At 36.7% G+C, this 288,358-nt stretch overlaps 2 protein-coding genes across 2 annotated transcripts; one reads left to right on the top strand and one right to left on the bottom strand.

Annotated features, from left to right (window-relative positions):
* Positions 1-44,313: 44,313 nt before the first annotated feature.
* On the bottom strand, positions 44,314-203,010 carry NBAS (NBAS subunit of NRZ tethering complex). The gene is made up of 52 exons (XM_030447262.1): positions 202,864-203,010; positions 197,949-198,003; positions 197,320-197,356; positions 196,132-196,209; positions 195,373-195,420; positions 194,217-194,260; positions 193,711-193,844; positions 192,870-193,003; positions 192,659-192,757; positions 184,746-184,884; positions 183,956-184,021; positions 180,429-180,557; positions 178,904-178,967; positions 177,409-177,602; positions 176,080-176,337; positions 175,171-175,296; positions 173,718-173,869; positions 172,911-173,045; positions 172,565-172,643; positions 171,717-171,821; positions 171,308-171,444; positions 159,000-159,083; positions 158,305-158,458; positions 154,883-155,068; positions 153,712-153,885; positions 152,893-153,026; positions 152,260-152,322; positions 151,613-151,735; positions 150,032-150,134; positions 147,597-147,820; positions 145,370-145,482; positions 142,660-142,773; positions 134,503-134,616; positions 133,833-133,990; positions 131,567-131,656; positions 122,867-123,037; positions 122,163-122,276; positions 121,786-121,909; positions 118,964-119,040; positions 118,306-118,443; positions 105,884-106,113; positions 99,134-99,244; positions 95,970-96,220; positions 93,944-94,278; positions 90,131-90,349; positions 89,739-89,941; positions 82,271-82,360; positions 80,007-80,202; positions 65,341-65,480; positions 56,981-57,125; positions 51,641-51,769; positions 44,314-45,364 (listed from the first exon to the last, which is right to left on the bottom strand). Exons 1-52 carry the CDS (start codon positions 203,005-203,007, stop codon positions 45,089-45,091), a joined length of 7,140 nt encoding a protein of 2,379 aa, XP_030303122.1. The 5' UTR covers positions 203,008-203,010; the 3' UTR covers positions 44,314-45,088.
* A 2,372-nt stretch (positions 203,011-205,382) lies between these two features.
* DDX1 (DEAD-box helicase 1) lies at positions 205,383-225,917 on the top strand. The gene is made up of 26 exons (XM_030447681.1): positions 205,383-205,625; positions 207,445-207,496; positions 208,463-208,526; positions 209,257-209,283; positions 209,529-209,625; positions 210,643-210,690; positions 210,818-210,901; positions 211,870-211,953; positions 212,381-212,457; positions 213,689-213,761; positions 213,877-213,953; positions 214,627-214,741; positions 215,267-215,405; positions 217,784-217,844; positions 218,984-219,082; positions 219,767-219,856; positions 220,453-220,641; positions 221,358-221,409; positions 221,849-221,995; positions 222,714-222,805; positions 223,360-223,432; positions 223,893-223,965; positions 224,101-224,143; positions 224,335-224,430; positions 225,175-225,295; positions 225,589-225,917. Exons 1-26 carry the CDS (start codon positions 205,610-205,612, stop codon positions 225,717-225,719), a joined length of 2,220 nt encoding a protein of 739 aa, XP_030303541.1. The 5' UTR covers positions 205,383-205,609; the 3' UTR covers positions 225,720-225,917.
* Positions 225,918-288,358: the final 62,441 nt, after the last annotated feature.

Genomic DNA, 288,358 nt, shown 5'->3' on the forward strand with positions numbered 1-288,358 from the left:
AGTCTTTCGGAAGTAATTGAAAGACAAAAGAACAAGTGTCTAGACTGTATAAAACACAGAGTACCCAGTAAATTTGGACATGATAGGGAGTTGTATCAGAGCAGAGAAGCATTAGAATTCATTGGTTGAGGTTTCCTGGAAACAGAAGTATAGAGAGGAGAAAAGACGTGAGGGATGGACACACTGGAGGGACTGCAGCAGGATAAGTAGGCTTGGGGGCAGAAAGGATTGTATCTGCTCAGAAATATTTCCCACTGAAATCTGCAATGGAAATAAAAATATATGGGCAACTTAATGCAGCTTCACATGGCCTTATTTTGTTCATATGTCATAGCCTTTAAGTTACTGTGCTAAAGCAACAGTGATTACATCTTTAGTGTCATACATGAAGAAAAGAGATTATTTTGATTTCTACTCTGGACATAGGTGAATGCAGTCTATAAAATACAAAGCACATCATAATCTGATCAGAGAGCCTGATTCCTGAATGAATGCTGGTATTACTGTCTTACGTTTAAAATCAAGAAAAAATTCAGACATGCAACCAAATTTAAGAACATGCCCATATCTTTAAAATCTTCATCATTAATGCAATAAAAATGAATGTTCAAATAATGAAGTAAAATAAAAAATTACTTTCGAAGGAGATGGATACCTAATGGATATTTACAATTTTTACAAACTCTCCCTGACAGATGTTCTTATGATAACCTACTCTATCCAGCACAATGGAAGTAGCAGATGGATATATTTTTACTTGTACGTGCTAAAGTGGATGTCCAAGTATAAATCATTTTCATTCCTGAAAAAAAAACCAAAAATGGTTGAAATGTCTTACCTGACCATGAAGTTCCATTAATGGCCTGTGTCATCTTGTTTTACATGGAGGATAAATACACCAGAAATATCTAGTGCACTGAAGGGAGGAGTAGGATGGAGTTTGTTGCTGTGATGATCTCCATTCAACTTCCTGCAATAACTGACTGTCTCCAGCCTATAGCCTACACCCAACAATTACTGGAAAGTACATTTTCCTTTCAGCAGAAAATGTTAAAAAGTTACATAGAACAAAGTTTTTTTTAAGGTAAGGACTAAGCACCATTAACTTCTGAAATATTTCACTGCAAGCCAACCTAGTGACCAAAAATTCAAGGTCAGATGAATAAACACAAATGTTTTTCTCTTACCTTCTAATTTTCTCCCAGGCCAGCTTGCTCCAATGGGATTTTGATGGTGCTGTTCTTAGGAAAATCTACCATTCCTGAGGGACAAAAACATAGCCTTTGAAAATACCTGCAAAAAGCTTTCATCTTAAGCTTGTTCTACTAGTTCAACTGTGTAATTTAATTCAGTGCATGGTATTGAGTTCTTTTTTCCTCTTCATGTAACAGCCCCAATGCTATTCTCTTTTCTCATTTTAAAACAGAGAGGTTGACTCCTCTCAGATAAGGTATTAAAGCAGAAATCAGTTTATATTTACTAAACATACTGTTATTAGAAGTGAATGGTATGCCAAACTGTACTTATAAAACAAAACATCAATTATAATAATTATAATAAGTGCTGCTCCTTTGAATGTAGAGATATACATTAGATAATGTAAGACAGAAGCTGTTATGACTAACTTCTCAGTCTGCCATTATTGTGCACATGATGATTTTTCCACGGTAAACCTGGATTTTTAAATAAAGGGTTTCTCATGCAGTAACTACAGAATTAGCAAAGTGAAGATATTTGAACTGAGAAGCTTCTAATTAAATGAGACATATCTATCTTTCCATCTCTATGTATATAAATATACATAAATAGACACATAGAAAAATAATAAAAAATAAAGAATTTCATAGATCTATTTGGATGTGTAACATTTGGGAAGCATTTCTTAGGTGCAGGGCCCTTTCCTGTGTCACACTAAGATACCACCCAAAACAAGAGTACAGCCACAAGTAGAGTGGGGTATAGTGGATTACCCTGTGCCATCAGATGAATGCCCACTGCAACACACATTTGGGCACATGCCTGAATGACAGAGATATATACATGACCTCTATATGAAGTCTAAGCATCAAATTGCAAAATTAGGACAGCATTTTCATTGTAATTTCACATGAGTTGTTTTTCTTAAATTTTGAGTAAGTTTTCCTAATTAAAAAAATTTAATTTGCAAATTTGCTCACCTTTTGCTACTCTTTACCTTTTCTGGACTTCTTTTGCAAGATGGCATGATCAAATATGTTTTCACTCTTCAATGATTCCAGTCCCAGACATGCACATTGCAGAGTCACAGAGCAGGTTGGGCTGGAAAGGACCTTAAAGATCATCTAGTTCTAAACCCATTGCATGGGCTGGGATACTTCCCACTAGGCCAGGTTGCTCAAAGCCCCTTGAACACTTCCAAGCATAAGGCATCCACAACCTCCCTCAGCAACCTGATGGCACTGAACTACCAGTTAATAAGATTGGCTGCTAAAAGTAGCTGTTATTAAGCCCAACAGTGAAGCCACACCATCAATCCGGCCCATCAATGACAGACTTTTAATCAAGCAGAAATAGCACAGCTTTGGGTCAATTACTACCCCCTCTAATTGACACTTTGCTGTGCCAGAACCCTTTTGTTTGACAGGAGTTTAAATCTGTTGTACACCTGCTGTTAACACAAATTCCCTTAGGAAAGGGCTCTTGTTTTCATACTGAGGCCATCACTGGCCCTAGTGCATCAACTTATTTATGTATCCTCAGTATCACTATTCAGGTAGCTACTTGTCTTAAAAGCATTACTTACGTTTTACCAAAAATACATTAATGTAAACACTCATTGTGCTGACTTGGCACTATAATAGATCCACCCTAAAGCCAGTCCAAAGACTTAAATACCTCTCCAAGCAAACTGCTTGAGTGTAGAATCGCATTTTCCTTTTGCTGCCATAGCATTCACTATATTCCCTAGGCACAGCTAGTTTGGGAAAAAAGGAAGAGTCATTCTGTCCTATAGCTTCTTTGATAAATAGGATCTAATGTTAAAAGATCCCTAATGGAAAATACAAATCACTGGTAAGAATAACTTAAAAAAAAATTACTATTAGTCAGTGACAATAGACATGTCAGGCTGCTGGAATATTTGTACAATATTGTGGAAAATGTGATTTGTAATAGCCATAATATTTCTTGTTCAGCAGCCAATAGACCCAAAGCATTTTATGTGTAATTATCATGAAATAATGCAACAAAATTGACTAACTGTTCAAAATATTCTTAGATACAGATTTACAATTTAAGTTAATCCATTTAAGATCTTTTTAATAACTTGATTTTTAAATCATAGCTCTGTGATTAGTTTATAATTATTATTAGAGAATGTACTAGGAGAAAATATGTTTCTTAATTATTTTTTTTAATTTACATTTCCACTGTCTGGAAATATTTATGTCCAATTTTCACAACTGGAACCTATCCTACTGCAAAATTGCAGCCTTCTGAAGCATTTGCCAACTCAGAAACCTAGCTATGTAATTTTGCTCATCATTATATTTTTCTCTTTTCCAATTTTACACTGAATTATAAACCATTAAATGAGTCCCCAGTAAATGCATGAGATTGTCAGTCTGATGTAGAGCGGTCCTTTATTTACCATCATTGACAGACTGTTGGAACATCCAGAATTAATTTCTTTATACATTTATTTGTCATACTGCTTAGTGTAGAAAACACAGAAATCCCTAAAATAGCTTTACAGTCACAATGCTTGGCCATAACACTTAATCCAAATTTGCCAAGTCACCCGTATTTGATGTAGATTTTCTGCAGCCCCATATGTAAAACACTTTTCTTCCCACTTTCTTCACTGGTCAAATCCCCTCCCTCCCATCTTTTCAACATAAGAAGGTCTCTCGATTGATTTGAATAAGCTTCTCTTTATTTTTTTTGTTCAGAAATCTCTCACCTCACTGATCCTTGGAGCTATGATTCACTGCTAAAACTACAACCTTTATGGTGGTTTCATTCAAGGTGATAAAGAAATGGATGCAAAACAGAAGACAATAGGTCTCCCCCGTATGTTGTGGCCATTAAAATGCAGGAGGGAGACTTTAAAATTGTTTTTTCTATCTAATGTTCTAATAATTCTCAGGCACACATCTGACACACACCCCTCTCTTCTAAACCTCTGTAACCACAGACAATGCAGAGTCTTAGCCTGGCGAGCACACTGGGAGAATACTAAATCACACAAACAGCACTAAATCCATCAAGGACCACAGCACTTTGCTGTTACCATTCAGAAACAATACAGGGAGGCACCTATTTTTGTGGTTAATGCATTCATCAGTATAAGGGAATTCAGATCTATGTCCCTTTTTCCCAGGGAAAACTGCGTCAATACCAGGGAGCTAGAGAGCACTCTGAACAGGAGTCCCTTTCCTCATCTATGTGAGTGGTTCCAGGCCACCAAAACCACATGAACTATCTTATCCGTAATCTTTTAAATCTAGAGATTAGTTTATTGAACAATAGACCAGGGCAAGATATTTGGACTGCAGTTCCAGCTGCCACATCTATTTTTGCTTTTGAAATGAGATATTGATTAGATAAAACACAGAAATTATGCTTAAGGAAGAATCTAGTTCTGTTATAATGAACAGTGTCTTTTTTTGGGTTTTTTTAAGAGAGACATGTTTATCCTATTTCAGTATCTCAATCAAATTCCTTTTATCTCTACAGAAATATATTGGCAATTTGAATCCAAGTACAAGAGTGCTTCTGAACATGAGTTTAACTTTCAGCAGAGTAATATCCCTGAAAATTATGGTGGTTAAAGTTTATGCACACTAAACTACAGCCAACACAAAATAGACCTTATTTAATTTTGGAATCAGTTTTCCTGATTTTAAGACAGAAAATCAAATCCTTATTTAATTATATTTCAATTAACCTTGCCACCCAATAGGTGAGGTGAAGTGGTCATGATAGCTTTATAGCTATCCCAAATAAAGACAGTATGTTAACTTAAAAAAACCTGTTTTAAAAGTGAGGCAACATAGCTGATCTGTGAATTACATCTTACTGAATAGCAGGAGCATCAATTGAAATAATCATCTAAAGTAGATTTCTAAATTAACATGGTGTAACAGGAAGCTTGGCTTCTAAGAAGAAAAATCGTCCTTCTTTGATAAATCATTATTTCTATAGATATCAAAAAAGATACAGGGGGAACTGCTTGAACTTTCATTTATGACTTCTTTGAACTTTCAGTTAAGAACTGGCAGTATTCTTCATTGTTAAATAAAATTAATAGGTTAAGAATTCTTGTGCATAGCAAATTGTTTCCCAGACTGAAATAAATCCTTGTAAATTATTAACAATGAGAGGACAGGATAACAAGGGTCTGCATTATCACCAATGCAATATTTAATATTTGCCAGAGAATAGCAACTTGTCCTGTGTCTTCCTCTCAGATTTTAAGAGCCAATAAAATGTTCACCTACCGAACAACGGTAAGGTCAGTTGCTTGACCTTTATTTGAGGAAGAGCTTTTGCACATAAATTAATGAACTAATTTTAAGAAAAGAAGAAGAAGAAAAAAATAATTATTGAATCTTTGCACAGTTAATATCTTAGATCGTCTCTACATTATTTCTTTTATCTTTCCTAAGAGGAGTAAAAGCAAATGCAAGTGTACTGAAGCACACTTGTAATGTAGCAAAGTATAGACTAAATCATCACATCACAATGATCATCACAGATCATTTCTAAGAGAAATATACCATTTGGTGTAATAAAAGGGGCAAGTATCTCACAAAATAAGAATTGCAAGTATGACATTCCTACTCTTTTTATCCCTAGTAATTATCTTTTAACAATGGAACTGGAGAGCTATCTATCTTGAACATAACACTGTATTCCAAAGTGCTTTAAAGATAAGTGCCACATGCACTTATTTTCTCACTGACCAGATGCAACCTGTGTCATTAAGTAAATGTTCTTTTTATACCCTGCTTCCATTCAGTAACTCCCAATGTTTTGTTTTCTCAGAGGGTCTCATGAGAAACCAAGGAGTTTTACAGGCATTTGTGTCCTGAGCTAAAGTACTGAACGATTTCTACTATTTTTTCTAATATATCAGTCCTGCAACTATCTCCAGGGAAGCTGCACAGTAGCATTCAATCCAAGTAGTTTCTTGTGATATGACTCCTAGTAGCTAAAAAAAAACAAAATGATGCTATCTTTGGAAAACAAACCCAGAACAAAACCAAAATCTTACAGCCACAAAAACTCCAGGTTAAAGAAAAACGAAAGAAGTAAAAAAAAAAAAAAAAAACCAACTCGAAAACTCTGGAGTGAAAAAACCTAATGGATGAGAAACAATACTATAACTACTATATACTTACTTTTTTAATCATAAGGAAGGCACATGCAACAATGAAGGAGCATACTATTGAAATCTGAATACTTGTATGAAGATGAATTTGAACAGGTACTGATGATATGGCTTGCAGAAAGAAACAAGCCTATCAAAAAAGAAACCAAAAAAAATCTACCCTTGAAAACTAGAAGCCCATCACATTGTTTAGTGATAAAGTAATGTCTTAAACAAATAAAGAGAGATGAAATACAGCCAAGACTCTGACAAAATCCTGTGTCTGTTCATCTCATTTTTCTACATATGGCTAGAAAAGCAGTGAGCTGAATCTCATAAGGTTCCTGACTGAATGACTATTGAAAAGCATCTTTGAAGATGCTTTGAAGATTTGCCTATCTTCATATGCATCTACAGATTTCATACTGTGTGACTTAAACATGTGCTAACAATCTGAATGGGAATTGTTTTCAATATGTGCTGTGTTTGGCTTAATTGGACTGTAAATATACCTGGTGCATTCCCCAGTGGAAAACAGGGAACTTGAAAAGATTGTTAATTAAGGTTTAAATTAAACTAGTCATCTATGTCCCTTTGTCGATGAGATGATGATTGCTCTCCAGAGGTGATTTTTTTTTATCCCTGTACAGAACCATTTGTCCAGATGACAAGTTTAGACACACACTTAACATTTAGATGGCTCCTATGAAGCCAGTGAAGATTGAAGCTCAATTTAGATGGGCTACCTCAAGATCCAGTAGAAGACTGGCAATACCCACATGGCTAATATCACTGCTTCTTCAGAAAGACTAGGAATGCCTTTCATCTACTTTATACACCAAAATCCAAGGAGAACAACAATATCATGCCTTCCAAAAATACATATTCTCAATTGCATTTTTTAGCACAGTGAATCTGAAATCTTTTTTTTAAAGAGAAGACGTCTGGCAGCAGTTCATTACTGAAAAGAATTTGGAAAGAAGCAATCTGAATGCAAAATAGAGCAAGATCTGGGGTTCATCTTCACCAGGACACCTGCTCAGTCTGCCATGATTTCTGTAACCCAATCTACAACATGAATCTTCTTTCCATCTCTTGTTTAGGAAATCAGTTTGTTCCAGGTGGGAATTAGAGTGCTGAAGGATGCAACTTATAAGTTATGCACAGTTAAGTGAAATGTCAGTGTTGCACAACTGTGACAGTAACGGAGCCCAGAATCAGCAAGTAGTTCTCTTACAGAAAATACTATATTTGTATCTTTTTGTCAAATCTTGAATTAGATGAATGTCACAACCTGATATGGGCACACTGGAGATGGTCCAGTCATAAGTCTAAGGTCCAGGCAAGACTTGTGCATCTCTTCTATAAGAAAAGGCTGACAGAGCTGCAACTGCTTGTTCATCCTAAACAAGGCTCAGGGGGAGCTCATCAAGGTTTATAAATACCTGAAGTAAGAGTAATGGGAGATGCAATCAGACTCTTAATGGTATCTGGTGACAGGACCAGAAGCAACAGGCACAAACTCAGACAGAACATCAGGAAACACTTTTACACTCTAAGGTTGACTGAGCAGTAGCACAGGTTATCCAAGGGATATCCTTGGAGGTGGCAGAGTCTCCATCCTTGTAGCTATTCAAAAGCCATGTGGACACAGTCCTGGGCAACTGGCTCTAAGTGGCCCTGTTTGCACAGGAATTTGAGCAAGATGACCTCCAGAGGTCCTTTCCAACCTCCACCCTTCTGCAATTTGGTGATTCTCTCTCTTGTGTGGTTTGTACATTACAGAGCTTCTGATTTTCTGGGGGCCTGAGAGGTGACCTGAACTATATCTACAGTAGTAAATAAAACATGTGATAGTCCATTTGTTCAACCTGAAACCAAACAGTGAAGTTTAATTAATTCTATACAGCTCAACTCCCTTCCTAAAATGTCACTTCATTGATACTATCTTTTAGGAATGGTCCCTGACTTAAGATGCCATGGTTTGGGCTAATGATAATCAGCAAAAACCAAAATCCACCAAGCAGTGCACTAAAGTGATTAAATAGTATGAGCAATCTCATATCAATGCTGGGCCAAAGTTCTGGTCTTGTTCAGCCTAATGGTATAGATGTAGCTTTTCTATTTGTAACAGAATGAAAGAATATATATAGCCTTAATTTCACTGTATTAATGTTTCACATTAATTTCCTTAGCAACACCATTTTCAGCTCTAAAGCCTCTAATGATGCCCTTGGTTTAGTATCTAAAACATTTCCATTTATTATATAAGATTTTCTGTTTCCTACTCTATTTTTTATGTAGGATGCCACCAAACAACAAAGGAAAATTAGAAAAAAACATGAGTTTTGTTCTTGTTAGCATTAGATTTGCATCTTTAAGTGCACACAGGGAAGAAATTTCTCACTTTTTAATGTCACTTCTATGTCACAGGATTCTTCTATAGAAAAAACATTCATACATTAAATTTAAGGATGTAAAAGCTTTCTACTATGCTTTCAAGGCCCACTATTAAAAATTGAAAATATATTAACAAAGTTATAGGTATTTTTGCTTGACATCTGTGAAGACCTTTTTTACCAAAGCCTGAATATTTTCTTTTATAGGAAGATGTTTTGTATGTACATCTAAACACGCCCGGAAATCACATTTATCAGCACGACAAAATACATTATGTGTCACTGATTAAAGGGAAATACACAATCTAATTAGGTGTGAGGAATACGAGGAATGTTGGTTAAAGAACAAAGACACAAAGCTTTATATAGCTTAAGGAAATTAGCTCAATTTTATGTTTTATTTTGGAAATGTATCAAAATTCTTTGCTTTCTTGCTGGCTGCAGTGCTATAATGTTTAAAGATCCATATTCTTATTATATTAGTCATGGTTTTGACAAACCTAGTCTCTTCTTTCTCAGTGTCAAACAATGGTACAAGTTCTCCAAATACTCCAACGCATGGATAACTACATCTTTTTAAAAGATGAATCTATATATATACAATTCTTGTTTTGTAATATGGGTGATGTAAGACACAAAACTATAATTCAAAACTATTTTGATTATACTTTCAATGCAGATCGTCTCTTAGAAAGATGGATGCATCATCCTTTGAAGTGTCTGTTTTTCAAGGTACTAATCCATGCGAGCCTTTTCTCAGGCATAGCAAATTGTCCTTCAAGACAATAACCATGCTGATGGGAAAAAATACCATCACTTTCAGATGTAGAATAAGTATAATTTCACTGTTATTGCTTTTGTTGCATCCAGAATAATTCATTTAAGTTAATGTTGAGCAAATGAGTTATGGTTTGGCTTGTATAATGCTGTTTTAGATTTAGGATGAGAAGACTGCTGATCACACACTGATGCTTTAGTTCTTGCTGAGCAGTGCTTACATTAAGTAAGTCAAGGACTTTTCAGCTTCTGGTACTGCCCTGCTAGTGAGGATGCTGAGGGAGCATGAGATGCTGGGAGGGGACAGAGCCAGGAAAGCTGACCCTAACTGGACAAAGCAATATCCTGTGCCAACTGGCATCATGCTGAACAGCACACAGCTGGGGTGAAATGGCAGGGGCGAGCAGTGGGTGAGCACTGGTCAGCGAGTGGTGTATTTTTGTATATTCTTTTATCACTGTCATTATTTTCTCTTCCTTTCCTGTCCTTTTACTTGTTTTTTACCTCAACCCATGATTTTCACCTCTTTTTCTGATTACCTCCCTGGCCCCACTGGGGGGAAGTGTGCAAACAGCTGTGTGGTGTTTAGCTGCCTGCAGGGTTAAACCAACAATGCCTTTAAAAATAAGAAGCCATAGTCCAGGGTATAGGTCACTAGAGTAGAAAGCTGGATTCTCATCCCAACTTTTATTTGACAGTTAGTAAAATCTGCATAAGATTCATTGCAGCTTATTTTCTGAAGGTATGAAAAGAAGAAAAATAGCAGCATTATTATCTCAAGAGCTTTGGGGATTTAGAAGTGTGAAACAGAATGTTAGACATTGACATTCACAAAAATATTCTTGATGTTTTTGTAATCTCTGCCACTATACTTAAAATAAAGTGAATTGTTAAAAACAAGTATCAATTGACCAGAAACTCTTCATGATATATGCATATATCTTAACTCAATTTTTTAAATTATTACAGCATTTATCAGGATGAAATATCATGGTCTTTAATATCTAGATTCTTCAATTAACCAGAAGGTTTGAAGTCATTCAGTCAATAGCTGAAATTAAAAACCATTTTCTTTCTAGATTTTGGCTTCCTGTGATGCTTTAATTTTTGCAGAGGTTTCCTGATTATACTCCAGACCACTGCAGACTGTTAGACATTATGTCATAAGTCACATTGTTCATCCTAATGTGTTTGTTACACAGGTAATTATCTCAATTGCTCATGTCAAACTCCTGATCATGTATTTTTTAAAACAGGCATTTCACAGAAAACGTACTAAAAGGTCTGAGTTCTTAACAAAAAACCCCTATTCTCCCTGTACTTTCTTCAATCAAGAAACCCCTCACTTAAATAACAGAAATATTTACTTTCTCTGAAGATAATGCTAAGCCACAGGTTGTTTCAAGACTACAAACAATTGATAAAAAACCACTGTACTAGGGAAGATTGCAGGATATAAGCAATGTCCTTGGAATTTAAAGTGAAGGAACAGGCTGATAACAAGTCAGCCACCTGCTACCTTGTATGCAACAAATGAGTATTCTCAAACTCCAGCTTGATATTCAGCTAATGTAAATCATTGGCTTGGACCAACAAACATAGTCCAATTAGGAACTATCACATGGGATTTCACAAGCACTCTGTATTTCTTTTCAATATTATGCATCAAAACAATAAATAAACAAAAAAAATAAAGAGTAAGCATATTTTAAGACAGAGTATACCCTCAACTGTTGCTATCTTGTCTTTTCTATATACAAATAGAGAGAAAACTGGCAATGCTGAAAGTTATGTTCAACCAGTAATGATGCCATGAAATTCACACATACACTCAGCATATATTGAAATTATGCTTCCCACACAAAACACAATACACCGAATTCACAAACTTTAGTAAAAGTGGAAAGAAATTAACAATGTTCCCGTGTGATTTCTTCCAGTACTACATTATAGTTCAAATAACTTTCAAAATGTGTAAACCAACTTTTTCTTGCTACAGCTCAAACAGATTACTTCTTGTGTTTTCTGCCCTGAACCTGTGGGTAAGGTCACCTCTTCTTCTTTGAAACAAAAATTGTGTAAATGTGGGTCGTACTCATGTCCCTATTTAATATCTCTTATGTACAATAAGCATTCATAGTTTCCATTTCATTTTTATATTTTTTATATATATACCATGCTACCTTAACCGTCTCTTCTTGGTCTGTGTCTTTCCTGAGGTTCATTTAGTGCCCAGAAGAGAACAGATCATTCCTGTGAGAAGCTTTCCAGTACTAGACAGTGCATTCATATCACTTTGCAGATCCATATCTGTACTTGCTCCTGCTAAATTAAAATACTTACTGTTGTCTTGAAGAGCTTTGTATTTTTTTCATATCATATCTCCAATCTGTTAAGATAAGATGAATTTGAATCATTCCTCCAAAATAATTTAATTCTCTCCCAGTTTCAGACAGTCTGAAACAGCAATATTTCAAGTGGTTAATAAAACTTTTTAATAACACAAGGTCCAGGTGTCTGTTTTGAAAAACATTCATGAAAACTACTCTCACTTTTTCACCCATGCTATAGTGCTTTTCTCAAGAACAGATCTCAATAAGTAAGTTTACAGTAAGCTTACTGAAACAATGCAAAAAGCCTTTCTGAAGCCAAGATATGATACCCACAATTTATTTCTGTAGAGAGGAAATTATTACTACCAAGGAAATTGAAGATAAGTGGTTTATAAACCCCTTCTCCTCCTTTTCTTACCTCTTCAAAGATGCACACTGGGTTTGCCTGGTATTAGCCTTCTCATATTTCATCTACTTTTCAGAAATTGTCAGTGAGAATTTTTCAGGGCTTTATTAATCCTCAGATGAAAGAATTCTTCAAGATCCTAATTATTTAATTATGGTTAATATGAAAGATTACATTTAAAGGGGGAAAAACCAAACCAAACAAAACAAAACACCAAAACCCCCAGTGTTATATGCCCCAGTTCTGAATCACTGCATTCCAGGACAGATGAACTTAATTTCTGTTTCCTTACATTTGGGTATTGATGATAACAGCATGTCAGGACCACAGTGGATAGCATAGAAATCTCCATTGGCAACTTGGGCTACACAGAAAATATGATGGAAGACAGGATAAACCCAGGTTAAAAAAAATGTGTAAAATGGAATTCTGTGCTGATAAAATTGTATCCTGTTTGATTCCAAACCTGATAGTAGAACTGAACATGCACATTTTAAATCACGTTGTTTAACACTCAACATTTAATTTTCTGTTCATCTGAATCACAGAATATGGTCTAAAAAACAGTTTCATGATCCCAAGAGTTGATGAAGCCTGGGTTTGTCTGGATTCATACCTACTGTTGACTGATACCATGACTGTATCTTTCCTCAGAAACTGGGAATATTTAAGAGGGTTGCCTTGCATGTGAATTCTCTACAGGCCACCACCAAAGAAGTCCAAGCTGCAGCCTCTGCAGCAGACAAAATTATTTGCCATTTTTATCTATACTTTCTACAGTATGCACATGATTTTTATGACTTCAGGAATTCTTTTCCTGCTAAAAGTCTAATTCAGATCATCTTGCTCTCAATAACTAAAAAAAGAACTCAGAGAGTGAATCCTGCAATAAAACATCTTAAATCAGGTGAGATGATCCCAACTTTAGAATACAATTATAAAGGACCAGGGCAGTTGAATAGTTTCTGAACCATACTTAGTTTCCCCCTCTAATCATCAAGTTTAGTTTCATGGGAAAAGTCTTCCTGACACAAATATTTCAGGCAGCTAAAAAGTAAAACTATCCCACCCTAGCAGAGATTTATTTTCTCACCCTAGTTTTCACCTTTGGTGTCAGAATATATATAGAGAGAGAAAGACAAGATATGGGCAGCTGGAGACTTGTCAGCCCAAAATCTTCAAACTAAACTCAATCAGTTTCTCCTGTGAGTGAATAACATGGACTGTGGCAAGTACCATAACAAAGTTTTACAGACAGAGGTAACCCTGGGATAACACAGCAGTGAGGTAGCATCGCAAGACAATGTATTCAGCAGGTTTTGTTAGTGTGCACAAGATTCAGAAATGCAAGAAAGGGTTAGAAAAACAGCTGGAAGCTCATAAACAACTGCAGAATATGATGTGTGGAAGGACAACTTGTTCACAGGAAATAGGATCTCTGCTCAATTATCCCAGAAACTCAGCAGAAAGGTATGTGCATAATCAAGATGGGGAACTGACATGGAACCCACTCTTTGATGAGTTAAAAAAAAAAAAAAAGCCACAAGAAAGAGAAACAGAACTTGTTTTTCTCACAAGATGAATCTAAATCTACCACTGCAGATTGGATTTGTCTTATCAAAACGTCCTGATTAGAAAGTAAATAATCTTATCCCTTTTACCTGGCTAATAAAACAGCCTTTTTACATTTAAGAAAATGACTTCTAGCTTTTACCTGGTAAAGGTTTTTCTTCACCTAACAGACCTTTTGCAGCAGTTTGGAATGTGATTTTTACAGTAGAGTTGCTACATTGCACTACTCCCCTGCAAGAATGTTCAATGCACAAAAGCCTTTTTTTTAAAAAAGTCCATTTTATTAAATGAAAAGCATTAGTTTACTTTAAAACTGAAAGAATCTAGCTCACATTTAATGTAGAGTGGAAAGATACAACTCAACACAGAAATAAAAAATATAAGCCTCCATTCTTATGCTTTGGGGTTGACAGAGTGGAGTTCTCAACCGAAGGAGAGGAGCATGCACACACTGGCAGTAGGAATTGCCCCTCACCTCTGCAAACACCTGAATCATGACCACACACTGTTTGGGACATTTCTGATTTGACATTGGCCAAAAACATAGTAGGATTTCAGTTTACCAATATGATTCCACACCAGTGCTCTGGGTCTGTCCCCTCATCATGCTTGGTTTAGTGCTACAGAGCCTGATGGGGAGATAATGCAGATTACCTGGATACCATAGCCTAACTTCCTGTAAATGAATTTCTCTTTTAAACAAGCCTCAGCAGCAAAATAAGGACCAATATCTGTTTTACAGGAGATAAGTAGCACCACTGAATTTTCTGACTGAGAATCTATAGGTTTGACTAACAGCACAGAACAAAACCTGAGTGTTACATTCAAAACTGACAAAGCTTGAAATCAAAACCTGGATTTGACATGTCTTTGTTCTGACTAGGTCTGAAGGCTTTAATAATTTACTCATGAAAAGTGGCTTTATTAATATTTAAGCTCAAATATGGGTAGGCATGTAGAAAATAACATTAAAACCATGGGGTTTTTTTGTTTATTTCCTCCTCAGTCATGTTTTACAGCTGTAAATATGGATAGAGACATATTACATTTTATATTTATATCCTGCCTGGCATAGTAGGGCAAACTTAAATGACATCATCTACATGCTGTATCATGTAAGCAACTGTTGATTACTCTTAAAATGTGACTGCTCTAATCTGTGTGCCTACTCACATGCACAGACACAGGGTTGATGCTTCCTTGCCATGTAAATATTAACTTTCTCTATATGCAATATCAAAAGAAGTTCTACAATTTCCTTAACATCTGAAATTAGATGTGTTTATTCTTTAGCTGAATTATAATCTAGGAATTTTTTTTTCTTGAGATGTAATTTAAAGTGAAAAATATTCATAAGAGCCAATTACTGTTGCTTCTGCTGATCTCCATCTCTGTTCACACACACAAGCAGCTCCCAGTCACAGGCAATCTTTTTGCCTCAGCCTCTGCAGGACTGGTTTTCAATCACACAGTCAGCTAGGCAACAGAGCTAGATTTTTTTTTTTTTTCCAAAACCTGATTCAGAAATATGTAGCTCTTCTTTTCCTTGAGAGCATGAAGGAGGCAGTGGCACTGAACTTAAGTGTACCTTTTAGCTGAAGTCACTCTGAAGTGGACTAATTTGCAATAATAACTATCGAGCAATGTTAGAAATTCCATGTTTCTGCAGACTGGCTGTTAATAGGTTGGTTGGGCTTTTTGAGGAGGAAGTGTCATTGGTTTAGTGGTTTGTATTTATGTATATGTATACATATGTATACATATATATTTATGTATATTTTTTTTCATAAAATACAAGGGAGGAAGGCAAATTACCCTGAAAAAAACCCAACCCATTATGAAAACTCCTAAACTTTTAATCCTCTATCTAGGGCTGAAGCAATATAATTTTTTTATTATATAAGCATCTTAAAATGAAAAAGGAGTATTTCGGGTGAGGTGAGTGTGATGATCCAAATTAATCACACCTATTCCAGGAAATCAAAGGGTGAGGGCACAGGCCCAAGCACTGGCATACAATTTTCCACACTGTTTGACTTTCAGCGGACTCCACACAGTAACATTAGCCTAGTCTTCCCTCCTGTGCCTGGACATAGCCTGGGGGCCAGCTGAGCCCCAGCAGACACTTTTTATACCTGTGCTGGGGATGTGAGAGAATCAAGGTGGAGGGATATAATCTGTGTTGTGCCTCAGGCCAGAGAACAAAGTCTCTGTATCATTTTATTTATGAATCTGGCTATAGCTGTTCAGTTTGTAGAGGAAAACATGAGGAATGTGATTGACAGTGGGATTCCTCCATGTTTCTTCCTTGAGACACAGTAAAGCCTTGATTTCTTCAACAGGAGTAAACAAACCTAGGACTAGACCTAAGAGAACCCTATTTGGGAGAGTCAGGACCGGGGAGACCTTATAGCAGCATCCCAGTACCTGAGGGAGGGGCTAAGATTTCTGTCCTGTGGGGGACACAGGATAAAAGTCCTGTGTGGGGGACTTTTCACTGGGGCATGAAGTAGGAGGACAAGGGGTAATGACTTTAAACTGCAAGAGGGTAGATTTACATCAGACATTAGGAAGAAATGCTTCACTATGGCATGGTGAGATACTGGAACAGGTTGCCCTGGGAAGCTATGGAAGCCCCTGGAAGTCTTCAAGACCAGGTTGGATGGGGCTTTGAACAATGTTTTAATGGGAGGTGTCCCTAACCATGCAGGGGGTTCAGAACCAAATGATCTTTAAGGTCCCTTCCAATCCAAACCATTCTATGATTCTATGAATCCAGAGATTTATTTTTAGATATATAAGCTTTTAAGTCAAGGTTGCCATCTCAAATACATCTAGTAGCAAGTCATCGGTCCAGAGAGGCTCCTGTAGGTACTCATGAGTGCTGATGCTTCCCCAGTTCCAGCCACTGGAATATCTAATACTGAAAGTCTCCAAGTGAAGCACACTTCACCATTCTCTTACAGACCTTTGGGCTTTAATGGTGACACCATGAAGTAGATGATTGTGTGTAAATGCATAGGAGATTTTTTTACACAGCTGACATCAGTAATTTTCTATACACAATTCACCTTAGAAACTAAAAATTGGAAAGTTTAAGAAAAGCCCACCTTGGGCAAGAGTAACTTTGAAGATGAGCACAGGCAGTTAAAAGTGTGATAGCAAAGGTTCATGATGGAAGCCCACAAGGAAATAGGAGATATGCAAACTCTGGGGTGTGTGCACTCTTGCAGAAGATGAGAATTACACAGCCCTAAGCTGCACATGAAATTGTCCTGGACTGGAGAAGGGCCCTTTTAATAGCTTGCAGAGTGAAATGTTTAATAATGTTTGTAATTATCTTACAAACATTTTAGAATTTTATGATGAGCTGACCCTGGTGGATGACAAAGCCACTCTATCAATCCCTACCTCAGCTACACAGCAGAGGAAATGTAACAAAAGCTCATGTGTCACAATAAGAACAGGGAGAGCAATCAGTAATTACTGTCACAGCCAAAAGAAACGTGACTCAGGGAAATTAATTTGATTTCTTACCGATCAAATCAGAGGGGAAGGACTCCTCACACTCTTAACCCAGCATGGGGTCCCTCCCACTAGATACAGCTGTCCAAAAACTTCTCAACCTGAGCACCCCCATATCCCACCTCTTCACTGACCTTGGTGTCTGTAGAGTTGCTTTGCTCCTCTTTCCACTTTAGGTAGTTTAGAAGTTTCTTTTCCCCTTTCTTACTTCCATTTTCCAAGGGGAGAGCTACTATCCCAGTCTCTGTAGCCTGCTGTCAGACACAGGTGGAGCTTTGGGCAGCTTCTCACAGAAGCCACCCCTGTAGCACCCCCATTACCAAAACCTTGCCACACAAACCCGGGAGTAAAAATGTGTAGTCTCTATGCAAGACTAGGTCATATCTTACAGGCTGATGAAGTGTACACAACTGTAACTAAGTCAGTGTACAATGTACAGTAAGCCAGAAGGAAGCAGTAAATCAGGAAAGAAAACCATTCACACACTTACTTTAAGCTTTATATCCAAGATTTTTTTGTGATTTTTTCTTTTAAATCTGATTTGTTTAATAATGTGCATATAGTTCTAAAAGATACAGCTGTCTCCTTAAGAAACATAATAGTTTTTATACACTAATTATTATCTGTCCAGAAATTATTAACAGAGATGCTTGGGGAAAAAAGTTATTGAAATAGAAAAAGGAAGATTTTTTACAGTTTTTTGAGTAAAGAATACACTTAAATTTTTATTATTTGGAAATCTTACAAAATATGCCCAAGGAGACAATGCCACTAAAAGTCAGACACAAACCCCATGGCTCCAAAAATTAATTTTTTGTGTTTTAGTTCTAGCTTGCATGGTTTTCATCATGCATAAGCAAACCAACATCAGACTAAGTTTCATCCAATGCTGAATCACCAAGTGGTAAAAACAAAGCAAAGATAGTGAAAAATACCAGTGAGAGGTGAAGCTGCTTTATATAGTCTCACTCAAAATGAAGAAAAATTCTAAAAGCTGTTTCCTAAGTATTCAGCTGCTGCTTAAATACATTTTACTACAAATTACCAAGGGAATCTTTGCCATCAGTAAACATAATGTGCTTCTATGTGCTACAGCCATTGTTATTTCAGATATGTATTCAGATATGGACTGAAAAAATATATCTTAAAAGCAAAGAAATATACATCATTAAAAGCAAAGCAAAGGGAAGCCTAGTGTCTGAAAAAACATACTTTCTACATAGGATTTTTGTCAGGGAGTAGTGGAATTAAAGGTAGTATAAAATAATAAGAAAAAGATAATAAAAATAAAATAGCCCTCTTCAGAAAAATATACATGAATATATAAAACATGCTTATCATACCTGCTTTTACATTTTAAGAAAAAAGTTTTTCTAACATATTGAGCACTGATAAAAAACAACTAAAGATCAATTTCTTCAAAATTTGTTTACAATTGGTAAAGATTTGGCTAAGAAGTCACTTAGCCTCCAGTGACAAATTTGCTAAGTTTCTACTAGAACTAACAAGTGTAAGAGTTTAAAAACAAATTCAGATTGGAAGATACGCAATTTCTCAACAGCTTAGGCAGTTATTTTAATATCATTGCTTTTTAAGTATTCTGTGGCAAAACAGTTATGAATCTATCATAAGGTCTTAAAAATATTTAGACAGGCAATCAAAGTTATGGCATTTCATATGGAAAACAATACTGAAACCTTTCTCTTTCTTCCTGTTTCCTTTATAAATGGAAGTCATATTTTAAAACCAAATCTATCTCTAGTTGTCTTAGCTTCACAATTTGCTTGTAGTCCATTTTCCATTGCTATAACTGAGAGATAAGACATGAAAATGAGTTTATGTAAAAACCTTTTTTTTAAATCTGAGTATGGACATTTTTGTCACCTGCATATTTTCACACAGTTATCATCAACCTCATTTTGTAAATCTCTCTTCAATATTTGTGTCTATCTTAGCATCGCTGGCTGACTGCTAAATCCAAATTATCATGAACCAAGTCTGGCTTTTCTTTCTCTGCCCAGCTGCACAGAGCTGTTTCACTGTACAAGCTTCAAGTTCATTCCTCCCAGGAGCTACATACAAACTGTGCTGCTACAAATATAGTGAAAAACTGTAACAGAGACTGGCCAGGAAGAAAGCATTACCTCCTACCTTCAGTAGCACATTTACTTAACACTGCAGCAGGAGGAGGCACATATCCAGTTTTAGTCAAGATATTTGGATTATAATACACCAAGCTGCAAGAAGATTTTTATCTCTCAGATTTGGCAGAATCACAATTTCAAAGTGACATATTTAAAGAATGTCAACGATAATTTTAACGTTACCTGCATGTATCTTAAAGCACTTCTCATTTGTTATAGAACATGCTACAAAAATTGAAACCATCTGCTTATGAAATCAAGTATATATCAATTTTATGATTCTATGTGACAAGAATAAACCACTCTTATTTTTCTCCATTTTATCTTATTTCTGGCATTGTTTCTCAGCTTGCTTTCTCCTTCTCCTCACAGTCTCCCATCTTCAGCTTTTATAACTTCAGTTTTCAAGTCCTTACACTCCCTGGCTAGTTAGCCATCTTCTTCCTCTTCACTCTTTACCTGCACATTTGATTATATATCTGGGAACTGATCTCTCATATACCAAAACAAAAGGCAGCCTGAGCACTTTCTTTAGCAAGATGTCTCCATCACTTACCTCTCTGTTGTGTTCTTCCTTTGGAGAAGGTGCATGACCAGACATAATTCAACAGAGGAGATAGCAAAAAAAAAAAAAAAAACAAGTCTGAAGACATCAGTGAGCTGGAAATCAAGAAACAGGCTTTGACAAATGCAGCACAAATGTGCTAGAACAGCCACAGTTCAGTTTCAAGGCAAATTCCATCCCATAACATCTTAAAACCCAAGTCTTAGGCTACGTTTCCTTCTAGTTTGGGTTCTGAAATTCATGAATAACCCCAAATCAGAGACCAAAATATACCTTAAGCCACCTCTAATGTACATCTTAAAGCACTGTTTTTCACAATGAGAGTGGCTGAGCACTAGGATACAAAATTCCCCTAAAGCCTGTGGAATCAATATTTCCTGGAGAAATCCCCAAACAACCTGGCTCAGATTTGGGAATGGCTCTGCTTTGAGCAGTGAGTTGAACTAGATGACCTCTAAAGGCATCCTCCATCCTCCAACCTAAATAATTCCTTCACACCTGAGAGATGGTTAGTGAAGTAACCATAGACATCTCTTTATTCCCATCTGCTTCTGCTTGGAGACAGAGCAAGGAAGATGGAAAGAATATAGCAAGGTTGTGGATTCTAAGCTTCCAGCTTCTAAAATAGATTAAGAACTACTTTTACTTCATCTGTCAAGAAGCAGAATGTGTAACATGAGACACTGGATCACAGCAGTAAACCTGAACCAGAAATTCCAAACCTGATTACTTTTACCCCAGACAACTTCAGCCCCTAAAGACTCTGTGGCTTTTCTGTCTGAGAGGGAACACATGAACTCTGAAGAGCCCAAACCAAGTTAAATGTAACACATTACCAAAACATGCAGTTATTTTCATGAAGGCCTAGTTTCATAGCAGATAAAGACCAAGTCAGCCATGGTGTGTACACCAAACACACTGAGTTGCAGCTGTTCTACTTTGAACATGTGCAGGTTGAAGCTAACTTAAGAAGCATGGAACAGACCAATTTTTAAAATTTTTTACTTGAAAGTGCACAGAAGATAGTCAATTATAAAAACTACTTTCTTTATTCAAAGAGTTTTGGGGTTGCTTTTTATAAGACTATATTCAAACATCTCTCAAGAAAAACAAGGGAGTGAAGCAAAGTATGTTAGCTCTGAAATGTCACCTTAGGAATTAGATTACCTGAGCCCTCTCATTGCAGTTCCTTTTGTTATTATGGTTTATGGTGACAGTTTTAAATTACAGGTTGCAGCTGATTGACATGAACTAACTTGACTTATAAATGCAGATTGTAGAAAAGAAATAGAGTATTTCAGGTCCAAAATGCATTTTATTCCACCTCAATTAAGAGAAGATGTAAAGCAAATATGAGGAAAATAGCTTTCAATTTACCATAAAGAAATAAACCCACTAGTTTATAAGATCAGCTTTTAAAACAAGAAAGGGACCATTTGAGACTATTGTTCATTATTCAGTACATGTTTCTATATTTATCATGCAAATTCCCTGAAATTACACTCAGAAAAGTCTGTTCATTTTCAGCTGCTTGAGCAGTAATAAAAAAGGCCAAACTAAGGGCACTGCACATGATACGGGCAGGAATTACTTCTTTCCAGTTTAATATTGATCTTTCAAGCGAATATTAATCCTTTGGCAAAAACCAGTTTGGTGGATTATTTCTCAGCAAGTAGCAGAAATCTTGCAGAGAAAAGAAATATTTAAATACTATTAAATTACATTGTTTATGTGATGATTTCCTGCTTCACTGACATAAGAGTCTTCGAAGGGAGAGAACATGAGCAGCCTGAGCTAACAAATCAGGCTGTATATGCAGAATATGTAAAAGATTTATATCCTCTGCGATGGGAAAAAGAAGGATGTATTTCATACATACTTACTTGCAAATTATACCTCGTCCTTGCCATGACTGTTGCAACAGATTCAGCCTCCATCAACATATCTGTGACCAGAAGGAAATTGATGTATGCTAACAGAAATAAAGCAGATGCTGGCTAGAAACAGCTGACTATGTTTCAGAAGCAACATTAAGTTAGACTATATCATTCTTTCAATTTTTTTTCCTGTTTCACTATATAGGAATACTATTAAACCAGGCTTAACTCCTTAAAGTATTATGGGAGTGGGAACTGCACTGTCCTCGAGCCAAATTCTTTGACTGTTGAAGTTTTGTAGTACCAGACATTTAATTTTATTTCAATCCAAACAAGATCACAAATACAAAAAGGGAATTAAACACAGATATTTTAGCTTCAGGAAAAAAATTCTTCACTGCATTTGTGAAGAAGAAAAAAAAACAAACAATATTCAACAGTCTTGTTCCACTGGAGGGAGAGAGATGTTTTGGTTTTGGAAACTGTTCTTTTTCTTTTCTGTGGTCTGAGTATACCCTTGGATATTTTCACACAAATTGGTTTTATTTTTTTCTCTTTTAGTCAAATTGGTTTGTCAATTTTCTATAGCAAAATCCATAGCAACATTGACTTTATAAGGTGCAAAACTATTGAAGTCTACCTTTGATTGCTATACATAAAATATAGCAACATCTTCCATTTAAAGTTTTTAATTTAAAGGGGTTTTTCACAGAATTTGTCTCAAAACTTCACTTTTAGGTAGCATCTCTGAAGGCTTCTGGAGAACAAGCTTCTGAAGATGTAACTAGTTATCATAAGATGAAATGAGACTTTTAATGTGCATTCTAAAAACAAACAAAAAAACCCCGCAAACAGAAACCCCAAACCAAGCAAAAAACCCAAACTGTGCCTTGCAGTTTATAGATCAAACTAAATGTATTCAATATAAGAAGAGAAAAAGGTGCAAAGGTTTTAAATCACAGACTTGTCATGGTTGGAAAATACCTGTAGGATGACTGTGTCCAAGTGTCAACGAGTATTGGAGTAGTGATCCTCAAACTAATCCTCTAGACTGTTTTTTCAGGGAGCTGTTACCACCCTGATGCAGCAGATATTGAGTCCTCAGGAGCCACATAAGGCTGCACATGCAGTCCAGGGAGGAGAAAGTTATTCTGTTTCACCAGCCTGGTATAGGTGCTACACAGCATTAAATTCATAAAATAGATTTATCTAAAGAAAAAGATCTATGAGGCCAAATAAAATCTTTGTAAAGATTAAGAAATGATACTCAATTTCTCTTGTCGAGCAAGTGATCTGCATCATCTCTACTGGTTTGTTCATTTCATCCTGATGCTGCTAGAAGTGAGGAACAGCCAAGCTGAAGCTCACAGGAAAAACAGAATATATGGGAAAAAAAACCCAAAACAAAACCAAAACCCAGACCATATATTCTAGAAATATTGAGCTCTTTCTACCAGAGTTCTTAGTGAACACAGTATTTTGTATTGGTACCAATAGCTCTGTGACCTCCTTTGAAGTCAAGTTTGTGATGCAGTTATGGCATTTTGGGACAAGATGCAACTGGAAAAAAAATGTGACTTTTCTATGGTATTTCTAGGGTGTCTTCATCAGATTTAATTGAATATAATTTTTTTTCAAAGCAGTAGCAAGGATGAATATCCCATGAGTCTGTACACATATCTCATTGACAAAAATACCTTGCTCCTGAAGCCCAAAACTTTCAAATCATATAGAGGCTAAGACAGTAAAAAAGATTTGTTAAATAAAATGACAAGTCATGACTACAGCTAGTAAATAATTACTCTAGGTAGATGATAGCCATGAGAATAAGCAAGCATTTCAATTATCCTAGGTTGTCATAGGAGAAATAACAATCTCAGAAGTAATACAGCGTATGCTAGATTAAAAATTTTGTTGCCTGCCTTCCATTATTGTCAAGAAATTTATAATAACACAGCATTCCCCCACAGCCAGAAGTTATTTGAAGCCTGCTAAATTATAGAAAGCCTCTGGAATTCACCCTTTCTCCATCTGCCTTAAAGAAAACACATACCATGACTTCCAGGGCAAGAGGTAATGCTGGTCTTCAGCTCCTGGGGACTCTGGGAGGGAAACTGAAGAGATGCCAGAGGTCACCAATGCTTAAAACACAGGAAAAGCAGGATAAAAGCCATCCAGTAATAAGGCCCTAATGAAGCAAGAGTGTGACATGAGGAGTCTGAGAAAAAGGTACACAGAGCTGAGATGTTACAGAAAATTGAGCTCTTGGGTTGGGAAAGGTGGGAAGGTGGGAAGGAGTGCAGGTTGCTGAGGCTCTGCAGGACTTCTCTGCAAGAATGGGTCTTGCTTGCATTGCAGAGATGCTTTGTGCTCAAAGTTTTAAAAATTCCTGGTTTTGCAGTCAATATAATTCAGAGCTGCCACATGAGTGGATGTATTTGTCAGCATGTCTGCTGAGCACAGTTAAATGTGCCATTCTTAATTAGGCTGTCATCTTCAGGTAGGCTCAGGTCAACTAACACGATCATAATCCATAGTTTTGTGTAGGAAGATAAAAGCATATTCAGAGACAACCAAACCACAAATAAACAAGAACAAGGATCTTTCATTTTGGTAGCCATGAATCATTAGTTTTACCCTATGATGACATTAGAAAAAAACCAAAAAAACAAAAAACCCAAAACTTGTGCTTGGGAAAGTAAGACCAACTGGCAGCTATGGATTGCATGCAGCCCCAAGATCACTGCTTCCCTGCTCCCCTTCCAGGGAACTGGTGGAATATTCACAGAAGAACAGCTTCAACCATCTGGGGAAGTCCAACAACATTGCTCTGGAGTCTGCATTTACAGCAGATACAGACTTCTGTAGTAATAATCTGTCCCATTTTATTTTTTTTATATCTTTCCATTTAAGATTAAAGTCTGAAATGAACCTACCAAATTTACCTCTAAACTACTTAGATGTTTCAGTGCTCCTCATCCATAGTTCTTAAAGTATTATAAGAGATGCTTTTTAACAGCTTTAATTTACCAAGCAACTTGGTAAAACCAAGACTTTGAATTTGCTTGAGTCTAAATAATGCCCACATGATATGCTATCACACATTTGATATATACTATATTTTTTTATTATTGATCCACAAAACTGAATAGAATCATTTTACCAGGGAGCTAATATTGTTATTAATTATATGGGACACAACAGCATGAGAGAAGCAAAAGGGAACTGCTTTTCCTTCCAAATTGTCATCTCCTCTGGTGCTGCATTTTAAACACCATCTTTTCTCTCATTTTTCAAAAACTAGCAAAAATAATTTCTTTAGCATGAAAAGACATTGCTTGAATACAAATAAAATCATAATTAATTGGATACACTGAAGCGTTTTTCATACATGAAATGGACATTTTACTTTATTTTCAAGAGGCTCATACAGCTCTGGTTAAGCATGTATGCTTAAGCTTCCAAAAGCAGAATACTCATCTTTTCTTCTTTTTCAAGTGTTTTGGGGTTTTTTGGGGTTGGTTTTTTTTTTTTTGGTGGTGGGTTTCTTTTGTTTTTTCTGGTTTTTTGGGGGGTTTTGTTTGTTTTTTGTTGTTTGTTGGGGTTTTTTTGTTTGTTTGTTTTTTTGCTTGTTTCTAAGGTTTTTAAATCATGACATGAATTTTGAAGGTGTAACGAAGATGATTAATTTCTTACCTCAGAAATGAACAAATTGCACACACAAATATCAAAGATCCATCACAGCAGTAGCTACTGCTAGGAGTTAAAGCACAGACAAAGAAGATCAGGAGCTTATCTAGTCTGGTAGGTCTGCATTGGTCTGCATTCTTCCTCTGCCTCAACTCCAACCATTTCCTAGACTGCTTCAGACAGCATGGCACAGAACCATGATCTGGTTAAAATTCTCCAGTAAGAGTCTGAAAGATCCATGGAAGGAACTGTACCATGAAGAACCAATTGAAGTGCTTGCACACCAAATCTGAAAAGGAGTCTGGGCAGCCTGGAGTGTGAGCTGCCCAGCTCAGTGTTTATCTGCACTGGCATGGGATTGCTCTTGGTAGCTATGGATGAAAGTTGTCACAGGAAGACAGAAAATGATCATGTGTACTTAAGTTACATCACTGAATCACAGAATTATCAAGGTTGGAAGGGATGTCTGGAGGTCACCTTGTTCACCCTGCATGATGATTGTACTGATGCTTGGGAAGGGGTTGAACCAGGAGAAGTGTTCAAGGTTTCAGCCCCTGATGCAGACAGGTCTGCAGCTGTGCTGCCAGCCAGCTTACTCTGCAGATGTCACAGTTTCACTCTGCTGTGCCTCCTCTTACAGAAGCCCAGCACCAGTTTTCTAGAAGAATTAAAGCATAGAAGTACCTGCAAGAGTAGATTTTTCCTCTTTCTTTTGAAACAATCTTTATCTTTCTTGCCCATGTGCTCTTCACTCCAAGGCTCTTGCCCTGCTAGGCACCCACTTAGCTAGCAAACTAGCTGGGTTTCACAAGACTTCACATGTTTATAACTATTACAGCTCTCTTACCTTTACAATACAGCTATTGTTAGCAGAAACACACACAGATATTATGAACCAAACATGAAAATCAAACCAGTCACACCTTCTTACTCCCAAACAGATTCCAGTATGCAGCTTGTTATTCCTCTGCCTCTGCCCCTGGGGAGGTCTTGGGAGCAGAGAAAAGGCAGCACTCCTCCTCTGTCAGGTTTCAGAGCAGCTGAATCATTTAATCCCTCCTTGCAATTACATCTTTCTTCTCCTTTCTCTTGTCTACTTAACCTCTGGATCAATGATTGCTTTTTGTGACTCAGGACACACACTACACAATGTGTCTGGACTCCAAGTGCATGAAAGGAGAGGAGCCAAGGCTTTCATTATTCCTCCCTGCTCACTTTCTCAGGGGTGACTTATGATGTTTACAGCTCTGCTCTCCTGTTGTGGTCAGAGGTCTTTCCTTCAGGATAGACTCACCGGGTGACTGCAGGGTCACAGTTGTGAAGAACAAAATGGAATGCAGTCCTAGAGGATAGAAAAGCATTTTCTAACTTGCCCTCCAGGATGGAGGGTCTCCATGAGCAGACATAACAGCATTAGTTTTATGTTACAGGATTGCTGCTGTATCAAAGAAAAATGTCTATTTCTGCTAAATATGAACAAACAGATTTCTTTAAGTTATGGTACTAATAGCATTTTTCTGTGTCTTAGCTCACAACCCAAAGTGAATCTTATATTTTGGACCACCCTCAGTTATAAAGCTGCAATAACACAGCCTGATTTTAGTGAGCAATGCAATCTCTAACTTGAAACTTGTATGTAAATAGATCTCATGAGTACCTGAAAGCCTGCTTGTTTTTATTTCAGCTGAAAATTTTAGCAAGTAGGAAAAATAATTCAAAAAGTAGCTTTGAAAACTGTCCATATAAATTAAAAATTGAGAGGGGAGATTGTGGTTGAACAATGAACATCTACTTGACTTTACATGTGAGTAAAAGTGTCTTGTAGTGTAGAATTAAGTCTGTGTGCCAACACACAGAAAGGCACTGAGTCTAAAATGCCTTTAAATTAGATTTAGGATCTAGAGGAAAGAATTTTGAAAATCAGCTTAACCGACATGGTGTTACTCTTTGCAGAAACTTCTATCTGAGTATTACAAAAGGTTTGTCACTTAAGAGAAGAATAGTAATAATGTAGAACAGTTAAAGAAATAATATTTTTCTAAATATTTTTTCAAGCAGTCAATTATATCTACATTTAAAAAAAAATCTGCACAACTTTGAAATATTGATATTTCTATACTTCTCTGAAAAAATAAAACCTCTTCAGCACTCTGTTCTTTACTTCAAAGTTCTATCCCCAGCAATAAAATCACCTCAGTGTCTTCCTTTTACAGCACTTTCAGCAGCTTGTCTCTCACCATTAGACATTTTTTATAGTAATGAATCAGTTCCACATTCTCCTAAATGTCATTGTATTTCTGAAAACCTAAGTGACAAATCGATAGATTCAGCAATGTCTTCTTAGCCTACTTGCTACTATCCTTCTCCAGCACCAAAGGATCAAGTTAGCCTTTTCCACCACAGCAAGTTGCACTGCAAAGTCCTGACCTTATAGATAGGATTTAGCTCTAGGTTATGACACCCAAATATTGTCCTACCCAAGATTTTTATATAAGCTAGAATCATGATTCAGAGTAATGAAGTCAAGAGTAAGATATCTACGTCTAGATGCCAGCACAGAGATGTTCACAAGAGCACAACCAGTATGTTGATTCAGTATCATGTTTACTGAAAGACACAACTCAGATTCTCAAAGAACTTTTAAAAATTGAGACAATTTCAAATACATTTGTCTGGAAGTAGAAATGCAGCACTGGGTTTACTTGTAGAATTCCTCCAAATGAGGGAGATGACTTCCCTGTAAACCTTCTTTTGAAAGATACTACTCAAAGTAGTCTGTGGAAAAACTATTTTCACAGCCTAGAAAGAAGGCAGCATTGATTACAGCACGTGACTGCACCAGCCAGAGCACTGTCACCACTTCACTGCTGGATGAAGGATGGGGAGAAGCACTGTTTTGTGAATCAAATGCTTCATTTCAATTGTTGCTCTCAGAATTGCCTGAGGAAAATTGGAAACACTTCATCTAGTGAAAAATAGAACATTTCATGTGACAAAACATTACTAGAAACCTGAGAAATGGAAGGCTTCTAAATGTATTGCAGGTTTGTTACATCAATAGCAAATATATATTTTGTGTAGGAGAAAACACTGCTGCCTTGCTTGAATTTATTCCATGTAATTAACTCCTTCCAGGGGAACTTCCAGCCAAATGACTCTTTGTTCAACTTATTCATGGAGGACTTAGTTTGTCTAACATTTACTTTGCCCCCTTTCATGATGCTATTTTAAGAGGCTTCTGGCTATACCAGATACTTGCTGGCTGACTGAACTAGTGCCTTCAAGGGAAAATGAACAATTCCAATTTTACAACCAATTTTGGCAGAAGCACTAGACCGGGGGACTGCTTTTTTTCAGAAATAAGACTCTATGCTTTAAATCATTCACATAACTGCTGGCTCGGCTCCGGGTTTTTCTTTTCTTCACCTTCTTTGATTTGTAGGAAAGAATGGATCACTAAGAGGATCCCCTGGATATCCCTTTTTCAAGACCCCTGAAGTCATGTAATTAGTTCCAGCATAAAATTTTTTGTCTTTCACAGATGGCAACTTCACCTTCAAAGGTCCCTTGCACAACTTCATTTACACTACACTTAAGACAAATGTGGAATACAACAGTAAACCTGATTCTTGCTGTGTACTTTTCCACTGGGTTCTCTTTACAGGGAATAGATTTTCTAGTCTTGCTCTTCCAAGAGAATTTTTACTTAGATATGTCTTTGTCTGGTCAACCTTACAAAAATATCAGTAATGTATTTTTCAGGCAGACTCAGCTGTAGTTTGGAGTGGTGTCATAGATTTGGATTCTTTGGACCATATATTCTGCATTCAAAATACAAACGGGGCAAAATTTACTATTTCCTATATCATGTGTGGTAAAGTACTTCTGACCTTTTACTGAAGAGCAATATGCTTATTGGCAATGAAATTGATTTTAAATGTTGAGGCCCAGATCTTATGCAGATCCAGACTGGATCTTGTAACATTTTCAATGGGCCCATTCCCACCCTGAGTTGTTCATGGTGTTTTATCACCTTGCTCCTTCTGACTGTCTACAAGCCAAGCACACTGGATGCTATCACTAGTAAATACAAATAAGGAATAAATGGTACATATGCAGTGTGCATCTCCAAATGCATTTTTTTTTTCCTCCTGCAAAAGAATCCTTAGGACTGACTTTTTGGTCTATCCTGTCTGCCTTGAATTATTTCTGCATGGCACAGATAGCAGTAGATGACATTCTTGGGCATAAAGCCAGCATAACAGACCTTTGGGCTCTTCTGGGACCTCCAGCCAGAGGCAGGTAATTAAAAAGAAGTCCCTGCAAGCCTGCCTGACATGGTAGAACTAAAGGGGAGCTTTCAGACAGCACAGCCTGACAATCTGATTCTCTTAAGCCTTTCTGAACTGGTAAATTTAAACTGCTGACAGCAAAAAATAATTGCTATACGTTAATGAAACCCAACTGCTTGTAAAGTCCAACTCCATTTCCCGGCTCCATTTCCCACAATGTAAACATTCCAGCAAATCTGCATTGCATTGCACAGATGGTCTCTCCAAAAAAAAAAACACAGCAACAAAAATTTCTCATTGTTATACGTTCCTAGCACCCAGACACACAGAAGGTTTATTTGCCACTATGGAAAGGTAAGATTGAAGAAAGGCTGTTTCTCAGGTAATAAAATCATCTTTTATTTCATCTTTTCTTTCACAAGGGTGGCTGTTACCTTGAATCTCACTAGGTGTTCAACAGACAATAAAAAGGAACTTTCTTTCCAGAAGCATCAGCACTTCTAACTAGTTTGTGAAACTAAACACGTTTCTCATGGCTATTTTTGACTTATCTTAACAACCTGTCCAAACTCATGTAAATCATGGCCACAGTAACCTGATGAGACACGTAGCTGTTAGCTCTGTATTCAGAAGAGCCAAGAGGAGTTATTCCTCTGCATGGGATGCAGCCGTAGGGGAGGGTGGTGAAGGGGGGGGAACAGGCAGACTGTAGTCTCAGATATTATAAGCTCTGGTTTTAAAAGCACTCCTGTCAAAACAGTACATACTTTTATAAATCTAATCCTCATCCCAGTCTGAAATCTAGATAAGCAGCACCTGCTTAATGCAGCACTCATCTATTGGGACAGACAAGTAGTCCTGGGAAGTTTGAAGAGCTTTTGTGAACAAACTTGTGTTACAACAAAGAGACTGGAGAGAGCTTTCAGAGCGTGCTTTTTCAGCTTCCATAGCTAAATCATGCAAGTGGCTTTTGTTTCCACCAGAACAGCCTCTATGAGTGTGGACATTCCCTATACAGATACCTTTAATATTTGCACCCCTGCTGGAAGTTTTTGAAAATGGTCATGGCTGATGCTCAGTGGCTTTGCATCAAAGAGGTGCAAATAAAAACTGGCTGCTATGCTGAGGTGCCCAGCTGATGGAGCAGAAAATCTGGAAAGTGTCAGTTCAAGGTGACCCAGCTCTAGCCAGCTGGAATCACTGCCTCCTTACCCCAGCTGGACACATCCCTAGCAGTCTCTCAGCATGCTACACAGCATTTCCTTCCTATTTCACCAAACCTATTAAACCAATTAACTTGTCACTGCTTTTGTTCCTCTCACACTGTACACGTTGTACTGCATCTATTCCACATGGCTCAGAGTGTTCCTGGGGTTTTCTTGAGCTTGGTTTGATGGTTCTGTTGGGCCCTGGCTGTGATGAGACCCAGCAGCACACTGGCCATGCAATCTCTCCAGATTGTATGCAAGGTGAACACTGCAAATCAGTCTCCCCTTGGCAGGGAAGTCTGATGCTCTGTACTCACAGCAGGTGGCACTTATGACAGCAGAATAAACAAAAAATGAGCCACAGAAAATTTTGTAGTACAACTGAGTGTCCAGAGTGCAGGAAGAGATGAGGTTGCATAGAAAAGTCATTTTTTCATTTTGCAGTGACATTTTTTCTATTTGCTTAGCGAAAACTAAGCTGGAAACTGGAGATACATTTGTAGAGGCCTCTCTACAGCATCCTGAAAAAAATGAGTGATGCTGAGGCTGTTACCACCACCTACATGTCAGCCAGTTCCAGCCATTTGTTTCAACATTTACATAATAGAGAAATATACATTACTATAAATAGCAACTACCAACACACTGAATGTTCAGAAACACCAATCTTATCTCCAGAAGTCTGTGGATTCAAAGAGTTTTTTCAATTGAAAACTGAAGGCATCATGAATATAAAATGAAATGCACAGGCAATATTAGAGAACAATTTTTAATGGTTTTATCTGACTTAATAAAAACCACTTTACTGTGTTAAAAGCCATTAAGAACACAACTAAAAACAGGAAAGGAAAAACTTGTATCATCATTCCAGCCGGGTAATACCAATAAGTTCGTTAAGTCTTCCCTTCACATTAGAATGATGGAAATTGATCTTCCAGACTCCCTCAGGTTTTTTTAGAGACTGGAGTTCTGCCCTAGCTCAGAATTTTTTGTGGAGCTCAGCAGTAACCAATTCTAATGAAGCCAAAACAATAATTGTAATAAAGTTGCTTGTATCATTGAAAATATACAATTTGGATAATTCTTATAAACTAATTCTGACCTAGAAGCAATCAAAAGAAGTAATATTTAAAATAATTTTGACATAAAGTGTATCTTTATTTTTAAAATATTTTAAAACATTATTTGAAACAGTTGTCAAAGTAACCCTTTTCAATAAAAGTTTCTGTTTCAATGAATCAGGATTTCATGCTAAGGTAAAAATGTGGTTCAGCCAGCTAGTTTATTTGGCATCTGTCTAGATTTCAAAAAAATTCTACCAAGCCATCTTAAAATTCCCTGTTTCCCAGACTGTTCCTCTCTGTTGCTTTCTCTGACACGAGAGCTCTTATGATTATTTTTTTTTGGCTTTTTTGTTTGTTTGTGGCTTTTTGTTTTGTTTTTGTGTTTCCTTTTTGTTTGGAAAAAAAATTCCTCTTTTAGCTATAACCTTTTATACTAATGGTATTTCAAATTGTGTCTGCATTTGTATGCTTGTTAAGCCACATAATTTTATATATACCATTTTATGAGACTACAAAATCAGTCACCAATAAAACAGAGTATGTTATTTATATACTTCAGTGTCAGTATTTATTTTGCATTTTGTTTTGTGGGAATAATAAGATAAATATGCATAGCTGTATCAAAGCCATTGTCACCACAATACCAAAGCTTTTACTGGCAATATTACAATGGGGTTTGATCTATTAGACTTTTACCAGTAGAAAATAGGCATGTCCTAAGTAAAAGGATTTTCTCCTTGAATCCTCAGTGATCATTTCTCTTCATTAGACATTCAGATTCCATTGTGAAGATGGGCTTTAAAATTAAGACAGATTTGCAGAGAGAGAGATCGCTACATTATTGCAAGACAATCTCTGCTCAAAACGCCATCTCAGAATAATATGTACTTTACTTTCAGGACATGATGGAGCTATACTTTGAAGGTACATAGAAGGCTTGGCAGCCCAGTTTCTACTTAACTACAGTAAGTTGTTTAAACATTTTATTTACAGAAATGCAGTTATTTTTCAGGTTTCCTGAAAGATAGAGGAAGAATCAGAGAAATCTGCATATGCTTAGATCATAAGAAATTATTGGACTGAACACAAACTATCAACTTAAGGATTTAATTACATAGATAGCAAGAAAGCACAACTAATGAGATCACTAAATAGTCATAGCTGACTTCTGTTCTCATCCAAGGCAAAGGGACTGGACTTGCAACCAGACAAGCAGTTTCCAAGTAATTAAATGCTTGCGATACCAGCTGCAAAGTTACCTCTCCAAACCAACAACATTTTTACCAGCATCCAGCAAACTGCTAATAAGAATCAGGAATGAAACAGCTGGGGGCTGCAGAATTGTGTTGCCATGGAAACCACTGCAGGTGCGTGATCAAAGGAATAATAAAGCTCAGACTTTAAGAGTTTATGAAAGAGTAGAAGGAAGAAAGGAAAAGAAGACTGAGAGTGAAATAAATATCACAAACCAAGGGCATTGCAAACACTTTTGAAAGGAGGACAGAATAGTATTGTTAAATATGATCCATCAGAAAAAAACATTGCAGGGGATTTAGCTGAAAAATATCTCAGTGTATGTCAAAAAGAGAGAACTGAACAGAACTAAACAAAAGAAAAATACAAACAGCAGAGGGCACTGAAACAGAAATAAAATCTATTACAGGTCATTGAGTTCAGAAAAAATAACATAAGAGAAAGAAAAGTTCAGAAATTGATGTGGGAATGTGCCCCAAAAAAAAAAAAGAAATTGCTTTGCCCTGCAAACTGAGGTACAGTTTCCAGCAAGATGGTCATGATGATTATGGGAGGGGCTAGGATGGCTACCAGGACTACAGAAAAGGAAGGATACACATCTGAAGCAAGACAAAACCATGAGGAAGTAACTACGTGCCTACAGGTTGAGGGGCTTCAAATATTTATAGAATCATAGAATGGTTTGTTGAGGAAGGGACCTGAAAGATCATCCAGTTCCAACCTCCCTGTCCTTGTCAGGGACACCTCCACTAGATTAGGTTGCCCCAAGCCCCATCCCAACTGGCCTTGAACCTTCCAGAGATGAGTTATCCAAAACTTCTTCCCTGGGCAGCTTATGCCAGTGGTGAAAAATGTCTTCCTGAAGTCTGATGTAAATCTACCCTCTTTCAGTTTGAAGCCATTACACCTTGTCCTGTCACTAAACACCCTTGTAAAAAATCCCTCCCCACCTTTCCTGCAGGCACCTTCAGATATTGGAAGGCTGCTATAAGGTCTCCCTGGAACCTTCTCCAGAAGACAATGCAGTTTTGCATTGCAGAAATGTGACAGGGCTACATCACGGACATGTAAGTTGAATATTAAGGTTTTTTAATAAATCTCTCCCATTTAAATTTATTGCCTGTTAGGAATAAGCCTTTTTATTAGTTGCCTACAAAGAAAAAGAAATGGTTAAAAAAAATAAATAAAATTAGCATGTCCATTTTGGCTTCCACAGTTCCGCAGGTCTTTACACTACTTTATAATGGGGCACAAACTGACACTGGGTGCCCTTTCTGCCTGCATTTTGGGACACCAACTATCTGGAAGTCATCTGATCATAACAGTGCATGGCTAAGCCTGAAAGAATGTTAACCAATAAGCCATATCTGTAGCCCAAAAGAAAAAATTTAATCTAAGGCATGGGTTGATCCTTTGTCCAAAGATCCCAAGTACCCCCAAGTGATAAGCCTCAGGAAAAATCTCACAGCAGCCAAGCCCTTTGAAAGCCAGAGCTTTATATCTCATTGTTCTTGACCACCAGTGCACCTGATGAGCCTTAGCCACAGATCTTCAGGTGGTCCAAAAGGAAATGGTTTCCAGGAATAACTCCATCTGTGGTGTACCTCTCCCCTGGGCAGCCTCTGCTTGGCTCCCTTCCACCCACAGCTCCAGGCTCAGAGGGGAAAATGGGGGAATTTCCATGCTGTGCTGCTGGGCTACAAGGCTCCCGGACCTGAGACTCAGCTCTCTGCCAGGATTGTTCAGATCCGCAGCTTCAGAATTCCAGCATCACTATATCTAGGTGGGTAAGTACAAGTCAGGAAAGTGTTTTGTTGATCTCTACCTTTCCACAGGAACGTCAAACACTGTGCCCACTTTTAAGAGAAATGAGTTTTAACTCATCTTTTCTCACATTGGCACCTATAAACCAAAGGTTGGACAAGCCCTGTCACTTCAAAAAGGTTAAGAAGAAGCACCATCTGGAGTTCGTTCCAGGCCAGACAGAAATCATTGCAAAATCAAAGCACAGAGCTAATGCATCTGTGTAACATCCTGTAATCATTGGCAGATAGATTATTTCACAGTATTCTCCCAGGCCCAGTCATAAACGATTCACAAACACGTTTTATAAGCCATGAATTCACAGCACAGACATCTGAAGCTCTTTTCAGTAATTTTATTCTAAACACCTGAGATTTTTGCTGCTATACACCAGAATATCTGTGTAATTTACATCTCTCAGATTCTGATGCACTTCTATCACCACCTTGTCATCCTCTTACATAAAAGACCTCTAGCTAAGTAATCAAGGAGTAAAACAATAGCATTTATTTGGCTTTTAAATCCTATTAGCCAAATGATTAGACAAAATAAAAATACTAGAAGCTCAGAAAAGTAACATGTTTTGATAAGCAGCCTGAAGCATAAAACTCATGTAAAAATTGCCACCAAAATACTTGAAATCAATAAAGATCTCAGCTCGTCTGCAAGTAATTCAAACAGGAAACTGGGCTATATTTTTTCATTTAATTTTCCATCATGAATGACTGAATTAGCTCTTACAAGAGCAACCTTCTTCCATTCCTACATGACCATAATTTTCAAAGCCCTCAAATGGTTTACACTGATGCTGTGGTGAATCAGCAAAGGAGAACATTTGGGATGGGTACCCATAAATGAAGTGACCATACAAGCACTCACAAATTAATAGAAACGCTTACACAAAAATAGTTTACCTTTTTAATCCATCCTCTTTCCACTTTGTGCTCTATATAAGAGGTAAAAAGATGAGTAAAAGGTCCTACTTTTTCTTCTGGAGTAACTTGAGGGAGAATCCCTGACTTAGCTGGGGGTACCATTCCCAGGGTCTTCTCTTTTAGAGAGCAGCAGTACCAAAAGTTTCTGGACACCTCTGCCTAATTGCCTTCTTTACACTCATAAATGCTACAAATCAGTAGCTGTGTACAGTGCAGACTTAGTAAAAATGACATCAAGAAGGAGTCCTATAGGGACACTGGAAAGAGAGAACAGGATTCACATCTTGGTTCAGTCAATCTTCACAAGGCTGTATGATTGATTCCTAAGAGGATGTTTCCAAAAATGACTTACAAAAATACATTAATAAACTTACAGTTATAGTTCTGATGCAAAGATTTTGGCTCACCTCAGACTGTTTTGTTTTTTGGGGTTTTTTTGGCAATGTCAGAAGGTATGACTGCACATTCTGGGGCTATGGCAGCAACAGCAACTGTTAAAAATCTCCAGGCCAGTAAGAAAAAAATCTTGGCAAACTGCAAGAGAACAAGCAACCACAATGTCCTCCTTCCTCTGCCCCACAGTTCACTTTCTATGGTTCACCACACAAACCACTAACTGCAAAGAACAGGGAAGGGAAATTTCATTCTGTAAGGTCAACATCTCAAAGTTACAAATGCATTAAAAGAATGCAAACTGATCTGAAGCTCTTAGGAGTTGGAAAAGCTGCCAGCTCCAAGAACTGAAACTAACACTCCTGACATCAAACACCACTGAAATGGTATTTGTGACAGCAATGCTAAATAGAGGGGAGAGCTCTCAGGCCCAGGGTTAAGCCAATCTCATCAGTAAAGCAGGGGTTTGAGATGGTGGCTGTCACCCACCATCTCCCACACACAGTTGTGTGACACTTGTCAGTAATCCTCGGTGGCAGCTCTGTAAACACTGGAGGTTGTGTTATTCAAACTTATCCTAGGGATGCCAGGAATTATACCACACTTTTCCCCACAGTTATGATGCTGCTCTGTCTCTGGATATTTCCTGGTACAGCCCTTGTAGAATTCAAATTTTGTGGAGCAGAGAGGTGTTTTAGGATTAAGGTTTTAGGATTACAACATCCAGTTTGCTCATTTCGGTTCACCTGCAGATTTGATCCTTAATGAGCTGTGATTTAAATCTGAGGTTGAAACTAGCAACTGTAATAAATAACACGGTAGTGAAATAAGACCCTCCCAAATACATTAGCTGTCTGTACCCACCAGTTTTCTCTTGAGAAAGTTTATATCCTCAGGACAACAGCCTGGACTGGTATTGCAAGCTATGAAAAATATTTACTCAATCCCATCAGAAGCCTATCTCAACACAAGAACAGCATTAAACCTTGATTTAAAAATCTTAAATGTCACAAAATGTCATGAAAAATAATCAAGAAGGATGCAAAACACTTCCAGTGGCCTTTGGTCCCAGCAATAGCAAGGAATTTAACATAGAGAGGTAATTTTGCTCCTTTTATTCCTCTGTTGATTATCCTAAAGAATTTGAGCCTTTTCCATTAGGTGCTGGATTAGGTGCTATGAGATCTCTGAGCATCTGAGTCAACAAGGAAACACTTTAGGAGGTGTTCCTGCATTTCAGGTCTGAATTGTAATAGACTGAGTTGCAGCTACTTGCTTTTTGCTTCCAATTTCCAGAGGCATTACCCTACAATGAAGTCAAAACTAAAACATTGGCATTAGCACCACCTGTGCCCTCTTTCCTTACTTCTTTGACATTTCAGCTTACTAGATGGAAAAGACAACTTTTCAAGCCAGTAATAACTCACCACACTTGAAGCAGGAACTTACAGTACAGAGAAGATACCAAAAATACAAACTATTTTTAGAGGACTTGTGGGGAACTGAAAAGTATTTTATTGACATTTCATGAAATTAGATGTGTCTTAAAAACCTCCTGCAACTAGTAATGTGGTAAGTGCAAATGTTGTTCTTCCTTTACCCTACCTTTTTTTAATACTGCCAATTTCATAAAGATGATTATGGGATAAGAAGGAACTACTCTTTCTGTCTTCAGAGGGAAGTGATGGCTTTACTGTAAACTAATCTTATGAATCAAAACCAAGTTTTACCTTCTCTTTTTGCTCCTAAATTAGTGCTTCATGTTTACCAAAATCTGAATACCCTATCTTCCACATCATCTCCTGAACATCAATGAGGAATGAAGCTCCAAAATAACACCCTGTTCATTTTTAAATAGAGATGCTCTCAAAGCTGTTGATATTCCTTGAAAGATCAGATTGACCAGATCCAGGGCAATATAAAGAGCACTGTCATTTAACCAAAGACAGTGTGCCCTTCCTAGACTATAGTACTTTTCTCTGCTAACTGGAATACAAGACCAATCATTAGATAAAAGTGGTGAAAGAAACAAACCCAATATGAAGAAAATGAAAAAGACTCTTCAACTTAGGATGGTTGATGTTGGGAAGGCCAAACAGGTGTTGAGCAGAAACTATGCAAAGATCATGTAATTGTGAAGTCTTTGCTGCTTATTTTCTCTAAGCATATAATCTTTGACAAATAATGTATATACTCTGTTGCATACCAGTGCAGTGCTTTCATGGTATGAGATTTACTGAAGCCTCTAGGGTAAACACTGCCCTCTAAAAGCATAATGATCTGAAGGAATCAACAGCTAATTTAAAAACTAATTAATTAATTAGAGCTCTAATTATCTAGAGCTCTAATTAAAAGTGGTTGCTTGTTGTCCTCTTTTTCATTCATCTTTGCTCGTTGCCCTTCTATATAAGCAAGATATACTACTATCATTCCTCTCAAGACCAAAATACTCAATCTCCTGAACTGTATGTATTAAATAAAATATTTTAGTAAATCCCACAATTAGTCTGAGCTGTTTGATGTGGTCACGCCAGTTGCTTTTTCATAATTAAGAACAAGAAAAAGACCTAACAACACCACTTAAATATTTTATCTAGGAGTTTTCTTCCTCTGAAGATATCAAGTTATTGAAGAGACATAGATTACACCTGGATACAAAGCTAACAAGAACCCAAAACTTAAATCTTTAAATATCTTGAATCTTGAACCATCTCAAAATATTACATCCTAGAAACACTGTTGTTATGGAACAGCTGTAGAATCTATAGCTCCAAAGTGGTCCAGGCTAGCTTTTGCTCCACATTTCTCTGCAATGTTTTTACCAGAAATAACATTTAAAGTAACATTATGACAAACATTCATAAAGTACTAAAATGAATGGAAGTCACCAAAAAAAAAAACAAAACCCAAACCCCAAAAACCTACCTCCAGGGCTGGACATTAAATTGCACTACCCTTCCTTTTGTAAGACTACATAGTATACTATCTATATATATTTTGCATACATACTGTAAGTTTAAATACTGTTGTGTCTTTCTTCCTCTATAGCCAGATAAGCACAGATGGCATTACCAGATTAATTAAAATCACCTCCCAGTTTCATTTACAGTTTCTTTTCTGTATTGTTCCCCCTTTTAGATTAAACTCCTTCTGCTTATTTGTTTTCAAGCATTCCTTTTTATTTTTGAACAGCGTAGATCTGCTTTGCTCATCAGAATAAATATTTTACATGCACATTATGTGGATAAAGGTTCTCAGAGAAGAAGGCTGTCATTCAGCTTTCTGCACGTGAGCTGCAAAGGACACTGAGCTATAAATCAAAGCTCTGCATGAACCTGGTTTCTCTGTTCCTGTGCCTTGCAAGAAAGACACCAAGGAGAGCAGACTAAGAGGACATTCACTGACAGGCTGTCAGCACAGCTTGGCACAAGATGCTGACTTCAGAGGGAGAGGAATACACATGAAATAGACAATTCTTTTTTAATTGTAATCACATTTCTTGTATTAACATTTATATATGTTCACCATTATGTCTCACCATATGAGATATGGTTTCACCATTAAAGTCTTTTTTCTCTCAGACATTATACTGTTTCCATCTTTTTTCTCATAAATAGTGCACCAGGTTTAGTATTTTTTTCCTTTGTACCTTGAGAAAAAAAGAGGCTGACATGCACAACTGTGATCAGGAAACGTTTCAGCATTTCCTGTCTTCAGAAGGATGGATCCCAGTTTAATACTAAGCTTTGCTGGAACCAGGCATGCTGACCAGAGACTGGTCAGAAGATATTTCAGCTTTTACAGCTAGTGCAACAATAATCACATATGAATTGATTAAAAAAAACAAAAAAACAAACACAAAACAAACAAATCCTCTAAATGTCACACGTCTGGTATTGGTAAGTGACACAGGAATCTGGGGGCTCTGCAACAGGGAAGCTGTTGGTGTCTCTGCCATCCATTACCAGGCAGCTTCAGAAAGCACAGGCTCTATTTTTAGGCAGAATTTCTAACCAGCCAGGTTGTCCTATCTAGCTGTGACTGAACTGGACATAACCTCAGACTTTATCTTCTGTTTGCACAGCTTAGAGTATCCTATGAGGGTTCAGCCAACATGATCAAAAACCTTGCTTTGCTCAAATAGCAGAGTCATTAGTATGAGTGCTGAGCCAGCCCCTTTGTTAGCCAATCTCAAGGCAAGGGAAGAAAAATGACAGATTAAATTTATCACTCTAAGAAGAAATCAAAGTAAATAAGATTTTTCATGTTTCTGAATGTCACTGTCATCAGAGAGGTTTAAAGAGGGATTTTATTTTTTTTTTCTGTAGTCTGCCATTATAATTACCTACTGAAAACACTGCAGTTAAAAACCAAGCTCTGCTAAGAACTAAGGAAAGATGAGGCTCTTTCTGTGTTGCTCAAGTCTTCTGGCTCCATGTTGGGTGCTCACACAGCCTGGAAACTCAGGACTCCAACTCCTTTTAGTCCAACAGAGCATCACTGTGGACAAACACAGGAAAAGTTTCAGGCATTGAATTCTTAAGGGGAATAAAACGATGTGAATAGCTGATTTAACCAAGCTAAGTGTCTGTTTCTGACCATATGCAGGACCTTTATCGACTCTTCTACTTTCATACATGTGCCTCATTTTCAGCAAAATGAGCTACCTGTTTTAAAGTGCTGGCAGCTGCTAAACAGACTCAAGTTTAGTGTTTTCTGTGTCTACTGAAGGGAACCAATAGTGGACCAATGGAGTTTGTAATGTCTCTTATGACAGACAAGCTAATGACAAGTTGGACATAGAGATCAAATCTTACAACTTGGAAAGTGAAGACAAGTCTTTGGGCTTTACTGAAAACACATATTCTCTTTTAAAAATAGAATTTAGGAACCTGCATATTTGTATTTATGAAATGTGGCAAACACGCTGGGCAATACCACAATAATAAATCTATTTTGAAGGGGGAACATCTCCAGTTTTTTATTCATTCCCTTCCTTCAGAATCTCTGTATCATTCAGTAAAATAAATTAGCAAGGCATTAGATATTACTTTCTGAGTGTTCTGCAGTGAAACAGAACCTTTGTACCATCCTTGCTTTGTCCCTTTGTCACTTACTTCAACTGATGCAGCTGTTTTGATGTTGCCCTGCCCTTGATTTACTCTCCAGATAGAGCTTTCTTACTCAGTACTCACCTGCTGACAGATGGAAGGTATAATCCTCAGTTCCCTCATGGTCTGCTGTCATCCTCTGCTTCTGTGTAAGCAACACATGCTCTGGAAAAGAGCAGGCTGGCTGGTAACCCACCATCCTCCTCAGGAGCACATGGCCCAAGGTTTCACTCAAGCACCCCTTGTTTTGTGGGTAACTGAGGCACAGTGACAACAGCAGCCCATGTGCTGTTCTACTCACCCATTTTGCTGGGTTTTGAAGGAAAAGTAGAGGCAAACAAAACACAGTTGAAAAATTATTGTGTTTTTGCAAGTGCAGGAATTCCTACCCCTATAATGAAAGTGTCCATATTCTATGTCCAGTCTCTCAGTGTCTTTTCGCAGTGCAATGTCAAGAGTAATAAAGCACAGGAAGAAAATAACCAAACCATATGTAGCCACCCCATTCACTGAATTCCACTTTTTCATTTATAAATACAAAAGTGTCTACTCTGCATCTGTTTGCAGTGATGTACTGCGTCCAAGTATGATTTCCAGCAGAGAAAAAAATTGTGAGTTATGATCTTTCCTCCCTAATCTCTGGTTCTTCTTATCCAAAAGAAAGGTGATGTATTTTGCTGCTTTAGTATGTCTACCAGGCAGGAAAAAGCTCCTGAAAGATGTATTCAGTATCAGTGTTTCTTAGGCAAAAGAAGATTAATTGTCTTAGGAAGCATTGCTCCTGGAGACACAACTGAACTCTTTATTCACCTGCTTTTGGGAGCAACAAAAAATTCTAGAGAATGAGCTTATTTTGGAAAAAAAAAAAAAAAAGAAGTGAACTTATGCTGCATACTGAACAAATCCCAAGTGCAAACCAAGCAAACTGACAAAATTGAATTTTCTCAAGTTCCACTTCAGCATCTTATTAATAACAAGGTAAGTTTTTTAACCTTTAAAAACAGAAAGAAACTTGGAGCCAACAAAACAGCATTTACTTGGTCATTCTCAGAGCCTCCAATGTTATTCTGCCAAATAGAAGATATTAAAAGGCTGGCACTGGGATATATATATCCTTGTTATGTGCCTCTTTTTTATATCTCTTTCTTTTTTTGTTCCCCTTTGATATTATTTTATTTGGTACATACAGTAATGTAGGCTGATCATTGTAGATGTATATACTAAAAATGTTCCTTATAGATGAAACTTTTGATTACAGAATAAATCAGGAGTAGTCCTTGCTGCAAGGAATACATTTATCATGGATTTGTAATGTCAGCAGGAGAGAAAATGGACACAAGATCAATAAAACTGGGTAAAGCTTTATCTACAACTCAGCTCTAAAGTGACACTAAACACAAACTTCTCATGATCCTGCATGAGAATGGTCAGAAAATCTAGCACTGAACTTATTAACCTGAGAACAAAACATGCAGACAGCTTGAAATGTTCCATTGTAAAGAACAGAAGTGTCTTCTACAGAACAATCCAAAAGTTTGTTGCTGGAGATGTGCTCTGTGGTTTGCCTGCGTAACCTTCTGTAAAATGCTGACAGAGAGCTGAGTCCAGCAAATACATAAAATAAGTTAACAAAATTTAAACATTGTTAAAAAACTTGCTAAGACTCCCATGTAAAGCAGGACATAAGGCTAACATCTGAAATATTTTCTCAGCCAGAAAAGCTGGTACAACAAAGCAAGTCAGAAATGGCTCAGTTATAAACCCTGAAGTCTAGGAAAGAACTCAGTAAGAAGAATCTGTAGTGACATCTGTATTCAAGCTTTTTTTGTTTGGTTGGTTCTTTAACCCATTTTTCCTTCTTTATAATTTAGGCTGGTGTTTAGGAAAAAGGAGGATTTTAGAAACTACTGTCCAGTAACAGTCAGCTTTGCTATTGATATTGCCTAAAAAAGGGGCTGGATATCCCAAACAGCAGAAAACTCAAAGAATGTTATTACAGAAGCTCAGACCAATTGCACCTGAACTGGATGCCTCTGTTGCCAAATTTGACTGAATATTACCAGTGTTAATGGAATCCATCTCCAGTGCCTGTACCATAGGCACGGTACAGACAGCTAAATCATAGAATAATTTGGGTTGGATCACCTATGAAATGCAGGCACTGTGCTAGAATTATATTCGTATCCTTATTTTGCCTTTTCTTTTTTTTTTTTTTTCAGAAGGAAAGGCTTTGGGGTTCCAACACCTTCAAGAAGTTAATCAAGATGACGAAGCAAAACTCTTACAGAGTGCATGGTGGGAGCACAAGTGACAACTGGAAGAAGCTGCTATGAGACTGCTTCAAACAAAAGCACCTCTTTGGAGATTTTCAAGACCAACTGAATACAACCCTGAGCACCCTGCACCAAGAATAAAAGAACCTTGTCTTGAGAAGAAGGTTAGATTACCTCTGGTTCCAATCTGTATTATCCTACAGATTCTACCATGTGAAATATTTCTGAACATTGTTACACCAAAATAAATATGAACACAAGATCAGGTAAAAGATTTAAGGATTAATTTTAACAATAGATTCCTTAAACACAGGGCAATATACAGACAGTCCCTTTGTTAAGAAAACTCAGAAATACTTTGCCTTGTTAAGGCAGAAAGGCATTTTGAAATAAAGACACTTAAGCAATTTTTCAGAATTCAGGAAAAATATAAGTAAAATACTTTGAAAGTGCATTCACAAAAGGTATCAACAAATGATTAGAATTTGAGATGGAAAAATTGCAGAGAAAAATACCTTGAAGATTAGAACTGCCTGCAAGCACAGTGAAGTTCAGGTTGTTCTTAAGAAAAAACATGAATAAAGAGTGACAGGAATGGAGTCTTCAGAGTGGCTGAAGAAAAGACTTACCTGTCTAGAAGTAGGAAAAAAGAGACTACAATAGATGCAAAATATTTTACTTACTGCAAACTAAATTCCAAAGTTTTTAAATTCTCAGAAATAACTCTTCATAGTGAGTTTTTTTTCTCCATATATCTTTATATTTTTACATGTTTTACATTATGACGAGTAAATTAATTACAAAAATTATGACAAATTGCATACAACCTGCCAGTTTACTCAGTTGTCATTTATATGCCAATACGTATAATCATTGAACAGTTTGAAGGATTATAGGATTCAATGCTTTGCTAGTAATACAACAGAATGACATGGGTCTCACCAATCATTTTTTTCAACCACTAGAAGTACATGTGTATTCACTGTGACTGTGCCATTTGTATTTTCTACACAACACAGGCAATAATTTACTTTGTTACTTCACTGGAACAATAGTTTCTCCCTTCTGTATATGATCTCAAGCAAAAAGGCAGACAAATGCATAAATCCAACATTTCAGATCCAATGCTGAATAGCCTGGAGGGCAGTAGTAAAAGTCCTGAGTGCAGGGTGAGTCCCTCGATGAGACATCAATAGGGACCCAGCCTCTGCATCAAACCCTGCTTCTTTAAGTTGTTTTGCTATTTCCTCTACATCCCAGCCTCCTTCTTCATGGTTAGTCAGCAAGTGGTCAATAATGTGAGGGTAGAAGGCAGTAGATATGCACTTCACTACTAACTTGGCATCGAGGAGCAAAGAAAGTATTTCAGTGTCACATGTGGCATCGTCAACCTACAAAGAAGGAAGAAGTAAAAATCAGTTGTCAGATACATCAGGGAACCAGAATATGTCATGACTGTTCTAATTGCACAGTGTAATCTTGAAAGCAAGAGAAGTAGTCTCTAGATATTAACAACAGCAATACACTTTGAATATATCAGAGTATGTAAAGTGTAATTTACAGTCTGTTATCACATTAATACAAGTATTTGACCAGCAGGAAGTTAAGGAATAAGGATGCTCAACAACCTGGCTAGGCCATGAACAGCTTTATAGACTTTTCACAGGTTCTCAGCCACAGTACAGAACAGACAACACCACTTACCTCCATATCCCAAATGTCATTCTGAGAAATGTCAGAGCAGAGTATATTAAACTTTAGTCACTTTATATTAATATAACATATTACAATCCATGTGCTGGTATATTAGGCAACATTTGCAGACTCAACCATATTTTCCAGAGTTTCAGCACTCACAGCAAGGATAAGATTTTCAGAAGAATACAACTTATAGTTTAAAAGCTTTGGAGCACAGAGCTGCTACCTCTGTGAGACACCCTGGATGCCTCAGAAGGATGTAGTTACTTGGTACATAAGAGCAGGTATTCCCTTGAAAATCTTTTCTATATCTTTAAAAAACCCACTACAGAATATATGAAATTCAATTTCAGCTAATTTTGACATGTCTTTCATGGGTTCCATCAAATGCAGGGTAGTTATAATAAACTTAGGTGACAAACTGCTTCAAGAAATGCAATAAAACAAATACATATAATAAAACGAAACAAAAACAAACAAACAAAAAGAGCCAAATGAGGAATAGACAATAGTAATTTTTCAATTACTTTTTTTCAAGCTACAAAAAGTTACAAGCTATAAACTTACTGAATTATGCTACATTTACAAAACAACCTCTCAGTTAAAAAAAAAAATCTGTCTGGCTAGCCTCTGTTTCACCTTCTGTAAAAATGATGTACTACCTTACACTGTAGGTACTGGCAAGCACCAATGATCTGGCACCCGTGAAGACCAATTCAACTGCTACACAGGACATGACCGCTGTTTACTGAGAGATTTGGCACTGACACTTGACAGCTGAAATTAAGCAATTTTTATTCTAACTAGCATCAGTTTTAACCCCAATTCTTTTCAGGACAGCAAGTTTCCTTGTCTCTCTGTTTGGGTTCAAAATAAAACAGTGCAGACCTTTTCTTTCTCGGCTGCAGCCACCCCTTGCCCCACCACTATCCCCATGAGCACGCTGCAACAGGCACTTCTTCCTCATAACCCAATTCTCTGTATTATGAATTTTCCACAACCATTTCTTAACACATATGACTGTCAATGTGCAGTAGGGTTTTTTTTTAGTGTTTTGGTTTTTTAATTTTTTTTCCAAAAAGTTTGAACAGAATTATGATCTATCACATGAGAAAAACAATTGTACTGGTAAAAAAATATTATCTACTCAGACACATGTACTGTGAGAGATCATGTATACCATTTAACACTGATGATATACTGTAGGAGACTAGGTGCTCCAGTTTCGCTATAGAGGTCGTCAAACTAGAAACAGGATCCTCAAAGCATAAATCATAACAAGTACACAATTATCTCCTGAGTGCATGGAACTGCAAGACTCTCAAGGTTTGGCAGCATACTTGGAAGAATCAATATTGCAATTGCATGTAAAGTTCATGAGGAACTAATAAGTGTCTTTCTGTATTGAAATGATTGAGAAATCTATCACTAGCTCCAGAAGAAAGAACTCCTGTGTTCCTCAGGGATCAATTCTAGGGCCAGTCCCGGTCAGTAGATTTATCAACAATCTGGATGCAGGACTTGAATGCACCATTAGCAAATTTGCTGATACTACCAACCTGGGAGGTGCTGTTGACTCTCTTGAGGGGTAAGATACCTTCCAGAGGGATCTAGACAGATTCAACTATTGGCCAGTGATCAATGGGATGGAATTTTAACAAATCCAAATGCTAGATTTCACATCAGGGACAGAGTAATGACAGGAATCAGGAAAGGAGTGTCTGGAGAGCAGCCCTGCAGAAAAGGATCTGGTTGGCAGCAGGCTCCATACAAGCCAACAGTGTGCCCTGGAAACCAAGAGGGCAAAGTACATCCTGGGATGCATCAAACTGCTCAGTGTATAAGCTGTAAAATTTTTAAAAATGAAATCAATTTAAACATACCTTAAGATTACATTTATTTAAGCTTAAATTTGAATTACAACAAGCATTAAAGCAAAAAATTGCTAAACAAACACATACAGCACATAGTCAAAAGTACAAATACACCACAGAGAGTATAATATGGTGTCTGTGGAAGAAAGGTCTCAGCAAGACTAGGACTCCTCCATCTATCAAAGAGGCAGCTTAGAGAGTATAGAGCAGAAAGCAACATCATTAGAATATATAGAGATTGATTAAACACATTCTATGAAAGAAGCATCAAGGAATCTATCTATATTATGAAACATCAAAGGAATCTAATAGTATCAGGTTCAGAGTATATGAAATGGAACAGATTTTTACATACTTGAACTCTTTGGTGACTGATACTGCAGAATTTAAAAGCTCATCCAAGTTTAAGGAGAAACCAGACAAAACGGAAGAAGAAAATTCAGAGAAAGTATCTGTATATTTGCCCTGTTCTTACTCTTTCCTAGACTTGTAATTCTTACCTCTTTTGGAATCAGGATACTGTTCCAGGTGGAGTTTTGATTCTCATTATTTTACCTCCTTAAAAATATTAGTTCAAAAAAATCTCAATGGTTATTTTTCTTTGCCAATTATTTCAATCATATATGAGATGTTGCTTAAATTAAGAGTGGCTCCAAATAGATACTTCTAGCATACGTACCAAACATTAGCCTGCAGCAGAGACAGATTCTTTAAAACAATCACTTTTTTGACAAGACTCACGAACAAGAGAGTAAAACCCAATTAAGACAATTAGGAAAAAGCAGCCTTACTATCCCAGTGTTCAAAAGCTGCTGCTTCTGGACAGACAGCAGCAGTAGGATCTTATTAATGAGTCAATTTTGAACTTCCTGCACACGCAAAGCCCCCACTATCCCAAGATCCTAACTAAGCTCAAAACACTGGTGTCAGCAAAGTTATATCAGAGCCCAGAAACACTGTTCCAGTGACATGAGATGCAGCTGACTGACACGAGACTCAGAGGTGCAGGCATCTTCTGAACAAATGAATACACAACCATTTTCCATATTGTGTGAACATGTGAATGAATACACTGAAAACCACAATAATGGGGACACATATGATGGATAAAAACCATTATGGCTATTCTAGACTTCATGTTGAGGGTGCTAAATTTTTCATGAGTCTAAAAACCTGTTACTTCTGGATGGATTAAACAGGAGAATACTTTTTTCTCACATCTCTCTCTCCTTCAGTAAGATTTGTCAGTGCAGATTTAGTGTTGTGCCCACACACAATGCACACATATATAAGTAATACATAAGTAAAATAATGGGGATAATTAGGCTAAGGAGAGGAAATCCTAACCTTTCTTTTCTCGACTTACATACCTATTAAGGTATTGGCTGAAATCTACTTTCAGGATGCAGGAATTCAGGTGGTATCTTGAATGAGTAGCTCACTCCTTTAGGCTGTGATGATCAATACCTTTCCCTACCAGACTCATATGTATTTATCTATAAAGTGAGAGAGACTACAAACAGAATTGCAACAGATGCATTCATAATCTCCACTGAAGCAGTGCTACAACGCTCTGCTTCAAACAGAGCTTGTGAATGTTAACAACTGTCATTTTAATGCAGAATTTAAAAATTAATCTGCAACGACAGATGGAAAACCACATCTCAGCAAGGTTTCCCTCAGCAGGTGAGGATCCACTTGCACTCTGTGTCCACGAGTCCTGAATTCTCCACATCTTCACCAGGATCAGTAGGAACTATATCCCAGACTACTAAATGCTAAGCTTGGAGAGGATACAGGATTCAAGCCACTTTTCCTAATGCCCTTGGCAAGTAATCCAAACACAAAGCAGCCTTTATAAATACAACCTGTATTTACCCCTACATGAGTGCTGTATTTCCCAATCTGTATGGCAGTCTGTGCCTTAAGGTGAACTCAGGCTGTCAGCACATTATTTGTAAGGGTTAAGCATTCCTGCCTGGGGCTTTGCCGTCAGCACACAGATGGTTACAAATGGCAAAGGGACTCAGGCTTGAGGCACTCAGCTCTACCAAAAGAGGAGGTCCCCTGGAAAAAGAGACAGGGAGCCTGCAAGTTTTAAGAAAGTTTGTGTCTGAAATAGGTAGGTGAAGATCAGCCTTGCCACAGGTGACAATTCTCATGTACTCAGAAGAGGAACTTGAGGGATCTGGAAGGCTTTACTGAAAAAACACTGAGGCCTCCATGAATTCATGCAACCATGAATGCAAGAAATTCGTGGATCAGCTCTCTAAGGCCAAGGACACATAGTACATCAGCATCCAGTATTTTTTTTTTCTGGTTGCTAATACAGCCTGCATGGACACTGCACCTGTACTTGCTCTGATGCAGCCTCTCTGGGGAAAAAAATAGAAAAAAAAAATCTCTCCTGTAGTTAGAATTTCAGACAAGCAATAAGCAGGTCAGCTGGTGCCTTGTCTAATCAAGGGGCAAGTTACAGCCAGGGCAATTCCCTACCAGCATTGCTTGACTGGGTGTCTAGAAGTTCTGGCATCAGCAATAGACAATATTTCATCCACAACTTAGGCATTATAAAATCCATACATTATGCAATACTGATACTAATGGAAAGGTACGAGATGCTGCTGATGTACCAGCAAAAAAGAACTGAACCTGCTGCTTCCTTAGTATAGTATAGAGTAGCACTGTACTACCACCAGAGATAAAAGTGCTTTTCATTTTATTCTTAAATGGAGTTTATAGATGTAGAACTAATAAATAAGGTGAGAAGAAACGAGTTATTACTACAGCCTAGAAAACTAGAGATATCTTACCGTAATCGTTAGCTTTTATACACATCATCTAACAAGATTTCTTTTAAAAGGTAAGCCACACCAAATGAGTAGCCATAAATAGCATCAGACACTGGAGACAACTGGAAAATCCATTGTTTTCCATAATCTTTGTGATTTTTCATATCACATTTTTCAATAAATTACATGGCAAAGGTTGTCTCTACTTCATTATTGATAGTATGTAAACAGATTTAAATTATTATTTAGACTAAATAAAACAATTTTCTAGTTCCAGCTTCTCTTAAAGCCTTGGTTGAATAAATACTTGCATTGATATATCACCTCCCATTTGTTGACTGTTTAAACAATATAACTATCAACAGCAATAGAATATTTACTTGTTCTGTCAGGTCGGTCCCAATCTTTGAAAGATTATTAAGTGAACAAACAGCATCAAAAACATTCTTGAAAACAACACGACTCATCAGGGCAAACTCTGACCTTTTTGGAAGTAATAACCTTGCTTAAGTAAACTGATTTTTAAAATTATTCACATACCACACAATAAAGAGGAACAACAATTATTTCTGTTATCCAAAAAAGACAAGTGGCAGTTTATAGAAAGATACACAATAAAAAGAAAGGCCTGCAATTTCAAAAAAGCTTACACAGAATCTTTGTTGTTTTATTACAGGCAAAAGCTATACAACTTCTATTATCAGCACTTCAGCATCATCCTTAACTGTAAACATCCATAAAGCTGTCAGCAACATACAACAAATGGATAACTAATACATCCCATCAGCAAGCAAGCTCTGTTTTTTTTCTCTCAGCCATGTTTGTGAGCTGTGTTAACCCTATGTCAGGGAAACCAATAGCTATGATTTCCCTTTGCCAGATATTATTTGTTCTTTTCTTGTTCAGTGTAAGCAGAAATGGGCTTCTTGTGAAAAATTCATTTAAAATTCTACAAAAAGCTTCATCAGAAACAAGCTACACTCATCTGGATGTAGTATTATAACATATAAAAAAACCTCCAAAATGACAGAGTGTGAACAAGGTAACAATTTATGTAACAGAGTAGTTTATGTTCCACCACATTGACTTAAGATAGAATACTACATAATTTAAAGAAACTACTATGAGCTTTAATCACCTCAAGTAGATTTTACTAGCCCTGCATTACTGCTCACTGGAGACAGTATCTGTGGAAAATCTTAATAATGATAAGGGTCTCAATAGTCTCTGCTTACTGTATGAAGATAAACCAGCTAATTTATTACCTCAAACTCTGAAAAGTGGTTAATTCAACTGCTCATACCTTAGCAACAGCTGTTATCTGCTCCAGTGCCACCGCATGAAGATCCTGATCTTTGCTTTCCACCAGAAGTTTCAGGGATGGCAGCAGAAGGGACTGGTTAAGCAGCAGTAAACATAATTCTTTTATACACTGGAAATAAAAGGAAACTCATTCCATGAGATCTCTGGAGATACTAACATCATCATTCACAATAGAATTTATGAAAACTCTATGTCACAGGCAAAATGAAACCAAACTTCTAAAATAAATTAACTCCCTGTTGGAAATTACTCTTCAGAAACGTGAAAGGAATTCTTTAAAAATGTGGAATACAGGATTACAAGCACATTTGTTATATGGAGATGAAGCAGGTACTGAATCACCATTACAACCCAGAGTTTTACTGAAAGAACAGAGCAATCACAGTTCTCCGTGGGTCTAATATATTTGTGCTTATAGAAATACTGGAAAGCACAGGAAGAAACTTCACAGACACCTACAACTTTCCTGTAACTCAATTATGCAATTTCATAAAAGTGGAATAAAATAAAGAAGAAATATCAGTACATACACCATGACAAAAGTTCTGTTGCAGTATCTTTCCAAATTTTATAAAAGAATTTTTATAGAGAATAAAGTAAATTAATTCTCCTGTTCATGTAGTTTCTCATATTTTATGACATCAATTTAGCATAAATAAATCTTCCGCACAAGAACTGCCCAGAGAAATATCTTTTAAAAAAACAAAATCAAAAAAACTCCAAGCAAACCTGGTAGGCCTTCCTAAATCTTTACCATGATCTTTACCACAAACAAGCAAAATATCCTACATGTTTTTTTCCCTCATTCATGAGACTATATGTGAATAAAACAGGGAGTATACAAGTCATGTATTTTTTTTTTTAATCTTTTGAAGTTTAATGCAAGTTCACTTTGAAGTTTAATGACAAGTGTAACAATTTCATAACTAAAATGCAATTTTAATTTTAGCAGAAACAAGTTTTTAGTAGCTGTGAATCTAACAGCTTAAAACATTATTTGAAGATTAAAAGATGTTTAATGCTCCAACTGTACCACACTGCGGAGCCATACAGCCTTCATTGGCACAGGGAGCTCTCAGGCTGCATGGTGTTCTGTCTCTTCTAAATTTATATTTTCAAGAATCCACTACCTAAAAGAATATATTCTATCAAACTGAGGTAAAGCTTGCTCTCTTACACCTTTATTCCTCTAATCCTGTATTCTAGACTGCTACTTGTTATGATAAGCATGATATATGTATGATAATTGTATGGTATAATATATGAGGAAGGAATAAGAAGATTAAATAAACACATTAAGCTTTGTCTCATCAGTTTATGCTTATTAAACTTCTGATAATTGTATGTTCTATTGTGTTTCTTTTGAGCAGGACAAAGTTACTGAATGCAAAGCTGGAGATTCACACCACGTATCTCCTTTTCTTGAACAGGTGTACCCATGGCAATAAATGCACCTTATGTTCAGTAACATAAATTCCAACAATCATAACATATGTAACCTGAACAAAACCCCTACTTTACCATGCTTGCTTTTTTGGTCTGAATGCCTCTAAAAACTAAATGGAGAAGCAATGCCACAAGAAATAACCCACAAGTATAAAAAGGCTGTCTAAAAGAACCCCAAATCATATTTTTGGGTTGTGGGTGGAAGAAAAGGAAATTAAGCTAATTGTAAAATGTAACTGCATGCTATCTACTATTATATTTTTTTTTATCCCTGAGAGAAAAGATGCAGATGTTGCTGTCTCAATCAACTGTTTTAAAACAAAGAAAAATTAAACCTCTCAGGAAGCAAATGCAGTGATATGGATATTAACATTGCTATTTTCAAAGTAATAAAGTTTAACTCAGATGATATGCCAGCTTTTTGTTTTCTTCTAGATGCTTCACAATTAGTGTAGTACTGGTTACATATTCTAAAGGGACCTGTTCTAAGATAATCTTTTTCCACCAGAGGTATAAAGGCCTCCACATAAGAAAACATTTCATACCAGATGATTTTTACACCAAAAGCTTTCAGGTAGGTACCTGCATCAGGTTCTGTAGTTAAGAATAAGGCCATTGCCATGGCAGATTTTGTTTAAAACACTTTAAAACAGTGTGAGAGCCACCATGGAAATAAGGTGTGGAATACTGAGGTCCAACTTAAAAACCCTTAGAATGGCCTTCCTCGCTTATTCCACAGGAAGGTACTGGACAACTTGCTGCTGGACAACTGGACTTACTCCACAGGAAGGGACATGGAGGGACTGGACAACTTGCCAGACACAGAAGACTGTCCAAACAGTACAAATACCTCCTTGTATCTCTGCCACATATGACTGTACTGCAACTCTGGACAGGAACTGGAAATCCAACCCTAAGCAGCAAGCCACTGCTCACAGGGCTTCCCAGAGCAACCCAAGTGGCTTTCTTTTCTGCAATAAGTGCTTGAAAGCATTTGAGTGCCTTCCTGCAGTGAGAAACTGCTCTTAGAGGGGCTATAATGTTACCTGTGAGAGGGAAGTCTTATATCATAATCTGAATTACCATGACGCAGCTGAAACTTTTGTAAGATAACTTTTGTCCTTTATCTAGTAGTGAAGCTATAATGGTTCACTACAAGACCAGTCAGCCATATAAAATGGACTTCATAGAGGTCTGTTTTGAGTCCCTGAGTGGGTTTTCATGGATGGGTGGAAGGCTTGGATAAAGAAACATCCTTATATCTGGAGAGGCTGAAAGCAGATTGATGGGCACCATCTAAATTCAGAATCATCTGAACAAAATTATCAGAGACAACAGTGAATGATGGAAAACATACAATGAAAAGTAGTATATAAACCAGGAACAAATAGCTACAAAAACATACATAAGAAAAGGAGACCAAATGGCAACTATCCAAAAGATAAGCATCTTACGGCACTAGAACCCCAAGGTGTTTACAAATAAGAGACAAGAGGCATACTCCCAATTAGGTGTTTATCTTAACTGATACGACCTATATGCTGGCAAAAACGACATGAGATATCCAGAGTCACACTTTAACACTTACTAGGAGGAGAATTTACCCCTTTCTAAAGACATTAATCAGGCAGTGCAGGAGATGTCAGACAGTTCAAACACATGTGCATTCAAAGCAAGTAAAACAATGCTTATTTCAGCTTCGAGGAATGGAAAAATCTCTCCAGGCAATTAAAAAAAATAGCCTCCCCTTTCCTCAAAGATTAAAGCTATGAAACTACCCCCCAAAATATTAAAAATTAACAGTAAAAAGCCAAAACAGAACTAAACTAAAAAACCAGAAAGACCATCAGGAGAGCGATTAAAGAAAGTCAGAAACCTTTCTGATTACATCCAAAGAAATTATTTTTCTAACTTACACATCATCATGACCTGAATTTAAGTGTTTTGTCCATCACAACATCTGGACTTCAGAATGGCAAATATTATTCACGGCAATATATTGATCACACAGGTTTTAGAACACCATCATTCTATGTCTGTCTGCTTAATCTAGCCTGTCTTCTGTGTATTAATTGAAATGTGAAGCAATCTAAACAGGTTAATTGTCAATAATCAGATTTTCATCTTATTCAGCCATATGATCTCAGCTCTCTAATTTGTTCACTGAAGTACTGCAGCAGTGTGTACAAATAAGCCACTAAATCTACTCACAAAATTTCCTCTCCTCTCAAGTAGAGACTTAAAGCAATGCAGCCTATGATTGTAGGTAACTGTATAGTTACATATTTTATTGCATTCCTATTACTGTACAGCATTCTAGTCTCAAAAAGAAGGTATTTCACACTGATAAAGTTATTTTATCCTTGAGGACTAGAATATCTTCATATTACATACATTCACACCTGCACAGAGGGCTCTTCCAACTGTCTGTGACATTAAAAAAGGAAGGCATTGCAAACAAAGACGGCCAACCAATACCAAAACTGTGTGTAAATAAGGACTTGTTACAGAACTCAAGAAAAAGTTTACTCAATTAAGAGAATTGATCACACCACTACCCATTCTTAAACAGGAAGGCTGGCAAACTGACTGCTGGAACAAAGTGACCTTTGGTAGGATTTGTCTTCCCTGTTTCACTGAGGTGACTAAGAAAATTCTTTTTTGGCAAGTTTGTCTATTCCTGTGCATGAACAAGATCATGAGTTTACAAGCCATGATGTGCCACTCAACATACTGTAAAGAGAATTCACATATACTTACACCTGTTCCAGGGATAGGGAGACCTGCCTTCCACTATACTTTTTTGTGGAATTAATTTTAATTTGAGGTTACTGACACCTTCTGGAATTGTATGTTACCTGGATTTTGAACTTGACTTTAATCAGTATGTTGGACTTTAAATGACAGCCTACCTGTCTGTTTTTTAAACAGAATGTTATCTATTTACTTCTAGTCTTAATGTTAGCTGTTTTCTAGAAGAGACTGTGATTGCATGAAGGTGATTATATGGGATTAATGAGCCTACTAAAAACATGCATGACTGCTCTGAAGTTGTGTGAAGTTTATTAAGCATTTCTCAAATCTGTCTTCATTAGTGTACAATGTTTATGTACAAAACACTTCAATAATTTTATACTGAAGTGATGATTGTGTTGAAGTATTCATACATAATTAAAGAACACAAAACACCATGTTTATTTCAAAGCAACTACTTCTGTATTAGTTTTTTTTTCATGACCAGCATGATTTTGAAGGATTCCTCACTAAATATTCATGCATTTATTTGTGAGAAAATTAATGATTATATAATTAATTTTTCTGACACACTAACATCAATGACAATTAAAGACTTTCTATAAATACTTCAAAGAAAAATTTCTACCAGAACAGACCTCAAAAGGTCAGCTAATCTAACTAGCCCCACGCACTACGCATGTCCAACAAGATCAAATTACCCAGGATGTGATCCAGGCAAGTTCTGATTAACTCCAAGGTTGGAGACTTCATGTCCCTTCTAGACATCCGTGTATTCCAATGTTTCAACACTTTATTGGTGAAAAACATTTTCTGTATACATAATGAGAGAATCTGATAATGCAACTGTCTCTATTGCCTCTTGTCCTATCACTGAGCACCTCTGAGAAAAGGTTGGCTCCATCTCCATATTTAAAGACAGCAATGCAATCTCCCTCAGCTCTCTCTTCTTAAGACAGAATGAACCCAATTCTCTCAGTTTTGCTGAATTTTTTGTGCTCCAGCCCCCTAATCAATCTTGTAAGCTCTCCATCCAACTTCATCCAAGATGACAAATATTTCTTGTACTTGGAACTACAAAACAGTACTCATGCCCGTAACACCCAAAGTTGAAATTTACCTTGACAGGGAGCATGTGCTTTGTATCATACAGAGAACGGCAGAATTTCAGAATTTCATTTCCTGTGTTCTCCTTTTCTTCAGGTGGGCACCTCTGTAGCATAACAGTTCCAAGTTTCACCCAGGGATTATCATCTGTACATGATCTGCCCAGAAAAAACAGAGATATATGTGGAATATAAATATATATACCTGCTACCACCATTTTCTGTGGATGTATTTTTTCTTTTTTTCTTTTTTTCCTTTTTTTTTTTAAACTTCTTTTTTGCTAATGAAATAATGTGGAATCTCATGAAAGAGAGGAAATCATTTTGAGATGAGTTACTATCCTGATGCTATTATTCTTTCAATGCAACAACAAAGCTTAAACTATTTTGAATTATGAGATGCTGTTACAGTCCCTGAGGAATCATGCACCAGACTAAGACTGATCAAATTGGAATAGCATAGGAACAGCTTCTCCTGGCTTTATACCAGCTAATTTCCCAAGCAGAATGGTATCGAAAGTGGGGTGACAAGAATCCAGCATTCCTAATTTTGTTTGCTTTGATCACTTTTTGACAGCATCTGTCTCTCATCTATCTGTCTCTTGGTTCTGAGTGAAGAAAATATTTTCAAGACTTACATTTAAATTTTTAGACCCAACAAGTAAAAACAAGTAAGAACTTTTTTACAGCCCATCTAATCAGGGTAGGGGAGTGAAAGTACATGCACCTGCACTTATCTGCTAGTAGATATGGATGCAGATGCATTTGTTCTAAATATTTAAAACATTATTGTCCTTCCACACAGAACTTCATGCCATGAAACTGTTACATGGTAAGACTTAAACAAAGAGGGGCAGTAGGTATAAGTGAATTTGATCACCCAGGATGGCAAAGGCAATGCTGGCTATAAATTTTTGTTGCTGGAACATTATTTGGCCTACAGCAACTGTTGGCTAGATCATGGAGATGCTTGGCTACTTCTGTTAGGGCTAGGTGTACTTGCCAGGACTGGGTGCACTGATGGAAATGGATAACAAAGTGAAGCTTTTACAAGAAAGCATGAAGTGTAACACTAGGACACATGCATGCTGCCATTTTTCTAAAGTTAATGCATTTCAATTTCCATCTACAGGATGGAAATAGTAATAACTAATGCACAATCTGCTAAAATCATGCAGAACCACAGCTTAGATCATGATTACACTAAGCCACAGTAATGCAACCATTATGTTCATCTGTGCACAACCTTAAGAAGCCACTATACGTCATTTAAAAATCACTCTATCAATCTTTCAATCTATTAATCAGCTACCCAAAGACATGGTAAACTTTTCATTTTAGCTTGAAGGTAAGAAGGAGAGAAAAAAAATTCGCAGCAAGATAACATCTGGCAGGTTTGCTTACTAGTTAGTATGAATTAAGAGAGTCATTCACCCCATGTGGGAAGGAATAGTAAAGTACTGCTGAAGTGCTTCTTCTCAAAGGTAGTATTTAGCAGCAACTGTTGCAAGTACCACATCAATATCACTGTAAATAGAGTCCATCAAGAGTCTGTGAGACTGACCTACACCAAAGAACAGGTGAGACCACTCTGGGGAGGACGACTCCCATTATCTACTATTTTCATATCTAAAAGATCTCTCTGCCTCACCTTCCACTGTCAAAAGCACATCCTGTAAACAAATAAAATCAGCTCCACATGAAGCTGACAGAATATTATAACATGCAAACCAGAAAGAGATGTTCAAAGTGTGTAACTTTGAACACAAACTAAAGAGAAGTCATTTTCTTTATTCCTTCTGACAACTTAACTGAGCCTTAACTGTGACTTATCAACAGCAGAGCTGCCACCAGTCTGGCTGGAAACAGCAGAGCTCCTCCTCTCCTCTCCATCCAGCCTGGCAGGAGAAGAGGATAGGCTGAACCCAAAGATGCAAAGGAGTCTGAGGGAAGACCTCATTGCAGCATAGAGCTACCTCACAAGGGGAAGAGATGGGACTTACTTCATTCCTGTGACTGAAGATAGGATTTAGGGAGAAAATTGAATCAGGGGAGGTTTAGGTGATATATCAGGAAAAGTTTTTTCACCCAGAGGGCAGCTGAGCAATGAAACAAACTCCCCAGGGAAGTAGTCACAGCAAAGCCTGCCTGAGTTCAAGAAACATTTGGATGATGCTCTCAGGCACATGGTGTGATCCTGGGGGTGCCCTACACAGGGACAGGAGTTGGACTTGATGATCCTGATGGGTCCCTTGCACTTCAGAATATTTGATGCCAGTTTATTCAACAAGCAGAATGTGATACACTTGATCTGTGAGCCCCTAGTAAGGCTAGGAGAAAAGAAATAAACAAAACCCTGCAACTCTATCTTTGCCACTGCTTAAACTTATCACTCTTGCTGGGTGATCCATCTCTTGCTTAGAGGCACAAAAAGCCATAATGAATTTCCATTTTTAAACCTGCTGCTTCCAGAGTACATTAAGAAAACCTGTAAGAATTTCCCATAAAAAAGTCACACTGCAAAACCTCAAAATTAAAAATAACCAGAAAGATGCAAGGCCAATAAAGCCTGCCACGTGCTGGTTCATTTATTTAAGTAAACTATCTGATACATACTTTCCATATATAAAGCTTTTCTTAACACAACTTCTTTTAATTATTTCTAATACTTGTGTGATCTGTTAACAAATACCTGTTATCTGTGATCTCTAAACAAAACCAGGATTGAGTTACCAAATATCTGACACCTAAAAATATAATTCCATTTCTTCTCTTCTGAATTTTACCTTAGTTCAACTATGGTTCGAAAAAAAAAAAAAGTTCTCAACATGAAAAAAAATGATTACTTAAAAAACTTAGCACAAACATGCAATTTTCTTTTTGCCAGAAGGAAATTTTGGATTAAGTTAAAAAAAGAAAGGTGAACTAAGCCGTTGAATCCCTAAAAGTGTGTTTTTTGGAGTTCCAAAACACCTTATCAATTTTTAAAATAAATATTAAAAATGCCTTTTGAATGTAGGCAGCAAGTTCCAAAGGACTGTAGAGCTTCAAGGACTGTCTTTATTGACTGCCTTTATTTTTTTAAAAACATCATCTGAATATGAGACACCTTGGTGAAAAAACATGCATCAATAACGTGTGTGAAAATAAAATTTTAAAAAGTATGTGCTTTTAAGAGCTGACTGAAACAACCAAGCTACCTCTCTTTTTCCTCACAGTCAACATCACATATTATAATACGAAGAGAATCACATATGCAGGTGAATAATGAACACTATTGTAGCTGGAGTATTTTAAAATAAATAAGAGTTAAATAAACTGTTGAAAAGCACAGGCTTATTAGCAGAGAGATCACAAAAATTATTTTAAAAAAGGTTACTAAGAAACCTCCCAAACTTCAGTTATTCTGCTTCTCCTTCAAGTCTTTTAGAATGCAAAGTGTATTTCTAGCTTTTATATTAAATTATGAGCGTTACATATTTACTGATCAGTTGAAAGCCAAGATTCTAAGTATTAAGAAGACTCAGATTAAACTCCCCAGTTCCTGCATGTATCATTATGTTGGCAGTAAACAATCAGTTAGCAACAATGACCCTTTTCTGAAGCAAAGGAGGACAAAAAATTAAAGATTAAAAAAAAATCTTAATGCATATGGTTAAACAATTGGCTTTACTGCTCACAGTTTTCCTATTTGCTCAAGAATTTCTTAATACAACTTGCTTTAAAACGAGATTGTTGAAAATCTCACTATCAAAATAGTTCCTCTTCCTTACACTAATCCAGCCATCAAGGTATGCTTTACAAAAACATAATTTCATGAACGTAGATATAGATAGGAGATACAGATGATAGATATAGATACATATTAGATATAGATGACATATATAGATTTATAGATTAGATATTGATTATACAGATACCAGTATCAATATATAGATATAGATTAAATAGATATAGATATATATACCTAGGCTGGTAAGAATAACTGAATGCAGTTAACATGGGAGCATGCAACAGAGGCAGAAGAAGGAAGAATGAGCAATGCAAGGACAGAAGACCACAGAGCAGAACACACTTGCAGCAGCCTTGCCAAAGATATAGAGATGAGTGTATGATTGTAAATGTCAGTAACAATGGGGAGACAGGAGAGAAGGTTCAGATGAAAAAGGTAGAAAATATCAAAGATTTTTTAAATTGTTGCTGGACTTCCTACTTACAGCCTCTGCCTCCTGGCTGGCATGATTAATTTCAAGATTTACAAAGAAAAATAATTCAAATTAATACATTCAAAATAATTAAGAGGAAATGTACACACTTCCAAAAACACTATAACAAGAGGCGATTGAAAAAAAAAAAAATCTAAGTATACACTTGACAAAAGTTTAGGAATTAAGCCCATCTCATATTAGGGAATACTAAAGAGAGCTGTACCTGACTTTTTATAACCTATCACCCCTGAGGTGGTAAGATTGAGGGAAGAAGGAGGGCAAAACTTCATTTTAGGAGCACTACTAGATGTTAAGACATGTTTTCAGTTCACACAAATTAATTTTAACTATAGCACAGTGATTACAGAAGCCAATTTTAGTTTGAGGAAATATCTGTATAGCAAATATATTATTTCTGTAGACAAAAAAACCCCAAACAAACTATACATCTTTGAGTTTTATACAAAATGTGTAATGAAGTGGCTTTGATTTAAATTTAGGTTAAGTCTTTACAGCAAGTACTTCATGTTTGTCTTTTAGACTTACTATGAGAGAGAACAAAAAAACTGAAGCACCTTGAAAACCCCCCAAAACTTGAAAAGGCAATTGATTGAGAAAATACAACTAAGTGGAGGAAGAGATAATTTACAAAAAGAATTTGCAACTATGATCATGCTGTCTAGTATAAAAATATCATGTTTTTTTTGAAAGCACTAAGAATGAGCTAGAAAGAGTGATGTTCAAGCCCCACGTACCCCTGCTGACACAGGGTTATAAAGTAATTAATCAGTCTTGCAAGTATTGCTAGTAACAGAAACAACAGCAATAAGAAAAAGGAAAGCAATGGGAATGTGAACACAAATACCCCAGGGAGTAAAAAATAACTCCTCTTTGATATATTTTTCTACTGGGAGAACTCTTAGTAGAGGAAGCAAAAACTGAACCATTGTTGACTTACTCACTAAATAAATAAATAATTAGATTCTAAAAGAAAGCTGAAATATAATGTTCTCTCTGAGAAAAGAAGCAGAAAAAGCAGTGAAGAGGGCAGAAGGAGAACTATATCTCTGTAATTTTTTTCCTAGAGGCAGACTCAATTCTTTTCTCTAAAGCACTGCTAAGGGAAGGAAGACAACAGACTAGATGTATTTCCCCACCCTTCAAGCTAGCAGAGAGAACAAAAAAATTAAACAACAGTGCCCAACTATCCTTAAAAAAAACCAAAAAAGCCAAAAATTAAAAGAAAAATATATACTTATACTATAAACACTTCTTCCTCTAATAATTGAATGGGTTTGCTGGGTTTTTTTGGCTGTTCAGAGTTTCAGGCAAACTCAAGAAAATCTGAAATATCTGAACTACCCTTTATTTCCCTAGAGATTATGACTATGAATTTAACACTAAACTTTGGAAAACTCTTTTGGAATCTACACATTAGATCACATTTGGGAATCATAAGAGTCAGGAGTTCTCCGTGAAACCAGTTGGTGGCTAATACTAGAGGAAAGAAAAGGAGGCATTTTCCTTCTGAAGCCTTTTTAAAGTCTCACTGACAAAGCAGTGAAGAGTGACACAAAAGTTTCAGTAACAGCAGAAATTATTAAATAATCAATCTAATCACAGGCTGAAGCCTGTGGTGTGTTCTCAGCATAACATCTCAAGACAGGCTTCCTCAGTTCCTGGGAAGATGAAACCAATCCTCCTGGAAGCATTTCCAAGCAAATGGGTGACAAGGAGTAGACTGAAAGTAGTCACTATGGACTTAAAAAGGGGAAATCGTGCCTCATCAACCTGATAGCCTATGATGAAAAGAGTGGCCTGGTAGATGACAGCTGGTAATATATATCCTGAATTCCTTCAGCAATACTTTCCACACTGTTCCCTGCACCATCCTCACTGACAATTTTATGAATTATGGGCTAGGTAAGTGAACAGTGATGCAGACTAAAAACTGGTTGAACCACAAAGTTCAGATTGCTGTGATCACCAATGCAAAGTCCAGTTGGTACCCAGGGGTATCTACTGAGACCAATACATCTCCACTTAGGAAGAACTGGGCAAATTTTATCAATTTTATATAAATAGCTGATGGGTAAAGAAGAGGGAGCGTGACTCTTCTCAGTGATGTCCAGAACAGCACAAGAGGCAATGGGCACAAATAACAACATTTTATTCAAGTAAGAGAAACCTTTTTGGTGCAGCTGTAGAGTTTCCTACCTTGGAGATACCCAAAACTCAACAATGCAATTGCCTTGAGCAGCCTGCTCCAGCTGACCCTGCTTTGAGCAGAGGAGTTAGAGCAGACATCTCCAGAGATCCCTTCTGACCTCAACTACTGATGAATAAATGAAAATCATAGAATCATATATAAGGTTCTGAATTAATTTATCTTATTCTCTTGCCCCTTATCTTAGCCAAACTCATTTCTTTACGTCAAAATTGTGACTATGTAAAGGCTTAGGAGCTATACTAATTACTTTAGACTCTAAATAAGCTATGATGCAGATAATTCAAGCATTTTGCGCAAATATTCAGAATTTACAGAGTTGGAACTAAGAGGCATCCCACCTCTGAAACTTAATCCACTGTTAGTTGTAACTATAAATCACATTTAATCATTATTTTGTTTTCTCTTCTTCACTTTAGGTAGCCAGCCTGGAGGATATGAACACAAAATGGGAGATAAAATGAAATAATTTTTAATTTCCTCTGCTACAGAGCAGTAGACAAGAACTGTCTATATATAAAATGAGTTTTTCTTTCATCAAATCTTTAGTATTTCTGTTCAACCCAAGGAAAAAGAATTTTGCTAGCTGCAGCACTATTTTACTTGACCCATTGTTCCATAAATTTGACACTTTTTTTAAACTAAAAAACCTAAACATTAACTTAACCATAATTTGACAGTTCCCACACACTGTGAAGCATGTAGCTTTCAATTAAAAATTAAAAAAAAAACCATCTAAAAAAGAAAGTTGGGATAGGAATTTCTGACAGATCACACCACAATCCTAGTGCTTCTTAATGCACTGAAGACAATTTTTGGTTTACAGAACTGTCATAAATAATTTAGGTAAATGCTCATCCAGGAACTGCAAACAAGAGTTCAGGCTTGAGGGTGAATAAACTTTAGATATTACTTTCCAAAAGGCTAGTTTTCTGTCCATACACAAGAGTTCCTTTTCATAAAAACATAAGCCTTAATTTTTCTCACAAATCAGTACAAATAAACACTTTCGGGAGTGTAGTCCCCACGTTAAAACACTTTGTAATACATACCCCAAAGTAATCCAGTTTAAGAATAATTTCATGTCTCTAGCATAACAACTGTCGGCTAAAAGATGCTACATTGTATTCACTAGACAAGAATTCATTAATATTATTGCTCTCCTTGAAAGACATGTGACTTTTGCCTCATAAATTTGTATGAACCCTTGTATTACCATCACAGAGGAGAAGAGCCATTTTTTTAATCTGTAAACGTGTCTGGAATGTCACAGACAAAACCCTGAGAAATGGTAAAAAATAATGTAGTCAAGGTGTTCCAAATTAACACTTCCAATAAATACCCAATCTGACACGTGCAATGCTGGGAGTTTTAAGTAATTATTTTAATTTTAAATTGTTGGGCTAGGATTTGTCTGACCTAGTATATATTCTTTACTTTTGGGTACTTTGTTCAGACACAGAAATAATAGGGATTGGATCTATAAAAAAGAAGCACTGTAGCTTGGTACCATTACCCTCACAGACCTCCCGCAGACTGTCTGACACAATCATCTGAACATCAGCTTTCAAAGGTTTTCCTGCAAAGTATAGCTTTGGAAAAAAAAATCCCTTCTATTCCTTTTTATCAGTTTTGTACATACTGCCAAAAAAAAGAGAGCATAATACAGAACGTGACATCGAAGGAGACAGAAAACCCTTCTGTGCAACAGTTCAGGCAACAAAACAGCCTTTTGTGTCCTCCATGATACATAATAGGTATGGATATGTGGCTCTATAACAAACTTGTTGATTAGATTCTGCTTTAAATAAACTGTTTTTCCACATACGATTGGCATACCCATCTTAGCCAAAACTGAATTAATTGACTGCAAACTACTTATTATCAAGAAAGAAACTTTAAACTCTTTTGTTACATGACTGGTTGAAAAAATGCTTACCCATTGCTGATGTCCATTGGTGGCCAAGCTTGAAGTAGTAAAACCAAGTGTTGAAACTCAGACAGACTGTAACTAGACTCCAGAAGTCCCAGGAAGAGAGCATACCTTTTTTCTTCATTTTCAATTTCTGTTATCTCTACCTGAAAAAAATAAAAATCACAGCAGATTAATTTTTTAAAAAGAAATTACAGTTTTAAAAGCAATCAATAAACTATCTTTGAAGGACATCACTGTTGTAAAAGGAGCACAGTGAACATAATTTTCCTAGAAAATTATTTTCTTAGCTTATTGACAATTGCAGAGTTGGGGAATGATTTAGGTGTATCCTCCCAAAACAAACCCCACACAAGTACAATCAGTGATGAATTAACTGATTTTATCTCTGTATTCTTCAAACATAGAAGAATTCCTTAAATTTCCTTTTTTCAGTGATCAGACATACATACATATATGCATTTTTAAAGAATGGGCATATCTAGTATCTTCCATAATATATAATACTCTCACTCACCTATGAAAATTCCATAGTTTTACCTGAATTTACAGCACCTAATCTTGTCTCACACAGAAAAATGCTCTGAAAGATGATTCTAAACTAATTTACCCAGTGAAAAACATTTGCTGACAAGTACTGTAATATCTTTCTGTATAGGCACTTGAACCAAAGGAAAACAAAACTCACACTCCATCAGCCAGCCAGCAGACAAAACTCTTATCTCAGAGAAAGTGTCCATCTACATTTAAAACCTGCAGCTTCTGCCAGGACTGCAATTCACTTCATACGATGAAAAGTTCTTTTCTAGATCATTACTGCTTGTACTTTGCATGATAAAAAAGTGAAAGGTAAAAGGGCTGATTGTTGAAGGAAGGTTTCTATAAATGAGAACCAACTTGCTATTAAATGAGTAGCAGCTTCTCATCTGGTTTGGCTATCACACTAGGAGGGCTTTCACAAATCAAGCAGCTATTCACTATCTACCTGACATACAAAAAGTTATTGGAGATTTAAAAAAAATTATTAAAATAACAAGGTAGCTTCAACTGAGTTAATAGCACATTCTAACACTGAATTTTGCTCACAAAGTTCCAGAGAAGTTCCAGATATCAAAAATTTCAGCTTCATCTTATAATTCTCCTGAAGTTTCACAGTATTAACTGTTAACTTTTCTGTATCTGCCCAAGTAGTTCTAAGACATCAAACATGGACAGTTTCCCTTAGTTCTACAGCTACCCTGAAAGATGAAAGATTGCACTCCCATCTTTTTAAAGCGAGTCTGAGGTATAAAGGGCAAGTTTTTCAAAAGAGGTTACAAAACAAAGATTACTGATGCATTTATTGAGTTGCCTATATAATTTGTGTTTTAAGATATTTAGTGTTGAAAAACCGCTGGCTTCTGCCTGCAGGGTACATCTGAAAACACAGTATGCTCAAACATTTTAGACAGTGAAGAAGGGTTTCTGAAATTTGTCCATTTAAAATACTTCTCTGTACTGCAAATGTCACTAGCAGACATCAGCCATCCACTTGTAATACCTGTAAATTCCATCTATACTCATTAAAATAAAATATTATAATCTTCATTATTTAAATCACAAGGCTCAGAAGGGATAAGAACAAGGAAGAGTAAAAGGCACGTAAGACATGATAACCTCTAAGGACCAAAAATATTCAGCAATTTATATGTACTATCTAGACAACAAGAGCTCTTACATTGCTTCATCTGTCCCCAAACTCCTTTTTTTCAGACAACTATCACTTTAAATACTTAAATCAAGTAAGTTTTGGATGGTCCATTGAGTAAATTTTAGTATATTTGCACAAACATCATTACTTCAAAACAAAGAAGAAATGTTCTCTAATGATAATTCTAAAAATGGCAAGAAATAGCACATATAATATTAACAGATGAGACAAGCTGTCAGAAATTGAGACACTAGTAGCAGAAAGTAGACGAGACCAGGTCAGACACCCTATTCAACATGAACAGAATTCCAGCAATTCTGCTTAATAATGCATCTCTACAGGCTCAGATTTACATTTTTTTTCTTGAGGTTCATTAACCTAACATCATAATGTCATGTTTTGGACAGCTGGGTCCTTGCAACAAGATTGCTCAGAATAAAACATGTATTAGTACAATCAAAGTAAACTGGAAGAATTAGCTTTCTCTTCTTAGACATGATGTGAATTTATGGCAACATTTCTTTCTAAAATGGCCTTTTTCCAGGTGGCCTATATTACCCACTAAGAGTAATAAAAATAAACATTCAACAGTTTTAGTTATTTACAGTTGTAAGAAAACTATTGAAAGTGCACTTCTTATATGGCATTTTAAATGCAAGTAACATTCATTGATGTGAAAACAGCTGAGATCAGAAAGTAGCAACACATAAGTATGCATACCTTTAAAGTGATCTAAAATTGCGGTAATAAGCATAGAGAAAATGGAAGGTTAATGCCAGAGAAACAAATGGACAAAACCTAAGTATAGATGGGTAGATGACAAGCATGATTACTTTCCAAAAAAATTACTAGTGTTATCCTACCTTAAACTCTCCAGCTCTCCATCTTTTAAGTACTATTTTCCCTTCAATCTTACCCTTCTGCTGCATCCATCAGTCGTCCCTGTATTCCACATACATATCTTAACTTCCAATATGTTTTAAGCATTATTTCACTCCTGTGACAACATGGTTGTTAAAATAGCTTTTTTGAACAGAACAGCCAAGATTCAGGTAACAGAGAATATAACAGATAACACCTAGACTGCCTGTTTGTGTGTGACAGCAGTCACAGAGGCAACTTATTAGGAATATTTTTTCAAAAGCTGAGTACTTTCCTAAGTTGAAAACAGCCTGAAACACAGGCTGATTGTGCAAAGATTGCATCCACACCTCTCATTACATGTTGCTAAGTATTCCCACTGGTTTAAAGAAGATTGTACAGCGACTAAAATTGTACCTTCTGAGAAGCAGCTGTATTTAACTTGTATGTATATGCCTTCACACAATCAATCCAAAAACAGAGCTAGAAAATAGAGATCTTTTTAAGTTGAATATTGTAGTAATACCACCTCCAATTAAGTAAATCAAGACACTTTTGTTAAGTAGCTTCTGCACTGCTTTGTAGTTTGAATGACAAGATCTCTTGCCCTGTCTCTAATTCCTTCTTTATAATTGTTCAGAAATAGAAGTTACAATTAAAAAAAGTGATAGTTCCTCACTACAAGAAGCAATACCCTGAAGCAGCACATTGAAATGAACTTTGTGGGTGTGTGTATAAACAACTCCCCCCCCCCCCAGGGGTGAGGGAGAGCTTGAGGAGGAAGCAGCCACCTCACATAGCACAAACAGAGCACATTCTGTGTTAAAAAGTATACATTTCATCTTAACAGAAATCAAGGTAGCCAAGATGAAGTTTACATGGTTGGTTCCTGTTCTGTTGTAGTCCCATAGCAAAAAGATTAAATATTTCTATTTTAATTGAACACTCTCTATGTAGTGATTCCCAATGATGCATTCATGTGACTCAATGTCACTGCATTTTTAGCAGTAGGATCATCATCAAGCCATGGCAATGGTATATTATAACTCAGTTTCCCTTGCTTCTTTTTTGGTTTGTTTGTTTGTTTTTTTAAAATTAACAAAACCAAAACCATCTTTTTTAAAAATACTCAACAGCTCTGGCATGAATTGCTCTGGGCCCTGAACAGAATAATGAGGCCTGTAGCAAGGCAGTACAGAGTACTGAGATGCTCCCAATGGAATATGAAAAAGAAAACAAAAAACAACAAAAGCAAGGAAAAGGAAAGTAAAGACTCCCTGTTTCAACAATAGATTTGCCCATTATGTCTTGATTTTCCCTAGTTTCATGCATTCTCTTTGGCAGTGGAACAAAGCTGGCTTCATGTTAAAATAAAAGGCTGCACAAATATTTACCACAATGGGAGAGTCAATTAGTGGAATTAGTTTTAGAAATCATACTCATGACAGATGATAAAATGGAATACAAATTAAATAAAATGAAATACAAATTAAATAAAATGAAATACAAATTAAATAAAATGAAACTTTATGCTGAAATGTTAAAATACACAATTTTGTTATCAACATGGGACTAAGTATGTTTAAAAATCAAGAATATGCAAACATCTGCATATGCCAATATTTCTTTTAAAACTACATAGGAAATTAAAAAAGCAAAATATATGGCACTGAGCGTTGCTTAAAACTGGATTAGATGTAGATGCTGGCAGCTGTCTGAACCTAGTGCAAACCCCTCTAAACCATATGTTCACCTCCTGAGTGCTTTGGTCTTATATCTTTCCTCCTCTTATGAGGTAGCAGCAGTTATGGCCCATAAAGGAAACCTTACTCATACTGTATCATCTTTACTTAATAAAGAAAAAATCAGTCCACCTTTTAAAAATATTTACCAAAAATCTAAACTGCATTTCTGAATGCAAGTGCAGACTGCAGCTACAGCATGCTGGAAGACAAAACTCAGATTTTCTTTTTATAAAAGCTTAATAATTTTGCGTGCCTTTAAGCATGGTCACACAATACACCCCATTAAATTACCTTATTTCAGCCATTAAAACAGCTATTTCTCCTCAAGAAGTCATGGTCTGATTACCAGTAACAGAAACTTGACACAGCATAAATTCAATCACAGTGACAGTTGTTAACTTGCTGTAACCTTCAAATCTTATGAAAACTAAAATACTTCTGAAAAAATTTATTGCTGGAGTCACTTATTTATCAACTAATTGGCAAAAATATCTCAGTTCTGACACAGCTGTGTTTGTAGGAAATTACATTAGAAAAGATTCCCCGAAGTTTTTGTAAAACATTTGGTTTTATATAAAAAAATGTGCTTTACTGCTAAAATACACATGATAAGAGGAATCTGGCAGTTGGCTGAGGCACCTGTAATCTCTTCAACAGTACATAATCTGAGCACAAAAAAACCTTTTATCTGACTTCAGACATCGTGAGCAAATTTTGAAGGCCTGTTTTTTATATCCAGTGCTGGAAAAAAACCAACCTTAATACACTTACAAACCCTCCTCAAATAAAACTGTCCTGTCTGATGATAAAAACTGTCAAAGATTTACAGATTTAAAGATTTATAGAAGATTTTCCCTTCACAGATTAGATCCTATTAGATGCCCAACATGTTGAAACCACTCCACATGCTTTATCTGCTTTCAATGCACAAAGTTTTGACGCATCATCTTATTCCATGGATTTGTTATTGCTTTATAGCTACACATCACCCTTGGCACACACACGAAGGAGTCAAAATATCACCCCTCGACAGTTTGTTCTGAACCTCTCAGAAACCTAGTATTTTATAAAAAAATATATGACAATATACTTGAAGAACGGTGAGGTAAAATAAAGCTGTGGACATCACACATGCCTGATTGAGAAAAACTTTGGTGTGGCAGTCCATAGTATCAGTTTTTTAGTTCAGTACATTCTCTCATTCTTTAAGTTAGTTTAAAATCAATATTTAGAGCAACAGTGAAATGTTACTGTATATTCTGTCTTTGAGGCATAGATATCCACTATATAATGCTTTCCTAATCCTAAAGGACAGAGGCATGTGATAGAATTATAAATGCTCTATTGCTTAAACTATATGATTGGAGAAGCTGGTGGTGACCACTGTTGCTGATAACCTAGACAGAGTCTTGCTTAAGAAACAGAAATGCCAACAGAAAGATCCAGCCAATCCAATAATTTCCTTCTCTGATAAAAAATAGAAAATGACACACTGTTTACATATGAGAATGGTGAGCAGCAAAACCAGTGCAGGCAGACCTCCATCCCTTCCTCTGAAATCTGTTCTGTAAATTACAGGTTTATTCCCTGTCAGCATGGCAGAGCCATGGCTTTTATCAACAGATTTTGTTCACTACTAATGTTCCAGCAAAATTATGGAAACAGTATTTGTAACTAACCAATCAAGATGTAAAAATCAGAAACATATTTTCCTTTGTTATAATTGCTTGTTTATTGAGAGAATCTATATCACTGTTTGAAACCAACTCTCTGTATTCAAGGCAGAGAGATTTACTTACAAAGTAACTTAAACAGATATTTAAATGTTAATTAAAATATTAATACAATATAAAAAAATCACCAAAAAAACCCAAACTGCTAAAGTGTACAACTGTTCCTGAAACTGACTAGCTACCGACCCTGCATTTTATATACATGTTAAATAGCAAAACCACAAGCACACACTGAAACATCCTATTCAGGACCTTCTCATGCCAGAGCAGCAGGGATATCCCTTTTTAAAGACAAAACTACAAGTGCTGTACTCCGTAACACACTGCCAGCAACTTTTAAGTTGTAACTGAGAGGGAAATCCCTCGTAACAGAATCAGGCTGGGGAAAGCAGTAAAAGGCTTGGGACAATCAAGATAGATGATATTCAGCCTGCCTGTCTGCCTGTGTATATATATTGGCAAGAGTACATGTGAAACAAGTCAAGAGTAGCCATGAGAACAGAGCTGCAGGCCTGGGCATGGACTGCTTGAAATATCTGACTGAAGGCAATGTAGGAGGAAACCTGAAACATGGCCAGGCAGAAGAAGTTAAAAACCAGGGAACTAATCACCTCTTTCATGAAACATACCCTGGAAGGCAGAGATCCCTGACCATGTATGAAAGCCTGCAGCACACAGATACTAAAGGTATGGGCATCATCTCACAGCTCGAATCTTGCTTAAACTGAGGCCAGTGAGTAGGATAAGCAAGTTATGGGATTCAAGATTAAACCAGTTCAACCAGAAGCCTACTGGTGATGAATTAAACAAGGACTTAGCTACATGGTAAATTGCCTGTATTGTAGAAATACCTAGGAACTTTTTTCTTCTGAACTGTTTTAAGTATTGTTTAACTTCTTATCTGTTTGATATGCAGCTCACTAACATTAAGATCTGCATACAGATCCAATAAACATAAATGTGTTGCCTAATGCATAAAAATGTTTAACTCGTGCAGAAATTAAAATCCATCATTTGTATTCTGCAGAAGACCACATCCTGATCTGCAAATACATTTCAGCACAGAGAAAATCTCTTAACACTCTACATAGATAAAGAAGGAAGAGCAAATCAAGAAAAAATTATGCAACTTAAAGATTTCCAGATCTAGGTAGCTAGAACTGAAAGAAAGAATTCACACACACGTAATTTACGCTGTATATTAACTAGATGCCAGTTAATATATAGAAACTTCAACCTATTTACATCATGGATAAAGGTAACATCTGTGGACCATAAGTGACTTAAAAAACATTTAATTCATTTTACTTGTATGTGACAGCTACTGAGCACTGTTTCATATTTCATAATCTATGTATAACATAGATAGGATACACTGAGAACAGAAAGGAAAGTTGAAAGATGCATCTTAGAAATCGTAAGATTTTAATCCTCAAATATTACTTTAAGCTGTTAAATTAGTGTCAGTCATTTCTGTCCATGCCTTAGGAAAGCAGCTCTTCAATTTACCTTTCCTGATCATTGCTGCCAACAGGCAGAAGCAGTGCATGCAAGAGCTCCCAGTATTTGACTGTCTGTATAACTACTGTCTTTGACAATCAAAGTCTGCAATTCTTGCTAACAATGGGGAAAGTTTTAAAAAGCTGTTTTCATGTAAATGAAAAATTGTCAAAATTAATTTTTCCAAAATGCCATCCCGCAGTAGAGTAAACTGACAAAAATAAAAAAAACAAACATTTCTAGACAGAAAAACCCACAGTAAACTGAGACACTTTAAGGAACAAGAGGCCATTAATGCTGGCTTCAATTTCAAATAATATTTTAAATAATATTTCAGTGCTATTATTTTCAATAAAAGACTCAGTTATTTAATACAAAATTCCTTCATTGTTTAGCCATATTTATCACCTAGACCAGGAGCACTTATAGTAACAAGTGGATGGATACCACAAAACTATTCAAATTGTAAAAACTGAAACAGTAACAGTCATCATAGCTGAGTCTCTATATAATAATAGGAACAATGTGGGAAAAAACTCTCAAGCAATATAAACAATCAGAAATTACTTTGAAATAAGAACTATTTTAAGAATAACTGAGAGGAGTTCTTCAGATGACAGAGTTTACAGACCTCTAAATAAAAAGTGTCAGCTAGCAAGATGGTTGATGGAATAATGTAAGAAAAAAAAAAAAAAGTATAGCATCAACCGAACATCACATTTATTAATACTATCTTAAATTAGTATTTTGTAACAAAATAAAGAGTTTTACAACTTACTTAAATTTTCAAAAGGCTTTTAACAATAGTTCTGATTAGAAATCACTGAAGAACTCACTTATATAAATTAAAAGATGTTTTTGAAGGACTGCAGGCACTGAACAGATGATACTGCACACAAATAATCTACTTATGTTCATCAAGGACACTGTAGAAAGAAACTTCCATTTGACTTTTTTTTTAAAAAACAAGTATAGGGTAAGTAAATCACCATATGATGGCAAATAAAATGGAACAATGGTAAAGCTGTCACTTTCAAAATATGCTATATGAGATTCATCAAGTCAAAACATGAACCTGAGCCTCATTGAATAAAATGTAAAGACCTCTGGTTAACATCACATTTACCTTTCCAAGTACCTCCTTTCATAAGATATACTGCATATCACAGGGGGCTTTAAGATAGAGGGAAGAACAGTGAATGAGACAGAAAAGACTGTGAGTGAGGAAACATGATGGGAATTGTTTACTCAGACTCAATAAACAACAGAATAAGAAAAAAGTGATTAAGTGAAACAAAGCAGGGATTTTGATTTTCTGGATTTTACTATCTTATTAAACACAGAACAACACAATACACCACATCACATAATGAGGATAAGCAACAATAATAACCCTTCTACAAAGTTTCAGCATGCTTTGCACCCAATGCTGTATGATGTTGTACCTATGTCAAGTATTTAGCAGAGACACCAAAGGCTGAATCAAGTTCATCCACCAATTTCTTTGTAACATAATAGAACTTTGAATACACCACTAATGAGCTCTTAATTTTTCAGAAACTGAGATAAAAGCAGTATATGCAACATTTAAACCATTCTCCACTTATTCCTTCATTAGAGAAGACCTGTTAGAGAAAGTGAATTATTCCCCAAGAATGCACTACAGAACTCTTCTCCTTCTCTGATGCAACTGCTGCTAGACACAGAACACAGAAGTATCCAGGGCCTGTATTCCAAACTGTCTTGTTCACTCAAGCTATACTGCTTTTCTCTCCATTTAGTCCTATCCATTTTACTCGTCTAGTTAATGGAAAATATTTCATCTACATCTTGAAGTATTTAATTAATCATACATGCTACAATTTATGTTCCCAGAGAAAATACATTTCACATGTTCTCATATGGATAAATTGCATCTTCAAGGAATGGAAATTAGTGTTTTAAAATATTAATTAAAACTTAAATTAAATTTCTTAAACTTATTTTTTATGCATTACTAGTGGAGAAACAATGTCTATAGAATTAAAAACAGTATCAAAACAAATTTACTCAAAGTTGATAGGACCATAAATCTTTCCTGTAATAAAAGCATTTTTCACAAAAAAAAGATTGAAGATTAAACTGATACAGCTCCTTCACTTGTACTACGCCAGATCAAGCTAAATACAGGTCATTGTCACCTGAAAAATGACTTCAGCAAAATGACTTGGCAATTCCTCTCTCTCACTGTGCCTTACATATTTTATTTTGACCCTTAAGTCTGACACAAGTAGAGGCAATGGGGAAAAGTTTAAAATCACTGGACATTGACTTATTCCCATTGAGACCTTTCTTTATAAAGATATATGAAGAAAAAATGCTGTAAACAGAGATACAATTTTAATGTTCTAGGAGAAGAGGAACAAAAGAACAATGGAAGCTTGACAGCCATACCCCATTCCTCAGAAAGTCATTATCTTAATATAGACTTTACTAAGGTTGCTGAGAAACATAAAACTTGAATAAATAGCCTATATGAAAGAAGGACAAATGTGCATGAGGTACACAACGCAAACACAAATTAATCTGGCAGTAAGTCAGCAACATGGACAGAGGGATTGAGTGAACCCTCAGGAAATTTGCTGATGACACCAAGCTGTGGGGTGTGATCAACACACCAGAGGGAGGAGATGCTATCTAGACCAAGCTTAATGGTCTTGAGAGATGGGCCCATGCAAACACCATGAAGGGTAAGGCCAAGCATAAGGTCCTGCATTTGGGTCAGGGCAATCCTAAGCAAGAATACAGACTGGGAGGAGAATGGATTGAAAACAGCCCTGAGGAAAATGACTTGGGGGTGTTAGTTGATGAGAAGCTCAGCATGAGCCAGCTATGTGCATTTCCAACCCTGAAAGCCAACCATATCTGCTCCCATGAGACCCCATCTGGAGTTCTGTGTCCTGTTCTGGGGGCCCCAGTGTAAGAAGAAGATAGAGCTGTTGAACGAAGTCCACAGGAGGACAATGAGGATGATCAGAGGACTGAAGCACCTCTCTTATGAAGACAGGCTGAAAAAGTTGGAGTTGTCCAGCCTAGAGAAGACTCCAAGGAGATTTCATAGAGGCCTTACAGTACCCTGAAGGGGGTCTGCAAAAAGAATCAAGAGGGACTTTTTATAAGAACATCTAGTGATAGCATGAGGGGGAATGGTTTCAAACTGAAAGAAGGCAGATTTAGACTACATAATAAGAATAAATTCTTTACTGTGATGGTGGTGAGCCAGTGAAGCAGTCTGCCCAGGCTGCTCCCTCTCTGGCAGTGTCCAAGGCCAGGTCGAATGGGTCTTTGAGCAGGTGTCCCTAGCATGTAGGTGGTTTGGAAGTAGATGATCTTTAAGGTCCCTTCTAACTCAAACTATTCTATGATTCTAATGAATTCTGCAAAGCTAAGCTTCAGGGGAAAAGAACCAGATAAAATAAGAAAGGTGCCTACAGTTACAATTTTAACGTCATATTAGGTATCCCTTCCAATTTTAAAAAATTAGTAGCTCACAGCATCTCTGTATACCCCAAGACCATGAAAAAAACATAATAAAACCATATGAGGGGAAAGGCTAAATAAGATTACCTTCTCTAAATGACAAAGCTATTTGCATTTAAGTAGCATGCAAATAGTAATTACATTTTGCATATGCATGAGTAAAACAATCCAGTGTGTCTTATACAAGCTTTACAATTATTAACTTCTTACCTTAAACTAACTCTTGGTTTACCTACAGAAACTATGTTAGAGCCTCTGCAATGTCTTGGGGTCAAAAACCTTGACTCTTATGCCTTGTAACTGGTCACTGAACTGAACAACTATGAACATGTACATAACCTGTTAGTTGATACCTTACATATGTTACACAGTGCTGTGAGTCATTACATACGAACTTTTTTACATTGTATGAGAACAAATTGTTTTCCCATCTTACATGGATAAAGTTAAAATTTGAAATGAACATTCTAAACCACATTTTTCTGCCTCCTTCCAATATTTTTTTATATATAAAAAAGCCAGTATTTTGACCCATATTTTTCATGCACCAGTTAACTAGAAAATTACAGAACCTGAAAAGCTCAGATAAAATTCATCAAGGGGATTAAAACAACGCCATGCCTCCCCCCTCCAGTAGTGTGTGATGCTACTGGAATGTGAATTAAAGACTCTCAAGCCTTTGAAAAATGAGGACCCCTGAATTTTTAATTTTGTTAACTAATCATTAGAGAAATGGAAATGGCCGCGTTTCTGACTGTTTGATAGGTAGCTGCTTGCATAAAGTACATTTTTAATTTTGTAAGGGCTGGCCTGTTTCCCAGCAGCACATTGATTTGTGCGACCACTACTTACAGCACCTAGAGCATAATTAAATATTTAAGTCCCTCCTTGATGTATGCAAAGTCTGATTAAGAGGATTAGTATACACACTGAGGGTGGCTTTCACACATTTTCTGGAAATTGAACACTGCAATATCATTAGACTTATCTTTACTCAATAGAAATCCACATTCATCCTTTACAATATCTGCATTCCTTCTTGTAATAAGAAATGCTAAAGAAAAAGAGCAATCCCCTAAAAGTATGCAAGAAATATTAAGCAAGGGTAAACCAATCTAGAAGTAAGATTTTAAGTACATTTAAAAAAATATTTGCAATTTAAGGTTTATTTAAAAAAACAACAACAAAGCAACAGTGTTTAAACACACTCTTCTACCATCTAAAAATATCATTTAATTCACACACGCGCCTTTAGAAAAAAAATTAAAAATGAGAAAGGATGACCACAATAATAAGGGTGTAGTGATGCTAGAGAAATTGATACCCTCAGACAAGCCAGACAGACCAACAGAGCAGTCTGAGTATGTTTGAAAGACTTAATTCCTCAGGTCTACTTTTTGACCTTGCTTCACCCAAGACTACCCCACAACCCGACAAAACTTTTAAATTGTGTTTCAACATTCCCTTTCTGTAGAACAGGCTTGCTTTTGAAGGTCTTTGCACCTGAAGCATTAACTTGCATGAGAAACTTGATTAATTAATTCTTTTCCACAAGCTCATATAGTTTTCTATCTTTGCTTTTTAGCAGCCATGTAACTACTGAATTCCTCAGTGTTCTTGTTCCACTAACGTACCATGAAGGATTGTGAAATGTACCATTTTCAATGCATTACTTTATTATGCTATTTCTCCTCCTTGCTAATACACAAAATAAGCAAGCTTTATCATCCAATAAGGTCATCACTTGCTTTTCCCAATATCAACCTGTAGACTATCATTTGGCATTAGCTGACTAAAAGAGAAAAAGAAGAAACAATAGTCTAAGTAGTGGATCACTCATTTGTTTTCTTGGACATTTGTGAAGAGCTCTGAATTTCAATGACCAGTACCTAGCAGACAAAGCAATGTGTCCCTTCTGCTTAAATGACACATTAGTTACCAAGCACCAAATATGAAAAACAAAGCAAAACAAAATTGAAAACAAAGGGTTCTCATCTATCACATTTAGCTTGAACTGAGATGAAAATTAGAATAATTTTTAAATATGTTCCAACAAGAATCTTATAATTGGCTCAAAATTAGAAATATTCTAAAAGTCTATCACTCCGGGAAACAAATTATTAACAGGTTATACAGAGACATCTAAACAGACTGGAGGACCGGACCAACAAGAACCATCTGAGGTTTAACAGCCTCGCTGCACTCTGGACAGCACAGGCGGGGACAGCAGGTTGGGAGATGCTTTGCTGAGAGGGCCTTGGGGGTCCTGGTGGGCAGTGACATGCATGTGAACCAGCAGTATATGCAATGCCTTCAATTAATACCTAAAATATCACAAAACAAAAGCAAAAGGATGTCGGCTGTACAGTTGTTGTACAGTTACATGCATTTTTACTTACCAGATTAAAGGAGAAAATAAAAGTGATATTATTTCTCAAACAAGGGCAACAAGTCTCAGGGGGCTTCTGTAGAATAAAGGGTTTTTTTCTGTGGCTGAGTGGCTGAAACCTATTATCTTCCTGTAACTTTTTTCTTAAAACATACTCTAGTTGAATCTTTCAGACTTGAAAAGCTTTTGCACAGGAAAGCAGGCCAAAGGCAACACAAATATTGACAAAGGACTGAACTGAGGTATCCAATCATAGAGAGACACCTGAACTGCTGCTATTATTCTGAGTGCGAGAGAAAATATAGATTTAAAGAAAGCAAGAGATAATTTTATTTTCTCTTAAGATTTGTATTATGATTATTCCCTTGAATGATCTTAGCACAGTGAGTCTAAACTGAAATATTGTTTTTGTTTCATATGAATATAAAATGGCTTTTGCATTATTTTTTTAGGAAATATTAGAAATATTACATTTTCTTCATAAGGTCTTGGCACAGGGGGAAGGAATTCAGACAATGGATGAAATGTAATTTTGTTTCTCATCAATTCTACATGCAGCAAGTGATACTTGTCTTATTACAAAATGGTACAAGATTCAAAGACAAGACTACTTCTTCCTGATAAGCCTTTAGTATATTTTCATTGTAATTAGAAACACAGAACCTCTAAAAACAGGTTCATTGATGGTTGGACTTGATCTTAGATGCTTTTTCCAACCTTAATGATTCTATGATTAAGCACTTCACCAAAATGAGTCATGAAATAAAGCAGTAAAAATATTAGTTGGAAACCAATATAGTTAAGAGTAACTTCTTCCAGTGATGATTTTACCTTTTTCCACCAGCCATCCCCCAACTTTATACGGAAAAAGATTTAAAATTCTTACTCAAGAGAAAACAGCACATGAACTACAATCAAAAGCATTCCCTATCAGTTCAGTTTTCCCATTTGAGAAGAAAAATATACAAAACCTTCAAAGTCAATGCTTGTCAAGGAGGAAATCATTAGCATTTAATCCAAATCTCTACTATGTATTCGTGATCCCAAACAAAAGCTGAGGAGGAGGCTGTTCACTTTACATGACTTTGTTTTTCAAAGAATCATAAGGAATTAGAAACCTGATCCAAAAGGAAGGTAGGATTATTGCAACCAGATAGTGCAAAATAGCATTTCATTATATGATCCCTGTATAAAATAAATCTTATGCTATCATTTACAGTAATTAATATTAATACCTTTGTCTCAGGCCAGCAAGCTCTGAGAACAGCTTGTGTCCTGAAGTACACAAGTAACTTGCTATCCTCTTCACTGAGATGGAAGGCTTGCTCCAGAATTTGCAACACTCTGATGCGAGGCTTCACTGCTAAGGAGTCATCACCACAGAAAGGTCTCAACCACTCCAGAAGGTCATCTGAAGAAACTACATTCTCCCTGAAATTGAACAATACTGTGTTAAAAGGTCTTTGGTAATTCTAATTCAAGTACTACGTGTAGTTTCAAAGCTGTTAAGAAGTACAATCAACACATAACAACCATGTCACATTGGAAATGGAAGAGCTCACCTCTGTGAGACTGCAGAGAAACCTGTTGGATATGAGGCACCTAAAGCTAAGTGGTGTAAGCACTCTTACATACAGTTACATATTGCCCCACATAAACCTGGACTTCCAGTTGTATTTTAATGGTGCTGGATTTCAGCACCTGAAAATCCAAAGCCTTTTTATGATGCTGGTCATGACTGAAGCCTGTACTTCCATCCTAACTGATGTTATGGAAAACCAGCATGACTGGTTGAATTTCAATTATAACATTTTTATAACTGATGTTTATATATATTTTCATATATATTTCCTTTCTTTCCTTACACTCCACATACACAGCTTACTTTCTCCTGACTGCAGCTCTAATAACTTTTTTTTCTGTACCATCTTTAGCAAGCTTGATTATTGTATGCTCTGGTATGATAATGTTACAGAATACCCATAATCCCTTGTAAGAAAAAATCTGAAATGTTACAATACCTAAGGTTTTGAGTTTTCCTTACTCATTAATTAGAAAAGCCTATTAAATAATTTGATTTTAAAAATTCGTATTATATTGAATACATTCTGTGTGAAAGTGTTTACAGTTTACAGATGACCACAAACTAAACCAACCAGCTAGAAAAAAAAAACCCACCCCATTCCTCCCCCCAAAAATGAAAAAGCAAAACAGGTTCCAGGTGGAGTTTGATTTATAACTAATGTTTTCTTATTTATCCTAACAAGACATATAGGTTAAAAAATACTAAGTTAACTTGTCTTGCATCTCTGAAGTAATAAATATTGACAGCTCAGTTCTTCATATTAAAAAAAATAAAATTTTAGTTAGGATTTATATTGTATGAATGATGTAGCTTAGAATTTCAGCTAAATTAGACATGTCTGTCAACAAGGTGGAATTCAAACTGTAATTTTAAAATTCTGGAATTTAGAGTACCTGCTGGAATATTTCAAGACTTGTACAGCTCACACTTGATGTTATAAATATATGTTTTCCAGAGGCAAATATTTATATTTCGTAAATTGAGCAACTAAGTCTAAGGAGCTAAATGAGAGCAAGTATTAAAATCAATGTAAACAATCTCCTTTGTAATCACAATAATTTTCACTCCAGCTTATTGTTTCAGCATTTAAATGTCAAAGAAGTATATAAATAATAGACTGCACAAAGTGCATCTCAGAATATAATAGTACCAACTTTCCCATTCTACCTGATAATATTGTAAAAGAGATTTACTGTAGATTATGACATTAATTCAGCCTATTCTGGTATCCAGCATTTAACTAATCAAATGTCAGTGGAGAAGCCACTATTATTGTCTACCAGAGAGTATAAAGTTTTATTAATATTTTCATACATGAGTTCTTAGTTTTTAAATCTGGAAATAAAGCTGTTTTGGTTTGGCTTTTCTTTAGTAGAAATGCAAAGGAAAATGTCACTGAGAAATACAGACCATAATGCAACCTAAAATTAGGACATTGCCAAAAAAGAAAAAATAGGGTGAGGCATTATATTGCATTTGTAAAATTGTTTCTGAATATACACAGTGACAAAATTTAGATATCTGAATTCAGATAGTTGAAAGTCTGTACTTATTTTTAATTTATTTACTAAATGGAAACAAAAGCAGTGACTTACTCCTGGGAAATATACAGTCTGCAGTAGTCACAACAGAAAAAACATTTTCTCAAGTCACTATAATACACTGTTTTCTAAATTTTCAGTTCAGTGACTTGCTTTCTTCCAAAGGATCATTTTAATGGCTTATGTCAAGGCTCAGATTTTGAACCAGATAAATGATAGCCTGGTCCAGAAGAAAGTATTAGAAAATCAAGTGCAAACACATTTTATATATCTGTGAAGAAAAATCATCCATATTCAGTATTGTACTTTTAATGCTTCCTTGAGAAATATCTTTCAAAGTCTCAACCAAATACACCATACAGTAAGTTCTTACCCTTTCTCAACACTGGCTTGCACTGCAGAAACGATGCCTTCAAGGACTACAAGTGGATCTTTCACTGATGCCGATGAGCCACCACTGCCACTGTTAAGGGAAGATGAAAAATTACAATAAACGTGGTCCTTAATGTCGTATCTAATTCTTAATTCTATCTCTAGGATTACATTAATAGTGCAATAATATGGCTATCCTTCACTTTCCCTGCTTAGCTAGTAGCTTTATTTTAATGTCAAAGTAAGACAAGGAGCAACAAGGAAAAAGTGAGAAAGAGAAATGTTACAGTACTAAAGTGAAACACAGCAGAAAAAGAATAGGTAGAATTCTAGCAATTCCAACACAGATTAGTCAGCAAGAAGCCCACATGTAATCTCATTACCATGAAGAGATCAGTATCAATTAAATGGATGTTACACATAAATGACTCCACCTTTTCTTTCCCAGCATCATCTTGCAGTATCTCTTCTGGGTTAAACAAACTTGACTGTAATCTGAATCAAAAGAATCCTACCTACTGATTCAGCAGATTTCTTTTCCCACCCCCTCTGAGATTAATTTTCATTTGGATCAAAGGTTGTTGTTTACCAGAACCAACAAAACTAAAAAGGAGGGAACACATGGTCATTAACAGCATGAAGAAAAGGGGGGGATTAAGGCCCCAATCAAAGGAGATCTGCTATGCATGTGCAGGAATAGAAAAATGTGAATGTGCCCATCAGACATTCTGTTTACACAATAATGCTCTTCCACAGATCAAAAGGTAGTAAATATTGCTATAAAAAAAAAAAAATCACACTGGTAGGAAAAAAGCAGCTTCATTCCTAATGCAATGAATGTTAACATTTTCTGTTAGGATTTTCAGCAAAACCAACTTAAGATGTGACTCGGTGCTGAAAGAGGGAGGGATTTTCCACTGGTACTCCAATAAACAATAGGGTCTCTTCATGAAAACCACTGTAAAGGCAACGATGCCTGGATAAACTATAAAAAAACCCAAACAAAACACAAGCAGTTTTGCACATATTCTGTATCGTGTTTCTACAAACACCTTCTGCTACTAAAAATGTCAGCCTCTTCCTAGGTGAGCTCCTAATAAAAATGAACACATCCAGAATACCCTGAGTGTTCTATATATAGCCAAAATACACTGTAGCGGTGATGTGAAATTTTTACAATCTTTAATGTCTTCCTGTATTCATAACTATCGTCTTTTTTTATTTCCATTTTATTAAGTGCCCAGCACTTTAATGAACAGCACTACATTTAAAAACACCATGGTGACTCCATTCAGAACATACGTAAAATAATTTGTTGCATGCTGTAATCTTGGCTTATTTTATGCATTTTAAATGCATTAAAAAAATAAAAGAAATGAACAGCACACAGAAGAGTTTAATAGCTCAGCATACACAGAATTTGTAAACTATTATTAAGGCATTTTATATTGCAAACATAAGATCGAAGTAGCAGAATGCTTATAACACCCCTTTTTCTCAAAAAATACTGTTACATATGGATATGACAGAAATGCTATTGTTAATATCAATTCTAACATATGGCAGCTAAGTAAATTTTAGAAGAGTGAAGTTTAAATCTAGGTATTTTCCTTAACATTTTCAGCTTATTGGGAAACAATCAAATAATACTTTGTAGTAAAAAAATATCCAGGATTTTAAAGTCACAAACTGAGATAATGACTGTCCAAAAGATAAAATCTATTTTCACCATGAAGCAAATCAATATTTTCCATCTTGTGGGGAAAAATACAGTATATTATTCACAGAAAAAAGAAGTGTGGAAATGGTAGAAAGAGCAGCAGTGTTAAAGTAATCAATTTATGCAAGCATATACATATATTATGGTTTTAAATTTATTAAAAAAAAAAAAGCTAATAAAATTTAAGATATGTTTCCAGAGTGAAGGCAGATATAAGCCCCACTTCATTTATGTTCCTTTTACCGGCCAGACTTAAATTTTCCTGTATTACTATGCTTTTTGTACTTTTTTAATTAAGTCTGCATTTAAAAAGACACCAACACAGAGTATTAATATGGCATATCCAAAGAAATCTGTAACACTTATAAAACTTGTAGACCAAGAAGAGAATGATGACTGAAACATAAAATAATAGGACATGAAGTACATATATTGAAATCTTAGCTTTCCTTACCCTAGATGATTTTTAGTGGAGACAAGCAACTTTCACATGAAAGAAGTATGACCAGCAAACTATAGATTTTAAGTAACTTCAGTTGTGGAGATGAGGGTTCTGAATAGGTCACGAAAAGTCCTAGAACTTGCTCTTCAAACACGCTTCACCTCTCTAATTAGAAATTTAATTCTTTAGTTCCTATCATAACCAGGCTCTGAGCACCTCAAAAAACTCAGGTCAAAAGAAACATACACCCCAAATTTAATGGGCTTTTCTGAAAACCACTGTTTTAGACAACACACGTGTGAAGCCACTTGTCAAGTAAAGTAGATGTATGAGCATTTGCAGAAAGCTTTGAGTTTGTCATACGGAGACAGGTAATACTCTGATAAGCAGGAAGAAAGAAAGAAGAAAAGTGAATCTTAGCAGAAAATTACAGTTATCTACAATTACAAAGTATTTTTAAAACTAAATCTAGAAAGATTGAAAGTTAGCAATTTTAAGCTTAATATAGCCTTTACTGCCTAGCAGTTAAAGAAACTAAAAAGAGACTACAGCTCATAAGACAAATCATGTCAAGTTTCCACAGGTTGTTGCCTTCTTTTAATAATTAGTGATTAAAAATAACCAGCTACTTACAGAAACAAATATAATTAATGAAGGATTAGTCTTCCACACAGATTATATGCTATTTTATGCATGTTTTGAACAACAGAATAGGATTCAATGTTTACCTCAAAACTCCTAGGTATGAGCCTGGGTTAATTATACCGATAAAGGCTTATTTTATTTCAGTTCAGCTTCAGAAAAGTGATGCATATTTAATCAAGTTCCTCAAGCACAATAAAGTACAAAGAATGCTTGAATGGAGAATAAATTAAATTCATCTAAAGCTTTAACCTAATCATGGTATTCATTGAAAATAATTACTATCTTCTTATTTCTCCAGCCTTATTTTCCTCTTTGTGCATCCTTTAAACATGGGGAAATAGGAAAATAATATATTGTTTGTATTATCATTAAAAGCTTGGGAAAAAAATCATAATGCGAAACCATTGTTTCCCTGAGAAATACAATGAATTATGGTAACCCAGCTACAAAATTACTCTATCACTTCTGCTCAAGTGAGATGAGACAGTAAAAGAAACACTGGTCATTAAGCAAGCACTCAAAATTTCACCAAGCCTTTGCTGCTCACTGCTTGCTGAATACAAAACTTGATGAAATATTACACTGATCTGGATACCTAATTTAAGAAGTTTAGGAGTTGCAACTGGAGGCCATAACTTCTTCTACAGACAAAGTGTCTTTCCTGGCTACGCATCCATGCACAAGTCTACAGTCACGCACCATGGAGTCTGTATCATGTGAGTGATCGTAAGTAATGGTTTAAAGCAAACCTTGGATAACTCTAACCAGACTACCATAATTTTCAAGATATTTCTGTTCTTTTTGCAGAATGTTTTATACTGAAAAGACACTTGATTTTTATTTTATAGTAACTGTTTCCATAAGTAAACAATGAAATACTGAATACTTGTCATAAAAAGTATGCAGATATGCTCTGCTGGGAAGATTGTACACATACCAACGTACAAGTTTCTACTTTGAATTTTGTATGTTAGAGTCAAGGGACATAAAATAGTTAACAGAGCTGGAAAATACTGGTCTTGAAACTACAATATTGGTATCTAATATTATGCAAATAACTGTATGTTATATTTAACAAGAAGTCTGTTCCTGAGAAGGTGTGAGAGAGATTGTGATATTGTATAGTGTTGAAAAATGAAGCCAAAAAGTAACTTAATCTTTCATAAAGGCAGTACTTTCTAATAGGATCCTCTGCAATACTCAGCAAGCATATTAGGAAGGAAAAGACATTTGGAAGTGTGTGAAGTTGTAAATTTAAAACTGAAAGACAGGATGTGTATCTTCAAAATAGTGATGGACTGATGGCTTAACTTTCAGGTCAATCACAGACACTACCATAAATTTTCACATCCATAAAGGTGTGTTTCACTTATGGTCACAATAACTTACAATTACATTCCACGTTACCACAGATGTAGAAAATCCAAATTCAGTGTTAAAACCTTAAAACTGCTACTTTGAAGGTTAATTGTCAAAGAATTGTTTTCCAACAAGAGTTTTCAAAACTATAGCATGAAAAACCCCACACTGTGTAAAGCATCAAATGTGTTGCAATGTTACATTTACTGAATAGGAGCTCACTTAAAACATTTTAATTTATGTTATAGTCTGACTTCAAAGTAACACCTGAAAGTATGACAGAGGTGCATCCAATTTTAATCTTAGCAACAACATCAATACCAGCACACTTAAAAGATGCCCAGCAAAAACTTTTAATTGCTCACTATAATTAGTGTGATGCTACTTTACATTATCCACTTAATGAACTTCACAATAGGGAGGATATTATTTCAAGTATTTTATTTTTTATTTTATGATAAATGTTTGTTCACTTTACCACTGTTGTAAACAAAATTTTCCAAAGTTATCCATTCAAGATACACAGAGATTTGAAATTAACTTCCCCACAAAGAAGAAAAAATGAAATTTCTACTGATCACATTAAGTCACATCACATATAAAACAAATTAATTTCTGATTTTATCTGAAGGCAACTAATTTTCCCATCTTTGTAACTAGTTTTCTCTACCAGAGAGACAGGCAACCCGTTCTTTACAGTAAAGTGCTGAATAGGAATTACTGGTCATGGTGTCTGCCCCAGAACTTGAAATCAACTTGCAGGCATTCCAGCCTTGCAATGCATATAAAAACCAAATAATTCAGTTCACAGAAAAATACTGGCAAGAAGCAGAGCAGAAAGAGAACTTATCTAAGTCTCTCATACTGTACATATTTATGAGACTCATTGCAGTTGAAATAACTGGAGTTCCTGAGCTTTATATCCAGATGCATTACACTTTTATTCTAGTTAGCGACAGCAAGACAGTGATTATGTAAAGCCAAATTTTTCTTCATCAAATGGAAAAACCCAGACAAGAAAGACAGTATTACTTATGTTGCTATGTAAAAGCTCTACCATCTCTGAGGATGCTATGAACATTCTTGAACTGAGTGACAAGAGAAATCAATTCTTTGCCAAGGAGGACTGCAGACAATTTGACAGACTGCTTTTCATCTGTGGCACTTAAATCAGCTGTAACATACACATACACATTGAAGAAAAGGCAGAGCCATAGATTATTTTCTATGCTAGACATCTTCCTCTGTTTCTGCTATGGGCATTCAGAAATCCTGCCCACATAAGTTTTCTGTATACCGAAGAACAAGATAAATTCTCAAAGTTGCATCTATCTAAACAAGTCTTAGAAGTGTTACACAGTGTCTAACAGCACCTAACAGTAAAGTAATCTATTGTACTTGTTGCATGTATCTCTTTGGAACATAAGCACTTCAGAAGAGAGTTAATAGTTAAATGAGAAATATCTGTTCATTAATTGTGGATGATGTAAAAACATGTTGCCCAACAACACCCCCTCATGGAAATAAAAAAGAGAAGAAAAAAATATTTCTACTGAAACCACTACGTTACATATACAGTAAAACTTCATTTTGAACATTCAGTCCATCAAAGACCCAGATGGGAAGAGGCAACAGGTAGCACTCAGCAACATTAAATCCAAGAGAGCTTCCTCAAATCAAAAAGATCCCTGATGCATTAATTTTACTTGACTGCAGAAAAAAAAGGCCAAAGTGAATAATTTCATGCCGCTCTGAAGGAGAAAGAGCATCACAGAGAAAAGGATTAAGAGCTCATTGCTATTCTGTCAATGACAGGAAAAAAACAAACCTCAGGCTCTCTTCCATCGTGGGAACACACATTCTGACAGGGATGTAAACGTAAAATCCTAGAATGTTATTCTCTGCTTGCTGTCTTGAGAATTTCACATGTCAGCTCTAGCCCAAAAGCAATAGAGACTGAGTGTGCTCTTTGGTTAAGTTGTTCTGACAGAGAATAACAAGACAGGCACATGGATTTCATCACACTAAGGCATGGGTCAGAATGCATTTAAGTCTCACATTATATGCAAGAAGAATTTTATAAGCACTACAACTACAAAAGCAGTCAAATTACAGAATTTTCAGAGTTGGAAGGGACCTTTAGAGATCATCTAGTCCAACTCTTCCATTAAAGCAGGATCACCTACAGTGCATCACACAGGACTGTATCCAGGCAGGTTTTTAATATCTCCAGAGAAGAGAACTCCACAGCCTCCCAGGGTAGCCTGTTCCAATGCCTTGTCACCCTCCCATTTTACCAAATCTTGAGAGGGTGTTATGAGTGTCAAGCTCAGCCTGAACTGAGCATTAAACAAAATCAAGGAATAGTCCTTTATTTCACTAAATGACCTTTCAAACAGCATGCTTTTCTTTCCTTTGTCTTTATCCACATACTCAGATATCCATAAGCAGGTATATTTAACATTTCTGTACTGCCAGAGATGGCTACATTCTCCCAAGTGCCAGACAAAATAACAGTTTCAGTCTCAAACTTCTGAGCAATAAGACATGAAGTATAGAGCCTGCAGCTAACCAAACAAGCAGGACTTGAATGCAGGACTCTTCTCTTTTGTCCAAGACATGTCCAAGACTCAACAGTGAAGAAATGAAAAAATGACTACAGTAGTTTAGAATGCTTCTCACAAATGTTAGAAGTGTAACTTGGAAGCAAGACTACAACGAACATATTCAACTAGAAAAGTATGGTATTGAAGATAATGAAGACTTTAAACAAACAAGACTAAGATGATCAGCATCAACACTATTTCACCTTCCTTTACTACCCAGGTCTTTCCCATATCTCAACAGAATTATCCAGGAATGTGATGTGGACACGTAAACTATGTGGAAGATACTTAATTTGCATTTTCTGTTGTCCTAGCACTTTCTCTGTAATTTTAAAGTAAGAAATTAACTCTGTTTGCTGGGGCAGCATGAACAGGGTGGTTATTTGGTTTGTGGCATGACAGGGAAAAGACGATTGCTGAGGTCTGGGGCTACAACTCCCAGAAAAAGATGAAGACTAATCCTTGCTTCTAGTACAGTGTGTGGGTTGCTTATAGCATGATGGCACAAATAGCAGCAAGAGACAGTAACAATGACACCACTGGAAGAGTTGAGCAAAACAATCCCCTTATAATCATAATTAATGAAACCAACAAAAACTCAACCCTACGTACCAACAAAATAACCAATCAAACATACAAAACCACAACACAAAAGAGAAGAAAGGTTTTTTGGACTTAATTCTGGAAGTGTACTTACCTTAATGTACATACAATTTTTTTAATAGCACAATCGACAATATCCTTGGTAGAAAGACCTAGATCTCCAACAGCCACTTGTAACAACTGTTGTATCATTTCAAGGGGCTGACCATCTATACACATAGCTACTGCTTGGTCATGGATTTTTTCTCTCTCTGACCTTGACAAATCATATAAATAGCCATACTTCTGTAGAGTATCCTGTAAACAGATGATTTTTGAACATTTGTCAGTTTACTCTTGATTTACGGGAAGGTATTAGTCAGAATTTTTATTTCTACAGAATTTTTTAACACCAGATTAACAAAATGAAAGCTACAAAACACATTAAAAATATGAAAGACTGGAGTCCATTACACTCAAAACAAGTACCTGATCAGTAGTCATTACCTGTTCACTTCTTTTCAAGAAAGTGATAAAACTATGAGTGAGTGTTCCCAGATGAGCAAGAGATTGCTGCAAGTGATTAAGAGTTTCTTCATAAGCAAGAGATAGATTTTCAGCATCTTCCAGGATATTTTCAGAATTTTTTTTTCTTGATTTCTCAGCAAGATGTTTGACTGCCTTAATAGCCTTTTTAGTCACTTCCATCCTGGCTTCAACTGGCAGCTGAAAAAGATTTGATATTTAATCGTTCATCACCTGTACACTGCTATTTGTATTACAGCAGTGCCTAGAGGTCAGGTAGGTCCACTGCTCTACAACACAGGATAAAACTAAATAATAAGAAACAACCTTATTTATTTAGAAAGGATCACCACCCCATTACTTTCTTTTGTTGAACTCTCCTTTATTGATGTTGATCAATGATTAGCACACAACTTCAAGATGCTGGCAACAGCTGCCCTCTTTGCATTATGCATCCCTGCCCACAAGATTCCCACACCCTAATGCCACCACTTCTCTGAACCCTCTGAAACCTCCTCTGAATCTCATCTTCAGGGTGGTAATTAATTTCTAATGGTTGCAAGAAAAGAATCTCCAAGTTCTCAGAGTAAAGGGCACCTTGTCACACCCTAGTCAGATGTCAGCATAAAGATATCAGTTGCCTTTCTCAAGTGCAAACTCCCCATTCATCTTCCAATTTAGATACATTCCCGACTACTTTGCCCAGTCAAGCATTGCTCATTCAACCACCTTTCTGATCAGCCACTGCCAGCCCAACTCCTCAGAAATTTAATTATCCTTCAATTATCAATACTACCTCTTTCCTCTCAGGTGTCCAATTACTAGTAGCACAAAAGGAGCAACAATGCAATTAGGAGCTACTGCATGCTCACACAATGTGAATGTGAACTATTTCTCTGCGTGACCAGAAGGAAAAATTCATAATAAAACAGATCTCCAGCTGCCCTTCCTTCTGCTCCATGCTGTAATTCTCATGACATTACACACAAATGAAGTGTTTCATCGTAAAACATGAGTTTTTAAAAATTTATGTAAAAATGTAAGTAAAAAGAAGAGGTCGTTGAAGGGGATCAGGCAGCACCTGTCTTACGAAGAAACTCTTTAATGTGAGGGTGGTGAGACACTGGAACAGGTTGCCCAGGAAAGTTCTGGGTGCCCCTTGTGGCAAGTGCTAAAGGCCAGGTTGGATGGGGCTTTGAGCAGGAGGTGTCCCTGCCTAGAACTAGATAATCTTTAAGGTTCCTTCCAACCCAAACCATTCTATTCTATGATTCTATGTCAAAGAACTTTTTTGGCTTTCTCAGTGAGAATGAGAAGATACAGAAGTCAGCACAAAATGCCTGGGTTATCATTCCCTTTTGTGCACATTCTGCTCACAAGTTCTTTTGTCATATCAATGGGCACAAAAGTAGCAGAGGTTTCCTATTGCTCTGCTGGCCCCATCACCTGCCTCGCCTCACTACTGTTGGATATACTAAAATAGTGGGGAGTATTCTGATGTCTAAGTTCCCATGTAGTGACAACAGCAGTGGTACCCAAGAACTTGAGTTCATGTAGTCTTCTACATTGATACTCAGCCTACCTCTCATTACCCCTCATCACTCAAGACTTTTCTTGATTATTTCTGACCAAGGTGGGCTTTTAGATGGAGGTGCTATTCCTCAAGGATAATGATGGAGTGCATTTCATTACCTCTTTGGACTATCCTCTCTCTCTCCTCTCCCTTTTCCCTTCTGAAATTTTTAGGAGGTCGGAAGGGGGTGGGGTGTCATTTTCTTTTTGCAAATAAGGAAGGAGCCAATCCAACTCTCAGTATTCACAAGGCACCTACTTGTACTATCTCACTTCAGGCTTCCCCTCAAGGTCCACTTGAAAGAGAAACACAGATTTGCTGTATGTGAGAAAACTCACCTGTCTCAGTGATAACCAGAGATTACTTTGTGGTACTGATCATGTTTTTTTGCACTCCTTTATGTATATTAAATACCAGTGCCTTCATGAAATACAGAAATGTGAATCTGTTGTGTACTTGAACATAGAAGTCACCTTGGAAATTCTGAATTAGAGATTAGAATAGTGATTCTATGACCAGTGCAGCCTCAAAACAGGGTAAAATTTTAAGTAAAAGGTACAAGTTAAAGGGCAGCTTTTATGCATGAGACAGTTTTCAGATCAAAGTGAGAGGACAGAGATCTGTGAGAAATGTTTTCAGGTTCTACAAGGTTCTAATTGTTCATTGTACACTTGAAAATTGGATGGGATCCTAAAACAAAACTAGTTGCAAGCTGCCTAAACAGATGTTTCATTCCCAAACAAGTGCAAGGGACACACTAAGTCAACTGATTTGACCAAATGTTTCAAACACTTCAGTATTTTTCATGGCCAAAAAGCTATCTGATTTCCACTACAAAGTTCTTCTTGGTCACCCACTACAATAACTCTTCCATCAATACTTCCTTCCTGCTACTACTATTCATCTTAAGAGTGTAGAGAAACTATTGCAATCCTGAACAGAAACAAAGAATTTGAAGTAAATAAGTTTCAAAACAGATACAGAGTGGAAGCTATCAACCCTCTCTCTGCATCATTCATCTGGAATAAATGAGAAAGAGTCTTGAGATGCCCCAAACATATTAACAGTAAAAATTTCAAGTAGTCACTAGGCAGCTATCATTTGTGAAGACAGTATTTCTTTCTCAGTAGAAAACAGTCATCCCCTGGCTACTTGAGTGCAGGGTCAGATCTGTCAGTCTTTATTAGCATGACAGATCAAAGCATAAATTTAGTTCAAAGCTTGGACAAAGCTTTTCACTTTCCCAGGAACAGCCTCTTCAAAATTTCTTTTTCAACAAATTCTGGTGTATATATATACAGGTGAGATGGGTTCCAATATATTTATAGTATCATGGAACACCAGAAGAATATTCAGAGATGAAACAAATGACACTTCACTTAAGGTGATGAATAAAAATTGTCCCTGCATGGGGACTGGGACTAGATGATCTTTAAGGTTCTTTCCAACCCTAGCCATTTTACTCTATGAAACACTTCTGAAAAATAAGCATCATCCAGAATAGAGAAGACAGAGACACAAAAAACTTAACAAAACATCTCTTCTGTGTTATCTTTTAAATTCAGGTTAATGAAGATATCTCAAGATCTTTTAATATGAAAATACCTAAGAAATCTCATCTCTTTCTTGTGCTTTGCTGTAAAGATAAATAAAAAAGCATGAGTAAAACATTATGTTAGAAATATCTGTATAAGCAAGTTTCACTGGCAAAAAAGAAGTTGCAAATCTGGTCATGTATGTTATGGGCATGAAAACACAGTCTTTCAATAACAAGCTTTTAGCCAGATGGAGATTATGACAGGGTTTATCATTTGTGTTTTGACAGTGCCTAGAAACCATATGCACTGGCACACAGCACTTCTCAGTGTTCATTCCTATTCAGAATGCAAAAGCCTCGTCCTAAACACAAGCCTGCAGCACAAATGAATTTTGGGATGAGCACAAGTAAAATAAATAAATACACAAGAATAGTATTTTCTCTGCTTAGCCAGTGACTTTGGGATTCCATTAGACACTTCTCTTATCCGCAAAGCTAAATCCTCTGAGTATGTCTTTCTTTATACTTGCAGTCAAAGAAAGAAGTGCTAGGAAGTGGAAAGGTAGGTTTATGAATTTCTCTTCAAAACTGTACAAAGAAAAAAAGTAAAAACTTGCTGAGACTTTCTCCTTGATTCAACTGTGCTTCACTTCAGGCTCGAAATTCTTCAAATATACCTGCTTACCTTTGTGACAGCTTTTGAAGAAAAGGTAATTTCATCAATAAAAGTGACAATATCATCTGGAGCAAGTCTATCCAAGTACTTCAAACACATATCATATGCATGTAGCCACTCATCCATGGTTTCTGGTGTTTTTTTAATGAGATGGTGATCACCGCTCCAAAAAAGTTTTGGTAACCAGACAGCATAAACAGAGCTTGATGACAGCATGCTGCCATCTTTTTTAGGAATTTTGGGAGCCAATTTGGAAATAGATAAGATATTTTGACTTGTAAGGATGGGTTCCAGTGTTTCCAGAGGGTTTTCATTTTCATCTGTTAGCTTTTTGTAATCAAGACCTATGGACAGAATCAGAAAAAGGTAAACAAAATAAAAGTTATTCATAGTTAAATTTACTCAAGCTCTACATTTATGTGTAAAACAATCAGTACTAAACCAGTATCTGCAGAAATGGAAGGAGTCTACTCCATCTTCTTTTACAATCATACATACTGACAAGAGTAGGGAGGAAGACAGATTTGTATAAAAGTAACACTCAGATTTTATGATGTCCTGATGCATGTGAAATCTCTCAGTCCCTAGAACATATTTTAATATTATATATCTATACAAACTAACAAAAACCCCAATAGAATTGTACTGTTTTGTTTTTTTTTTTAAAAGAAAGCCTAGAAAACCTAATGCACTTGCTTCTTTAGTTGAGTCTTCATTAATCAAAGAAAAAAAAACCCAAAAAGATGTATTCTAATCATGTAACAGTTGGCACTTACTACCTACCTCAGCAAAAATGCAAGGCACCACTAGTAAACTAAGGTCAACTAGAGACAGTCCATATACAGATTAATTTACTTGAGTATCTGTGTAACACAACTGTCCTGTTACTACTTCAGTTCCTATGGGAAGAAAATTCTTGCAAATTATTCTATCAACAGCAGGACTTTCTTCTCTGTGTATATATTTCCTAGACAAATGACTTTTACTACCATGTGTTTTGTCATAAATTAGGGCCTCTAACTTCTACAAGCACTTTGATTTTGTCCCTTGCCTACTGTCTATAGAAATTATGCTGGACACTGAGAATTTTAGGTAAAGGTACAATAAATATATTTATTTTTGTTACCATAGAAAGTGACAAATTGATGTAAGGTCCAAGGACTTTCTGTTTGAGCAAAATTTAAAAATAACTTTGAAGACAAACGGTAACTTCCTGAGAGATTTTTGTTTGAGAAGCACCAGAGAACTTGAACATTTAAACACATCAATGAGAACTGAAGGCAATCTCTCAAAAAAATTATTGCCTTTTTCTCTTCCCACAATATATTAATTCATATGCACAATCTCTTCAAATTCAGCAGCAAATGTAATATTTCATATGTGTGAGTTTATAGTATTGAACAACTAATTCAGCCCCACAGCAGGTAATCCCATACAGTGCCTATTTTTTTATCCTGAAACCAGAGTTGGAGTTACTCAACTGAAATTCAAGATCCTGTTACTACTTGACTAACAAGAAATCAAAACCAGTATTCAAAATATCAGCATGCTTTCCACCAGCTCATATTTATAGGCACTGACTGGTAATGTAAGAGGACAAATAATGTTTAATTCTGCAAAAACAAAAGGCAACATCAGAGATTAAAAAATCATCCTCGTTAAAATGAACCAAAAAACCTTAGTTCAGTTCTTTGAGCATATTAACTTCAAACTTGCAATATTAAAAATTATGTTCTAGGAGGTCTGTAATTTTTCCTTTAAAATTCACTGCAAACCACTGCTGATAACTTCAACTTGCCTCAGCAACAGAAACCTGGTTTAAAATATTATTTGCTCACTGTAATAGAATAAAATAAATTTCTGCAAGTAAAAAGAGGACATCAGTAACCTACTAAATTACTTGAATGCCAATTAAAAGCTCATCGAAAAAAAATACCTGAAGAATACAAGCTAGATAAGCATAATCATGTCAATACTCCAATAACAAAATAGTAAATACAGCTATGAAAAAAAAAAGAAAGAGGAACTCTTCTACCTGGTGCAACTGCTTTGAATTTTTTCAGGAGTCGGATATGTGTTTCAGGTTTGACAGGATGCTTCACCTCTTCTGAGCAACCACAGCTTTCAAGGAGTGTAAAATAATAAAGCAACCGCTGGTGATCTCTGCCTTCAATACTTGGGTAAACATATTTAACCATGTGGTCATGTAAGGCTTCAGGATTCGTTTTCAGTGTCTCAAAGAGACCAAGAGCTTGTGCTCTTTTTTCTATTTCCAGTGTTGATAACCTGCATTTAGAAAAATTTTGGTATTAAAGGCCTGGAGGTTCATTGAAAGACTTTTCAGCTGCACACATGGGAGATAGGATGATATTTTTCATTATTTAAGAGGTAAATTTCAACTTTTCAAGATATTTTGAAAGAGTAAATACTCTTCCATAAATATTTAGATAGCTGTTATCCTCCATAAGCATAAGCTAAAGTACTTTTGTATTTCCTGATCTTGTTATCTATTGACTTGGGCATGCAGATTAAGGTTAAGATTAAACACTGAATACTCCAGTGGGATTCAAAGCAGATTTCATGTCTCTAATTGTAGCTATATGTAAAAGTAGATACACGTCGAGAGCTTTTTGTACAGGAAGTCTTAAAAAAAAAACAAAACAAAAAACAACCAAACAAAAAAACAATCCAACAAATAAAATAAAAAACCAACCACCTTGTGTCTAAGACAACAGAAAATCTTACTCCTCCATTAGAAGCACTCCCAATCTATCACATTCTTTTTCTGTGTTAGATGAACACCTCTGCATGTTTTGAGAGCATTAGCACTGAAAATTGGCCCTTGCCCAACAGTGAATCAATCTGACATTCATATATTACATAAATATGCTTAGCATATTTAATTTGACAATTTTTTCAAGTTGCTTCTCCAGTTGTCATCTAAGAATTTATGAAAACATCAGCAAGTTGACATCAGCCAGTCTCACTATTTCAATAATTTTTTTTCTTTACCCTTCTGGAAAGAGTACTTTAGCTCTTTCACAGTATGAATTCAGGCACCTCCAGATGACTATATAAAAGACAGTTGAATTCAAGCAGTCATTTCTGCCTCACTTGGGATAAAAATGGGTACATAAGAAGGCAGTCTCACCTTAAGTTTTCACCTTCCCCAACTGAAAGCTTTACCTAAAATCTGAGAAAATAAGTTACCTATGGGTGACTACCATTTTGACTCTCCCTAGTCCATTCATATACCACATGTGGTAGTATGGTACACTTAGAAATCTGATGCCTTCTGATAAAATTCCATCTTCTTAAACCTTTCAGATTTATTTAATTAGTATTTCAACATTAATTTCTCCTACATACATATGCCACACATAATGTTTCTCTTTCATATCCAAGTATAATATACCTCGGTTTCATCCCTAAAGATTATTTTCTTGCAACAAATGCTAAAGTTCAAACTAGAGGTTATATGGACATTAAATTATATATACATGACTTATGTGTGTTTGCCATGTGTTTTTGGGGCATGAGGGTGAAGGTGTTAAGGAGTGTGGAAGGTTTATTATGCTCTTCAGGAAGATTCTGGAATAATATTGTGATGGGCAAAGATAAACAAACAGTGTACTTTATAGATTTTTGGTACGCAAATGTAAGCATATTATTCAAAAGACACAATTACATTTCCATTGAAAAAAACATAACTTTAATTCTAAGCCATTTTAAAAATTAAAAAACTAAAACTGAAATATACTGTAATGGCTATGTGCTGTCAATCAACTTTAAAATGAGATTATGACAGAAAAAAATCACGCTCAGCAACGTATTATGCCATTGTACATCAATTTTCAAGACTTTTTCGAATTTCATTAGGGAATAAGTTGTTACTTCGTACTTCAGTGGTTTCAGAATCCTACGAATACTAACTCATGAAGGACAAGACCAAAGATAAATTATAGAAAACTGTTGCAAAACACCTTAGGTAATATTCCATTCTCCTGAGATGACAGCTGGCTCTTTCACATTCATGCCAGTATTGCCATGTTTATACCCTGACTGTATTTTGTTTAAAGCACTAAATAATTTAGCAGCATCAAAATTTAGATGGTACAACTTCTCTGTTTTCTGGAGGAGGCTAAGAAAAATCTCAGAATGTTATTTCATCTTCTCAGATCTATGAGGCTTTGTTTTATTTATGCCTCATGTTTTAGAAAATATTTTTAATTCTTTTAAATAAATAATGTCAAAGAGAGGTACAAATACTGCTGCAAGCTAAAGCCACTTTCATAATTTAAAATTTGAAAGATTAAAAAAAAACTAGATTAATTTGGTCATGTCTGTCAGAATAGTAGATAAGTGGATAAGAGCTTCTGTATTACACAGGGGGCTCTACATCACTGTCACTCAAATGCACTACTCAGGTAAGTAACTTTGTCTTTCATCAAATGGGTTTATTCATTTTTTCAGTGGGCAAAAAGTACTTGTTTGACTGACAAGATGTCAAAGTGTGGCTGATATGTTTTCATTGTCTTTGGTGTTCTTGTTGTTTTGTTTTTTGTTGTATTTGTTTGTTGTTTTTTTTTAAAGAGGCCTGGAAATATACTCTAGAAGGAAAAAGAAAAGCATCAAGCCCCCTTATGTCCTGCATCAGTCCTGGGCCTGGTCTGCCATCATCCTGTAAACTAGAACAGTACAAAATAAATATTGTTTTTAAAAGGGGGTTCTATAAAAAAGTGAAATTGAAGCTAGTAGACAAATGGTAAGCACAGATATATTTATTTCCTCTGCTACTATGTATAAGCAAAAAAATAAATAGCAAAATGTTGTTTTAAAATAAATAATTAAATCAAAACTATCAAGCTTCAGGACATATTCCAAAGTACTGTAAAAATAACAAGAAGATAAGCTGCTACTGGAAGACAGCACCAAGCATTCAAAGCTGTGAAAACCTAAACACTAAACCCGAGTCCTAAGACACTTACAAGAGTAATAAAAAATACACCAACTTTTATCCTTGCTTGCAACACCTGATTTATTGGCTGGTTAAAAAAATATTACATCAAAAAGACAAAAAAAAAATCCCGAACTATTGCAACACAAAAAATATAAAAACACAAACCTATAGCACCAACATAATTGAATTCTCTCATAGGTAAGCACATCCTATGTATATTTGCAGGGAAAACAACTTACCCACTGTCAGTGAATAAAAATTCCAGATGGGTCATGTAAACTTCCCAAAGGGGAACCTTGTATCGCTGTGCCAAAGAAACAGCAATCTTGTAGACATTTTCTTCAAGTGTTCTTACAGAGGAGAGAAAGGAAAGAAAACAAGGGAATGTTACATTAAGCCCCTCAGACATGTAATGAAAATAAATATTTACATTAGAAAAGTAAGGATTTTTTTTGAAATTTTTTTATAAGCCAAGAAACTAGATACTGTTCACTAGTTTGAATCATAGTTAAGTAAAAGCAAAGAAGTGTCCTTCTGGCATTGGCTTATACTCAGTGATGCAATTGAAATAAAATACAAAAATACAAAAAAATCACCCCAAAACAAATAAACAAATAAAAACAAAACAAAACAAAAAAAAAACAACCAAAAAAACCAAACTACAGAAATATTCCGAAGATGGTCACCTGCTCCGCATACACTTCAATACTCAATGGTTTTCATTACATTTCAATCACACAGTGATAAAGGACACTATGTGTCACAAGTTACATTTATGTAATTCCAACAGCTATAGTATTTCAACACAGCGAGTATGTAGGTCCTCAAAGTTCTTCCTAGAAATTCATAGTGTCTTGGTTTGGGCCAGGATAGAGCTAATTTTCTCTCTTGTGAATAGAAATTCTCACTATCTGAAGGTTAAAATAAGGAGTGAAAATGTCCACATCCACGCTATAAATGGTCAAGAAATACTAAAATCTGGTCTTCTACTTCTGCATACCTTCAACATAAAAACAGTTAAGTGATGAGAACCTGAAGCTGACTTGATATTAATTTTTACTGATCTTCTGATGTTAGTAGGGCTAAAATGCACATACACAGGGTATTGGTTTTATGCTGGTGTAGGAGCAAAACAAAACGATTAAGTCTTATGCTAGGTTTTTGGATTTTGGTTTGCTTGGGGATTTTTTGTTTTTATTTTTGCTTTTTATTCCTTTTTTTTTTCTTCCCCACGATAATTCAAAGAGAAATGCTATCTCTTTACAATTACATCCTAATATAACCTTTTAGAAACAACTTTTTAAAAACTGTATGTAATGTGAATACTGCTGGCCACACCAGTTGTACTATTGTACAAATTTTTGTAATATTACAAAATGAAATTGCAACTGTCAGTTACTTAGTTTACAAAACTATACGAATATCACTCATCCACAGACTTGTGTTAATTCCATAAACTTCAATGACCTTGTCATTTTTACAACACCTCCCCTTAGATTCATTACATTGTTTTCAATGAGACTGGAGACAGTGTGTAGGGGGGAGACTCTGTGGAGCAATAATTTTTAATACATTGTCCATACTTTCATCGTTATTCATGTATGACAATAAGGGGAAAGTAGAAAAAAAAAAAACAATCAAAACCCTATGGATTAGAAAGTCCTTCCTCACAGTTCCTTTTTTTTTGTCACGTACAGATATAGTTGATTTATGTATCTTGATTTATGCTAAACAAGGCTCCAGAGCTGAAAACTATCATTTCATCTCCCCCTTAGGTGAGCAGCTGGCACATCCATTCACCTTAATTCTAGTTTTTACATGTTCAGTCCAACCTATCCATCACTACATTCCACTGTGGAATCACTACTCCACTGTGGGAGTTGCTACAGATATTGTAGAATTAAAGTGAGATACAGGATGCAGAGTAGGAGAGCAAAATGTCAAGAAAGAACATTATGCTGAATAATCTTCACCAGTATCAGAATAAGCTCTGCATTATACCTATTGTTCTATTAGATTGGAAAAAAAAACAAGCCACAACCCAACAAAACCAAAAAACCACAACAAAATAAACAAAACACCAAGACATGACACAAAAATGACCCCCTTCCCAAAAGCTAAAATCCCCAACCCTTTTGTAATCTCTTAGTTATGATAACCCCTGAAAAATACCAGGTATTTTACATGGAATAACATGCATGCAAATTAAAGGAGGCAGAGCATAAGCATTAAAATCAGAAGGAAAAAAAAATAAAATCTCCTATGCTATCCTGCTTCTTCTGTTCCAGCACTTTCCCTCTGATTTTCCAGAACAGCATGACAACCTGTACCAAACTTCTTGAAACTAGGCTCAGTACTTCAATGCAAACAGAACATTTTTTAATCAGCAAGCAGTGATGCATGTGCAAGATGATTATGATCTCAACTTTTTCAAAAATACTCAAAAACACTTTGATTATCAAAATCTTTTAGAGGCAGATGCTCTATGCTATTTTTCAACATTAAGGAGAAGACCCGTGACACCACCACACTGCAAATTCTGGATTAGTAGCCATATTTTGTGCAGGTTGCTATTCAGTACACAAAAGCAGAACATGTTTTTCTAACCAAGGATACACAACAGCTGTTGCCAAATCACAGCACATGTAAACTTAGATTCCTTTGCATTTGTCAGAAACCACTTTGCATACTGTCAACAAGGGGTTTACTACTGAATTATTAGTGTTTATTTCACTAAAGTGAGATTAATGAAAGAACTGCACAGTAAGTGTGCACCTGGCTAAGGAGAAGATAACAGGATATTTGGGGAAGGTACACAGGTGATGAGTTTAACAGCACTATTCTGCAGACTAGTCCTCAGCACTCATCTCAATACTTTCATCAATAAATTTTAAAAAAAGTTAAATTTATTATAAAATATAATAAATATTATAATTATTATAATATTATAATAATTATAATATTATAATAAATATCAATATAATATTGAAAGTACAATCTTTATGAATTATCGACTTAAAAGCAGTGCTGAAATGAATGATGAGCTACTCTGGAGGGAGGCCAGAGAAAGGCTGCAAAGAGGATGCACGGACTGGAGCACCACTTCTCTGAAGAAAGGCTGACAGAGCCAGGGCTGTACAGCTTAGAGAAGGCTCAGGGAAATTTCATCAATGAGTACAAATACCTGAAGGGAGGGTGCAAAGAGGATGGGCCTGGGCTCCTTCAGTGGTGGGCAGTGACAGGACAAGAGGCAAAGGGAACAAACTGAAACATAGGAGGTGAAAATCCATCTGCAGTTCTGCATCTAGCTCTGGAGTCCTCAGCACAAGAAAGACACAGATCTGTTGGAGCAGGTCCAGAAGAGGACCACAAAAATGATCAAAGGGACGGAGCACCTCTCCTACAAGGAGAAGCTTAGAGAGCTGGGGTTGTTGAGCCTGGAAAAAGGTCTGGAGAAGACTTCATTGCAGCCTTCATTACTTAAAGGAGGCCTATAAGAAAGGGGGCAGACATTTTAGCAGGGCTTGTTGCAGTAGGACAAGGGCCGATGGTTTTAAACTAAAAGAGGGTAAATTTAGATTGGACATAAATAAAAAATACTTTACTGTAAATGTGGTGAAACACTTGCACAGGTTGCCCAGAGAAGTGCTAGATGATCCATTCCTGGGAACATTCAAGGTCAGGTTATGACAGGGCTCTGAGCAACCTGATCTAGCTAAAGATATTCCTGCTGCTTATTGCAGGGGGCTTGGACTATATAACCACTGAAGGTTCTTTCCAACCCAAACTATCCTATGATTCTGTGATCTCCAGAGGTGCCTTCCAACCTAAACCATTCTGTGAGTCTGTGAAAGATGATTTGAATGTTTTAATTTCACAATAACTCATTCAATCATACAAATCAGGAATTGTTCCTGGAGCTACTGGGAGATGGCAATTTATAAGTCTCATTAAAATTCCACCTTAATAGTGGCTTGTGGTGACAGCATAAGGCAATGAAAGTTTAAAGAAATGATACCAGGTAAATGAAAAACAGTAACAAGCTATTCAATATCAAGATAATAATGACAAGACAAAAACAAGTAGGTGCCACACAATGGCAAATAAAAAAAATAGCCATTACATTGTAAGGGTACCTTCTAACATTCTTCTACACATCCTTTTTCATACCCAGCCCTAACTTCCTGCCTCTGTGAGCCTGAGAACTGCCAGAGAAAACCCCACTGAAGGCTGATGTGGAGTCACAGTTTGGATTTACCTCCTCTGTGCTGCAGCACCAAGACTGGTGCAAAATCAAGTACAGAAGCAGTTCTTGTGAACGGCTCTTATCCACCCCATGTGACAGCACCCATTTCCAAAATACCAACAAATACACCTGTGCAGTAGCACTCAGCTGGGATTTTACTATCTTCCAGCTCACAGAAGTAGATGGGGCAGCTCAGAGATATTTTTTTTCCTATCTCGTTCTCTAAATCCTCTGCTGTATCATATATGTGCATGTGTTCACTTACAATTGTCTACAACATTTTCTGCTGGCATCCAACAGCTACGCAGCATTAGAATCACCACTGGATTAATTCATACTAATGGGAAATGAGATCCAGTTTTCCAGTGGATCTCATTTATATAAATATATATATATATATATATTTTTTTTAATGAAATTGATCCAACTTGTGGAAATTAAATGAAGACTTAAGCTAGGAGTCTTGGCTTCCTCTCATGTTTGAAGGAGAATGGGATGGAAGGCTATGGCTCTTTGTAAAGTTCTGCTACAGCAATGCTCCAAGAAGAAAAAGCTTTTTCTACACTGGCAATGAAGCAGAACAGAATACCTAAATCACACACAGTGGTTCAGAAGCTAATGTCATCACTAAGAGCTGAAGTACATTTGATGTGGTTTTACACAGGACCTCCTGGTTTAGTCTTCCAGAAGGGACCTACCTCACCTGAATTAAAATCATCCTGAGAACCCAATAAGAACAAACTATGTTATGAAATGCAGAATGGTTGAAAATAGTCCAAAAAAATCTAAAATAGGTATTTCAGATCAGTGCTGTTACACAAGGAATGAATTGGTATTAAATCATTAACTTCTGATCTCAACATTTTAACAGAAGCAGTGATAGGCTGAAGAGCTCAGAATGGGTGAATGAAAAAAAAGGCATGCAAGAGCTGGTCTGGAGTAAAAAAAATCACTGAGAAAGCTTAGATACCATTGTTGGCCTGAAGATACAGGGAACTTCATCTTATTACTTAAGAATTCCCATACAGGCTTACTCTAGTGTCTCTAATTCCTTCCCAGATATGTTCTGGATTAATTTTTCCTTAATAAATTGTAGACTGTTTGAAAAGTAACCTTGATGATGTCTGAGGCATCCAGATCTTTAAATGTTTGATAAACAATACATAATAAGCTCTGATGAAAATACACCAAATATGGTAAATAAAATTGACAAACTATTTGTTAGAGCAGTTTTAGCAACCAAACTGCCCACTATAGTACAAAGCTGCTTTGTAAATAAGATACCTCTCTTCCAGGGTTTGTTCCTGCAACAAGCATTTCACAGAAGATTCAAAACATGAAGTACTTAATGCTAATTCTAAAGTAAGAAAAAATATGCTAAACAGTTATATTTAATTTGCACATTGTTTTCAATAGAAAATTCAGATTAAGAGTCAACTGAGAAGATTAAAGCAAGGAAGCTGCAAGCTGAACAAGTCTTTGCAAACACCTAATATGGTGCTACCACTCATCCCACATGCAATGAAACCTAATTTTTACTAATCCTTTAACATTGTTTTTCAATCTCTTCATATTGTAATGAACCTTCTCTTCATATTTATTTTAAGAAACACAGCATCTAAAGGACTCTTAGATAAGAATGTAAATAAGCATACTGCATCCAAAATATGTAACAGCAAGAAGGATTTTTTTTAATTGAATTAATTGAATTAATTGTTGTAGATAACCATCAAGATGCAACATTCACCTACTGGTATGTAAGATATGCCAGTGGACAGATTAAAAGAGTCTTTCAAGCTATTTTTATGAATGCAGTGCCAAAGTCCATGCAGGTATAGATTTTACAGATGGAAAACACCAGCTAGTTAGTGTTCAGAACCTGAGGTTATACTACTATTCTTACTCAGCATTTCATATCAACTTTTTTACTAACAAATTTCTATAGCTATGAGTAGCTATACAAGTGGAAACGTAAACATCTCTATATACTCTTCAAAAGCTTTACACACAGACTACTTTAAAATGAGTTTACAATTTTATTAAGCTATTGTACGGCATAGAACTCTTCCTATGACAATCTAGTAGCTATTCAACTGTGACTGTCTTCAAAATATACAGTATACTCATTTCTATTTCACAGCTAAAAGTACCCTTATTCATGTAAAGGTATTTTTAAAATTATAAGACAGTACTAAGCTGTATCTGTCTTTCCTATTTTAGGTAACTGAAAGATGAGACTAAATTATTTTAAATACCAGAACATGTGCAGTGAGGGGTTCAGTACTTCCAAAGTGGGAAAATATTGTGATATCATGTAGCTTTTACTAAATTATTTATAAATAATTTATTAATGTTTTTTTCTTTAAATTATTGTTCATTACAAACCTTGATTCATGGTCATATCATAATAGATTGCAAGGGCAAGTTTACAGGAGACGAAAGGAAGAGATCACACCTCCACCAATGCCTTCATTTTTCCCTGATTAATATTAGCAGTTAATAAACCAAACGTTATAGCTTCAATTAAAAGTTATTCATCCATTCATTTGAGCAACATTTCATTTAAGTGGAGTAGCTGAATAGAAAAGGTTCCATCAGTAGCAGCATCACAGCGTAAATATTTAAAGCCCTGGTAACTTAGCCCTTCTAAAGGTCAGTGCTACTTTAATTTACTTTCCTGATTTAAAGCTTAAAGTAATTCCATTTTAAAATACAGAAAATAAGCATAACAGACATTACTTACTCTGCCAATCCTAGTATCGTTTCCCTCTTGTATTGTCCATCTGCTGTAAACCTCTGCACATCCACTCCTTTACCAAGGCCTTGAAGAATCTGAGCTTGAGTGAAATCCAGTAGTCGTTCATTGTAGTAATGCAGCTGATCTATCAAAGCTGCAATTTCTTCAGGCCAGTCTGTGTCACCATACTCAGTAACATGCTTTGTGACCAGCTGAATCAAGTCTTTCGGATCAGCCTATAAAAATAATTCACAACAAACTAAAAAAACCAGCCCTGTAAATTTCTGCTAAAAACGTAATATTTTTTTTCTTGCAGAAAGAAGTGTTGGGTTTTCTTTCCATTTCTGAGAAGTTTTATGTACAAAAGAACTCCACATTTTCTGTACGGGCTATTTGACGTTATGACAAAATCTATCATTTTGGAATGTTATGGAATGTTTAACGTTATTCCATATGCTACAAGAATTCAAACAAAATTGCCTAACAAATTAACAGTAACAAGTACTTCACTATTACTGAGTATATTTATGTTTAAACCTCTCATCTTTATTAACACTGAACTAGGCAACTAAATGATCAAATACTTCAACAAAGAAAAAGTATCAAATCTCTCCTCAATTACAAAGTCTACAAATAAATTTATGCATGGAAACCTCAAAAGTCAGAATGGACACAACAATGTAAACTAGAGGTTTTTTTGTTACTGAATTTCTGATATACTTCTATTATTTAGAATTGATAAAAGGAACAGTTGGCTTAGCATTTAAGGTGTCAAGCACTGATAATTTTGAAGAACAAGTTTAAAAAATCTGCAAATTACACTCAAATGTACTGCCTACGCCCTTAAGCCTTCATATAATTAAATATTGATCATCCAAAAGTACAACAACCTTTGTTTACAGAATACCTTTGATCACATTTAAAACTTACTTTTTGCATTAGAAATTGTGTCTTGATTGCGTATTTATTTAACCCTAACATTCTGTAGGCAAAATCTCACACAGCAAAGCAACAGCTGAGACCATGAAACAAATACATTCTGCTTGTTCACAAAAAAGGAAAAGGAACATATATTGTAGAGTCCTCAATTATCTCAAGATGGAAAGAGGCTCTGTCTAGGCACCTCTACTTGAATACAGCTATGTGTGGTATGTCAGCACTCGGCACACTCAATACCTTGATTCCTCTCTTCCATGTTCCTGCAGCACAATACCCACAAGGAAGCACCATGACTTGTGCAGCATCCACTGAAGAAGTGCTGCCACTGGTGATGACAACTATTGCTGAAATATTTTCTAAGAGAAATAGCTGTGATCTTAGAAAAGTAGGGGTGTACTGGACAAATATACTTAGTTGTTATTACAGAACGATTAATGTTCTTAACTTGGGGTTCTAAATTAACAGAGAGTGCATAGCAGGGTAAAATCTGCACCAAATGTTTGAACCTTGAGGCATGCTTGAATTTTTCTGTAAGATCCATTTGAAATTGATATTTTTTTTCTTCTTTTCCTTTCGAATCTTAGCTGACAGGCTGCTCACCAAGTCATTTTAAACACTACAGGGCATCCTTTTTCCTCTCCACATGATAGTTTTCTGAAGCTCTCTGAACATTGCAAACACGTTGATTTTATAAACAAGGTTTAAAGGTTGCTTAGGAGATTGGTAAAAGAATGATAAAACCTCAGAGGAGATAGACAAGCAGAGCGTTGTCTCCACAATACAGCTCTATCAGCTGGAAATCAATCCACTGCTTATTATGCACCCTGATATATCATTTTAGGTAATACACAAGGCTGTGAGCATGGAGTCAGAACAAGATGAGGAAAGCTCTTTAACATAATTGCCTACATCCTCTGTACAGGCCACTGAGAAAGGCAGGGCTCTCTGACAAGCTATGAAGATAAATCTGCTCTCTTTTGTTAGGTTTCCTCTCTCTCCATCAGGAAGAGCAGAATCCAATGTCAGCACACTTCTTCCAGTACACAGCTCATGTGATTGTTCATAAAGTATACAAAGACCAGCTTGGAAGCACTTCTAAATGACTATGCCAGACTTCTTAAGACATGGCTTCTGAAAATGAAAATATAGCATTACTAGTGGATTTCCTGAACAGTGCATAATTTTTCACCTTGAGACAGAAGTGCATTTGACTATTTACAACAACTTAAAATTATACTAATTACTACGAGAGGTAGATTAAAATAATTTTTATTTTGTTCCACTGATGTTTTCAATGTGAAATGAATGCCTTAATGTGAAAATCCTTAAATGTAAAATTCCTTATAAAAAAATAATCTGTCACTTTACTTCCAATCATAATATTCTGACCAATTTAGCACTCCCTCAGATGACATCTACCACTAGGCCAACCTTAATTCCCCATGCATTACATTTCCATGAAAAGCATCTGGGTGCAATCTTTTCTGCTTATTCTTCAAAGGCTATTTAATTAGCTAAATCATTTTCCCCACTAGTGATTTTGCTAAATAATACCAACAAAGATGCAATAGTAAATGTGTGTTTCCACCAGGACTGCTCTCTATCAAATTGGCCAGTACAGTTGGTTTACAGTGTTTTGTACCTGAGCCTCCTCTGCCTTTTGTTTCCATTCTAGGTTGTAATAAAAAAAAAACACAAACAAAAACCTGCATCAAGGACCACTGTGTGATGCAGCAGTATCACAACAAATAATAAGTTTTAAAAAACCTCACAGCCTGCTTCATGCAGAGTATATATTGATACCTGATGTGAGAGTTTCTAGGTTTTCTTTATAAAAACCAATCTTTACCAAGTTACAGTTATTTGCAGAACTCATTTACTGGAATGACACACAGTTTTCCTTCTCTGAGTTTTGTTACCCTTCTATAGATTTAAAATGTTTTCTTATGTAATAGTGCTGCTTGTGCATTACTTATTAGGCACTCAATACAAGCTCAATGAGACAATATAAAAAGCTGAAGTGTTTGGTATCAAGTTGTATAGAATTTGTTTTCCATCATCTTAAGTATTCATTGTTTAACATCTTCACATTTTTAATACTACATTTTTTAAAAAGATAAGGACAAGAATTTCTATATCCATTAGATACCTAACTAGATACTACAACTATTAAAAACTATACATCAATTAGACATGATGCTTGTTCTAACAAACACTAATAAAGAAAGATCATTATATTTAAAAATGTCTTAGCAGTTTTTAATTGAAAAGACCATAATAATTAGCTAGTGGTAGTAGCTGGCAAGAAAGAAAATTAGGAAAATCAGTAAAGGCTGACTCTTACATCACCATTCACAGGCTTTACAAATTCCTTGCCTTTCTTAAAATTGTAATAGGCACTTAAGAAAAAAAAAACCTCCATAGTAATTTGTGTAAATACAAATGAACTTTGACAGGTAAGATTATTAAGAAGTCATATTTAACTTTTTCTCTTTCTAATATTATCTGTCAAAAAGTACACGGGAAAAAATCCCCGACTGTAACTACATTTTTATCTTTGATGGTTTTCAGAGTCTTTAAGACACTTACAAATCCTGCCTAGGTGCACAATTCTTTCTGCTTTGCCAGGTGTATCTCCTCCTTACTTCTAGACAGACATCTGAACAAAACTTCCCTTCCCTTATCAGGGAAGCCTTGTGAAGCCCTTCAGAACCTGCATGTCACTATGGTATTATAAAAGCAACACTGGTTTTAAAAAGAGATAAGTTCTGATCTTGGAATTTCTTTATCCTGATCCCTAAAGTAAACTTCAATTCAATTTTATTTTGTTTCCTGGGTAATTGCTATTTCTTTTTTCTTTCAAATCTCTTTAGAAGACTTAACTCTGTAATACATATCAGGGAAAGAAAATAATCTGAGCCTGTTCTTCTTCTCAGGAAGCAGCAACAATTTTACAGCTATACTAATAGGTAGAAGTAATAAAAAGCTCTACATAAAACCCATTGTTGAAATATTATTCGATCACTGTGAGGTGATTTAGTTGGTTTACTTATTTTTAAGACTATTTCCATTTATTCTAAAAAAGGAATATTCTTTCATTTATTTTTTTTAACGTAAATGATCTTCAGACTGTAATACAAAAATGGTGAGGAACACTGATGAGAAAAGCTGCTTAAATCATAGAGGTTAATCCACTTGTAATCTCCCAGAATACATAACTGATGTTGTGGAGGTTTCTCGATATGAGTCACAGAACATTTCCATCATCTTTGAGCTGCAGACTATTTGTAATCATCAAAAGCTGCAACCACAGTGAACACAGGAATTTGAATGGGAAGGCACAGGATGTGTTAGTTTTGTCCAGATCCTTGTAACATCAGATTTGTTCTAAACCAGCTTAAGTTGTCCAGAGAAAAAGATGGAAGATAAATACACCAAGCAAAATCTTAACGGTTAGCAAAACCAGGAGATGACAGGACATGTGTTAAGTAAGAGATACCAGGGAACAAAGTGTAAAATTCCTGCTAGACACAGGTGCATTTTGGTCACTATACTGCCTCTAGTGGCTGCACTTGTAAAGAAAGCAAACTACACCTCTGGAATGCACTTTTATTTCAGAGAGGAGAACCCTGTCTAATCTCTACCAACTGCAACAATCCCTGTAGCAAGAGATTCAATGCGCTATAAATTTGATGGAAGGGGAGGCAGGAATAAAAGAAAAAGAGAAGAGTAAAGAGAAGCATGTATAGGCAACACTTTTCCTCACATACCAAAGAAGGAAAAAGAAGTTTACAAGAAAGTAGTTCACTCAAGAAGTAAATCCATTACTCATAGGACAATTTTTCATTGATCAAATTAATGACACTTGCCATCAACTGAGTCTGTTGTCTTGTTCCAAGGCAGCATCACCTTGGATATGGAATCACATGAATCTGGGGAGGCCTACCTCTCAGATCATAGCTGTCTAACATTTCAACTACTAAAAGCCAAAGCTAGTGTATGGCTGAGAAGGAAGATCAGGATGTTACAGAAATAAAACATGTAATGTCACATCACTCAAGACAAGTTTCAGTATCCCTGTATTTTGACTTCCCACTGCTGCAGCTGTTTATATTGTTGGGTGACAACATTGATTTGTACTGGATCAGCTTTCCAACTATTTCTTAAATGAATACAGGAAGCAGTAAGTGAGAAATCACTCCAACTTAACATATGATCAGAGAACTGGAGCACCTGACATACGAGGAGAAGCTAAGACTGGGTTTGTTCAGCCTTGAGAAGAAAAGGCTTAGGGGAGACCTTATTACAATGTTCCAGAACCTAAGGGGCAGCTACAAAGAAGATGTATTTACATCCCTATTTACAAGGAGTCACATGGACAAGACAGGGGGCAATGGGCACAAGTTGCTCCTGGAAAGATTCTGTTTGAAGACAAGAGGAAGATTTTTCACTCTAAGGACAGTCAGACATTTGAATGGCCTCCTGGGGGAAGTAGCAAATTCCCCCAACTTGGAAAGTTTTAAGTCCAAGCTCTGCAGGGTTCTGGTATATAAAAATATAAGCAATAATAAGGACTGGAGCAGATGATCCTTGAGGTCCTGTCAACCTGACATTCTATGATTCTATAGTATGAGGATACCTACTAGGATACCTTTCATAAGCTACAAAGTGCATCAGAATAAAGTTGCACAAAGAAAAAATGCAAGTGGAGTGAGATGAGGCGAGATGAGATGATGAGATGAGTAATACATCCTCAATTATCAAACCTACAGATAGGTGTTACACATTCAGGCAGTATTAGAAGTTTTCTAGTTCAGATTTATAATCTTAAGTGGTCTATCGAATTTTTGTAACATATGCCAATGTCCTGAGTATATTTAGATATAAGGATTATATAAGGATTTTTGAGCCTGTTCATGCTCTTAAAACTGTTTGTCACTAGAGTATCATACATGGGTGATGCAAACAAGTATTTTCCTACTGTATTCAGAAACACAGGTCTGGAATCTGCAGATGCAGAAATGCAGCTGTGCACTCAAATCCCTAGCTTCCTTTTTCATCTTCACTATAGATTTCATCCATACTTCTCTTTTTTCCAAGAACTAAAACTGGAGGTTTTCAATTTTCATTCCAAAAGAGTGGCTGTATGAAACAAATGCTCCTGGATCACACTTTAAAGCCAGTAGTACCATTAGCTCTCTCTTAAAAGTGGCCAAGTTTAAAACACTGCCATACTTTCATGTTATATAGACACAACTTAAATATGTTGTACAAAATGCAGATTACACACACGGCTGAGGGCTTCTGCTTAGGGGTTTACAGCTGGTCCTAACTTAAAAGGTTTATTTGAGTTTACAGGGCAAGTAGTGAAAAGAAAACTCATGCTTTTACAGTGAAATTAGGATAACCTAATAGAAAAATTAAAAAGTCACAGCCAAAACCATAAGGCTGATGAATTGAAAAATAGGAAAAAACAAGTAAACATTTTGTAAATTAGCACTTGCCATTGAAATGAAACTGCAACTAATTAACTTTATTTGCCAAGTTCTGCTTTCTTCCAAAATCAGGCCATAAGGATCTATGATAACAATTCAAATTGTAAACATTTCATGTCAACATTCTTTGTGAAGAGAAATATGCTTAGAATACACAATCTAAAAAAGCATGGAAAAATATCCTTTTTAAAAACTGGAGTCTAATAAGAATAAAACATCTCTTTGTATGAGAAACAACAGCTAGAACTATCAGAATACTTCAAGCTGGGAAGGAAAAGCAGTTAACAAATTTAATTCCAGCTATACAATTTGCTTTAATGTCTAACAGCCATCCATCACAAAATTAAACTATAGTTAACCCAGGTATCTGTAGCATCAGTAGTATTTGTAGACTTCTGAATATTAGTATCTACACGTACCAGAAATTACCCTGAATTCATTCTAAAGACGGTAACTTCCTGGCAGGTGATACATTCACAGAAGTTAACACATGGTCTTGTAGGAGCCAGAAGCAGAAGAAACAATGACGAGAAAGTGACTTGTAAGCCCAAACAAAGCCATTAGGTTTAAGTTAAATTAACATAGTTTCTAATATCTGGTACTGCTGAAGGAGAGGGGAGGAGAGGGATGGGGAGGGGAGGGCACAGAACACAGGCAAGGTCCACCTAAAACCTCTGCTGAAATGAAAAAGCAGTTTGAAGATCCTCTTTTCTAAAAGTGTATTTCTGAATGGCTGGGTCAAGAACACCACTTGCTCTGCTTTCAGAAAGATTTAACAGAAAAGTTTATATAAACCTCGACAAATAAAAATAAGCAACATAGTAACCATCTTTTTTTTTTAAAGCACAATTTATCTTGATGAAATAAAACTGGGGCAAAATAAAGAAGCAAAACACAACTGTTTCACAACAGCTAATTTCTGAGTCACTTACATATTATTTGGTCCCAAGTTAGAATGGCAATACTTTGTAGTGTGGCATGCTTAACAAAATAAAATGAGGATACATGAAACACTGGCTTATCTCTATCAAACACACCTCAGCCAAAGGAACACAGTTATCACAATCTGATTGCAGCATCACTAATTGCTGGATTACTATTTAAAAGGGTCATATTGGAAGAAGTTCAAAAACATCCACAATTACTGCTAGTTCAGGAGAGCATACTTGAGCTTTAAGCCTTCAAATGCTGTTGTGCTTAAAGAACTTTCAATTTCTGCTTTAGATATTCATTCATTTTTTTTAAAAGTGTCTTTCTTGAGACAACAAAAAAATTTGAGAAGTCACTCAAAATTAGGAAGATAAAGTGGCAGGAAAACTTAGTGACAAGGTGTGAAAGAGGCACTCATAGATAAGTTCATAGAAGAGGAAATTAGTGACAGCTTTTTGTCAGCCCTCACTGCTGAAGATGTGGGGGAAGAAAACACCTGGCAAGTGTCAGGCCAATTAGGTAAGTAATGGGCTTGCAAACCACCAAAACAGATGGCTTTTATCTGTCAGTTCTCAAGGAAGACAAATGTGAAATTAAATAGCAGGCTAAGGTGCATCAACGAATCTTATAGAAAAACCCAAAAACCAAAAAACAAACAAAAAAACCCAAAACCAAACCAACCAACAACAAAAAAACAAAAAAACCCTGTATGAGAGTGGAAAAAACCACTGCAACGCAAGGAGCTCAGTGTGAGCTATCAACGTGTGCTCACAGCCCAGAAAGCCAACTGTATCCTGGGCTGCATCTAAAACCATGTGGCCAGCAGGTCCAGGGAGGTGATTCCTGCCCTCTACTCTTGTGAGACCCTACTTGGAGTCCAGTTCTTCAGCCCCTAACACACAAAGAATATGGAGCTGTTGCAGCGAGTGCAGAGAGCCACAGAAATGATCAGAGGGCTGGAGTGCTTCTTGTACAAAGGTCAAGACAGTTTGGTTTCAGGCTGGAGAAGAGAAGGCTGCAGGAAGACCTGTAGCCTTCCAGTACCTGAAGGGGGCCTACAGGAAAGCTGGAAGGGTCTTTTATAAGGTAAAGGCTTTAAACTGGAAGAGAATAGATTTAGGTTGGACATTAGGAAGAAACTCTTCACTATGAGGGTGGTGGGACACTGGCACAGGTTATCCAGAGAAGTTGTGGATGCCTCATCCCTGAAAGTGTTCAAAGCCAGGTTGGGTGGGGCTTTGAGCAACCTGGTCTAATGGGAGGTGTCCCTGCACATGGCAGAAGGGTTGGAACTAGATGGTCTTTAGGGCCCCTTCAAAGCAGCCCCATTATTCTGTGGTGCCTTCCTCCACTGCCCTTCCTCTCTCTGGTTCTCCTCTCGCCCACAGACTCCACACACAAGTCTAAGGACGAGGGAATAGCACAACATATACTGAAGAATACACTCTCAGCTCTCCCAGTTTTCCTTTTGGAACCATCAGATCTGAACTGGACTTTTGAAATAGAAGCATATAGCAAATGACAGTTGGGATATCCCCCAATATTAATGTGCAATAATATCTGCACATGTGCAAGCAAATGGTGTGCTATATAAGAAGACGGGGAGTGCTGGGCGTAAACAGCAGCATGAGAAGGACCTGGAGCAACTTAAACCAGCAAAGAAACTGGAACTTGATAAAGAACACCCAACAGAAATGCAGACAGTAAAGCAAAGAGAGGAAATCACACTGTCAAAAGAAATCTGATAGCTTTCAGCATCATTCACTGAACATAAAGAAGGGTCAAAGAGGAACTGGCAGCTGAAATTAGGACTCAAAATAGTAATAAAAGTAAAGAAAGCCAAGCCGTAAGTCAATCCTAAGCCAACTATGAAGAACACTAACATTTTTTTATCTGTCATAGAAAGCACTAGCCACTGAGTTTACAGATAAAAAATTGAACGTCAAAAAATAAAATGAAACAAGACTGGCACAGTTAATCAGTACTGCAGTCAAAGTTAATAGACTCAAGTAAAACTTACTGTACACAAACCCAATTTGAGACTTGAGATTTAAGATTAATTATTAAACAGAAACCAACATGGAACTATTTAACATGCATTTGATTTCTAATGAGATTACCTCATATATGTAGAGATTTCTAGCTGCACTGCAGTGTTGTGTAATAAGGCTAAAGTCACCAGACTTCAGACAACATGGGTAATGCATCTGGTAGCTCATCAGATCTGTCCCTTTCCCTCCTCCTGTATACTGTATTTATCCTCCTGTATACAGTATTTATTTCAGTCAAATTAATTTCTTATTTCCTACATTCAGAGTATTACCTAAAGATGTAGTACAAGGACTGTGTCTGGGAGTTCTGCTTCTCTGGCTTAATAAAACTGTACTTATAATTGAGGTCGACCTTACACAAATAAGCAACAGAACTGCCTTGGGAGCCAGGTCAAGCTTGCAGAACGAACACTTGTAACATCACCCCAAGTTTTAAAAATTCAGTCCCAAGTTTAAAGCCCTCTAAATTTTGACCTTGCTTTCACTAATACAAAAATAAAGATTAACATGTATCAACATCTAACAATTTAAAAACTGTTCTACATGCTTTGTTTCTCCCCAGTAGGAAAGGAGCTGAAAGAGATTAAGACACACGTGACATAATTGCACTTAATGCACTTCAAGCCTACAGGATGCCACTGCGGTCAGGGTGATAAGAGAGGCTGAAGACCATCCTGGGAAGGAACATGCATATAGACAGAAACAAGGTTCTAGCAATGACAGGAATAAAAACAAGCAGCAAAAGAACTGAAATACACAATAAAAACAGATAGAAACAAAACAAAACAGAACCAGAAGAAAAAAATCCCTACTTTGTAGACAGAGCATTTATGTGAGGTACAATCAGACCTAATTCTGCCTCTCACCAAGAGATTGGTAAGAGGTTTCGCTAAGCAGCAAGCAACAGAAAAAGAAAGCACAAGTTTACTGCATAAATGCACCCTTTCACACAGTGACTCAAAAGCCAGTTATTTCAGGCTACTTAACTCTGTCAAACTGAACCCCCAGCTTCTTCACCAACTCTAGGTTGCATCAAAAGAATCATTAAGAAGGATCTCTAAGGTTAGTATTTCAACATATTGCCAGTTGCTAAGTACAAGGCGATAGGAATCAATTTTTTTTTTCTTCAATGAAAATTAAAGGTACAGGGAAAAAAATAAATGCCTAAGAATCTTCTGCTAACAGCAACTTTCCTCATCTATTTTCAAAATCCCATTATCCTCTGCAATTTAGCAGTATTTGTTAAAACTGTTGCACAGCAATCAAAGAAAAAGCTCAGTAAAATACTCTAAAAAAGGTCAGTAAAATACTCTTCTCAAAAACCACAGAAACACCTTAACATTAGAGTACTATCATGAGGACAAGAACAAAACACTAATTAACCTTAGGGCACTTAAAGTTTTTCACTACTTTCTAGAGTAAATCCCCCAGATATATTTATCCTGGTCACTTATCAGATCACCAGGATAGAACAAAGGAGGAGATAACTGTTAGCAGGAAAAGCTATACAGCAAATTTCTTGCTAAGCTGTGCAGCTTTTCTTCTCACTCTTTAAGACTTGGGTGGATAGTGAGTGGTGAACCAGAGTGGCAGTGGGGAGACAGCCCCCATGCTGTGCAAGCAGGGTTCAGCAGCAGCCAAACACTAGTTACCAAAATCAAAGCACAGCACCACAGGGGCTGCTATGAAGAAAGTGATTCCCATCCTTGTAAAGACCTAAATAAAAAATAAATATAGCTTCTACAAAACATTCTCTGATTTTGCCCAAAATCACATCAGTATGAGATAAACTGCACTGTGCTACTCGTAAGACTTTGCTAAATAAACAGCAATTGAAGCAGAAAGTTAAATTTTTAACAGTTCTTTCACCATTGTCTTTCTTATATTTTATGTCATAGCTATTTTCATAAAAGACTAAAAAAGCTGAAATAAAAGAAAAATCTGTTTTTCACCAAGGGTGCCTTGCAGCAGGTGAACCTAAGCTCAAAAAAAGCTACTTAACAAATATGAATTAACCCTCACAACCAACATATTTTGCAAGACCCACACATTTCAGTTGTGGGCTGAGCTTTTCTATAGCTTCTAAACAGAAGATAGTTGAATGCAAATCACAGCAGGACCACAGAAAACTGCCTAATTGCAGAACTGGGCTAATAATAAAACAGGCTTTCTTCTATAATTCAGAAGTCATTCTGAACACAGAAAAAAAAAAATCACCTCTCATTCATGGTGGTGATTATGGTCTCTCTTTTCAGAAAACTTGTGACTAGAAGTATTCTTTTAGCTCTAATGCAAAACTAGGCTGAAAACCAGTCCAGATCTTCTGTACAAGAGGAAAGAACTGGTGTAAAGTCAGAAAGGCTCTCCTCAAGTGGCAAAGAAAAGTTTTTACTCAGGTATCTTGGTAGGAATGGCAACTGGTTCCTTATTTAACCTTTTAATGTCACCTCTTCCATTCATTTAGAGTTCAGAGTAGAACTAATATAATCACATGATGAGCAGGAAGAAAAGCTGTGCCATTTCAAAAAGAGACAGTTGCCAAAGGAAAACAACAAATTCATCAACGAATGAGGAGGAATTTTGAAAAACATCATGTCTAAACTGAAATGCAAAACAACACATGTCAAGGAAGCCTATGGAAACTTTTTGAACAGCATGTCTCGTTTAAATGGATACTTGACTCTTCCTAGGAAATCCTGTATTGTATCATCATTGCAAGATGACAGCATAGGCTATGCTCATTATTGCTCAGTGTTTATAAGCTACTTTGAAGACTGATAGTGCTATTATCTATAAATGACACTTGATATTGTGCTTCAAAAACTCTTAAACAAATTGTGAAGTACTTGTCTGTTTACAGCGCTGTGGAAGAATAATTATGTGCAACTTAACAGGCTGCTCACAGTGTAAGTCAGATCAGCTCCTTAACAGACTTAACTCATGTACTGGCTTTTTAGAATAGCTTTAATGCTGCACATTAATGAGTATGATTTTAAAAAGAAAGAGTACTAACCCTGTAGAGAGGGTGGCATTTGTCCTTGAAACATGGTGCCAGACGAGCATAGATCTGCAGGCTATAGTAATAACTTGCCAGCTGGAGAGATAATGCAGAATGTAATTGCTTTTCAAAGCATTTGTTGGCATCTACCACCTAGGAGAAAGAAAGCATTAATTTAGATGAAAGAATTAGCAAGCACACAACATCAAGTGCACAAACTTTGTGAAAAGCTACTTGCTGGGATTTAGAAATAGCTCTATGTTTTTCTGGTACAAAGTAAACTTCCAAACACACAGATAACTCCACATTATGATGTTTTTCTCCCCTTGCACAAGCACCTAACCAAAATGATTTTCCAAATACAGGTTTACTGTTTCAATACCACAAAATTATTATCCATATCTCTAAGCTACTTTAGAATTGTCAGTCAGGTGGCCCAACTGTTACTTCAAGTAAGAGAATGTGTCTTTTTACCAGTGCCATGCTGATAAGCCAGTCCAGCAGCATTTGTTCAGAACTTCCATTAAATGCACCAGCCCAATCAACCGAAGTATTTAAATGAATTCAAAGACTTAAATTTTAAAATCCTAAGGAAATTACATTTGGAATTTTGAAACGCCACAAATAGTCTTCCCTATTTAAATCAATACAAACAAAATTATTATCAACATACCTGTGGCAGTGCAAGTAGATAGGCGAGAGACAAGGCTGTATCGTTTGGTAAAGCATCACTTGCTAGTTGTAGCAGAACTGCAACATATAGGGAGTGGAAATAAAGCTTTGATTATTGACCTATCTAGTCTTGACAGTTAGCTTATGAAGTATTTTCAGTGTAACTGTATTTTATTACACAGTAGATTGGAGCGCTCTATACATACTTAATTAAACAATTATCAGTGCAATCCAGAAACAGGTAATATGTAATTAAACTGCAGCACAGCTTTACCTTGACTTCCAGGCAAAGTAGTGCTTATGAAACATTTTCAGTGTAACTGTATTTTATTAGAGAGTAGATTGGAGCACTCTATACATACTTAACTGAACAATTATCAGTGCAATCCAGAAACAGGTAACATGTAATTAAACTGCAGCACAGCTTTACCTTGACTTCCAGGCAAAGTGTTTGATGGATTAACCAAAAAAAAACATTACTATGCAGTAATAAATGCTAAACAACACCACAAAAAATATCACCTGTACTGATTTACAAGTAAATCTTTTGCTTGTAAGATCAAGGCAGCAATGTAATGTAAATGAAGCCACCAACCAGAGGAATGATACAAAATGTGTTCTCTTCCAGTTTGAGCCCTAATTCAGTCACCAATGAACACAAGCCGTATTAAAAACTTTTGTTGCAATAAAGAAAATAAAGTAAGCTGCAGGTATCATATGAATTTTACATGAGATCTGTGAAATACCAAAACCAGGTAATTTCACATACTGCAAACATAAATACCAGCACAAGGACACAGTCAAAATCAAAGCCTCAAAGAAGAATTATTCTGATTACAAAAATTATATGCTTCTGGCAAAACTGACACTAAAATTACCTGCTTTTCCTAGAGCATAGATACCAAACCTTTTTTTTTTAAATTAAAAAACTCTACTATATTTTATATTACATAAACAGGAGAACGAACCCACAGACACATGTGAGTACCCCTGATTTGTTAATTAGTAATGGGATCTCTCCTTCATGCAGTTATCTTCTACTGTATTGAAGTCAAGCATCACTGTGGTTGCTACTAGGATTCCAACAAACAATTCCAGAATAAAGATTCTCATGAAACAATTAATATTCTGTTTTGGGGGTAGAGAATATAAATTATTAGCTCCAGGGAAAACTTCAAAAATCTTGAGACCTGCACGAGAAACTGCATAAGGAATAGTACGTATGCCAGGAAAATAGCATTAAAATATTATTATTAATAATAATATTAATACTGTTGAAATTACTGATATTATTGAATAGCATGCGATTCTAGTTAATATATTAATATTATCATTACTAATAATAATTACAAGCAGCAGAAACCATTGGTTCATTGTTTATTTAAAGAAAGTCTCAAGTATCCATGTTCCCACATTACACAAACTACTGCTGAGGCCACGTAAGCAAGAAACTTGATTACTTTACTAACACAGGCCCTCCAGTGAATTCTTTGTTCCAAAGAATGATTTATGAAAGGCTTGAGTGACCAATTACAATTTTCAGATTATCATTAATCTGCCATCAGACTGAAATGGATTACTGGACCTCAGCCAGATACAAAACCCAAATTTCTTTATGACACGTCATCACAGAGCCTCTCTATATGGAATATATCTGTTATTACAAATTGAAGGCTCTCCTTAAAGCATCTATCCTCTAGGCTTCAAATACCTTCTACCAGTAGTTTCTTGCTGCTGACAGCAAGCTGTCAGCTTTCAAAATAACCTAAATTTTAACCTATCCCAGCAAAATCAATAGGACCCTAGAAACATCTAGTATTAAAATCTTGATGAATTAGTTGCCACAAGCAAAGTTAATTTATATATTTTTACAACTACCTACAGAAAATAACTGTGAGGAAGGAAAGATTTTGAGCTCTGCATCTTCTCCCCCTCACAAGAGAATTCATGACTGCAAAGACTCAAGGAACATGTAAGAAATTGTTGGTTCTCTTCAAACTTAAAACGACTGCCACACTAGCAAAAATCTATCTTCAATCTTCAGAGAGCAACCATGATAAAGAACACAGAAACAATACAAAGCCAGAAGCCAGTATGGTTTTATTCACATTTCTGTAGAAAGTTCAACACAAAGGTATCCCAGTTGCCAGAATGTACTTAAGAAGAAAGATCTGCCTCCACTGTGATACCCTGAGAAAAACACTGGTTGAATCACTGTACTGATTCAATAAATCAGAAGGAAAGACAAGCAATTGTAGGTGGCTTTGTGTTCTGTTGATTTTCACTTTCTTTAAAACATAAACTATTCCAATTAGTGAATTACTATGTATCAACTATAAAACACAGAAATTCCAGAAGACAAAAAAGTTCTAATGACTCCACAAACTACAGTTGAGCATTAATTAGTAAATAAAATATTGTAATGACCCCTCAGTACGGAAAGATGTATAAATAATGGCACAAAATCTGAACAAATGAATAAACAGGCACACATTCTGGTAGCATTAACAATAGGCAGCCAATTTCCATTTAAATATCTGTACAATGCAGTACTAAGGAAATCTGAACAGTATTTATTTAAAATCAGTTTTCAGATTTCTAGTCTTTATTAAGCAACTCCTAAAAATACCACTTCTCTCAAATCACTGCATGTACTTCCATCAAGACAACTTACCCATGTAAGACACTGAATTAGGCTATAATTTGTACAAAATACTGACAGTAATTCAGATTACTGTGCACAACTGCCTCTATTTAAACCCATTCACAGATTCTCCAATCGTTACTATGGAAATGCAGGAGTGAATAAAACCATACCCGTACCTTCTGTTGTTGAGAGTAGGTCTTTCCCTTCACTCTTTGTTTCTGTTAGTTTCTCTGTTCTCAGCAATACTTCTGCAAAGCTTTCCAAAGAATTGTTCTGGTATGTGCCATAGCTGACTTCAGACTAGAAATGAAATAAGATAATTGACACAATTGCATATGATGCATATGCACAATTGCATATGCATATGATGCAACTTCCTACCTCAGCTCCTGCATTTTTGCTTTCCTTTCTGTTTAATGCTGTGATCTTTGCTACTATTGCACAAAATTTCAAATCCTTCTAAGTCATACAAATAATCCGAAATCCATAGTTTAATTAATTATAAGTTCTCCACAAAAATCTAACACTTCTGAATTCTGTGATAGAAACTTACTTCTGCAACATATGGATCAGGAATCAGAGACTCATAAAATGGATGACAGCCTTGCTTTTCCACACTGGCATTTTCTCCAGGCCCACTTTTTAATACATATCCAAATTCTTGGCCCTGAGAAAAGGAAGTATAGTTGAGTCTAGCCATAAAAAAAAAAGCTCATTAAAAGTCTGTAACTGCTGTTCAGAAGGGAAGCAACTGTAAACAAAAATCTCATTTACTTCAGTAGGGAGGAAGACAGGAGCTATATTACATAAACCAATGCTGAATGAGGTCCATACTTAAAAAAAGAATCATGCTCAAAAGTGTTATCAGAGAGACCAACCAGTATCTTAAACATTGTCGAAAATCCACTTGAGAGTAGAAAAGGGAAACTGAAAAGGAACAGCTTTGAAAATAAAATGACAGTAGAGTGGACTTCACTGTGCTTTCTTCACCAAAGTTCTTAAGTTCTGCCAAATTTTAACTATGCTGTCACACACTGTGCTAAAAAAGCAGGAGAAAACAGATTAGGAAACAAGAAAAGAAAACAGCTTTAGACACCTTCTTTCATTGTGATTTTTTTGCTAAGAACCCCTTGATTTCTCTAGTTTACTTATTGATTTGAGGTCCTCACTTATCAGATACCAATAAAAGAGCTGAGCTTTTACACTAATCTATCAGTGAACGTGTAAACATCTGCAGACACATCAGCAATCCCTTACATGTAATGGTCGAAGGTAAGTTAATGATCTCTTCCACCACTGTCCATCACTGACAGCATGCAGCATGGCTTTTGTAGTCATAGTTGTGTTAGACAGCACCTTCATGGTTTTTGATGTTGTCCAGTGTAATAAATCAGCAGACTGGCTGGAGGAGGAGACATTGCTTTCATCCTGTGAGCACATTCAACACACAACAGCAAGTGTTAAAGAGTTAGACTCATGATATAATTATACTCATGACCTAAAGTCAAAAGCATTACAGATCAGGCACACTATGTTAATAACATATTTTAATAATCACTAATTTAAGCAAAACCTGTTGTAAAAACAAACAAAAGACACATTAAAAGGGATTCCAAAGCTTCAATCTGAAGTGAGCAGCATGATTGGTAGAACGTTTTCCCTCTTATTCAACTATGTTCTCTTGTTTCCACAGACACCAGCTGTCTTTAATATAAAGTTTATAATGGCAGTGTTTTACATAATGGTTGAATGCCTATGGTCTCTCTACAAAGGAGTAGATTGAGCATGCTAAAATTAATCTTCAATAATTCAAGAAAGCTGATAGTAGAGACTATCTTGTATTTGTACAGAGGTAGCTTTAATTAAGCTGAAGTCTCAGTAGGGAAAATTTCCACACCAAGTGGAAAACTGTCAAGATTTGAAATTCTGCAGTCGGCACTCACAAGGTACTGAATACAGCAAACTTAAAAGGCTGCAAAAAGACAATCAGGACCCCAGCCTATGCTGAACACCAAACTGCTTGTGTATTACATACATAGAATCATAGAATCATAGAATAAACTGGGTTGGAAGGGACCTCAGAGATCATCAAGTCCAACCCTTGGTCCACTACTCTGCAGTTGCTAGACCATGGCACTGAGTGCCACATCCAGTCTCTTTTTAAATATCCCTAGGGATGGAGAATCCACTACTTCCTGGGGCAGCCCATTCCAATGCCTGATCACCCTCCCCGTAAAGAAATTCTTTCTAATGTCCAACCTAAACCTCCCCTGGCACAACTTAAGACCATGCCCTCTTGTCTTGCTGAGAGTTGCCTGGGAAAAGAGACCAACCCCCACCTGGCTCCAAGCTCCTTTCAGGTAGTTGTAGAGAGTGATAAGGTCTCCTCTGAGCCTCCTCTTCTCCAGGCTGAACAGCCCCAGCTCCCTCAGCCTCTCCTCATAGGATCTGTGCTCAAGTCCCTTCACCAGCCTGGTTGCCCTCCTTTGGACCCGCTCCAGGACCTTGATATCCTTCCTAACCTGAGGGGCCCAGAACTGGACACAGTACTTGAGGTGTGGCCTCACCAGCGTTGAGTACAGGGGCAGAATCCCTTCCTTGGATCTGCTGGCCACACTGTTCCTGATACAGGCCAGGATGCCATTGGCCTTCTTGGCTACCTGGGCACACTGCTGGCTCATGTTCAGCTTCCTGTCAATCCAGACTCCCAGGTCCCTTTCTGCCTGGCTGCTCTCCCAACCACTCTGTCCCCAGCCTGTAGCGCTGCATGGGGTTGTTGTGGCCAAAGTGCAGGACCCAGCACTTGGCCGTGTTGAACCTCATCCCATTGGAATCAGCCCAACTCTCCAGTCTGTCCAGGTCCCTCTGCAGAGCCCTCCTGCCTTCAGCTGATCCACACTCCACCCCAACTCAGTGTCATCTGCAAATTTGCTGATGATGGACTCAATCCCCTCATCTAAATCATCAGTAAAGATATTGAACAGAACTGGGCCCAACACTGATGCCTGGGGGACACCACTAGTGACCGGCGGCCAACTGAATGCAGCACTGTTCAGCACCACTCTCTGGGCCCAGCCCTCCAGTCAGTTCTTAACCCAGCACAGGGTGCTCCTGTCCAAGCTGTGGGCTGACAGCTTTTTCAGGAGAATGCTGTGGGAGACGGTGTCAAAGGCCTTGCTGAAGTCCAGGTAGACCACATCCACAGCCTTCCCCTCATCCACCAGATGGGTCACCCGATCATAAAAGGAGATCAGGTTGGTCTGGCATGACCTGCCCTTCCTAAACCCGTGCTGGCTGGGTCTAATCCGTTGTCCATCCTGCAGGTGCTGTGTGATTGCACTGAGGATGATCTGTTCCATGACCCTGCCAGGCACTGAGGTCAGGCTGATGGGCCTGTATCCGTCTACATGTTATCCTGCACCACATCTTCACCCAATCTCAGTAAACTGACTTATTACAAGTCAGTTCTTAGAAGCAGAAGACACTTCCTACAAATGGAGTTTTCTGTACCAGCTCTTACTCAAGTGAATACCCAGAAAATCTGTGTTGGTTGATCTGTGCCACTGCAGTCCTGAAAACTTTGTCTTAATTGCATTATTTAAGCTTTGAAATTATAGATATGTAATTAGCATGCCAGTGTAAACACACCTTTCACCAACTGAAAATATATTTTCTTCAATACAGCAAATGTCAACAGTTTTATATCCAACGTTTCTCCTGAATAAACCTATTATTGAATTCTCCATACACTGGAGTGTATCGAAACAGACTACCTGTGGAACTCAACGTGAGGTATCTGTTTACAACTTAGTAACTCATGACAAATTTCAGACATCAGAGGAACAGGATACCAAGTTATGCTCAAGTGAATTGTTCCCACCTTAATTTCAGTGACAAAACATTAGTTTCAATACGGCAGAATTTAATTGTAGACAAACATTTTTAGAACCTTGTACTGCAGTATGCAGTAAATCACCATCTCAAGCCAACCACTTAAGTAGCAGGTCTATCTTAAGTCCTTCTTTCCACTAACCCTTAAGCATTTTTTTCATTATTTTCTGAACTTATATTCTGCATTTCACAGATGCAGTACTAATAAACTGACTGGCTAAAATGCAAGTTTCAGCTCTACTTCACCAAATTAAGAAATTACAAGCCAAGTACAACAAGACAGAATTTTTACTCCTTTAAAAAGTAAAAGCAAACAGAAAATCCTAGGTCTGATGGGTTGTTGGGGATGGGGAGAATTTCTTGTTTGTTTTTTTTAATAAACCACTCTTGGTACTCAGTTTGAAAGCTTTCTGCAACTTATTTTAAATGCTATCTACAGATGACTCATTTCTGTCTGCCTCCTTTTCAAGCAGATGCTGCAGGAAACCTAAATGGATTCCTCATGGGAAAAAAATACAAGAAACAAACAAACCCAAAACTGAAAACAACAGTAAACAACAAGAAAAGAAATCCTCCTCCTAGGTTCTCAACTGCATTTGAGCAAGACACATCTTTTTAAAATTAATTTCTTTCTCCAGTATCAAAACTAACAGGCTAACTTGTATCCATGTGTGTAGGATTCTATAGCTGTACTGCTATCAGATATTTTTTTCCAGAAATAATTTCAGCTCTTATAATTAATAAAGTCTTTTCTGCTCAAATAAGAATTCTGTTTTCTACAAAGCCATTCCTCTCCATACCTGGGACAGCAACAGTTTCAGACTATAACTTCTTGCTCTCCTGAATTTATGTCTCATAATATAAATGATTCCTTAGATTGCTAGAAATTTCATTTTAAGAAGACAACTACATATGTATTTGTATCTTTAGGGAACAGTTACAGTTTGGAGTTTCTGAGGGGTACTTGGGGGAAATTGCTTTCTTATGTTTTCTTCCTGATATTCTTTATAAAAGCACTTATGATTAAAAATAAATAGTAAAAGAACTCATTTACTAACCCTCAATCAGCAGCTTAAAAATTGTGTGAATAAAAATTAATGTTCAAAAGTAATTCAACAAATTTTGAATTATCAAGGGTCCCTGAAAAAAAAATATCTAAAATATATATGCTCATACATACACACATATAATTCCAAACAGCCTAATGTAAAGACAAATAACAAAGTTAACTATTATTCAAATAAGCCACAGAGTAAAAAGAGCAATAAATTAGAACACCTGGAAATGGAATTGTTTTTATTTTCTTTGATGATGATTAGTCAGAGTGCAAGGTTCAAAACACGTAAAGACCTTATGTATTCATTTTAAGTATTAAAAGTATACATTAAGATTACAAAAGACACAAAGTGAGGTGATCTGTCATGAGACAGAACATAATGTGTTAGCTTTCCTTTTACTTTTTCCCCTTTTAGAACACCTGCTGGAAAAGGAGAATTTCAAATAGTGTATTTGACATAATTGCGTTTATTCTGCATTTATGTTTTTTAATGCCTGAGAGTTTTGGTTTGGGGTTTTGCAGTTTTTTGCTGCTTTTTCTTCCCCTTTTTTTCAGTAGAGTGTGTCATAGCTTATGAACCATCCTAATTGAAAACTGCAGACCTCCAAAGATAAACCAGACCCTAGATGAGCAACTATAGAAAAGATTCAGTTCAAGATGACCGAACTAAAATACTGATGTCTCTGGATGTCTAACCACTTATTCAGGCCATAATATCGCTGGAACCAAAAAAGAAACTCAGCCTTAAGCACACGTAATGAATTTGATTCAGCTCCTTACACAGAGCTTTTGATCACTGTCAGAGATATACAACAGTAATGAAGAAATCTCTTGACACTTGTAGGTCTGACAGAGGACCTAGACTTTTTTGGGTCAGTAGCTGAAGAAAAGGAGGATAAATTACAGCATCTAAAACTGTTGATATCTATCATTAAAACTGAATCAAGCATCTAAAGGCTGACTAACTGCATTATTCTCTATGTACCACTGACTGGAGCTCCATTGACTACAACAGTTCAAATCTGCACACTGAGTTCTGTGTTGAGATTTTTCTCCTCTGCACAAAAGCTCAGTGATACTGTAAATAAACATGACTCCTTCAAGAATTACAACTAATTTCTCCCACAATAAGAACTGTAATTTGATTATTACAGAATTAAAACCAGTACATTCACTAAACCACAAAACACAGCTCCAGTTAATTGAAAACAAAAAACAAATTAAAAAAAAAAAAAAAAAAAACCAAAAACAACACAGCTATTTAAAACAGATTCTGGAACATTATTTTGGCCCCAAGTTTCCAAAGACTATAGGTGGAAGAGTTCCCAGAGCATGCTATATAGATACAACATTCTCTACTAATTTTGAACCAGCAGTGATAAAAATGCACGACATACCAATTTAATGTACACAAATGCTTTTAAAAATCCTGCCTTTTCTCAGATCTAGTGCTTGGGAAAAATGCAAAAGCAAAAATGATGCTAATACTCTCTTAAGTGGAAATTTTATTTTGTTTAAGCCCTTTTTAAGAAAATCATTACCATAATTTGAAGATGCTCTACTCTAGAAATTATGTCTGGTTCCCTAATTGAGTTTGCTTTCAAGGAAACTTGAAACTGATGTGTACTATACAGTAATTAAGTTTTCACATATTTAAAGATAATTATTTTATTTATAACAGAAATAATGCATGTTTTAAGTATTATGCAGATTTAACAAACTCAGATTATTTACAAAGCAACTGATGGCTATTACATAACATATGATGTTACACATCTTGTTATACAAGATGGTATACACAACACAGTATCTTGTGACAAAGCACTATATTTCAATCTAATAATGCTAGCAACTGTATTTCTAAATGCTTTTCATTTATCAATAGCTTACCTTTCTCTGAGATATTTTGTTTGAAAAGCTAAAACTATTTCTTGAGGCATTCGCAGCATACAACAAAGAGAAAAAAAGGTGGAGACTGGGGAACCTTAACATTTTGCTTAAAAATATATCTGCTATGTTGGAATCACTTGCTCCCAGAGGGTAATTTCTCTAAAGGATTCCTGGATTTCAATCACCAGTGACAAGCTGCTGCTAAATAATGAAATACATTCTTGTGCAAATAGATCCTAGTTCCTCAGTTCCTATAGAAAAATTATGTGGCTCTTCCTCATAGCAATCAGGAATTTCAGAGTAGCATCACCAAAAACTTGGAGAAAAATGATAATGAAGTCTTTATGACAACAAGGCTAAATAACATATTTCTATGCAATCTGCAAAGTCCGTAGCTATCACCATTTCCACAAGCTACATGGGAAAAAGTTTCAGAGGGAAAACTTAGAAGAAAAGAAGTTAAATTAGTTCAGACACTTCTGGAGAGGAGTTCATCAAGAGAAGAATGATTGACAATTACGACCTGGTGATATATGTTGGTATAATGAAAAAAGTGGTAGTAGCAACGAATGATTCAATATAAGAGGAAGGTAAGGAGAGGTAGAAAAAGGCATATGGGTACAAACAGGTATTCCAATTGTAACAGAGAAAGGGATGCCCAAACATACATCCTAGAACAAACTTAATCAAGGTAAGAAAAAGACTTTCAGAGCACCAATTTGAAAAGGTATGAATAAGAAAGAATATTTGTCAACTCCTTACGGAAGTTAATCAGGACATAAGTGAAAAAGAAAGACGTAAAAAGAAAAAAAAATCTTATAGTTTGTTTTTTTTCTTTGAAGAAACTGAAATTCTGTGCAATACAATGAAGGTGAAGCTGAAGTGCAACTATGTGAACTGCAGTCTGAGGGTTCAGTTTTGTCAGTGAAACTGAGTTACAAAATGTACTGCTTTTCTAACATTTCAGACGTCTGTAAAAAAGAAAGAGTTTTATAGGGACTAAATTCTTGCCTATGTGTCCTCCTGTGTCACTGCAAGAAATGAAAGCAGCTATAAATCCCTATTAAGTCAACTGGGAGAGAACAAGAAGAATTAGCAAATACATGGAAATAATTGCATAGCATAATGGTGTGAACTCTGACATGCCAAGAAGCTTTATTAAAACAGAAAGAAAATAACTTCAACAAAGCAACATGCAAACCTGGCAGGTCAACTGTCTGACTACTTCCAATTCTAAACAGACTAACAAAACTAATGGGAAAAAATAAAGATATATTGGAGAATAAGAGTAGACACTTTTCTGAATGTAAATTCCTTAGCATAATGAAAATTGCTTCAGACATCCAAATTGAACTGATAATTAACTTAATTAGTGAGTTTACTCAACTCTGATAAACCCTTGAATACGTTTCTGAACCATTTATATGCAAGTATAATTGCTCCACAACAACATACAGTCAATAGTACTAAAGCATGGAATGCATGACAAATGTTATATACATTAAAATATTGTAAGCACACACTCACATCAAAAGGTTTCATAATTTTATTAACAGCTTCTTGATAATCTTACTCTCAGAGATTCATTTACCAATTTTCAAATAATAAAAAGAATTTGAGCCAGTGATTATATACATAATACACATTATATACATAAAGTGTATAGCACTCTTCCTCTGAATATTGTTTTCAGTGCTATTTTACTTTCTTGGCCATTTTTTTTAATGTACATACATATATATATATATAATCATAGAATGGTTTAAGCTGGAAGGGATCTTGAAGGTCATCTAGTTCCAACCCCCCTGCCATGAGCAGGGACAATTCCCAATGGACCAGTGAACACCTCCAGGGAGGGACCATTCACAACTTCCCTGGGTAACCTATTCCAGCATCCAGAAGAATTTTTTCTTGGTATCTAACCTAAATCTACCCTCTTTCAGTTTGAAACCACTACACCTGATCCTACCTCTATATGCCCTTGTAAAATCTTCCTGTATATGAATGTTTACATATGAATACATATTTACACAATTTGCAGGTAGGCCTGTACTTATATAAAAACCATACACTAAATATAGACATATAGAAAGAAGCTGCCTCCACAAACATGGAGGGGGGGGCTGAGGTTTAACCCAGAGGATCTTGAATATATCAAACATGAAGACTACCAGGTTCCATCTACAGCTGCCATTGGTAAAAATTCACTTAGGGTATAATGAGATTGGGGATACTTCAGTTCAGGTATTTTTCTCAAAAAGCAAGACTATGCAACATGAACAACCTTTTTGCTTTCTTCATTTTTTCTTGTATCACATTACAGTTTTTGTGCCCACCAAAATCTATTTATGACCTATAGAAAAACTCAATTAAACAGAGAATGAGTAAATTAAACTTTTTCCACTTTCTTTCATAAAAAGATTATTACATCTCTTCTCAAGAGAGACACATACTTGCAATTGCACATGTACTTACATTTTTTAGAATTATGAAGTTGTTTTGGTTGGAAAAGACCTTTAAGAACATCAAGTCCAACCATTACTGTAGCACTGTCAAGACCACCACTGAACCATGTTCCTGAGCACCACATCTACACATCTTTTAAACATCTCCAGGTATGGTGACTTGACCACTTCCCTGGGCAGCACTTAAAATAACAAGCATGAAAAGCAGAAAGAACTGTAGAGTTCTTTCCTTCTGTCCTGCCTCAGTTTCCCACAGAACATTCAATATCAAGACATCTTTTAATTAAATACTTATCTCAGGCTTATTTTCAAGTATTTTACTTTTCAATGGAGAGAAATCAAAAATCAAACCAACATTAAGGTATTTTATTGTGTTAAATTTTGTTGCAATTTCCCCTTGTCCTGTCCCTGGGTTTATTTTTTTCCTAATATGCTAAGACTGTATAAAAAGAAAAAATTAAAAATTAGAACAGACTAAGTATAAATGTATAAGCAAAACTTTGAACTTAAAACACTCTAACAGATATTAGCGAATACATTTCATATTGTGTGCTTTCTCTACTAAACATGTAAATATTGCTAAAAACTAAAAGTCAGCTCTTCAGCATAGCACAGTAGAAAATTATGACTTAAAAAACTCTTTCTAAAGCTTACCTTAGTGATCTGTGAAGAATTTCCTGAGATATTTATGCTCTCAGCTCCATCTGATCGAAGAAACTGGTTATTCATAGCCTGATAAAGAATCTATAAATGGAAAATAAATATACTATCTTACCAATAAAATAATCTAAGAACTATGATCTCATAAGAAGGCCAAGAAATTTTGATGTAAATGCTCCCATGACAGAAAAAAAAGGGTGCAGGGGAAGACAGAGAGAACAACAGAGAGATGCCTTTGACATCCTCTCACTGGTGTAGAGCCCAGCCAAAATTACCTTCCCTGCTCTGTGATTTTTTGGTATTTTTCATGCAATGGTAAGAATATTTTCCCTTTTTCAATTATATGCACCCTGCTGTACTATGTAGGCTAAAAATCTTCCACAAAAATCATTCATTATCTAAAGTGTGCCTCTGAGGTGCGGGGCAACTTCACATAGGCAAGTGTTACACAATATAATAGCTTTATAAGCAGAACTGATGAAGGTCCCAAAAGAGACTTGTATGTATCATTTGGTCAGCACGATCAAATGATAAACATTTTTTGCATATATTTGTCTATATACATATAAAGACAGAGTGCTTGAACATAACATGCAGGACCAGTAATGAACAGAACTGAAAAGCTTAATGCTTAGTTTATGGAGAAAGTAATTGCTGAAGAAACGGATCAGATGTGCTTTTATATAAATCATGGGTTTGCCTTCCTGGGGCAAATACCAAATTAGTCACCACTGCACCTTTGCTACACATTATACTGAAGAAATTTAGCAACACATTAAGTCTCCAGTTTTATGAAGGGAGAAGACAGAATCATTTCCCTTGGAGAAGTGTGGTGTAAGAGGGCAATAACCAGAGGCTGAGTAACTGTACTGCACTACACCTAACAGTGTATAAAGCCTTTAGAATCATGGAATGGCTGGAAGGGTCCTTAAAGATCATCTAGTTTCAACCCCTCTAGATGTGCAGAGACACCTCTCACTAGAGCTGGCCTTGAACACTTCCAAGGAGGGGGCACAGGGATGAGGAAGAGACACAGAGTTATTGAATTGACAGAAAGCCTAACAAACTCTGGCTTAGACAGTGCTAAAAGTTTATCTGGCTTGAAATTCCAGGTACAGGCACATAGAGGGTGAAATAAAGTTTTTATTTCTATACTGTACATGAATCAATTATGCAAAAAAATGCACTTGCAGTTAAGCATATAATTGTAGCTACTTCTCAAATTACAGGGCTTTCATGACTGAAATACAGGAACTAACTTGCAGAAGCTGGACTTTATTTCAAATCCTTTGTAGCATTTATTCTTATGTTACCCTGTTACAGAAGGAGCACAGACTGCCTTAATACTTTACCTGTATTTCTCATACCCGTTGCTATAGGAGCAGTTTGGTAACAAAAAAAGCTAAGCACTTGCAGCTACCTTAATTAGACTGCATATGTACTGTAGCTTCTCTAGAGAGCTTGCTGCAAGTCCTCTAAACTGTTTTTATTACACAGAGATAAATCTATGAACACTGAGAAGTCTGAAAAAAAACTATGACAAATACCAACTCTTAAGCAGAAGGCAAAGTGACAATTAAACTGAACAAAAATTTAGTGTTTTGACAACCTTAATTACTGCACAGCAGATTCAAATACAACTTTTCAAAAGGTTTCCTATGTCATCTTGCCATAACTGGTATTTAAATGGCACAATTACATGTTCTCACTTATCTATTATGATCAGTTGAACATGTAGAATCTGACTATTAAGAAGTCAGTCATTGAAGAGTTAATAAAGAAGACTCAGACATAAAACCTATTGTAGCTGTGAAAACCATTACATGGGTGACATCAGTGAGAAAATACTGTGTATTGCGTAGATATCAAAAATGTAAGAATAAACCTTTTTATTTATGTGGGCATTTGAAGAAGTTGCATTACAAAGCGTAAACACGTGACAGAACCTGCAAGGCATTGAAGAAAATAATGTAACTGCATTTGCAAATAAAATGTTTAAAACAGGCAATAAATAAGTAACATGTACTGAAGATCGAGAATACAATTGCACTTCCACTTGAGAAGCCTATTCATCAGATAAAAATTCTTAGAAAAATACCTCATTGTTTGAAATATAACAGTGAAAGTATAAAAATAAAGTAGGACTAATACAAAATTCTTGGGGAGTAGAACTTAAAAGAACAAATTTAAAAATGAACACAAGTCCCCTTTACTTTGTTAACCATTGAACATGCATGAAAGGAGTTTCAGGAACACCTACCTGGGTTTGTAAGGAACTGCTCACGGCCAGCAATGGTTCTATGGCATTTGGGGGACAGTGTGTCAGGGCAAAGGCAAGGAGTTCTTGACGCATTTCCAAATCATGGAAGCCTTCTGACTGTCCAAGCTGACTGCACACTACCCAACTTTTAGAATAACCTAGAAGGGAACACGAAATGCACTTCTGAGGGTGGCAAACTTCACAAGTGACAGAAGGATGCAGAATAATTTTTGCTGACTGAGATGAAGCGGGGGCATGTGGCATTCCTGCCAACACTTTCCATCCCCTGAGAAAGAAACCATAAAGGCTTCATAGAACAGAGATAAAACTCAACCTTAAGGCTGCCCAAATGCAGCAGAAACATTTCTACAAAAAAATGCTGCTCCAGAAGTCACTGTGGCTTAAGTATTTTACAGTTCCATGACTACATGGACCTCCATGACGACAGGTTTGTCCTATTTCTGTAGGACAACTATCCCATCTTCTGTAGGGTACTTTCTACCACCTGTCTTCTACTTCTGATATGCTGTGTCAGTTGACTTCCACAAACAAAACATAACTGATTTCTGAATGAAATGGACTGATATGAAGTACCATACTTCACAGTAAGCAGACAGTCAAAAGATTTTCACCACCATCATCCCAAGCCATCTCCATTTATTCACTTTACCTGTAGCCATGAGCTCCTGGCAATGCATACTAGCTGCTTTGTAGTCCTGAAAACTGAGAGCTTGTTCCACTAAAAGGATTAAAACTTGACCTTTTCTCTCTATTGCATCATCTCCTATAGGAAAAAAAAAATTAATTTTTATTAGTTAATTGGAGCTAATGGTTGACTTAACCCTACTACTTTATTTCTTAAGTAAATTATATGCCATAATATATGGAAAATACATAATATATGGAAAACACAGATACTTAAAACTACCTGATGTAATAAATTTAGCAAGTAGAACTGAAACTATTTTTTCACACTGAACATGAATCCCGATAATCAGACTTTCTCGGCAATGCTTTTTCTCCCAGTTATGAATGAAACTTCAGATGCTATTGATATTTTCCAACTGAAGTTTCAACAAGAAACTCTACAGAAAAATGTCCTGAGCTTCATTGTAACACATCAGCATTCAATTAATTAGACAACTCATCTCCTTTCCAAAGCCAATTATAGTCAACACCAGTTGATCCAGGCTTGTGACCAAATAATTTGCATAGGAATGGTAATCTCTCACTATTAATTTAGAAGAGGATGGAAAGAAGCTAATAAAATTACTAGATCTTTTTTCAAGGCAAACTTCCCGCTCATGTTTCTCACCTATTACTAAAAGCAATTTTACACAGTCACTATTGTTAGTTATTTGAAAAGGGCACTAGTTTATGAAACTGTATTACAACTTGTGAAATGCAAACATTTCAGAAGGTTAAACAGACCCAGTTCCAAAAGCCATTAAAGAGCACATGTTCTTAAATTGGGTAACTCCAATCTCAGATGCATAACTTAGGCACATTTATTTTAAAGCTTTCTCAAAAGATGTAACACTAGAACATACCCTAGAATGACATTCAGGGAGGTGAAGTTACCCTAATTACTAAACTCAATCAAGTTTCCCCTAATCCCAGCACATCACAACTAACTCAGATGGAGAAAAGGTTGTTTTCCCATCATTTTATCTTTGGTCTCCTGTTCAGTATATTGCCAATACACAACGTTGCACACTAATCACATCCAAGGCTCTTCTGTTGTGAAATTTTACCCTCTGGAACCTGGAAACTTCATACCCAGGTAAAAGCAATTACAGATGACAAAGAGCTGCTTCTGTCTACCTCATCTAAATGTGAACTCTCATTTCTTATAGAAATTTCTTATAAGAGATCCATACTTGCCACTCACCTTTTTATGCCCACTTTACCCTGACAGCTTTACTACTTACAGAGAGATTTGACTAACTAGCAGACACAAATCAAAGGCAAGACAAATAATCAAACTACTGTCCCCCAAATTTCAGCTGGAAAAAATAATCACTGCTATTTATTGCTACGTAAAAATCAGTGGGATTGCAGGGAAATGAGAGGGACCACTAGGAGCAAGGAACAGTTCTTAATTGTGCTTGAGCAGTCATATCCTGAAAAGTCCCCCAGTGTCTTGGCTAATTTGTCTTGATGGAGCAGGATACATCTCCACATGCTCTTCAGAAGTACAAACATAAAATACAGGGATAGTTTTCCTTCGAGTCCATGTCTGCGCTTTCTCATATTATCTCCACTGTTCACTCATTTAAACTTCCATTATCTTAACGCAGGCTGTTAAGTCACAGAGCAACCACCAGTTCTGAAACCAGAATCCACTCCAACACTGTCCAAACACCTTTTCACGTGTGAAATTGCTTCAACAGTGAAGTCACTTAAAATATTACCTGCTGCAGATTTGTGGCACGGTCTGTTCTTCTATTCAAACATGAAAATAATTACTGCTTCACATTCCTGATGCCTTATTTGAAAGCATTTCTATTACTGAAGTCAAACAAAATCAAGTTCAGAAAGTGGAAAGCATATCTGAGTTTTTGTTTCCTGTTTACTATTTGTGAAAGTTTGTGTGCATACAGTTGCTTCAGACTATTCCCTTCTTATGCCACATGGAAAATTAATTTGTATTCTAAGAGTTACTCGACACAGTAAAATTTAAAAGTCTCCACAGTTCTCAATATTACCTTTTTTTATGACGTTCAGCATTCAGATACAAGTTGACGCAAGAAGATAAGACATTATACCTCAAAGGAAGTTGTAGTGAGGTGGTTGCTGGTCCCTTTTCCCTAAGTAACAAGCAAGAGGACATGTGGAAACAGCCTCTAGTTGAGCCAGGGGAGGTTTAGACTGGATATTAGGAAAAAAATATTCTCCAAATGGGTTGTCAAGTACTGGAAGAGATTGTTCAGTGAAGTGCCCGAGTCACCATCCCTGCAGGTATTTAAAAGACATGCTGATGTGGTGGCTTAGGGACATGGATTAGTGGTGGACATAGCAGTGCTGGGTTAAGCTGGACTTGATTTGAAAGGTCTTCTCCCACTTGAATGATTCTGTAATGCTATTTTAAATTGTGAAAGGAAAAATACGAAAGCAAAGAAATAACAGGAAATTTTTCTTTTCTTGAGAACTAAAGGATGTTCAATACTTATTTAAAGTTTAGATCCAATTTGGACCATATAAAGAAAAATAAAAGCTTACGGAAATGCTTTGAGGAAGATGTATGCTGTATGTGTGAGTGGATGAAACAATGTAATACTGAGTAAAACAACGTCATAAAAATTTAGAAGTCAGATGATATCAAAATTGTATGTATACTCCAGAAATTCCATGTCACCTATATTTTGGAGTTTATAAATCATCTGAATGATTGCTTCAACATTTATATAAGCAAGGCAGTCAATGTTGAGAAAGGTAGATTTCAAAAACAAACTTGGATTTCGGAATGTGAACAAAGCTGAAGTCACTAATATTAGTTTTTGTATATTAAAATTAACTAAATTACCAGACAAAGTTGTGAGCACAGAGAACAATGAACAAAAAACATTTCTAGAGAGTTTGAATAAAGAAATAAAAAACAATGCTCACTAAATCTTATCGATACACAATAACAGTAAAGAACCGTGGTCATAACTTGTGATCCATAAGCATTTTTTTTACTCTTTTTTTTTTTTTTGGTCCTCTGTAGTGAAATGAGGCAACCAGGTGCCACTAATTACCAGGTAGTGGTCATGAGCTTGTGTTAAGCCCACCTGTGCCTGATTAGGGCGGGCCCCAACTGCACATAAGCACATAACATAAAGTAAATTCTTTCACCCCCTAACACAACTGAGAGTGTGGATTAAGTGAGGATCAAGAGGAGCCGAACAACTTTAGCTCCCTGAGCAGGTGCAGATTTTTCAGCTGTCACGTTGAGTACATTCTCCCAAATTCTCTTTGGCTTTAAACTAAAAGAAGGTAGATTTAGGTCAGACATTAGGAGAAAATTTTTCACAGTGAAGGTGGTGAAGCACTGGCACAGGTTGCCCAAAGAAGTTGTGGACGTCCCTTCCCTGGATATGGAAGATGGTTTGGAACTATGTGATCTTTAAGCTCCCTTTCAAACCAAATCATTCTGTGATTCTCTTATATCTATGTGCACTCTACTTCCTCTATGCATTGCACATGTATTATTTTAAAATTGCAATTAAAATACATCCACTCATGGTATTTAACAGAGCCTTTATTAGGTATAGTATGTATAGTGTATAGTATATACCATACACAGATAAAAATATAAATAAAATTTATACACATATGGATAAATGTAGCAAAAAGGTCTTTCAAAATCAGCAGTCAGATGGGGTGGGAAAAAATGGCAAACTCTGAAACAAACTCCTCCAGTTAGCAGGTAAGTTAAAGCACACAAAAGCACCTGACTGCCAGAAACACACACTGGATCTGGAATCAAAGGGCCTGCAAATTTGAGCATATATAACCAATACAATATAACCAAAGTACATTTTACAAGACAAAATTAGAACTTCTTTCACATCAAAGGTGGCTCATAAATCAGGATAATTGCATAAGTAGTGAAAACCAATTAGGGACGAAAAACAATTATTTCTTCCAGCAGCACTTAATCTAATTCTTCACTATGCAAATCCATAAAGTTCAATCCCTAGATTCTTCTTCAATACTCAGACTCATCCCAATACATCTCCATAAAACCATTCTCTTTCATCATAAGCTGTTAGAAAAAAAGTTACCCTTTCCCAGTAGTTTTACATCTGGTAACAGACTATCTGTCCTAAAACTGCAAGGAAGGTTTTCTAGTATCCTTTTCTAGTATTCAGTTTAAAATAGAACACACTCATTCAAGAATCTTAAAATTCGTACATGTGAGCTGCCCTTTTGGCTACAAAGTAATCTGTGCATTACATCTTGTTATCATTCTTATGGCTATCAAAGTCCTAAAATGACTCTTTGCTATATTAATAATCTAATTTAAATTATGAGTCAACAGATACCTAAATATCATTTCCACATTTCTGGCTTTAATATATTTTTTCTTTACACCTACTATGAAATTTTATGAAACCATTCATTTACTGATTATGATTAGGTTATGAGAGTATTTCACTTAAAATCTGTTTTTTTACAGACATTATTAACCTAGCTATTAAAACCCTAACTCTAGCCCTAACCTTAAATTCACTGTGAGCTAACTATTCCACTGTCACTGGAAGTACATACAGCAATAACCGAGGACTGAAAAGTGAAGTTCTATCAACTTTTTTTAATCTGTTGGAAAAATATTTCCATGCATGACTTACAACAGTGATGACAATAATTCTTTCTCCGTATGCTTTTGGATACTCTTCTAGCTACTTGTTAATGGGATGAAATGTCAGGCACACAAAAAATCTGCAGTTATAGTGGTATGTAATTTATAGCTTTCAAGTCCAGAAAAACTGAGTTTCTTAAAATGAAAGAACCCTGTTTTCCGGACCCCATCACCTACAAATAAGTTTAGATAAAATTCACCATTATGATATTCTCATCTTGAATCTCTATCTTGCTTATAAATTAATACCCTGTACAGAAAGTAGTATTTCTATATAAGTAGTATGACTATAGTCATCCCTTAGTGACAGTGAAATGGTTTTTAATCCCAAAAGCTAGAACTACTTATTTTTTTTTTAAAAAACACACCCAAAAAAGTCCCAACACCACCATAAAAAATATCCACATCTACCACAGAAGGTCGCTACTGAAAATGTTTTCTTGCTGCTTTTTTTCCTTTCAAATAGATGCTATTTTACAACCAAAAGATGATCTTGAAAGTGGCAGAGTTGTTATTTAGCATAAAAAACAAAAAAGCAAGTGTCATGTCAAAGCAGTGTTTTGCTTAGCAAGATTCACCCTTGAAATACACTTTTACTACTAAAGCACCATACTTAATACAAGAACAACCATTAGTGTAATTCCCACAGTCAACTGTTAAATTCAGAGAGCCCAACATTCTTAGAAAAAATAAGTAATTTGTAGCATAAGTAGTAGTTCTAAATCATTTACCTTCTTAAAAATTAACCACCTTGCACAGCCTTTTTGCTTTCTCCAGCCCAGTGACCAAATTGAAGGAAAACCAGAAGGCCATTTTTTCATCAGGCTTTAAATAACTTGTAAATCTCTCTTTACAGTGGTGTCTAAGTAAATGCCACTGTGATTTTAACACTAGCACACAGAAATTACCATAGTGATGAGCTCCATAGGAATTGCTTAAAATTCTCTCCTCTTTTAGTCTCTAAAGGTGGAAGCCACAAGTTTGTTGCCTGTTCAAAAGTATATACCAGGGCACTGTAGATGCTGATCTACAAGTAAGGCATGATGGTAACACAACTGGACAAAATATTTTGTGGTTTTAAGCTTCATGGAATCATTTTTGATTTTGTTATTCCTTCTCCCATCCAAAGAGAATCATTAAGATTCAAAAAGAATATAAAGCTCAGCAGCATAAGCCTGAAGAACCCAGAATATTTAGAAGAAAAATTGACAGACTTTAACCTGATATGGGAGGAAGCAGAGGAGAGGGAAAAAGCTGTACAGCATATAATGGGCAGGGTGTTTACACATTTGTCTCAAACAGTCTGAAGGACTTAAGAAGAGGCAGACATATATATATATATATATATATAAACACACCTGAATCACAGGGTATGTTTTATTCTATCTTTCTTTGCAGAGTTGGCAGAAGAGAGAGATGTGTGTCCCAAACTAAATGGTGTGAAACTGTTGCTTGAAATTGTTGCTTGACTGTTGTTCCTACCATATATTATACCCTGTATAAGACTTGGATGAATACATGCCATTTTGGCTTGTGCAAATGCAAGCATCAATACTTTGTGAAGATTCTTAGTTATCTCTAGTTCTCCTTTTCTCTTTTTCCCTTTCTATTCTTATTTTGTAGCCCCCTGGAGGAAGGTGTCAGACTGATGTAACAGGTGGGATCTGTCATGCATTTGTCTGAAACAATCTGAAGGACTTAACAAGAGACAGTTCCTTGATAAGAAGGGAGACAAAGCCAGAGACTGTTGACTCTGCTGAGAAGAAACAATTCCTTGATCTTGAGGTGCAAACTTTGGGTGGTGACTTCACTATAACTCCTTTATTTCCCTTTCTTCCCTTCTTTTTTCCTTCTGCAACTATAATTTTAAGGAACTGGTCCACAGGGAGTAGTACAACACCAATGTAATCCCTGGAACAAATACTTGACTGCCTGGTGCCTATGAAAATAACAGCCTGCATATGGCCTAGGGCCTGGACATGAAGACAATGGTAGAGATAAGACTGTGAGCAGAATGGAGGAGGTCTGCTCCAGCTGTTCCATCTGATATGTCCCAACCACGCTTACTCACAGTTGTGTTACAATTGTTTGAGTGAAACAGGTCTAATAAAAGGAGATGTGATGGTGAGCTTCAGCAGGGGGGCAGTTTCCAGCAACATCAACCCTCTCCTGGTATCCCTGGATCCAAGACTGGTAATCTTACTTCTAATTTTTTTTCTAATCATGTTGTGTTATCTTTAGTTTTTCCTTGTGGGATCCAACAAGAACCTCCACATTTCCAGAATTTGGAATGACACACAGCAACACAACAGAAGATTACAAGTAAAATGAAGAAGTAGACTGGATCCAGCTACCTAACTAGGTCCCATCCCCTCCTTTCTGCCATCTTTAACTCAGTAGCACACATAGGACTGAGCTTACCAGTCATAATGACATTTCCAGCAATTCCTTTCTTTAGGATCAAGCCATCTCAGGAGGTCAGCAATCTAACTTCCATACCTCTGTTCATCACTTCAAACCCCTTGAGTATTTCCCTCCCTACACATGACACTATGCAGAAGTTGTCACTACTATGCTTCCTGAAAACACAGTAAAATCTTGTAAATTATTTAAGAAATATATAAAGAAAAAGCAGCCAGGCACGCATCAGTGACAAAGTTGAAATATACTGATTTTATACACCATGCTGCACCAAATACGGATTTCTAATTTATATTCCTATGTCCTCATAATATACTTGTATTGACAAAGTATTTTTCAAAATCAAAAGAACTACCAGAAACTTCATGTAAGCTATCTAAATTATAGACTTGTCACAATAGTTCTGAGAATCTTTCCTTCCTCTGGTCCTCCCCTTCTTGTGATCTTTCCCATACACATGCTATATTCTACACATATTTAAAAAGAAATTAAAAAAAAAAAATTAAAAGTATCCTTTAAAAAATTAAAGTATACTAAGGATTCAATGCTGAAGTGCATTCAGCTTCAAATGAATACTAACACGTTATTTTTAGTGCACAAAGGAGATAAATGAAGCATAAACAACAGTCAAAAAGCTTTAGGTTTTGCATCACAGATAACTTTTTTCCCCTCAACTGGGAGGGAATAGTCCCTGTAAAAGGGACTAGTAATAAATCAAACTGTCTTTAACACAGACAGTAAGATTTACTGGAATTTTAGTACTACCAATTAACCATGAGAGAAAATATCCTCAGCCACAGTTCTTTGAATCTGAAATGAGTTCTTACTCAAAATCCAGATTAGACAAGGCTGTTTTTATTCGAGGTATTAGTAGAAGGTAAGAGCAGCTGACAACATCAGCTGTTTTACAGGTAAAATATTTCATTCCTCCCCAACCACTGCTCCCCCAGATGACTCAAGGATGTGATATCCTTGAGCAGACATTCTAATTATCAACTCAAATGTCCAAAAACATAGCACAAATACATGTTGAAATTCACTGCCTTATTAATAGCTTACCTGCTACTCTCAGCAAATTTGCAAGTCCCAGGAGCTTAGCAGACTGTTTATAGTTTGCTGACATCTGAGCAAGACAGTCCTTGATGAGACTGAGTCGATCTGAACACAAACGCACTGTTGAAAAGAACTGATGTTAGAGTTAGTGTAAAATAAACCCTACTGCTGTATTCTGTATTTCTTGTTAAACAAAACACACACTGAAAGAGTAACAAGGAGCACAAAAATTCAAATACAATCTGAAACCCATCCTAAACTTACTTGCATGTAGATCTTCAATTATATCTATAAATAAAAAGTTAAAAGGACACTACACTATGTCTGGCTCCAATCACTAGTGAGTCAGGCTGGGAAGGGAGGGAGAAGACCAAAATGAAAACCTACTTCAGGTTTTCAGACTCAACCTTGTAAATTTTATCTGACTAACCACATGACTTTATGCATTTTTTTAAACTATCATTTTTGCAACATCCTCAGAAAGACTGCTAAAACAGATACTAAGTTCCATTTAGAATGTCATAAATAACTGATATTTCACACTACTTTTCAGGATAGAGAGGATACATACCACAGACTGAAAGAACTGTCTTAGGTAAAATTTTCAGGCTATTTATTTTACATAAATATTTTCTGAGCAAGTGGAGAAATAGCCTGCACATCACCAGGTTGTGTTAAACACACCCTGACAAGCTTATAATTAATACTGTGCTTCCAGTAAGATTTTACCAAGAACTAAATAATGAATTGCATAATTTAGTATCATGAACCAATTGCAGTGCTCCTTTTAGCTAGCTAGAGGGTAGCTAACTTCTGGCTGCTGCTTTAGAAAGCATTTTTATATCATGCAAGTTCTTAGAACACAGAGGAATAGCATGTTGATCTTCCATGTGACACTCAGACATCCATGTCTACATGCAAGATAAAGTGTGTTAGCAGTGAGCTTAAAACATATAATATTAGGCCCCCCAGTAAGAGTAAAAAAGCACTCATATAGTGAAAACCCTTTAAAGAAGTTCTAGAAATCAGATTAGACTAAAATGAACAAAGAATTGAGAGGTGGAGAGGCAAGAAATGGTTATGCTTTGATTTCATATCTATGTAATATATGTAATAATACACAGCAGTAAAATGTTTTCATTTGCTGATTGTATAAGCAAGATTTTTTAAAATATCCAATGTAACTGACATAACATGGGCAAAACACTTGCAGTAAAATGGACTTTTCACCTATCATGTTAATAAGGAGTCTCCAAACCAGATTTTGTCAAATACATTGTAACAGAAGCCCACAACCCTAACAGCTGAGCTTGCTAAAAATTTAAGTAAGGAAGGGAAATCTGCAGAAAACTAAACATAACAGCGCAAATAAAAGTTTATTGCTAATTCCTATGGTGGGAATAACTGATCTTTAATGTTATTTTAATGACATTCTATCAAAGTTAACTGACCATTTAAAGGCTTTCACTGAAACTTTAAAATATAATTTTAATCATATTAGATTAATTTGATTTACATGAAAGATACCGAACAAAAGATAAGTCAGGATTATTAATAAAATTATACACACAATTTCACATATTCTAATTAATTGAGGTCAGTTGTATTATGGATACTGCTAATACAATACTATGTTTGACCTTTTTTTTTTCTTAAGAGTTACCTTCACATTCACACTGAAAAAGATGATAAAAATACAATCCTACAGGCCGAACAGACTAAAAAATAATTTTGCCAACTGTGCAGTATTTCAGGACTTAGAAACCACACTTCTCAGTCAGAAACAGTAAAATGAGCAACAGCTCATTTTGAAGGAATACTTGGAAAAGAAAGAAACAAAGAGAAGACCAAAGTAAAGTAACAGCAGCTATTAAGAACATCCACTCCACTTATCCACAGACCCACAAGTGCTTTCCATAAATCCCAGCACTCCTCTGCACAGTGCCAGAAGTAAAACACAACCATCAGCACCTTTCACTGGGACTCAGTGCTCTTCTCAGTCAGTTCTTTCAGAGTGCTTTCAATACCAGTGTTCATAAAGTTTCACACAGTTGTCCACACACTATACATTCAAGCTTCCCTGAAAGCCAGGTGGATGAGATCTCTTCCATTTCTTTCACTTAGAAAAGAGCACAGTTTTGCTAACAGAGCAATGACTTTGGCAGAATCTATAAGTAATAGAATATACTGTAACATATTCCATTTCCCCCTTTTTCTGCAATTTCCATAATTTTCCTTCCTTTCCAACTTCTGTCCAATAACTTCCCATATGACTGTACTCAGAGTTACAAAACAGATTTAAAGTTTTAGATAGGTCCTCAGAAGAAGTATTTCTAAAAGCTTTCTGTCGTTTCTTGTCACTAAGTTTTATATGAAGCAGCTCAGTGGAGACATGAAAACTGCTTATACATGAACTATGCATCTTCCACCCATTATTTCAAAGCTCATTAGCATGGGAAAAAGTAAATAGTATTTTACACATACCAGGAGCTTTGGATACTTAATATTCTAATTATTAAGAAGTCCTACTAAATATAAGTCATAAAACTCAGAATACATAGACATCTTTTTGAGTATGTGCCTCTAAGCTACTTGGATATTGGGAAGCTATTTGGGAAGGGACCCTTTAGTTTACTGATGCAACAGTGAACTATTTGTCATGCATATTTACACATGCAATTCAAGTAATCATAGAAAGAATAAAAACATGCAATACCTTGCAATGGTAACATTTTCACACCAAATTCTTCAAGGTAGCTGAGAGCATGAATGAGATCCAGTTCCTCCTGAATGGCACTTGGACAGTCTACAATAAGTTGTAGACAGCACCTAAATAGATAGGAAATATTTTTTTTCTAAAAAAAACTTTAATAAATTTATAGTTAAATTTGTGGAAGAAGTTCACTTGTGAGTGAAAAACAAAGAAACAAACAGATGCAACCAAAAAAAAAAGAAAAAAAGAAAAACAAACTGTTAACTCCCACCAAACCCAAAAAGAAACCAAACAACTAAAACCAACAAAGAGTAATTTACTTAACAAAACTGCTTAAGAAATTTGCCTAACTGTGCTTAAAAAATGCCAAAATACTCACTAGTCCTGTAAGATACATTTTGCTCTGGACTATATACCTGTTATGACTGGCTAACTATGTTAATCAAGTTATATTTTTTAACTGCTACAATCTTCTTCCCCTAGGCTTGATAAGGATATCACCTAAACCTTCTTGAATTTAGACCTGCAATGAATCTAACAAAAGACAATGAAGACATATGCACTTTATTATATAATAATTTAATGAAATAGTTCTCATAACACTACTGCATTTTGGTATTGACATGTATTACACAATAAAAGCAAGAAATAGTGTGGCCAGCAAGAGAAGGGAAGTGATGGTGCCCCTGTACTCAGCACTGGTGAGGCTGCACCTTGAGTACTGTGTTCAGTTTTGGACTCCTCACTACAAGACACTGAGCTACCGGAGCGAGTACAGAGAAGGGCAATAAAGCTGGTGAAGGTCTGGAGAACAAGCCCTGTGAGAAGAGGTTAAGGGAATTGGGAATGTTTAGTTTGGTGGAGGCTGAGAGGACATTTTATTACTCTACCTGAAAGGAGGTTGCAGTGAAGTGGGTGCTGGCCTCTTCTCTCAAGTGAACAATGATAGAACTAGAGAAAATGGCCTGAAATTGCACCAGGGGAGGTTTAGACAAGATATGAGAAAGATTTCTTTACTGAGAGAGTAGTTAGGAATTGGAACAGACTGCCCAGGGAGGTGGTAGAAGTATTTAAGAACTGTGTAGATGAGGCACTCCAGGATATCTTTAGTGGGTGATACAGATACTGATATATATGTTACTGGGGAGGGGACGTTGACTGTTGGAGGGGGTGATCTAAGTGGTCTTTCCAACTGTGGCAGTCCTGTGATTCTGTGAACTGCAAACAGTTTGACTACATTACTATAATCAGTACACAGGAAAATGTGGTAACATGTATGTATATACCATTATGGGTCAAGATGCACTTTTATCTTGAGAAGATCTTTGTCTTGTAATTAGTAGGGAAGCGTACTCATGTCTAAGTGAAAGTAGTACTTTATAAAAGTACTTTATACCTGCCTTAATAGTCAAGACCTAAGTATTATTGTTTGGTTTTTTGTTTGGTTTGTTTTGGTGTGTTTGATTTTTTTCAGTAAGTGCCTTAGGAAAAAGTAAAACTCATTTGGATTAACACAAAACACACTACCAATGAAACAGCAAAATCTAAGAACAAAAGGGAAACACATGCCTCTATTTTAAATCTTTAGGCATCAGTCTTCTGAATAAGTAATACCTGATTATTTTACCTATCTGCACCTATACCGTAAAAGAAAAAATTTCCAGATCTAAATCTATACAAGAACGAACACCCACACTGCAGCTTCCAAGGCTGCTCTATGCTCGAATTCCTTTCTGAATAACTATTTGACTTATTTCTTAATGTAACAAAGAGGGACAGACAGCCTAAAATGAAGTCTCACAATCTGGGAAGACTAAGGTGAGAAAAAAAAAATAAAAGAATAAGCAAAATTCCATGCAATTGTGGTCCAATGCTGCAACATTGAAAAGGTTCATATGAGACACACAAAAAGCTTCTTATCTACAGGGAAGGCCTTGCACATTTCCTGTTCTACCTGAACTCTCTAACAGACCATTCCAGTAACCAGGACAGCAATCATGTACATATATACAAAGCAAGGAAGTGGGGAAAAACACAAAACAAAAAGAAACTCAAACAAAAATATCTTACAGAAGTCATGCTATTATTTCCATTTACCACTTAATTTTACGTGAGGAGAAATAAACCCACAGAAGATTCATCCCCTCTTGCAGGGAAAAGAAAATTCAAGTTGCATTTAAAATTTATTAAAAGTAATATGTATTTACATATATGGTAATTGTAAATATACCTGGCCAAATCCATACAACTGTCACTTGAACTCGTTGATGAATTGAAATATTCTCTGCCAGCAGCCAAAACTAGTTCAATACTTTTCTCATAGCTGACTCGGTACTCTGGCTTCCCTTTTGAGGAGCTTGGTAGATCCACTGACCAAATACTGCAATGCATCATTTCTCCAGCTAAGTGGATATTGTCTATACTGCTTGAGCACAAAAGACTTTCTGTGAATATCTGAAAGAAAGAACAATAGATTAATAATCTGAAGTAGCAGCTTCAAGAAAGCTCATCCACACTGTATGGAACCAACACCTTTGAATAAAAGAATCCTTGAGGTCAAAAGAATGTATTCAGTCTAATAAGAAAATTTAACGTCTACCAAGAAAAGTATTGGAACAGCTAAAATTAAGTAGCAGAGAGCTTTTTTGCCTTACTGCCTATTTACAGTATGACCTAGAGATCAGAAATTACTTACACCTACATTCTGAGGGGTTAGTAGGATGTAAGAATATGACAAGGTAGTTCAGTGTAAGACCAACAATTTAGGAGAAGAAATTTTGTATCCCTGAAAAAAACAAAAATACTTAGAACTGACCATATAAAATGTTAAGTTTCAATGAAGACTATCTCCAAAAAATGCATAGTAATATACTGCTGCATCTGCCACAAAACATCCAACAGTTATTATCAGATCAAAATTTCACCCATTTTAAGACACTCAATCTCAAATTCTTACATAAATAAACTGGTGGGTTGTTGGGTTTTTTCACAGTCCTAAAGAACAGCAACACATGCATTTAATAAATGCAGAAAATATCATAGCTGTAAAAAAAATTGCTTTTATCAAAGGTTTTACAGTTGTAACGAATTAAATGAAATCAATGAATCACAGAAGAGTCCAGGTTGGAAGGAACCTCAAAAGATCACCTGGTCTGACCCTACATGGGAAAGTGGGCATAAATGAGACTATCTAGCACTGTGTTAAATCACATATTGAAAATAAAGTATTTCTTCACCAGGAAGAACCTTTGCAAACTATTTCATTCTTTGGAAAGGAATGCAGTTCAGTGCTTCTTAAAAAATACCATACAATTGGACCATCTTCTATTTCACAATATATTAATCCTCAAGGAACACTGAGAGATGCAAAGTGCAGTAGCTGACTCTTCCTCCAAGATGACATACATACAATTTGCCTCTCACAAAATGTATGGACATAAAGTTCTTCTTCAAGAGGACAGGATTCACTTTGCATGTAAGCAGACCAGAGCAAGTGTCAGGTCAAGAAAGGTCTATTACATGTGATTGCAAATCTTTACTGCCTCATTAATTTTTTGATTTTGCAGTTACCAAACTATACTTGGATACAACAGCACTATATTTCTAAGCATCTTCAGCATTCCTAAATAATTTTTCCAAAACACTTTTTTAATCCTATGGTAGATGGGTTAAAAAAAAATCCTAATATTAAAAAAATATTTTAGAGATCAGAACAAAGCAAATACTATGATTTGCAGAGTGCTCTAGTACTATTTTTTAAATGCATTTTAAAAAAATTCCAAGTACACCCAGCATTAGCCTATCATAAAACCATGACGATTAATTCATTGCAGTTCTCTTTGAGCAACTCAAATTGTAAAACTACAGAGAAAGAGTGAATTTTTTATGTATAGGATGAATAGCATTGCTTTTTCCCTTCATTATTTTTCTAATTTGCTTTTAAAACTTTTCCTAAGATCTAATCAGATTGGTAGCCACAAGCAATTAAATCTTGAAACTGTAATAAAACACTTAAACTGCAAAAGATGTGTCTATTTCAACATTACTTATAGTGGACATGGCAGTTTTTGTTATAAACTATAGTATGATGAAATGAAAACGTAGATAAACAACCCATGTAAGAGCAAATTCTACATCAGTCTAGTAGCTGGTCCTTTGTAAGTATTAATGACATAGGTTTGGGGTTTATGCATAGGCAGGTTTTATTTTCCTTCAATTAATTTAGATTTCTCATCTCACATTACTCTGCTTCAACTGAAACAGCAGAAAGTCCATAATCCTATAATGATATTGGATAATATCAAACCAGAACTTTATCATTAGGAAAGCCTTGGCTGATTATAGCATTTAGCTAAAAAGACTGTCTATGTTCATTAGTTTTAAGTGTTTATAACTAAACACATTTGTACAAAGAATCTCAAAGTCTCAAGAAGTTGACAATTTTTTAAGAAGTAGAATTCTAGTAAAAGATATACAGAATATTATTAGAAGGGCTTTTAATGAGAAGAATTAGCATAGGAAGTTTCTGATTTTAATGAAAATACCATAAAAGAGCCAGTAGGCAACCAATTAATATATTGTATGAAAATGTACTGACTTTTGTGAGTAACAATAAGCATTTTAGCTTACTTGGGATACAAATCATTAAGAAAACACAAAACTCACCTCGTAGCAAGTATTTGCAAGTAAGCATGTATACACTTTCTGCTGCATGTCTAACATATCCTGGAGCAATTCCTTCCACTGTGTCTCATTGACTGATGGTTGCCTACAAACATTTTAAAAATTAAATATTCTCTTCCTTAAGGAATTTAAAGAAAAGCAGTAGATAACACTACAGTTCCACTAAAAAATATGAGCTTTCTCAAATGCTACTTGACTCTTTAATTGGACTTTTATTCCAAAGTTATTTAAAACGAGAAAATTTTTAATATGAATTAACATTACAAGTGTCTGTGGAATAAAATTGTTTGACATCAACAATGCAGTACCCACAGTGTTTTTTATCATTGATTTCTGTGGTATAAAGCAGGGATTTAAGCAACCTTTATCAAGACAGCCCAAGCAGGTTTTGATACCTTTCAACAGTACATCACAAAGTTGGCAATGCCATCTTCTTGCTGACTCAAGAAGAGCTGAGTAAAACCAAATTTGTAACAGCAAGTGCTGCTCATTGCAGGAAATCTCAAATGACTAATCAATTGCATGAAATCACAGGAGAATAGAGTAGTAAATTTTGTTCCTTAAACTGGACCAGTATTTACTCCTGATCTTCTGTATCCATAGATCTCTGTTTACTCACAAATCTTCTTCTAAAACTCTATGTGCTCTATCAAAACTTTGACTAGCAAAAAAAATATGAAGGTTTTCCGACATTATCTTGAGCTTTGTAGATTAAAAGACTTCTTTAAACTACACAAGCTAGTACAGCTAATACTGATTTTTTCTAGTGGCATTAGCTTTCATTTTAGCAAAGCGAAAGGTCTTTACAAAAAGTGAAAAATCAACATTTTTCCTACAGAGACATTGACTTGATCTTTCTAAAGAAAGGATTCTAGAAGTCTTAAAAAGCTTTCAGCATGCCCAAGCTAAATACTACTCTACCATCTCCTATAAATTGGTATGCAAGTTTACTTTAAGTAAGAACAAAAAAACCCCAAACTAATTCACAGTGACTGCTGTTTTTCCCAGGGCTCAAGCTTTTTCTGTGCTTTTGCCAAGAGCCATGTAATAATTCATCTGCTGTTCAAAGACATGTTAAATGAAGTAGTTCTTAAACAGAAAAATTGAAACATTATACTGGGCAATATAAGAGGTAGAATCAATATGTAAAATCAATAAATTACCCTATTAGAAGAGCTTCTAAGAAAACAACAAAAAAGAAAGTGTTATGTTACAAATCCTACACCCTCAATAAATGTAAAAAGGCCTTAAAGGACCTCATTTACAACATGTTATCTTTTACTGTTCATCATCTTGCAGAAATTTGCAGCCAGAATACCTTCTAGGTTGGTTTACTTGAACACAACATATTAAAACAGTTTTGAAGCAAGATAGTGTTATTTGAACATGGAGAATGCAGCCAAAACATATTAATAATGTTAATCACAAGGTTATCTAATGTATCTTAGGTACACTGTTTTCAGTTTGAACAGTATGGCTCCCCATCTAACAAAACATGCAGGTAGACTCTTGTCACCATGCTGTCCTTTCCCCCTTTTTTCTCATCCTCCTTTGAATACTGACTTGCGACCTGTGTGCCTTGTTAGCCTGATCATCAGCTTCTGGGCCTCCTCAACATTGTGCTTGGTGTCTCTGACAAAGGAAACAGGTTTCCGAAGTCCATGTTTCTCCAACAGCTCTGACACACTGTAAATGAATAGTAAACATTTTCAAATCCTGCACAGCTGTAGAACTACCTCTGCTGCAAGCAGTATTAGACTACAGTCTCCATAAAGTCTATAAAAGTATGGGCTTTATTTAAAAAAAAAAAAAAATTATACCGTAAGGTAAATCTATGTTGTATACTGCAAGGTAAACACATCACCAATAGCCTGATGATACATCTTAAGAGCTGTTAGGTTTTGATCAAAGTATTACACAGTATTAAGATAAAAAACCAAATTCCCCAAATAATGCTCTTCTCCCTCAAAAAACCCAAAAAAACCCCAAACCAAAAATACAACAATTTTATTCCAATGAAAATATTTGTATGGACTTGTAGTAGTCAAACAGCTAAAATAATTCAAAATTTCTAAGTTCTGAATGCAAAAAAACCTTACAGACTATCTTGTTGACAGCACTACAATTCTCACTGCTTTCCTGCCATAAAAAAGTTCTTGACCTAGTGACTGATGTAAGAATGCATTTTTTATTTGAACAAAACTAAATACCTAAGTATTTGTTCCAGTTCATCTACTTCATCATGAAGAGAGTTAGTTTGATCTGTTTCAGGCCTGCAAAGATATTATAAAATTAATATTAAATCCATATATACACATCCATACTTCCTGTAATTTCTTCACGTAATTTGTATTACATAGATATAAAGATAAGCCATTTTAAACCTTTCTTGATAAAAATCAAGTATGTGTTTGATTGACAGGATCAAAACTGTTGGCTTCTTGCTGGAAGGACAGCTAAAACTGAGAGGGTCCCTCAGACTGCTGCTTATAAGCTAAATTCAAGACACCACTAACTGTAACAAGACCAACAAGACCAGGAGGACAGCATTAACAGTTGGTATCTCTTCAGCAGGGTATAAAAGTCTAAAAAATACTACAGAAGCATTGGTCTAGGCTGCTACTTTATATTACGTTTTGTGGAATTATTTGACAGGGTACATGTACAGCACAAGCATATGCATACACATATAATCACAGCAACTTAGAGAGGAACCTATATTCTACTAACATTACCTACCCTTTCGTGATTTAACATTTATTTTTAAAGTATTAATTCACGACTATATTTAATATATCTAATATATCTAATATATTTACAAATAGCTAGGTGATAATGTTTACCCATATCCTCTTTGTGGAAGGCATTCCAAAATATCATAACAGAGAGCAAGCTGGTCATCCCGTTGACAACTATAAATACACTCCAGTGCTGTAACCATAAGCTGGTCTTGATCAGGAATAATTTTTTGCTGACACTAACAAGAAAATAAAGCACATTACTTTTAGTTTTCTGTCTCTAATTCAACAGTTAAGTTTCTTCTGCATATAAAAAGATGAGAACTCCAAGTAACTAAATTGGCTTTTGTTTTAATAAGACTGCCTCTTGCCAACAAGAAGTACCTGTTGGAAGTTACAACCTGAGACATAACTCAGATAGTTTCCTAGACTGACACTTCAAAAACCAGTTGTACACTATTATAACCTTTTCCAATCTGAGAGGTGGAGAGGATGAAAGGCAGAGGAGGGCAATTTACCAGCAGTACAGTTTCTCAGGAAAAAAAAGTATTAGTATAAAAGTATGAGATCCTGAAACTGCCCCATATCCATTTTTTAAAAAAGCAAGTGTGCGAGGAATTCACTTTAAAAGTATCACCAGAAAACTACTTCAAAGAAGAATCTTTAAAATAATTTTTGTTCTCCTAGGTCAACATCATAATTGCGTTAGTTTGCCAATCTCATCAAGGGCAGTTGCATCATAATTTATGCTATGATACTTTTTACATGTTTTCTAAACCATTAACAAATGCTGGGTCTAAATTGAAGGGAAAGATCATACAGATTATCTGATTTAGAAGATGAAGTAACTCAATTTACAAATTCACCTACTAAGAACAAGAATTTCCAAAGAAACCAGTCAAATCATCAGGGCTCTATACTTACAGCAGGTTTTGAATTCTGAAATATCTTCAGAGGTAGAGTCAGATCTTCCTTTGCTAATGTTACTAAATATTCTTTAAAAAGTGAATTTGCCAGACCAGGGGACCGATTTTCACAGCGGTGGAGAAAAGGGATCATCCACTGATAAACATTCTTCACATATTTTGTAGCAGAGGACTGGAAAGCACAATGTGTTACAGAGAAGAAGAAAGGAACAAGTTCAGCTTCATTGTCCAAAAACAAATAAGAAAACTTTTAAAAGAGATTATGATCAATATAACAGAAACAGTATCTTGACCTATGACAAACAACAGATGAAGTCTGACACCGCTGCTGCACAGATCACTGCATCATGAAGCACTGAAACCATGCATCATCCTCCTGCTACCAAATGGCTCAGCAGTAAAGCCCATTACATGAGGGAAGCCTGAGTTCCCCCTGCAATTCCAGACTGAGTGAAAGATCAACTTGTACTCATGCTGAAGTAGCATTACTTTCACTATGCAAGAATTCAGGTCAGAAAAATAAATTATGAGTGGGTACATAGATCCAGCAAAATACTGAAAAGCCTGAGGAGCTTTACATGCATGAATGTTCTCCTCTACTGCTTATGTATGTTCCAAAGGAATTTCAGAGCCCTGCTTCATTTTTAGGTTTTTTACAACCTTTCCAAGAGGTTCTTTTCTACTCTGAAATGTCATGCACAGGCTGAACACAAGTATGCCACAGAGGCAAACACTAAGATTGTCAGTATTTCAAGACAACAAAACACATCCAAGGAAAATGTTCGGTGTTACTGTATCTGTAGTATCATCAACAGCTACACTACGGATAATTTATAAAGGGCCAGTGAAAAAGCAATTCACAGCTTTCAAAAGACTGTATGTATTAATATGCAGTCCTGTGCCTAGAATGGAGATACAGGTCTCCCAGAGAACTGAGATTTTAGCTTTTATTAAAAACAAATAAACAAAGAAAAAACCCACCGCAACAAAAAGGAAACTAAAAGTGTTGAATTCTTAAGATCTTTAGAAAAATGTCAGCCAATAGCCTAGAGTAACCTGTAATTACTGGAAATAAAGGTATACTTATTGATCTTTATTGATCTAGGGCCCTTCCAACCCTATGCATTCATTATGATTCTGTGATTCCATGATTTATGCAAAATACTTACATTCTTCATCAATAATCTCAGCTTTTCAATGTCTTTCATCTCTACAAGTTCCTTCAAAGTCAAGGTTCGATCACCATCAGTCTCATAAACTATTGTCTCTAGAGTGATCAGATTGTCACAAAGCACCTGCAGACCAGGAATATTCCTCTCCATGCCGAGACGAACGAGAGACAGAGCACAGTCCACCTGAAAAATAATAAAAACCCCTGCTGTACAATTTTTTGCCAAAAGAACAATTTCAAGTCTAATACATATCTTGATTATATATCCATTTTCTTTCCCGATTCTTTTTGCTTAATAGGCAATTCTAAGTTCCTAGAAATTTCTGGGACCTTCATATTCCTAAATGGATTAATGTTGTCAGCTTTATAAAGACAAAATAAAATGCTTAATCTTAGTGGATGAGATCATCATACATCTTTTGACCCATATGAGCCCTATCAATGCCTGTAAACTGGAGGAGTTTTTTTATTTCTTTTGGAGATCACCCACAGAGATAGTGGCCCTGTACTCAGCACTGGTGAGGCTGCACCTAGAGTACTGTGTTCAGTTCTGGGCCCCTCACTACAAGAAAGACTGGAGTGAGTTCAGAGAAGGGCAACCAAGCTGGTGAACGGTCTGAAGAACAAGTCCTATGAGGAAAGGCTGAGGGAATTAGGAATGTTTAGTTTGGAGAAGGGGAGGCTGAGAGGAGACCTTACTGCTCACCACAAGTCCCTGAAAGGAGGTTGCAGGAAGGTGGTGCTGGCCTCTTCTCTCAAACGAATAGTAATAGGGCTAGAGAAAATGGCCTGAATTTGCACCAGGGGAGGTTTAGACTAGATCTGAAGATTTTATTTACTGAGAGACAAGCTAGGAGCTGGAATAGAGTGGCCAAGAAGGTGGTGGAACCACCATCACTCGAAGTATTTAAAAACTGTGTAGATGAGGCACTTCAGGACATGTTGTAGCGCGCATGGTGATACAGATATTGATAAATATATTTGTATTTATTTTAGTGGAGGGGGTATTGATGGTTGGATGGGGTGATCTTAGAGGTCTTTTCCAACTGTGACAATTCCATGATTCTGAGAGATACATCACCTCATTTTGCCGCATAGATACGGTGACCAATCGTCCATGGGCCACACTGTGATGTCAGCAACAGTCAACATTGGTATTGCTTTAATTTCCAGAGCAGTGTGCCCAACAACATTCTTGCTCTAATTACAAGTGCTGTGGGTCAGAACAATCTGGCACTTTCTGATCTTGCCTACTTAGACAGTCAGTTTAAACAATCTGGCACCCTCTGTCCTGGTACAACTGCAATGAATTGGGGTTGGGAAACAGGAACTCCCAAACCATACATAAAATTCCCGTTGCCTGGGAAATGTACCCAAGAACCCTCCTGCCTGGACCTAAAATCACCTTACAAGGCCACAGTGCTAAAATCACCTGAAAAGGCCACAGTGGAAGAATACTGACCAAAGTCAATCATCCTGTGACCCTATAGAGATCCATCCTAAATCAAGGCCCTTTGGAGCTCTCTGGGATCACAGCAGGTTGCTAGTCTGTATTTCATAATGAAGGATTGATTCCAGCACATGACAAGAGTGCATATTGTATTTCATCATGGAAGATTGAAAAAGCCAAGTAAACTAGCTATGATTCAATTTCTTTGCAATGTTTTATTATAAAAATGAGTAGATTAATCTCATGATATTCAAAGATTATTCAAAGGTTAACCTTTATATCTGGTGTGTGTATCTGAATTATCTTAGAAACCTGTAATCTTTAAATAAATTGCTGTGTTTGATTATAACAAATTGTTGATTATTGACTAATTGTTGCTAGAAAATCATATCTGCTTGTGATCTGTTGTAATGGTGCTAATGAACCTTGCTTCAAAGCCACACAAGACCTACAATCAATTATTGAAGCACTACACTGAAATCCCTAACACCTAACCCATTTAGATACAAACTGCTGAACACATCTGGAACTTGGAGTGTATTCAACAGCTCCTGGACTTCTCTCTGAGAAGGACTTTAGAAAGCAAGGAAGTCCAGTCTGAACCTCACGAGTTAATAAGGTCTCCCTCATTCTTGTTCCCTGATCACTGTATAAATAACTCCAATCCAGTCCTGATTTGATTTTCTCAGACACTTGTATAGATCATTCCTAAGAACTGTGTAAATCACTCCATCTCAATTCAATGTTTCTATGTACCTTCCACATACAGGTACAGTGAATACTGCCACTGAACTCTGTTATTTTTAAGAATTTACATTAAAATCACTTTTTCTAATATCTTTGACAGTTATTTGTTAAAGATCCTTAAATCCTTCCATTTTCATTTGCAACAATGGAATAGAAAGGATTGATTTAAACGATGATAATGAGTTAAGTGACTGAAGTTATGCATACCTCTGCATGTAACATGACTTTTCCAGATGACCATGAATTAATAATTTTAATCTCTGCATTTTATTTCACAGAAGATAAGTCTTTTTCCCTGGTGAGTGAAAATACCTTTATATGAAAACTTCTGTTCCGATTTCAAAGAATGCAATACTGGTTGTATGCATTCAGTGACGTAGACATAAGTGTGGAAGAGCAGAATGCAAATTCATTTATATGTTAGTAATTTAATTGATTTAATTGATCCTTGGAAGGTGTTTTTATTGTCATGCCTACTGATAGGCTGCTAAGATCACAGAGAACTATGATTAAAGAGCCTTGGAGGATTGCAAACATGAAGAATAAAACAACTCACCCATCAGAACAAACTCATACAGATGCTTCCATCCAACCTCCTTTAATATAGCTAAACTGGCTTAAGAAGCAGTAAAATACCAGACTACATTAGTGATGAACACTATTCTAACTGGTAATAATTATCTATACCACACAGAGATGCTTACATTTTTAAAATTTGAAGAAAAATAAAACAGAAATAAGCTGCATGGTACTCCCACAAACACACAATAAGCCTGCCAGGAAGAAATCATGACAGTTCTATAGCATGACATACGAGTGACACATGTGACTGCTACATATTGATATATATGGCACAACAGCACATGACAAATAAAACCCATGTTTACTGATAAAATGTGCACAACATTCTCTCCCTTGGTTAGAAACACAGATTTTCCAGAGACCATGCTACTACCGTCTGCTATGATAAACCAAGTGAAGGGGAATTTACTGGCTTCCTATTCATTCCTATGGATCAATTATTTATCTGAGTAAACCTTAAAGCAAGCGTAAGTATACTGCAAAAGAAAAAATGAATAATTTAAAAGCTATAATGAAGATTGAGATACAGTGTGCATCACTGAGGGAAAAGTGTCACATCAAAATGCATTAAAACAGGATTCTGTTGAAGGAGGCTCATCAGCTCGAGTCAGACATCATCATTTCCTCACTGCTATTCTCACCTGCATCGCGTATTTTTCAATTTCCTGTGCTCTGCTCAAATACCAATCAGTAACAAGATCTACTGAAAGGTCTGTAGTCCTGTACTTCAGTAATTCAGGTTGCGTTTCATACAGAAATTCACCTTCATCTTGTAAAGCTGGTTCAACAACCACCCTTTAAAAAAAAAAAACAAAAAAAAAACAGTTTAAGTATAAATTTGCTTGCATTTTTTTTCACATCAGTTTTTTTCCCTCAAGTTTGACAATCAGCCTCCAACTACACTAATATTTTGATGGAACAGAACATGAAAGAAAGAAACCTCTCTACTAAAAACACAGGTATTCCCAACCTCTGCTTTCTATCTGCTTCTCACACAGTGACAGTTTTGTGATCCAATAATGTTGCTGAGATAACGTTATGACTGATGAGTAACAGGGAGGAAGGGAAAAAAAATAAATTAAGGTTCCCAACAACAACCTCCCTGCTGCTCACCGGCATTTGTTTAAGTTGATCATTCCATAACCACACTGAACATAACACTGTAACATCAGTGTTTGCTCAGTCTCACTACGAAAGCTGAAAACACTGATTAGTGTATACAAAAGTAAGAAGTGAATCTTACTAGGTATTTCTCATATTTTAAGAATTAATATTGAATTCTTTATCTGAAATGTATATAAATATAGAAAAAACTTTTCTTTTTCTGTATCTTTACCTGCATTCTGCTTTTTCACACCAATCTTCTTCACGATGTTTCTGCTCATTCCAAGGGAGAATTTTCAGTGTTCCCTGCTTGTAACTAGTGAAACAGAAAGGGGAAAATGTACACAACTGTTTTTTTTTTTAATTGCGATGGAATTTAGTTAATGGAAAAGAAAGCATATATAAATACTTCAGCAAAGTCATAATAAGTATTAATTCAATTACAGGATAAACTTTTTAATATTTATCACTTCCTAATGTAGCTATACAAGTGTGATTTTGCATGTAGATTATTATCTGTACAAACATTTATTTTACCATTACCATTAAATATCCACTAAAAAAATATACAGATGTATAGTATATACATCTTACCATACTTTTAAGTTAATAAATAAAACTTTTTAAAAGGAAAAAAAAACCACTAGATGCTTAAGGAATTTTTGCTGCTTCACAGTAAGTACTCTGATTTCATAAACTGTCATGGAAGACTGAAATTAGCAAAAAGCTGTGATTTTCACAGCATAAAAACCCACATAATTCTTCAGCTTTTAGCAAAAATCCTTGTGCTGGACTGGAACAAAATATGCCCTGCTGTACTGATCTTCTCAATTAAGTGGTTTTCTCACTATAAACTTCCACAGAGAAATATTCTCTAAATACTGAGGTTGAAGAAAAGAAAAAAAAACAGTTTAAAATGTTAAGAACACGATAGGCTATTGCTAGAATGATTAGTTAGGGCTCACTTTGTAGGTTAGTTGTTCAAGTAGCATAAAACCCAAGAAAGCCATGTCACCATGCAGAATACAAACTAAGGAAGAAAGAAACCATACAGGTTCTAGTACTGTACAAATAAGAAACAAGCATTGTACAAAGTAAAAACATTAAAGTTTCAGCATATTGGTGGTGCAATAACTTATTTTTAAATCAGATTTATTTTCTCCTGGTAATAAACAGCAATAGCAATAGTACAGGGACAATCTCTATCTATCAATGAACATCTCACACTATCTTTTCATCCCTTGAAGAGCAGCACTGTAATTGAGTTGCTTAAAAAGAAACACAATTCCAACAAACAAATTGATTTCACGATATAGTAAGAGTGAAACCAACAAACTAAAAATCCATAACTCCATCCAATTTAGCAACAGCCATTAAATGTATATAACAAGCAAGGCATGTCTGTACAAACTGTCCTGTACATACACACAATCTCCCATAAGGACAGCCACCCCTCCTTTCCTCTACATACTAACAGTAACACATCGTGTTTTATCCATAGCAAATCCAACCCACCAAATGCAACATGCAATAGAAACCAAGCAGTAAATTGGCAGAGACAGTATGCAAGTTATAGAAGTCAAAAAAGAAAGGAGGGGAGAGGGAAAACTGCTAAGTCCTGAGTCTCAGCTACAGCAACACCTGTGTTAAATTCCACTTTAGTTGGACAAAACATAATTATCTTAATAAATAGGCAACATGTAGTAACATTACTGAAAAATAATTAATAAAGAAAACTCCAAATTAACATTTTGGTCTGAGCACCAGAAAAGAAGTCACTTTATGATTTTGGAAAAAATCGTCAGTAGCCCGTGTATTCTGGGGACTGGAGGGAGGGGACTGTCGTTGCTTTGTGTTTTTTTTGTTTAAGTCTTAGATATCTAACATAATTTCTCAATTATTTTAAATATTAGTATTTAAAACCAGGTTCATAAACTCCATTCATAATGTCATATTTCAATTGCCATACTCAAACCTAAAGTCACCCATGCATGAATATGCAATTTGAATGACAAGTTACCAAGATATTCCAAAACTCACACACACACAAAGTCCTAATGCTCCCCTTCCTCACTGTAGGACCTAAAATAAATAATTATAAATATATATGTATATATAACCACTGATCCAAGCCTTTAGTGTCAAACACTACATTGAGTACATTCTTAATTAGGTTGCCACATCCTGCGTACACAGACATGGCAAAGTTACAGTCTGGAATTAAAGCTCCTGTTAAAAAATTGTTTCTTAAGAGATTAAGTAGCACAAAAGGTTTGTAATTAAAGTTGGCAAAACTTGCAAGTTTTCTTAACTGACCTGCATACCAAGATGAATTTCATGTTTCTTCCCTCTAATTATTAACATAGTTGGGTCACTTCCCTGATTCTATTAAACAATATCAGAAACTAAACAGTCTGGCTTTTATGCAGCAAGCCTTAGCCACCCAACCTAAAATTAAGTTAAACTCCTTTTCCCAGACTTATGCAAATGGCTATCCAGCACATACCCTCAATTCATTATTTCATCTCCCCAGACAAAAGTAGGTGTTTTCGTCTCTATCCCCAGAACACAAAAAACAGCTGGGTTTGCCTTTAGATTCCAACTACTTCACGTAATTTTTAAAAATGCATTTTAACAAAGAATCCTTTCCAATTAGCAGAAGTCATGGACTAAGGACAAACTCCATTCAAAATAACTTCTTCAGCATTCCACTGTGGCTTATAGTTTCAACTGAAATCAAAAGTTTATCGCTTAAAAAAAAATTGAGAAAAATCTCGCTCAATCTGAGTTGCCAGGCTTTGCTCTCTGTGTTTGAAAGCTAATTTGCTTTCCCCTTTTCCCCTCACCTCCAAAATCACAGGAGGAAGCAATGTGCAGCTCTACCTACCTTATTCTAGAATATAATAGAAAAAAGTTGAAAAGTACAGAGACAAGAAATGTGAATGATGAAAGACAAGTGTGTGATTATTACTTCTGTGAAAGATAGAGCAGACTGAAAAATCCCAGATGAAACAAACCCAATATGCTGATTTAAAGTTACTCAATTTTTTGTTTCAATTAAATAGGAAATAATATTTTATTTTTTTAACTTCCTACAACACTGCAAGCACTGATGAGACTAGAAGGGCCTCATTTAAATAAAGAACAGTAGATACTATTTTATACCATATGCAGCTGAGCAGTGAGCTACTCATTGCCTTACACAGAAGATAAAAAATTGTATTTTGGCTCAAAAATAAAAAGAATTTTTGTAATAAAGTAATTTTTGTAATTAAAGCCTACTTCAAAATATCTAGTTCAGGAATATTTGAGCCATATATTATAGACACTTGACAAACTTCAAGTAAACATTACAGTTTCCATAGCTATTTCTTTTCCTTGGTAACTTGTTGGCTATTTGCCTTCTGGTCATATCTACCAAGACCAACTTCATGTTTCAGGGAAAGATTTTGTGGGGATGAAACCTGCAGCACCCGGTAACTTCATCCTCAACCTACCTCTGCACAACACCAATACACACAAAACCCAACCAACCAATTAAAATAATAATTAAAAAAAACACCCAAAAAAGTGACAATTGTAAAATGTTTCATCCTAGTTAAATTCAGGAATTTTGGAAAGTCAATCTTACCAGATATGTTTCTAAGTGAGCAAAAATACAGCAAAACCCACATTACTCAGAACTGACTGCTAACTTCATTCGCCCTTCTCAACAATGCTAAAGAAATTCAACACTTCCTCCTACCTCTTACATGACTGTATACAACTGTCCTTACCTTCTCTCACCATTCTCAAGAGTTTAGAGTAACTCTTCGCATATGAATTCAAAGACAAGGACTGGAGTAAATTAGTCTTGATGCTAGCAAAGGATGGGAAATCCCCGTAGCAAGGTCCTTTACAACGGCAAGGAAATTTTTATAATGATCTATTTATCTGAACATTCACCACAAGGTTTTTTCTTAACTGATGGTAATGCTTTAGCTGAGACTTTTTTTTCCCCTCAAATTTCCATATCAGGAACTCCAGTGACTCATGCAGAAATGGAGAGCATCAAAATTTTGGAAAAGTAGCTGCTAAAACAAGTCAGAGAAAGATTGCATCAAAATACCACTACATTATGCAAACTCAAAAATGGTGTTGAGATACAGATATGAAAACATACAGTCAAAAAGGAAGGTTTTCCATTTTTCTACCATGCTTTTGTTGACATCACATGCAGCAACTGCAGCAGAACTTGGGGACATCAGAACCACAGCATATGCCCTGCACACAATACATAAGAGGGCTGGAAATGGTGAATTTCACATGCACAGGTAACTTGCTGTAAGTGTAACATACACTCTATGCTTCTGCATCCAGAATTCATTAGTCTCTCTGTTTATACTACATAACTCTACAGTTTTGTTCTAGAAACTGAAATCCCACAGAGTAGGATAATGCTGACTTAAGCTGCACATATGTGGTGGGCACTGACCCTAAACTCCACAGATGAGGCCTGATCACTGGAGTCACTAGGGCAGGCAGCCTTCTTTTCCAATTAAAAGACATTATCAGCTGTGCCATACCACAACTCCACATAAATATTCGTGTGTTATTTTTACTTTTTAATTATTTTTTTTTTCTGAGTCACTGCTTCCCCCCACCTTTTTCCCTTCCCTCTATTATTCTCAACAGTCAAATAAATATGACTGGAGCCAAGTAAACTGACAGATTACAGAGGTATTAAACTCTATTTCTTCAGAATTATTTTTCCTGTATTGTTCTTTTCACTCTATTGCTTACATTGGCTTGGCAATTCTTCCCATTCTTTGCTTTGACAAAAGAGCTCCAAGCTATTGTATCTTCTGTATCCTACCAACTGCATTTATTCAAAGCTGCAGATTATTTTCCTCTCCAAGGACAGGCATTCAAAAGAGGAAGGTCTAATTCAGTTTTAAGGTCAGGGTCCAATTCTTTCTATTACCAATGGCAACTCTGTGATTTGGTTTTTTTCCCTGCCACACAGCAGGCCTGTCTCCAAGGCTCAACTAGTTGAAGATTAGAAATCTTTTTCTAAATCTTTTCACTTGTGAACTTCTGCACATCACGTATAGACTTGAAGGCAAAAGGCAATTCATCTCAAAACAATTAGGCAGCAACACCTTTTTGCTGAAAGACGTGCATTTTTAAGAGCAGGTTTGAGTTTGGTTATTTTCCTAAAAATATTTTGGGAGTAGATGAATCTGCTATTTCATTTGGTCTTTTCTTAAATCACGTCTCATTGTCTGAAAAAATACTGTTATAAACACTAATTCTACATTTGAAAGCTTGTATGCTACATAATGGAACAGTTCTAAAGATAATGCATGTAAATAAGACACTAAATCTTATCTCTTATAGAAGAAAAAGCCATCCATGAAGGATACTGAACTATAACATAGGGCTCTCCATCAAATAGTTCTGTTATCCACTCAAAACTTTTTGAACAATATGCCCAATTCCAGCATTTATGTTTAAAATTATCTCAAATTTATGTATAGTGGTAAGATGAATGTAAAATCCTAAACCTTCAAATATTCTTTTTTCCCCTGCTGACACTTCTACACTTACCAGCTTATGATTTCCATATTTTGTTGTAGGTACACTGTATATTATTTTAGACTTCACATTTAAATTAGCACTTCCATAATCCCACTGCATAAAGCTAAGGAGGCATCAAAAGTTGGCTATCTATATATAATACATATAGCTCTATATAATACACAATCTGCAAGGGCAGTTCGATAAAATATTCTTTTTTTCATTTAATACAGAAATTTCTTCGTCCAAAGTTTTTATCTTCTCAGACAGCAGTGGAGAAATCATACCAGTTTCTGCTGCTCTCCAAATCCTCTGGCTCTGAAACAGTTTTATTATTTCACAATTAACCTATAACTGAGGATGAAATATATTATGAAATGCACCCCAGATACTCAGTCTTAAACAGCTAGGGTACATACTGCATTTTCTGCACTTTTTTCTATCATTATAGTGGTTTATTCATAAACAGAACTATTTAACTGATTATATATATTTTTAGGTCTCAGTACACTCGGTGATACAAAAGTGGTGGGCAGAGAGAGGAGCAAGATGGACAAATCCATCAAGCGTGAAGTACAGATGGCATCTAAAACAAGAGTTGTGAAAAACATCACACTTTTTGGGAAAACTGATCTCCATAGTGGAAAACGTATTCCAGCTGCTTGTGGCTTCCACAGTTACTACCCTTCAGAATTCCTGCTGAATCTTTTGAAGCAACTCTGCCACTAGAGAAGAAAAGTTCTGATTTTGCAAAAGCAAATCAACATACGTTTTCATAATGTGGTTAACCTTTAATACAACCTGGGGAGAGGCAGGGTTTTTTTTGTCTTCTAAACCAACCTAGACAGAATGGTCTAAACTTTAGAAAAGTCAACCAATACTACAAAACTTCAGTTTAGAAGCTTGCCATGTTTTTTTCCTTACAGAATCAAAATTGTGAGGCAACAGTTTTCACAGACTATATGGTCTATAGTAAAGGTACAAAGTCTGAGTAAGATCAAAGCTCTCTGCCACCATATAGTGAAAAGTCCTTCAGAACTGTATATTTAAAAAGCATAATGAATGTTTTTGTTCTAAAAATCTAAAAACTTTTGTTCTAAATCCTGTAAAAAGGAAACAAACAAGTCAGACAACAGCAGCAATTCACTTTTCATGAGAAGACAGAGAAAGCAAGTGAAGATACAGCTCAGGATTACACAGGCAAAAGACACAACGTAGCTGAAGACAGGACAAGTTAGGCACAAATATGCCAGAAAAAAAGAAAACCCTCGTAATGCTCTACAGATGATAGTTCAGGAAGATATGTGAAGGCTGTTAACTGCCTGGAACCTTTTCCATGCTGAACACATGCACCTTTCTCAGTGTTCAAGTGCTCCAGTCCTCAGTCACCTCTCTGACACTCTGATGAGCTTGCTCTGATTTACTGCCATCTTTCCTGTACTGGGGGCTCAGTATTCTACCACAGCTGAGTAAGTACAGTTGTCTGATGGCTCAGACTCTTGGTTGTGCTTCTGTTCATGCAGGACAGGATGCTGCTGTCCTTCCCTGCTGGCTCATGTCTTGCTTGTGGCCACCTCCAGGTCCTGGTCAGCAGAGCTGCTTCCCAAACAGTCTTCAACCTTTACTGCTACAAGAGCTCCTTCAGCAGCAGGAACATGGCTCTTACTTGTCCTTCCTGAACTCCCTAAGGCTCCTGCGGGCCCATTCCTCCAAGCTGTCCAGGTCCTTCTGAATTACAGCCTGGCTCCAGCATAGCAGCTCCTGTGAATCTTCCCTCCCTCCCTGGCAAAAGCTCATGTTTTCCACAGTTTCCTCATAGCTCCAAGTTCTCATTCTCATCTTCAAAAATGCCTCATGACCTACAGTACTTGCCAGCTCTTTCTGCAGCAGCTTCTGACTGCAGTGAGCTGATCCTACTGCTTTCCCAAATCCTTGCATACGTCAGTTTGCAGAACAGCTCTTTCTCCAAATTACAGCTTTAATTTTCACATAAACCACAAAAACCCTCCCTGCTCCTACCAAGTCAATCTAGACAAGAACATAAGTGCTATCACAGCAATTTAATTTTCCCTCAAAAGTTATTTTGTCTACATCACAGTAGAGGGTAAGAACCAGGTCTGTTTGTTTTTGTTTTCCAAAGGCACCCCTGAAATAATATTAGCTACACTGATCTCTCTACTTCTAAACTCTTCTTCTACTTCCCCTTAATGTAAAAGAAATGAAATGCATATAAAACTTAAGCCCTTCTCATTTATTTCAGTGTAGCATTATACAAAAAAATTCAAACAAAAAGAACTGATGATGGGATTAATTCTTTTAATACAAACACTTCTGAACTACACTGGAAACAGTAACAGTTCATCTTCAGAAAAAGGAAAACAAATATGAAAAAATTAGGACTAAATAATAGTTGTGCAGAGGTTCAGTCATCAAACCTATTTGCATACACATACTAAGAAGATAAAGAGATGAAGCTGCAAGAGCTTTATCAAAACTGCAATGCCACAGGCAATAACTAAAAACCTAGTTTAGGAGAAGATACCATTATGAAAGTTAAATGCTTATGAACCTCTTAGTTTAATTGTGTAGTATTTATCTATTCATAGATGAAAGCCTACTATTTGGAAATATTCAGGCTTTAAAATTGCAGTAAGTTTTTAGAAAATATTTCCATTCCAACCCCAGTTCATCAGGCAAATGGAGTTCATTCACAACTCTCCTGTAAAAATTCACTTTAAACCACAACAGAAAACCAACACTTGAAAAAGTTAAGGTGTAAAAAAGAGAAACATATAAAGTTGCTATCTTAGAGGAAAGATTTTTACTACTCGTGTAATGTGCAATATAGAAGACTTATGGCTGTTAAGGGAACCATACATTTGAATTTCCCAGCTTCTGTGAGTTTAAAATGTGAGGACTAGTGTTGCAATCTAGCAGTTAAATGTAGTAAAAAGTATAAGAAAATGGAAAGAAAAGAAAAAATACTCTGTTTATGCATTTATAATGGCCGCAAAACATTCTCCTTTGAGATCACCTTTAAAAACCTTAGGGCAACAGTCTTAACTAAGAACACTAGCTGCAGCTATTAAAACAGATTAGAAAGCACTACTGTCTCCTTTGAATACATAAACTTTTACTGCTTTCACTCTAGTTGTTTTTAATAGAAGTCTGTGCATCTGACAGATCTTCGAGAAGGACCATGAATCTTAGTGACCGAGAGACAGCAGAGATTCAGGAGCCATCATTATAAAAGCAGAGGAAGAGGAGTATGAAAAGAAACAGGAAAAATTACAATCACAAATCACATTACTGAGTAATGTCAGTGTATCCCAATACCAATTTTAAACCAACAGGCATGTGGAGCCACTGACGCATCCTAGTATTTCAAATTCCTTCTCAGCTCCAGGAGCTTTTGAGCTTATATAACTTTAAGTCCTTTTCAAGGTCTTATGAATACATAAATCCTCTGCTCAGACATTACAAACCTAAACAGTTTTGAGAGATGCATAAAGATGCTAAGCTACAAAAACATCTGCCAAAAATTAGAAATAAAAGGATATCTATCACTTGAGACTTTATGCAGGCAGATACAGAAAAGATATGCATACATTTCCTAACAATCTGTCAGAGAACAGAAAAAAAATTCTATTTTTGTTTCCCCATTTGTTTCCCTATTTTTTCCTTGGCACACGAGTCTTTAAATCTTTTGTGGCACTGGCCTCTAAATGCCACCCTAATGTGAACGAGGTGCCAGTTTACGCCTATAGAACTCACTAGCAAAACATTACTTTCTTTCACTAGGTACTTAGAATTTATTATCTGAAGCTGAACTAGAGGCTGCAGATAAAAGAAAATGGCATTTGTAACACAACCTTTACATAAACATTTCTCATAGGTAAAGAAATTCTTCAGATGATGCCTTTCATGTGCTCTCATGTTCCTGGTGGTGTACAGCACCCAATTTTGTTTCAATGTTTTGCCTTGGCAATAGCTGGAAGTGCCTGTTTGTCCCACCTCACTTGCTCCGTGCATAAATAAAGCAGCATCTGCTTTAGGGTCTCAAGTTTCCCTCAGACAGATTCCCCTATAGATAATTAAGGGAACACAGCAATTTCCATAAGGATAGGTGTCACCTCAGAGAGCTCCTGCTGGGAACCAACCCTCTCCATATGCATAGCCACAAAATGGCCAATTCCCATCAGTACTTCATCCTATACACACACAGGGCCATATATGAAGATCTACAACCCAAACTACAGTATTTTTTTCCACCCCAAAAATCTTTTCTGCCTTCTGAGCTGCACATGCTCAGCAAGGGGTCTGAGCTGCAGAAGGCAAAGGCAACCTGATGTAGTTGAGGGTGTCCTTGATAACTGCAGGGGAGTTGGGCTAGATGACCTTCAGAGGTCCCTTCCAGACCAAATTATTCTATGATTCTATGGTACTATAATCAATCACTCTATTGGAATCTCTTGGTACAAACAATTATGGCCTTGAATTTTCAGAAAAACAATGAGCTAACAGAAATTACAAGATAAATCTTTTTGCTGGTGAAATTAGAAAATCCTTCTGATATCCTACTCCCTATTTTGTAACTACAAATGTGAAATTTTAAAAGGAAAACCATACTAAGCAGTTTACTGACTCCAAATCATTTGTAAGATTTGTCTAGAGTCAAAGTTCATGAGGACAGATTGAATCATTCCCACCCCTTAATTCAAGACCATTGTAACTGCAACCTGCATAAGTTCAAGAAACACTAAGTCATATCAGTACAGACATTTTTCCTACCAATTGGAACACTGGGGTTTAGTATTTGCAATGTTTTCCTTTTTTTCAGAGGTTTATTAATTAGAGTGAGTACTTGCACATTTTTATTATTATGTCAGAATGAAACGATTTCAGAAGTTGCATCATAACCTTGTTCAACCAATTTAGATAAGGGAAATGATGCTTATATAGTGGGTTATATAGAAAAGTAAACCAGATGAAACACTCATTTAAACTACAGTATGACAGAAATCTTTTCATAGTAGTATTCCACTTAAAAAATAAATGCTAGAATTAATAAATGCTAGGCCAAATAAACTCACTTGAAACAACAAAAAAAATTCAATGCCCTTTGATTCTTGTAGATTAATCTTGATTCACATGAAAGAAAAATTGCTAGAACTGAAGCTATTAGCACTGGGGGAGACTCATCCCATTTAATAACTAAAACTTTTCAAATTAATACAAAGATGTTACTTTGTCCAACTTAAGTCTATTTCATTATTTATTATTCTCATTCATAAATATTTTCATCAATAATATTTTGTCACATTAATAAATTAGTTACTAAGTAGCATATTGAATAATTAGTAAAAGTTAATGGGTAAATAAATTAATTGTTTATGGGACTTTATTTAGATATACTATGTGATCAACCATTTGTCTAACACAGAACAGTTTTAGAAAAAGGTTAGACCAAATATACATTACATTTTTTAAGTATATAAAGACAAATATTTCTAAGACATACAGTATTATCTGTTCTGCAGCCTGAAAAAAAAAAAGTGAACTTTCGCATATCTGATCTAGAACTAAAAGGTTCTGTCTGCCACAGGAATAAATATTCAAACTGCATCCTTCCAGTTTTCAACACCAAGCAAAACTGTGTTCTTAACCCATAGCTTTACATCTTTAGTACTAAAACATTGGTTTTAGTTTTACTGTTACTTTGCCTTTTCACACATAAGTCAGTTTCTTCAATCAACAAAGTACAACTCATAATACGAAAATAAAAAATAGCCATTCAGAAAAAAGATTAATCTGTTCATGAACACCAACAAAATATCATAACCTCATTTAAGAAGACCCTTATTCAATCCTCTCAAATTTAAATCTTGGGGACAAAATAAACATTTATAAATTTTACAAATACTGCAATAATTTATCTTTATTGTCCTTCTACCTTAAAGAAAATAAGGCAAGTATTTTCACAAAATAACTAACTAAATGTGTTACTAATATTACCAACACAATGAAAAGGGCACTGCTAATTATTAGATATGAAATAAAGACTAACAAAAGTGGTAAGCATTATAAGATAGTCTTAAAGGAATAATTTGATGAATTCTCCCTCTATGGAGAATTATACAAATGTTAAAACTTTGAAGTGAAAAACTTAACTATAATACTGGAAGACTATGAAAAAAGATTCTATTATCTATTTCAAAAATTATGCCTCTGAAATAGAGCTTCAAAGTCCTGTTGTAAAATATTAAATGACACCTCTACAATTTTTCATGAGCAATGAACAATATGCTTCAACACAAATTTCATAATTGACATGTTTAAAATAAATGCCCTAGAAGAAAAAAAAATCATTAATACACACAGAACATTATTATGATATTCAAGGAGGACTCTCTTACTATCAATTTCATATAAATTTATGTAAACCAACACTTTATGCTGAAATGAAAGAGTAGGAAAGTCTGGATTAAAAGCTTTCATAATTCTATTTTAGCAAGCTGCATAAGAATAAGTAACAAGAAGATTAATGATTCTGAAGTTACTGACAGCTTAAGAATTAAATTACATGACAAAAGAAATCCAGAAAAGCATATTTGCTTCCAGAAAACTAAAAACTTGTTCTGTTAATTTCCTAAAGCTTACTGTTAAATACCATCCAGTTATAGACTTGTACCCATGAAAATCTGGGCAGTTTCAGGTCTGAGAAGGTCATGCTCTTGTGTGTAATAACAAGAAGAACATTTAAACTCCCTACCTTTCTCATAATTACCAGAACAGGCCTGAAAGATTCCATGAGTGGCACATCGTAAAGCAGAAAATAAAGACTGGTCAAGTGCATAAACACAAACATGCTCTCTTCATTCCAGGTAATAACCAACAGGAGGTTGCCATAAGAGGAAACTAATAGGTATTATTTTGAAAAAAAAAAATTTTTTTAATTAATATCCATTAATGTATCCTTACCGTGCTTCAGGCAACAAGAATGCATATTCATGTGGTGAAGTAGTCTCTGGAAAATTCGACAAAATTGCCTGTCTGTGTGGAAGTAAAGCTGGTCCATGGAAAGTGAACAAAATTTCCAGGGCTCTGACATTGCTTTCCTAAAGACCAAAACATTAAGTGGCAAAATTAGCTTAAGATTTTTTTTGAACAACAAATATAAACTTAGGTCATGTAAGCATTTACATTTTCTTTAGCAATAGGGTAAGTTAGCTCAGCATCCCTGCATTTATTTATTTACAACCAAACACAGCCCCCTACTCCTTAAATTCCTACCAAGCTTCAAACAAGTTCAAAGACAAGAAAAAATACACTTAAGTCAAACCATCAATGCCAACACAAAATTACAATCTAGCAAAGCAACTATACATACCCGAGCATAAGTTCTTGCTGAAAGTACAATATTCTGATTTCTGAACTTCTTGAAGAATTCACTATCATAGTGCTGTTCCGCTGCATGAGACCCTCCAAGTATTTCCTTTAAAACCAAACCAAACAAAAAAAAAAAACCCAAACTTATAAAAGGTTGGGCTTATAGGCAAGATTTACAAAAGCATCAAAAAGCCAACACATTTCTTCATCTTAGCATGGACAGGTTTGAGATGCATTTGGAAAATTATGTTGGTTTTATTTGTTTTGCTTAGAAAAAGATGCATTTTTGATCGATAAGCTAAAACAATTACCTGCCTTATTTTACTTAGTGTTTACACAGCATTAGTTGCAAAGAAATGTGGGAACAGTCCTTATGTGACTAGTGCCAAACTCAAAGTGAAAAAACTAAGCAAAATTCAGTTTGACATTCCAAAAACTCATTTCAGTAAGCTCATGGAAGAAAGAGATTTGTATGAGACTCTGAATAGCACTTGCTAATTAGACTGACAGAGGGAAATAACAATAATCCTGCATCAACTCCACATCCCATGTTGCCTCATTAACTTAATTCCCTGCAGATACAGCATGCTCCAAGCAGACTTCTGCCCAACTGTACCTCTCAACGCTAGGAGCCAGCCATTTGCAATAGTGCAGCAGAAGAGACAGGATAGTTTGAACAGAAAACAGCTCACATTTCTCAAGAGAGACACCACATAAATTCAAGAGGACTGCAAGCATTAATACTACAATTTATAACAAAAAAGATACAATGATGAGACAAAAAAGTTACACAAATATCTAAAGAATGAGAACTCAAAAGGACTGGAGCCAGCTACCAGGTTTCCTCACCTTGTAGGTTTCAAGCCGATCAAGGTACGTTAACAGCTTCAGCCTGCTACGGCAGAGTTCTTTTTGTTCCAGTGTCAGCCTGTATTCAAAACAGGAATTTTCATGCTTGCAATTGATACTGTATATCATGGGCATATGAAGACAATGGTTACACATTTTAATGCCTTTGTGTCCTGGAATTTATCAAGCAAGTAAACAGAGAACTTTGATACAATGAAATGCCAATTAAAATCAAAACCACTTTCCTAGCAGGAATAACCTACACAAGAGTAATTACACTCTTGCAATTGTACAGTTATTATAAACCTGTAGCTCTCAATAAAACATGGCCTAACGTTTCATTTACTTTGAGAAGTTTACTGATAATAGCAGCTCTTGGTGCTTCTTGGCCTCTTTTTCCTTCCTAGTATCCATTTCTTCATCTGGTGACAAAAAGTCTTCATAGGGAATATCAATGTCCACCTCCCCTGGTAAAATAAATCTGGAAAAAAATTACAACAATGTAATGAAGGCTGAGACAAACAAACAAAAAGATATGATGATCTAATTATTGAATTAACATACTAACACAGCTTTCTATTTCTGTCTCAAGTAAAAAGCTAAACTTGCATAGACAGTGAATTTTACTGTTATATTCACTGTTATTCAATAGTGAATTTTACTGTTATAAAGCAGCAGGCACTAATCACACTTCCACCTCCTCCATAAAATAAAATTTAAAAACAAAACAAAAAAGCAACCAACTACACAGCTATGATGCTTGTTAGAAGTTTCTAAATCCCACAGGTACCACTGGAATTGGCAGCAGCTCTACAGCATACAATGATAACAATGACTGCACAAAAGAAGAACAGCTTGTTCTAGTTCCATCACCAGGAACTGAATACTGAAGCGAATTGACCGCATATATTTCCCCACTGAACCATTGTGTTTTGCTTTGTACTCTTCCCCACTTAAACAGCAGAAATCATTATACCAGTTAAGAAATACAATAAAATGTCTTTCTAGGAGGAGCTGCAGCTTCTATAAGAGATTCTCAGAAAAAAAAAATAGGAAAGAAAACCACACCATGAAACAAAAAAACCTACCAAATTATTCGAAAAGATTTCATCCATCATTTCTGAAAAAATAAAAAAAAACCCTCTTCCCAAACCTGCCACCATCTTCTCCTTTTCCTATGGCCACAAGAGCCTCCAAGTCTGTGCCTTTCAAGCCATACTGAAGCAGCTTCTTAGCAGCATCCACATTCTCTGGAACTCTTTCCAAGCACTCATGAAGGACCCATGCACGCTTCTTAATTTTGCTCTGTCCAAGAACAAGAGCATAGGTACAGTGTTATATGCCTTAATCCAAACCAATGAAACCAGAGATGATAAAACCTTCTAACGTGTTTCTTCCACTTAAGAAAATGTCAAGTTAGTCTGATGACTGGCAATGTGAACAAATAAAGGTGAGAAAACTACTCCACAAATGCTAGACCCTACAGTTCTGTTTATCGCTACACAGACTTAATTTCATTTAATATAATAGAACTAAGCCTACTAACAGTGCTTTGCTAATGACTCTTCGTTAATGAGCAAAAGATCAGTTCCCACCTGCAGAAAGACAGACTGCATCCTGAAGGTAATAAATGCTCACAGCATACAGCCCACCAACACAAAGAGAACTTCAGTATGCAAAAAACACCTAATTCCATCAGAGTACGTGTAGCAGAAAAGGGCACAGAGATGCCAAATGATTTAGAAGAACTTTCAGAACAGAGCCAGAAGTTATTACTCATATTCCCTAGTAAGTATCAGTCCTCTATACACCAAACAAAATATGATGGCTTTAGGCTCAGATTCAGCTGTTACAGACTCCGCGTATTCCACAATAGCACTTGAGTAATTTTCAGTATCAACTTCTTCACATGCCAACAGGGATTCTTTGACAGAAAGAACACAGCTGGGTCACAAAATATTATTGGCTTTATCTGCTCATCTTCAGCTGAGATTACATAGCATATGGAGAATTGCTACTAGTAAAACCTTATTTTGACATGAAATTATTATCTGACTAGAAAAAGAAAAAAAAGATTTCTCTTGATCTTTTGGAAGACTTTACATTAGAGCACCACTAGGTTGGGCATCTTTGACAATGCTTTTCTGTTGAGTTTCTTCCAAGCCAAAAAAACCCCATGTTGTATTCTACTGAAAAACCACAGTCACAGCTAGCAATCTTTATTATAGACTTTGGTATTCAAACTTTGCTATACAGCTAGTGATGCCAACTTCACCTTCCCATTAATTTTTTATAATACCTGGTAGTTACTTAAATGCTTTGTATTTTCAATTACTATTCATATCCCATGCTGCTACTAATGAAAATAAATAGATATTTCAAAGGAAAGATGTCCATGAACTTCCAAGGTCTCCAGAGCAGGACCAGTTAAATTAACAAGATCACTCTCTTCCACATGACATAAAGTGGAATTTGTAGGATAGGTCTGCAAATTGCCACCAACTTACATTGCATGAATTAGAATATAATTGAGAATGAAATCTCTGTGAAGATAACGCAGTCATTTTGATAAGAAAACCTACAAGTCACAAAAAAAACCCCCCTACCAAGTAGTCTTGAATTGAAGCAACATTAACAGCTGACTTCCTCCACTGTCTTTGATACACAAGGTCAGAATCAAGGCCATATGCTTGAGCCAAAGACAAAGCTTCCCCATAGTCTTCATTATCAATCTAAAATGCAAACATATGAAAATGAAAGGCATCTGATTTCCATATTAAACAATCAATTATTAATTCTGTGCACTGAAACATGGTAGAGAGATAATTACTGTGGGTATGCCTAGGCAAGTAGAAGAGAATAGCTCAAGATATGGATGAAAAAGATTCAGATCTGACAGAAACCTCTAGAAAATCAGAATTTTTTCCTCAATAAAAAGGAAGTTACTTAGGTAATTGGTATGACATCAGCACTCCCTGGAAACTAACAGCTATAGACTGGGCTGGTTTACCACCAGAATAATTGAAATGGCCTAAAAAAGGTCTCCATAGAATAGTCTTAATTTTTAAGAAGTACCTGTTCTTCAGTATGAACGAGTCAAAGGCTTAATTTGTATGTATGCCTGAAAAAACATGCAATTAAACTACTTTAACATCAGAGTAGAAGTTAACCCATTCCCTGGTTAATAACAAGATAAACTAATCTCATTCAATATGCCAAGTCTTTCAGTACTTGTAAATGTTCATATGAGTACACTTACAAATCTGGCCAAGCTAACGATGCCCAGTATCTCCTCAGTGACCTGCAAACATTATCTCACCTGAATTATTATAAAACTGGTTAGATACAACTGTATCTTAGATTAGTTAACACAGTATACTCTCAGCTAAGAGACCCTTAGAACTATGGGCCGAAATCCCTATTTTGAATTTAAAAAGAATTTTCAAAAACTGAAAAGAAAAAGATATTTCTAAATAAAGCTCATTAGCAGATACAACTTTTCCTTCTATACTCACCTTTCTTTGGTATAGTTCCTCTGGAGTTGTGGATCTCAAACTGACAAGGCGGAAATTCTTTGTAATGGTACGGGGACGTTTCCGTGGAGGAGCAAATCGTTCCATTTCTGTCACAAAGTACAGGCCCTGCCTTAGGTAGCTGAAGTATCTGTCCTTAGCAGAAGTTTCATCATCTGAGTCAGAGTCATCTTCGCCTTCATCTTCATCACCAGGCCTGCTCTCCAAGCGTAATCTTTTTGGAACGACTTTTATCTCACACTGTAGAGAAAGCAATTCTTAAGAATATGAAGTGTCCACCTACCACATCTCAGCTAATTTGGTGAGAATTGTGTAAATCTCCACTTCCAGCACTTCAGATTTCAGAATGAGCATCCTTTCTCCCCTTCTCCTTTTAACCCTTTATTTCTCTGCTTGCTTAATATATTCCACAAAACCTTAATCTGTTTCCTAAAGCTGAGGCTCCATCCCTTACCTAGTGAAGCAAAAGTGAAGGCTTCTTATTAGTAACCCACTATTATACTAAATGTCCTACACTGCCCTGGATAGCACATATCCATGGAGACATCTTAATACACTGCTTAACACAGTGCGCAGCAACATTTTACACTTTTAGCTATCCAATACAGGGTTTTCTGTATGCCAGTCACTGGCTAGATCTGTTTCCAGAAAAATACAAATAATTGCAAAAGGATACATGCGAACTTTGGTACATATTGAGACATTCTGATAAATTTTATGTTAAATTTTTGCTTAAGATATTAAAGACCTATTTCAGTGTAAGCCTCAGGAAACATTAATTTTCTTTGTTACAACAAAAATGCCTGGTTAACTTCTTAACCAAAATTATGCTTTAATATTCCCTGGAACCCTGCTAAGGAGGAACAAAAATAGATCTTTTACATGGCTTGCTCTTATGTATTTCTCATTTCTCTTAAGTATACTCCCTCTGTAAGAAGCATCTGTCTCAAAACTGGAGAGGGATGCTTGCACTAACATACAAAGCTGTGAAATCTGTTGACACCAACTGTTTCCTGCAGCAAGATTCCTCTCATTAAGATCTAGCCTTCTAGGAGTTTTTCATCAACTCTCCAGCAGCTATTTGACAATTAAGTTTTTATTAAGATAGTTGACCTGCAGCAAGTTCAGAATTTTCCTGCAATACCTATTTGGAGATAAAGAAAGGGAATCACTTTTCTTATTAGTTCCAGTAATTGTATTTTTTTTAAACCATACCACATACACACAACACCCTTAGGATTATACACAGAAAAAACCCAAACACATTCCTACTACCTTCCAAAAAGGTATCTGACTGTGCATATTCCTCACCTCCAGACTTAGAAATCCTCCATCATGAGCAGAAGTGACCTGAGGAGAACTCTCAAACCATTCACAGGACTTTCCCAGCAAGTTTCTTAATGTTTTGACCGATGACACAGTCAATGCACCAGAGCAGCGAGCCAGGATGACAGAATTAACTGCCCACCAACTTACATCTATCAATGGGTAATAGGACTCCTTGTCTATAAGATATGAATAAGAACATTTATTATTGTGTATGCATCCTTGGTTTTCTAAGTTTGTATTTTAGATCGATTATATTTTACTTAATCAGTTCTGCATTCATCAAAGCTGTTGAGGGGAAGAACACTTTATTTGGACTAAAAAGTTTTTAATATTGTTATTATATATATTATTGTTATTGTTATTGCTGTTGTTATTATTTTAAAAAATTTAGAGTAAAAAACAAAACATGATAAATTTTAGATATTTGATAAATATGTCCTTCATTGCTTCCCAGGACATCCTCGATGAAATCTCCTGTCAACAAGCATAATACTGATGAAAATCAGAAAGGTTACACTGCTTCTAAAGAAAAGAGACAACTATGAACAAGACATCTGAAACAGCCTTGTTCATAAATTTAACCAGCAAAACAAACTGTCAGAAAAGTCACCACAATTGAGGATGGAAGCTATACAACTTCTAGGGTTGTTTTGATAAAGGTAACTGCATGCTGGGACAAGATATTCACCAGAAAGTTACTTCAATTTGTTCACTGGAGGGTCACTTCCCACCTCTGATGAAAACTATCTTTCCCTAAAAAGCTCTGAGAAACTGATCAGTTTATCATTGTTCTGCCATTTCAGTATTCACTCGGTAACCTCAAATGAGAACTCAAAAACAGAACCACCAGTAAAAATAGTACAAAGAAACAGGGATCTTTTAATAATATGGACGTAGACATGGAATAGCTATTATGTCTGCACTCTTGCAAAAGACATGACAAATGGCTGCACACACTAGCCTGAATTTTGGGTAAAGAATAAAGAGAGTGACATGAGTCAAGTCCAATCAGAGGAAATAAACCCCTTTTCAGAATTTTACACCAATCTTTTAAAATTAAATTAGCTTTCAACATGTATTAGACATTCACAGAAAGAAAAGGCAAAGTTCAGGTTTTAAAATGTGGACTCAATTACCTATGATATTATGGGCTAGTGGCTTCTGATACAAGCTGAGATGCCTGCTACATGTTTCATTCTACAGAGTCACAATCAAATGTTTAACAATAAAGGAAGTCCTGTACTAACTGAAATATCCTTATTTATGGTTACAGTTACAGAAGTATTCCTAAAAGAGAATTTTAAAAAAAGCCCCTGTTGTGACATTTATTATCTATGTTATGCTACAAATTGAAACCATACATACAATTTTGGCAGCTTAGTTATATCTCAGAATAGCTATTTCAGACTTTGAATATATGTGCAAATACTTTTAACTATGCACTGGTATAAAATAATGATGCAACTGTAGCACATACCTTTTATTTTCTTTCTTTTTTCACTAGAGAGTTTCCAATCTGGATTGATGTCATCATAACCTGGCTGAAAAAAAGTGCAAGAGAAAAGAACAATAATATGTAATTAAGTCTTTGTAACACAGATAATCTGTATTTTTGATCTGTGACCCACCTATTTTTCAAAGAGAATGCTTCCACACAAATTCAAATTTCTCATGAACATAAAACATGTCGCTCCTATAGTGTACTTTTCTTTAAACAGTTAAATTAAAACAAAATACCCAGCAAAATAAGCTGCTGGACACAGTATTAGAAAACAAGAATACCATGAGACCTGGCCTAGTCAGCATTAAAGAGTAATCTTATATTCAAGATCTCTGAAATACAGGCTCTTCAGCACACAAAAGCTCACCAAGGCTCTTTCATATATATTCACAGTACTGCAAGCTTATAAAAGAAGAATTTCCAAAACAGTTCTAGTGTTTGCACTGCATAGTGCTCCTGAGTATCAAGCTTAGTACAGTGACACAATTACTTATTGTGGTTATTTTCATAATTATAAACCCTCTCTCAAGACTAGTGCAGCAAGAGAAGCAGCATGATTTTACGATGCTCTGCATCATTTAGAACTGGTAAGCTCCTGCTCTGTCAGCGTTTTAACTTTTTTTGGTAACATCAGAACACATGGGAAGTACACAGGCACAGACAGTCCCAGCTGCAGGTAGATTATACAGCTCAGACAACTGAAACAGTTTTGGCTCATGAAGAAGGTGATTTTTAGGCTTAATTTTTTAGTCTGAAAGCAAATATGGGTCCACTTTTACTTAACAAATATGTTTGTTTAACAATTAAATAAGTAGTATACATGAATGCCAATTTCACCTGCAGTAACAATTTTGAAAGCAGTCAAGTATTGTAATAGTCCTTTGTATCACCCTCACTAGACAATAAAGTTGTAAATACTGGTCCAGTTTTCAAGAACTATTTAGCTTCCAGTTTCCTGTGTTTAAATTCACACTAGTCATGTGAAAGCTTGCTGGTGTCTGGTGAAATCATCATGTAAGTTCCTCTCAGTTTTGATAACAATTCCTGTGGACAGCATGTGACTTACTAACATTAAATCTGACAAACTACTCTGGAGTTTCACCTGACAAAAGGTAAAGTAAATTTTGAGAAAGGAATAGATGAACATATTTAAACATACAGCAGAATTTGGTTTCAAGCATTCAAAAGGTTAGCTGTGCTGGCCTCCAATAACATTTTAAAATTAGCATCCCAGTTACAGATGTGGCATCAAAACACCTCATGAAAAGTTCATTTCAGTACAATTGGTTCTTTAAAAAAATGAGAAAAAAGTTTCAAGGCTTAATCTTAGAAATATTATCACAAAAGTAAATATAGCTTTCTTGAAAAATATGTAGTTGGCTGGAAAGACAGCATGTAGCTAAAACACAGCTCTCCGAAATACTCTAATCTTCTAGGAAAATGTATCTCCAGAGGCTTAAAACACAAACTGCAAATTTCTAAACATCTGCATCCTTCTTACCTGATCATTTTGTTCCCATTCTCCTTGTTGTCTGAGAGATGGAACAGACCAGATTGTCAGTTTTCCTGAGAAATGAATAGCTGCCAGAAGAGCTCCGTCAGGAGAAAGATTCATTTTGAAAACTCCATCCTGCCAAACAATATGTCAGAAAAATAAAACCAAACACAAGTAAACAAACAAGTCACATACATTAAGGAATACTCAAAAAACCCCTAAATCCCAAAACCCTCCAAATTCAAACCTCAGATTATTTTTTTTTTATTTTTGGAAAAAAAAATCTTACATCCTTAAAATGTCACGTTTTCAATTATGAAAAAAAATTTTAAAAATCTAAAAGTGAGAATAAAGGTAAAATACCAATTGTGGCATGGAAGAGTAAAAACAAACACCCTGGATAGAGGAGGAATACTACCAAAATACTATCAAATCTTGGGAACATAAACTTCTGTATCTCATCGTGATACATCAAAATCTGAAAGTGGCATTACTAGTAGAGCACTGCAGAAGTAGATGGAGGAAAAGCTGGAGGTTGCTCTCAAATCAATTGGTCTATCCAAGGATGACTGCTACCTAAACACAGTTTGGTACAGCTTTTCCATTCTGGAAACAAACTTTTGGATGGGCATTACTACAATTAAAAATAAAGGGGATACAAGAAAATAAACACATAAAGAGACACTGAAGTGGTTAATGGCTCATTACAAGAGACTGAACCTGAATATATATGAACCTCTTGGGTAACAAGGGACTAAGCAGCAATTTAGCAGTCAGATTAAGTCCATACAGAAATGAAGTCCATAAGAAATAATTCAGCATCTGTAAGTAAATTTCACCAAGGCTACAAAAATTCTCCTGGGTGAAGTTTTCCTTCAGCATTTAGATAACTTACAGGCAAATGAACTTAAAAAATTATTTCCTTAAGGATTCATGAACTCCCACACAATGATGACTGAATCTATACACTATTTCCAGGAGACAAAAGACTCTAAATATATTCAGATTTCAAAGTCAAAGTTAGTGTCACTGGTAATGTGTAACAGTTTCTGGTAACAAAATTTATATTTAATCCCCCTGCTCCCAAGACAACTTCTATCTTCTCAGAAAGATCATTAGGATCTCAGAGAGTCTAGCCTTCACTGAAAGTCAGTAGGATGTAGGTTACCAAAATTTGTATTTTCTATAAAATCCCATTTTATCACTTTTTAAAAATCTTTCTAATAAAGCTTCAACCTACAGTAATGTTAGAACTATGTAAGTCTGCAGCCAAACAATTTTTAAGCCAGTGCCTGCCCTTTCATAAAACACTCCCACACAAATTAAGTACAGAAAAGCTACTAAACATCCATATGATTTAGAAGGTTTAATGAAATTAATGCACATTAGTGGTAGGTATTATTTGAATATAACTATTATTTTAGGGCTTGACTGGGTTCATGGATTTTTTACATTATTTTTATTTTATTTCTTAGGTTGTTTTAAGTTCTAGCTATGCCACAGAATCACAGAATTCTGATGGTTGGAAAAGAACTTTTCAGATCACATCCAACCATCAACATCCTCCCCACACTCCAAGTGAAACAAAATCTGTGTATTTATACCAGTATCACCATGCCCACAAGAGCATGTCCTGAAGTGCCTCATCTACACTGGTTTTAAATACTTCCAGGAATGGTGATTCCACCACCTTCCTGGGCAGTCCTTTCCAATGCCTAACTACTCTCTCAATAAAGAAATTTTTCCTGATATCCAAGTCTAAGCCTCCCCCAGTGCAACTTTATACATAGAGCTTAAATAGATGTAAGATTCAGTTGTATACATCACAGATCCTAACAAGGGTAAAACATTTACTCAGTAGTCAGTAATAATTCTGGTTTTGTTTAGATGTTGGGTGGCCTTTACTACACTCAACTTTACTACCAGAGAGAACATTGTTATCTACAGAGATTTATCAGTCCTTTGGTAAAGCAGGCAATGCTGCCTCAGTAAACAGCCTGTCAACTAAAGGGAAGTGCAGAACAAGATAGTGAAAAACTCAGCAGGTTGGCACTTCACATTTTATTAGTGTCATTTAAGTTAGCAACACTAAGAATCAAATCCCAGTATAGCTCATTCTATTATACAAGCCCTCTAGCTGTCAGCTGTTAACATTGTTGCTGGTTTCTCACTAAGAATATGAACTATACTTCACATATTTAAACCATAACCTCTGAAATCAGGATTAAAACATTCAAGAAAGAGTAGCAATCTCTGCTTTTCTTTGTACATTTAGCAATGGCAAGCACAGTGAAGATGAAGTTTAGCACAGTTACACTCAGTACTAGCTTTCCAGTAAAAAATAGGTTACTTCAGTTGCTCTTTTAAATTTACTGCAAAGGAAATAAAATCTCCCCAGTGCACCCTTGAGAGAGATTCAGGAAGATTTGTTTGCCCCTTCCAATCAAGCATGCAATTTCTTCTTTTAATTAGTCACCTAAACATCCCAAAAATCTATTAAGGTCTTTTCAAAAGTCCATAAAACTTCAGATCAGCCATTTTTTCTCTCAGGAGAATACTGTAAGGGTGGCAGACAAATTCTTTACTGTTCTTCACTTGTAAAATCAAAAGATGTGAAAACAGGTTTTTTTACAAGGAGGGAAAGGGGGATTACAAAAGCTGTCACATAAAGGCTACACACAACTAGCAGACAACAGATAGGAGAAGGTGGTACAGTACTGCATGGATAGGTCCTAAGGCATGTAGAATAAAGTCATGAACACTGTTTGTAAAGCCTTAAAAATACAGAAAGCACAAACCTACAGCTCAGCATGACACTGAAGACTTAACACACACTGACTGAGGGGAGAGAATAACACATGACCCATAGCCAGACTTTGTTAAGAACAAGTTGATTCTCATCAGCAGTTACATTAGGTGTGCATGTGTCCTGGCACTGGAAAATTAAGTCTTTGTGAGTGCCCTATTTAAGATGTGAAAGATTAGTTTGAATCCACTGCTTTTTTTCTTCCCCACAATGTATGAAAATTTGGGGCTGTAAGGTGAGGATTTGTTTGTTTGTTTGTTTTTTAGTGGGAGCATGGTAGTGCAGAAGGCTGGGTTTTAGAGCTCCTCTTGTTTCTCTGTCAGGCACATACTTAATAAACACTGTCACAATCTCCTCTTGTAGAGTATTTAACACCTAACATGCTGTAGATCATTCAATTCATAAACAAATAACTAGGTGTTTTTTCATACCTTCTTTTTTGATTAAGAATTTTTATTTAAGATTGAACTCTACAGCTCTAGACTTGTCAGTGTGCTGAAAATCCAAGATTCAAGATTCAGCAGATGAACAAATTGGATTTTTTTTAAAGCCAAATAAATGGCAAGCTACTCCAGTACTAAAAGATTACTAATTTTTTTAAGTTTTATGGAAATGTTAATTTTTAAGTTGCATAGAGTAAAAACTACCTCTATTAAGTCTGTCACGCAGTAACTAATAGGCAATTATGTTAGTAAAATATATTTGAGGTAGACCTAGACTTTAATACCTGTTCTGTTCCCCGTCTGCTGTAAAATCTTAAATTCATAATCCTTAATAATCCTCTTCTCTGTGCCTGTAAGAACAGAAACATATCATACAATGAAAGGCAAACTACTTCATTGTTTTAGGCAGCAAAACCTAGGCCATACCTCAAGTACTAAAAAAACTCTGCAAAATTCTTTAAACTTCCATAACTCTGCCTACTTTAAAATAATGTATGGATAATAAAGCACAATTTGTGTAACTGTGCCCACTTTGTTTTCATACTAAGCAATACCTGTGTAAGAGTGAAAACTGGAAGTTACCCTAGTGTACCATAAATTCATTTCAGTATATCTACACAGCAGTTGTTACCAAATGATACATTTAGTTCTACTAGAAATTAAGTCAGACAGACCTTAATTGAAACACTTATTTTAGGTGTGCTGCCTTTTGTTATGAGGTAATAAAAAGCCAGAAATAACAGGAATTTTTTCCAAAGACACGTCACATATCCCAGTGATATGTGGAAGCATACTAAGGAGTTTGTATACTTCTACGCTACAAGTTTTTAATTCTTGTTTCTTGTTCTCTTGGGCTTTTTTAAAAATTATAAGTTCAAATCATACTACAGAGAAAGCAAAAGTAGACAATGCTGGGAGGGGAAGAGACAACTTACTAGAAGTTCACATCATAGTGTACAAAATAGCAAAGCACTGCATTAATTTCTTCTTTCAAAAAGAGATTCAAATTGAACTTCTAGTTGATAATTCTGCCAGCAACAATATTCATCCAGTAAAATGTGGAAATATACTTACTGTTCTAATGTCATCTTCATAACTAGTGACCTGTTTATAGTGGGGAGAGCCTGACAGAACTCTCCAAGCAGATATCCCACAACCAGTTGCTTTAGATACTCCATCTTCATCTGTTTCACAGCCTCCCACAAGCAGTAGTCTGTAAAATATATAAAGGAATGTTATGTTTTCATATACTGCTACATAAATATCAGGGGGTTTTGTTTGAATTCAGAACTACAGCAATTTGCTCGCAGTAAAAAAAAGACTAAAAATATTAAGATGCCTAACAGTTCCAATAAACTTTAAATTTCAGGGTGTGTGTTCACAAACAAAAAGATTTAAATATTACTTGAGCAACCTTTGTTATTTGTGGCATTTACTCCTATCCATTTTCATCCACAGATTTCCAAATAAGGAATATCTCCCAACATTTAAAATAAAATGTCTAGATAAAATTTGAGTTTGTCACCTACCCTTGAAAAATTTTAACAATTACAGCTTAAGCTTACGAAAAGTTCTGGTAATTCTGCTTGCACATTAGGCTTCTGTCTCTTCAGACATGGTACAAAAGCTATTTCTCCTCTGGGGAACTAAATGGGTTAAGGCTATTCTATTTTGTTTTCTAAAGCCACCCACCCAATTACAAATGTACATTTAATAATTCCTTTCACACAGTTGGTGACATTTTTAAAGTTTTGAGGGCACTTACAATTACTGCTGATTGCCACTAAAATGTATCAAAATGTCTTACCTTGAAACCCTTTCACCTTATTGTACACCTGATTACTTTGATGAAAACTTTGAAAGTGGAAGTTTACTAAATTTGTTTGGAAACATCACTTTAGTGACCAACCCATCAAAAAGTAATGTATCTGCAAAAAAGGCATTGATTGGAAAAGCCCAGTGTTCAGTCCCAGGACCATTCCTTTACCAATTGTCAAGGGCTGGTTTACTCTTGGAGAGCTCTACCATCTAGCGGCTGACAAGCATACAGCACTCAGCTGTGATATGCGTGGACATCAAAACATTTCCTACAAGAGCCAACTAGAAAAAAAAATCTTCTATCTTTAATCCCCTCTAAGAGGTCAGTAAAGCTTATTTACTGTTCCCAAATCTCAGGCAATTCACAAACATACAACAAGAAGGCTTATGCCATGGATGGTTATTGTCTCATAAGGTTCTTAATAGTCTTAAAGAATTGCCTAAGACAGAAATCATTTTCACCCTTTTCCACAAAAACAGCAACAAAAGACTCCCATCTTTACCACCATAATTAACAGGAAAATGGGTAATTTTGCACAGAGGATCAGAAAGTAAAGCATAGAACAACTATGAGGAAATATTTCCCTTAATGCAGTGCTGTTTAACTTTAGACTATGCACTTCTGGGTAAGCATCCATGATGCAGTGCTTTCTTTGTGTGTATTGTTCCAAGAACAAACCAAGTCATCACTTAAGGAGCAAACATTCCTATCAGAGTCAAGGAAATCTACCATGAGTTGCACAGATCATATTTCTGACTCCTTAAAACTAGTGACTCAAATGACATCTATAAGCAAACATACTTCTTGAGTAATTAGTATACATTTTTTTGAGCAATAACACAGAAAAAAGTCAGATACAACATTTCACCTACTACAGCCTTCCAATAGATAACTCAGCACAGCAATTGAGTAATGAAGATGACAATTAGCAAAGTATGGTATTAGACAATCAATGAGAGAACTCTGTAGCAGGAAAGAGCCTTTCTTGCTCCTGAGGCTCAACGAGCTGCTGACCTCTCCATTGCCTCGCACAAGAGTGAGCTGGCTCTGTGGGTGTGGGTCCCACCTTTATTGGCCCCCTGCTCTTGCTCATGCCCAATAGGGAGCCTGTTCTAATCAGGCACAGGTGGACTCACACCCACTCTTTGGCAAATCGAGGCACCTGGTTTATCTTGTTTCTCTACAGAACTCCAACACAGACATAGCATCAAGAGAAGATGGTACTTCAGTACTCTGTAGATTGCTGGAGAAACTTCATCATAGAACTGAGAACACAACTGTTGTTCAGTCAGCACAGCAATCCCAGCGCTAAAATACCACAGAACTCCTTACAGTGATACCACTTCTCTAAACAAGCCAGTAACATGAGCGCATTAAGCCTTCCATGGGGCGAACTTTACATCTCCAACAAACCCAAGTTGCTTTACATTTTAACAGTTTGCAGTCTGCACCAGCTGTTTTGCTTTCAATCATTCTGGGCAACTGGTTGGACAATTCTCAGGTATAAATTTGGATAGGATCTCAGAGGAACTTAACAAGACCCCATTTTAACCTAAAAGAGTATTTTTTTCTCCAAGTCATATCAAGCACAAGCCCGATGTGAGAATGTTTCTGGTACAAGGACTCTTAAGACTACAGGGATTGGTTGAAAATAACAATAATGGAAAAGCAGACATTTAAACCCAAAACATTAAGCAATTCCATACTCGAGCAACTCAGGAAATCACAAGCAATGAACAGGACAATGTAGCAAGTTGAAATTCATTCAACTTCAGGAAACCATCAAATACTAGAAACTACTTGAACAGTTCATTATTTTTTCATTAAAGAACTGACTTTAACCAAGGAAGTCTTGGAAAAAAGAACACCAGTCCTTCAGGAAAATGGGAAACAATAACACATGAGGTACAGCCACCAAAAAACACCACAGTTCTTACAGAAAAAGATCAAATTTTCTGTTGATTAATGGTGAAAAGTGTAATTAGGAAGAGAACTATTCAGAGAGTAAATGTAATGCACCTAATTATCTGTTTGTTTACCTCCTGCATATTTTTTCTTTTCCTTCTCCCTGACATTTCCATTCTGCAATTTCCCTCTGTCTACCATTGCTCTACTGGAGAAGTCTGACACTGCCACTACCAAACTGCTGGCCCCATCTATCACGAAAGCCATCTTTTAGACATGCTACATAGTTGTTCTGAGGAAAATTTAAAAACAAAAAAGTAACAACTTTGCAAGTATATTGCAGAACTTTACCAAAAAAATGAACTTCCTGCAGAGACAGGGGATGAAATTCCTTGGAATAGCTCAGATATGTTTTAGAAAAAAATACTTATCTACTCTGCTGCAATTTATGTCCATGTTAGCTAGTCAGAATGAACAGATTGGGTACTTACAACCAAGCATACAGTCAGTTCAAATCAGTAAACAGGAAGTCGGATCTTAAAACTCTGAAAGATGTTGACAAAGTCAATCTACACTCAAAGAGGTGAATTTCTTTTTTTCACACAAAAAGCAAGTTTCACATGTGTCTCTTTTGACAGCCTGACAATGAGGAAAGGTTAAATAAAATTACAAATTATTAAACAAGAACTTCATGGAATTGCTACAACACAGCTATCAACTCCTAATGACCACAAGCCAGTAAGCATAATCTTCAAGATTAATTTATTTGTGGTCTTGTCTATCCATAGGCAACTAAATAAGCTCTATAAGCTCCAGCTTCCATTGCAACAAGCCATCTAATTAAAAATTTCAACAGCAGCAGTGAGTAGAACTCCATTACAATTGACTGCACTGTGACAGAAGTGACTAAGAGACAAATAGTAGCACAAAGACCTAGAGAAGAATTGTCAATAATTGTGACAGCAGTAGCTCCAAAACTGCCTGAACAAGCTCTCAGAAACTCCATCAAGATAAATCTTTTCTAAGAAATTTCGGAAAAACTGTCACATACAGAGCAACATATTTATAATTCACAAGTATCTTTCAGGATATATGAAACTCAATCACAGCTGGAGTGAAGATGTCGTACCAGCTTAAAAACACAAAACACACAACCTGAAGACAACCTTTTCCCAGGACTGCAGAGAAATTCATCATGGCAGCACGTACTCAAAAGCTTTTCAGAAAGCAAAATGAAACAGTAGGGGCAGAAACTATTAAGATGAATAACACAACTGCCATTCAAAGAAAATAAGTACTCCTGAGAGCCTCAGCAAAGATTTGGTCTTGTTTACCAATTATTTTTTCAGGACTAGACAGGAGATGCCTCCAAAATAACAAGCTGACAGGTAGACTGGGAGCAGAAACACGAGTTTTTTTCAGTTAGTCTTAGTTTTAAGAAGATAGCACAACTTTTTTTTTTTTTTTCCTCCCAGTAATGTGAAAAATTACCGTTCCCAGCCAAATACTTGGGTTCTTCAATCACACCATACCAGCTGCAGTTTTATGCCACACCAGATGGTCACAAAGCAGCCTTAATTTAATATACCACACTAAATAACTTCCTAGAAGAGAGAGTTTTGTCCATCACGCTGTTACAGACATCAAGATCAAATGCAACATCCTCTAGTACTTAAAATGTTAAAATCTTAAATAATTTTTATACTTGCATATGCTTTCTACACAGAGAACAGCCAGCATGCAGCATTTTGTGCAAGTCTCTGGGCTCCTTTTCTAGATTCCCTTAATCTTTCATATTGTTCTGTAATCATCAAGAGGACTTCTGAGAAGTCTTTGAGGCACCTCATGATGCCTGGCATTATCAGGAAGAGCTAGCTAGCAAGCTTTGGAAGCTTTTAACAAGGTCACCCAGCTGTTCTTGTTTAAAGGGTGCTCTGAGGTTTGTTCCAGCTCACTCCTGATTAGGAAGGGGAAACCCTTTAAGCAAGTCCTAGACAAAGACCCATGTAAGTGCCAAACCACAGCCAACAGATCGAGTATGTAGTGCAACAGTTTGCAGAAAATGATGTCCAGGAACTGTCTCTGTACATGTTCTCAGCAACCAAGGTGATAACTCATTGCCAGGCTCAATCCCCAGCACCCACTGGAGCAGCTACTCCAGCACATCAGAGAATTCAACACACACCACATTCTTAAGAGATATGCAGGTCTTGGATAACAGGGACACAGCTTCAAGCAACCTGCTCTAGTTGAAGGGAAATTAATTAGATGACCTGCAGAAGTTCCTCCAGTTTAAAAAAAACCAATTGTCCTTACAATACATACTCTATTTCAAAGGTTTCTACAAAGTTGGGCTGAAGATAACTACTATAATGCTGGTCTCAAGAACAGTAAGCTCAATGAGGCATCCAAGAAAAAAAATAGAAAAAAAAAATTAAAATAAAAAAATAAAAAAATAAAAAAATCAAGACTTCTATACAATTCTTCGCTCATGAGTTTTGGTACAGATGAATTCCAATGAATCTAAAACCCTACATCTCCTCATCAAAAATTTAAGCTCTAATAACAAACATTCCATGTGGCAACTGCAGATAACCCTGAAGCAAGGCATTCTGCTCCAGATTAGGTGTTGAACTATAGCACACATTGAAGCAGGAATCTAAGTTTTATCAACCAGAGTGCACCATAAATTCCATCACAGATGAAGGCTTGATCACTTGAGAACATCAACATTAGGCATCTAAATGAAGATATATAGCATTTTTCAAAAGCAGTGAAACTCCTTATTATACTTTTTTCCATGGTATTCTTTCAAGTTTTCCTACAGATTCAGATACATTCCCTGCTGGCAAATTATCTTTAAAATTATCATACACTTACTTGAAAAAATTAAGCGTTTTAAGTTCTTAAGTGCTATTTTATTGCACTGCAATAGGTAATGAGCAAATACACAGCAATATAAAATACAGTAAATCAAGACTTGCAAGCAGTGGAGATGCACCAATTTAACTTCACCATCTGAAGCTAAATGAAATGCAAGGAAGAACAAAGTGACAAGAGTTTCAAATTTAGAAGTTTTCTACCACTGCGGTGTAAATTAAACCAGAAAAGACTTGCCTACATGTTCTTGCTGTTTCTTTCCATTCAATTCCATTCAATTTTGCATTATTTTAAGTATCAATTCAACTTACTAAGCAACTCAAATGGTTGTATATAGCAGAAGATAATTTCAGTCACAGGGGTCTTCACCTGACTAGTTTTATCTTCGTGAAATGAGTCATAATACCTCTTGGTAAAAACAAGTAATCCCTGAATGCATATTTTACACAAACTTAGTGCTTCAGCAACAGATATAACTACATCTTTTCATGTAAGGAAAGGGCATTTCTCTCCCTAGAAAACATGGAATATAAACAACAACAAAAAGAATTGCTAACAATAATCTTCCATAAAAAGATAACTTTAACCAGTAATATTCTGAATAACCTGTTCTAAGCAAAAATACTAGTATTATTTTCTGATCTTTTACTTCACACTAATATCAAGTTTTAAAAATGTGAATCTCATGTCATAATAGGAGGAAAACCAAAGCCATTACTTTTCTTGGAGATAGGAAGAAAGAAGGAAAACAAAACTGGGTAGGCTTGCCTTTTTTCCCTACTTCTCATGTTTTCAACCTCTACAGCAAGAAGTTGTCATTAGCACACACCAAACAATATCCATATTATGGTCGACAGCCAGCTGATTTTCTTTGTATTTTCTTGCTAATGGGTTCATCCATTATAGCAGTTCAGCAGTTCTGACATTATTTACTCAGAAATGCACCAAAAATGAAAAGCAAGCACATCCATCTATTCTAGTTGTCAGAATAATTATTTCTCCATACTTTGAATATTAACCAATACTCTTTGCAACACTCACTGTTATAATCAATCTACTTCCTAATAGTAGGAGCAGAAAACACAACTACAGAAACAAGTGTCAAGAACCATCAGACCTGGTCTAATCAAAGGAAAGAATGATTAGGTTCTGCTCTCTGGTCAGATAGCACTACCAGAGCTCCATAACCCACACTTATTACCTCAAAAATCTAAATTTAGTATACCAAGTATTAATTTTGTGCAATTACTAGATACTAACAAGGTAAAAAGAAGGAACCATACTCAAATATCTTGTTACTTTGGTAACAAGATAAAACAGTATTACTTCTCATTAATAACCATTTTTTCCTCAGATAAATAGGACAGCTCACTTAAGACTGAAGAATAAGTTTTCATACAGTGAGTTTCTTCTGGTATTCTGTAGCCAAGGCTGATTTCCATTTAAAATAAAGCAGTCATATAAACACTGCACTAACAAATTAAATCCTAGTAGATCTAATAGAAGAAAAATACCTAGAAGGAAGTTAAGTTCCTACATCTGAGAGAAACAAAACATTAAGTTGCTGAGATTAGCTTGCTATGTAACAAGTAGATATTAAAATAAAACAAAAAACTATATATATTCTTAACATAAGTAACTGACTAACCAGAACATACTCCAGTTATATCTGGTTCAAGAGCAGACAGTCAATTAGTCCATATTTCAAGTATGGCATGTGTACCCAATACATTACTACTAGAGAAAACACAGTACAAGACAAATTCAAATTCCATACAGAAAAAGCAACAACAAACAAACAAACAATCTTAAGTATAAATAAAAATTAAAAATAAAAATTAAAAATAATTTTTAAAAAAAAGTAACTGAACTTATACATGAGCCTTTACCCTCACCAAAATCAGAAACATCTTTGGAAGCTATTTCTGACATAGTTTAAAAATGCTACTTACAAGATACTCAAACAGTAAAGGACATAACTTGATTATTCCATTAGTAAAGCAAGATCATCAACTAGGGCTTCTTTCCTTGATACAACATGTAGTAGTTTGAGTACAAGAGACTAAAGAGGGAGGGCTTTCAGACTATGAGAGAGGCAAAACACAGAGGGGTCCATTCCCTGCCTTTCCCTGTCCATTCTCTATGCAGGTTCTGCAGACCCCAGCCCCTCCTCTCTGCCGCCCTCTCCTCACTTTGCTGCTGTCTGCCCAAACTGCTAAGGCCTGACACAATAATGTACAAGTTGTTCTTACTGACTCACTATATACTAGTATTAAAATAGACTTTTCTTTCTCTCTTTCCTTATACAAAACACTTCAATATTATTTTGCCACTTTTGTTCATCATTTCCTTATTATTGGCAGGTAGCAAACAGAACACTTACCTGTGACCAGGATGATAAATTACAGTAGTTATTCCATGGGCATAATGGCTGCTAAAGCTGAAACTATGACTTTCTTGAAAGCTTTGATTTGTTCCAACACTAAATATGGGAAAAAAAATACAGCAGTTCAGATTTCTTTTATTTAAAGAAAAGAAAGAATTCTATTGAAGTTCATTGTATTTTCTCAAAGTAAATCAGAATTTATGCTTACCTTACAAGATAACTTCTCAGCTCTCCACGGTAATTAACAACAAGCAGTTCAGCTGACCACTGGGCACTTGCTTTGTATTCTAGAAAGATCAATCCAGCAATAGCATAACTCAAGTCTCCTGGAAAACTTGCTGTCTTTACCCAAAAATGCAGATAGACATTGAGAGAAAAAGGGGATTAAAAAAAAAAAAAAAAAAAAAAGTGTCTTTGTTACTAATTTGATATTAAAATGTATTAAAATTGAAAGCTTCACAGTTTGTATTAGTAACAAAATACACCCCCTTTTATAATGATTTTAAATAAATCTTACTACCACTTGAGTCACCTTCCCAAATTAGTTTAGTAACTTTGAATATGCAAAATATAAAATACATTTTGTGGGGCAGGCCAACAGCAACTATCTATCCTCATACCAAGAAAAAAATAAAAGTCCTCATATTGTTCCACCAGCAATATTTCTTGATTTAAAGTGTCTCTGCATATAAACTGTAGCTTTCTAATCTACTACAAGAAACTAATTATTTGCACACACACTTATCAGGTGACTCTGTAGTTTCATAATCTGATGTACCTGCAGATATATTACAATTCTAGTAAAAGATTAAGATTCTGACTAAATACATCAACACAAGGGATATGCTTTGCAGCTGCTCCACATAAATTAAGTTTAACTATAATATATCCATCATATGATAAACACTTCACAGTACATTTGCACATGATATTTATTCCATAAGATTTTGTACCAAAGTATGCCATGATTAAAAATGGTCAAAGAATGGAAATTACCCTTTATTCTTATAAAAAGTTTCACTATATTCATAATGTGAGAGAACCCTTACCGGTGAAATGACCAACAGCTCACTACCCGTCAGGTCAAACACCCTCACTGTTCCACTGCTTTCAGCATAAGCAAGCAATGTACAATCATGACTCCATGCCACTCGCCTCCACTGAGGGTTAGGATCCTTTGGCACTATGAAGAGAAAAGAAATGAAATATAAATATGATCCCTTGCACAGAACAAAAATTCAGTTTCATCAAAAACTGCAGGGTGCCAACCACCAGTACAAGCTTATCTCAGAGCAGAAAAAAACCCAAAAGCACTATCTCCAACATCCATTAATTTTAACTAATGCTCAATTTAAGATTCAGGTTTTATATGTTAATCATCATGAAGAGTGGGAGGATGGGTAATGGAACAAGTCATAAAGCAAAATTATTAAGAGATTCTTCCCAATGTTTTTAAGAAGTTATACTTTAAAGTAAGCCAATACCAACACTAAGCATTGTATGAATAATAAACAATGACACTAAGTAATGATGTAGAGATTGCTATATTGCATACCTTGACATTTTCCAACTATGGATCCAAAGTCATCTTTTGCAGACCTGCAGGAAAAAAGTCATGTGGAACAAGAAAAACAACCACTATTAAAATTTCCAGGATAAACAGAATACTATAAAAATACCCCGAGTACATCATTCAAAGGCCTGCATGTACTTAACTACTTGTTCAAAAAGGTAGATAGTAGTCTTCACCCTTAGGCAGCTACAGTAACTAGCAATAGTATCTTAGAAATCCTTCTCCCAACACATAAATATTAATATCTCTCATTTAGTAATAATGCTGTTCAAAATAATGATGTTCAAAACTTCAGCATATAACTTCAGGGAAAAAAACAAAAAACAAACTAGTCAGTATACTGTGAGTTACAATTTTAACAATTCAAGAATAGGGTTACATTAATACAGTTGAAATGCAAGATTTATTTTATAGTCTATAAGCTGACATTTATGGTGTTCACACCACTTCTGATTGAACAATTTTCATACATTGGCTTCTTTACATATAAATGGGAGGTCTGACCTTCTAGCAAATGATTTTTTCTGAAGGAAGTAAACACACTCAATCAAGATGCTTTCTACAGCTAAACATGAACTTGAACTGACAAAGAAGAGCTTGTTGGAAAGCAAAAGAAAAAGGGGAAGCATCAGTCTTTACAAAAATCCACATTACATGTAAAAGAAGTTGAAGTAATATACATGCCAGCTACTCTACAGAGAAGCAGATTACTAGCTCCCTCTCCCATTTATTAAGAGAATTTCTAGAGGGAACAGAAAGGCAAAGGTTAGAAAAACCATGATTTGCATTCACTGTTTTGAAGTATCTTAATTGTTTTTCATAGAAAATTGTTTTTCATTCACAACTTGAAAAAAAAAAAAGAGACATACAGATAGATATTTATTAAATTTATCTGTAGCATTTACAAGTGGGAGTATGAGGAGGGCCACTTTTTTTTTTAATGGGGAATGGTCAAGAACTCAGAATAGAAAGCTTCTGCCTTATAAATGATAATATATTTTAAGATTGCTTTCAATATATTTAACATTAAAGAAAAAAACAACAACAAAACACACACAAAAACATTTTAAAGCAGCTAGTAAATTATTAGAAACACTTCCTCAGAACTCCACAACTGTGGTCATGAAGCAACAGTTACCTGATTTCTACACATTGGTCTTGAACAACTGCCAACAATTTACCATTGCTGAAAGAGAAAAATAAAGGTGTGAAAGCCCATTTAAGGTCCAGTCTTTACAGAATGTGCATCAGAGCTCTAAGTGCTTTACTGCAAGGTTAGATATACATTTCTTCTTTCACAAATCAAAACACTTAAAATCTTGCTGCAGGGGATGTTAGAATCAGACATTACTTACAAATAATTTTATCACAGCAATATCTAAAACTATATATTACTTTATCTGGAATAAATAACTTATATAATTCAGTAAGTTACATTGTTTCCTTAGGTGTAGATCTTAGTACCTAGCATACAACACTGCAATGCAAGTGGCATGTTGGGTATCATCAAAAGGAATCATCCCTTCCCTCAAAGAATCACCACAGTTCTCCAAAGTGGAGAGCTTTTGCTGAAACACTGCTCATACAAAATGCCAAGTTACAGGTCTTTAACTCATCAATTCAGGCCTCAAATTTGCAAGCCACTTTGCCTCAAAAGCTAGAAGAACATTCAGACCTGAGTGAGAGCTGCATTAAACAAAGGGAACTCCCTAAGACTGACTTCTTTCCCAAATCCACATGTGAAAACACCTTAACTAAAAAGAATATAACTTTAGCACAGCATTAATTCAGCATCATTACCAGTGGAGACACCAGTGGGGTCGGGGGGGGGAGAAGCATGGGAAGCATTAGTATTTATACTACTACCAAAAAATGTAAAAGCTTGTAGGCTGGTTACCTTGCAAGTACCAGGTGCCAGTTGATCTGCTTACTAACTAGACGAACCAGTCCAGTAGGTAGAGAAAATTTTGCTGGGCTGAAATAACAATAACATCAGTCTAAATCAGAATGTACTCCTCACAAAAGCAGCCAGGAGAGATACACATGCCAGGAGATGTAGCTTTAATGCAACTATTAATCACCTGGGAGGTTTTACTTCCTAAACATGAATCAACACTGCACCCTGCCAATGATGAGGGCTAATAACATCCTTGTTTGTAGTAACAAAACAAAACCACGTATCAAGGGAACGGATTATTTACTCGTCACTCCTTATATTCTGGTCAGCAGACAGTGTTGGGCCCACTCAATTACAAGAACACCAATAATGTGAAGGGCCACCAAAATGGTCAGAGGACTGGTACATACAACAAGGAGATGTTGAGAGAATTTCACTTATTTAGGCTGGAAAAGGGAAGGCTTCAGGGTCACTGAACAGCTCTCTGACACCAAGCAGGTACCGCAAAGATGGGAGCCATTGAGATGCATAGGCAGGAGCATAAAAAAACATGATAAATCCTTCGGTGGGCTTGGCAGTCCTGGGTTAAAGTTTGGATTTGATGATTTACATAATCTTTCCAACCTAATCTTTCCAACCTAAATGATTCTGTGGTTCTATCATTCTAAAACAAAGGAGGTTCCAAGCTGACATAAAGAAGAGAATTCTTCACCACAAAGACAGTCAGGCACTGAAACAGGCTGGCCAGAGTCTTCGGGATACCCATCCTTCAAGCTTTTCAAGATCTAGCTGGACAGAGCTCAAAGGAAAAAAGCAAAACAAAACAAAAAAACAACAAATTTCAAAAAAACCCACACCAAACCCAGAAACAGCTTCACTTGCAACATCTCTGTCAGGAGCAGGGAGGACAAATAGGTGAGCTGAGAAAAATGACTTTCCAACTTCAGGTTTACTCAGGCTTCTCATAAAAGCAAAATGTCAAACCAGCTCTTTTCTAGATACACTTCAGCTGCAACTCAAGAAATTAAAACTTAAACTTTTGGAGAGATAATACCCTAAGCATTGCCTGGGAAATATTCTAAGCAAGAGTTCAGTTTTACTCTTACTAAATGTACCTTTCCATCAAATCAAAGAGCTATAAAAATGCTAACAAATGAAAAGACTAAACACCATTTTTATCAAACCTACCTGTACCAGATATACTGAAGCAAAAACAATGCAGGACCTACAGTGGAAAAAGAGGCAAAAATTACATCTCTAGAAGCTATAGAAACATTCTCCAGCTCATTGCACACAGAATCTCAAATTTTCACAAAATAAAAATGTATTAAGGGTAAATGCAAATGGCAGAACAAAAAAATCACTACACATTTCTGTAAATTCTAAGAGAAATTCCTACTGGATTAAAATGCAAGTCAGTTACTGCATAAAGCAAGTGTTGGACAGCAATGGAACATAATCAGAATGTAAAGCCTCCTTAAAGAACTAAGAAGCAAACAGCCCAATACACGAGCTAGTAAAGAAAAAAAACAACAACAGTACCTTGCAAAACACAACAGAGGTTCATTAGTTTGTCTTAATAAGATAACAGAGACAAAAAAGCTCAAACAAAAAAACAAATTAAAAAAAAAACAAAGTGATACTGATAATCAGAAAACATTTTCCTGAAGAAAAAAAAATATCCTGCACTCGACTTTCATTACACTAGCTATGGGCTCTATTGCATTTACACTGTTAAACTACACAAATTGTAAATTTTACAAGAAACTTGCACATCATTCTTATGAGTCCTGAGCATAAGAACAAGTCATATTTACCTGTAATTGCTCTACTGATGATAAATGATGCACCATGTTTTCTGTTGCCTCTTGGCTGCAATTACAACAATAATGGTCAAACACTATGTCATAAATTTTAAAACATTCATACATATATTCACTAATTAAATGTTACTTGCCTGCTAGCCTACAAGTTCTTTATGTATTTTCTATTACTTGCAACTTTAGATGGTGAGCAATTTAACTGCTTAAGCTAAAATGAAAAAGTAAAGCCAAATATTTTAAGTGCCAAAATGCAATAAGCAAAATGCACTACAGATTGTCAATTGATTCAGCTTTGCCTTGATCTTTGTGTAGTAACAAAAGACATTGATTCCTAATTTCATTCTCCTGTAAGGTATTATAAATCTTTCTTTCTATGCAAAATGAACACAGCAGTTTGACCTGTACAGTCCAGAAGGCGAAGCAACTGATGTTCAGCATATTATAATAATACATAACAGCTAAGCTACATAAAGACTGCTCCTGAAAGTTTTCTGAAAACTAAAAAAAAAAATAAAAAATAAAGGCCTTCTGCAGAAAAAACTTTTTTATGTAAATTTGTGCCAGGTAACACAGCCACTCAAATCACCACCTCTACTCCAAACAGACTCACACAGTCTTTCCAGCAGTTCTGCTCTACCAAAGGCAGACAGAAGTGAACAACTACACTTATTATACAAATAAAAGCATCCTCCAAACACAGAAAGAAGAAATACAAAACAACATAGGATGTATACTCTTAGCTATAAGAAGAGGTAAAATAATTTGCCAATAAGAAAGTAGGAAAAAAGGATTAAATTAAGAAAGGGACAGTAAAGAAAGCATCACACACAGATCTTCAAAATGAGCAGTCATGCTTATACTGTTCTAGTGAAAATATTAGAAGACCACAAACTGAGAATTACAGTAGGCAATGAATGAATTTCCTCTTCCTCTCAGTATACAACAGGCAACAAATCATAACTTGATAACTGAAATATTCAGACCTCTCCAAGTTACTTAGCAGCAAACGCTGAAAGACACACATATCTATTAAAATTCTGGAGTATATCCATGTTTAAAAAATAGTATTTGGTCTCCAAAATTGAAGTTATCGAAGTACAGGTTAGCAGTTTTCTACATAAACTTTGCAATTCAAAAATAGCCTTTCAAATACTCAGGCTGTCAGCTCACAGCATGTAAGAAGCCAAAACAGCTGTATTAGTAGAAGTTGTTCCAAATTCAGGATGATGAACCAGGAAATAACAAAGTATTCCAGTAAAATAAGTAAGAGTATATATTTTTTCTTACAACTATTATAGTACCTCAGGGAGAGCTAGTTTGGTAAGGTGGTAAAAACAGAGCTTGTTAAAAGCTGCATTAAAAAAAGCTGCACTAAGAAAAATTCCCAGTACAAAACTTGCTTATAACTCTTTAGAATTATTATATATATATATTCTTAGCTACAACTCCTGAGCCTTTCAGGCTCCTCTTCCACGCATCTAAAACCCTTCACAAATCTGATTTACCATTATACTCTGAAGACCCATATTTTACTTTTTATAATATATTCCTATCACAACAGCAATGGCTACCAGATCTGCTACATTTCTTTTTTAATTCATTCTCATTTGGGAAAACAACTTGAAGTTATCTATTGCCAGAGCATTCCAGAAATAAAACCTAAGTAATTTCCTTGCTGACAAGACACTCAATTTTGGATTTCATTGCACACCCAGTAAACTTACAGGGGTGAAGGAGGGAGACATGCTGAAGGTGTTGGGGAAATATCCAAATATTATATGGCAATGAGAAAACCCCACAGAATCAAGTGATATGTTCGACAACATTTCAAAACATAGACACTGCTTGTCTTCTGAATGAAATGAGAAGTTCAGTTTGCTAGTAATTACACAAGTGATTTCACAAGTTCTCCCTTGCATGCTCCTCCACAGCCACTGCCTCATTCACTATTGTCATTGATCAGCTATTCAGGAATTCCATTTATTTTCATTATATATTTGGGGGATTCCAAATACATGCACTGGGATCATTGCTGATCACAACAGTGCATTGTATACAATGCCATCATTACACTGAATACAGACTAGTTGATTTCTGCACCACTCAGCTGGCACTATCAGTTTCTTGCACACATCCTTTACAAATATCTGTTATTCCCCTTTCCCAAAAATACTAATATTGGGAAATTCCATAATGGTGAATGAGAATAGCAATAAGAAGTAAAATCCAAATATGCTGCTCATATATGCAGTTCAATATCTAATTCATGCTGGTTTTATCAGTGTCTTGAATTTAACATGGCTTTACACGGTCACCATAGAAATGGTCACAATCACAGTTTTAAGTGCTCAACAGTCTGCAGTTAAAAATTAATCATCCCAAATGACATAACAGGAATGCAAAACAAAATCAATGGAGACCTGTGAAAACTGTGTTTTAATATTTCTTGGTTCATGTCCTAGATGACAGCCTAGAAGGCATTTAATTTCATTTCCCCTGACACCATTAAACTTTCTTTTCCTTTCTGCTGCCCCTCACCTCACTCATTCCAAACAATTCAGCTCTAAAAAAAGGCATGGAGTGTTTTGTGACTTTTTCTGAAAATTGTAAATAAAGCAGGATTAAAAGAGACAGATGTTCCAAAGGGAAAGTCACTGCCACCTAAATAGTAACACTATTAAGGCACCTTAAGGAAAAAACTGACTCATGCTGAGAAAATAATTTGTTTGCTTATCTATGTCAGTGTAAGACCAAATTTTCCACTAATACTGTAAAAAAGAATATCAGAAGTGTCTTTGGCTATCAGCACTCTTCAAGAAGAATGTAAATCCAAACAAACTACAGAGTGTAGCATTTTTAAACATTTCTACTTCTGCCATTCAGATTGGGAATTATCTTGAAAACAAAATAAATAGGGAGGAAATACCAAGTTTAAATTAGCCTGTACTATTTACTGAAGATAATGAGCAGAATTCTACAGTGTTTAGGAATTTTAACTATCAAGGCAGATGAGGCACCTCAGACTCTGGTCCACAATAACTTTTAATTAGCATACCCACACACTGCCACTAAAGGGTCTCACACTACACTCAGCTCTGACTGACACACTATTCACCCTCTGTGTACCTACCTATATGAGTACCAGGGTTATCACTCAACAAAAGGAAATGCAATGTGATGGTTTCTAAGACTTAATCAGTTCTTTAATCAACTTACCATACAACTTCAAGCATACTAATGACAGCAAAAGAGAAGGGATACTTGTCAGAAATGTGCTCCTATAAAGCAGCTGTAGAATCACAGCCTCATACCACCACACCTAACTCCTCCTCATAGTTTGCAGACACTATTTACCTTCTCTCAAAATATAATTAAATAGAAATAGGTGCAGCTGTCTGCTCTCCTATATGGACAATCTATGAAGTCAGCAATTGGTAAAAATGCAATTATATTTTCCAAGCTGCTACAACTGGGGATTTACAGATCAAGAAAAACAAACAAAATGAAAAATCTCTGATAAATAAAACCATATTTTTATGAGAGTAGCTTTAGTAATTATGAACAGATACATTCTTCCACCTGTGACGTTTTTACATTTTCTCTGTTCAGATGTTTTCATTAAGCATAAAACTTTATTAAACACTTCAATAAACTCCTTTTAGTGAGAAATGCATTAACAACTGCAGTGGACTAGAATGCCACTACAGAAAGAAACAAAATCACATTGCTTGTGTTCTCTATGTCCAAATCAAACAAAAGCAGACATAGAGATTGCTAGCTCAGCATGTTACAGGAGAAAAAATAAAAAAGAGATGATGAAAGAGCTTTTCAGCTTTTCCCCTGACCCAAGAAGAATAGGCAGAAGTAAGCAAAAGGGTCTAGAGCACAAGCAGGAGGAGGAGCTGCTGAGGGAACTGGGATTGTTTAGCCTGGAGGAGGCTGAGGAGAGATCTCGTTGCTCTCTACAACTACCTGAAAGCAGCTTGTAGTGAGGTGGGTGTTGGTCTCCTCTCCCTGGTAACCGGTAACAGGACGAGAGGAAATGCACTCAAGATGCACCAGAGGGTTTAGATTGGATATTAGGGGAAAAAAATGTTACAAGAGTTGTCAAGCACAGGAACAGGCTCCCCAAGGAAGTGGTGGAGTCACCATCCCTGGAGGTGTTAAAAATATGTGCAGATATGCACTTCAAGACAGGGTTTGGTTGGCGTGGTGGTGTTGGGTTGAGGACTGGACTTGATCATCTTAGTGGTCTTTTCCAACCTTAACGATTCAATTAAAAACTTGTAATACAAGAACAATGTTTTCCTGATTTTTAAGCTTTGGCAGCCTTTTGTGTGCCTTGTAGACACAAGATGATTTATCTTTTCTTTTTAACTCTCCTAAAAACACAAATGCAAATGTTCTGATACACCAGTCTAAAGAGGGATTGAGTTTTCCTCATTCAAGGCAAACTCAAGAAAGATCTTGCTTTCACCAGGAGAGCTTCCACTGCTCTCAGTTTCTGGAGATGAGACTTGGATTTTATTACAGCTTCCCTCATATCAGCTCAGCAGTAAAACCTGGTATACGTTGTTCACACGTCTGACCAAGAAAAACTTCAGGACATCCCAGGCAGCACAAACAAGGGTGGCAACGTGGGAATTATGTGACACAATACCATGGTAGGGACAGGTCAACCACAGGGACATCTTTAGCGCTTGCCCCTGCTGCCCTCCCCACTCTTGTGCCCATCAAGGAGGGAGCATGCAGCTCGGTGAGCATCCCTGGAGGCAACTCCGCATCCCCAAGGCCCTCAGGGCCGGCGGCGTGTCCAGCCCCGGGGGCAGAGGCCACATCCCCACCCGCGCCTACGTGGCCGGTCCCGTCCCCTCCCCCAGTCCCCGGGCCATGCCGCGGCGACACGCACCTGCACCTCCGTCTCCGGAGGCCACTCGGTGTTAACCAGCAGGTCGTAGAGGATATTCTCCTCCCCGTCCTCCTCCTCACCGGCACCGGCCATCCCCTCCTCTCTCGGCGCCGCTTCGCCCCGCTCCCTGCAGGCGGCAGCCATGCTGGGCCCGCCCCACCCACCCAGCGCCGCCGTGACGACGGTGCCCGGCGGAGACCAAACCAGTGAGGCCCAACTGCTTCGCGGGGCCGGTGGCCTGTTCCTCTTCCAGCTCTGTCCCCGGCCGAGCGCTCCTGGGGCCGCGTCCCGGGGCCGAGAGGCCGAGAGGCCGCTGCCTTCCCTGCCCGAGGGGTTCCGGGGCGCTGAAAAGGCGCCTGCTCCGGGGGAAACGCGAAGCTGTGGGCAAAGGAGCAGGATCGTGGAGACCCTCAGCGGGTCCTCTGAGGGCAGAAACTGCGGCTGGGGAGACCTCAGCCTTCCCTCTGAGCCGTGAGGGGCGGGGAGCACTTCTGGGGAAAAAAAACAAAAATAAAAAATCCGAGGAGACAGCTATCAAGTGAAAATATGATGTCGAGCTATAGAGAGGTTGTACAAATGAGCCTTTTGATCTGCAGCTTGTCTACTGCCCCAGGGACCCCCGAAGGCCTTTTCTCCAGTGGCCTCCACTGCAAGGTAATCAAAGTGTCACCATCAGGGCACAAGGTAAGCAAAGTGTCACCATCAGGGCCAAAGGTAAACAAAGTGCCACCATCAGGGCACAAGGTAAGCAAAGTGCCACCATCAGGGCCCAAAGTAAGCAAAGTGTCACCATCAGGGCACAAGGTAAGCAAAGTGCCACCATCAGGGCCACCTCCTGGCACTGCCACCCAGCCAGCATCGCCATCTCAGGACGGTCCCAATACCTGAGGCTGCAGCATGGGGTTGGCTGCTAAGAAAGCTGAGAGTGAGACAATGTAGGGTAAGGAACACCTAATGTAGGCAAGGCCTTAGTGTATTAATTAAACCCTTACCGAATAGGAAAAAAAAAAAAAAAGGAAGAAAGCAGAAGTCATGTATTTCTCGGAAATTATTCTTCCAACTTAAATGATACTAAGTATTTCAGTCTACAAATGTTTGCACTCGTAAGAGTTGTCTCAAATAAAAAGAGTCTGTCTATAAAATACTATGAAAGAAATAAGGTTTCAGTTTCTTCAACTGTATAAAGTGTTTGTAAAATTGAAATAAAATTAACATACATCATGCCACTTCTGCTCCTTTACTGTATTTTAGCATGTATTTAGTGTCCTCTCAGGCTTGCTGGCAACTGTGCAGCCTAGCATTGGGTTGAACTAAAAATTAATTTCTAAAACTAGGGATTCAGTGCCAATATGAAAGCTATTTCTTCAGCTGTATTTGACAATGTAGCTTGTAAAACAACAACAAATAGCATATCATGGTGTTCCTAAGTTTGAAAGAACTGTGGGAGTAAATTACACTTTTGAGTTCCACAACAAGCAGCACTACCTACAGATATCAAGGTCTGCCTACAAACACATTTTCTTAGAATCACAGTTGAATCTGTGGCTTATGCATATCTGTGTCTTTAAAAATTATTAGATTTGTCCTTTATTCAAAAGTGAACAAAATAATGATTGATAGATACAATGAATAACAGTGAAAGAAGGGACTGTGTCAAATGAAGATCCTCCCGAATTAATTATTACTACCTGAGAAGCCACCATGATGCAAATAGCCTGGTATTAAAAAAATAAAATACTTGATGTATTTTTCTAGGCATGATGCCTGATTTCTACAGCATAAGTTAAGGGCTCGGTGTTTTTAAAGTGCTGTTGAAATAAACCTCCAGGATGAAACCAGATAAAACTCCAATAGCAACACAGTAGTCAAGAGAATTACCTTGTCACAGATACTGTCATTCATTTGGGCTTTGAACTAAAGGTGTTTATATCTGAGGACTGTTTAGAAAAGATTAAAGTTGTGACTCCTGACAGAAAGCAGTAGGTAAGATTTGGTGTTGTGACTTCCACTTAGCAGACAAACGCAGCATTGATTCCTGGCATAACTGTATAAGCTGCTTTTTTTCGTTTGCAGCCCAATTTTATTTTCATAACACCCCAGAGATTCTTGCCTTTAACATTAGAAGGAGCTATCCTAGAAAAAAGATTGTGCAGATTTAGGAAAACTTCTGTAAATACTGTAAAAGCTGTAAGTTGTTGTGTTATTCTGCTATGTCTGAAGCTGCTTTTGTTTGTACAAAACCCTGAATACTTTCTGCCGAACATGGATACTGTGTGCAAATTCGAAACCCCCCCACGCAATGATCCGATCGCAGTGCTCTCCGCAGGTGCCTGCCAGGTTCTCGCTGTAAGCACACACTTCGGGTCTCAAACCGGAGTCACACCGGGCCCGAACCGGACTGCGGGCTCCGAGACCCGATTGTCCCTGTGGAGCTGCAGCTGTCGGGCCCAGCACCACAGACGCACTCAAGCTTTGATGTGCAGTGGTAAAACCATGAGCGGGCGACCTGCTCATACCCCAAAACCCCTCAAACGGAACAGAAATGATTCCTCCCTCAGTGCCGCCCTCGGAGCACTGAGCTGCAGCGCGGGCTCCCGCTGCCAGAAAGAGACCGGAACGGACCGGGGCCGGAACGCTCGGCGCGACGCCTCCTGCCCCCTACCCGGCGCCGTTAAGCTGAGCACAGGCTCGACGGGCGTGCCCTAAGGGTTCTGGTGCTGGACCGGGCCGGGTTGGTGGTACCGAGATGGCGGCGTTTTCGGGTGCGTGGTGCTGGGGAGGCGGGGGAGGAGGGGTGTCGGCTCTTAGCACTCGGGGGGCTTTTCAGTTGTGGGCGCCTTGTGGGGGTGGCGGCTCCGTGTCTCGCCGCGGCCTTCGGGCCCTGTCAGTGCCGTACGCTGCTCGCCGTGCCTGCCCGCGGTGCGGGCCCTCTCTAGTGTGTGACTTTACCACGTAGGAGGCTTGGGATGGAGAGGCCTGCGGGGCCTGCTCCTCGAGCCTTTTGCAGGCCTTCAGAAGGGGTTACAGAGATGGATTTGGTGGTTCTGGTGCGCATGTGGTATGCATGCACCTGGCTAATGGGGCTTCTTAAAATTCATTCTTATTTCTCAGGCTGACTGGTTTCGCTAACAGGAGGTTCATTGTAGCTGTTGTGTATCGCAGTGGGTAATAAGTGACTTTTTAGGAGCAGTTTTGTGATACAGTTTGAAATATGTATGTAAAGGCAGCCAATCAGTATTAGGGTACTATAAAGTTTTAATGTGCGTGAAATTATTTGTTTGTTTCTTTTTACTGAATTCTTTAATCAAGAGGCAAAATGCTGGTGCTTTTTCTATAGATTTAGAGATAAGTTTATATCCTAGACAGGAGGGTTAATTTGTTTGTAGTTGAGAAATATTGTCATTTGTTAAGATCTTGTACTGTATATTAATTTAAACTATATGAATTGGACATGTATTAAAAGTGAAAAATATTGTAGGGATGTATATATAAATTACAATTACTGGCTATTTTCACTGGCATGTTTTCCTTGTGGATTGTTTAATTTTGTAGGAATACAAGCTAACACTTGGAAGTATTAAACCTTTCTGAAATCATATTACAAATAAAACATGTTTCTTATAACATTTGTTTTATAGCCAATAGAGGAATATTTTTTGGCTGTGGACATCCATATATGTCAGCCCAGCTCTGTATACGTGTACATTTGCATGGTGTATGTGAAACACAGTATGTGACACTGAAGGCTGGCATGTAAAAGCTCTCTTTAGAAACATTTCTACTTAATGGCATTTATTTAGAGTAAACCCGTGCACCTGAAAATTGAACCAGCACCTAAATTGTTTGGTGGTACAGTACCACTCTGTTGATAAAATTTACTTTCCTTTTGCCATTGTTGAATAGCTGCAGGTTTTGTTTTGTGTTGTGTGGTAGGTTTTTTAATTTAAATAGATTTTGTTTATAAACATACAGATATTATTATGTGGCTTCATACTTGTGTCTGAGGTATAATCAGATCTTGATCTGAGTTTGCCTCAAGGGTATCTAATGAAAAAGTATGGATGTGATTAATAACTGTGTGAAAATCAAGGCATTATATTGTTATTGTATGTGTTGTAAGTGTGTAAAGCAAGATTTAGTGAAAAGAAACTTAACTCAAATTTGAGTCTTAATATGGTAAGCTTTTTTTTGTTTTTTAATTGTTTTAATCTCATCTGTGGAGAGAGTCAGGACATTTGTGATTACCAAAGTCTTCCCTGTTGTTTCCTTAAATGCGCAAAGACAAGTGCCTTGTGCTTGAAATGGTGCTTGGTTCTCAGCATGTTTGCTTTGCTGCTATGGCAGCACCTGCCCCTATGGCTAATATATGTCTGACTTACTCTGCTTTAAGTGGGGACAACTTGCAAACCTGTATGCGGGGAAAGGAGGATGGTTCTTAAGTTCTATAGAGAAGGCTGCATGTTCTGTTTCCTAAAATAATGTGGTTTTAATGTCTGTAGCTGGCAGTGTTGACACTTGGAAGTCTTTTGGGCTGTGTTGAGATAAATAACACTGCTTGTTCCTTTTTTTTTTGTCTTACAGAGATGGGTGTTATGCCTGAGATAGCTCAAGCAGTGGAGGAGATGGACTGGCTGTAAGTAGGGATGTGTTTGGGACTGGCAAAATCTGACTGACATCACACATCAGTGATGTGTGACATGCTTCTTAAGATACCACTGCTGTCACATTAAAAGAGAGCACATCTGTGTTTTCCTTGAACTGCCATTGCATCTCATGCACTTCTTTTTAGTGTGAATGACTGAAGAACACAAATTGTGGCTTCACTTAAACTGGGGCAACTAAAACATGACAGCTTATACTTCAGTGTCAGTTGTTTGATGAAAGCCTCTGTGCTTGTGGTTTGTTATGTATTGTGGGATTATTGGCTGAAATACTGTCACATAATTAATCCTAGTTTAATAAATGTTTTCCAGATTGCGGTCTAAATGTGTTCTTCAGAGTTGATGCTTGTATGTCCATCTTTTTAAAAGTTATTCTTCCTGGGCTTAGTTACTTTTTAAACTAAAATATTTGACTTTAGGTTTTGTTTTGAATCGTCACTCAGACTTATCACTGTGGGCAATCTCAGTGCATGTAGTCCTTCTTTTCTCAGTTGTGTGGTATCAGCTATGGTTGTCTGGAAATGCTGGTTACAGTTTACTTTCTTTGCGTGTTTTTCATGCAAGTATTGGAAATGAGGACTGTGTAAATGACTTTAAAAATTAAACTCACTTGAAGAAAGTAAACTGGGGAACATTTAATTAAACTGTTTGGTTTATAGTTCAGTGTAGTGATGTGAGATGTAGCCCTCTTGTCAAGATTCCTCTTGAAGTGGCATCCATGGCATCCCCTTTGTCACTTTGTTACACCTCTGTTTCCAAGCTTTCCTTGTAAATGGAATCCTTTTTACTTCCTAAACTTCCAGCCAAGAAGAATAACATTTACCTGCTATTTCCTGTCTTGCAAGTGACTGTGGTTTCTGTGAGTTCCTATATAAGCAAAAATCCTTTTTTTTCCCTACGGATAACTTTGATTTGTGTTAATGCTTTCTTTCCTGTAGTCTTCCTACAGATATTCAAGCAGAATCCATTCCACTGATTCTGGGAGGTGGTGATGTACTTATGGTATGTATGCAGTATAGCCCTGTCCTAGAAATCCTTTGTGTATTCAATTCCTTTCTTTCCAGAAATGTCCATAATTAGGTCTCCTGTCTTTCAATAGAAAGTATATTCTTCAGCTGTGAACTTATTTTGAGTTCTTGGTGTGTTTCCAACTGTTCCTGCAAATGCAGTTCATTCTTTTTAGGCTTTATTTTTTATCTGCTTGACAGGCACTGCCAATGGCTGGACTTGATGTGATCTTAAAGGTCATTTCAAACCAAAATAAGTCTGATTCAATGTGAATGAGAGCTATCTGATTTAATCTACTCCCCTTTTTGTCATAAGTATGTGGCGTAAATCTTCATGGAATAAAACTGATACTGCCTGAACAGATGCTTCAGTATTGATAACCTTGAAGATAGCAGATTACTGTGCCTTCTTCATGTCTTTTGTGCATCTCTCTCTTCTTGATTCCATAGCCAAAGTAATGATTCCTCTATTCTGTAGCACCTCCAGAAATCAGACTTAGTTTTTCTAGTGGACTCTACAAGCTTTTGGTTTTTTATTTTTTTGAAGTAAAAGGTATTCTATATTTGTATTTGCATCTCCTTAGTCTGAAGCAATGGCTTCAATCTCTTGAGATCTTAAGCATTATGCAGAAGTAAAAGTAAATTTAGTTTATTGAAATAGAACTGTAGAACAATCCTTAGTTTAAATTGCAACTCAGGTTAAACTTAAATTTTTCTTCCTACAGGCTGCTGAAACAGGGAGTGGAAAACTGGTGTAAGTAATAATTAGCAGAAAGTAAAATTCTTTTAAGTGGTGAAAGGTGGTGTGTGTGTATATACAGAGAGACTGTGCATATGTTTGTGTATATGTTAAGCAGTCTTAATAGTTTTTACAAATACTTGTGTGAGCATGTTTTAAAGTGTTTCTCACTGTAGGAATTGCACCTGAAAGCTAGAATGACTGTGTATGTGGAAACATCTGTATAAATTGTTGAATGAAAATAACTTTGCTTTTTAGGCTTTTAGCATTCCAGTAATCCAGATTGTTTATGAAACGCTGAAGGATCAGATGGAAGGCAAGAAAGGGAAAGCAACTATTAAAACGGGTGGTTCAGGTAAGTTTTTATACATCTCTCTCTTCAGATCTTGGAACACTTGATTCATATCAATTTCATCACCTCTCAAAGTAAAATTATCCGAACTTGCCATTAGATAAGTATTTTTTCCTTTATTTGGAATAAGGTAATACAATATAATCACTTCAGATTTTATAAAACAATGCAGTTTCTTAATAATGCTTATTGTCTTTTGAGTGATCCACTCACCTCAGTGTTCTTCTCAAAGCCATGCTAGTTTAGTGCCTTGCAAGATTTGAAATGGGGGGTAGTGTCCAGCTTAAAAAACAGAGTTAAAAGAAGAACAACATCCAATTGCCAGGATAGACGAGACCATCAGCAGTGTCAGCATATGGTTAGTTTGTGCCTTTTGAGTGAGCTGGAGCTGGAAGCTGTCCTACACTGAAACTTAATTCTGTAGGTTCAGGTAGCTCTGTATTGTGTCTTTCAGTTCTGCTGTGCTGAGTGAAGTTATTGCAGTCTTTTCTTTTTGGCTCTTAGATAAGTTTAGAAGCTGAATAATAGCATCTGAATAATAGCTGCAGATTTACTCTTACAGTAAACATTGGACTGAGCAGCAAGGGCACAGGGCTGGAACCCACTGATTTAGAATGGATTGTAACCATGGTAATATCTGCACACAGACTGTTATGCATCCATTTAAATAAGCTTGCAACCTGAATGTCTAGTGTAGACTGACATTTATTGAAGGGACAGCTCGTTTCTAGCTGCATATGATTGTGATTATCTTGAACTCTGACTTATGTCTTCATTGTTTTAAGTTGTATTTTAAATAACTTAATCTGTGTTCATATTGATAAAACAATCTAAGATGTCTGTCCCCCTCACTCAAGTTGTAGGCATTTGTTTTGACCTCGTATGAGTTGCTTTGCAACAAAGCTCTCCTCCCAGGAAGTTAAGCCAAACACTGTAGGGCCAATGTGAACTTCTAATTTGAGTTTTCCAGCCTTAGCTTGTTGGTTTCATGTTTTTTCTCTTGCTCTCTTTCAAACCTAGTGCTCAATAAATGGCAAATGAACCCATATGATAGAGGATCAGCTTTTGGTGAGTTGTCCAAGTGCTGCTTTAAATGTTCACTTGGTGAAAAAAGAATAGAAGAAAGTATGAATGAAAATTTACTTTAAAAGCACTTAGGCAATTTCTTTAACTAAAATGTTCTTGTGATTTTCAGCCATTGGATCAGATGGTTTGTGTTGCCAAAGCAGAGAGGTAAAAGAATGGCATGGATGCAGAGCAACTAGAGGCGTGACTAAAGGTAGATATAAAATTATCTATTTATATTAGAGAAAATATTATCTAATATATAAATATCTGTTATCTATCAGCTTCTAGAGCTGAGACTCCTCTAGAAGTTTCAGCTGAAATGCTTGCTTTTCACACATTGTTAATATAGGTGGCTGCTTTTAAAACCTACTCTGTATCTGAGCAAATGTGCTCAATTACTCAATGTACTCAAATTACTGCTAGCTGAAGACTCTGTAATAACAAATACCTCTGTTTTGCTCTTCTTCTGTACAACATATTACAGCTTTTTCGTGATAGAGGATTGAGTAAGAGGAGATACAATTATAACTTATTACAACAAAGTTAAGGTGTAAGCAATAGGAAATAGGTACTCACACAGTACTTTCAGTTGTTTCCTCGTACACTACAGACAGATGTATGCACAAATTTTATGGTTATGTGATTTGAGCAGCAGTTGGCAGGCCAACACCTACTCTACTCAGAAGCAGATTCACACTCAGACTTCAACAGTTCTAGATGGATGTTCAGAACAACCCTCAAACAGTCTCATTTCATCAGGTGTGCAGATAATCCTGTATTCTGGCTGCACACAGCAGTCAGCTGTATGTGGTTAAAGTTACGCAGCCAGTTCTCAATGCTAGTGCATGCTGGAGGTCTTGTGCTGAGTCAGCAGAGCAGTTCTCATTTATTCAATACCACTGATTTCTCCAGCATATCACTCCTTTGGAGCCTTTCACAGGCTGTCTCTCAGCATGTCTCTCTCTCTTGTCTGTCTTTCATGTGCTGTTCTCTGATAATCTGTTTCTTCATTACATATGTACGTATCTACAGATCCTTTTCACACTAACACAGCAGGGGAGTTTATGACACTTTGAGCGGGGTGAAAATGTTAGCCTTGCATGTTCTCAGAAGTAGCCAAACTGAACCATCCTGATGAAATTTAGGTGTTGTTTTAAACCTTTTTTTTTTTTTCTGAAGGGAAATACTACTATGAGGTTTACTGTCATGACCAAGGCTTGTGCAGAATTGGTTGGTCAACTATGCAGGCTTCACTAGATTTGGGTGAGTTTCATTGAAAAGAAGAATCCCACAGAGTTTTTATACTTGCATAGAATTGCTCGAGTCCTGTTCTGGTTTTGCAGAGAATGGGCTCCTTGGGGAGTAAAGCAGTACAAGGGAGTTTAAATCATTTTGTGCAAATGTTCTTCCTGCAAGAGAAAATCAGCTTAGTTGACTGCACTGCTCTTTGTTCTTGTGACTTTTTCCCTTTCCAATATTTTAATGAAGATGACTGAAGACTAGGAAAATCACTAGCTGCCTTGCTACAAAAATGCTAGTTTAGCATACATCAAAGCTGGAAGTTTTTAGGTAGCACTGTGTATTTTTTTTTTTGCATAGTAGTGTGAGAGGTTTCAGTTATAGATACAAAGAGGAAAAAAATTATCCTGTCAACCAAGAGCTAAAGAGCTGTACTTTGTCTTTTGTTCAGGGACTGATAAATTTGGCTTTGGATTTGGTGGCACTGGTAAGAAATCTCACAACAAGCAGTTTGACAGCTATGGTGAGGTAAGCTTGATTTCTTTATTGGTAGAAATTTATCAAAAGTTTTGCTTGTTGGTTTTGTGCTGTAACAATCAACTATCTTTTGTAGTAGTGGTAACTTTTAAAGGAGGCTTACTGAGCTAAAAGGTTCCATGAAACATTGAAGCATTTTTGGATAAAAGCATATTAACAGATTTAACAAAAGTAGCTACCAGCTTATGGTTGTGGCTAGACCACAAATGTATGGACTCTTACTTAGAGGGTAAACCTCTGTCTGTTCAGGGTTAGAGGTTAATTTATCTCTTGGATTTATTTCTTGACTTTTAGTTTGAAACAACCCCATCTGTGTACTTTGAATGTCTAAATGAGGGCATAGTATCCTGCTTATGAGTTGTTGAAGTAACCACACAATTCTCTAATGTCAAAATGTCAATGTTAATAAGATGTAGTTAGTCATGCTGTTTCTGGATACTGTGTGGGGTTTGCCATTAGATCTGTTAATCTTAATGTATGCTTTTGAAAATGTCTACCAGGAATATCTGTGGCAGCTTCCATGTAGTGTACCAGTCAAGAGTTCAGATGTGTACAAGAGTTCAGATATTTTTAAGTGCAATTTTATAAATACAAATAATTCAGTTAAAACTGAAGTCTCCTTACTATATTAATGCTCAATACCATAAAACTTGCACTTTTTATAACTGTTGCACTATAGCTTTTTTGTAATAGTGATTTCTGAGGTGTTAAATTAGAAGCACTTTAAATTATACAGGATTTATTCAATTTCATTGCAATAAGCAGATTTCAAAATATTTAAATGAAGCACTTAAGTATACATAACATGCATATAGTACCTCTGGCAAGAGTTAAGCTTCATATATAGTCAAACTACAAGTTACTGTTACCATGTTTGGTGCTGTAAGTTTGGATTTACATTAGCTAATAAATGCATGATAAATGCACTTTTCCATAGTGCAGAATATGTCCAGGTAAATGAGTAAAATTTATCATTGTCAAAGTGTTTGGTTTTAAAGCAGACTTAAAGCAGCAATAAAAATTTAAATATCTAAGATAAATGGGGCAATTTAAGGAAGATTTGTAAGCAAAATATGCAAGCTATATACATCAGTGTTATTGGAATAAATGGAACTTGCTTATAGTAAGAAGTAGGAGAACTGCAGGTTGACAGAATGTAATCAGTAAGTTTTCTTGATGTAGTGAACACTAAAATCTCATCGGTGCAAACTTCTTCTTACAGGAATTCACTATGCATGATACAATTGGGTGTTACCTAGACACAGATAAAGGACAAATAAAGTTTTCAAAAAATGGTAAGTTTTATTCACTTTTGTCCTTAGAATTTTATTGGCATGTCTGTATTTGGGAGGGGGCAGTGAGAGGAACACACAAGCCCACCCAGTCTCACTGAAGTCACCTTACTTTCAGGGAAGGACCTTGGCCTTGCATTTGAAATCCCACCACACATAAGGAACCAAGCACTTTTTGCAGCGTGTGTACTGAAGGTAATTAAAAGTATCACAGATGTGTAAGATCACAAAAGTTATCCTAGCTTTGGAAATTAACTACTTATGTATAAGATTTGCATAGCCATCTACAATTATTGTAGTTGTGCTTATACACTGTTTCCTTAATTTAAATACTTAAATTTGAATACAAGGGTGAAGTAGAACGGATAACTAATTCCTCATACCAGGGCTATCTTGTCTATATTGAACTTCAAGGTACTATGATTCAACAGATCCAAGCAAATTACTTGAAAATGCTAAAACTCCTGTTTCATCTATTCTCTAACATTACAGTACTGAAGTAGTATGTCTTCCTGAATTTAGTCCCTCTGGGATGATGTTTTGGCAGGCAGAGAAATGGACAAGTAAAAAAAAATTTGGTTTGTTTTCTTTAAATTGTGGTTTGGCATTGAAACATAGAAGTTCAAATAAGGTTTCCATGTATCTTTAAATGTGGGAATATTTGGTGTAGGAGAAAATATTTTTACATGGTTCTAGCTCTTAAAACTATGTGGTATGTTTTAGATGGCCTAGGAAAGAGAAATGTGTAAGATGGGAGAAAATACCTGCTAGCCCAGCTGGTTTCTCATGGGGCATTTGATTACAGAATTGCTACATTTTACATTGTCTTTTGAATCTGTCTGTATGACACAACTTTGTTGAAATCTAGAATGCTGAATTAAAATTCAATTTTGGTGAAGAAGATTTCAAGTTTCCACCAAAAGATGGCTATATTGGTCTTTGCAAGGCTCCAGATGGTAATGTTGTGAAATCACAACACTCAGGTAGGTCAGCTTTTTTAACTTATTTCAGTTCTTCTTTTTGAAGTTGTGTTACAGAATGTCTTTTGATCACTTTACTGGTTTCAGTACTGTTGTATTAAAAGTCATACAAAGGTATTACTTGTAGCAATATTAGTGCTTTTTTAAAGTATTCTAAACCTCCTTCATCCTAAACCACAAATAATATTTTGTATTTAGAAATGCATAAGATAAAAGGAATAGTTCAGCTAAGGTACTGAGCAGTGTCATCTTAAAAACAAGTGTGTTTGTTTTAAGCTCTACAGTAAAATTGATGCTTCTTCATGGCCAGTATACCCACTGTCATGGCGCCATTCTCTTGCAGTCTCTGATGCTATCTGAAGCTATCTGAAGCTATTTGTAATTGCATGAGCAATATACCACTCTGTAAAGGAGCATTTGTTATCATGAGGTTTTAGATTATTAGTGGAATATCCAAGTTTGTTTCAAGTAAAAAATCTAAAAGCAGAACGTAGTTTATCTTAATGGCTTTTTTTTTTTTCCACTTAGGAAGTGCACAGGTGGTTCAAACACAGAACCTTCCAAATGCTCCAAAAGCACTGATTGTAGAACCATCAAGAGAGCTGGCAGAGCAGACTTTGAACAATGTGAAGCAGTTCAAAAAATATGTTGATAATCCTAAATTAAGGTAACAGTGCATCTGTTATAATTGTTTTTATGGTATTGTCCACAAAGATGGCTTTGCCAGGGGATGGGTAGTGTTCCACTTTGTAGCTAGTAAGACCTTAATCTGCAGTGCAGATGTAATAGCCTCAGCAGTATCTGCTGCCAGCCAACCTTATGACATTCCAGCTACCAGTTAGGAGTTTTTTGATGTGTTTTATCTATGAACTATGCCTTTCTTTGGAAGAGAGCTAATCTTTCTTTGGAAGAAAGCTAATTTCACTCCATTCTTCAAAAAGGGTAAGAAGGAAGACCCAGGCAGGTGCAAACCAGTCAGCCTCACCTCCATTATGAAAAGGTGATGGAGTAGCTCATTCTGGAGGCCATCTCTAACCACTTAGGTTATAAGGAGTAGCTAGCATGGATTTATTAAGAGAAAGTCATGCTTAACCCATCTGATAGCCTTTTATGATGTCATAACCAGATGGTGAGGTGAGGGCAGAGTAGTTGATGTCATCTGTCTTGACCTCAGCAAGGCTTTCAACACTGTCCCTCACGAAACCCTCACAAGCAAACTTGAGAAATGTGGATTGGACTTTTGGGTAGTAATGTGGATCAGGAACTGGTTTAGGGACAGAGCTCAGAGAGTCATAGTCAGTGGGGCTGAGTTAGGCTGGAGATCAGTGACCAGCAGTGTCCTCAGGGGTTAGTGCTGGGTCATCTTATTCAATATATTCATCAATGACCTGGACAAGTGGATGGAGTGTATGTATCCTCAGAAAGTTCACTGACATGCCAGAGGGCTGTGCTGCTATCCAGCCTGACCTGGACAAGCTGGAGAGCTGGGTGGAGAGAAGCCAAATGAAGTTCAATAAGGGCAAGTATAGATTACTGCATCTGGGGAGGAACAACCCCATGCACCAGTACAGGTTATGGGTTGACTTGCTGAAAAGCAGCTCTAGGGAAAAATACCTGGGAGTCATGGTGGACAACAGATTCACCATGAATCAGCAATGTTCCCTGGCAGCCCACAGGGCCAGTGCCATCCTAGGGTGCATTAAGAAATGTGTGGGCAACAGGTCAGGGGAGGTTATCCTCCCTTCTTGTTTGGTGAGGCTTCACCTGGAGTATTCTGTACAGTTCTGGGCTCCTCAGGTGAAGAAGTACAAAGAATGCTGAAGAGAGTCCAGCACAGGGCTGCTGAGTAAGGGACTGGAGCATCTGCCCTATAAGGAAAAGCTGAGAGAGCTTGGGTTGTTTAGCTTAGACAAAAGGAGGCTGAGGGGAGATCTTATCAATGTTTATAAATATCTAAAGTGTGGGTGTCAGGAGGATATATCCTGACTCTTCTCTGTTGTGTCCAGTGACAAAACAAGGGGTAATGGACACAGACTAGCACACAAGATTTAACTTATATATGAGAAAATACTTCTCCACTCTGAGGGTAACACAACACTGGAATAGATTGTCCAGGGAGGTTGTGGAATCTCCATTCCTGGAGAGATTCAAGACCCACCTCTCAGACCAGGTCTAGGGGATCCTGCCCTAACAGGGGAGTTGGACTAGGTGATCCTCAGATGTCCCTTCCAACCCCTTACCATTCTGTGATTCTCATAAGATTAATTTTTTTTTTCCTTCAGGTTATGAAACGTGTGTGATAATTAATGTTTTCAATCAAGAAAAGCACATTTGTTTACTGCCCTTCTTTTCTGAGCATCTTCCTTTGCCCCCCATGTCCTCCAGCTCTCATTTTGTTTCTATTTATTAGACATAAAATATATACAAGGTCTCCTCTGTTTCCATTAGTCTGCTCACAGGACAAATGCTGCAGTGGTTAGCATGGAGATGGAATTATTTGTCTACAAACTGCTTTGGTCTAAAGTTCTTTCTCTTTTGTCTCTGCTCATAAACTTGAAACAAGTGTCTCCGTATTCTCAACTGCAGTTAGTTTGCAGGAGTGCTTCTTATAGAATTTCAGGAGAGTAGCAACAAAGGAGGGCAAGTTATGATTTAAGATTCACTTAGTTTACTGTTGTTTGTATGTCTAGCTTTCCAGAACACAGGAAAACTATTAAACTACCTTAAGTCTGAAATTTTTAAAGAATAGTGTCCTTGTTCAGATCAAATTGTTTACGGTGTTAATGTGTTTATACAGCATTCCTAAACTAATCAAATTCATATACAGTTTGATGACAAAATGCTTCTTGAATTAAAATAGAGTACACTACACATGAAGGATGAATTTTAAAACTATTTTTTCCTATAATTTCTTAAAATAACTGTCTAGAGAGAGATGATAATTGTCAGATACTAATATAAGAATAGATCTTCATCCAGATTAGCAATATATCTGCTGAATATAATAAATTAATAAATGTTAAAATAAGTTTTATGTAATTTTAGGGAACTGTTGATTATTGGTGGGGTTGCTGCAAGAGATCAACTTTCTATACTGGAACAAGGAGTAAGTTGTATTTTTGTTCATGTTATTTAATAGTTTGGGTTCAGAATAATTCTTCATCTGGCTAGAGAATTGTGCTTCTTCTATGTCCTGTAAACCTGATACAAAGAAATATTACAGTTGACAGGAAGTGCATGTTGCACTGGTCTAGCATTTGTTGCTTTATTTCCTTGGCAGTTGTCAGTACAAATGCTTTTACAGCACTTGATCAAAATCTGTTGAAGCTCAAGTACTTCTAAAAATTTAAAAACAGCTGTGATTTTTGTCTTTTGTCTTTACCTAAGGAGGCAGAAATAGTTTTTCTAGTAACTTGTACTTAATGTTTATGGGACTAAAACTGGTCTGCTATCAGGGTCAGTCTACACCACAATCCAGTCCTGGTGGAATAAAAGGAACTGGGCAAGCTTCAGCAGCAGGGGATGTACAAGTCAGTTCGGTTAAATTGTAGGGATAGCACGGTGACTTAAGAGTCACTATTGGAAGCAAGACCACATCACTGTTGGTAAAGTTTTCAGTGCTTCTAGCTGCTGAAATAAAAATTTTCTCCTAAGCAGGCTTGAACTGGAAGATTGCTAGATTTCCAGGTGAATGCTAAATACATGACTGTGAAGTCTTCTGTCTGGCAAGATGTTGAAGTAATTTCTGTAGTTAGTAGACTTGATACATATAGTTCCATAGTGAGAAATGTTGAATTTATTGTATCCCTGTATAAAAACAATACAGGGACAGTCTGTTCACTTCAGATAACAAAGTTACACATATTGCGCATCGAGGAGGGCAGAAGGGGCACAGCACTTACCAAAATCAGGGAAGGCTTTATGGATAAGGCAAATTTTACTAATTAAAAGGCCATAGAACAGAAATGCAGGTTGGCCAAAGAGGCTGTGGGATCCCTCTTCTTGAAGATACTGAAAATTTTGTTGGGCACCGACCTAAAGACATTTGGAAATTGTCCTTGATTTGCATAGGATGATAGGAGTGGAAACGAGGTGACCTCCAACAGAAATTGCTGTAGGATTCTGTGAAGTTGTAATTGTCATACTGATTGTTGTAATGTCATACTGATAATCATAAATTTAAACAAAACTGATAATACCTCTAGTTAGTTTTGAGACTGGTTCATACTCTTATGTATTTCCTAGGTGGATATTGTTGTTGGAACTCCTGGAAGACTGGATGACCTGGTCTCAACGGGAAAGCTTAATTTATCTCAAGTTAGATTCCTGGTTCTGGATGAAGCTGTACGTAAAGAACTAAGTGATACTGAAGTTCTTTTCTTAAATGGACTGTGACATCTCTTAAAAGAGTCAGTGAAACATAGTTGTTTCATTACAACTTTTAGTGCTTCAGTGGAATGACAATTGGCTACCTATAGGCTATTCCAGGTTAATCTTGATTTTTGTAACTGCATACACCTATGTATTTTTTTGCCTTCATAGCCTCTGTGATAAATCTGTTTGATTTTTTTTCTTACAGAGAAATATCTGTCAGGCTGTGTTCACAAGGTAGTGAAGTCCATTTCATTGTACAGGGAACTTGAAAGGTCAAAGACAAGATAAGCATTTCTTATTACCCAGCAGGTCTTTAAGGCAATGAATATTGCAGGCAATATGCTGTGAATTGTGTCCCTCTCCCTGATCAGTAAATTGAATATTCACAAAGACAGAATGCCTTGGAGTATTAGCTAGGAGAAGCTGCTCAGATAAATGTTCAATTTCTTGTGGAACACAGCAGCTGCATGCTTTTACTACCCTCCAATTTTTTACTTTTTTTTTTTTTTTTCCCTCTTTAATAGTAATATCCCAGCCAGGCATTGACTAGCTAAGACAGAACTTCTGAGACTACGTGTGTATTATTTATTTAATTCAAGTGTATAGACAGAGAAATAAGAATTGCAGCTTGATCTTTTATTTAATTCTCTTTAGGATGGCCTTCTTCTCCAAGGTTATTCAGATTTCATAAACAGGATCCATAGCCAAATTCCTCAGATAACTTCAGATGGAAAGAGACTTCAGGTATAGAATTTGAGTTTTGGTTTTGTTTTGTTTTGCTGGGGGGGGTTGTGATGATTTGGGGTTTTGTGTGGGTTTGGGTTTGGGTTTTTTTTTTGTGGTGTGCACTGCTTTGGGCTTCTGTTTATTACACAGCATGAAGCATACTTCTTTAAAGTGCTTTGTTATACCAGTGGTCCAAAACTAACACTTGTTCATGGGGTTCAGTAATTGCCTGTCAGTATGTATTCTTAGGATCCTAGATCTTGAAGCCCAGTGTTTAGCTGTATTTAAGTTATTAAATCTAAATATATCTGAAAAATGAGTGGTTACATACATTATTTCTAGTGCTCTAATCATCTTGATTCATCATCTCCCAGTAATTCTGCTTTCTTCTTTTTAAATGATGGTATTTTTTTAAGGGAGTAGTTAAGTAACTTATTTTCTGTCTTGACTAATCAGTTGGGTGGCTCCTCTGATGAGGAAAGCCAGTCAGTGACAATTTCTGTTGTGATGTTTTATGTTGTTCAACTGCATAACATTCTGCCAGTTCTACTTTGCCCATTTTTGCTGGGAGTATTTGATCTTCAGTGGTATCCACACGGCTCTTTTCTTCTCAGGTTATAGTGTGCTCTGCAACACTACATTCTTTTGATGTGAAAAAATTATCTGAAAAGATCATGCATTTTCCCACCTGGGTTGATTTGAAAGGAGAAGATTCTGTCCCTGAAACTGTACACCATGTAGTTGTGCCTGTAAATCCAAAAGCTGACAAACTTTGGGAAAAGCTTGGCAAGAATCATATTAAAGTAAGTGGTTTGTGAGTGAAAGATGGTATTATTTTCCCATATTTTTCAGCATATTACTTGTTTAATATTCAGAACTGAGGCCTACTGTTTTAGGATCTTTGGCTGGTGACACAGCTTGGTGTATCAGAAATGGTTTGTTCCATAGTAGCATCTGAACAGCTTATTCTTACAAACATGGTTGAGGAACAACTTAATAAATTAACATTATGATTTCCACTCTAGGATAATGGTACTGCACTGCTTTTTCACTTGTTTCACAGCTAATGGTCTGTGGCCTAACTGTCTTTTCTGATTTGATCAGTGGGAGGTAAACCTTCCAACACAGATCATTCTATAAAGTAGCTTTGTCTATAACATATATGAGATGAGCAATTTTTAGAGGAATGGATTTCATCTCAGACTACATTTGAGACTGTAATTTAAATTCTATATAGTACATTGTTTTCAGGCTTGCAGTGTTGTGGATTTTTAAATTCATGACTGTGTTCAAAAATGGTTTCTATATATTGTCTACATAAATAATGTCATTGTCCTTTTTTATGAAAAATTTTTCTGTGGTTACTCTCAAGATTTTTCTTTAGCTAAGGGTAAATTAGCTTGTTTGGCAGGAGAATGGAATGCTAAGAATACTTTATTCAATTCCTTGTTCATTTTAAATTAATGGAGTTATGTATCAACCAATGACTTGGGGTTATTTTTGTTCGTTTTTTTCCTAGACTGATGAAGTACATGCAAAAGACAATACAAGACCTGGCGCTAACACTCCAGGTAATCAGCAACACTAGTGAAGTAATACCTTGTGAAATAATTCTTTGTAAGTGTTATGCAGTAAAGCTGAATTATAGTAGATACTGGCTTTTATTCCTCCAGATTTTTATTTCCTCATTTTTATAGTTGTGAAGAGAAATCTGTTTCTGTAATTAGGGGGGAGAGAAAAATAGTATGTATTATGGAGGTATGTAGACAAGGGTGTGTTGGTGTGTATGAGTAACCTGAAACTCCTGAGTACTTTAATTCTTCCTGTATTATACGACCTTGGAGTAGGAGAACACTGGGAGAGAAGAAACTGAAGGTCTGTCTAACTTGTTCTGCTAATAAAAGTTTAATTGTCTACTGCAAGGATAGAGAAAACTTTCAAAAGTAAGTTGTTCAAAGGCTGCTCATATTTTTAAACAATTTGAGTGAAATAACTTTTATTTTTACTTAGAAATGTGGTCTGAAGCTATTAAAATTCTCAAGGGAGAATACACCGTTCGTGCAATCAAAGAACATAAGATGGATCAAGCCATTATTTTCTGCAGGACTAAAATAGATTGTGATAACATGGAACAGTACTTCATCCAACAGGGTGGAGGTAATGTTTTTCACTAAAACCTTATTCTCCTCACTTTCCTGTTCATTTCAAGCAAAATTGTATGATAGAGGTTGCTGATATTTGGACACCACCCAAATAAAATTGTTCTGAAGTTTTTTGATTTACTGATTGACATAAAAGTCTGGTTTTGGCACCACTGAGCTTCAGGGGTGCCCTTTGTAGAAGTATGCAATAAACTGCTCTGCCTGTTCCAGACACCTCTGAAATGGCTGGAAACAGACCATGAGGCACCAAAGTTTGAACCAATGAACAGAGAGTATGGTGCCTCTGCTGAGTAAAAGTGTATAAGAAAAAGAGGTGGTAGTTGCTAGGGGCAAGACAGACAGGAAGAAACATGTACCACATTGCACACATAAGGAGACATGGAAGGAGAAATATGAGAGAAAACACTGAAAGGGGACATGTGAAGGCACCTTGGAGGAATAAGGGAAGTTTATACTAGGAAGGAATGAGAAGGCGTGCCTGCACAAACCTCCTTTGAATGGAGTGGGAAAGGAAAGGTGTTTGCTTAATTGTGTGCCTTGTTTTTCTTTGATGGCAGTATCAGTGATTAGAAGTTTGTTAATTGGCAATAAATTAAGATAAATTCTCCATGAGTTGAGACTTTTGCACACAAAATGAGCTTTTTTTTCCAGTTCTGTATTATGTTGTGTTATAATTTAAATATGATATTATTAAAACATAACCACTCTTTCAGGCCCTGATAGGAAAGGACATCAGTTCTCATGTGTCTGTCTGCATGGTGACAGAAAACCTCAAGAAAGAAAGCAAAACCTGGAAAGATTTAAGGTGATGCAGCAGATTATTGAAGACTTTTTTCTCATTTCCTGATATCTGAAACCAAATGATAATTGTGTTGCTAGTTCTCCAATTAAATTAAATTGCATTCAGATGCTCTGTGATCCACTTCCTGAAATTCTGTGATGCGCTGTTTCTGTAGGTGGAAATCTGTGCTGTCAGTCAACATGATTCTTGTGATAGATGGCCTTACTTTTAAATAAAGCCTAAATTTTTTGTCTGTAACAGATGACATTTTTTGTGGGTTTTTTTAGTCTTTGGTTCTTGAATATTAAAAAGGTTATTTAAGTGTTAGACTGTTTGGCTTTGATTAGCCATTTGATTTATATTTGCCTCATGCTGTTGGGGAAAAATAAGGATGTAAATTGGAAAAGCTATTTGTGTTTAAAAAGCAGTGTTGCACTCTTGAAGACCTTTATTTGAAGTGTTCCTAAATGTACAGAAACACTTCAAGATGAAGTAAATTAAAAGGACAGCTGTTACAGTGCCTGGGATTTTGTTTGGTTTCTCTAACACAACATTTCTGTACAACTGTCTTTTCCTAGAGAGGAGATGTCCGTTTCTTGATCTGCACAGATGTTGCTGCTAGAGGAATTGATATTCATGGTGTTCCATATGGTAAGATAAAAGTGTCAAACTCAGCTGTTAAATTGCCTACAGCTTTAAGATATTTGCACTCATTTCAAATAGTTAAAACAGGTACATGACTTACAGCTTTTTTCTAAAAAGTTGTAAGTATTAAAGGCTTGAACTAGGCAACTTTTAATTTGATTTTCACAATACCTTTTCAAATACCTGATGATGTACTTCTGCATTGTTAGAGATTCTTCATTCATTTTTCCACTTTTGTTAAAAAGTAATCATTGAGATAGCAGTTTTATAGTGGAAGCCCTAAGTATAGATATTGTTGGTAAGTACACCCATCACTGCTGTAATAAAACGTGAAGTAAGTATATGGGCAAAGGAGAGGAGGGATTGCAATATCAAAATCATTTATTTCAGGTGTCTGCCTTGTGATCTTACCTCATATATTTTATTAAAATAATCTGGTTTCTGATGATTCTGCATATCTTCACAGTTATCAATGTCACACTTCCTGATGAAAAACAGAACTATGTTCACCGTATTGGGAGAGTAGGCAGAGCTGAGAGGTGTGTATGTGTTCAGAGTAGTCTTCATGTTTTCTTCATTTTTTTGTGTGTTTTTTTGTTTGTTTATTTGTTCCATAAATTGTCAATGGTTATTGAAATACTTTTTTCTCTTTTGGTTCTCCCCTAATGCTTCAGAATGGGTTTGGCAATCTCCCTTGTGGCAAAAGAGAAAGAAAAGGTAACTACTTGAAAACAAAGTTCTATTCACACCTGACATCTGACTTTAGTATCCTGTATTGGAACACTGCTTGTTAATTCTTGCTAAATTGAAAGGGCATTTAAACAACTGGATTCCGTTTCATTTATAATTAATCAAAATTAATATATTAAACTATTTCACAAAGTTTAAGTTGCTTTCCTTTATTCTAGGTTTGGTATCATGTATGCAGTAGTCGTGGAAAAGGCTGTTACAATACTAGACTGAAAGAAGAAGGAGGTTGTACCATATGGTACAATGAGATGCAGGTAAATTCTGCTTAAGCAGAGTGTTCTAATTCTTCTAAACGACTGGGATGTAGTTCTTGCTTTAGCTGTGCAGTTGAACTACAAAGATAGTTTTGGGGTGTGTGCATATAGCCTTTGGCATTTGAAGAAGTCAGAAAACTAAGTTATACTTTGTACAAGTTATTTCTCTGATTATAAAGCTTATTTTAATATTCCCAGACAATTCTGTTGGAGTCTTATTTTTAGGTTCTCTATATGGTCTTCCTAATCAAATGCTCTTGAGAGTTACAGGATGTTAGTTACACATTTTTGTTTGTGGTTTGCTGCAAAAATAAGTAACTTAAAACTGTTGTTCCTCTAACCTGGAAATAATGTGTCATTTAAGCACATTTTTGTTTGAATTTTCTAACCAGGTATGAATGCTTGTTAAATTCACAGTGCTTCCCTTCTTCCTAGGACGTACAATACATGGTCTGGGGTAAAATAAGCTTGAACTATGAGCTCTTTACTATAACATAGCTGCACTCACATGAGTAGGGTAGTATAAAAGTAAGGATTTCTAGGTAGGTGAAAAATAGACTGAGACTGGAAATGAACTGTGTGTTTGAGCAAGTAATGTGGTAGTCTTTGGTATCTGAAACAAAATTGTGTTCTGTGTACATACAGTTCCTGTTGAAACTACTTGAGTGTGACTGTTCAGAATGCTGGTGTGACTGAACCATAAGAGTACTTCAAGGCTTTTTTGTCTTTTTTGGTTTTTTGTAGTTGCTGGGAGAGATTGAAGAACACTTAAACTGCACAATTGCCCAAGTTGAACCAGATATAAAAGTACCAGTAGATGATTTTGATGGGAAAGTTACATATGGGCAGAAAAGAGCTCTGGGTGGTAAGTAGTGAAATACTCTTGAGTTCCCTAGCAATGCTGTTTCTTGGTTGTCTGTGGTGTAACTGCAGAAGGAGAGATTAAAAAGGCTGCTGTTTTTTTTTTCCTGTCTTCTGCATTTGTTACATGCAGTCTGTGGATTGCAAGTGACCAATGCCATGCCTGTGTTTTTGTTCTGTTTGGTTTTTTAACAAGTTAACAAAGTTACTTGAACTTTCTGAAAGACACTGGTTGGGTATTAGTTTTGTTGAAGACTGACTTTGAACACATCATTTAGATTTGGTCTCTTTTGGCAGGTGGACTGTATAAAGGCCATGTGGATATTCTGGCACCTACAGTACAAGAGTTGGCTGCACTTGAAAAGGAGGCTCAGACATCTTTCTTGCATCTTGGCTATCTTCCTAACCAGCTGTTCAGAACATTCTGATTGTGCCACACTTGACACAAGACTTGTGTTAATGGATGCTCTACCCTGCAAATACAAAAAACCCACAGTCTCTGAGTAGCAGTCATTAGAAAAGAATTAAAATTAAATACACTTCTTCCTTGTTGAACAGTGTATTCAGCATTAACTCTGTGTTAGGTGCTGTCTTGATAAAATAAAGCAAGTCAAAGATGAAATGTTTTCCTTTGCTCTTGTTTTGCCTTGCCTTGAGGGTTATTTTGCAGAATCATTATTTGCATAGGTTTTTGATTCATTCAAAATACAAATATAGTTAAGCCAATCTAGAAGGAGAGGTGTTTTTTTTCTTTGCAGACTGTATGGTAGAAGTTCTCAACTAGTGTACTGCAGTTTTTAATGCTGGTTTCTTGTTTTTTTTAAGATGCACCCATATTCAGACAGCTGTTTAAGATATTAATAAAAGCAAAAAACCTTCCTGAAGTATGTATTTGAAGTTCTTTGTTATCCTAAACCCCTGAAAGTGGGTTGATAATTGTTTTGATTTTGTAATATTAGATTTCTCAATGTTAATGTCCCAAATGTCTAAAGTTGGTCTGGTACAAAGAATTCTACAATGATGTTGACTTCTTTGAGAAATAACATGCTGGTGTCAAAGCAGTTTATAAGTCTTTAGGAAAAGCTTTATTCATGCAGAAATATAGATTGAAGTAGTTGATGCCTTTTCTGGCGCTTTCAGGCAGGTTAAATGTGTTCAGATGAAGTTACTGCATTTTTTTAGCTTCCTTTTTCCTCCCTCTCTTTTTTGACTCCATTGATTTTTAAAAATTTGAGTGACTTTGACTGCAGATAGTCACCAGAAATACCAAAGAGGGCTAGGAATGCCTGAACAACCCAGAATGAAGGTCACTTTTACTTTCCTCTTGAAGACCTCTAGTCACAAAACATCCAGTCCCCTTGCAGAACATGGAAAAACAGTTTACTAGGCTGATGAAAGAAAAAAGTTTCATGGTGTAGTGTTAGGCAGGGCAGACTGAGAGTCTGTTATAGTATAATACATAGATTTCTCATTAAGTTAAATCTAAGTATTGAATGTACTTCGTGTGGTGTTTTCTGAGCCTAAACCAGTAATTGTGAAATCCTTTCATACCTTTTTGTTAGACCTTGAAACTTGGGGGCATGGGTTGGACACACAGTGTGCTTACTATTAGAACTTGGTAAGAAAAGTTTTACCACTTACTGTATTGGTCTTTTCATACAAGAGTAATGAAATCTGTTGAACATGAGTCAGTCAAAATTAATTTATTGTAGTACCTAAAATAATTTCAGATGCAGCTGAAAACAGTCCATGCATGTTTGCAAATGGAAGCATGAGATTGAAAATGGTTTCACAGAATTGTCATGGTTGGAAAAGACCTCTAAGATCACAGTGTCCAGCTGTCAACATCCCTCCTACCCAAATAAATAAAATATATTTATCTGTATCACCATGTGCAGTAGAGCATGTTATAAAGTGCCTCATCTACACAGGTTTAGATACTTCTGGGGATGGTGACTCCACCACCTCCCCAGACAGTCTGTTCCAATGTTTACCTGTTCTCTCAATAAAGAATTTCTTCCTAATACACAGTCTAAATCTCCCCTGGTGCAACTTCAGGCCATTTCCTCTAGTCCTATCACTATTAACTTGAGAGAAGAGGCCAGCACCCACCTCCCCACAACCTCCTTTCTTGTAGTTGTAAAGAGCAATCAAGTCTCCCAACTAGAAATTGCCAGTTCCTTCAGCTTCTCCTCATTGAGCTTGCTCCCCAGACCCTTAACCAGCTTGGTTGCCCTTCTCTGAACAGCCTGTAGCATCTCAATGCCTGCCTTGTAGTTTCATGTAGTTTAAAGTAGATGTACTATATATTTAAGTGGGGGTCATTTTTAAATCAGGGAAAATTGTGGGTACATGGTATCAAAATTTTACCAGCATTGATCTGTGCCAGAGTGTACCATCTGTTCTAAATCTGCTGCATGTTCAAAGGACTGGTAGATTACCTATTGGGAATCCAAGCTTCAGTGAACAATTACAAGTAATAACTATAATAGCAGACTATTCATCCTAAGAATGAAAGGTGCTTTAGGTGTATAACCTTAGACATGCCAATGCCTCTGGAAAATTTGTATTTCCTTGGTGTAGGAGCTGAAAGTACTAAAACAGCCAATTGTATACTGTTTTCAGAAGGATTTTGCTGATGACTTTTAAAAAGACTGCAGCATGAGGGAGGTACCAGGGGGAAGGAGTTTTCTGGGGAGGAACTTTAAAGCATGACTGAGATATTCACATCTTCAAATGTATTACCTAGTGCTGAACAACAGGAAATCCCTGCTGCCCTGATGAGTAATCTCTAGGAAAAGTATTTAGATAAGATGACACATGAACTACTTGCAATTGTTTTGAGGTATCTGATGTGGGGTTTTATATTACTTTCAGTGACTGCTGTCTTAAAATACTAAAGATATGACATTTCTGGAAAACTCTACATTTCTTCCAAAAGCAAGTAAACATGTTCTAAAAATCCAAAAATCTTAAAAAGTAAAAATGAAATAGAAAGCTAAATGGAATTATACCAAATTCTACCAACTAAGCAACTGTCCCTGGATGTTCACTTTTTTTTATTGTAGTGTGCACATCCCTTTTCACCTTGTGACAGGAAGTGACAAGCCATATGTAGTTGGATAGGCATGATTCTAATTACAATTACAATTCTTTAATTACCTTTCTTCACCCAAGCACTGACTTGCTTGCACAACAACAGTGAAGATGTGAAGGTGTTTTCACATTAGGATTCAAAGTCAGCAGATGCATAAGAACAGAATTTCTCAGGATTGGGTGATGTCATTAAAATATTCCAAGTGACATGCAGAAGGAAAAACTTAGAATTGAAATAACGTACCTAATTGTGTGTCTTTATACGAACACGTAGGCTGTTCTGCTTATCTTTCCTTAATGCTTATGTGTATAAGCCAGGGAGTGGAGTTTCCAAATATGCTTTTTGTTAGCTGACCAACCACTGACTGCCTCTGGGTGGTGCTGGTGTTTCACGTACGGTTCGAGTCCGCTACTATAGCAGCCTCCTGCTTCCAGCTGGGTCAATTACATTCTCCCTATTCTCTTTTTTCCTCCTTAGAAACAAACTCCTAAACAAAAAAAGAACTTAAAGCTGTCCGAACTGTTTGTGTGGTGCACAAACTGACGATGAAGGACCCTTGTTTCACTGGCTGACTTCTCACAGCTTGCACAAACATGCAGTTTAAGCTGTTGGCATGGTTAATCCACTAACTTTTGTTTTAAATGGCTTATTCCTTGTCTGGATACAACACTAATTCCTACTACTGTGAATGTCAGAACTGTGTTTATTTTTGTTCTCAGTGTTGATTTCTAGGGCTGGCTAAGGGAAAAGAGCACAAAAAATAGGCTTTCATAAGTGTGCTGGCAGTATTTGTCACAATTTACTGGCTTTGAAAGCTGATCCCATGTAGGCATGTTTGCTGTGCTTCAGCTTTTCTCTACAAAAGGGAAATATATGGGAAATTCCAGATTAGCCGAACAAAAATGAGAAAAAAAATCTAGTTTTGAGCTTTTTTTTCCTAATTATGTTTTTTAAATAGCTATAAAGTTGAGGTAGTGAGAGATTTTTGACTTCTTGAGTTTGTCAATTACTGGAACACCCTTGTTCAATAACTGGATTTTCAAATAATCTACTTTAATACAATGTTTTGGGAGCATTCGAATTCTTATTGGATAATTAACTGTTCATTTGAGTATTTATAACTAGTGGTAGTAATCTTTCTTTGTTTTCCTTTACACTCTTATAAAGGTTCCTTTTATGGAAGGGAAAAGGATACAGATGGTGTTTGCCACTCAGCATCCAAACCGCTGAGCTGGGGCCCCCTTTTAGTGTACTCCAAAAGCAGGAGTTCCTTGGTCTCTATGCTTTAAGCATGGTTCTGTTTTGCTACTGTGAAAGCAAACAAAATTGTTTCTGGCAACCACCTTATACAACAGTCTTCCAATGTTTATGCAATCATACATGCAAATGAATGCATCTGGTCTGTTTGAAGAGGTAATTGGGCTGTGGTCACTTCCACGTGTGAATATCTGTATGATCAATAAGCTGGGTGCCTACTTAAGCCAGATAACAAAATAGCTGCATCTCAAGTAGGTGAATGTAAGAAAGGGGGAAAATGGACTGTTGAATTCAAAAGGTAAACTTTACCAAGGATGGTGCACCCTTCTAACTTGTACATCTCTTTGTTTGTAGATAGGAACAAGTGTAAAAGTTAGAAACACTTAAAGAACCCTTTGTAATTGCTGGTACACTAGCACTTGCAAATAAATGAAGATATGCAAGGGGTGAGGGAGAGGAAAACCTGTGCTTTGTGTAAGGAATCCTCATAACAATGACACTTCTTAAACAAGTTGCTTGGAAGCAACGTTGCCACTTTGAAGAGTTGTTGCTAGTTGCAGATATCAATCCAATTCATGCTGTGAATGATGAACAAGCTCCTAATCACTTCTTATGATGATACCCAGCATGTGAATAAAATACTTTTAGAGTGGTTGTTATTGAAGCATTGCCTATATCTGCTGAGCACTGCTGCTTACTGGAGTATCTAAGGTGAATAGAGAATACCTCTCTTGTCTTGAAGGGATTTGTTTGATCTAATATGTGGCAGAAAAATTAAAACACCGAACAGCTAACTGATACATGGAGAACATATCGCTGGATTCTACTTATCACTGAATTAATACCATTGTGGGTGCCAGGATATGCTGTCACTCTAGAACCTGTGTATCTGACAGTGCCATACAGAAAACTCAGGTAGCCTTGAAGCACTAAAACAGCATCAAGAGTTTATGTTTAGGCAACTTGAGCCATCCTGTGTATGTACATTTAGTTCAAAGATTCTAACATGTATGGAAATGGCACATTACTTATATTTCATGAACTGTGATGCCACTGCAGTCTCACTTTGCTATTTTCTGACCCTGTAAAAGCACCAAAGTGTTGCAGAATTATCCAGTGAGTACTTCTTTCAGCTTGTTGCTGGTAGTTGCAATATACAAAAATTTGAATGGTATCAATTAAAGCCATCCTTGTATAGATCTGTGTCTGAGAACCAGCATACTTTTAACTACAGTTTTGGTTATGTTGGTATGAGTTCAAATTATTCTATGAATTATGAAGAGTAACAGAAGGGGTAATAAAACCCAATATAAATTATATCCAAATTGATTTTGTTGGCATTTGTGACTCGCAACAGTGGTTCAAGGGTTGGACTCGATGATCTATGAGGTCCCTTCCAACCCAGCCAATTCTATGATTCTATGATTCTATCTGGTATATTGTCAATATCATGTATGGCTATCCGTTACTTAGATTTTATGCAGTGCATTCTATTGTAATAATTTTTGTTTATGACAGTTTCTCCAAATAATAATGGTATTTTTAGAACAAGTGCTTCAAAGTAGAAAATTTGTTATCCTACAGTTTACAATTATGCTGTAAGCAGTCCTAGACCAAATGCAATAATAGGTTTTAATGTATTTTGAAAAAAATTACTTACAAAGAATTAAAATGGTTAAAAATGTTTTATAAAAAGAAATTATCCACCTGGAACCACTGATATTTGTTGTTATTTCTAAAACAAGAAGATAATTTAAATTTAGTAAAAAAAATTGTAAAATTATCTGGAGCTATCTGAAGTTTTCTGTCAGCAGCCCAAACTCTGTTAAGGGGTTTTGCTGACAGCCATTGTTGCCAGGTTGGTGCTCTTACACCAATGATTTTCTGAAATGCAGTAATTCTTGATATCTGCTAAAGACACCAAATTTTTCTGTAGCTTCTTATTAAATTTTAACTTCTGTGGTATGTATGTACAAAGAACTTCTCCTGATAGCTTTAATATAGTCTTCATAGCTAGAGAAGGAAAAAAATGTTAATCTTCCCTTGTGAAACTAGTCTTCTTCGATGTAATATCTATGGTACATAGAGGAAGCCTCTGAGATTTTGCTGACCTCATTTAATCACTTAGGTAACTTATGTAAATGCTGTGCTCCTTAATAAAGCAGGAAATCCCTGGGAAACTGTCCAAATAAACATGGCACATGCTACCGAAACAATCTGAAGTACTGGTTTGTATATGAATACTTTCATCAAGTCTATATAATACCCCCTTAAAAGTGGTCTTTTTTTCTGAGAAGACATCCAATAAAGTGACCTTTCTACTTGCCACACCAGGTGTGTATCCAGTTGCCTCTCCTGTTACCCTGCTGATGAAAAGTGAGTTAACTTTTACTCCTATATCAACAGAATTGTTTGTGTGGCAGCTTTAAGTTTACAGCTCTTGAAAATCAACCACGGGGTTGGGAGGGAAATGTGTTGGGGTATGAGGGGGAAGAAATGTAAGCTGCCTAAAATTAAAGGAATGCAAATCAAATCCTGACTGAGACCTAAATTGCAAGTTTGAAAGTAATCTTCTAAATAAGTGTTTCCATAAGTGACATGATCTGGGGTAATTAAGTTTGTGATGCCCAAATAAGCTGTGGTTTTAAGGTTCTGAGCTTCAGATATCAGAGTCTTACAATCTTATGTATGTGATAATCTTGGCTATGCAAATAAATATGCAACAAATATAAATTCTCTTTATTCTCTTCCATACTGCTATTGTCTAGGGCAAATTAAAATAATGTGTTTTGATATGCCATGATGAAAAATCCTCTCACTGAAGCATCTGTATCTTGGTAAAATGTCAGCCTCTGCACTCATTCAGAAGTCCAAACCTCAGCGATGTTCTGGTTCACATTAGGTTTGTACTGAACAAAATAGAGTGTAACAAAAGTAAGCAGGAAGCAATTCCCCTCCCCAGATGAGGCCATTCCAGTTTTTTAAGTATTTAATAAGAAGCTTAACAGATTGCCAACTTGGGTAAATCCCAAACTTTTGGGATGTTACTCTCTTTTAATGTAGTGATGCTTTGTTGTGCAAAGTGTTACCTCCAAAAGCCATGCTTTCTCAGACAATATTTGCCAAACTCTAACTCATTTATTTGAAGAAGAAATCCCCAACTCTTCTAGACTATTTCCTGAATTAAGCTAATTAACCTTTGCAGAGAAATTAGGTCTCAGAAGGGGTGGTTATGTTTCCTAAGAGAGCAGCCTCAGCACTCCTGACATGGAGAAAGAAAGTTTTTAAGAAGAATAAGCTAGTTTCTAAATGTGCTGCTGTGATGAGAAACAATTTCTAGTATTATATATACTCCTCGTTTATCTTTGCTATATAGTGAGACAGTTTTTGTTGTATCAGTAGCAAGCACTCACATGGCATTTGCCAGACAGGCTTTAGAAGGTTTTATTCTGTGAAATCTTTATAGCAGAATGTATTCTATACCAGGCAACTTCTGTTATCAATACAGACTGGGAGATTAAAAGATTGAGAGGCTATGGAGAAGAACTTGGGGATACTGGTAGATGAAAAGCTGGATGTCACATCCCAGAAAGCCAACCATATCCTGGGCTATGGGAAGAAAAGGGGAGTGGTCAGTAGGTCAAGGGAGATGATTCTTCCTCACTACTATGCTTTTGTGTGACCCCATCTTCAGTACTATGGCCAGTTCTGGAGTCCTCAGCACAGGAAAGACATGGAGCTGTTGGACCAGCTCCAGAGGAGGGCCACAAAAGTGATCAGAGCACTGAAACACCTCTCCTATGGATAAAGAATAAGAGTTGGGGTTGTTCAGCCTGGAGAAGAGAAGGCTCTGTGGAGACCTCTTAGTGACCTTCCACTACTTAAATGGGGCCTGTAAGAAATGGGCACAGACCCTTTATCAGGGTCTGTTGCAATAGGACAAAGGGGTGATGGTTTTAAATTAAAAGAGGCTAGATTCAGGCTAGATAAAAAGAAGGAAATCTTTTTATGATGAGGGTGGTGAAACACTGGAACAGGTTACACAGAGAGGTGATAAATGCCCTGTATCTGGAAACACTCAAAGTCAGGCTGGACCAGGGCTCTGAGCAAGCTGATGTAGTTGAAGATATCACTGCAGGAGGGTTGGACTAGATAACCTTTGAAGGTCCCTTCCAAAGCAAACTTTTCAATATTACATGGTTATTGCTGTATCATTTCAAGGAACTAATGTCAGGAATTGGCTTTAGCTTTAATTTAACCAGTTCCCTTAAGAAAAAAGGAGTGAAGGAGGAGATAAGGCACAGCAGTGGGCAAGGGTAGTCCAGCTGGGGTTTAGTCTATCGCAATGATATGAAGTACTTTTCACCTGGAGTGCTGTTTACTGAATTCTGGGTGATGTAAGTAGGTGCTCTCTTTTCCCTTGATGTTATCCTATGGAGTTAAGCTATTTCAGCCTTCCCTTTGGATAGCAGGTCATACATCTTCACTACTGGTTTATGTGCCTGTGCCAGGAGCTGCATTGTTGCTTGCCCTTTCTTCTGGAGTAGGAAATTTGTGCCAGGGAGGAGGGAAGATGCTGAGTACCACTACAGCAGGACTGTGTTCTTCTGAGGAAACTCACTAATGTGAAATCTAATAAGGGACCAAAATTAAGAGCAGCAGCTGTAAGTCAGTAGACTACTGTAAATCATTCTGGATTTGTTGGGAGCAGAAAAAAAATGTGGAATCGTATGGCACAGACTGCTTTATTCTTCTAAAATTCTTGTATTGCTGCTGTGGTATGGGAGTGCTTTCCCAAAGTGAAGTTATACCTTCTGATCCCTGTCATTGTGTGGTTTATTTTCCTCTCTGCCTCTGCAAGGAAGGAAATACACAAGCTCTTAGGATCCAGAATATTCTTTCAAATGAACAGGCAGGAAGGGTGAGAGAGACAAGTACTGACCTTAATGAAGAAAGGAATGAAATTAAGATGATCCTGGATATCTCTGAGCAGGTATTCTATCTACCATAGAACCCATTTCCTATGCCAGTGGAAATGTTTTTTTTGTGTGAGAAAGTTGTGCTGTGCCAGAAGGAGAAATAGTTTTCTCTCTGTGACAAACAAAGTGTCCTTCAGTTACACTCATTTCATTGAGAAACCAAGGAGTGGATCAAGATGTTTTTTCATGGAATGCTTCATGTAATGAATGATATTTTTATGGCCTAATTAACCACATAGCTGAGCAAACACACTGAACTCTGAATTTGATGGCCATGGGTATAAACAGATTTCATGCTCTGAGAGGTAATTTTTGAATGGTGGGAAAGATGTGTAATTATTGCTAAATTTACCAGCATAATTGAAGTCCTATAGTCAATTATGAGTGCTAATACTACTCGTGCACACAGATGAAAACTTAAGGAATACCTAAATTGCAGGTTAGTTGGCTGGCTGTGTGTGCAGTTTCAGCCAATGGAGGTTTCACTGTGTTTTGAGGACACTCAATTCTTTCTTATGCCTTGACATAAGACACTCAATTTCACATAGGACACTCAATTCACTTTCTTAAGGAGTGTTCTGTCACATAGCCAAGGACTGCGGTTTTGGTTTTTGTATTTGTATGCTTTCTCTTGTGGCAAAGTTCAGATTTGCAGTTTGTATGTTATAAAGCTCTAGAAAATGGTTACAACGTTAATCAACTTTTCTAATTTTTTTCTCTAATTAACTTGTGTTCCTAAGTGAATAAGGTTGGGAGTATGAGTGGTAAGAGACGTTATTTTGAAATGTTTCCACACCTGAATTTGTGACTTTTTTTAAAATGACTTATGGAGTTGGTAAAAATTTTTTTTTTCCTGTTCTTCTCTTCTTTGACCAGGGCTTAATTATAATGTGCATGTGTCATGAGAGAAGTGTGTGTAAGTAAGGAAAATAACATTTTCAAAGTCAAACTCCAAATAAAATTTTCAACAACTTTGATTCATAGGATGCTTTAGCTGTGAACTGAAGCTTGTTGCAGTTCACAGAACCACAGAATCATCTGAGTTGGAAAGGAACTCTGAGATCATCAAGTCCAACCCTTAATCCACTACCACTGTGGTTACCAGACCATGACACTAAGTGCCACATTCAGTCTCTTTTTAAAAGCCTTCAGGGATGGAGAACCCACCACCTCCCTGGGCAGCCCATTCCAATGTCTGATCACCCTCTCTGTAAAGAATAAGTCCATGCCCTCTTGTCTTACTAGTAGCTCCCTAGGAGAAGAGACCAATCTCCACCTGGCTCCAACCTCCTTTCAGGGAGTTGTAGAGTGATGAGCTCCCCCCTGAGCCTCCTCTTCTCCAGGCTGAACACCCCCAGCCCCCTCAGCCCTTCCTCACAGGACTTGTTCTGGATCCCTTCACAGCCTCCTTGCTCTTCTCTGGAACTGCTCCAGCACCTCAATCTCCTTCCTGAACTGAGGGGCCCAGAACTGGACACAGTACTCGAGGTGTGGCCTCACCAGGGCTGAGTACAGGGGAAGAATCCCTTCCCTGGACCTGCTGGCCACACTGTTCCTGATGCAGGCCAGGATGCCATTGGCCTTCTTGGCCACATGGGCACACTGCTGGCCAAGAAAGAGAAAGAGAAGCTGAGGGCATAGTGAGCAAGTGGAGTTTCCAGACTGACAGATTGAGAAGAAATCGTCAGCCTGGATGGATCCAAACTGGGTTGATGATGCTTCACACCAAATAAAAATAATTCCTGGACAGGTGGGGTGAAATTGAAGGAATGCTGGCTTTTACTAAGTGCACACTGATATGTCTTTAAAGAAGAGTGGGAGGATGTAGCCTGTTTGTATTGCCAGTTAGACACCCAGATAGATTACATGCTTGACTGCTACCATATGTTAGCTGGGAATGACATTGCAGCCTGTCTGGGAGAGGGACCCTCATGAAGAATTATAGCCACTGCTCTTCTTTAAACACTGCTTCCTACTGTTGTACTGGATTTGATTTGTAATTATAGTTAAATATATTTGCAAAAGCTTTCAAAAAGGCAAATTTCAAAAATTGCATTTGGACAGATTGACCTTAATTATTTTTATTTGTTGGGGTTTTTTTTATTTTTTTCTTGGTTAAGGAATTGTAGCTGAACAAAACCCTTCTCTTGCTGACATGCTGAGAAAGAGCAGTAAACCACCACCCATCCAGCTGCCATTCTATGTAAGCATTGGAGAGAAATACCAGAGTAAATCTTAAAAAAATAATTTCAAACAGTAATACCCCATCTGAATCATCACTTTTTAAAGTCTTTACATGCCACTGTATTTTATACACAGGTGGCATTTGGGTCATGGATGTACACCAAAAGGGCTGTGTAATACTGTTTATTTTTATCGTTCCTCCTCTTCAACTACAGATTTGTTTCAGTGATGCTAATGAAAATTTTAAATGCTTATGTCTTTAGCAGTGTATTTTTAGTGGATTTTTTAGGGGAAATTGTTTTTAGGATACTAAAATGATCTTGAGCAAAAGTGGACATCCTTAAACTCAAATTGCTTGCTGTGCTGTTAACTAAAAAGCTTTATTCTATAACATGGCTGCAACTTTATGAAATGGCTCATTAAAAAAAAAAAGCACTCAGGTTTAAACATTAAATTATGACATTAAAAAAAAAACAACACTTCTACAAGCAGTACTCTCCAATGATCTCCATCTTGAAATTTAATTTGCAGAGGTGATAGGACCACACATACCTCATGTTTCTGTGTTAAGTTCCTGTGATGTTGAAAGGAGATGAGGCATTTTCCTTAGCTACAAATTTGGCATCTCCATGAAATGCAAGTTCATAGAATACAAAAAAATTCAATTCATACACATGAATCCTCTTCTATGTCAGGAAGCTATTACTTTCATATGCTTTTATACTTCCCACAGTGTAGGATAATGATGCTATATATTAAAAGTTAAATATTTTATAGATGCAATAAAAAAAAAATTAAGTAAAGTTAAGGGACTGACTAAACTATAAAAGCAAAGAAAATTAAAGCTGAGATAGAAAATTCTGGTCTATATTATATTCTTCAGGATTTTCAAGACTGAGTAGGCCGCTTGTCTAATCTTGAATTGACCTGGGAATAAACATGTGTAAGTTCCCTTTGTGAAGTTTAATTTAAAAAAAAAAAAAAAAAAAAAAAAAAAGAAAGTGTAAGTGTAAATATAGATAAAATTGGCATTTTGAACACTACAGGAAGCTGCGTATCAGAAGTAAGTATATTTATGTAATGAAGCAAAATTACAGATAATTGCATTAATGTGCATTTATTTTATTATATGATAGGGATTTTTTTGAAAATCATAAGCCTACTAGAGAAAATAACATTCAAATCTGTATGAAAAAATACGTGGATTTGTTATATTTAATTTCTTTGCTGTCTAGTACACTTCTGAATTCCTTACAGGAATTTCACCCATGATGGAGCTTAAAGGATTCTGGACTAGATCTAGAACAGCAGTAAAGTGTAGCTTGCTTTAGTTAAGTTCCTGATGTCCTGAATAATATTTGTCAGATTATAATTAAGTCCAAGGTTGCCTCAGTTTCGCAAACAATTTCCATACCAAACAGCAAGGTTTCCGGGAGCCTGAAGTCTTCCTTCAGCAAGTAACCAGAAGTGGAACAACAGGACATTGAAGAAGCTGGAGACTGCTCACTGCATATTCAAGAGCCACAAGTTAAATAGTTCTTCTTTGACCATCTAAATTACCGGCAGATGCTCTTAGAAAACAGCCAGGCGGGATATGCTTAGAGAACTGTGTTCCACATCAAAACTAGCAGCATCCTTTTCCTTCTCTTCAGTAAGTGGCATCACCACCAATAACAGCTTTTGCCCATAGCTGTGCACGGCTAGAACATTAGGCAAGGTGTAGGAGAAGGAAAGGCACATCCTTCCTTCTGTATAGAAGGCTCAAAATCCTTATCTTGCATGTCCCAAGAGACTGCACCACCTGATCAGTTTTAGACTAGTTTGGGGTGAGAATATGTTCACCTCCTGGAACAACCCTGCAGAATAGAGCTCAGGATTCACTGATCCACTGCAGAGGCCAGAGAGAAAAGGAAAGGCTGTGTAAACAGTAAGTTACTCTATTTTTTCAGTTTTAGCTTATTGCTAGTCTAACCTTTCCAGCTTAAACTCATAGAAATGGGACACTGTTAAATGTTCATCTGGATTGAAAAGTCCTCTTATTACTCAATTTTGTTCTATAAATAAGTACCTAAAGAGTATGGTGTTATGTCTTTGCTTTCTTTGCCATAAATTATTTAACTGGGCTCCCAAGTACCTCAAAAAGAAGCAAGTTTTCTGTTCTTTACATCATTCTCATGAATTCTTTTCAAACTCTTAATTCATCAGGATGGTTCCAAGCACAAAGTCAATGCAACCTCCCTTTCTATAGCCACATACTCTTTCTGTACCCAGTGACTGCAATTGCCCTTTTGAGTAAAGAACTGTACAGGAAACTTAAGCTCATCTTAAAATTCACAGATACTTCTCTCTCCTCCTCTTTCTCTCTTTCTGTTTTGTTTCAGAGATTTGAGGATGTAAACTAGAACTAGTGATTATTCTCAGAGGTACTAATATACATGTGGCCATATTTAGAACCAAAGTGCTTGCTTCTGGTTATGTTATGAGGTGGCTTATGCCACTTTGACATTCTCTTCATTCACTTATATATATATATAAGCATGGCTATATATTTATAGATAAAGTATTTTTTTCATGTTTTTTATAAGAATAATTTGTGGCAATCAAAAAAAAAAAAATCCTATATTCTCAGCACTGCACATCCATGTGCAGTTATGTTTGGAGATCTGTCCATCAGGTAGTTTTACTGGTATGTGCTATGCTGTTATTTGTGTCACCATAGTTTCTTAGTTAATAAATAAATAAAGCAGGGAGTACCAAATCAGTGCTGTAAAGGTCTAAATATATGAATTCTCCATTATTGCCTTTTTAGCTAAACTTGTAATTTCATCATAAAAGATATCAGTTTAGCTTGACGCAAACCCATGTTGATTGGCATTAATTATACTACCTCCTTTAATTTATTAATCAAGTCCTGTATCAGCCAGCTATTTTGCTTAGGATCAATGTCAGTGTGACAGGCATGTAATTACCCAGGTCATCTTATTTGCCCTTTTAAAATATTGGCACAACATTAGCTGCCTTTCAGCTCTCTGCAATGTCTCTAGCGTTCTACCATGTATTGAAAGTCACCATTAATGGCTCAGATAGTTCCTTCACAACCTGTCTTTAAATATAAGTTATTTGGACATGTCTGCTTTTAGGAGCTACTTTTTTACTATCTTTCTAAGCTACTGTTAAAATAGAAAGTATTTTGTCACCATAATCAACTGAACGTGCTGGGAAGGATTTTCCTTTAATGTATTGTGGAAATACTTGGGAAATGCTTTTGTCTTTTCACTACTATTTTTTTTCTGTTAGAGATTTTTTCTTAATCTTTTGATAAGTTTTCTGATTCCCTGTCTCACATCTTTGCAGTATCAAGCAAAATCTTATTCTTGTGTTTGACATCCATTTGCTATAGAAACCATTGTGACTTCCCAGGCTTAGCACTGGAGCTGCAATGTCAGAGGACATGAGTGGAAGAAGAAGAATTTTTGATGTAAATATATGTGTGGTGTCATAGGTTCACCTGGAGACCACAAACAAGACTTAAGTCTCTGTATGGTTGCAAAAAAACTTCATGCGAGGTAGAAGATAAGGGACTTCTTATAGGGCTGAAAAGGGGACACAGAGTGCCCAGTGGCACACCAGTTTTAGCTAGTGTAATGGGGAAGGCAAACGTGTCTGACAGTCCCTGTTGAAGCACTGCATAAGCCATGTAGTATAGTTTTAAGATAAATGTAACCAGTGAACTCTTAGACCCAGTGCTGTCTGTTGAACCTGATGCTCATTTGCTGAATAAGAAAAATATCAGAAAAGCAAATATTTCAGTTAAATTCTCCAGGATAAAAAAGCCTCTTTAAAACTGAGTAATGAGCAATAAATATGATAGAGGGGATTCTTGATGGGCTCACAGCCTTGGTACTGTGAACAGCTCCATTGTCAATTGTACTCATTCCTCTTAACATCTCTTCTGGAGCTCCGGAGCTGCAGGTCTCCTTGCTGGTGGGGTCCTGCCATGCATAAACACCATCAAACTGCTGCTCAGTAGTGGTAAAATCAGGGAAGGCTTCCCGTGCTGCTGCTGTGGCTGATGACCTGGAAAAGGAATGCTTTTGAAACAGGCTGTGGCATTCGCTGCTTCACTTGATTGTTTCCATCTCTGCATCAATCCCTGTTTCAACCCAGTGTGAGCTGGCTGTGTGTGAAGGTGGGTTTGAAAAAAGGTGGGGTTTGGGTGTCATTTGAAAAACAACAAAAGCAAAATCTTACACCAACTTTTATGCAAAGTGTCTGCTGTGGGTATTTTAATTTCCAAAGCAAAAGCCAAGGCTGAGTGCTTCTAGCTTCAGACAGAAGATTATGTGCATCCTTTATTACTTTGTGACAGTAACTTTCTCTCTCTGTTGCATACCTCTGCCCAGCTGGATTAACAGCTTTTTTCCCCATTTTTTTTCCAGTCCCTTTTTGTTATGACTGTGGAGTCACATTCAGTTAAAGGTAAACCTAGGAAGCTAATGCATCGCTCAACTTCCAAGAGTAATTGTTGTACAAACCACTATAAAATGTCAGGTTAAAACAAGGTAAAAGGTTCAGATTTTACCAGAAATGCATACCATTCAGCATATGACTTTGGTAACTTCAAATGAAAATAAAACTCATTATTTCATGACAAGGTACTTTTTCTGCCTAGGAATCCAAAGCCTGGGACAGCCAGGAGAGGTCAGAGGAGGTATTCCTTATTCTAGTGATAAAGTCTCCAAAGACTTAGCTACTTACATAGCTTCTGCTCATTTTAATCATCATGGAAAGATCAGTTTCTATACAGGAAACAAGGGCTATTTTTATAGTGTTTTTCATGTACTCAAAAACACATTAAAGAACACAGAGAAATGAACAATATTACCAGGGAAAGACCCTACAAAGAAAATATGTTACTTTTTCAAAGCTGTTAAAAATAACTTTCTAAGATTTTAGGCTCCCTGTCCTTGCATGCCTTTCATTCTCATTCAAATCTATAAATTAAATATAGAAATAATAGATCATGACCTTTTTCTTTCCCTGTCTTCTAACTCAGGAATAAAATTACTTTCACTGAAAATGAAATTAACTACCACCCTGTAATTCTATGTGCTGCTAAAGGATAATTGTCTCTTGTCCCAAGCAGTGTGCAGATCCAGAACAGAGGCAGACGCAGACACACAGTGTTAATGTAACTACAATATAAGACAACAGAAAATATGTAAGAAAGATAAAAATCAGAGGAACAACAGCAATGTGTTAGTAATTATAGTTCCAGAGGGACATTTTAGCTGTTGCTGATCACATTGTGGTATTCCTCACTATAGAGAACAGGAAAATTCAAGATATTATAGAGTCTATGGATACATAGGATATCTGTATATGGGTAATAGATATACATCCAGGGATGTGATTGTTCACAGTAACAGAAGTATTGTGATGGATACAATTTTTTCTGGTTGTTGTGCTTTGGGGTGGGGTTTTTTTGTTTGTTTGTTTGTTTGTTTTTACTAGAAAAATCTCTAGTTTGATCATATAACATAATAGCTGTGCTCATATTGTTGCCATCTCAGAAAAAAATATTTATTTTAGGAAACTGGTGAAAGGACTGTTGCATGTTACTTGCAAAGGCTTAAAAGGGAAAGATAATGAAAGGTAAAGGAAAAAGAGAAAACATTTCAGCAGGAAAAGCATCTTACTACCAATAAAAATCTGTATAACATTAAGGATGCTTTTTATCCATGAAGCAGTCATATCCATGAAGCAACATATCCCGTCCAGCAGTCTCTCTAACGTGTTGTTACCACATATGCTAATGCTAGTGAGGCTTGAATTGTAACCTTAATATAAAAGAGAGTAAATTTCCTAAACTTTGTACTAAATAATCTCTTATCATTTAAATATCAGTGTATGTTATAGAGCACATCTGTTTTTCTGAACATCTGGGAGGTGGGGGTGAGAGAGTATCGCATGTACAAAGTCTGAAATAATAACACTTAAATGCTTAAATATTTAAAGACTGAGAGAGTTTGTATAGAAAGTATCATCAGACCTTTGTGTTTTGTTATTGAAATAAATATTGATAAACATTGCAAAAAATTTCCATCTCCTTGTAGTTACAACTAATAAGCACACACAGCACACAGAGTTCTCTGTCTATTTTTTCCACATAGTTCCACAAAATTACTGATACTTGTTTATTTTATTCCAAGTTCGCAAGTCTTTGGAAGAAGCTAGCAATTTTTATGTACTTTCAGCAGTTTATAAACTGTAAAACTGTCAGGAGTACTTCACTAGTTTGCAGCCAGCTATTTGGTTTCTAAGGATATCATGAATTACCAACTTGCATCCTTTTGTTAAACACATCCCTGTTCTGTAAACCACAGAGACACCGTGACCTGTGCTTGCCTGAGGAGTCACTACTGTAACTCTGGTTCTTCTGTTCCAAACCTATATGTCATGAATAGCTCAAAATTTCCCATCAATAACTACAAAAGTCTTATTGTTATATGATACTGACTTTGTTCTTTAATGTTGCTTTATCATTTTATCAGCTGTTTGACTTGAGGAGATTTGCTCTCTCCCTCCAAACCAGCAGGTGATGGTAAGCAGAGACCCATTAACCTGCTATGTTTTAAAAAGTGCCACTGCTAGGCCTGCAGTCCCTGTCTCATTAAACTGGATTATAATATCCAAGTCTTCATGGCTTATGGTTGGATATTTAATGTTCTCCTTGATTACCAATGTGCTTCATCCTGCCAGAACTCAAATGTTGTCATCAGCAGTTTTGAATGGCCACTGTCTGGGAAAAAAAAAAAAAAAAAAAAAAGGAATACTGAACTGGGAAATAATGGTACCAATTCAAAATTCTTTTCCTCTTTTCTTTCTACCTTAAAACACCCAAATGCACAAACAGGAGTCATGCCAGGTTAACCGATTGGCTGCTAATGAAACCTCCGTGTGAGGAACCTCCCTAATCTACGCAACTCTCCCGAGATCAAACAGAGAGTTAACAGAGCAGAGCAGGTTACACGTGATGGATGTGAGTGTGTAAATCACTTGCTCAAAGCAAAATTGTTCCAATTCACTTAGTGGCAAGAAACTGCAAAGGTTCTCACAGAAATGTAACACTCCCTCCTCCTCCTCGTTCTCCTTCTCAGTAAGGCTGGGATTTAGAAACCTCCTGGGAATCCAGGTTATATAGTAATGGGGTAGAAAGCAGCAAGTCAGCTGGGGAATAAAAACAAACATGTAAAAGAAGTAATAATGATATTTGCCTTCTGATAAACATTTTATTGTCCCTGAGGTAATCCAAACTGTTACTACAACTCCTGGTGTTGTGTAGGCAGCTTTGCTTAGATGTTCTTAATGGAGGTAACATTAAAAGAGACACAATGGCAAAAGAAAAAAAAGTCATAATTCTTTCAGGAATGACTTGTAAAGTTATGGAATAAAATTCACCTGTGATTCAGAATGTCCAAAAGGACATTTATGACAACTGATACCTGCAACCTATATTTTGTCTGATTTGCTCTTGTTATTTTGATAAAGTAAATTTTTGGAATCTGATGATATAAAGAACAGTTGTTTTTTCTCTTATGTCTCTCCTCTGTCTGCCTTCTCAGATATCCTTTCATGAGCTAATCTTAGAACTCCTACAGAAAAAAACTTCAGTGCTTTCTGATTGCACTGAGATCAAAATAATCTCATTTAGTTTAAGAGAGAGAAGTTATGCTCTTTGTTATTATCTCAGTGGTTTCAGTAGAACTTACTGATGTACCAAGAGCTGAATTGCATTTGAGGGAAATTTTAAATGACTGCAAAAATAAAATAAAATTAATTTTTAAAATATCTTTAAATATTCTTTATGTTTCCCATTTTGAATTATTATTCTTCTTAATCTACTGTATTACTATTATGCACATTTTCTATATTTTCCTAATATTTCAATATATTTATTTTCAACTTTTTCAATTCACAGGAAAAGACTTCTGTCAGGAAACACTCTGCTTATCATTTGAAGCATTGACATCCCTGAGTAGTTGGTGTTCATTGTGCTGCCATTCAGAGGGACTTAGACAGGCTGGAGAGTTGAGCAAGGAGAAATGTAATGAATTACAAAGGCAAGTGTGAAGTCTTGTATCTGGGAAAAAAACAACCCCATGTACTCAGTATAGGCTGGGGACTGAGCTGTTGGAGAGCAGTGAAGGGTAAAGGGACCTGGGGGTGCTGGTGGATGGAAGGATGACCATGAGCCAGCAATGTGCCCTTGTGGCCAAGAAGGCCAATGACATCCTGAGGTGTATTAGGAGGGAGTAGTTAGTAGGTCAAGAGAGGTTCTCCTCCCCCTTTATTTTGAGCTGGTGAGGCCACATCTGGAATATTGTGTCCAGTCCTGGGACCCTCAGTTTCAGAAGGACAGGGAACTGTTTGAAAGAGTCCAGAGCAGAGTGACCAAAATGATTAAGGGAGTGGGACATCTCCCTTATGAGGAAAGCCTGAGTGAGCTGGGTCTCTTCAGCTTGGAAGACACTAAGAGAAGACCTCATTAATGTTTGTAAATATGTAAAGGTGAGTGTCAGGAGGATGGAGCCAGGCTCTTCTCAGTGGTGACCAATGATAGGAATTGAATACGTGCTATAGGGTAAAGGAAGGTTGAGTAGATCATGAATGTAGTATGTGAAGATCTAGATTTGTATAGGGAAAAAATTGTAAAAAAAGAAGTAAAAAGCTCAGGATCTTGTCCCAGTTCTGTAATTTAAGTTTATTATTTACACTTAAGACAGTAAACCTGAATATAAGACCATGGTCAAAGATCCAAATGTGGTAAGTTCCATCCTTGTCCAGAGACAGGACATCTGCAAGTGGAGAATAAGTTCCTTGACTGGTAAAAGTCATTAACAATGGGAAAAAATCCTGAACAGGTCATTACTAGAATAAAAGCAGCAGACTGAGAGCACTAAACTTCAGGTCATTCCAGTCTACCATACAGATGGGAGTAAAATATATCTCACCTCACTTTAGATCATTACAAATTGGTCATCTTCAATTCCCTTATTTCAAGTATTCTTGTCTGTGACTATTGTATGAATTCTCTCACTATGTAGTTGGTATCTCTGGGTTAAAATCATTCATTCCTCTCTTCTCCTTTGGTTATGTAAGGCATGGGATTAATTGAGATACTGACATCTACGTATGGACATCTGTATGAGTCCAACATATAGGCTTCTACACATGTCTCTATTTATATATATACATATATGTCTGGTCAGATAAATCATGCCCAAAGCAATACATGTGCATTTCTAAAGACAGTCAAAGTCTATGGCTTCAATTTCATTGGCATGTACAGGCAGACAAGCTTTGAGACTTCAGTCAAGTACCATATGTATCAGCTGATCTTAGCATAAAAAAGCCCCAGTCCTGTTTTTATAATGGACATGCTGACAAATCCTTTGTGTTATAATAAGCATATGGATGAAAACAATAAATCACAACTGAAAGCTGACCAATGTCAATTCCTTCCCTACACTGTGGAAAACATAAGTATCCCTTTGTATGAGACATGAATTGACTTGGCTCAATTTATTGTGTGGGTAAATCCAAATCTTGAATCAAATCTCTGCTTCTTCTTAATGCCAACTTTTGCTCCTAACTTTGAAGATTTCATTCCAGAGGTTCAGACAAGTCAGTCCAGAGAGCTCTGTACTTCTCACACTTGATCAGCTGGGTCATCTACATCTAGGGGAAAGGGTGGTGGTGGTGGGAAATCAAACAGTGCAAAATAATTGCTCTTTCTCTTTTTATATATAGGGGGGGAAAAAAGGAATTTTGTTGAAATGGCTATGTCTTCAAAAGGCCATTTTGCAAAACAGAAATACACTTAAAAGCATATAATCTTTAGCTGGAGGCCAGACTGAATATGTTTCTGATTATACTGGTGACCCTCACCCTAAAATCCCTTTGTAGAAATGCCTTTATTCTGGACAACATACTGACTAGCAAATGATCTAACAGATTTCACAGCACATAAATTAAGACCTAATAAATTATTTCAAATTCAGACTCCCTAATTACAGAATCAGTGAGGCATTCCATTTACAATTGTAATTATCTAAACAATTAATAAATACAACTAAAAGGAAGTATGTCAGAGAAATACTTGATAACTATTACGGAAAAGAGGGTAAAATTTTTAGTACTGGCTAAAACTGGTGAGGACTGGTTAAAGCCTATTGTTTAGGGCTGGTCTAGATACAAGAGTAGGAACATTTCATTATATCAGCTTAGCTGAGTGTTAATGCTCTGATATTGACTTCTGGTACTGATTAATTTTTATACTTATAAATGTTCAATTCTTCAGCTACTTTTACCAGGCAGTAGTGCACTCAGTTTAACAGGAAAGGTTTCAGGAACATAGAAAATCCATTATATATAATATATATAGATATATATATATATAATACTAAATATACTAATTTATTTATTGGAATTTATAGACATGGAAGGAACAGCTGTACAGTTTGGAAATTTACTTTGTTTATAGGTAAGGCTATGACTGTGTGTGGATGGCTCCAACCTATATCAATGTAAATTATATACCTAACATGCAAATCTAACAGTGGGAATGCCTATAACCTATAAAAGCAAAGGCAGCTCTTTCCTTGCATGCAACATGGTTTCCAAAATACCCTCCTTTTGTCTTTGCTGTTTTGTTGTTTGTTTTTTTGGGCTTTTTTTCCCCATGCCCAGTAGCAAAGGTCAAGCAGAGAAAAAAATAAAGCAGAATTTCATCTGCTGTTAAATTATGCTATTCCAGATATTGGGATATCTGCAATGAGAAAATTAATACAGGATATACACAAATGCAAAGAATATGTATTAGTGGTCAGTAGAAGGTGCTTCTCTCCCAGTTTTTTGTACTGTGTTAAGTGCTGTCAGTGAACAGCAGCAACACTGCTGCCCCAGAAATCTGCACTTCCATGATTTCTTCGCAGTTGCTGCATGTAGGGCTGAAGGAGCTCTTGCCATTACTCTTTATCAGACTACTGGGAATTTCTGAGATCATGGACTTCTGGTAAATACAGAGTGATAAAATAATCCATTCAGATGACCAAAATAGTGAAAATGAATCTCTGTTTTAAACTGAGTGTGGTTCTACGGACTGATCTTCCGTATCTCAAATACAGCATGTGAAGTCTGGATGGTTTTGTAGGCACAGTTTGCTCCATACAAAATCTTGAAATAACAAATTGTCTTCATGAAATAAATAGCATATTAAAGTTTGGACATTCATCTTTGACATGGTCCCTGACTACATTAAACTTTCTTGCTATGTACTAATCACATTTGAAATATTCCCCAGGAATACAAGTGTCATGCTGATCAGAATATTGGCCAACTCTGCCACTGACAGTGGCAACAGGACACTGAACATCAGCTGTCCCCACCCATCTTCTCTTCATCAGCCATCCCAGATTCCCTCCCTCCCACTTTTCCTTTCTATCAGCATGTGGTAGATTTTTCTTGCTACTGATTTTTAACACTGCATGTTAGAAGGGCAGAAAAAGTTTTACAGTTATTAGAAATGGACTTAGAAATCTGAATTTTGAAGCACAGCACCTTTCTGATGGAAAAATTTTCCACTGAATTAGCATCACTACTTTCTTGAAGACTATATTGGCTTCAAAGTTCACTTGATTCAATGCATTTAAGTAGCTCCTTCCCTCATATAGCCATGTTATTTTTTTCCATTCCATACAATAGAAAATCCTAGTTGAATCATCTATTTCTACAGTCAAATCCTTAGTGAGTCAAAGCTTCAACTTTGAGCTGAAGGTAGTTTAATCTCAGTAATAACAGAGTAGTTCCAAGGTTTGTCCCTTTCTAAAGTAATCTGTAGCTTCAAATGTATTGCAGTAGTGTAGATTCATTTCCTTTTTTACCCTTAGCCTACACTGGAAGCTGTTTGTGTATTTTGTGAAATGCCAAGAAAACAATCACAAATCATCTATTAGCAATTGGGTTACACAGTGTTCTAAAGCTTGTTAGTTTTTCTTTGCCAAAGATATTCTATTTGTAACCCAGCTTGCTAGGAAAAAAGCCATCAAGCTGCTGTCCATGTTGTCTTTTAATTTTATTTGTTGGGATTCTGTAAGGAATGCACACAGGTCCTAATTTGTACAAAGAACTTGCTGTACATTCATTTGCAACATCCATTTCCTCATCTGATGAAACTTATATTTGCAGTAAATCTTTATGTTTTAAACTGCAGTGAATTATTTATGATACCATCTTAATTGTATTACATTCAGGTGTTGAACCTGTTTCAACAGACTGAAACTGCAAGAGAAGGATTCATGTTAAAAGTCAAGGAGAATCAGGACTGTAGATGAGCCAGCAGTGTGCCCAGGTGGCCAAGAAGACCAGCAGCATCCAGAAGATGTCAAGAATAGAGTGGCCAGCAGGAGAAGGGAAGCGATGGTGCCCCTGTGCTCAGCACTGGTGAGGCTGCACCTTGAGTCCTGTGTTCAGTTCTGGGCCCTTCAGTACAAGAAAGACATTGAGCTGCTGGAGTGAGTTCAGAGAAGGGAAACCAAGCTGGTGAAGGGCCTGGAGAACAAGTCCTATAGGGAGAGGCTGAGGGAACTGAGATGGTTTATCTGAAGAAGACGAGGCTGAGAGGAGGCCTAATCACTCTCTACAACTACCCAAAAAGGAGGTTGTAGTGGGGTGGGTGTTGGTCTCCTCTCTCAGGTTGCAAGCCATAGGGCAAGAGGAAATGGCCTCAAGTTGTGCCAGGGGAGGCTTAGATTGGACATTAGGAAGTGGAATGGTTGAGTTGCCACCCCTGAAGGTATTTGGCAGCTGTGTAGATGTGGTGCTAAGACACATGGCTTAGTGGTGGCTTAGTGGTAGGTTAATGGCTGGAGTCAATAATTTTAAAAGCCTTTAAAAAAAAAATAAATTCTATGCTTCTATATTAGGCAGGGATAATTCACAGCTTATTCAAGTCATAAGCAGAAGATGGACACCCTCCTGAACTGCCCCTGAGAAAAGGGATTGAAAATCCCATCTTTGGTTGAATCTGGAAAGACTTGTTTGAATAAACTCATATCAGTAAGGACAGCAAGTGTTCAGCATCTCTGAAACTGCATTCTTCCAAACTTCCAGCAATGAACAGTATGGAGGCACCAAAAAAATTGGTTTCCAACTCTGGCAGTCTAGGCCTTTGGGAGTACTTTGTACTGTGTGAACACTTCTGTCAATGAATAGCTGAGACAGGTAGAGTTGCAATACTCATTTGGCAGTCAGTAATTTCTCTGGAAGACTGATCTTTGATATTTTAATATATGATCATTTATAAAAAAGTAACGAAGATGCTTGGATTTCATTCTTGTTAGAATGTTAGAATCCCAATGTATTAAGTAGTATACATTATTAATGTCTCTTTCACAGCAGTTAAAAGCTTAAGAGTTGTTCCTGCTACTGTATCTACTCATTTCCTCCTAGAAGTATAATTTAGTTTTCAACAAACACCCAGAAAGGCTATAAAATAAGACAGAATAAAAATCAGTCTCAAGAGACTCTTCTGCCTGCATTACTTAAGCAGTCTATTGCTCTGCATAAGAAAATGGGAAAATGAACCCAAACTCCTGACCTCAGCTTCTCTGAATTGTCTGTGTCACAGGATCTTTGCCTGAATTTTCAGTCTCAGTTTCATTCCAGTAGGTTGTGCTATGAACTAGATGCCATCTCTGAACCCACAGTATTTGTACAGAAGATGAAGAGAGCTATTTATAAACACATTTAAACAAGCATGTGGAGAGACTAAGGTGCAAAATGTGGAGCTGTTTTTGTTTTGAAGAATTAACAGCAGAATTTGCTGTGCCACCCTTACATAACAACGTAACTGAGCAGTAGAGTTTACTCATGAAAAACCAGCACCTCCACTGGAAAACCTGTGTGTTCTTAAGCTGACTGTGCCTCTGCCTGTGACTGAGGGGGTGTAGTTCCTTGATTTAAAATGGCATTTGCAGACATAATTGTAATTTTGATTTTAAGGATCCAATCACATGTTCCTCACATGTCTGAAATGCCCAGCAAAACCAGCAAGAGGTTGGCATTTGCAAGGAATATATGAACTAAGACTGATTGCTCTTCTTCTTTAAATGTTTAAAATGTACTAATAGAATTGCTCTACCATTGACTGACTTTATGACTTGTCTGTGTTCTTCTTCACTAAAGGCATCTGTGCCAGAATAACGAGAATTCTCAGGTAAGTACATTCTCTGCATTACCTCCACTGTCCCTAACAGAGTTAAACAAGAAGAAAATTGAGTATAGATTTTCTTTGCAATCAGACTTCAGACTGATGTAACGGTAGAAGACAAAAGCAGTCTTAAAACCTGAAAACCTACCAGAAATATGTAGCATATGATTTGATCTTCATCTTATGCTGTTTTGCTTCAATTCATAATAAAATAACATTTCTGTTTCATTATCACCTGCTGTGCATCACTGCAAATGATTACATAGAGCAGCACAGGTACCTTGAGAAAAGGAGAACATATTCTTCAGAACATACAAACATCTAGATTTGAATTTATGAGTATAATAATTCCTTCTGAAAAAATGTGAGCTGTTTAAGCAAATAACCCTTTCATAAGTGTTTATTCTAGAAAGCCATAATTTCTTTGCCAGAAAATTACATGCAGTAATAGCTGATGACGCTGGTAATTTGTCAACCAAGGAGTTGAGAGCTTTGGGTTTTTGTATAGAAATTTGAAAAAAAGAGGCTCTGGTACCCAACTTGGCAGTGCTTCTGAAACCAGTCTGTGAAGAAAATAAACAAATACCTGCTGCTGTGCATAGCTTAAGGTTAACATCAAACTCATTTTGACTGCTGCACATGATTTTTGTCTTCAATCATTCTTTTGTCGAAACACCAGGAACAGTTTCAGATCTGCATTTGGACACCTGAGTAGCTCAATACCCCAGAAGTATTGAGCATAAAATCTCCCAAGAAGGAGGTTTTCCAGCAGCCTCCTGTGCTGCTGGGACTCTCTGGCCCCATGAGGTGAGGGTGAGAACCTGCTCAGACAGAAGTGGTGGCTTGGACACATCACAGCCAGGCCCTGTGCAAAGCAAAGGAATTTGCTCAACCTGCTTATGTTCCCCAAATGAATGTCTGTGTGGGCTTACTGCTATTACTCAGTTTGCCTCACAGATGTCTCATGAAGGAAAATAACCTTTGCTTTCCAGAAAAACGAGTCAGTGAGCAATCAACCTAAGAATATCCCTCTGATGACCCACAAGAGTGCCATTGCCTATTGCCTCCACTCCTAATGTCTTGGTGCCTGCTCCAGAAAGACAATTCACCAGCCTGACCCAGACATCATAGGTAAAAGCATACTGAACAGGAGGACATAAATGGATCTGAACATCCAACACATCAAACCAGAGAGGATCCTGAGCTGTTCTTCCGGCAGTGAAATTACTGACACAATGCAGAGGAGAGGGATGCCTGCAAAGCTTGGTGTTTCATCTTAAGCTGAGAGGGCTACTCGCTGCAGTGACTTAGATGTCTCTGAAAGCTAAATTCAAAAAAAGCAAAACTCAGTTCTACAATAAGACATCTTTTAGACTTCAGACAGTTATTTTATATATATATTAGGGCACAGGCAGAGGAAGCAGAGCAGCATGCCCTTCACACAAGATCTTAATGACTACAGAGCTTGCTGAGGATCTGAGATGACTGAATTTTACATGTTGTGGGACTAAGGAGAGGAACCAAGAGGTAGGTTAGCTCTGTAGCCAAATGATAAGGTTACTTTGCTAAGAGAATAAAGGTTTGGGGTTTCTGCCATTCTCTCAGTATTTCTGTTGTTATCCAATAGTTGCTTAATGTGGAATAGACACAGCTAAGATAGCATTCAAATTCCTATGTGATAAAGAGGTTCTGTGAGGATTTTGTGAATCACTCATCAAAATTGCTGTTCTCAGGTTTCACCTCTTTTGCCTGACAGAGAAGGAAGATACATCTCCACCTTGCTGTGTGTATTAATGAGATGCTCATAGCACTTCTCTAGGGGATATTTAGCTCATCGAAGTACTACCAGTGTTTTTAGGCATAGTTGTACCAGTCTACACACAATCCCAAAACTAAATGTTCTAATATGTTCATTATTTACTCATCTGTTTGTCCCAGCAAGGCTTTCCTGGGCTGGTAGCACTAACTCTGTGAAGGCAGCAGGGTTCTTCTGAAGGGAATTCAGCAGCATCAGCTTGCTTTAGGCATTGCCTGGGGGAGACAGTCTCTTAAGAGAGAGGATATTAATTTCTCTTACCCCACAAGTTCTCATGAGACTCCATGGAAACATGGTCTGTTGTTCCACATTCCAAGTAAGATTCATGATACCTTTACAAGTTCAAAATCTGAGTTGTTACCTCTGGGCTACCCACACTGGTTCTTTTTATAGTCCACAGACACAGGCATTTCCAGCAAGCAATTCATTGCTTCCTAATCTTGGGGTGAATCACACCCTATTTTATTACCTGACTAGCTCAGGTTTAAACGTTAACATTTGGACAGAGAGTTTCCACACTTTTGTGCCTAACTGAAGTGACAACTTCAAATTACTGCTGAGCAAATGGCAGCTATCATCCCCTGCACATTTGGAGGAAGAGGTGGTAAAAAGAAAAGCCCTTTCCATCAACATACTCGGGTGTTACATGTACACTCAGGATCATTTGAAAACAGCAAAGCCTGTGGTGCCCTCAGTCAGGTATCAGAAAGATCTACATAGTTATATTTGCAACTATTGCGTATGTGAAAAATATGCAGATTTTTTTTTTTGGATGCTTTGATGCCATCTGCATTTTTATAACTCCTGATGATCTCTGACCTGCCACCCTGCACAGCTCTGGATTAATCTGCATCTAGTTCCAGGAGTGGGGTTTTCTGTGTGCATCAAGAATTTGTGATGTCTGAATAGGTGCCAAATTTTGCTAAAAAGGGAAATTAGATAGAAAATCAAAGAGTTTTCTGAGACACCCTCTGCAAATGGCTTCAAATTTTCTCTAACTGTTTTATGCTGTTCTGCAGTATTGAAATAACTTTAAAATGCAAATAAACATCTTGTCCAATAGCAGCCGATGTCTGTAGTGTAGTGCTCCTGGTGTACTCCTTTGTGTAAAATAGTTAAATGGTTCTCGAATGGCATTAGTTAAAATACTCACTTGATTTCTCTATTTACCAGTTTCTTTTTGAGTGAGTGCAATATTGATGCTTTCAGTGCTTCAAACTGTCACTGTTTAAAAGAATAACCCCTATAGTCTATACAGATAGATTTTTATTACAAAACCAAAAAATTTTCCCTCAGCAATTGTTAAACAATAGATTACTCCTAACATAAACCTACCACAAGGCAAGTATTTATATATTGCCACTCCTTAAAAATCACATAACTAATGATTACAACTGCAACTTTATACTGACCTTTTTTCTTTTTTCCAAATGAAAGTGACATAATCACATGATCTGAAGCACTTTCTTAAAATTGCAGTCTGTTACCTGTCTTCTGCAACAGCATGTTTTTAAATTATAATAATTCAGTGCTTTTAAATCTGATACCCTCTACTAGCACTAGGGATCATGCTAGATGTCAGTGGCATTCCATGGAGGCACAGGAATCTCCACTAATGAACCTGAAGCAGATGAGGGTCATCGTTAATGTTTGACTGTGTATTTACAGAGGTGGTTTGATGGGGAGTATGGGCAAAAAGTAATAGATCTCCCACCTTGCTTACTTAGCCATAAACACTGCTTGAGAACAAGCGGCTTGTGTTTGGGTATGCACTTAGATGGATTTCAGTCAAGCCAATGAACAAACATCACTGACTTTCCACATGCATATGAAATTTAAAAATGTTTTTCCCCCTAATAATGCTTTGTTTGAACCTGATGCAACAAAAACTTGACCACAAGCACATCACTCACTGGCAGTAGGAAAGGTTGGTAAATTATAGGCAAAATTCACGTGAATTCTGCAGGAGAGAAGGAGGGAACTGAGCAGTCACCCAAAAAAGATACACTTGATTGTAAAACCACCACACTGACATCTCAAATACATATCTGCACCACCTAATTTCAAAGGGTAGGGAGTTAAGCAGGGAATCAGCCCAGCTGCCTTCAGCTGGCTTTAGATCAATGCCACCTCTTTGCTACAAATCCATGAAACTGCTATGAGAGGCTTTAAAATATATTGCTGGATATCCCATTCCCACGTCTTGCAGAAGGGCAATTATTTGGCAGAGCAATTGTCAGTTTAGTATTGCTTCTATAAAACACAGTTCCCCTTAGCTTTGGTGCCCTTTATTATCTGTCTTACAAGATTCTTGTAATAACAGTAGTGTAAAAATATTCACTGGAACTGCTGCTAGAGCTACTGGCTCTATGCCACTTCCACAGACACTAGAAGACTTGTATTTTTTTCCTACTGAATATTATTACTCCTGAAGTGAGACCTTATTTATGCTGGGTAAAATCAAACATGCCACAGAGCACAGGGCTGGACAACAAGGTGATAAATACGGTTGAATTCTACTTACAATTTATTTTTCATCATGAGTGCCAGCAGCCAAGGCAGGCAAGGAAGGCAGAGAGTGGCACGGGCAGCCCACAAGTAAATGGTGTTGGTTTTATGTGGTGGAGGTGAGCACTGGGCTGGGGTGAGAGGGAGAGCATCACTGTGTGTGTGTTCATGGGGCTGGAAGGGCCATCGTGTTTCACAGATTCCCAACAACAAATTCTGACAAGTGAAAAATGTTTGATTTTAAAAAGTCACACAGCTCGCCTTTTTTAAACACTTTCAGTATTTATTTAACCTAGTAAATAGGTTTATTAGCAAGGTTCCATTCTTTGTAGTTTAGGTAATGGATTTACCATATGTTTATGCTTTAAGGACTTGTGTAAGACTGCTAACACCTATTTCTCCACCTCCTGTCTCAGGGGTTAAGACCTTGGTGTGTTGCCAGTTTACTGCTGTGGTCCCTTCCCCTGGTGTAATTACAGTCTTTCCCAGAGTGAAGGAAATTCCCTGAGCTTTTGCTCTAACTAGCCACAATGTTTCACTACAAAAAGGCACTTCTTTAAAAGAAGAAAAGTAATAAAACTTTCACATTATTAACTTTTTCCCATTTAAAAGAGGCTGAAAAATGCCATTGTACCACATTAAAGACCTTTCCATAAGACTCACCATTGGCTAATGAGCCTTGTTGTACAATCTACCACATGCAACTGCCTTCAAGTGCTGCTTTTAACTTAACCTTGATGTAGTGCCAGGAATGTGCAAAGGATACACTTTGATGGTGGGGGCAGTTGCTCTTTCCTCCTTCTTCCTTTTCCATATTGATACTCTTCAAAACATCTGTAAGGCTTAAGGTTTACAATTGTTTAACAGAGCAACTAGTTTGTATGCTATAAAGGACAAATGAGTAATTACCTGTCCTGCAGAAAGAAGCAACCAGATCTCTTGTTTACAGTAGAAATGATAAGAAGTTGTTGATACTTTGTGCTTGCCCAGTGACTTTCTTCCTGCAGATACAAAGCAGATCATAAGCATCCTCACAGTTCCCCTGTGAAGCAAGGAATACTATCTCTGCTTTATCATTAATAAAAGTAGTTCAGTGACTTTCCAGAAGATGTCACAGAATATCAGTATCAGAAACAGGATCTGAAGAATTTTTACTTTCAGTTCCCTCTGCTTATGAGTCATTTCCTTCAATCACCAGAATGAATTATTTTGGTAGTAGTGCTACTGGAATTTGTTTAAATTTCATGTTATGGCCAGATGTTTTTTCCACAGAAACACATTGGTTTATATAGCAATATTTATAACACAGGTAATATTTTGGATATTGTTTAGGAGGCACTTGTCTGATATTACTCTTTCCTTGAATAAAATTACTGTGTTGTTGAAATCAAATCCTAAACTTCCCATGAAGACTATGTATATGTGTTAATTTTCTTGAGCATTGTAGGGTTGATTTACTTAATTTTTTTCTGTGATTTTCTTGACTGCAAACTCAAGCTACATAGGAGCTGGTATGTGCAAATGTTTGCATTTTCCATTATTTGAAAATGTGGAGAATTGAAAGAGTGTCTGATACTCTTGAGACAAGGCATTCACAAGGGGTAGATTCCAAGATGAAATGGGCAAAATAGAGCATGGGCAAAATTAATAGCAAGGGGCTAAAATAAATTTTGTTACATGCATTCCAAATCAGGACAAAAAAATACACTCTTTACATGGATATGAAAAGCTTGAAAAGTCTTCAGGAGACAATTCAGAATCTGGTGGAAGGGGAAATTAAAATGCCTTTCATTTTCCACCATGCTTCCTGCATGCTAAGTAATTTACCATTTTCTTTAGAACTCAACACAAAAAGCACAGAGTAATATTTTACATAGATGAAGTTTTAGAAGCAAAATTGGGGCCATGTCATAGCTACTGAAAATACCACCCTAAGTGTACAAAAGTAATCAAAAATATCTGGGAAGTTGTGGGGTTGCTGAGGACATTTAATCAGGATGTTCTCTGAGAGCAGCCAATGAATTTTCAAGTTACTGGGACAGGATGACTCATAGAATTACTAAAACTAAGCATGAACTGCCTTATTTAAGTAAAAACTGAATTAAATCTTTGAAAAATAAAGGTGATTAAAATTGAAACTTCTTTCCATCCCATCCCCTGAAAGTCAGGAAGGAAAGTATTTCACACACCCCAGCTTCTGACACAGTGGGAGGAGAACTTGTGCACAATTTTACAAATTAGCAGGTGGTGTGACTGCAATAACAGTTACATCAAAGTAAAGTGGGAAACAAAAGATTACAAAAGGGCATTGGTAGTGGTTTTTTTCTTTTTATTACTGCTCACAAACCACTCACTTTCATTGTCCTGAGCTTGTGTCAATCCATTTCTCTCTCTCTCTTTCTAGGACAGCCTCCTAAAGGAGAAAATTTAATTTTCAAAATATAATTTTAATTTCTTTTTTAAAAGATTGCTAGTAGGTATGAGTAATTTTCACTACTTCACAGTAGGGAGGACTAACCAGAACTAACCAGCTTAAGATTTATTCTTTTCAGCAAATGCATTTCAGTGGTTTTCATTTCCTAATTTGAAAATAAATAATATATTAAGTTTTGAAGGTATTTGTGAAATGCTTCCTTAGAGATTTAAAATGTGCCATTTCTATGAAAATCTTGTAATTGTGGTTTTGTTCTCTGGCCAATCAAACCTTTTGCTTCCTTTTAAAAATTATGAAAATGACAAAAAATTATTTTTAAAAGGACATACTTAAGAAATATGGTCATTTTTTGCAAAAAATGTGTGATATTTCATATTTTTAAAACCTCCATCAATTTTAAAATATAAAAAAAACCTGGTATGTGATACCTTGAGATTTAAAAATCTCTCTTTGACAGATAATGACGGTAGATGTAAGGTGAAAGGTAATATAATGGTGGTAGCATGAGAAAAGAACATATAGATTGAAGGGAGAGCTGAAGGGGTAAAGGTAAAAAATGAGAGGCTTGAGACTAGGATAGGGTAGGACTTAAAGAGTGTAAAATGAACAGTTTCCCTGTCAAATTTGTTTTCACCATGCATCTAACTTCTTACAGTTATTGTAAACATCTGGTCAGTTGGGATAATTACAGAAAGGAATTATGTTGAAACCAAACAACTTGGTATTATTAGAAGCAGAAACCCTTAAAAGACAGAAATATATAAATGCAGCAGAGAACACAGCACTGTCATTTCCTGAAAAAATACATTTATGTGTGTGAAATGTGATTTTGACAGAGGTTTTGAATAAGAATCTGTATAAGAATTGTTTTATTTTCTATTGGTCCCTTCCCGTGGTAAGAAATCCCTGTTAACAATCTTCCTTGGTCGGTGTTTGGTAATTAACTCTTCAAGCACTGGCAAGTCTTAGAGATTACTGAAACAGGATTTGTTCTGTAAATGTCTACATGGAGAATCATAGAATCATAGGATATGCTGAGGTGGAAGAAACCCATCAGGATCATTCAGTCGAACTCCTGTCCCTGTGTAGGGCACCCCCAGGATCACACCATGTGCATGAGAGCATCATCCAAACGCTTCTTGAACTCAGGCAGGTTTGGTGCTGGCACCACTTCCCTGAGGAGCTTTTTCACAGCTCAACTGCCTTTTCTTGATATATAACCTAAAGCTCCCCTGATTCAGCTCCCTACCATTTCCCTGAGTCCTGTCTTCAGTCCCAGTAGTGAAGAAATTGGTTCCAGTCCCATTTCTTCCCCTCATGAGGAAGCCATAAACTGCAATGAGGTCACCCCTTCTTTTCTACAAACTGAACAATCCAATTGACCTCAGCTGCTCCTCATAAGTCACCCCCTCCAGACCCTTCACCATCCTTGTTGCTCTGCTTTGGATGCTCTCCAATAACTTGATGTCTTTTCGGTATTGCAGAGCCCCAAACTGTACACAGTACTCCAGGTGAGGCTGAACCACTGCCCAGCAGAGTGGGACAATCCCCTCCCTTGAGTGGCTGGTGACGCTGTGCTTGATGCACCTCAGGAATCAAGAAGTGTCAGGCATTTCCATGTAATCATTATCTTTTTGAGATAGAGCTCATGACATACTTAAAGTTATTTTTTTTACTCTAAAAATTGTGGGTCTTCCCAGAATCCTCTGGCTTTTGTGGCCTTCAGTTAAATAACAGCATTGTTGTTCTGGTTGTGCAAAGTACAACTTTGCAATGAAAAAAGATGTACAAATGACTGCTGCTATCCTCTCCACTTAGGAGAACAGAAACTTGTGCTCAGGTGTCACCAGACAGTTTATTTGAGCTGCAGACACACAGGAAGAAGTGATTTGACAAGAAGGAGGAGAATCTTATACAGTAGTCAGCCAATTACTACTTCTGTGAGAAAAAAATATTAAATTATTTAGTTACTATGTAATGAATTAGTAAGATATGGGTATTATCTCCCAGCCAGCCAGGCTTGTGAATTTATGGGTTAAGAGCACTTTAACGAAAAGCTTGATCCTTACTGGTGTTTGTACATGTGGTTGTAATTCCACATGTTGCTGCAGATTTAGGTTCAATATTAAGGCCTTGAAGCTATGTAGTTCTCAACTTGTTCAAGTTGTTTCAGTGAAGAACTATGATGTAGTAAATAATCTGCCTAGAAAGCGTGTTGCTGCTCAATGGATGGGAGCTCTGGAGACTAGTGAGTAACTAATAGCAATATTTCTTCTTTTTTTAGAGGGCACCATCCTTGTGTGAAGACTGTTGGGCTGAAAATATGGAGAAAAGTAAGAAGGAGCTTGGATAATAAAGATTCTTCTGGATTTCAGCTTCCAGAGCTAGTTGTTTGGTTCACTAAAACTATTTAATTTTATTTGTAAATTTCTTACTTGTAAACTCCTCCTTACATGAGTCTATTAAAACAAGACATGCACCACTGACACCATTTTATGTTCTGCATTTGTGTCTGCTTGCCTGTTGGCACTATAGTGCAGCTCGTTTCTGTACTCCTGAACAGGGCCTCAACTTTGTGAAGTACTACAGGGGACCTTCGTGGTGCCCTGCATGGTAACTCACTGTACACAGTAAGGTGAAAAACTAGAAATTAACTGAAGCCTCTAGCATGCAGTGTGAACTTCATGGTGGGTAGTGTAGGAGGAGACTGAAGAGAATTGAAGTTAGAAGGGACCTCTGAAGTTCCTCAAGTCCAAGGTTCCTGCACAAAACAAGGTGAGCTAGAGCAGTCTGCTAGGGGCCATACCCAGCTGGCTTTTGAATATCTCCAAGTATTGAAACTTCACAACCTCTCTCAGCAATCTGTTCCACTGTTTACCCACATATTAGTTGTTATTTTTCTCCTCATGTTTAACTATAAATAACAGAGTTTATGCCCATTGTTGCTTTCCTTTTGATGAGAAGAGTCTGTCTCTTTCTTCTTACTCCCTCCATCAGGCATTCATACATCTCAATGAATTTCCTCCCTGAGACCTCTCTTTCCCAAACTCATCAGTCCCAGTTCTCTCACCTTTCCACAAAGAAGAGATGCTCCAGTCCCTTACTGGGTCTCTTTGGACTCTCTTGTGTCTCTTGTACTGGGAATCCCTGAACTCTCATCAGCACTCCAGGAGTATCTCACCAGGAAGGATAACCTCCCAGCAATGCTTCTCCTCATGTAGTCCATATTCTGGTTGGCCTTCTTTGCTACCAGGGCACATTGCTGACTCATGTTCATCTTGCTGTCCACCAGGATGCTCAGGTCCTTTTCTGCAAGACTGTTTTCCATCCAATCATCTCCCACTTTGAGGAGTCCCCCCCTCCACTGGAGGAGGACTTGATGCTTCCCTTTGTTTAACTTCATGATATCCCTGTTTGCACTCTTCTGCTGCCTGCTGAGAGAGTCATGGTTTATCAGCCACTCATCCCAGTTCTGTCTCATCTGCAAATTCTGACCCGTTTTCCAGGTCTTTCATGAGTATATGAAACATCATTGTCCCCAGTATTGTCCCCTGGGGCACACCACTGGTAACTGGTCCCCAGCTCGACATTGTGCCACAGACCACAACCTTAAACACTATTAGAAACACCCACTGGAAATACCAAATCTGAAAGAAGAATTCTTTGTACAATGGGCACAGAGAAAAAAAAGCAGAAAGAAGATTTTTAAATGCCAGCCATGCTTTCTGAATTGACAGCCTGATGCTGAAATATTTTGACAGCATCCTGAAAGTGTGTTCATGATCTATAGGCAATTAGAAATCTTTGGAGTTAATGGGTGTGAATACCACATTAGGTGGGAATAAATCATAGAACAATTAAATATGCATTGGACTGTAAGGGAAGTTGGGACTGAGAAAAAAATAAGAGAGGACAAAAGAGGTGTCCTTGATAGCTTCACTGGTCTGGACATACACTGGTAAAGTTGTGCATGACCACATGTGACAGAAGGATGTGACCAGAGGTATGGGTCACAGGAGAAGAGAGCAGTGTTTCTGGAACTACAAGGAATCCAAGAATGAAAGGGATTTTTTTTATTCGTAAAAAGCAGGCAGAAAGGAGCATGACCATTCAGAAAGCAAGCATAGGGTTCTGAGTGGAGAAACTGTATAATGCTCCTGTTGTATTTAGGGATTGAGGAATGGCCTGGTTTTCTGCAAATGACTTTGCAAGTCATATTATGATCTCTCCTTGGATGAAAATGGTAACTGTATGTTTACTTGCAGTGGACTGTTCACTCTCACTGTGTTGTACAGCACTGTTGACCGACAGAATGTAGTCCTAGTTAAATGAAACCCAAGCACACACACTCCTTTTGTCCAAGAAGTTCCTTGGTCTCACCAGTTGGTTGCAATTATACCTCTAGGATTGGTTCATCTGGAAGGAAACACAGGAAAATCAGTGCAGCAATGAATGTCTGGTGTCTTCCAAACCAATTTTCACTCATCTCTTTAAATTACTTTATAGGTAGAAGTGGAGTGAATACTGTGTTTAGATGGCCTAATGAACTAGAATTTTACTCAATGTCTTTGGGAATTTTGCCAATTACTTGTACTGTCAAGGGCCACCTTGAGCCAGCACAGAGGGTTGGCATCATCTTCCCAGTCATGCTGATACACTGTACAGAATTTCAGTGCATTTTTTCTTCTCCAGTTTAGACATTCTTTATGCTTTGGCACAAGTAAGGATCATTTGCTGCTGGCAGAAAGTCACCTGGTCTCAGAGGAAAATAGATGAGGTTCAGCCTGTGTGCTCAGAACTGGAATAGAGCACAAAGGTAGGCAGGGTCTGTCTGTCTCAGTGTGTTTCACAACTAAGTAAAAACTACTGAGAGCTGCTGCACATACACCAATCCTTGGAGCCCTTGGGGATGAGAATCCACATTAAAAACCCTAACTGCAGTGTCTGCAATGTCAGGATTACTTCAATAATTCATGTCCTTACACTCTATATCCTGTTATAAATATTAAGAAAAACCCATTTAATCCTATGTTTAGTTTTTGCTTTAGCTTTTTCCTTTTGTCATCATTCTGTGGATTACTTCTCACTCAGTTGTCTTGTGTGCATGAGCTCCCCAGTTTTCTATAATCCACAAGTATAACTTGTTTACACAGAGTTTCCCAATTCACTTTTGCACCATGTCAGCAGACTGAGCTGGGATCTCTTGACTCATGGCCAGCAGAATGGGAATGTAATTATCAGACGAAAGGTAAAGGTGCAGTGATTTTGAATCTCTTTACTTTTAGGGCCACCAAGGAGGATGAAAAGAATTCCACACACCTTTTCAGCTAGCCAGACTGTCTGCTCATATGTGATTTTGCAGATAATGATAGTAATAGCTCGCATAGCACATTTGTAACTATGTTTTAGAGCTGTGTAAAGCAGTTTGAGTTGTTACACGAGGCCAAATGCTCACCTTAATCCACCATTTCTCATGTGGTGATCTAAGCTCTTCAGGTTCTTGGAGTAAAGACCAAAAATACTGTGATGAGGAAAAGACTGGTGCAGTAGGGATTGCTCTCTTTCATGCTGAAGATAAATTAGCCACAGATATTTTATCCTCATGGGTTTTGCTGTTGTCCAAATCTCAGATTTTGCAACTGTTACTGGCCAAGTTCCCTTGGTATTTGTGTATCACTTTGAGATGATAGAGAGGGATGCTCAGTGTAAGCCTTTCAGCCCATCTCCTGCCTTTCCCCATAGCTCTGCATTGCATGGAGCACTTTGTGCTCTATGTGGTACAGGTATCATTTCTGTCTTGCTACTTTAGCTTATAATATCAAATAGCAACAGAGCTCTTGAGATGCATTGCAATAAGACAGTTTCTGAGATCTTGAACACTGTGACTTGAGGCAGCTCACTGAAGAGCACAGTGCAAAGCATGCCTGAGAAATTTTGAAATTCTGTTAAAAAATGGGGTTTTGTGAGAAAACTGGTTTGTGTACTCCTGCCTTACACAATGGGCACATAATGAGTCTTGTAGCTGAGTCCTCTTGTCTCTGAACTACAAGACTCGAACTCCATTTTATATAAAAGCACATTCCTATAAAGCAGGTGGTGGGAGATAGAATTAGTGCATGGGAATTTTGAAAGGGATTATACTTCAGGGGGCCAAATCTCTCTCTCTGCTCACCGAGGGATTTGAAATCATCCTGTAGGTATAATATTAATAGTAAGCATTGTTCGTATTGATTTTGATGTTCCACTTCATGCTTTCTATCTATTGTGCTACTTTAAAGCATTATGGCTGAACAGTAGTTTGAAATACTTCAAATAACAGCTATTTCACACCATTATCAAATGACAGTCAAAGAAAAATGTCTTGCAGAAATATCCTGGCAACAGGACTTACAGCATCAGAGTAATTCTTGTACATGTATTAGCGTGCTGTGGAACATCACTGTGTTCAGAGAAGAGAGCTGCAAATACATTTTTTAACCCAAAATGGCAGTTTTTCCTGAACTGTGGCAGTAACAATCAACTAACCATCCAAGTAATAGCATTTGTGTAAAAAAAGGCAATAAAAGTAAAAAAAAATACCAACCCAGGTTGCATAAGCACTTTGTAAGACTTTACAAAAAGTCTCCCTATTTTAGAACCAGCAATCCTCAGCCTATTAATCTGAACCTTCCACATTCAGATATTCCTATAATGCCACAGCTCTTTAAAATGCTTATGAGTCCTTACCGGAAACATTCAGCAGTGCAACCTGCAACTTTTTGAGGGAGTTTGTGATTTTCATAAAACCTTTCCCTTGGGAAAGAATAATAGTTTGAGCCCAATCAACACTGCTTATTTACTTTTAGCAAAGTAAAAGGTAGCCTATAGGGACAAACTGCCTGAGATGGCACATGAGGACATGGATGGCACTGTTTGAATAGCCAATCTCTGCCTCCTACCTGCAGAGCCTTCTGCTCTGTCACTGAGCAAGGGATGGTGTTTTTTCAGCAAGAATACAGAAGCAGTTGGAGTAGGAAGCTTAACATGCCTGGGATCTTCCCAGCTTTCTGGCTTGGCTCTGCTCCTTTCCCTCTAAAGTTCTTTGTCCTCATTTCTGCAGTCAAAATGTCAGTTTTGTGTATAGTCAGGAAGCCTTGAAACCAAGGAAGAAAGTGTCCCAAGTGTGGAATCTGTTCCAAAAAGCAGAGTGCCAAGGAGTACCACAGTGTCTGCTAAGGACACTACTGACTTTAAGTAAAGGAGGTTCAATTGCCATGGCAATAGGTATTGATATGAAGCACAAAAAGACACACACCCAAGCATCTTCTAAATATTTCTGTAGGTAAGCAAAATTGAGTAGGCACAAATTTGTGACATAATTCAGAAGCAGGGAGGAAAGAAAAAAATAATGATGTGTAACTAATGTAACCATGTGGAATATTTGAAATAGAATCTCTAGAAATGCTGAACCAACCAAACAATTTCTTTTGTGTATGCTGTTCCAGCAGAATTAATCTGGGATCAACCACAATCTAGACATGCCCTTGACCTCAGCCATGACATATATCCACTTTTTTCACATACCCAACATAAACCCAATATAAACATTATATCATATACACTGGCTAATTCAGCAGGGGTGTGATTCTGTGATGATGCATGATTCAAGCTGAATTTTTACTGCAAGTGGTTTAGAAGTGCTTGGATTCAGTATTTATAAATGTCAGATCACATTGACCACACAGTCAGAAAACTCGAGCTACTTGGGCTACCTAATTAAAATCTGAGACTTCTGGGGAAAGTGAACTTGAATAAAGTGAATCTTCCATCAAGACTTTATTGCTTTAACTTCCCAATCAAGAAGTCACCTCCTACCTACATAGAGGTGTTGTTAGAAACTTCTTTATACTTTTGCATCTGTAGCTACGACAAAATGTTATTAAAAGGAAGATTCTAGACTCTGCAAAAGGTCAGACACTTGAGTTAAGCTTTTGGTTTTTGACTATCATTCTGTGTGGCTTGAGAATATCTTTTGTCCCTCAGTAATATAGGGATAACTACATATCATATATGAAGATTTGATCACAAAGGCGTTGAGAATGATATAGGTATGCAGAGAACATCAGAAGTGGTTACATTTTTTGTGTCTGCACCCAATGGTAGAATAATTGAATTTATTGAGCAAAAACTAGTTAACATAGGGCTAATTGACAGCTATTGGCACATCCAGCAAGATGAAAGCTCTGAGCTTTCATCCTTAATTATCCCTGAGCATTTTATTGGTAATAAACTTGTAAGACTTCAGATGGAGTAAAGACATTTGAGGTCTTTAAAATCCCTCCAAGTGCAGTTATTTGAGAAATCTTTTTCATTCTGTCTTATATAATTTGTAATTCTGAGTAGCTGCAGCAGGGTACTGCAGGTGCTGACAGTGTTTCATGGCAGATGAACTTCCTACTGAGCTGGATTCCCAGAGCTTTCAATGACTTGAGGCTTTTGGAGTTTTGAGACCCACTGGATTTTGACAGGATCCTTGTATGTGAGGAGTGCTCAAAGAAGAAACAGACAGCAAAGAGTAGACTGTGCTGGCTTTTTGCATTGATTTTCCAGGCACTTCTACACTGTAGTTTTGGATGAGAAATGGAAATAATACTATGTGTTTGAGGATTTAATGTCAACAATCTTTAAGATGTCTCTTGATGTAGAGCAGTAACATTAATTTATCATAACATCATAATTTAGCCATGTTTACTTGCTTTAGTTAAAAAAATACAAGCTACAAATTTCCTTTTACATAAAAATTGAGATTATTTTAACCAATTTTGTCTAGTTCAATCTAATGTTAAAACCAGAAACTAAGGATACAGGTTGCTAAAAATGATAGGCAACAGGTATACAAGTACACATTTATATTTTTCAAAAGATTTGTTTTTCTGTTTTCTGTTTCAGTAAAGAGCTGGTGTAGATAATGATCTTAACAACATGAGGAAAACAGTGCTTAGCAAGCTGAGCAATTCTACTGACACCCCCCACCTGTCCTGTTACTGTCCTGACACAGTGAGATGGGACAAGAGAAGCTGTCAACAAATTATTCCCAACTAAACACCTTGAATACTTTTTGTGGAAGACAAAAAAGAGAGGAAAGAGGGGAACAGGTAAGGAAGAAGGCTAGGAAGGGAGCTTTGCTGAAAACCTGCTTAAAATAAGATGAAGTGTGTGAGGAGGAAAGTTCTGAGACAGAAAATGAGCAGGTTGCCTTGCTGCAAGACCTTAGGTATTCTAAAGAGGAACACAGGAAATTTCCTGAGGGAAGAGGTAGCAAGATACTGAAAGGCAATTAAAGGTTTTTTTTTTAGTGGACTGAGCTCCTGCAGGCCTACACAAAATATATCCTTGAGTCTGAGAGGGAGCAGAGAGGGAAGAAATAGGAAAATCCTTGGCAAGAGTTTTGCAGTCTTGCCAAGGATGGCAGTGACCCCAGAAAAAGGGACAGATGGCTAATTCAATTCCTGACACTAAGAAATTAGTAGGAGCAACATGCCCATAAATTTGTCTTTTGCTACAGGGAAGATTTGGGGATAGTCAGCAGGGTTTATCAATCACTTTCATCACTGTTGTGTACATACTCTTATGCTTCCTAGAAAACAGGATTGTCTCGGTGATCTCTTGGCATCTTCTGAAGTCTTGCATTTCTAATTTCTCTGATTTAAAATAACTTGGCAATGTCAGCTGTACGGTGAGAAGAATATGAATTTTAAAACAAAGATAATTTTTCTTGATCCTGTTACAGACACAAGCATTCAAAACAAGTCCATTAGTGAGAAAAATCTGAAAAACAAAGATTATACAAAATACATGAGTTGTTCTCTATATGAAAAACACAAGGGGATAGTATATTTGAAATAATTTTTTACTCTGAAGCATGATGGGAGAGTGGAGGCAGAGAGGACCAGCAGTCTAATATATTCTACACATTAGCTGTTGCTTTCTTACATTTCTGTTTTGAAACACATCTAACAATGTGTTTAACTCCTATAGAAAGTATTACTTCCTCAGACCCAGCTGAAAATACAGCTTAGTTTATATTCTGGTGTTAAGCATCAATAAATTGAATGCTATTCAGAATAATATAGAAGAACTTTGTAAATACTTCTTCTTGTCAAAGAAATTATTCTCAAGTATCAATTAAGATTCCTTTCTTTTAATGGAATGAAATGTTCCATCCTTATGCCTGACAAATCATCCTACAAAAACTGCTTCTGTAGATTGTCTTTGATCACTTTGTCTCATTTCCCCTCTGATGAGAGAAGAAAAGGATTTGCAAAAGGAAGACTAGCAGCTAAAGATGTACTATAAAAAACAGCTTTTATTGACTGGACAAGCATAATTGCTACACTCACAAATGATTACATTTCCCAAAATACCTTTACATGTACAGCCTCTTAATTCAGTTATGTACAATTGATTTTCATTAATTATTTTTGAAGGTAATGATCTCATAAAGATGAGGAAGCAGGAAAACATATTGAACTCTATCTTCCTGCATTAATATATACAGTGAGGTTACTTACTGCTAATAAGTAGCAAATAATAAAAGTTCTTTGCAGGATAGAAAGCAGTATCTTACAGCTTTAATAATTTTTTTAAAATTTATTTTCTTTTTTTTCTGACATCATGTCCTACCAGTGTTGCTGAATCTAGTAAGTCATATTAAATATGTTAATTTTTAAATATGTTAATTTAACTTGCTAACTTTTTAGCAGAAAAAACCTGCTAAAGTCACCTTCTTTTCTATACAATGGCCTAACTTAACCAAGAATTTTGCAGAATGTTGTTTCTACCCAGTAAAGTGTTAGAATAACTCTTCCTTTCCAGGAGGAAACTGCCCACTGAGATGGAAACTATAAATTTGAAACTTCTCAGACTTAGAAGAACAGAACCTGGCTCTTGCACTTCCTCTTGTGTTAATACTACAATCATCTTTTTGTTACAGAAAAACTTTGTAGCAACACTTCTTCTGGCCATGTTATAAAGGGCAACCTATAGCTGTGATCAGTTAGTTCAGATTATACCTGGTATTTATTTCTCTGGGGAGAATCCTTGTCTCTGGTTTCAGATACATTGAGAGGTCCCTTGGAGATGTCCTGAAGAGCTCACAGATGAAGGGAATTTCAGAAACTGCAATTCTAAGTATCTCTTTGCTCAGCGGGTGAAGTTTCTCACCACCTTTCTGAGGTGTGTGGCTCCTTTCAGTGATCATATGAAGAAAGGAAGGAAGTTAGTCCTATGTCCTTAATTCAACAAATTAGGTGGTGCAAGGTCCTCTTTGTATCATTCTATGTTTCTTTTATTTGAATTGATATTTAGCTGTGGAAAGAAGTGCATGAAATCATCTGTGAACAAAAACTCTTTGAAGCTATTGGACTATTAATGAGATAATCAGTACTCTGGGTTTTTCAAGACCCTCCAAACTCTGTAATTCTCTCTGTAATTCTCAGTTGTCTCTCTGCCTCCATCAGTCTTGCTTGAAACTGTTCTCTAAGTATAGAGCTATCAGGGACTTTTTTATTGTTTGCATTCTGATGCTTCTATTTTAGTAAGATTTTTGCTTGCTTCATTGAATATATTTATGCATAGAATCTGATAGGCAATAAAATTACCCAATTTAAATAAAAAAGAAAAAAAGCTGTTGAAAACTTTGTGGAATCACAGGTGCAAAGTGGGTCTATAGGCATCAACTGTCTCTTGAAAGTAAGCAAATGTTGAATGGAAGTAAATAATTATTCAGATTCTGTATCTGCTGCTTGCAGCCTTGGGATCATTTGCCTGTTCCCAGCTAGACAGAACTCAGATCAAATCTGTAACAATAAACGATGACTTTGAATGGATCAATCGCAATTGGTTCTCTTCATTACCTTAATTGAACCACCTTGTAATTAATGAAGTCTTTATTTTTAATTATCAATTCTCATTTTTTCTGAATCACTTTATTCTGCTTAATTCCTCCAAGAACAATTTAGAAATATAATATGGGAACCTCAATAGGTACCATTGTGGAAAAATAATAGTGAATTTAAGAAATGAGTTAAGGCTAATGACCATCCCAGAGATACAGCTGTTAAAATATCAGGGGAAATTATAATTCCAAAGTAAAGCATTACTTTTCTCTCTTTAATAAAAGTGTTGCTATCACACCATCAATATACCTAATTATATTAATCCACTAAAGCTCTCCCCCAGCTTTATCTGGCCTTCTGAGCTTAGACAGTCAAATGCATCTCCTATTCCTAACCTTACATCAAAGGTCTCTTATTCCTCTGAGAGAAGAATATAGATCAGTGACTATTCCAGAAATGAGTCTGTTACCTGTTTCCTTTAAGTTCACCTAATATTTTTGCTTGTAGTTTAATGAAAAGAGAGGATACTGCAGTAAAAAACTGGTTGGATACTGCAGTAAAATTCCAAGTTACAATGAGCTTAGCTAAATTCAAAGTACAAGGAAATCTTCTCAGCTTTTACTACAGCTCAGAAAATGTTCTTGACTGTGTATTATCAAGGCAAAGAAAGCAGCAAGCTTTCCCAAAGGTTGATGTATATACATCTCCTCCACCTCCACTTTTGTGGAAATGCCTGTCACCAGGCAGATTAGTTTGTTGCTCTGAAAATTGTTCATGTTGAATAGACAAACAGAAATATTTTCAGATGTACTGTGTTAAACAATGTCTTTTCAACAGCCATTTGAGAGGCTATGGTATGTGTCAGAGTTCCACAGAGATGTATGTTGATGCCCAGGAGCTGCTTGGTCACACTGGTAACATCAGTACTGGAAGAAGCACGGGCACCAGCAGCTGCTGTGCTCTGGCTGTTCTAACCTGTCTGCTATTCACTGGTTTAAATGAGACATCAAAAGTCACCATGTAAAATGTTAGAAGGACAACTACTGCAGGAAAATATACTGCTGTGTTGTTTTGTCATCCAATTTTCTGCCTGTGGAATATGCCAGAACCCCACTCTGAAATTTTGATATCTCACACTCGACTATTCCACAGCTTTTATCAAAACATTAAAACAATAAAATCATTGTGAGTACTCATCTGCAATATTTCTTTGATTAGTTGGGATTTTTTTAGTCAATGCACTTCACAACATAGTTCCTTTCATTATGAGACTACCTTTTTTATTTTTTATTTGCTTTCACAGGACACAAATTAAACCAAATTTGTGGGTTTCATAGAGCTCAAAGGTCCCCATTGTAGCCACTCTGAAAGAGTCTGACCTGTGGGGCAGTAATTCTTCTGAGATCATCTCAATGATCCTTAGGGGTCCCTTCCAACATGAGATCCTGTGACTCTGTGTTTGTAAGATCACTCAGTGGTACCTCTTTCCCTTCTCTCTGTCACTGCTTCCTCAGCAGTTCTCCTTCTGGTGAAGTTGCACATCAGGAAAACATTTCTTGAAAGTCATGGTAATTAGTTGCCAATGATAAGTCTCTGAAGGCATTTAAATGATTCACTGGCACTAAAGCTATCCAAGAGTAAATTGTGTACAAAGAATGAGACAAACATAGATACAATCCTTTTCCTGTAGAGGGCAGAAGGAGATGATCCAAGTCCATCAGTTCTTTTCTATTGCTATTTTATATAATTAATTCAAGAAAATAATTTTCCTCCCCTCCACAGCTAACTTGTTTTCTGGGGCCCCTGTGTTTCCCTTTCTCTTAGATCATTAACTGTTTGTTTTCCTTTCCCTATGTACACATTTAAACACCATTTATGCTAATGGAAAATACATGTGCAGGGGATAATAAACATCTAAATATTTGGATTCTGCTAACACTGGTCCCTAGGGCATAACAGTAAAAATGTTATAGGAAAACACAGTTTTGCAGAAGCACCAGAAGCACAGAAGGAGCAAATTTGACATGTCTCCTTTTTCCACCACAGCAAGATAAAGAAGTAGCAGACACTCTCTCTAGATAAACCTCTTCATGTAAAAAAAACCAAACCTGTATATAAATTTTAGTATTAATCCAGCAGCTGTGTTTGAGGGACAAGGCTTAGTTCTTCCTAGCAGTAGACATGACACTGGTGTATTTGTTAGCTTCTTAGATGGAGAGAAAGGCTCCTCAATAGAATCTTGGCAGGACCAGCATGCAGAAAGATGTGGATGCAAGCACTGTATTGAGACAACAAGAGTATGGCCTTGTTGTATGTCCTTTGTCTATTATCCATGATGAACAAGATAAGCACTGCTTCATGGCAACTGAGGTTACAGGTGAGATTAATCCAGTTTGAGGGGTGAGTATCTGAAAAGCAATTAACAAATGTATTTTTTTTTCTTGCTTATGTATATAGAATAATTCTGGTACTGTACCACAAAGCTTGGCACATGGAAACATTATGATTTCAAGTTTTGGTTGTTTTTTTTCTGCTGTTATTGCACTGGGACTGGACGGGGCCCTCTATGTCAGCAAGTCCAGACCCTAGCAACTATAGGAACCCAGGCATGAGATGGCTTAGTTAGGAAGATCTTATTGATATGTCTCTGGAAAGCCCTCTCCAGCACCTGGTGGCAGATGCTGAAGATCTGTAGCATGAGAGCAAAAGCTGCAATGACCAAGTGGCACAGAAACTGCTACTCACTCCTCATTGCTTGAGAAAGTGCTAGGACCCATAAACCCTCTAGATGATCCTAGAACCATGCTGCATGAAGATGAAAACCAAGCGAACAACCATTCTTGCTAATATGACCCAAGGAATCCAAATATCCATCCAGATCTGGTGATCTGAGTGTGTAAGCAAGCTACACAATTTTTCCTGTACAACTGAATTGCTGGAGACAACTCAACATTCCAGAGAAACCAAAGCAAACTGCCTAGCTCTGGCCAACCTTCTGCACCTTGGGAGAATGTGAATGTTTCCTCACATTCTTCATCACTATCTCTAAAGCCAAATCAGGCAGTAAGCAGAGCCTGGAAGTATGGAAACAGGAGTATAAATAAGGTGTCAGCAAACCATTCTCTTTTCAGACTACTGTGATTACAGCCAAACACCAGACAGCCCAAGAGCCAACCCCAAGGCTGATGTTATCCTTCCCTGCAGGTTGCTTGGGGAAAGAGTTTGTATTTGTGTGTTAGGGGAATGAAAGGGATTTGTCAGGGCAGGGAGGCATATGGCAGCATTCTACCACACTTATCTCCCATCAGAGCAGTAGCTGTTAAGGAGCCTACACTGCTCAGATCCATCTGGCAGCTGCTTCTGGGTGTCCTGGGACTCTCTGGTCCATAGAAGTGGACATGAGCATGGGAGAACTGGAATGAGCCTTCTGCACCACCATCCTGCTGGCCCCACTGGCCCAGCCCTCCATCCCCTACTGTAGGATTGGGTTTTGGGTGCTTTTTTTTTGTTTTCTTTTCTTTTCTTTTTTTTCCCCTTTTTTCTAAGAAACAAATCTCGTAGGACAGCATTTTTTTACTGGGGAAATTCAAGCTAGCATGAATGTAAAGATTTGTAGCAGCATGTAGCCCATTTGTTTTGTATCCAGTGAAGCCTCTGGGGTACCTGGCTGAGTGAGGAACAAACACTTTTCAAATCCAGGTTTCTCTTACATGGCCAAAGCTCTAACTAACAATACGCCTGCTTCCCCTAGGGCTAGCTGCTGGCAGCAAAACTATAAAAACAGGCTATCTTTTCACAGCCTTTTATCATTTCCCTGACCCCACCCTCCTGCAAACCAGCCAGTGGGGAGAGGAAAGTCCTGACACTCCTTTTCCTGGAGGGACAAAAACAGTAGGAAATAGCTGAGCAACTTTGTGCCCCTTAGGCAACTGTAATTCCCCAGAATACACACAGTTATTACAGTTTTGAGCAGCAAGCTACAAATGTTCACATTTCACATTCTTATTTTTTATTAACTTTGTAGATGTATTTTTTTTCCCCTAGGAAAGTGAGGGATGTGTGGAACTGGAAAGAACTGAAACTTGCAGAACACTTTTATCAGCAAGGACATTTAGCTACACAAATGATAAACAGCTTTTTGGACAACATTAGGTAAATCCTTTTGGAAGAAGGGTCATGGGATTCCTTGAGTGTGCTTGAGCACTATTTTGACTGTCATTCTTGATATGAACTTAAAGGCTTTCAAAATATTCTTAGTGGCATTTGAAGTGTATCCCACATAGTCTAAGACATAGACAACACTAAGATGATAAACAGTGGTGAATGCAACTCCAAAGCAAGAATATTCATGGAAGCACTTCTGAGGATTAAAAAGGGATAATTTTAAGTTTTCCCTCCAGTGGTCTCTTCAGTCTGTGTTTTAAAGAACAGCATATTTTATAAAACAGAATAATAGCTTGACAGTGCCCTTCTAGAATCTGTGCCCTGTTTTCTTGAACTAAAAAATCAGTGGTTTATGGGGTAAGAATTAGAGGTAAACAGGAAGCCTGTATTCAAGTTACTAAAGACTGAAGAAATAGCTGATTATTTATTTCTCCTGAAAAAATTCACTGCTACAGCAAGCAAATTAGAAACACCATTTTCTAATATTTTCCATTAAAAAAACTAATATCTGTTCCATGTCTTTTACTTTTTTTTTTCTCCCCCCCCCCAAAGTCACTTCTTTGTTGTGGGAGAGGGAATTATGAGAGGAGGAAAAGATTAACAAAAGACAAATAAAAGTCATATAAACTGGTTACTCTTTCCACAGAAAGCAATATTTTGTCAAATATTTGCCTTTTTCCACAAATCTATGGCAAGTTTTGAATATGCCTAGTTATAACTCATGCACAATGACAATCTGCTTTAGCATATGGATTCCTCTTCCATGTTGCTCTTGTTGGTTAGTGTAATTCTTTCTGGCTTTTAGCAAGCATAATCTCCTTTACTTGTGAGCCTTCCTTAATGAAGACTATTCTTGAACTGTCATTTAAAATAAGTCATTAATTGTTTTCCACCCCCTATTAAATATAATAGGAAGCTATACCATTAATTCTGCCACTGCTAAATCCCCACATTGCCAGATGCTGAAGCAGAATGGGGCTATGGATTACAAAACATATGGATTTATTTACACTAGGTAACTTCTTTATTAAAATATCTTAACACAGTCATTACAGAGACTTCTTTCCCAAGCCCCTGCTGTCACACTCCACTCTGCTCAGGAACACACACCACATCTGTGTTTCACATATGCTCCCCAGCCCCAGTCCACCCACATGGGCCCCATTTGCAGCAGTGTGTGCCCCTCCTCCTCAGCTTTAGATGCAGACACACAGTGGGGCTGTATCACCAGCAGAACTCTGGTGGATTCAAATTGTCCTTGGCTGGCTCAGAGAAAATGCCTGAACTGTCCCTGTTCCAGCACAGAGGCTACATAGCCACAGACTGCCCAGATCATGCAGTGCTTCTGTGGAAATGATGGTCCCCAGAAGCAATGTTACTTCTCCAGCATGAATCTGTTGAGGCAGATTTTTCACTGGTGATCCCATGACTAGGAAATCCCAGGGACTCCTAACCCATTAAAAGAAAACTCAAAAAGCAATCCCACACAGTCCTCCCTCCTCTCCTTTAAACCACTAGTGCCCAAACTTTAGACTAATGCTAAAAACACAGTCCTTTGCTATTGGGGAGTAAGAAGAGAGAAAGACCTTAGGATGAACTGCCTGTTTCTTTTCCCTTGAAAACTGCTCAGACACCTTTCAGAGGAATTAAGAAAAATGCCTGCTGGAACAGATAGATGATTCTAAAGCTTTCAGTTAGTGTTTGTTTGCACAAGTCTTATTTTCTATCTGCAAGAGCATGCATGCCCTTCCCTTCCTTATGTAGTTTGTTCTAATTCTGCAAATAGACAACCAGTAAAAAATGGAAACTATTCTTAAAATATGGAATCTTTTTTTCCTACCTGTCTCCTCTTTCTTCAGTTGCAGACTGTCTTTTCCCTATGGGCATTGTGCTTTTTGTCTGACTTTCTAATTCTCCAGTTCTTCAGTAATATTTTTTCTTTCTGGGTTATCATTTTTGAGCCAAAAATGTGCGGCCTCTTTTTTTTTATTAGCAGAAAACACATATTCTAACAAAGGACTTCTGAAACTGCCTCCATAGCAACCAAGGATTCTTTATAAAAGAGGATGTTTAAGATCTCCTTGTGGTTTAACAATGTGCTGCAAACTGCAAGCCCCATTTTAATGAACTACATTTGAAGTGCACACCTCACCCCCCACCACCTCACATTAAAATGTTAAAGATGCAAAGTGATGCCCTGCAAAATTACAAAATAGATAATTATAGCTTTTTACTAAGGCCATGCTACTTCTCCCAGTCTTTACTGGGAGAAGTCTTTAGTCAGTAGCACCATGTTCCTAATAGCAGTCCCATCTCCATATCTGAGCCAGCAGAATGGATTTCTTCTCCCTAGTGCACCTCTCTTGAGTGCCTTTAATCCAGCCATTCTCACAGCATCAGTGTGCTTCTATTCTTGCTCTCTATTAATGAACTCTTTATTTAACCACAACCCCATCCACAAGTCTTCTCTCACCTGGTTTCTAGCCCTGACTGGGATTCAAGCCATGTCCTTTCCTACCTCCACTCCCAGTCTAGTCTCTTATCTTGCCAGTCATCGAACTCCTCTTTTAAATCCTTTTTCAGTCTTAATTCTTTCTGTCCCACCACTCCTCAGCTCTTGCTCCCATTCTCTACCACTCTTGTCTGGATAAATGAGTCCTTTTGCTTTCCTGTCTCTTTTTTCTTCAGTCAATTCCAATTGAACAGATAAAAAAATTGTTCCAGTCTAATTGCTCCCAACCTGAGTTCTTCATTCCCTCATTGCTCTATCGATTAAATGGTTCCACTAGCTCAAGCAGGACTCTTTAAACAGTTCAGTTCTTCTGTTTTATCAAGTAAGTTCACTATTGCTTGAAATATTAGATCATTCTTATTACCTTTTTATCATTTGTAGTACCACCAGCACAGACTCCAATTTTTCATAGAATCATAGAATTTTCAGGGTTGGAAGGGACCTTTAAGATCATCAAGTTCCAACCCCAGCCCTGACATGGGCCAGGACACCTCCCACTAGATCAGATTGCTCAGAGCCCTATCCAACCTGGCCTTAAAAACTTCCAGTGATGGGGCTTTCATCACCTCTCTGGGTAACTTGTTCCAGTGTCTCACCACCTCTTCACCTCATGGTGAAGAACTTCTTCCTAACTTCCAAGTTAAATCTACCCTCCTCTAGTCTGAATCCATGCCCCTAGTCCTATCACTACCCAACATCCTAAAAAGTCCCTCACCATCTTTCTTGTAGCCCCCTTCAGGTACTGGGAGGCTACAATAAGGTTTCTCCAGATCCTTCTCTTCTCCAGACTGAATAACCCCAACTCTCTCAGTCTATCTTCATAGGAGAGGTGCTCCAGCCCTCTGATCATCCTCGTGGCCCTTCCCTGGACACACTCCAGCACCTCCATCTCTCTCCTGTAACAGGGACTCCAGAACAGGACACAGCACTCCAGGTGGGGTCTCACAAGAGCAGAGTAGAGGGGGAGAATCACTTCCCTTGACCTGTTGGCCATGCTTCTCTTGATGCAGGCAAGGAGAGGGTTGGCTTTCTGGGCTGCAAGTGTACACTGATGGCTCAGGTTCTCATCCACCAGCACCCCCAAAATTTTATTTACAAGTGTTTGGTAGATGGCAGCTCCTTGGTTGCTATCTAGTAAAAAGAAAAAATATTGAATTATTTTATATTCAAAAATTAATAGGGCAAGAAGAAGACAGGAGAATCGAAGCCAATGAGCCATTAGTGGACCTACCTTCAAAATACAGCCAATACAGGAAACTACTTAACTTTTGACAGTCTGGATATCTCTTCTCTCACTGTGCCCCCTACTTCTATGATGTGGAATACTAAGGCTTAGTTTCACCATGGTTTTTTAGGGGGTAGGGAAGTCTTTTTGTGTGTTTCTGTTACCACATCTTGGCAGATTTGGGCACCTAGCATCCATATAAATAGTGGTGGTGTGCTTGAAATGGGAACATTTGAAAAAATTATATGGGAATTAAACAAGAAAGTAGGTATTAATGATGTGGGTATTTACAAACCCTTCCAACAAGACAAAATAAGTAGAAGTAATAATGATGAATTATTACAAAATAAGTGTGCTTTACATCCATCAAAACAAAGCTTTGCAGAACACACAGGTAATATCAATAAATTGCCAACAGTAGCAGTGTCCAAAAATATTGACTGAGAATTAGAATTAACATCTAACACAGACCAGATGTTAGCCCACAAGAGCATTGGACATATTAACATCAATAGGCTTCCGCATGGAACAGTAACCATTTTTCATTAACAACAAAGTAAGTTGTCACTGAGCTGTGCCTATGGTGCTAACTGATATTTCCACATTGGGCCTTCTTCATAGGGGGTTAAAACAGGATACAGGATACAACAGATTTCCAGAGGAAATTAATTAATTCAAACCATTTACAGCATGTTGACGAGGTTAGGTTTACAATGCGGTCACTCGGCTTAGCTAAAAGCACACACAGGTCCCAGGATTTAGGAAGGGAGGGAGGAAAAATAAGAATCAAAGACAACAGCGTTACTTTTATTTTACCCCCAGAGTAAATAAACATATTTTTTGCTGTGCACAAACAGTTAAATACTACTAAGTTTTAGAGTAGCTTTTGCAAATCTTCTTGAGAACGCTTGTCTAAAAACATCCTGTATTGTTTTGTGAGGAAGTAACAGGTACTTATTCCAAAAAGATTTAAATCTTCAAATTTTTGAGATTATAATCTTTGAAATCTGTTTGATACATTTAAATTCATAAGAAAGCTTAAATAAAGACAGTCTCGTGTCAAATGTAAAGCTGTTTCAGCTGATGGAAAGAAGATAGCACTAACCATACATTACATCACCCTTTCCAGATTAATATATCTAATGAGAGTGCTGTAAGGATGGAAGTGGATTTTTATTCTCAGTATCCCAGAGATCCTTTAAAGGGGTGTTTCTGGCTTCTTTTGATGGCAGAAAAAGAAATCAACAACATTACCTGAATCCTGCATACTCCCTAAACTGCCATTGATGCCTCCCTCTAAAAAAGTGACAACATATATGAATAGGTGCCCATTTGGCTGTTTTGATTCTGTGAAAGAGGACCTTGTACACCTCCTCTTGGTGCAGTGCCACATCTCTAGAACATCACCTGAGCAGTGACCACAAAGGCAGTCGCTGTGATTTACTTACAGTAAAAAGCTTTTCATTTTTTTTCCTCTACATCATTTTTCCTCCCATAGCCTCTTTATTTCTGTCTTTGTGCCTGTCTAAATAACCAATTACATACCTATGCATCCATATAGCTAATCCATATAGTATCAGTTATGAAATAATTACTTAAATCTTCAGAGACCATGTTCAAACTACAGAAAAGGACTTTTGGGTGAAGAAAATTTCGTGCACGAGGTTCTACCTCTATACAGTGTCCTGCTGCAATTTGGTACCAGCATGCTGTCCTGAGACTAAAGAATAGTTCTGGTAGTGAAGGAGGAAGAAGTTATGAGAAGTGATGCAGAAACCCAAAGAGGAAATGGAGGACAGAATGATTTAGTAGTTGGATCCTGAGAGAGTTGAAGTGATCTGTATGGTTACTGTACTTGACATCCCATGAGATATATACCCTGCCAACGCACTAAGTCCAAAATGGTGTGGAAAGCTTGCTGAAACTTCCCTAGCCCAGTGGCTTCATTCTACTGGTCATCCTTGTAGGAACTTGTGAGAGCTGCAGGAATAATATTGAATAGATGATACGTCATCATCAACTTCAGGGAAGAAGGGTGAAAATACTGGACTTAGATGAGCATTTGGTTAGACCTTCTGAGAGAGCAGAAGTCTGAGGAGAGCACAGGTGTATCCTTACAATGGGGCCCTTGCTGAACATATGGTGTCATTGGGAGAATTTCAGACTTCTTACAGTCATGTCTAACTTGTGATGAATGGGGAAAGTGGTGAAGCCACTGTTACATGGTAGTTAATACACTTTATAAGTATTTTAGCAGTGGTTCATAGTTAGACTGGAAGAATATATTCAGTTTTGGACTAAAGAGGCTGTCTGGGTTGGAAACCATAAGTTTTTGTTATAATCAGAAAAAATGAAGTAATTCTATTAATGTTTGCCATGACTTACTCCCAGCCAGTATCAACCAGGCCTATGCTCACTTGCACCCCCTCCCACCACTGTGGGACAGGGAGGAGAAAATCCACCAAAAGGCTCCTTAATAGAGACAAAGATAGAGAGGTTTTCATTCCTCAATTACAGTAACAGGCAAAAACCAGACAGACTCAACTTGGGAAGAAAAAAACCTAACTTAATCTACAAGGAGAAGCAGAAAACATGGCCAGAACTTAAAACTTCACACACACACACACCCCTGGCTTCTTCCTGGGCCTGGATCCCTTCACTGCTGCCTCCCCCTCAGGGCACAGGGAGGGGCAGGAGGGGTTCTAGGTCAGTTCCCCACACTGTGTTTCTGCTGCTCCTTCCTCCTCAGGACGAGGACTCCTCACATTCTTCCACCACTCCAACGTGGGGTCCCCCTCATGGGAGAGAGTCCTTCATGAACCCCTCTACACAAGTCCCTCTCACCAGGTGCAGTCCCTCAGGCACAGACTGCTCCATCCTAGGCTGCCCACAGAGTCATAGCTGCTTCAGGAGCAGTCATCTCCTCGAGCATGGGGTCCTCCACCACTGCAGATCCATATTTGCCCCTCTCTGTGATCCTGCACAGGCTGCAGATCCACACCTGCCCACCTGTGACACTTCAAGGGCTACAAATCTACATGTATCCCTCAGTGGTCCTTCAGGGGATCCTTCACCATGTTTCTTCAGGGCTGCAGGGAAATCTTGCTCAGGCACCTTCTCCTCCTTCTTCACTGACCACAGTGTCTTTTTTTTGTTCTCATTTCTTCTACCCTGCTGCCTTTTTTCTATTTTTTTTTTTTTTTTTTTTTTACTTTTTGCATTTTCAGTTTCCCTTTCTTGAATATGCTACTGGCAGAGGTGCACCCAGCTTCCCATATCTGTTTGGTCTTGGCCAGAGGCAGGACCAGGATTGGAACCAGGGGAGCTTTCAGCAGCTTCTCCACTCCTGTGTCCCACGCCCTCACACTCCCCCTGACTTCTAAAACACCACTGCACTAACCCAAGACAAAGTTGCAAATGACACAAGTTGAGAAAGCCTTAAATACACTGTAGAAGAGAATTTCAAATTATCTCAGAAAATAGGAGAATCGTGGTATATTCAAGAAATCTGTGGAGGAACATTTTACAAGGGTATGTCACAATAGGAAAAGGTAATATGGTTTTAAACTGGAAGAAGGTAGATTTAGTTTAGCTATTAGGAAGAAATTCCTCAGTGAAGGCAGTGAGAGCTAGAACAGCTTGCCCAGGGAGACTGTGGATTCCTCATCTCTGGAAGTGTTCAAGGCCACACGTGATGGGGCTTTGAGTAACATTTTCTAATGGGAGGTGTCCCTGCTCATGCAGGGGGATTGGAACTGATGATCTTTAAGGGCTCTCCCAACTCAAACCATTCTATGATTCTATGATTCAAGCTGAAAGGGGCTTAAGGAGGTCACCTGTCATGCCTCTGACTCATTGCTGGACTAGCTTTAACATTAGGTCAAGCTAACTCAGGTTCTTTCAAAATTTACATAGAGCAAAAGGATGCAGTACTGCAAGGACACACATAGACTTCTTCTCTGCAAGTACGAACTGAGAAACAACTGGCTAAACAAAAAGATCTTAGTGTTACTGTGGTTCACAAGCTGGACCTGAGTCAAGAATGCTATGCTTTTTAAAAAAAATAAATAGCAGTGTTATCTCTAATTCAGCTGAAATATTTGCTGTATTTGGCACTAATAAAGTGTCAGCTGGAGTACTAAAGTCTGATTTTGTGTACAGTTCAAGGGCGATGTTGACCACCTGAATAATGTATAAGGATTTCTAATTAGCACAAGGGAGATTAGATCAGATGACGGGAAAAATCTTCTAATAGAAAGGTTAGTGCAGCACTGGAATGCATTGCCTGGGCAGGTTGTGAATTTTCCATCACTGGAGGTTATTAAAAAACAAGCTGGTTACTGAAAAACAAAACCTGTCAGGAATGACAGAAATATCTGATCTTCTTTTTGGGCATATGAAGGGAAGAGATGGCTTGTTAAAGTCCTCTACCGGCCTCGTGCTATCTGTAATTTATAAATTGGGCATTCAGATTTAGTGAAGAACTAAACTCTTTGCCACTGGATTGTTTAGATGTATCCCCTGGAGACAACAACCAGGTTACTTCTGTCTGATCTGGGTACAGTTGCTGTTCGTCTGTGAATGGTTCCTGTTCTGCTGAAGCCCTAATGAGCTGAATTTGCCCAGGCCCATTATCCAAAATATTTATATTCTCAGACCCTTAGTTTACAAGATACAAAGTGCTCATGTGAGCATCTCTGCAAGCAAATTGAAAGTGGAGCAGTAACTTCTGCAAAAGAGGCAGTAATGACCAGCTGGATGTGGGCTAGTGTATGGCAACCTTTTCTATGGGCATGCATGTACAGTGCATATCTGTACAGTCTTCATGATTTCTTGCAGCTTTTATGTACACTTCAGCATACAACAACAAAGTCATTTGGTACCCTACAATGAAAAAATTAACTCATTATTTTCCAACACTGGGCATTTTTTCTTTAGTGCAAATTAAACATTCACTGCATAAGGCCTAGAATTACCGCCTGAAATGCACAAAAATTAAAGCATGAATTTTCTTCATATTTACAAGAAAAAATAAGCTTTTCTCTCTGAAATTTGGAATCTCAGGTTCTTCATCTAGCTTACTCTCCTTTAAACAAACCTTTTAAGAAGAAACAATGCTTCTCAGAAGCTAGACTGATACTTTGAGAGCTAGAAATTCATCCTTCTCTTCTAGGGGCAGTGGCTGACTTGATCTGGGATTTGGACTAAGTGACCTTTCTTTCTGCTTTTTCCACAGCTGTTAAATTTTCAATATACTTTATTCTTTTGGAGAAAGGATGATAGGAGTTATCTGAGAAAACAGATGTTGCTTGTTCTTTTTTCCTGTTCAAACACAGCAGTAAACACCACTGCTTACCAAAATTTTACTAATTTTTCTTAGTACCATCTTTCACCTCCAGCCATACTGCTAGCCTAGTGTCCTAAATCACTGCTAAAGCAATATTATTTAAGACCTTGTCCTCAATGAGATGAATATAAATGAAATTCATATTCATTCTCCTGATTTCAACTTGTTCACCATTTAGTTTTTATCATGTCAAGCCACCTGTATGTATAGACTAAATTTGGAATATACTTTGAGAAACAGACTTGAAAGATAACTTGAAAGAAAAAGAAAGTGGTGATCAGTGTAGGAGACAGTGGTATGAATGAGGCTGTGCTAATACAGATGCCTGATTACTATTTTAATAATTGTTCTTACATTATTTTAATTGCTATCAAAATTATTAATAACACTTCATGGCTATTTCTCTTCATGCCTGTAACCAGTCCTGGAAAACATACCATTTGAGAGCAGCAATGACAGAACCTTTACTTATGTTTTATTGAAGTGACTGTTTGTTAAAAGATAGCCTTAAAATGGTTTCTACAGTTATAAATAACTGACATGAGCTTCCTGGGTTTATTAATTTTTTTAAAAACTAACTTCAATCCTCATTAAACATAAATAAGGAAAACAATGTTGACAAAAATTATTTTAAACAAAATACATAGTCAATTAGATGACATACTGCAGATGTTTAAAACTTACAATGTAGTCTTTTCAACTTCAAATAAATTGAGTACTACTTTCCTCAGAAACAAAGATGGAACATTATTGTCCACTGAACAAAACCATATTTCAATATATAGAAATATGAGACAAGCCAAAATTTAAAGAAACAAAACCAAACTCACCATCTCTCTTTCACAACTTCACAGGATTTCACAACTTTTAGAACTAACCTGGCTGACTCTCTGAAGGTGTATTTTTGTGTGTGTTATACAGAGGACTGCACATACACCTGTGAGTATGGAGCATGGGAATTCTATAAGATCTGTTCCATTGTACTTGAGGAAACTAGCTGGTAGCTGATCCATTTTTTAACTATTATTGAAATGCCTGATACTGTATTCACTAGGGCTCCATCTGTTCTGGATTTATGTGTCCTAAGAAAATGATCTTTTCCACTTCCCATAACACATTTCAGCTTTGTGAAACATGTTTTACTCTAACTTTTTACGCTGAAGCAATTTTTATTATTATTATTATTATTATCATCATCATAATTATCATCATCATCGCCATCATCATCATCATCATCATTAGTATAATTATTACTACTCTTACCTTGAATTTGTCAGAACCAAAGTGGATAAGTTCTGAGAACTGTGGGGTTTTTTTGCATGGGAAGATTTTCATGGCAGAAATATTTTACTTCTTTGACATAGTGCATCACAGTATTAATATTCTTACTTCTGCCTAATTTTTTGTTAAATAGAAACTGCTTTGTGGAACAGGATAGCTACCATTGTGTTCTTTTACTCGGCTTTTACACTTCATTAGTTTGAGCCTGAGATCTGGGCTTTTATTTGAAGCAGGAAAAACAAACTAAGAAACATTTTAAAATGTATAAAACTTAGCTCCCAGCCCTCCTTAATGACTAAATATACAACGTTGCAAAAAGTAAATAAAACCCCTTCCTCAAGAAAACTTTCAAATGCAAATTTAAAAATCTTAATTACCTGATAATTTGTGAATCGGTGCTGATGCAGAGTGTGGAAAAGATTTGGGCATCACTGGAATGCTGAAGATGAAACTTTCCAGACATGTTACTACCAGGCAGATTAATATTTGACCTGAAAATTTCACAGTGCTCATTTCACTTCCTGCTCACCCTGTAGTATCAATGATAATGCTGAGATAGCTTAACCTGAGATGTCAGCAGCTGATCTGTCGAAGTGAAAGCTCTCTGGAAAGGAAAAAAAATAATTCCCTTTTCAATGTAGCTAGTGTATCTTGCCTGGAAAAAAGATTTAGGGAAGGAAATTAAATAATTTATCTTGAAAAGAGATCTTTATAACTACCTCAGAGTGAGCATGGAAAACTTAGACATTGTCTGAGGTATAATGAAATCTGGGCTTCCACAGTGCTAACTGCTTCACAAGAGTGTGCTCAGGAAACACACCAGCAACACCAAATTTTGTTATTCTGATAGAAAATTCAGGCTCTGTTTAACTTACAATGGGAAAAAGACCATGCCCTGCATGTGCCCTGTTTCTTCTCTCTCTATATATAATATACTATATATATTATGTTGTGAGTTTTTCACTTTTTTTTCCCCTGCATCTTATGCTTTAGCACAATCTAAAGGCATATTCTTCTTTTATAAGGAAAAAACCGAAATCATATGTAGATATGCCTTATTTTAAATTTTACATATTCAATTTTATAAAATCTATAAAGGATGCCACATTAGGAGACTCATATTACGGTTGCACTTGCTGAAGACACTTGCATGCTGGCTTCATGAACTGACATGTTTACACCTCCACATCTTTAAAGTGTTTTGTATAATCACAGTGGAGTAACAATGAATATAAAACCTAGATTTATAGTATATATATAGTATATTACAGCATATACATATAATATATATATTATAGTATATATAAATTTTATAGTAATAATACTTAATATAATAGTTATAGCAGTATAGTCTTGCTAAGTATGCTGCTTTAATTTGTTACAGATGATGGAATGGTCTTTTTCCCCAGGAAGATGCATTTAACACTGTCTTTCAAAAATGAAAGTTATACTATGCTTCACCCAAACGTGTTACATTGAAGTAAATTCAGTTTTCCAAGTTTGTCCTCAAAGTGGATATTCTGATTATTTTTTATTTTATTTTATCTTTTCTGCTGCTGCTTTTTACTTAGGATATTCAATTAAAAAGAACAGAGAGCAGCCATAAAGCAGCCTACAGCCATGCCACTCTGAGAATAGCCTTAAATTGTATGATCTCTATGAATCAGTGCAGAATAGGACATGCTAATAACTGAAAGTTAGCCTGATTTATTTTTATTATCCTGCATTAAGTACTTAATTTTAATATTTTGATGCTTTCTTCATAGAACAGTTACAGCCTATTGAGGATGCTGACATCTGGACGCAGTGATCTTAGAGGTCTTCTCTAACCATCTCAATTCTGGGTTCCTGATGAACTCAGAGAATTGGTCTTCCAAACATTTTACAAGAATGGTCTTATATGTATGACTATATATGTGATATATAGATAGCCATATATATGAAACCATGTCTACCAAAAGCAGTTAAATAAACAGCACTAGAGGCCATTGTCTGGACTGAGGCTAGCTGGCATAGGCTGGTCATATCCATACTGTTGAACTCTCTTTGCTTTTGTAGTAGGTGAGTTTCATATAAAACACTTGCCTGCACTGATCCTTATCATGTGGTAACACCAAACCATGCCTGGGAATCATTTGGAAGACTTCCAGCTGACCAAAACTGTGTGAGGGACTGTTCTAGCAATACAGGTGATTGAGTCCCTGTGTCTGTGCTCTGGCACTGGTTAATGGTGAAAAGTAGCTAAAAGGAAAGTTATTTGTGAGAACAGCCTTGGAAACTGACAGAGGTTTCATTTGGATATTTTCAGACTTTTAAAAAGAATGAAAAAGGGACTCACTCTGGTGAGAGCAGTGACTCTACGTAAGAAATTTCAGCAAGACAAGAACCAAATAATACCTGCTATTGTATACAGGTTCTTAAAATTGTAGCTGATATGTCAGCACATATTACAGCTGCCCCTAAAAATTGCTGTATGATATTCCTAGTGGTGGAGCACATACAAAGATTTATTTGAGAAGTCAGATCTTAAATATTTTCATCTTAGGTTGAAACTATTCCTTTTCAGTGGGCCATGGAATTTATAACCTCCGAAGAGGATATAGTTACAATGTTCATGGTATGTAGGCTTTATTCCTGCCTTTTGTACAAGGACAAGAGTTACTTGAACTAAAAAAACAAAACCATAAAACAAACAAGCAAACAAAACAAAAACCAAAACCAAAACAGAATTACAGAATTTCCTGCGTGCAAGGCAATGATCACTCATCTCTTGTGGCAGAGGCCCAGAAAGAGCAGAGCTGACTAACTAGGATTAAAACTGGTCAGCTGAAGGGGCAGAATAAATCATTGCACTGCATGCACAGACAAGTAACTACACACGGTGTAGTCTTGAAAAACCCAGCAGAAAAATTTTATTATATAAAATATTTTTCATTTTTGCCTCAGCAGAAGAAAACCAGTCTTAATATCTGTAACACATATTGGGTAGGAAATAATAGATGTGAAAATCAAGCAATGAATTCGGTTTGGAATTGAGTTTGAATTTTAGCTACTGAGATTTGTCACTGTGGGGATTTGGCAGTCTCCTCTTGTCCGCTTCTCCTAGAAAGCCAGGACTAAATGTGCTGTATGGCAGAAACTGTGTCAGATAACTCAGGTGCATAAGAAATAGGAAGGAAAATAACCACATGCAAAGAGTGACAAATCTCACGAGTGATTCCATTGCTTGCCCCCTGTGTCAATCGAGGGAAATTTTTTATCTTTCTGGCTCATCCTCAAAAAGATGAGATTAGAATATTTGAATCCTTCACATGGATATTATTAATCCAAAGTTTTAAATATTTCTTGAGTTTATGTTTGCTGAGTATGACAACATTCTGCAGAGACAAAAAAATTAGTGAAGTAAAATAATATTGGAAATATTTTTATCTACAAACTGGTAGTGCAAATGGCAACAATGCAGTTAAAGAAAATTGCTAATGTCAGCCTTTCCCTTTGAATATGTTGCAGGCACATAGGAATAGCTATACTGGAACATGGGAAGTACCACTGCCAAGCAAGTTATGTACCTAGTTCAGCAATAAGCCCTCCCCTCATTTTTAGCTAGTGCTAAAAAACCTCAGCACATCAAAGAAGTGGTTCAATGTAAAATAATCTGTCTCCTGTATGATTCCAATAGTCCTCTGTGACTTTAAATAGAGAAGAAAAAAATTCCAAATCATACCTGCACACTGCCATCTTCTCATTTATATTTTAGTCTACACTACAACAATTAAGATGTTATTACCATGATATAAAACATTTTTTGATATCCACATAAAATTAAAGTTATTGTCAGCCCTGTCCCAAATAAGAGGAAGTCCATATTATATATTTTATCCTAGAGCTGGATTCTTTGTTGGACAAAGGTCTGTAGATGTGGCAACTACAATATGCTCAATTTCCTAAATGTGGCTGAGAGACAAAAAATCTGCAGAAGATCATCGTGATAGCCACTAGCTTTAGGCACCCAGTGAATTGCTGTTGCAAGGTTGGTGTTTGGTAATAAAAGAACCCATTTATTAAAAAAATGCATTGAAAGGATAAGGCATATAAAAATATCTGAGGCCTTATAA

This window comes from Calypte anna, chromosome 3 (genome assembly GCF_003957555.1).
Source record: "Calypte anna isolate BGI_N300 chromosome 3, bCalAnn1_v1.p, whole genome shotgun sequence".
In the NCBI taxonomy this organism is placed as follows: Eukaryota; Metazoa; Chordata; class Aves; order Apodiformes; family Trochilidae; genus Calypte; species Calypte anna.

Coding starts and splice junctions, on each gene's coding strand:
- NBAS (XM_030447262.1), bottom strand. CDS start 203,007: ATGGCTGCCGCCTGCAGGGAGCGGGGCGAAGCGGCGCCGAGAGAGGAG. Junction 131,657..133,832: donor GCAGTTCCTTACAAACCCAG/GTAGGTGTTCCT, acceptor TTCCATTTATAG/ATTCTTTATCAGGCTATGAA. Junction 123,038..131,566: donor ATTCTTCACAGATCACTAAG/GTAAGCTTTAGA, acceptor ATGTGCTCACAG/GATGAAAGCAATGTCTCCTC.
- DDX1 (XM_030447681.1), top strand. Junction 220,642..221,357: donor TTGGCAAGAATCATATTAAA/GTAAGTGGTTTG, acceptor TTTTTTTCCTAG/ACTGATGAAGTACATGCAAA. Junction 222,806..223,359: donor AAAACCTGGAAAGATTTAAG/GTGATGCAGCAG, acceptor GTCTTTTCCTAG/AGAGGAGATGTCCGTTTCTT.